The 285,784-nt window shown below is 46.2% G+C and overlaps 11 protein-coding genes and 9 pseudogenes across 14 annotated transcripts; 13 read left to right on the top strand and 7 right to left on the bottom strand.

Annotated features, from left to right (window-relative positions):
* Positions 1 to 7,416: 7,416 nt before the first annotated feature.
* Positions 7,417 to 9,435, top strand: LOC122706760 (mast cell protease 3-like). The gene is made up of 5 exons (XM_043922204.1): positions 7,417 to 7,476; positions 7,690 to 7,837; positions 8,311 to 8,446; positions 8,638 to 8,895; positions 9,228 to 9,435. Exons 1-5 carry the CDS (start codon positions 7,425 to 7,427, stop codon positions 9,381 to 9,383), a joined length of 750 nt encoding a protein of 249 aa, XP_043778139.1. The 5' UTR covers positions 7,417 to 7,424; the 3' UTR covers positions 9,384 to 9,435.
* Positions 9,436 to 13,544: 4,109 nt separating this feature from the next.
* On the top strand, positions 13,545 to 14,282 carry LOC122706414 (annotated as a pseudogene).
* Positions 14,283 to 26,938: 12,656 nt separating this feature from the next.
* LOC122706413 (mast cell protease 3-like) lies at positions 26,939 to 28,609 on the top strand (the record flags this gene model as incomplete). The annotated part of the gene is made up of 4 exons (XM_043921558.1): positions 26,939 to 26,985; positions 27,452 to 27,587; positions 27,769 to 28,026; positions 28,346 to 28,609. Coding segments are annotated over 4 exons (603 nt in total), but the record flags the coding sequence as incomplete, so codon positions are not given.
* A 2,225-nt stretch (positions 28,610 to 30,834) lies between these two features.
* On the top strand, positions 30,835 to 33,973 carry LOC122706758 (granzyme H-like). Of its 2 annotated transcripts, none has more exons than XM_043922202.1 (5): positions 30,835 to 31,024; positions 32,046 to 32,206; positions 32,735 to 32,870; positions 33,073 to 33,330; positions 33,713 to 33,973. In XM_043922202.1, exons 1-5 carry the CDS (start codon positions 30,971 to 30,973, stop codon positions 33,854 to 33,856), a joined length of 753 nt encoding a protein of 250 aa, XP_043778137.1. In that variant the 5' UTR covers positions 30,835 to 30,970; the 3' UTR covers positions 33,857 to 33,973. The 2 variants fall into 2 exon arrangements, with proteins under 2 accessions (XP_043778137.1, XP_043778138.1); XM_043922203.1 differs by having other exon boundaries at positions 30,837 to 31,024; positions 32,735 to 32,801.
* A 16,081-nt stretch (positions 33,974 to 50,054) lies between these two features.
* LOC122706757 (cathepsin G-like) lies at positions 50,055 to 52,703 on the top strand. The gene is made up of 5 exons (XM_043922201.1): positions 50,055 to 50,153; positions 50,872 to 51,019; positions 51,450 to 51,585; positions 51,743 to 51,997; positions 52,449 to 52,703. The coding sequence occupies exons 1-5, from the start codon at positions 50,099 to 50,101 to the stop codon at positions 52,608 to 52,610; spliced, it is 756 nt and encodes a 251-aa protein (XP_043778136.1). The 5' UTR covers positions 50,055 to 50,098; the 3' UTR covers positions 52,611 to 52,703.
* Positions 52,704 to 64,661: 11,958 nt separating this feature from the next.
* LOC122706412 (cathepsin G-like) lies at positions 64,662 to 172,522 on the bottom strand. The gene is made up of 5 exons (XM_043921557.1): positions 172,438 to 172,522; positions 66,321 to 66,468; positions 65,736 to 65,871; positions 65,256 to 65,510; positions 64,662 to 64,823 (listed from the first exon to the last, which is right to left on the bottom strand). Exons 1-5 carry the CDS (start codon positions 172,490 to 172,492, stop codon positions 64,662 to 64,664), a joined length of 756 nt encoding a protein of 251 aa, XP_043777492.1. The 5' UTR covers positions 172,493 to 172,522.
* LOC122706762 lies at positions 92,271 to 95,241 on the bottom strand (annotated as a pseudogene).
* LOC122706755 (mast cell protease 3-like) lies at positions 97,537 to 99,589 on the bottom strand. The gene is made up of 5 exons (XM_043922200.1): positions 99,516 to 99,589; positions 99,174 to 99,321; positions 98,548 to 98,680; positions 98,099 to 98,356; positions 97,537 to 97,782 (listed from the first exon to the last, which is right to left on the bottom strand). The coding sequence occupies exons 1-5, from the start codon at positions 99,568 to 99,570 to the stop codon at positions 97,621 to 97,623; spliced, it is 756 nt and encodes a 251-aa protein (XP_043778135.1). The 5' UTR covers positions 99,571 to 99,589; the 3' UTR covers positions 97,537 to 97,620.
* On the bottom strand, positions 109,584 to 110,639 carry LOC122706764 (mast cell protease 2-like). The gene is made up of 3 exons (XM_043922207.1): positions 110,628 to 110,639; positions 110,092 to 110,346; positions 109,584 to 109,712 (listed from the first exon to the last, which is right to left on the bottom strand). The coding sequence occupies exons 1-3, from the start codon at positions 110,637 to 110,639 to the stop codon at positions 109,584 to 109,586; spliced, it is 396 nt and encodes a 131-aa protein (XP_043778142.1).
* Positions 139,005 to 144,488, top strand: LOC122706766 (mast cell protease 2-like). Its single transcript, XM_043922209.1, has 4 exons — positions 139,005 to 139,033; positions 143,394 to 143,409; positions 143,690 to 143,944; positions 144,345 to 144,488. Exons 2-4 carry the CDS (start codon positions 143,398 to 143,400, stop codon positions 144,486 to 144,488), a joined length of 411 nt encoding a protein of 136 aa, XP_043778144.1. The 5' UTR covers positions 139,005 to 139,033; positions 143,394 to 143,397.
* Positions 153,347 to 155,408, top strand: LOC122706754 (mast cell protease 1A-like). Its single transcript, XM_043922199.1, has 5 exons — positions 153,347 to 153,419; positions 153,614 to 153,761; positions 154,222 to 154,357; positions 154,547 to 154,804; positions 155,138 to 155,408. Exons 1-5 carry the CDS (start codon positions 153,365 to 153,367, stop codon positions 155,297 to 155,299), a joined length of 759 nt encoding a protein of 252 aa, XP_043778134.1. The 5' UTR covers positions 153,347 to 153,364; the 3' UTR covers positions 155,300 to 155,408.
* LOC122706763 lies at positions 162,850 to 164,879 on the top strand (annotated as a pseudogene).
* Positions 172,523 to 188,284: 15,762 nt separating the features above from the next.
* On the bottom strand, positions 188,285 to 191,567 carry LOC122706411 (annotated as a pseudogene).
* Positions 191,568 to 193,528: 1,961 nt separating this feature from the next.
* On the bottom strand, positions 193,529 to 195,561 carry LOC122706756 (annotated as a pseudogene).
* Positions 195,562 to 231,172: 35,611 nt separating this feature from the next.
* On the top strand, positions 231,173 to 232,254 carry LOC122706765 (mast cell protease 2-like). Its single transcript, XM_043922208.1, has 3 exons — positions 231,173 to 231,199; positions 231,477 to 231,729; positions 232,109 to 232,254. The coding sequence occupies exons 1-3, from the start codon at positions 231,188 to 231,190 to the stop codon at positions 232,252 to 232,254; spliced, it is 411 nt and encodes a 136-aa protein (XP_043778143.1). The 5' UTR covers positions 231,173 to 231,187.
* A 9,249-nt stretch (positions 232,255 to 241,503) lies between these two features.
* LOC122706844 (duodenase-1-like) lies at positions 241,504 to 243,645 on the top strand. 3 transcript variants are annotated; one of them, XM_043922362.1, is made up of 6 exons: positions 241,567 to 241,636; positions 241,831 to 241,978; positions 242,468 to 242,603; positions 242,794 to 242,907; positions 243,010 to 243,051; positions 243,385 to 243,645. In XM_043922362.1, the coding sequence occupies exons 1-6, from the start codon at positions 241,582 to 241,584 to the stop codon at positions 243,544 to 243,546; spliced, it is 657 nt and encodes a 218-aa protein (XP_043778297.1). In that variant the 5' UTR covers positions 241,567 to 241,581; the 3' UTR covers positions 243,547 to 243,645. The 3 variants fall into 3 exon arrangements, with proteins under 3 accessions (XP_043778296.1, XP_043778297.1, XP_043778298.1); XM_043922361.1 differs by having other exon boundaries at positions 241,504 to 241,636; positions 242,794 to 243,051; positions 243,385 to 243,638; XM_043922363.1 differs by lacking the exon at positions 243,010 to 243,051 and having other exon boundaries at positions 243,385 to 243,644.
* A 2,268-nt stretch (positions 243,646 to 245,913) lies between these two features.
* LOC122706410 lies at positions 245,914 to 251,650 on the top strand (annotated as a pseudogene).
* Positions 251,651 to 255,483: 3,833 nt separating this feature from the next.
* LOC122706409 lies at positions 255,484 to 257,363 on the top strand (annotated as a pseudogene).
* Positions 257,364 to 267,168: 9,805 nt separating this feature from the next.
* LOC122706408 lies at positions 267,169 to 269,747 on the top strand (annotated as a pseudogene).
* An 8,717-nt stretch (positions 269,748 to 278,464) lies between these two features.
* On the bottom strand, positions 278,465 to 280,981 carry LOC122706406 (annotated as a pseudogene).
* Between the last annotated feature and the right edge of the window lie 4,803 nt (positions 280,982 to 285,784).

Genomic DNA, 285,784 nt, shown 5'->3' with positions numbered 1-285,784 from the left:
GGCAGGAGGAGAAGGGAACAGCAGAGGATGAGATGGCTGGATGGCATCACCGACTCGATGGACATGAGTTTGAGTAAACTCTGGGAGTTGGTGATGAACAGGGAGGCCTGGGGTGCTGTGATTCATGGGGTCGCAAAGGGTCGGACACGACTGAGCGACTGAACTGAACTGAACTGATTTCTGACAAGAAGCTTATGATTGTTGTTTCCTCTAAAGTATTTTCTTTTCTTCTCGGCCTATGTTCAACTTTTTCTCTTTCTCCTTGACTTTCATTAATTTGACCACTACATGCTTAGATGTGATTTTCTTTCCTACCTGAGTAACACAGGCTAACTGAGCCTCCTGACTGAAGAAGGAATGTAGTCTAGCAATATGCCTCTGGAAAAAAAGAAACAGTTGCTGAATTATTTTCATGGAGCAGGGTGTTTGTTGACCAAAAGCAGTGTTGGGTGGGATATGAAGATAGGAAATAGGAGATAGGAAATAAACCCTGATGTTCTGCAAGTCTAGACCTTCAGTGGTACCGGCAGCAGCAAGATCATGGGCTGGAAAGGCAGAGCCATCCCTGTTCCAGTGCACATTGCCAAAACAAATCAGCAAGGATTTGAATCCCTTTAGGCCCATCACCCCCATAGCTGACTGGTCAATTCCCTACCAGTATGCTGGTACCTGACTCTTCTTGCGATCTGGACAGAAGGAAAAGTGATGGGAAAGGCCTTAGTGAGTAGAGAAATTTCCTTAGTGGTATGTACAGAGACGTTTTACTGAATGTCATGTTTTATTTCTGTTACAGAGATATTTAGGCAAGGAAAGATTTGTTTCCTTAAAGGTGGGGGGTGAGGGATAATTCTATGGAGAAGATTTGAAGAAATCAGCATGTTTTAGGGGCTTACCCACCTCCATCTGACTGTGCCCGTGAGCAGACAGACCAGCTCCCCAGGAAGCTGTCTGAGTACTTGTCAGAGAGCGGCTTCCATGGGAGCCCAGGGACTCGCTGTGTGTGGAGGGAGGTATCTGAGCGGAGGCTCCTGTCTTGTCCCGGGATGGCAGGAAGTCATCAGTGGGCAGGGGGAGAAAACATGGAAGTCCTCCTGCTGGCCTGACTCTCAGGGGCCTGGCTGAGCCCCGGCTCTGTCCTCGCTCTGTGGGGCCTCCAGGCGCTCACTGTCCCCTGTGGGACTCTGTCCCCCTCATCTCTCGAAGGAGGACGAGAGTTTGCAACAAATGTTCTTAAACTTCTTCAACCAGAGAACCATTTCCTCAAAGTAAATGTGATACTGGAGCTGAATATGTATGTGGCTAGGCTCCTTTTTTAAACAGTATGTTTTCGTTTCTTGGTTTTCCTTTCCTGAAATGAAAACTGACCTTTTCCAGTCCCGTGGCCATTGCTGAGTTTTCCAAATTTGCTGGCATATTGAGTGCAGCACTTTCACAGCATCATCTTTTACGATTTGAAATAGCTCAACGGGAATTTCATCACCTCCACTAGCTTTGTTTGTAGTGATGCTTCCTAAGGCCCACTTGACTTCACACTCCAGAATATCTGGCTCTAGGTGATTGATCACACCATCATGGTTATCTGGGTCATGAAGATCTTTTTTGTATAGTTCTTCTGTGTATTCTTGCCACCTCTTCTTAATATTTTCTGCTTCTATACCATTTCTGGGCATACACACGGAGGAAACCAGATCTGAAAGAGACACGTGCACCCCAATGTTCATCGCAGCACTGCTTATAATAGCCAGGACATGGAAGCAACCTAGATGCCCATCAGCAGACGAATGGATAAGGAAGCTGTGGTACATACACACCATGGAATATTACTCAGCCATTTAAAAGAATTCATTTGAATCAGTTCTAATGAGATGGATGAAACTGGAGCCCATTATACAGAGTGAAGTAAGCCAGAAAGGTAAAGAACATTACAGCATACTAACACATATATATGGAATTTAGAAAGATGGTAACGATAACCCTATATGCAAAACAGAAAAAGAGACACAGATGTACAGAACAGACTTTTGGACTCTGTGGGTGAAGGCGAGGGTGGGGTGTTTCTAGAGAACAGCATCGAAACATGTATATTATCTATAGTGAAACAGATCACCAGCCCAGGTTGGATGCATGAGACAAGTGCTCGGGCCTGGTGCACTGGGAAGACCCAGAGGGACTGGGTAGAGAGGGAGGTGGGGGGGGGGGGGATCGGGATGGAGAACACATGTAAATCCATGGCTGATTCATGTATGTCAATGTATGACAAAACCCACTACAATATTGTAAAGTAATTAGCCTCCAACTAATAAAAATAAATGAAAAAAAAATTTTCTGCTTCTGTTAAGTTGATGCCATTTCTGTCCTTTATTGTGTTCATCTTTGCTTGAAATGTTCCCTTGGTATCTCTAATTTTCTTGAAAAGACCTCTAATCTTTCCCATTCTATTGTTTTCCTCTATTTCTTTGCATTGTGCACTTAGAAAGGCTTCTTTTTCTTCTCTCCTTGCTATTCTTTGGAACTCTGCATTCAGATGGGGATATCTTTCATTTTATCCTTGCCTTTTGCTTCTCTTGTTTTTATTATCAATTTTTTATATAATGATTATAATTTTAATTAATTATTAATCTAATTAAGTCACATTAATAGAAATCAAATAGTAATGCAATGTTCTTCAATCTCATCTTAGCAGTAGAGGCATTAAATTTTAGTAGATTAAATACTCCAAATGGCAGAGACTGTCAGTCTAGATCAAAAATGCAAGGTCCAATTTTGTGTGATGTACGGGAGAAACATCTTGAATATAAAGACATGGATGGAAGATAAACTTACGGGGCAACAACAAAGATGTATCCTGTAACCCCAATTTAAAAAAAAGCATTATCCATGGTATATGCTGTTTAACTGTAGAATTTTTGGCCATCTGTGAGATAACATAGAGTAGAATAATTATTTTCTTTATCCCTTATTTCTATTTAGCTTAGCAACAGTGAAGTTGAGACTCTTAATCAGTTTTTATATATGTTTTACTGTGAACTCTCAGATCTTTTGCCCATTCTATCAGGTGTTTGGTCTATTTTTCTGGATTACAGATCTCTGTACATTGTAATAGATAGATGAACTTAATTGTGACATATGTTGCAATAATTTTTCACAAGTTCGCTGCCTATAAATTGAATATGCTTGTACTCATTTTTTATATAGAAACATTAAAAGTTGTTTTTTCAAATCATAATTTATTTATCAGCCTTTCTTAGAATGTTTGTGGATTTCTAGTCATTACTAGAAAGGCTTTCCCCACTCTCAATCTATAAAGGAATTTCCTTGTGCTTATTTCCAGTGCATGTATAGTTTTATGCTGTATATTTGAATATACAAATATCTATTCAAACTTTATTCTGGTGGTTTCTATGAAGTGTTACTCTAAATTAATCTCTTAACCAATGACTTGTTCAAAAATCTTTGTTAAAAGTCCATTTCCCCCCCATGATTCAAAATGCTACCTTATTAGAAACTACATTTCCATATATACTTGTGAACGTTTCTGAGTTCTTCCATTCTGTTTCACTAGTCTCTCTGTCTGTTCATCATTCAGCTCCACACTGTCTTCCAGAAAGAACTTTAGTAGTTTTTAAACTCCAATAGGCTGTCTCCCATACTATTCCTTTTTCTTTGGGGCATAATTTCCCTAGTGATGCTCTCATACTGATTTTTCTCAGAAATTTCAGAGATTGTTTAGGACTCATATAACATCAAGAGAAAAATTGGATTGATTTTTAAAATCACATTATGTTATTTTATATCATACTTATGTATTATCTTTGGGAGAATCAGTACCTTTTTTGGTGTAGATCCATCCGATCCATGAACTAAGAACACCTTGATGTTTCTAAGTCTGTTTTTTTCAGAAGTACTTTAACATCTTGCACAAACATGTTTTTTACAATTCTGGTTAAATTTTTCCTAAGCATCATGACTTCCTCTGTTGCTACTGTACAGATTTTCTTTTCAATTATCTTCAAACTGGCTATTATTTGTTTAGGTGAAAGGCACACATTCCCAGTTTTCTTTATTTTTTAATTTTTGACTGTGATGGGTTCTGTTGCTGCGTATGGGCTTTCTACTTGCTGACAGCGGGCCTACTCTAGCTGTGGTGCATGGGCCTCTCACTGCAGTGGCTTCTCGTTGCAGAGTACACAGTGCACAGGTTTAGTTGCTCTGCAGCATGTGGGATCTTCCTGGACCAGGAAGATTGGCAGGTGGATTCTCATCCATTGGACCACTAGGGTAGTCTACAGATTGCAGTTCTCAACCAATCTCAAGCTTATAGATAAGCTACAATTGCGATACAAAAACTTTTGTTTTCCAGAACCATTTGCAAGTAAAGTTACCAACATGGTGGTTCATCGCTTTTCAAATACTTTACAGTGTAATTCCTAAAACAAGGATACTCTTACAGAACCACATTCAAACCATCAAACCCAGGAAATTAACATCGATGTCATCATCTAATCCTTAGACACAGAGAAATCTGGCTCATCACCTTTAATATATTGACTTATCTGATTAGTCTACAAAGAGATTCATATATAACATACCTCTCACCCCTCTTCCACAAGTGCAAGACCCTGCTGCCCCCACCTAGGCTCTAGTGATCCACACCAGCCAGCCCCTTGGTACCAACAGCCATTTCACCATATTTGTCCTGCTCTGACATCCTACCAGACTGCCCCCAAACCCACGAAGGCCTATAAATTCCCCTTGATCAGAAACCAACCTGTTGCCTGCCACTTGTGTGAACCCCCTCTTCACCCCACTGGGGCATCCACTCTGCACCACACACGTATTCTGGTTACCTGATCCTGGCTGCCCTCTAGAGTAGGGTGAGAAGTGTGTCCACTCAGGAGAGAGGCCTGGCACAAGCACATTCTCACCCCACACGGGCTTGGCGTGGACACCCCACCCCGGTTTGCTGTGGCTCTCCTGCCAGAATCCCTATGGACAGTGGGCTTTGTTTCTTTAACATGTTGTTGCTTTTGCAGGGGTGTGGGGTGGATCAAGATGTTTAGGACCTACAGTATTTTCAACTCCATGACTCTCTTTACCTTTTCCAGTTTGAGGACATGACCAGGATGATTTGGTTTGCAAATGGTATAGGGACATCAGAATGCCATTCTCTGGGTAGTGGTGGGGAATTCTGCTTTGGCTCCCTGGCATCCTTTCTCACTTTATGTGGGACTCCCTTCCCACAGGCTCTTCTTCCCTGACTGCAATACTCCTGATGGGGGTGAGGTCTAGGGCCCTTCTATTTTTTAGCTGGTAGGACTTCTTGATTGCCTCAAGGAGTGGAATATGGTTGATGCCTTATGCCTTATGCCTGATGCCTTATGACATCAAAGTCTAGGTAATGAAAAGAACCCAGCCTGTGCCTGGCTCATTTCTTAGCAGAACTTCAACTGGGGGCAAAGCAACAGCATGTTGTGAGGGAGACTAACAATCCCACAAACGAAGGCTACTTGAGAGACCTTCATGGCAAGAAGCCAACACGCCCAGTGAACAGCCAGCAGCATCCACTCAGCATAGGTGAGCGAGCCTTCAAGAGATTCAGCCTCCAGGCTTCAAGCCTCCCTGATGCCAAGGAAGCAGAGGGGTGCTATCCACACTGTACCCTGACCAAATGCAGGTTCATGGGTAAAAGTAATGTTGCTGTTCTTTTTTAAACTACTCAGTTCTTTAGTAATGAGAATAAGCCCTCTTCAGCACCACTCTCACACCATTCTGTCCATCCCACACCATGAATCTCACCATCCTTGTCTGATCATGATGGTTTTGTCTCGTCAACCAGAAGCAAGAAATCTTATTTCCAATGCTTCCCATAGTCTCACACACAAAGGGACCTCAATCTACAATGGCCCTGGTGTAAATTCTTTTGCACAATGAAAGAAACTACAAGCAAGACGAAAAGACAGCCTTCAGAATGGAAGAAAATAATAGCAAATGAAACAACTGACAGAGGATTAATCTCCAATATATACAAGTCGCTCATGCAGCTCAATATCAGAAAAATAAACAATCCAGTCGAAAAGAGGGTAGAAGAACTAAACAGACGTTTCCCCAAAGAAGACATACAGATGGCTATTAAACACATGAAAAGATGCTCAGCTTTGTTCATTATTAGAGAAATGCAAATCAAAACTACAATAAGGTATCATCTCATGCCAGTCAGAATGGTCATCATCAAAATGTCTACAAACAATAAATGCTGGAGAGGCTGTGGAGAAGTGAGAACCCTCTGGCACTGTGGGTAGGAATGCAAATTGATACAGTCGCTATGGAGAACAGTATGCAGACTCCTTAAAGAACTAGGAACAAAACTATCATATGATGCAGCACCTCAGAACTGGGCATATACCCTAAGGAAACCATAATTGAAAGAGGTGTATATACCCCAGTGTTCAGTGCAGCACTACTTGCAATTGATGGGACTTGGAAGCAACCTAGACGTCCATCAACAGATGAACGGATAAATTAATTGTGGTACATATACACAATGGAATGTTATGCAGATATAAAAAGGAATGCATTTGAATCCATTCAAATGAGGTGGATGAGCCTAGAACCTATTATACAGAGTGAAGTAAGTCAGAAAGAGAAAGACAAATATAGTATGTTAATGCATATGTGTGGACTCTTTCTATGTAATAGAAAGATGGTACTGATGATTCTGTTTGCAGGGCAGCAAATGAGATGCAGACATAAAGAGCAGACTTATGATCACACTGAGGGAGGGAGAAGGTGGGATGACTTGAGGGTGTAGTACTGAAACATACACATTACCTTATGTAAAATAGATAGCCACTGGGAATTTGCTGTATGGTGCAGGTAACCCAAAGCCAGTGCTCTATGACAACCTACGGGGGTGGGATGGAGAGGGAGGTGGGAAGGCGGTTTAAGGGGGAGGGGACATTTATCCCTATGGCTGATTCATTATGACGTATGGCAGAAACCATCCCAATATTGTAAAGTAATTTTCCTCCACTTAAAAATGAAATAAAATTGTTAAGTAAATAAATAATGACCCTGGTGATCTAAAGAGAACCACAGAAATGAAGACATTCTTGAATCTCTCATCATGGGACCCAGAATGCTGGGGCTCAAAGATCTGGTATTTGCCGATACAACCTCTCACTGCTCCTACTTGTAGCGATTTTCTTGTTTTCTGCTGAGTAATGGCACTAAGCCAAGAGCTTATGGGTGCCTCTGTGGTGACCACTAAGTACATATGCCACTCAGACCCCAAGATCTGATCAGACAGAGGTGTGAGGCTTTCAGAAAAGTCTCAAGTGATAAAAACCACACCAGAGCAGACACTTAGGGTTAAAAGACCAGACAGAAGCAGCAGCTGTTCAGATCTGATCAGCCTTCCTGGAGAGATGGTCCTGTTCCTGCTCCTGGCGGCCCTTCTGTTCCCCACTGGGGAGGCAGGTGAGTGACGGTCCCACCCTCAGAGGCCCAGACCCACTCCACATGAACAGACCTGCTCAGATGCTACACTCAGGCATGCCCTGGCCCTGGTCCATGAAAGAAAATTTCTGAATTCGGGTCAAATTCCCTCAAAGACCAACAAATCTGGGCCTATCTCCCCTCCCCACCCTTGGTTCCATGAGCATAGCGGGCAGGCTAGAATCTTTCTTTCAGGGAAAATCATTGAGGGCCAAGAGGCCAAGCCTCACTCCCGTCCCTACATGGCGTATCTTCAGTTCAAGACTTCAGGGGGACCTCACATATGTGGGGGTTTCCTCGTGCGTGAGGACTTCGTGCTGACAGCAGCTCACTGCCTGGGAAGGTGAGGAGCAGTGCCCGGGTCCCCATCCCTCTGTTGAGCCTCCAGGGAACCCTCTTCTCAGGGGCTGCAGACCTTGGCTACTAGTAACACAGGAAGTTCTTCGGAGGACAGGTGAGCCTTGGGGAGAGATGGACGGGTCAATGCCAATGATGCATGGAGAGAAGGGGCTGATCAAACCTGAGATGGAAGGAAGCCAAGGTTGTACCCTGGAGTCCAGAGTGCAAATGGGAGAGGTTCACGTTTTCCTTAGAGACAGTCAAGCCTGCGCAGGATTGAACACCCTCCATGGACTCCAAGAACTACCAGCCTTCCCAGGCTGCCAGAAGCAGGCAGCACAGAGGAGCCCAGACCCAGGGTCCATCGTCTAGAATTCTCTCCCCACCAGTCCTGCCCTGTTCCCAGCAGTGGTCTGTCCTTCAGGCTCCTGGTCTGTATCTCCTGTGACTCCCCCTCCCTCTCTGCTATGTGTGCAGATTAATTAAGGTCAAACTGGGGGCCCACGACATCAAGAAGAAGGAGAGGACCCAGCAGGTCATCTGGGTGAGAAGAGCCATCCCCCACCCAGGCTATAATAGTGAGACAGATGTCAACGACCTCATGTTACTGCAGGTGGGGCACGTGGCTGCGCTGACTCTGGGACACTTTCCTCCAGGGCTCTGCATCCCCCATGACCTCATTCCTGCCCTTCCTCCGGTACCACCCCTTCCGTGGTTCGAGCACTGAGAAGAAGTCAACCCCACGACTGTCCTGCAGTCTCTGTGGGCCATCAGTAGGTGAGAATGCCTTTCCTCTGCCTTCAGCTAGAGAGAAAGGCCAAAGTGACCACCAGTGTGAGCACCATCCGTCTGCCCAGCGGCTCAGACACGGTGAAACCAGGGATGCTGTGCAGTGTGGCCGGCTGGGGACTCCTCTCTGTGAATGGCCCCACTGCAAACAAACTGCAGGAGGTAGAGCTTGAAGTCCAAAGGGATGAGGAATGCAAAGCTCACTATAAACATTATAACACCGACACCCAGATATGTGTGGGGAACCCAAGGATGAGGAAGAATGCTATGGAAGTGAGTAACACACCTTTATCTATGCAAAGCCCTGGGCACAGCCAAGCTGTGAGGATGGGGGGCAGGGGGAATGAGCCCCATCCCTGTGTCCTCAGCCTGTCCTCCTACCTGGTCTCTGTCCCGTGTCCCTAGGGGGTGAACGCTGCCCCACAGTCACACATGGGCTGAGGCTTCCTGCGGGAGGAGGTGGATTATCAGGGCCAGATTGAAACCTCAGGACCAACAAGGCCCTGGTATCAGCCAGGGCCCCTATCAGAGACCACCCACCCCAGGGTGGCAGGGAGACCAGACCTGAAGAAGGTGAGCTCAGCCCTTGCTCTCTCTGCCCACAGGGTGACTCCGGGGGCCCGCTTGTGTGTAACGGTGTGGCCCAGGGCATTGTGTCCTATGGAGCAGATACACCTCCAGATATCTACACCAGAATCTCAAGGTTTCAACAATGGATCAAAGAAACAATGAAAATGTACAAACTTCAGGGACCAGACTGAGGTCCCCCAGGATTGTTCTTTCCATCTTCCCCGGGGTAGAGGTGTTGGGCAAAGTGGGTGGAGGAGGGCTGCCTGGAACTTTAAATAAAGTTTTATCTTTTGAGCAGAAATCACTGATTCCTCGTTTACTCACATACTCGTTAGGCACCTTCTCTGCCAGGAAACATCTCTTCACAGTTCTGATCTGTCACCAGCCTTCCCCCACCAGCACATACATCGCCCCTCTCACCCCCACCTTCCATCTCTGGAATAAAAACTCCTGCTGCACTGACAGCCAGCTCCCTCCAGTCACGTGTTCCCAGGGCCAGCTCCCCTTGCAGGCTGCCCTTGAGCTCCCTCAGAGAAGGGAGACCCCTCCTCAGGAACACATGACCCTCTTCTTGATGACCCTCATTTCTCATCTATATGCCCTCCTCCTCAACCACACCCACTCCCCTATCCCCCATCTCAGTGCCCAAGGGGCAACAGAAGAGAATCCAGATTTGGAAGGAGGGCCACGTGAGAAGCTCTGGGGCTGAGGGGGACACTTGTCCACCCTAACAGAAATGGGGGAGGTTTACCAAGGTGTGACTCACCCCATGAGTGTTCCCTCCCCGCGTCAGAGGAGACAGAGGTCAGAAGCCTGAGAAAGTTTCAGGAGGGCTTCAGTGTTCCCACGCTCAGCTCACGTGTCTGTCACAGCCCTGTCTTGGAGTCCCGGGCCCAGGGCTCTGTGTAGCCTCTGGTGTCCTGAGGGCACATCCTCCTTCAGCCCCAAATGACCTTGAGGGAGCTCTTCCACCTTGGGCTGAGATAGCTGCTCCCACCTCCATTGCTCACACGTGTGTGTGTGTAAATATATTTATCTCCAAAGGAAAGGCACTGTAAACCAATTATTGAATTTCAAGGTATCCTAAAGTTTCAAAGGTGTCTATAGCCATAGGTTATCGGGTACATTTTTTCTTCTATTTTTCATCCATCTTGAGGTTTTGATACAGGTGCATATTGAGAAAACCAACCTTATTTTTAAAACATGCACCTTAGAGAGCACTGAAGAGAAGTGGTTTGCTGAACGTTTGAATGAAGAGCGAGCTTCAACTATTGCAAAATGTGTTTGGGGTAGAAAGTAACACATATTCATCAAAACATATTCCTCATAAATGGAACATATTCATCACAGAAAGACAACTAAAACATATATATATATATAAGAAAATAAAAAATTACCAAGAATTTCACACTCTCAGATCATCATTAATGTTTAAGCATATTTCCTTCCACTTTTTTTCCATTTATTCATAAGATGCTCTTGCTTCAACTCACATGGGATTGGGTTGTTTAGAGCTCCTCATGCTATCCTTTCCATTCCTCTTTCTCCTGTCCTCATACTGATGAGAGTGTTTGGGTCATCTGCACATGTTTAGGATGGCCTGGCCCAGAGACATCAGATATATGGCTCTCTGGACTCTGGACAGAGAATAGTAGTGGGGAGTAAGTATTAGATGACCCCCATCTGTTTCCCTTTCACCACTCACCAGTCACCAGCATTTCTGGAGAGGAAGCCCCTCCTGACTCACAAACACCCTGATTCAGGTGGGACAGCCCCCATGTCAGCTTGAGGGGTGCTGGATACCTCAGCACAATCCAATCATGTCCCTCATTGCTGGAGGATCCAGTGAGGGTTTGTTCTGTTTCAATAAATATCAAGTCCAGGACTTTCACTCTAAACTGTAGGATGAGAAAAACTCCCTTTGTTGCAGAATAGTTACATTTAAAGAGGTAATTCTAAACTTTCCAAAAATGTGAGGTTGGATCCCTGGCAAGATAGGAAATGGGGTTGATGTTTTGGGCACTTGGATGAGTCCAGGTCTCTCTGCTCCTAAAGCAAGTCCAGTCTCTGCCTCACACTTGGCCCCAAGTAGAGCCCCACGCCACAGTCCTCACCCACGTGATCTCTACTCACAGATTCTAGGTCTCCTCCGTCCCCCTGAGCTTCTCAAGTACAGGAGCCATGTCTCTGTTATCCCTGCAGCTCACCTATTGGGTAATTCTTCATGCTTTCACCAGAATCAAAGAAGACCCAAGAGGGGAGAAATGAAGACACTCTTGCTTCAGTCACTGAGGGCCTCTGGGGACCCAGCTCCTCCCCCGGCTGCACCACAGCCTCCACTTTCTTGTTCTTCCTCTTGCTTTGTGACTCAGCAGTGGGAGTGCAAGTGTGGTGACCGTCGTTCTCACCTACCCCACAGCAGAGAACATGGGCACACGTGGCGTGCTCACACACGGCTCAGGGGGGAGCACAGCTCGGGGAGGTCTGTGGGGTCACTGAGCCTCCCCTCCTTCCTTCCTCTATGTTTTGTGTCTGGAAGGAAGAAACCCCAGCAGCTCTGAGCTGGGCAAACCTGGAAGATGCAGCCACTCCTGCTCCTGATGGCTTTTCTTCTCCCTCCCAGGCTGGGACGTATGAGTGACTGTCCACATTCCTGAGGGTGGAACTCATCTCACTAAACCTCCTGCAGTCCTGACCCTTCTGCTCAGCTCCAATTCCTGAACCAGCTCCCATCCCAACCAAGACTACAAGTCTGATGTCGCATAGACACTCAGCAAGGAGGGATGGCAGGCAGGCAGGCAGGCAGGCAGGCAGGCTTTCACGGATCTCAGTCTTTCTCACCACCAGGAAACTGAGTTGTGCATTTGTTGGAGGATGTGAAGCTACAAAACACAAGTAAGTAAAATCCCTCACTCCAGCCAGGAATGGACAACTCAGACAAACTATGCACAGTATGGAAGCTGTCAGTGGACCCAGCTTAAGAACCCATGAAATTTCTGTGTCTGCCACCCCTCACTCCCGCTCAGGAGAGGAGCCCAGGGTGTGATTGATCAGAAGTGGCTAGATGACAGCACCCAAAGCTCTCCAGGTGCCTTAATTCTGCCCCAGACCCCAAGCAGCCCATTTTTGGCTGAGTTGTTAGAGGTGAGAAAGTGTCCTCAGGCAAAAGGGCTTTGTTCTAACAGCTGCTCAGTTCAGATGAAGATGAGGATCAACAGCTAGCCCACCCCTCCTGAGGCTCCGGCATGGGCCCATTCTCTCCATAAGAGCTGATCCAAGGGGAGCTCCTCCTTCACCCCAGGATCCTGACAATTCAGGATCACAAGAGCTTATCAAACAAGCCATCTTAAATGGAGGACTAGGGTGTTGAAATGGGAAATAGATGGGGAAACAGTGGAAACAGTGGCTGACTTTGTTTTCTTAGGCTTCAAAATCACTGCAGATGGTGATTGCTGCCATGAAATGAAAAGACACTTACTCCTTGGAAGGAAAGTTATGACCAACATAGATAGCATATTAAAAAACAGAGACATTACTTTGCAAACAAAGGTCTGTCTAGTCAAGGCTATGGTTTTTCCAGTGGTCATGTATGGACGTGAGAGTTGGACTGTGAAGAAAGCTGAATGCTGAAGAATTGATGCTTTTGAACTGTGGTATTGGAGAAGACTCTTGAGAGTCCCTTGGACTGCAAGGAGATCCAACCAGTCCATCCTAAAGGAGATCAGTCCTGAATGTTCATTGGAAGGACTGATGCTGAAGCTGAAACTCCAATACTTTGGCCACCTCATGCAAAAAGTCCATTGGCTCATTGGAAAAGACCCTGATGCTGGGAGGGATTGGGGGCAGGAGGAGAAGGAGACGGCAGAGGATGAGATGGCTGGATGGCATCACCGACTCGATGGACATGGGTTTGAGTAAACTCTGGGAGTTGGTGATGAACAGGGAGGCCTGGCGAGCTGCGATTCATGGGGTTGCAAAGAGTTGGACATGACTGAGCGACTGAACTGAACTGAACTGAGGATGTGGAAAAGCTGAGAAACAGGACAGGTAAGTTTTGAGGTCAGTGCGTCGGAGGTGAGAACGAGACAGGGTTGAGAAGGGTTGACCCACAATGGCCAAATAAAGCATCAGAGGTTGAGAGCATGCAGTGAGAGCCAAAACCCAAACTGAGAGTCACTTCACAGTATTGCTGAGAAAGCTCCCAGGAGCCCTGCCCTCATGTCACCGAGAAGCACAGGGCCCAGAGTCACTCAGCCCCAGGACCGTCTGTTACCTCAACTCCCCCTCAGCTGCTGCCCTGCCCTGGTGTCAGCTGTCTGTCACAGCTCCTGGGCTGTATCTCCTGTGACCCCATGATTCCCACACCCCTGCAATGCCCTCAGTGCAGCTCCATGAATGTCACCCTGCGGGCCCACAACATCAAACAGCAGGAGAGGACCCAGCAGGTCATCCAGGTGAGAAGAGCCATCCGCCACCCAGACTATAATCCTAAGAACTTCTCCAATGACATCATGTTACTGCAGGCAAGGAAAACGCCCCACTAGCCCTGCCCTCCTGGGATCAGATCATTGCCTTCCCAGGATCTCCTGCCCTTTCCTCCCTACCATCCTGGCCACCTGACCAGTCCCTGTGGCTCAGGAGAGGGGAAACACATCAACGTCACTGCCCTGTCCAGGCTCAGGGACCACCGGCTGAGCCAGACTCTCGCCTCTTCCCATAGCTGGAGAGAAAGGCCAAGCAGACTTGCAGCCGTGAGGCAGCTCTGCCTGCCCAGGGCCATGGCCTGCATGAAGCCAGGATAGACATGCAGTGTGGCCCGCTGGGGGAGGGACTCTATGGGCGCCTACCCTAACTCAGTGCTGGAGGTAAAGCTGACCATGTGGGAGGATCAAAAGTGTGAGTCCCACTTACACTACTATTACACCAACGCCATCCAACTAGGTATGGCAGATCCAAAGACAAAGAAAGCTTCCTTTCAGGTGAGAATGACAGCCTACTTTGCTTGGATCTGGGGAGAAGTGTGTTTGCTGAAGATCTGGGACCTGGGGACTGCCTCACCCTCTAGACACCAAGACACAACCTGGGGCTAGAGTGTGAGTGTGCTAGTGTGTGAGATGAGTGCAACTGTGTGGTAGTTTCAACATTTTTTGGCATTGCCTTTCCTTGGGATTGCAATGAAAACTGATATTTTCCAGTCCTGTGGCCACTGGTGAGCTTTCCAAATTAGCTGACATATTGAGTGCAGCACTTTCACAGCATCATCTTTTAGGATTTGAAATAGCTCAACTGGAATTCCATCACCTCCACTAGCTTTGTTCATAGTGATGCTTCCCACTTAGGAATGGGAAAATCTTAGCAATGGAAACAGTGACAGACTTTCTTTTTGGGGGGTTCCAAAATCACTGCAGATGGTGACTGCAGCCATGAAATTAAAAGACGCTTGCTCCTTGGAAGAAAAGTTATGACCAACCTAGACAGCATATTAAAAAGCAGAGACGTTACTTTGCCAACAAAGGTCCATCTAGTCAAAGCTATGGTTTTTCCAGTAGTCATGTATGGATGTGAGAGTTGGACTATAAAGAAAGCTGAGTGCCGAAGAATTGATGCTTTTGAACTATGGTGTTGGAGGAGGCTCTTGAGAGTCCCTTGAACTGCAAGGAGATCCAACCAGGCCATCTGAAAGGAAATCAGTCCTGAATATTCATTGGAGGGACTGATGTTGAAGATGAAACTCCAATACTTAGCCACCTGATGCGAAGAATTGAATCATTGGAAAAGACCTTGATGCTCGAAAGATTGAAGGTGGAAGGAAAAGGGGTCAACAGAGGATGAGATGGTTGGATGGCATCACTGACTCAACAGCATAAGTTTGAGTAAATTCCAGGAGTTGGTGATGGCCTGGAAGGCCTGGCATGCTGTAGTCCATGGGGTCACAAAGAGTTGGACACGACTGAGCAACTGAACTGAATGCCCACTTGTCTTTGTACTCCAGGACGTCTGGCTCTAGGTGATTGATCACACCATCATGGTTATCTGGGTCATTAAGGTCTTTTTTTAACATTCTTCTGTGTATTCTTGCCACTTCTTCTTAATATCTTCTGCTTCTATTAGGCCGTTTCTGTACTTTATTGGGCTCATTTTTGCATGAAATGTTCCCTTGTTATCTCTAATGTTCTTAAAGAGATCTGTAGTCTTTCCATTCTATTGTTTTCCTCTATTTCTTTGCATTGATCTCTTTGGAAGGCTTTCTTATCTCTCCTTGCTATTCTTTGGAACTCTGCATTCAGATGGATGTATCTTTCCTTTTCTCCTTTGCCTTTTGCCTCTCTTCTTTCCTCAGCTATTTGTAAGGCCTCCTCAGACACCCATTTGCCTTTTTGCATTTCTTCTTCTTGGGGTTGGTTTTGATCACCACCTCCTGTACAATGTTATGAACCTCCATCCATAGTTCTTCAGGCATTCTATCTATCATATCTAATCTCTTGAATCTACTTGTCACTTCCAGTATAAAATCTTAAGAGATTTGATTTAGGTCATATGTGACTGACCTAGTGATTTTCCCTACTTTCTTCAGCTTGTCTGAATTTGGCAATAAGGAGTTCATGATCTGAGCCTAGTCAGCTCCTGGTCTTCTTTTAACTGACTGTATAGAGCTTCTCCATCTTTGGCTACAAAGAATATAATCAATCTGATTTCATTATTGACTCTGGTGATATCCATGTGTAGAGTCGTCTCTTATGTTGTTGGAAGAGGATGCTTGCTAGAACCACTGTGTTATCTTGACAAAATTCTGCTAGCCTTTGCCCTGCTTCATTTTGTAATCCAAGGTCAAACTTGCCTGTTACTCCAAGTATCTCTTGACTTCCTACTTTTGCATTCCTGTCCCCATGATAAAAAGAATATCTTTTTTTTTGGCGTTAGTTCTAGAAGATCTTGTAGGACTTCATAGAACCATTCAACTTCAGCTTCTTTGGCAGTAGTGGCTGGGGCATAGACTTAGATTTCTGTGATATTGAATGGTTTGCCTTGGAAACAAACAGAAATCATTCTGTCATTTTTGAGATTGGACTCTTCTGATGACTGCAGAGCTGAAGTACTGCATTTTGGACTCTTCTGATGACTATGAGGACTACTCCATTTCTTCTCAGGGATTCTTGCCCACAGGAGTAGATTTATTGGTCATTTGAACTAAATTTTCCCATTTGGTCCATTTTAGTTCACTGATTCCTAAAATGTTGATGTTCACTCTTGCCGTCTCCTGTTTGACCACTTCCAATTTACCTTGATTCATGGCCCTAACATTCCAGGTTCCTATGCAATATTCTTAACAGCATCAGACTTTACTTCCATCACAAGTCACATCCATACTGGGCATTGTTTTCACTTTGGCTCAACCTCTGCATCCTTTCTGGAGCTATTTCTCTACTCTTCTCCAGTAGCATATTGGGCACCAACCGATCTGGGGAGTTCACCTTTCAGTATCATATCTTTTTGCCTTTTCATACTGTTCATGGGGTTCTCACAGCAAGAATACTGAAGTGGTTTGCCATTCCCTTCTCCAGTGGACCATGTTTTGTCAGAACTCTCCACCATGACCCATCTGTCTTGGGTGGCCCTACATGGCATGGCTTGGTTTCATTGAGTTAAACAAGTCTGTGATCCAAGTGATCAGTTTGGTTAGTTTGAAAGAGTACCTTTCATCCTGTGCCTTTAGTCATAACTGGTCTCTGGGCCAAGATTCCCTGCTGGTCAACTGGGGCCTTTTGAGATAGAAAGAGCTCCTGTCCTTAGCAGGACTGAAAAGCACAATTTTCATTTATCAATACAAATGCTGGTGGATCACCTACTAAGTGCTGGGCATTGTGATTGTACAGTGGTACAGTTGGCACAATACGGTACTACTGTCTGAGCCCATTCAGAATAAAAATTCTCAACAAAGTTGGTATAGATGAAACATATCTCGGCAAAATACAGGCTGTTTATGACAGATACACACTGGGCTTCCCCTGTGGCTCAGACATTAAACATCTGCCTGCAGTGCAGGAGACCCAGGTTCAATCCCCGGGTCAGGAAGATCCTCTGGAGAAGGGAATGGCTACCACTCCAGTATTCTTGCCTGGAGAATTCGATGGACAAAGGAGCCCAATGGGCTACAGTTCAAAGGAACCCAGTGGGCTACAGTTCATGGGGTTCCAGAGTTGGAGATGACTGAATGACTAACACTGACTTTCCATGACAGACCCACCACTTACATCACATTCATCAGTGAAAAGCTGAAAGCTTTTCCCATAAGATTAGGAACAAAGCAGAAATGCCCCCACTCACCATTTCTATTAAACATAGTGTTGGAAGTCCTAGTCACAACAATCAGAGTAGAAAAAGAAATAAAAGGCATCCATTTGGAATGAAAGATAAAAAACAGTCACTATTTGCAGAAGACACAATATTATATGTAGAAAACTTGAATATCTCTACCAAAAAAAAAAATGATTAGAATAAATACAGTCAGTAGTTTCACGATACAAGGTTAATATATGGATATCTATTGTATTGTTTATATACTAGTAATGAACTCTCAGAAAAAGAAAAAAATACCACTTACAATCCAATCAGAATTTATAAAATAACTCTGAATAAATTTACCCACGAAGGTATTATACTCTAAAATCTGTAAAACACTGATTGAATGAATTTGAATACAATAAAAATAAATGGAAAGATATTGCACGTTCAGGGACTGAACAAACTATTATTACTAAAATGAGAGAACTACTAAAAGCAACCTACAGTTAAGGCAGTCTGTATAAAAACATCCATGACACTTTTCAGAACTAGAACAAACAGTCCCACAAATAGTTCATCTGGAACAACAAAAGATCCCATATAACCAAAGCAATGTTGAGGAAAAAGAACAAAGATGGGGATTATCATGCTTCCTGAGGTTTCCCTGGTGGCTCAAATGGTAAAGATCTGCCTACAATGCAAGAGTCAGGGGTTCTATCCTTGGGTCAAGAAGATCCCCTGGAGAATGGAATGGCTATCCCTCCAGTATTCTTGCCTGGAAAATTCCTGGCGGGTTACCATCCATGGGGTCACAAAGAGGCAGACACAACTGAGCACCTAGCACTTTCACTGCTTTTCATCATGCTCCCTCAATTCAGACTACACTATAAAGCTACTGTAATCAAAATGGTATGAAACTGGCACAAAAACAGACACACAGATCCATGGAACAGAACGGAGGGCTGAGAAATGAACCCACATATATAAGGTCAATTTATATCACAAAGGAGGCAAGATACATATAATAGAGTAAAGACAGTCTCTTTGATAAGTCATTTGGCAAAACAGGACACCTACACATAAAGGAATAAAATTAGAACATTTTCTCACACCATACACGAAGATAAACTCAAATTTATTAAAGACCAGAAACGATTAAATTCTTAGAAGAAAACACAAGCAGTACACTCTTTGGTCAGGACTTAGCAATAGCTTTTTGGCTATTTCTCCTGAGGCAAGGGAAACAAGCAAAAAGAAGCAAATGAGACCTAATCAAACTTAAAAGCTTTTGCACAGCAAAGGAAATCACTAACAAAACAAAAGAGAAACCTACTGAATAGGAGAAAGTATTTGCAAATGATATGTCTCGTAAGTGGCTAACATTTAAAATTTATAAAGAACTCATACAACTCAATATTAAAAAAGAAAATAACCCAACTGAAAAATAGTCAGAGCACAGGGAATTATATTCAGTACCCTGTGATAAACCATAATGGAAAAGTATATGAAAAAGGATATATATGAATAACTGAATCACTTTTCTATACGGCAGAAATTAACATAGCATGTAAATCACCTATATTTCAATAAAGGTAATTTTTTAAATGGGTAGAGCATCTGAATAGACATTCTTCCAAAGAAGACATGAAGATGGCCAACAGGTACATAAAAAGATGTTCAGTTCAGTTGCTCAGTCATGTCTGACTCTTTGCGACCTGATGAACCACAGCACGCCAGGTCTCCTTGTCCATCACCAACTCCCGGAGTCCACCCAAACCCATGTCCATGGAGTTGGAGATGCCATCCAACCATCTCATCCTCTGTCATCCCCTTCTCCTCCTGCCCTCAATCTTTCCAAGTATCAGGGTCTTTTCAAAAGAGTCAGTTCTTCTCATCAGGTGGCCAAAGTATTGGAGTTTCAGCTTCAGCATCAGTCCCTCTAACGAATACCTAGGACTGATCTCCTTTAGGATGGACTGGTTGGATCTCCTTGCAGTCCAAGGGAATCTCAAGAGTCTGCTCCAACACCACAGTTCAAAAGCATCAATTCTTTGGCGCTCAGCCTTCTTCATAGTCCAACTCTCACATTCATACATGACCACTGGAAAAACCATAGCCTTGACTAGACGGACCTTTGTTGGCAAAGTATTATCTCTGCTTTTTGATATGCTGTCTAGGTTGGTCATAACTTTCCTTCCAAGGAGCAAGCATCTTTTAATTTCATGGCTGCAGTCACCATCTGTAGTGATTTTGGAGCCCCCAAAAATAAAGTCAGCCACTGTTTCCACTGTTTCCCCATCTATTTACCATGAAGTGATGGGACCAGATGCCATGATCTTAGTTTTCTGAATGTTAAGCTTTAAGCCAACTTTTTCATTCTCCTCTTTCAGTTTCATCAAGAGGCTCTTTAGTTTCTCCTCACTTTCTGCCATAAGGGTGGTGTCATCTGCATATCTGAGGTTATTGATATTTCTCCCGGCAATCTTAATTCCAGCTTGTGCTTCTTCCAGCCCAGCATTTCTCATGATGTACTCTGCATATAAGTTAAATAAGCAGGGTGACAATATACAGCCTTAATGTACTCCTTTTCCTATTTGGAACCAGTCTGTTGTTCCCTGTCCAGTTCTAACTGTTGCTTCCTGACCTGCATGCAGGTTTCTCAAGAGGCAGTTCAGGTGGTCTGGTATTCCCACCTCTTTCAGAATTTTCCACAGTTTATTGTGATCCACACAGTCAAAGGCTTTGGCATAGTCAATAAAGCAGAAATAGATGTTTTTCTGGAACTCTCTTGCTTTTTTGATGATGCAATGGATGTTGGCAATTTGATCTCCGGTTCCTCTGCCTTTTCTAAAACCAGCCAGATCATCTGGAAGTTTACGGTTCACAATTGCTGAAGACTGGCTTGGAGAATTTTGAACAGTGCTTTACTAGTGTGTGAGATGAATGCAACTGTGCGGTAGTTTGAGCATTCTTTGGTATTGCCTTTCTTTGGGATTGGAATAAATACTGACCTTTTCAGTCTTGTGACCACTGCTGAGTTTTCAAATTTTGCTGGCATATTGAGTGCAGCACTTTCACAGCTTCATCTTTTAGAGATTGAAATAGCTCAGCTGGAATTCCATCACCTCCACTAGTTTCGTTTGTTGTGATGCTTCCTAAGGCCCACTTGACTTCACATTCCAGGATGTCTGGCTCTAGGTGAGTGACCACTCCATCATGATTATCTGGGTCGTGAAGATCTTTTTTGTACAGTTCTTCTGCATATTCTTGCCACCTCTTCTTAATATCTTCTGCTTCTGTTAGGTCCATACCATTTCTGTCCTTTATTGAGTCCATCTTTGCATGAAATGTTCCCTTGGTATCTCTAATTTTGATGAGATCTCTAGTGTTTCCCATTCTATTGTTTTCCTCTATTTCTTCACATTGATCCCTGAGGGAGGCTTTCTTTTCTCTCCTTGCTATTCTTTGGAAAGATTTTCAACATCACTAATTATGAGATATTAGGTGGGCGAAAAAATAATTGCAACTTCAAACTGAATTTTAAATCCTTATAACTAGGCTCAAACACTTTATTAATCAAAATAGGACCCTTTAGTATCAACACATTTTTGCCAACAATAAATAATTTTATTTATTTCTGTAAAGTAAAAATCCATGCTTCTGGATTTGACCAACTCTCAGAAAGTATTTGCTACCTCTTGCTGGTTGTGGAAGTGCTTTCCCTGCAAAAAGATGTCGAGATGCTTGAAGAAATGGTAGTCAGTTAGCAAGAGGTCAGGTGAAAATATTGGATGAGGCAACACTTTGTAGCCCTATTCATTCAACTTTTGAAGAGTTGGTTGTGCAATGTGTGATCAGGCATTGTCATGCAGAAGAACTGGGCACATTCTGTTGACCAGTGCTGGCTGTAGGCATCATAATTTTTGGTGCAGCTCATCCACTTGCTGAACATACTTCTCAGACATAATGGTTTCGATTGGATTCAGAAAGCTATAGTGGATCAGACGGGCAGCAGACTACCAAACAGTGAGCATGACCCCATTTTTGTCCAATTTTGAATTGGGAAGTGCTTTCGAGCTTCTTCTCAGTCCCACCACTGAGCTGGTGGTTGCCACTGTCATATAAAACCCACGTTTCGTCGCATGTCACAATCCTATGTAGAAATGGTTCATTGTTGTTGCATAGAGTAAGAGAAGATGACACTTCAAAATGATGATCTTTTTGATTTGAGATCAGCTCATGAGGCACCCATTCATTGAGCTTTTTCACCTTTCCACTTTGCTGCAAATGCCGAACAACCAAAGAATGGTTGACACTGAGTTCTTCAGTGACTTCTCGTGTCATTGTAAGAGGATCAGCATTGATGATGCTCTCACTTGGTATTTGTCAACTTCCAATGGCCATCCACTGCGCCCCTCATCTTTAAGGCTCTCGTCTCCTTTGCAAGGCTTCTTGAACCACTACTGCACTGTATGTTCATTGGCAGTCCTGGGCCAATTGCGTGGTTGATGTTGCAGGTTGTCTTTGCTGCTTAATGATCCGTTTTGAACTGGAATAAGAAAATTGATCAATGTGCTTTTTGTGTAACATCACTTTCCTAGTCTGAAATAAAAATAAACCAACAGCAAGTAACAAGTCATTAGCAAAAAAAACATAAAGCAAGAAATGTGCATTAAAATGACATATGACATAACCATATTAAAGAATGTATTCTAATATCAAACAGCAAAATGCAAAACCCGCAATTACTTTTGCACCAACCTAATAAATGCACATCAAAATCACAATATTACCTCACACATCTTAGAAGAACTGCTGTCAAAAAGATAACAAATGACAAGTGTTAACAGGATGCGTTGAAAAGAAAAAGCCAGTATACTGTTGTTAGGAATATAAATTAGTCCAGCCTCTAGAGAAAACAGTACCAAAGTTCCTCAAGTACTTAAAACTAGAATTACCATAAAGTAAAGTAAAGTCACTCAGTCATGTCCAACTCTTTGTGACCCAATGGACTGTAGCCTACCAGACTCCACTGTCCATGGGATTTTCCAGGCAAGATTACTGGAATGGGTTACCATTTCCTTCTCAAGGGGATCTTCCCAACCCAGGGATTGAACCCGGGTCTCCAGCATTGCAGACTGACACTTTACCATCTGAGCCAGAACTACCATAGGATTCAGCAATTCCACACCTGGGTATATATCCAAAGTAAACAAAAGCACTAATTCAATAAGTCATTAATATATGCACCCCAATGTTCAAAGAAGCATTATTTACAAAAGCCAAGCTATGGAATCAAGGTCAGCATCCATTAACAGATGAATGGATAGAGAAGGGGTGGCATATATATACACACAATAATATATACTCAGCCATAAGAAAATGAAATTTCTCCGTTTGCAATAACATGAATGGACCTGGAAAGTATTAAGTTTAGTGAAATCAGACAGAGAAGGCTAACTACTATACATTTTCACTTATATGTGGAATCTAAAATATAAAAGAGTTAAACAAATGTAACAAAATAGAAACAGACTCATAGATACAGAGAACAAATTACTGGTTACCAGAGGGGAGTGGGTGGTGACAGAGGCAAGACAGTCAAAGGGGATTAAGAGCTACAAACCAGTAGGTATAAAATAAATAAGATACATGGATTTAATGTACAGCACTGGGAATGTAGTCAATACTATATAATAACTTTGTATGGAGTATAAACTATAAAATTATGGACTATACTGTACACCAGAAACAAATACTGTGAGTTACTATACTTTAATTTTTTAAAAGTGACTAAATGGAAAAGAATTTATATCAATTTCTTACATCGATTATTGACTATTTAAGGCAAAATAGTATTTAAGGCATATAGTGGTGAAATGTATGACAAAGATAACTCAAAATGTGAGAAGGAAGACAAGTGAAAATACACCATTACGAGGTTCACATTTGAGTGAAAAAAAAAGTGGAAGTATTAGTTGCTCAGTCCTGTCTGATTCTTTGCAGCCCCATAGACTGTAGCTGCCAGGCTCCTCTGTCCATGGATTTCCCAGGCAAGAATACTGGAGTGGGTAGCCATTCCCTTCCCCAGGGGATCTTCCCAACCCAGGGGTCAAACCCAGGTCTCCAGCATTACAGGCCGATTCTTTACCATCTGAGCCACAGGGGAAGCTGAAGGCATATCTTTCAGTGTAACAACCAAAATAATATATAGATATATAACAGAAAGCCAATAAAGAAGCCAAAATGAGATATAACAAAATAGAGCAGAAAAGCAGGGCAGAAGAACAGAGAGTAAATCACACTGCATTCCAGAAAGAACGTTCATAGTTTTTAGCTCTGATAGGCTAACCTTCTCCCTTATTATACATTTTTCATTTGGACAAAATTTCCCTAGTGATTCTTTCATATTTATTTTCCATATAAATTTTAGATATTGTCTAGAACTTGTGGAACACTAGGAGAAAAAATTCAATAGGTTTCTTAAAAAATCACATTATATAAATTATTGTTTTTTTTCCTTTATTTTTATTAGTTGGAGGCTAATTGCTTTACAATATTGTAGTGGTTTTTGCCATACATTGACATGAATCAGCCATGAATTTACATATGTTCCCCATCCTGAACCCCCCTCCCACTTCCCTCCCCATCCCATCCTTCTGGATCATCCCAGTGCACCAGCCCTGAGCACCTATCTCATGCATCCAACCTGGACTAGCAAATGAAGTAACAGACAAAGGATTAATCTCAAAAATATACAAGCAACTACTGCAGCTCAATTCCAGAAAAATAAATGATATTATATATATTATTTTAATAATCATATTCATGTATTAACTTGGGAGAATCAGTACATTTTTGGTGTAGATCCATTGTATTCGAGAACTAAGAATATCTTGCTGCTTCTAAAGACTTTTCTCGTGTTTTTCAGAAGCAGTTTAACATTTTGCATGAATAGCTTTTTCACAATTCTGGTTAAGTTTTTCTTCAGCCTCATACCGATATTTGAGGTATGCCCACCTCACCTTATTTGTCCTGCTCTGCTAAATCCCACCCGATTGCCCAGACCCCCAAGAAGGCCCATACTGTAAGATTTTCTTTTCAATTATATCTTAAAACAGGTTATTATTATATATGTAAAAGGTACAGATTTCCTTTTAAATTGGAAACAATCTCAAGCTCATAGACAAGTTGCAGTCGCAATGCAAGAAGTTTTCCTCTCCAGAACCATTTGCTAGTATAAGTTACTGAAAAGGCACTCCATTGCTTCTCAAATACTATAGAATGTAATTCCTACAAACAAGGACATACGTAGCCACCATCCAACCTTCAGACCCAGGAAATTAACACTGATGCCACAATTATCATCTAATCCTCAGTGAAAAACCTAGCTCAGTAGCCTTAATAAGTTGACTTATCTGATTAGCATCCGCAGAGATGTATATAAAGCGATCTCTCACCCATCATCCCCAAGTGCATCCCCTGATCCCCACACCCCAGGATCTGGTGATGCACATTAGGTAGCCCCTTCCTATCAATGCCCACCTCACCCTATTTGTCCTGCTCTGATAAATCCCACCTGATTGCCCAGACCCCCGAGAAGGCCCACAAATCCCCCTTGATCAGAAACCACTCATCTCTTGTATGAACACCCTCCCTACCTCACGTGGACATTGAATCTCTGCCTCACATGTATTCTGTTACCTGATCCAGGATGTCCAACGCAGGGTGTAGGGTGAGACGTGTGTCCACACAGGAGAGAGGCCAGGTGTGGACACATTCTCACCCCACATAGGCTTGGCTTGGACACCGTGCCCTGGTTAACTGTGCTCCCCTGCCAGGATCCATATTAGCAGTGGGCTTTGTTTCTTAATCAAAGGTTTCATTGCTTTAGAAGAGACTTGAGATCAAGGTGTTTAGGCCCCATGATGTTTTCAATTATATGACTCTCTCCACCTTTTCCATTATTGGGACATGACCGGGATAGTTTGGTTGGCAAATTGTATGGGGACATCAGAAGGCCACTCTCTGGGTAGTGGTGGGGGAATTCTGCTTTGCCTCCCTGGCATCCATTCTCACTTCACGTGGAACTCCCATCCCACAGGCTCTTCTTCCTTGACTGCAAGACCCCTGCTGGGAGATGAAATCTAGGGCCCTTCCTTTTTAATCTGCTGGGAGCTCTTGATTGCCTCAAACAGAGGGATATGGTAGAATAGATGCCATGGGACATCAAAATTTAGGTAATTAAAAGAGCCCAGCTTGTGCCTGGCTTATTTCTAGGCAGATGCTTATTTGGGAGAAAGACAACAACATGTCGTGTGTGAGGGCGACTGACAATCCCAAAAACAGAGGTGACTTGAGGTGCCTCGTGGAGAGAAACCAACATGCCCAGTGAGCAGCCAGCACCATCCACTGGGCATGTGTGAGCGAGACATCAAGTAATTCAGCATCCAGGCTTCAAACCTCCCTGATACTAAGAGGAGCAGAGGAGTGCTATCCACACTGTATCCTGAGCAACATGCAGGTTCATGGGTGAAACAATGTTGCTGTTTGTTAAAAAAAAATACTCAGTCTTTAACAATTGGAATAATCTCTCTTCAGCATCACTTTCACACACCATCCTGTATAACCCACAGCTGGTTCTCACCATCCTTGTTTGACCCTGACGATTTTGTCTCCTCCACCAGAAGTGAGAGAGCTTATGTCCAAATTTCTCATACAAAGAGGCCTCAGTACACAATCATTCTGGTGATGAAAGAGAACCACAGAAATAAAGACATTCTATGTCACGAATCTCTCATCATGGGACCCAGAATGCTGGGGCGCAAAGATCTGATATTTGTTGATACAACGTCTCACTACTTCTACTTGTAGTGATTTTCTTGTTTCCTGCTGAGTGATGGCTCTAAGCCAAGAGCTGACGGGCGCTTCTGTAGTGACCACAGAGTACACACTCCACTCAGACCCCAGGACCTAAGCAGACAGAGGTGTGAGATTTCAGAGAAATCTCAAGTGAGAAAAGCCACAACATGGGGAGGAGACACTGGTTAAAAGACCAGAGGGAAGTAGCAGCCACTCAGATCTGGGCAGCTTTCCTGCAGAGATGGCCCTGCTCCTGCTCCTGGCGGCCCTTCTTCTGTCCCCCACTGGGGAGGCAGGTAAGTAATGGTCCCACCCTCAGAGGCCCAGTCCCTCCCCACATGGACAGACCTGCTCAGATGCTACACTCATGCCCACCCTCGTTCTGGCCCATCTTCAGGAACTTTTCTAACTCAGGTCAAAGACGAGCAAATATGGACCCATCTCCCCTCCCCAGCCTTGGCTCCATGAGCACAGTGGGTAGGCTGGTGTCTTTCTTTCAGGGAAAATCATCGGGGGCCATGAGGCCAAGCCTCACTCCCGTCCCTACATGGCGCATCTTCAAATACAGACTCCAGAGAACATTTTGATCTGTGGGGGTTTCCTTGTGCGTGAGGACTTCGTGTTGACAGCAGCTCACTGCCTGAGAAGGTGAAAAGCAGTGCCCGGGTCCCCATCCTTCTGTTGACCCCTCCCAGGGAACCCTCTTCTCAGGGGCTGCAGACCTAGGCCACCAGGCAAAGTAAGAAGCTCTTCAGAGGACAGGTGAGCTTTGGTAAGAGAGGGACAGGTCAATGCCACTGACGCGTGGAGAGAGGGTCTGATCCAACATAATATGGAAGGAAGCCAATGTTGCACCCTGGAGCCAGAGTGCACGTGTGAAAAATTCACGTTTTCCTAGACACAGACACACTTATGAGGACTGAACACCCTCCATGGACTCCAGGAACTACTACCCTGCCCAGGCTGAAGGAAGCAGACAGCACAGAGATGCTCAGCTCCAGGGCCCATCACCTAGAATTCTCCCCTCCCTAAGTCCCGCCCTGTCCCAAGCATTCCTTCAGGTTCCTGGCCTATGTCTCCTGTGACTCCCTTTCCCTCTCTGCTCTCTGTGCAGCTCAATCAACGTCACCCTGGGAGCACATAACATCAAGAAGCAGGAGAGGACCCAGCAGATCATCGCAGTGAGAAGAGCCATCCCACACCCACGCTATAATGACAAGACTTGGAGCAACGACATCATGTTACTGCAGGTGGGACACTGACCCCAGGACACTTCCTTCCTGGGTTCTGCATCCCCCATGACCTCATTCCAGACCCTCCTCCTGTTTGACCCCTTCTGTGGTTCCAGGGCTGTGAAGAAGGCAAGCCCACGACTATCCTGCAGTCTCTGCGGGCCATCGGTAGGTAAGAATGCCTTTCCTCTGCTTTCAGCTGACAAGGAAGGCGAAAGTGACCACCGCTGTGAGCCCCATCAGTCTGCCCAGGGACTGGGATACGGTGAATCCAGGGATGCTATGCAGTGTGGCTGGCTGGGGGCGTCTTGATGTGAATATGTCCCGCCCAAATAAACTACAGGAGGTACAGCTTGAAGTCCAAAGGGCCGAGAAATGCACATCTCGCTACAAATATTACAGAACCACCACCCAGATATGTGCAGGGGACCCAGGAAAGAGGAAGGGCTCCTTTCAGGTGAGATCCCCAGTACTATCCATGCAAAGCCTCGGTCTTTGGGTCCAGGGCCGTGGGAACGAGCTCTGTCCTCTGTCCCCAGCCTGTCCTCCTGTCCTGTCTCTGTCTGCTGTCCCTGGGGGATGGACATTGCCTCAAAGTCACACATGGACAGAGGCTTCCTGTGGGAGGAGGCGGATTGTCAGGTCCAGATTGAAACCTCAGGACCAACAAGAGCCTTATATCAGCCAGGGCCCCTAACAGAGACCACCCACCCCAGGGTGGCAGGGAGAACAGACCTGAAGAAGGTGAGCTCAGTCCTTGCCCTCTCTGCCCACAGGGTGACTCCGGGGGCCCGCTCGTGTGTAACGGTGTGGCCCAGGGCATTGTGTCCCATGGAAAAGAGGATGGGACACCTCCACAGGTCTTCACCAGAATCTCAAGCTTTCTGCCTTGGATCCAAAAAACAATGAAACAGTACGAACTTCAGGGACCAGACTGAGGTTTCTCCAAGGACTGATCTGTCCATTTTCCCTGGGATGGAGGCAGTGGAAAAAGTGGTTAGAAGTTAGGCTGCCTGAAACTTAATAAACTTCCATCTCTGGAGCAGAAATCATGGATTCCTCCTTTACTTACCTAAACACATTCATTCAGCACCTGCCGTGTCTGACCTGTTTATAGTTCTGATCTGTTACTGGCTTCCGCCTCCAAGACACCACCCTGTTCCAACTCTGGAATAAAAACTCCTGCTGCACTGACAGCCAGCTCCCTCCAGTCACATGTCCCTAGGGCCAGCTCCCCTCCAGGTTGCCTGTGAGCTCCATCAGAGAAGGAGACCCCTCTCAAGAACACACGACCCTCTTCTTGACAACCCTCGTGTCTCATCCATACACCTTCTTCCTCGTCCACACCTACTCCCCTCCCCCCTATCCCAGTGCCCTGGGGGAAATAAAGAGAATCCAGATTTGGAAGGAAGGCCACATGAGGTTGAGGGTTGAGGCAGGGGGGCACGTGTCCACCTTAACAGAAATGGGGGAGGTTTACAAAGGTGTAGCTCACCCCATGCAGTGTTCCCTCCCTGTGTCAGACAGGCAGAGCTCAAAAGCCTGAGAAAGTTTCAGGAGGCCTTCAGTATTCCTAGGCCCAGCTTGAGTGCCTGTCACAGCCCTGCCTTGGAGTCCTGGGCCCAGGGCTCTGGACAGCCTCTGCTGTCCTGAGCGCACATCCTCCTTCAGCCCCAAGTGATCTTTAGGGAGCTCTTCCACCTTGGACTGAGCCAGCGGCTCCCCATCTTCATCATTCCCACGTGTGTTTGTGTATAAATATATTTATCTCCAAAGGAAACTCACTATAAGGAAAAGCATTCGTTTGAAGGTATCCTAAAATTTCAGAGAGTATCTATAGCCCATAGTTATTGGGTATATTTCTTTCTGTCTTTTTTATCAAGTGCTGAAGTTTTGATAAAAGGTTCAGAAAATCAACCTTAGTTTTAAGACATGCAGCTTAGAGAGGGCTTAAGAGAAGTGGCTTGCTGAACATTTGAAAGGAGAGTGGGTTTCAACTATTGCACAATGGGTTCTGGGTAGAAAGTAACACATATTCATCAAAAGATATTCCTCATAAATGGAACATATTCAAAATGGTGCGTGCAAGTGTGCTAAGTTACTTCAGTCGCGTCCGACTCTTTGTGACCCTAAGGACTGTCGCCCTCCAGGCTCCTCTGCCCATTCATCACAGAAAGACAACTAAATACAGAACATATGGGTAAGAAAAGTAAACGAAGAGCAGTTCCACCACCCCCAGGTCATCATTAATGCTTAAGCATATTTCCTTCCACTGTTTTTCTATTTATTCATAAGATGCTCTTGCTTCAACTCACATGGGACTGGGTTGTTTAGAGCTCCTCATGCCATCCTTTCCATTCCTCTTTCTTCTGTCCTCATACTGGTGAGAGTGTTGGGGTCATCTGCATGCTTAGGATGGCCTGGCCCAGAGACATCTGAGACGTGCCTCTCTGGACTCTGGACAGGGAATACTTAGTGGGGAGTAAGTATTAGATGACTGGCATCTGTTTCCCCTTCACCACTCACCAGTCACCAGCATTTTTGGAGAGGAAGCCCCTCCTGACTCACAAACACCCTGATTCAGGTGGGACAGCCTCCATCTCACATTGAGGGGTGCTGGATACCTCAGCACAAGCCAATCATGTCCCTCATTGCCGAAGGACACAGTGAGGGTTTTTTTCTGGTTCAGTGAATATCAAGTTCAGGACTTTTGTTCAGAATTTTGGGATAAGAAAGGCTCTCTTTGTTACAGAATACTTATATTTAAACAGGAGATTCTAAATCCTCCAAAAAATGTGAGGCTAGAACCCTGGCAAAATAGGAAATGGGGTTGATGTTTGGGGCACTTGGATGAATCCAGGTCTCTGCTCCTAAAGCAAGTCCAGTCTCTGCCTCACACTTGGCCCCAAGTAGAGCCCCACACCACAGTCCTCACCCATATGTTCTCTACTCACAGATTCTAGGTCTCCTCCAGCCCCTGAGCTTCTCAAATACAGGAGCCATGTCTCTGTTACCCCTGCAGCTCACCTATTGGGTAATTCTGCATGCTTTCCCCAGAATCAAAGAAGACCCAAGAGGGGAGAAATGAAGACACTCTTGCTTCAGTCACTGAGGGCCTCTGGGGACCCAGCTCCTCCCCTGACTGCACCCCAGCCTCCACTTTCTTGTTGTTCCTCTTGCTTTGTGACTCAGCGGTGGGAGTGCAAGTGTGGTGACTGTCATTCTCACCTCTCCCACAGCAGAGAACATGGGCACACGTGGCGTGCTCACACCTGGCTGGGGTGATGCACAGCTCGGGGAGGTCTGTGGGGTCACTGAGCCTCCCCTCCTTCCTTCCTCTATGCTTTGTGTCTGGAAGGGAGAAACCCCAGCAGCTGTGATCTGGGCAGACCTTCTGGAAGATGCAGCCACTCCTGCTCCTGATGGCCTTTCTTCTGCCTCCTGGGCTGGGACAGGTGAGTGACCATCCCCATTCCTGACAGGCTAGCCCATCTCACTAAACCTCCCACAGTCCTGGCCCTTCTGCTTAGCTCCAATCTCTGAACCAGCTCCCATCCCAACCAAGACTACACGTTAGATGCTGCATAGACACTCAGCAAGGATGAATGGTAGGAAGCAAGCTTTCACTAAAAGCTTTGTAGCGCTCAGCCTCTCTCTCACCACCGGTAAAGTGGGTTGTGCATTTGGTGGAGGATGTGAAGCTACAAAACACAAGTAAGAAAATTCCTCACTCCAGCCAGGAAAGGACAACTCAGACTAACCATCCACAGTACGGGGTTGTCAGTGGACCCAGCTTAAGAACCAGAGAAACTTGTCCATTTCCCCCACCCTTCACTCCTGCCCAGGAGAGGAGCCCAGGGTGTGATTGGTCAGAAATGGCTAGATGACAGCACCCAAAGCTCTCTTGGTTTCGTTACTCTTTCCCAGGCCACAAGCAGTTCATTTTCTGCCCCACTGTCTTTGGCAGGGTCCTCCCCCATTCCTGTGCTCTTAAATCCCACCAGTATTATCCCCACCAAACCTCAGCCAAAAGCTAATTGGAGGCCATTCACGCATGCAGTCAACAGATGTTTAGTGTGATCCTGGGATGCATTATGCCCTAGGACATGAGGATTTTAGAAAACCCAACTCCATGAACCCATAGGTGGATTATTAGAAAATGGCACCAATCAGGATGTTAGCAGAGGCTCAGAGGGGTCCAGGAGACTCCATGAGAATGAGGGCTCATCAGGGGTCCCATCCATGATCTTCTGGGCTCCACCCTCTAGAAGGCAGTCTCAGGCCCCTCCATATGTTTGTGGGAATCAGGGCATGGAGAACAATACTGAGTTTTGGGGTTCAGAAAAGTTTTTCCCACTGCCATGAGACCCTGGGGGACTCTCCCCTAGTGTCTGTTGGGCACCGTGACCCACCTTGACTGCCACCTTCCCAAACCTCCCTTCTAACCATAGCGTCTCCCATCTCCCCATCTTTCAGCCTTTTCTTTCAGAGGAGATCATTGGGGGCCACGAGGCCAAGCCCCACTCCCGCCCCTACATGGCTTTCGTTCAGTTTCTGGGTGAGAAGAGTTTGAAGAGGTGTGGCGGTGTCCTCATACAAAAGGACTTTGTTCTGACGGCTGCTCACTGCAGAGGGAGGTGAGGGGCAGTAGCCAGCCTACCCTTCCTGATGCCTGGACAGGGACCCGTCCTCTCCCCAGGAGCTGAGCCCAGGGGTGCCCCTCCTCCGCCCCAGGATCCTGGAAATCAGGACCACAAGAGCTCATCAAACAAGCCATCTTATGAGCAGGACTAGGGTGATGAAAAGCCTAGAAACAGGACAGGTAAGTCTTGAGGTCAGTGGGTTGGAGGTGAGAACAAGAGACAGGGTTGAGAAAGGCTGACCCACAATGGCCAAATAAAGCTTCAGAGAAGGACGAGAGTGTGCATGAGAGCCAAACCCAAGCTCAGAGCCACTTCACAATATTGCTGAGGAAGCTCCCGGGAGCCCTGCCCTCATGTCACTGAGAAGCACAGGGCCCAGAGTCACTCAGCCCCAGGACCGCCTGTCACCTCAATTCCCCCTCAGCTGCTGCCCTGCCCTGGTGTCAGCTGCCTGTCACAGCTCCTGGGCTGTATCTCCGGTGACCCCATGATCCCCATACCCCTGCTCTGCCCTCCTTGCAGCTCCATGAACGTCACCCTGGGGGCCCACAACATCAAACAGCAGGAGAGGACCCAGCAGGTCATCCAGGTGAGAAGAGCCATCCGCCACCCAGACTATAATCCTAAGAACTTCTCCAACGACATCATGTTACTGCAGGCAAGGAAAACGCCCCACTGGCCCTGCCCTCCTGAGATCAGATCATTGCCCTCCCAGGAGCTCCTGCCCCTTTCCTCCTTCCCATCCTGGCTGCCTGACCAGTCTCAGGGGGAGAGGTGAGAGATGGGGTCCATGCAGCCTCATCATGGCATCCAGGCCAGAGGACCACCAGCTGAGCCAGAGTCTTGTCTCTTCCCACCAGCTGGAGAGAAAGGCCAAGCAGACGTCAGCTGTGAAGCCCCTTAGTCTGCCCAGGGCCAAGGCCCGGGTGAGGCCAGGACAGATGTGCAGTCTGGCCGGCTGGGGCCAGGTGGCCCTGGGCGCTCCAGCCACCTCCCTGCAGGAGGCAGAGCTGATGGTGCAAGAGGACCGGGTGTGCGAAACCCTCTACCCCAGCCACTACAGCCGGGCCAGCCAGATTTGTGTCGGGGACCCAAGGAAGGCGAAGACCGGCTTCAAGGTCAGTTTTCCCGCATCTAAGCACACAGACCCGGGAGGTATGCGTAGGGCAGAGGCCGTATCTTCATCCTCAGCTGAGAGCTTTGGCAGCCTGGTCCTTGAATCCAATGTTTTGCTTTTTTTCCCTTGAGTGGGTCAGGAAGCATCAGTCATCCCACAACTGTCTTATCACCAGAGTTTCCAGGAGAAAATTGACAGAAAGGTAGACTTGAGTCCAGCTACTAAGAACAGTCAGAGTCAGGCTGCAGCCCCAGGACCGGGAGGTGACCAGGCCCCCCTGGGCCTGGGTCTTCCCCACGGCCCCTGACTGAGACCACCCAGCCTGGGCGGCAGGGAAGACAGAACCCCAAGGAGGCCTGCTCAGCCCTTATCTCTGCCCACAGGGTGACTCCGGTGGACCCCTCGTGTGTAAAAAAGTGGTCTATGGTACTTTCTCCTATGGAAAGATGAATGGGATACCTCCAGGAGTCTTCACCCAGGTCTCACACTTCCTGCCCTGGATAAAGAGAACAATGAAGCACCTTTAACAGCAGCTTGAGACTGACCTTTGTCTGCACTGACGATTGTCCTGGGGAAGCAGCAAGAATCCCACATGGATTGGCAGTGGGATCACAGGGCCACAATAAATGGGATCTCTAAAGCGATGGTGACTGAATTCCTATTTATTCATGGAACCACCTCAGTACATAACCACGCTGCTCCAAGACACCCTCTGCTGTCAGTTCTGGGTTTTACTTCCTCCTTCCTCCCTAGCCCTCTGCTGCTATTAAGTCACTAAGTCGTGTCCCCCTCTTTGCGACCCCAAAACTGTGGCCTGTCAGGCTCCTCTGTCCATGGGATTTTCCAAGCACAAACACTGGAGTGGGTTGCCACTTCCCTCTCCAGGGGATATTCCTGACCCAGGGATCGAATCCGCATCTCTTGCATCTCCTGCGTGGCAGGCGAATTCTTTCCCACTAAGCCACCCTAGCCCTCGCGCCTCCTCACGTCCCACGCTGTCTGTATAGAATCTCATTGATTCCTCAACTATGTCTCTTTGGTGCTTAGCCTTCCGCAAGGATGAATCTAAAGGGCAATTCAAACTCTCCCCCAAAATGGTCCTCTCTGGGTGTTAGAAATTTCTTACCTTCTCTAAGCCAAACACTGTCACCAACCCCTCAACAATTTAGCAAAGCACAGGTCAGAGGAGGAGAATAACTCCAGGGACCCAGCAGGGCAAGGGCCATCCACGGGCACTCGGGTTCCTGTTTCCAGGGCGTCTCTCTCTCCTGTGAGGGCGGGCTGCTCCCACACCAGGACTGCCTAGAGCTCAGGAGGCTGAGATGTTCCCATGATGGCCCTCAGCCTCACCCAGGCCCCATCTCCACACCCTGCCCCAGGCCCAACACGAGACGCAGTCAACCTTGCTCCCTGCCTGCCATCCCACACCAGCTCCTGTTCTCTGCCCGAGTGCCCCAGCCACCGGCTCCTTTCCCTTCCAGCTCACCTGGCTTTGAGCCACCCTTCCTCTCATCTCCCTAACAGAATTCTCCTCCTCACGTGTCCCTGCCATCCCTAACCTCCCAACCAGTACCTTCTGCTTATCAGAGGAGCCAGACCCACCTCCCACCTGGGAAGGGCCACCTCAGGCCCTGGGTCCAGCCCAACATCCCCCAGGGGCCCAACCACCACCAAGGCCTGTTGAGGTACTGCGGCCTCAGCCCTCTCAGCCTGGCTGGCTTTGGGCCTCTGCCTCCCCCTGCTGGCAACCGGGTTATGGCAGCCTTGTGAGCCCCAGGGATCCAGGGCCACTGGGTGGGAAATACCATTGCCATCCACCAGTAGAGCAAATACTGATCTTCCTCTTGTGCCAGAACATAACAAGCTCTGCCTCTGCCATCAGGAAATGCTTAGTGGTGAGAAATTTCCTTGAAATTTCCGTGGTGCCTGTCCTTCCACGAGGAAGTTCAGTTTGGCAGAGATAGACCTGTATTTGGAATCTGGACAAAATCTTGTCTTGAAAATAATTACTTTCTCTGTATTTTAGATGGATTGTACATTGGAGTTTCACATGCATAATCTTGTTTGATTCCAGAAGGGCAATGTGAAATTGGAAGAGGCTTGGAGACCCACAGGTCCTGGGGTTTCCAGTCTGTGCTCCATGGAGTTATGTCTGGAGGGGAGGGAGGGAAGAAACCCCTGGAACTGCCTCTTTTGTTATCTCACATGTGGAAGCACGAGCCTCAGTTTGCAAATCTACGGGATGCCACATTTAAACGGGAAGACAGTTCATTGTGGCCCAGTTGTCTTGAATCCTTTAAACAGCACCACCAGTGATTTGAGGATGATAGAACACATCAAAGTCATGGTAACTGGGCAAACACTGAATTGAGTGAGATCAACATTGAGAAGAAAAGAAACTTCACAACAACAAAAAGAAACACAGCAAAGAGAAGGAACTTCACTCAAAATAACAAATCACATGAATATGAGAAGTAAAATCCAGCATATCGAAAACTAAGGTGAAAAAGAAATAAACACTTATTTTTCACACAAGACCATCCCTACATCCACCTGCCAAGTCTTCCCTGGAGCTCACAGTACCAGCAAGGGCACAGGTGAGCAAAGAGCTGAACGTATGCACACAGGTGAACCAGAAAAGGGTAAGGAGTGCATGAGCCAGGGGACAACTTCGGGGTCCCACAGTAAATGATGACACTCTTCGGAGATGTCTTCACACAAAAGGAATGTAGAGAGCCCAGAAAGCCAGTCATGAAGAGCTCCACAGAAGCCCAGAGAGTAAGGCAGAGTGGCCAGGGATATCCACCACCCCAGGCAAGGATATGTGCCCTCAAGAGGCATTGCCTGGTGAGTTAGTCTTCCCCCTTACACCTGATGGAATCATTTAACATAATATGAGATATATTAGGAAGAAAAATGATTACCTTTCAATGCTGTAGCGTCATGATCATGGGACTGCTTGAGGCTATATATTTCCTAAAAATGATTTCCAAATATTTTTACATTATTTCTTTCTTTGGTCTAGTGATTTTTATTTCTAGGACTTTAACCTACATAAGATCTAAAATGTGTGTGTGTGCGTATTTATAGAGGGGTTACTTACATAAATGTTCATCACACCATTATTTAATAATATACCTCAAATTAGAATCAGTATTAAAGTCCGCAAGAGGGAGATAGTAAGATACAGCATGCTTGCATTATATATTATGCAGTCGTTATTTTCTATATTATCCACTACTCTGGAAAACCAGGCTAAGAAAACAAAAGAACAAAAACTAGGCAGAGAAAACAAAAGAAAGTAAACTAGGCTGAGAATATTAATAGGGAAATCATTTAAATAACTGAATAAACATTTGGGGAAAAGTAAAAGTTCACTAATTAATTAATACAAATTTAAATATTAATAATCTTTACTTATATGATTGGAAAGGATTGACACAAATGATACAAGTGAGATTTAGAATAGACACTGAGAAAATGTAGTTTAATACCTTGTACACAAATATCCTTTAAAAAAGAAAAGAAGAATCTGATGTAGCCATCAACTGTACCAGGATAAGTGCAGAAGGTAATGCCCAAAAAAGTTACACAGGTCAAATCTTAAGAAATACTAATTAACCCAGAATTAAATGGGGATTTGCTTTTTAAAATTTTTCATCCCTTTGAACGCAGTGGAAATTTTAAAGTCATGATATAAAATTACAATTGACCACATGAAAGAATGGTCACTAGATTTAAGTCAAAAGCAGATTAAGAGCCGTACATACTACAGTCAATTTTTGCTTATACATACATTTTCCTTGTAGGCTTTTTTCCTTCCTACACAACCATTTATTTAATTTTTCTATAACATTTATGTATGATTTAGATAACTTAAGTGTCTTTTTAAAAATATGAATGAGATTCTAAAATGATCTTCACTAACAGTTTCTTTAATAAAATGAGGAAAATGTTTGTTGAATGAATTATAGGATTCAAAACTGAACGTATTATAACCACACCTATCAAAAATAAACATGTAAAAAACCTGGATGGTGGTTTCAGAATCTATAATTCTGAGGTGGGGCCCAGGAACCTGGATTTTGAAAAGCTCAGATGGTTTGGGGAGGCGTGGACTACAGGGCCTGCCCTGTCGCACCGGAGCCCTTCATTGCACTACAGAAACCTCTGGGCCACTCTTGCCCTGGCTGCTCTCAGCGGGATGGTCGGGGGGTGGGGGGTGGGGGGTCACCCGCAGGGGTTGATGACTTGGGAAGCAGCCCCGCACAGACGCAGGGACCACTCCTGCCTGGGCCCCAGGTTAATTACTCAAGCAAGATGATATGTCAAGTTATACAGAATATTTAATCGGTTACTATGATACCATAGAAATACCAAGAATCATAAAAGTAAAAAAAAAAAAAAGCTGCTAAGTCATAAAAAAAAAAAAAAAAAAAACCTGGATAAAAATAGATCTGCTAACAGTAGTCAGTTAAATGGTGCAATTAAGGCTGGCATTTTTCTTCTTTCTCCTTTTAATTTATTCACTAGTTTAAAATGTATCGTTCATAAAATAATTGTATTTTAAAAATTCCATGTTAGAAAAGGCAGGGTTAAGTAAGCTGGCAGATGTGTTAGTTAAGATAACTGAGCACTCTAACAGGTCACTTTTAGCACATCATGGCTGGCACAATAGAATTCTCTCTCTTGCTCAGTGACCATCCCAAGTGAATATTCCCGGTGAGCAGTGCCCAAGTTCACTCTCAAGTGTCCTGGTTTGGGCAATAAATTACATGGCAGCCCAAAGTTAAGGGATCCAGACTCGGTCCCCTAAAGATGCTTTCAAGCTCCCCATGTTCATCTGTGCCAAACCCTGGAAAAGGAAGAAACTAGATGGTCAAGCGTGGGAGTTGCTCCAGCTCTGGATGGGGCTCACGGCATTTCATTCACCCCTCGTTTGCTGTGACAGTGACCGAGGCACACCTGCACTCAAGGAGATGAACGGTACAGTTCACCTACGTCCCCAGAACACAGGGACACATGGGCTGGTTTTGCTAAACTGCCAGATCTTCTCTACCACAGCACTTACTACGGTATGCTGTTTAGAAGGATCATGGCCCTCCATTTTTTCTGCTTATTTTTATAGAAAAATCAGATTTAATTAGACAAATTTTCATTTATTTGTTTTTGCTTTTAGATTTTTATGTCTTTTTAATGAAGTGCCATTGATTTACATTATTTGTTGTAGGTGTATAGCATAATGATTCAGTATTTTGCAGATTATACTCCATGTAAAGTTATACAAGATAATGGCTATAACTTCCTGTACTGTACAATATATCCTTGTTGCATATCTATTTTGTATACAGTGGTTTGTGGCTCTTAGTCACATACCCCTACACACCTCTCCCCTTCCCTCTCTCCTTTGCTAACCACTAGGTTGATTTTCATATCTGTGAGTTTGTTTCAACTTTGCATATACATGTACTTGGAATATTTTTTAGATTCCTCATATAAGTGATATATAGAATTTTTCTTCTAAATTATTTCACTAATCTTCATATTCTCTAGATTCATTCACATTGCTACAAATGGTGGAATTTCATTCTTTTTATGGCCAAGTAATATTCCATTGTATAGGTATACCACATTTTCTTTATCCATTCATTTGTTAATCAGCACTTGGGTTTCTTCCAAATATTGGCTATTGTAAGTTGTGCAGGGGTACATGTCCCTTTTCGATTAGTGTTTTGTTTTTTCTGGATATATACCCAAGATTAGAATTGTTGGGTCATATGGAAGTTCTGTTTTTATCTTGGTGAGGAACTTTCATACTGCTTTCCATAGCGGCTGTACCAGCTTACATCCCCACTTACAGTGGAGGAGGGTTCGCTTCTCTCCATGTCCTCTCCAGCATTTGTTATTTGTGTACTTTTCTATGACAGCCATTTCTGCAGGTATGAGGTGACATGTTATTGCTGTTTTGATTTGCATTTCTGTCATAATTAGTGATGTTGAGTATCTTTTCATGTGACAATTATTCTTTTGTATGTCATCTTTGGGGAAAAAAATGTCTAGTCAGGTCTTCTGCCCATTTCTTGATTTGGTTAGTGGTTTTTTCGCTATGAGTTGTTTGTATATTTTGGATACTAATCCCATGTCAATTATATCACTGGCAAATATTTTCTTCTATTTCATAGGTTGCCTATTTCATAGGTTGCCTTTTCATAGGTTCTTTTCTTTGTTTAGTTTGTTTCGTTTGCTATGTAGAAGTTTTTATGTTTAATTAGGTCCCATTTGTTTATTTTTGCTTATATTTCTTTTGCTTTAGTAGATAAATCCAAAAAAGTATTGTTACAATAGGCAGTGTTCTCCCTCTATTCTCTTCTTAGAGCTTTATGGTTTCAGTTCTTCCATTTGGGTCTGTAAACCATTTTGAGTTTATTTCTGTATATGATATGAGGAAGTATCTCATCTTGCTTTTTTTTTTTACATGTAGCTGTCCAATTTTCCCAGCAACACTTGTTGAAAAGCTCGTCTTTCTCCATTGCAGAGTCTTGCCTCTCTTGTGGTAGATTAATGGACCATAGGTGCATGGGCTGTATGTCCTTCATTGATCTGTATGTCTGTTTTTATACCAGTAGCATGCTTCCCAGGTGGTGCAGTGGTAAAGAACCCACTTGCTAATTCAGGAGATGCGGGAGACTTGTGTTTGATCCCTGGGTCGGGAAGATTCCCTGGAGGAGGAAATGGCAACCCGCATCGTATTCTTGCCTGGGAGATCCCATGGACAGAGGAGCCTGGCAGCCTACCATCCATAGAGTCACAAAGAATCAGACATGGCTAAGTATGCAACACCATGCTATTTAGATTACTGTAGTTTTGTAGAGCAGTCTGAAGTCAGGGAGGATGGTAACTCCAAACTTTGCTATTTTTTCCTCAAGACTGACCTGGCAATTTGGAGTCTTTTGTGGTTCCATGTAAATTTTAAGGTTATTTTTTCTTGTTCTTTGGAAAATGTCATGGGTATTTTGAATAGGATTGCATTAAGTCTGTAGATTGCTTTGGGTAGTAAAGTAATTTTAACAATATTAATTCTTCTGCTCTAAGAGCACCAGGTATTTTTCCATTTCTTTTTATCATCTCCAATTTCCTTCATCAATGTTTTATAGTTTTCTTTACTTCCTTGGATAAGTTTATTCCTTAATTTTATTCTTTTTGATGCAATAGAATTGCATCTATTCTAAATAGATTAAGATTGCTTCCTATTTTAAATAGGATTGTTTTATTTTCTCTTTATGATAATCACTGGTGTGTATAAAAGCAACAGACTTCTGTGTATTAATCTTGTATCCTGGAACTATGCAAAATTCATTTATTATTTCTAATAGTTTGGGGATGGAGACTTTAGGGTTTCTATATAAAGTATCTTGTCATCTGCAGTTTTACTTCTTCACTTCCAATTTAGATGCTTTTTTTTTTCTTGTCTTATGCTGTGGTTGATACTTCCAATACTATGTTAAATAGAAATGGTCATTCTCAACTGAATTTGTCATAAATGACCTTTATTGTGTTGAAAGATGTTCCTTGTTTACCCACTTTGCTAAGAGTTTTTATCATCAGTGGGTGATGAATTTTGTCAAGTGATTCTTCTTCATCTATTGAGATGATCATGTGATTTTTCTGTACTTTTGATAACATGGTGTATCACATCCATTGGTTTGTGAATGATGAATTGTGTCCCTGGAATAAACCCGACTTGATCACATTATATGATCCTTCTTATATGTTGTTGGATATGGTTTGTTAATATTTTGTTAAGGATTTTCAAATCTATATTCATCAAAGCTACTGGTCTAAGATTTCTTTTCTTTTCTGTAGCACCTTTGTCTGGTTTTGGTAATAAGGTAATGGTGCTCTCAGGCTTCTCTGGTGGCTCAGACAGTGAAGAATCTGTCTGCAGTACAGCAGACCCAGGTTCAATCCCTGGGTCAGGGAGATCCTCTGGAAAAGGGAATGGCAACCCGCTCCAGTATTTTTGCCTGGAGAATTCCATGGACAAAGGAGGCTGGTGAGCTACAGTCCGTGGGGTCACAAAGAGTTGGACATGGCTGAGCAACTAACACTTTCACTTCACTTTCAGTGATGCCCTCATGCTATGAGTTTGGGAGTTTATCTTCCTCTTTAAACTTTTGGAATAGCTTGAGAAGGATAGGTATTAACTCTTAATTATATGTTTAGTATAATACTGTTGTTAAGTTGTCTGGTCCTGGACTTTTGATTGCTAGGAGTGCTTTTATTTAGAAATTTGATTTCACTACTAGTAATCAGTCTGTTCAAATTATCCATCTCTTCTTGCCTCAGTCTTGGCAAGTTGTATCTTTCTAGAAATTTGTTCATTTCTTCTAGGTTGACCAGTCTGTTGGCATATAGCTGTTTGTAGTGTTCTCTTATGATTCTTTTGTATCTCTGTGATGTCAGTTGTTATTTCTCCTCTTTCATTTCTTATTTTGTTTACTTGGGTCCTCTCCCTCTTCTTCTTGGTGAGTCTGGCTAAAAGTTTATTAATTTTGTTTGTCCGTTCAAAAAAATCAGCTGTTGGTTACATTGATTTTATTTCCATTATTTGTTTTCACTGCTTTATTTCCTCTCTGGCCTTTACTACTTCCTTCCTTCTCCTGACTTTGGACTTTGTTCTTCTTTTTCAAATGCCTTTTGATGATAGGTAGCTTTACTTATTTGAGATGTTTCTTATCTTTTGAGGAAAGCCTGTGTTGCACTAAAATTCCCTCTTAGAACTGCTTTTGCTGCATCTCATAGATTTTGGAGTGTTGTGTTTCCATTTCATTTGTCTTTCATTTCACCTGTGGTGGGAAGACAGTCATAGGGCAACACAAGCTGATCAGTAAAAGTATCCCCAAGGAGCTTCCAAAACATCTTTCTAAGTGATTTTAAGGCAGTCCTGAGGATTTCCAGAATGCTTCAGGAGTACATGGGTCTCCTACAAAGTCAAGACTAACTACGTTGGTTTCTGAACAAAGCAGCAGCAAAAAGAGGGAAGGGGAGGTGACCCAGCACCACCTGACAACTGCCTGCCCAGAAGACTTGAACTGTTGGTGGCGTTTGGAGCCAGGAAGGACATGGGAAACACCCGATCTAGTGTCCCAACATCCCAGAGAGGAAAAATACATTGTAACTGACGGAAATGTAATAAAACAGCCCAAAGTAGATGTAACTAGTTATGGATATTGTGAAACATATCACCATCCTATTTGTTAAAAAATAACTTTCAGTCCAGTTCAGTCACGTTTCATTAAAATACAAAATAAAAGTGTACCTCTCTCTACCATCATATATCCCCTCTCTACCCAAATGGTCTCTCTAATCCCTAAACTCTGGCTTTTGTTTCTCTCTACTTTCATCTCTACTTGGATGTCTAAGTCACCATTCCATTTATTAATGATTAATACTTCTGTATACAGCATTAAAAATATTTACCTATCATACAGTTTTTGTTACATTTTCAAATACACGTTTGGATCCATAATCCACATAAAACAGATTATTGGATATGGTGTGAAATAAGGGTCAAGTAGAAATATGTGTTCTTATAGGACATCATAGAGGCATTTACTGTCCTAGAACCACTTACTGAAGAGTAAAAAGAAAAAAAGTATTTTCCTCACTCTCTGACATAAATCCTCCATCATAAACCAAGCATTCAATATGTGTGTATCAGTGTCTAAATGTGTGTGGGGTCTCTATTTCTTGTCCATTAATCTATGTGTCTATGCCCCATCAGTACCACACTATCTTCATTACTGTGACTTCATTTGCTAGAATAAGACCTCCCATCTTATTCTCATTCTTCAAGATTGTCTTGGCTAATGTTGGCCATTGCTTTCTCCATATCGGTTTAGAATCAATTAAGTTCTATGAAATACCTCTCAGGTGCAATGAATCTATAGAACACTTTCTGGAGAATTGACTGTAAAAAAAATTTTCTCTTTCAAACATCACCATGGAATATCTCTATGTTTAGGTCCTATTAAGTGTCTCTTATAATTTTATACATATTTTCACCAAAGAGATCTTGCACATTTTTTGTTAGATTTATATCTAGTTGATAATTTTCATGATTTAAATGTTAACTTCCTCAACATTTCCAACAGTATTATAGTATATATCAAAATATAATTAATGTTTAAGTTGGTTTTATGGCCGAGCAAATTTGTCAAACTGCTTTATTAACCATAATAGTTGAGCTGCAAGTTCTTGGGCATTTTCTATATACACAATAGCATCTCAAATATTCAGTTTTATTCCTGCTTTTCATGACCTTATGCCTTTCATTTCTATATCCTGCTTACGTGCACTATGTAAAATCTCTACTATAATACTAAAGAGAAATGGTGATTATGGCTATCCACATGTCCTTATATTGTTTTCCTCTCAAGCAACAACACTGTGTGTTTTAACATTAGTATAATGATTGCTGGGGCTTTTTATGGAGACATTTTATCAGGTTAAAAACATAATTTTTTATTTATACTTTGCTAGAATTTTCATTAATGAACTTCACAAATGTTCATTTGTTTTATTTCAATTGAATAGTCATATGGCATTTCTCCCTTTTTCAATCAATCTGTTGTTTTACAGCAATTGGGTTTGAATAAAAAGTCACCCACTCCTCGGATAAACCCAAATTAGTCCTGATATATTACTTTTCCTTGTTGAATTATTCGACATACCTCAATATTCATGTGACTTAGCCTGTAATATTCCTTTCCCATATTGCCTTTATTGGGTTTGGCATTGAGGCTTTGCTATCTCATAAAGGAGATAGGTAGCACCTCCTCTCCAAAAAATATCATGTAGTGTTCTTTGAATATGTTGTTGAGATGTTCAGGGAAGCTTTATGAGCATGGGGCTGTCCTTGATAGAATGTTTTTGAAAACAGAATCAATTTATTTAATGTTTAAAGGAAAATTAAAACTTCTTGGGTATATTTCAATAAGTTATATTTTTTAGGGATTTGTCCATTTCATGTAGATTTTCACAATTATTGGCTTCCCAATGATGTGTAAGATAACATAGATATGACATACACACACACACACACACACACATCTCCCACACACAAACCCCTTCTCAGTTAATGCAAGTATCTTCTCCCACCCTGTGGCTTTACTTTTCACTGTCTTAATAATATTTTGGATAATCAGAATTTCACTTTTATTCATACTATGCTGTGCTTAGTCACTCAGGCATGCCCAACTCTTTGTGACCCCATAGACTGTAGCCCACCAGACTCTTCTGTCCACAGGGATTCTCCAGGCAAGAATACTGCAGTGGGTTGCCATGCCCTTCTCCAGGGGATCTTCCTAACCCAGGGATTGAACCGAGGTCTCCCACATTGTAGGTAGATTTTTACCATCTCAGCCACCAGGGAAGCCCAAGAAAACTGGAGTGGGTAGCCTATCCCTTCTCCAGGGGATCTTCCTGACTCAGGGATCAAACCGGGGTCTCCTGCATTGCGGGTAGGTTGTTTACCAGCTGAGCTATCAGGGGAGCCACACCTCTATTCATATATACCCAATAAATTTTTATGCAGATTAATTTATCCATTTTTACTTTGAAATTATTATTGGTTAGCACTTTCTATATCTTAAAAATTTTCCCTTTGTTAAGTTTATAAAGAAATTCTTATTTTAAAAGTGTTTTCCTTTATTTTAAATAATCAAGTTTTATCTTTACTCATACTCAATAAATTTTACTATAAATTATTTTTGCCATTATTAATCATTTTAAACTCATTTTTTGTCTCCATTCTTTTCAAATTTTGACTCTTTATTTAGAGCGGCTCATTGAACAGTGCAGGGGTTAAGGGCATTGACTCTTCACCCAGTGGAATATCCAAGTAAAACTTATAGTTGGCCCTCCCATTCTGTGGTTTCACATTCACTTACATAATCAACCATGGATAGTGTAGCATGGTAGAATTTACAACTGAAAAATAAAAACCTTGTATAGAATGAAAAACGAGATGGTGGAGTAGAAAGACTTGAGCATACCTCCTCTAATGAAAACACCAAAATCACAACTGCTGAACAACCATTTATGAAAAAGGATTTGACATACTAGAAAAGATATTCTACACACAAAGACAAAGAAGAAGCTACAATGAGATGTCAAGAGGGGCTCTTTCACAATAAAATCAAACCCCATACCACCAAGTGAGCAACCGACCACCCGGAAAATAATTATTTCTCAGAAATTCTCCCACAAGAGTGAGACTCCCTAGCCCCACATCAGGCTTCCCAGCCTGGAGATCTGGCACTGGGGCAAAGAGCCCCAAGAGCATTTCTTTTGAAGGCCAGCAGGACTTGAATGCAGGAGCTGTACAGGACTGGGGAAAATGGAGACTCCACTCTTGGGGTGCATATACAAGGCTTCATGTGCCCTGGGACCCAGAGCAAAGCAGTGACTCCATAAAGGCCTGGGCCAGACCTTCCTGGGGGGCCTGGAGGGTATACTAGGAAGGTGGGATATCCTATCCTAGGAAAGTGTGGCTCACTGTGAGGGCAAGGACACTGGTGGCAGACACCCCAGGGAATGTACATCAGTGTGAGGTCTCCTGGAGGTTGCCATTTGGGCACCAAGACCTGGCCTTACTCAACAGCCTGCAGGCTCCAGTGCTAGAATGCCTGTTTCACAATAAAATCAAATAACCCCATACCCACAAGGTGGGCTACAAACAAACTGGAAAACAATTGGAAAAAGTCCCACTCATCAGCAAACATGTTGCCTAAAGTCATCCTGAGCCAACAACTGCCTAGAAACACATGGCCCTGCCAACCAGCAGGACAAAACACAGCCCCACCCACCAGTAGCAAGTACTAGTCCTTCCCACCAGGAAGCCTGCACAAGCCCCTGAACCAACTTCATCCACCAGGGGACAGACACCAGAAACAAGAAAAATTACAGTTCTGCAACCTGAGAAACAGAGACCACAGACATAGCAAGTTAGAGAAAATGAGATGGCAGGAAAATATGTTCCAGATGAAGAACAAGATAAAACCCCAGAAGAACAATTAAGTGAAGTGAATATAGGCAATCAACCTTGAAAAGAATTCAAAACAACGATGGTAAAGATGATCCACAATCTCAGAAAATGAATGGAGGCACTGACTGAGAGGACACAGAAACGTTTAATAAAGATCTAGAAGATTTAAAGAACAGAGATGAACAATACAGTACAATATAATTATTGAACAACACAATACAGTGACTGAAACGAAACATACACTAGAAGAAATCAATAGAATAAATGAGGCAGGAGAATGAATACATGAACTGAAAGACAGATTGGTGGAAATCACTGTTGCAGAACAGAATCAAGAAAGAAGGATGAAAAGAAATGAGGACAGCCTGAGAGACCAAAATTCACATTATAAGGGGAAGAGAGAGAGAAAGGACCTAAGAAAATATTTGAAGAGGTAAGAGCTGAAAACTTCCATAACATGGGAAAGGAATCACTCACTCAACTACAGGAAGCACAGAGCGTCCCATACAGGATAAGCCCAATGAGGAACACAGAGACACATGTTCATCAAAGTGACAACAATGAAAGACAAAGAGAAAATATTCAAAGCAACAAGGGGGAAGCAACAAATAACACACAAAGGAACCCCATACCATTATCAGCTGATTTTTCAGTAGAAACTCTGCAGGCCAGAAGGGAGTGGCAGAGTATATTTAAAGTGATGAAAGGTGAAAATCTATAACCAAGAATACTCTACTCAGCAAGGCTCTCATTCAGATTTGATGGAGACTCTAAAGCTTTAAAGACATGGAAAAGCTGTGAGAATTCAATGCCACCAAACCATCTTTACAACAAATGCTAAAGGAATTTCTCTAGGTGGAATAAAAGGCCACAGCTAGAAACAAGAAAAGTACGAATGGGAAAGCTCATCAGTTAAGACAAACATTCAGCAAAGAAAGGAAATCATCCACACACAAATATGATATCCAAACCAGTAATAATGAAGAGAGGAGAGTACACAAATGCAGGATATTGGAAATGCATTTGAAATTAAGAGATCAGCAACTTAAAACAATATTGTATTTCAAAAGCTCATGGGAACCAAACCTACAGTAGACACACACACACACAAATCCAAACATGATACTAAACATAATCATCAAATCAAAAGAAGAGAGACCCAAAGAGGGAGGGAAGGAAAAAGATCTACCAGAACAAACCAAAACAATTAACAAGATGTCAATAACATATATATCAATAATTACCTTAACTCTAAAAGCATTAAATGCTCCAACAAAGACACAGACTTGCTGAATGGGTACAAAAATAAGGCCCACATATATACTGTCTACAGAGGACCCACATCAGATATAGGCACACATAGAGACTGAAAGTGAGGGGATAGAAAAAGGTGTTTCATGCAAATGGAGATCAGAAGAAAGCTGGAGTAGCAATACTCATATCCAACAAAATAAATTTAAAATAGAGACTGTTACAAGAGACAAAGAAGGACACTGCATAATGATCAAGAGACCAATCTAAGAAGAAAATATAACAATTGTAAATATATATCCACCCAACATAGGAGTACCTCAACATATGAGGGAAATGCTAATAGCTATAAAGGGAGACATCTATATTTTATTATACTGATAATATTATCTTAAAAACTAACGGGTTTTTTCCTCTTTTGCTATTTACTATTTCTTAGTCATGATGTCTCGTATTCTTATTGTTTGCTGAGCTGTTTATATTTAGCTATATGCTTGTCACTATACTTGAAAAATAATTTTTTAGGTGTAATTCGAATTTTGAAGATAAGTGAAATTTCTTTGCCATACATTCTGCCAGGTACATTGGAACACAATCCATGAGTACAATAATAGAAACTCAAGGCTTGAGAGCCCATTAAAAAATCCAGGTAATTGCAAACTTTCAAGAAATTATTTGCAATTACTAACTCAATACCTCTTTTTTGTTAATTTGAGGATGTAGACTTTTAAATTCACAGCTTATTGTGGGGAGGGTTTGACTAGACCTGTTTGTCTAGTCTAGACCTCATGATCTTTGATTTCTACACCATCATTTTAAGTGCTCTTCAAACAGAAGCTCCAATTCTGTGGATTTAGCAAATTCTCTCAGAGAAATAGCGTTACCTGTCTTGATTCCCATTATTCCTTCTGTTTTAACCTAATAATAACTCTTGCATTGGGAGTTCTTCAAGGCTTTCAAGGTTTCCATACATTTTAAACAAGTTTGTTTGGGGTTGGTTTTGGTGGGAAAATTGGCATGAAATCCTAGTCACTGTTAATGAAATCCTCTGAACATCTCTCCACCCAGATCATTAGGAGCATATTTTACTTCCCTTTTTGCACACGGACTCTCTGTTCTTCATACTTTCCCCATAGTTTAGATTAGAGTAACATTTTAAAGACAAAATAAACAGTTAGAAAGCTTACATAACGATAAATTAAAATTACGCAAAGACACTAAGTAAAGTAGTTATACTATTTTTGCTTGTTTTCCTGTTTTCTACCTATATCTTTTTGAGATGCATAAGGAAATTTCATGAGGTTGCAATCATTTACAATGTAATAGGGAAGGAATTAAGTTCTTTGCAGCTTTGAGAATAAGCGCCAAGCTGTGTATATTTGTATATGGGGAGAAGATCGTTAACTTTCATAAGATTTTTCAAGTGGGCTTATCACAATCCATAAAAGGTTGAGAACTGTATTGGTTTTCAATTCTGACATTTTTGCAAACATTTACTGTATTGTAGGGCTTTCTGTGCCAACACAGAACCTTCCAAGTATTTTACGTGTGTCTGCCAACCCCCTGTGTTACTCGACAGAACTCTCCCATCCTTTCCTCTCAATGGTGAGTGTCCCCTTCTTCATGTCTCACAGGGAGCACAGCAGTGAGGCACCTCCTTCTTAGGAGCTAGCTCCCGTGGAGCAGAGATGGGTTTAGGCTGACGGGTCTATCCTGGATGAATAGGATCTGAGATGCTTTTCCACAGGGTCTGAGGGCTGTCAACAAAATCAAGTCACGGGGCTTTCTCTGCAGGCAGGGAAGCTTCTGGGACACAAAAACATTCACCTCAGGAGGAGGCAGAAGAATAGAAGCCGTCCCCAGTGTCATGATTCACTGAGAGCTTGCTCGCGACTCAAGTGACCTGAGAGAGAAATGGTCAGTGGCAGAGCCTCACTCTTCCCTTTTCTTTCTCTGGCCGTGCCCTCCACCCACCAGGAGCAGAGCTCCTCAGGGCGCTTGAGAGCTTCTAGAAAGAAGTGGGAGCAGCAAGGGTCTGGGTGGGGCTCAGGACCAGGGGGTGAAGACACGCAGGTTCCATTCCCCGAGGGAGGAGGAGGAAGCAGACAGGTCCCAGCCTTGGTGCCTGTGAGGACATCATTGAATGTGGTGGGTTTGGGGATCTGGGGCACAGTGCCCAGCCCCGCCCCGGTGCCCTGGGCTCCCATCTCTGTGGCCGGCACTGACTCAGCAGCTGTGCGGGCTATTGCAGTGAAGGCTTCAGTTACTGCCTTCCCCCAGGTCCCTGGCAGTTGGTGGGCAAGCCTCTTGGGCAGCTCTGGGTGATGAAACTTATCCCAGCAGCAGGAGATGGGACTGTGAATTCTCGAGCCCCCACCCCCAACCCTCATCTTTCCTTCCTCTCCTGGGGGCTCAAAGTCGGGCAGGAGGAAGTAGGGGCAGCAACTGACTGGGCAGCCTCGCCGGGAAGATGCGGCCACTCCTGCTCCTGGTGGTCTTTCTCCTGTTCCCCAGGGCTCGGGCAGGTGAGTGACCATTCCCACCCTCAGGGGCCCAACTCTACCCCATAGACTGGAGTCAGACCACCCAGACACTTGCTAGCCCTGTATCACTGGGCAGCCTGCATGAGTCCACAGCTTCTCAGCTTCAGATTCTGAAGGCAGAAATTATATCAAGCCTACCTGGAGAGTCGATATGAGAGTTAAGAGACGGAGTGTACATAAAGCTCTCAGAACCACCCTGGTACATACTACCTGCTGTATAAATGTGCTCTCTGAACTGAGTTTGCAGCCCCTGTGTCAGAGCCTAGGGGATCAACATACAGCGATAGCGGGCCCATCAGCCCATCTCTAGATCCTTAAATTCATGAGCTGGACTCACAGGCATCTGGAAAGTTCCCTGAGGAAGAAAGTGCCACAGAACTTCAGGGACAGGCCCCTCCAGAGGGCTCTGGGTTTGCCATCCTCACAGCAGAGAAACCCTCCTGTGAGGGAGCCTGTAGCTGGCCCTTCCTTCCAGGCAGGTGGGAGGGCACCGAGGCTGGATGGAGAGCCAGCAGCACTTCCTGCAGGGTCCTGCAGCCTCCCCCAATTCTGCACCCTGCAGACCCCATTCTCACCAACCACCAGCTTACCCTGCCCCTGCATCATCTCTCCTGCTCCCCAACTTCCCGTCTTTCTGAAGCCACCAAGCTGATGTCCACACACCTGCCGGTGCAGAGATAATCCTAGTGCTTCCTTCCAGGGCAGATCATCGGAGGCCGAGAGGCCAGGCCCCATTCCCACCCCTACATGGCATATATTCAGACCCTGACACCAGCAGGTCTGACCATCTGTGGGGGGTTCCTGGTGCGTGAAGACTTTGTGATGACGGCAGCTCGTTGCTTGGGAAGGTGAGAAATTAAAGAGCTTCTAGGCACCTGCAAAGCAGGTCCAGAAGAGTTCATGAGAGGAGCCATTGAAGGCAGCTTTCTAGCAATGAACAGGTGAAAAAAGACCAGGAGAAGGCCTGTGTGAATGGATAGAAGGGAGGATCTGATCAGAAAGAATAAGAGGGGGAGATGGAAGGTACACCATGGGGCTCAAATTGTGAATTCAAGCTCTTTCTCAATTTCTTGTAGGGGAGGCAAAATTTAAGGTCACTGAATTTCCCACCACCCCCATCTCAAGTCTGGGGAGACTTAAGGCATGGAGTTCAGCCCCAGAGTCTGTTCTCCTGGTTCCCTTGGCTGAGGTCTCGCTACCCTGGGCAGTCACTTGACCTATATTGGGGACCGCGGTTCCTGCAGCTCAAATCAACTCTAGGCTCCCTTTCCTTTGCAGCCAAATAAATGTCATCTTGGGGATCCACAGTGTCACCGCTTCTGAATGGACGCAGCAGCGCATCCCTGTTCTCAGACCCATCCCCCACCCCAGATACAATCAGCGGAACAACCGGAATGACATCATGTTACTGCAGGTAAAGACCCCCTGGTTCTTCAGCTGGGTGACTTTCTCCCAGCTTGGGGGGCTTCATGTGTCCTGGGACCATGGAGGGGAATCAGGGCTGGCTCCCAGGGTGGTGGTGGGGATAAGGTGAGCATACAGTCCCTGAGTGCCTGCACACTTCCTGCCAGCTGGCGTACAGAGTCAGACAGAATGAAGCCGTGAAGCTGGTAGCTCTGCCTCAGACAGAGGAAATGCTGGACCCTGGGACCCAGTGCACTGTGGCCGGCTGGGGCCTCACCGGGCTGAACAGGAGAGCAGTCACACTCCAGGAGGTGCAGCTGACAATTCAGAGGGATGGAGAGTGTCACAGTCGCTTCGATTTCTACACTGGCCAAAAGCAGATCTGTGTGGGGGACCCAAGAGACGGGAAGTCCACCTTCCTGGTAAGACAATGTAGGGTCTGCTGACAGTGCCCGAGACAGGGGGCCCTGGGCAGAATGGGTAGGGTGTCAGGGTCCATCTCCGTGGCTGCATCCTGGGGTCCACACCAAAGTGACATGGGGCGGGGAGGTGGGCTTTTCCCCATCCATCCAGTCTCTGGGGGAATTGGAGAAGTACCAGACACACAGGAATGTTCATGTGCAGTGTTTTCCTTGGGCCAGTGAAGGTACCTTCACCTGGATTGGGCTGGGGAAGCAACCACAGTCAGGGCTGAAGCCCAGTGATGGGAAAATTCAGAAGCTTTTCTTCTGCACCCCACCACCCTCCCATCTCACACACAGCCAGCACTGGAAGGAGCTCTCCTCAACCCCCATCTTCTCTGAGGGTTGGGAGAGGGCAACAGGAGTGGGGAGTCCTGCAAAACAGAGTGTGCCTTCCCTCCTCTGCCTGTAGGGGGACTCCGGGGGCCCCCTCGTGTGTAACAATGTGGCCCAGGGCATTGTCTCCTATGGAGACAGGATGGGGACCCCTCCAGCAGTCTTCACCAGAATTTCCAGCTTCCTGCCCTGGATAAGGAGAACAATGAGACGCTTCAAAGAGTGGAGACCAGAGTGACATCCCACGAGACTGACTCTCCTTCTCTGGGGCAGAGCCCAGCTCCAGAGCAGATCCCAGAGCCTTAATAAACATCCTTGTCTAGAGTGGAAATAACTGATTTCTAATGTGTTCATTAAACATTTTTGTGCACAACAAAGTGTGCCTGGAATGAGGGCGAGCTTCATCAGGAAGATGGGGTCTCTTTCCCAGGACAAGTGAATCCCGATTCCTACTGTCCTGGGGTCAGCATGAGCTTCTTCTCTCCTCCCAGCCACCCATTCCTCTGTGTCCCCCCTACCCACAGCCTGAGGAGGGATGGAGGGACCTACCTCTCCCCAGAGTAAGGCTTTTTATTCTCTACCCACTAGAGTATTAAAGAGACTCCAAACTAGGTATTAAAGTGTACCCCCAAACCATGTACCATTGGTGTGAGAAGGATGAGTTGGACAGGCAAACCAAAGGGACAACTGAAATTCTAAACAAGGATTGGTGAACAGTTATCAAACCACTGGGAAACAATAAACTTTTAATCAGTGTCATTGAAACAAAACAGAATCACTGGGGAATAAGATACAGTTGGGTCCATACTTCTTATCATAATCCAAGATAACACTCAAATGGGATCAAAGCTCTAACTGTTAAAAATCAAGCCATGCAAGTACTAGAAGAAAGAAAAAAGAAGATTTACTCTCTTAAAAATATCTAGCAAACACCCATATCAAATTTGCACTTTTCACAATGGCCAAGAGATGGGAGCAACCCAAGTGTCTATGGACAGCCGGAGTCTTTCTCCAAAGTCCTTTCCCATACCATCCCTCACTGTGCTGTAGACCGTTGTTCTCGTTTTCACTGTGATGAGAATCTCCTTCTGGGTTTGTTACTCTAAAATTAAACAAAACTCCACACAATATGTTGACTAAAATAAAATGCCATTTACCCTTTTATGCATGACTAATGCATCAATATTATATTGAAATACAGGATTTCTGAAGTAACATAATTAAACCCAAGCTTTTAACATCTTAAGGTAACTTCAGAGAATCAGCTAGGATGCTAAACATCCATCAAAATGTTAACTACTCCTTGCAGTGTTACATTTCCCACCTGAATTCTTGCAGTTTCCATAATCTGACATGAAACGATCCATACACACGTATCAAATCCAACTGACTCTACACAGATATGCTTTGGCAAGTTTGTCTGTTATGTTTATGGGTACTTCTTGTCAAAAAGTCATTTGCCTAAAGTTCAGCGCACGTCATTTTCCACAAAATTTTAACAATACATCTTTGACAACATTCAGTCATTTCCTCTAAATTTGACACCACGTACCCATAGGAATTATCCCTTACTTATATGTTCTCAGGTATAACAGTCTCATTATTAAATGTCTGCATTGCCAGATGGAAAAAATACTTGATGGTGGGGGCAGGGGGAGAGGAGAGAGCAGTGGAAGAGTCCCCATGAAGCCCTTCCTCTGTGTGACATTTACTTTGAGCCCCAGAGCTGAAGCTCCAATACTTTGGCCATCTAATGCAAAAGTTGACTCATTGGAAAAGACCCTGATGCTGGGAAAGATTGAAGGCAGGAGGAGAAGGGAACACAAGAGGATGAGATGGTTGGATGGCATCACTGACTCAATGGACATGGGTTTGAGCAAGCTTCAGGAGGTGGTGAAGGACCGGGGAGCCTGGCACACTACCGTCCATGGGGTCGCAAAGAGTTGGACATGACTGAGCGACTAAAGAACAACCACCAGAGCACCGCCGAGGTCAGGAATGCCCAGGAAACTCCCAGGACAGACCCATCTCTCCTCCAAGCCTCTCCCTGCCAGTCAGCTCTCCAAGGCAGCTGTCTGCTGCCAGCCGCCCTGCTGGAAAGATTTCTACAGCCCTCACCATGTCCACATCCAGAGGACAATTCCCTTCATGACGATTTCAGAAGCCAGTTCCACCACTTCTCACAGCTCAGCACACTTCCTTAATAATAAACCTCAGCAGCAGAGCTTCGGCAAGAAAACATTTTGCACACCAAACACCAGTGCAAAAGAACACAGAAACTCTCGATCTCTTACTCTGCTTTCAACCTGTGTGCTTTGGAAGACCTCCTGACTTGTCTGGATAGTCACAAAACCATGACAAGTTCTAGGATGGAAACCCCACCAGGAACTTCAGTCCTGACCTGATCGCTCAGGCAGACTTCCAGTCCACAGGAACCTGGTGCCTGTGCCCCGGGGCAGAGCATCAGAGTCAGGAGGAGCTAGACACTGGTGATGCATCAGAACTAGCAGCATCACAGAAGTGAGGGCTGGTGACCTTGATCGTGGTTGTCTGAGTTTGTCTTGGAAGAGTGGGGACCCCAAGAGAAAGCCGCCTTTCTCCAGCTCATCCACCAACCTGAGTTGGAGACAAGAGGGCAGCCCAGGACCAATAGCTCAAAGAAAATGCCTTTCTTGCAGAAACATTAAAAAAGAAAAAAGAAAAACTCTCAGTATACAAAATCTGCCTAATACATCATGAGTCATTTCGAGATTTTAGGTGGCATGACCCCCAGAAAAACTACAAGCTCCACTAGACTGATACCCTATCAAGACTGCTTTATCACCAGCAACCCACTCCTGGGCACATATACAGACAAAACTCTATTCCAAAAAAATACATGCAACCTATGTTCATAGCAGCACTATTCACAGTAGCCAAGACATGGAAGCAACCTAAATGTCCATTAACAGATGAATGGATAGAGAAGATGTGGTACACATATACAGTGGAGTACCACTCAGCCATAAAAAACAATGAAAGAGCATCATTGCAACAACATAAATGCAACTGGAGATCATCATACTAACTGAAGTCAGAAAGGAAAAGACAAATACCATATGAAATCACTTATATGTGGAATCTAAAATACAGCACCAATGAACCTATATTCAAAATAGAAACAGACTCATGGACATAGAGAAGAGACAGATGGTTGCCCCTGGGGAGGGGGTTAGGGGAAGGTTGGAGTTCGCAGATGTAAGCTATTACATATAGAAGGGATAAACAATAAGGTCCTGCTGTGTAGTGCAGATATCTATATTCATAGTTAATCATAATGGAAAAGAATATTTTTAAAAAGGATTATATATGTATATGTGTCACCAAATCATTGTGCTGTATGAAAGAAACTAACACAACATTGTAAATCAGCTATACTTCAATTTTTTAAAAAGGTTGCTTTTTCAAATTTCCACTGAATTTTCAGAAGTATAATTTTCACAGGCTACATTATGATTCACTGTTATTGTTGTGCAAAAAATTACTAAACCGTTTTCACATCCAGAAATTTAACAGGCCTCTCTCCAAACACTTCCCCTCAGTATCCCACACTTGGTTTGCCCTGGCCCAAGACAATCAGATGGTTCAATTGATTAACATCCGCTCTGCATGCTCTGGGGCTTTCCTGAGTTATGAGCCTAGTTTGGTACTAGGGGTTCCCAGAAAGACAAGACTCTTTTGTGCTCCTTACCTTCTGTCCCAGCGAGCCACAGTTAACATGAAGTTGTCTCATGCCAGGAACCCCCAACATCTGCTCCAGCCTTGTTTGTTGTCATAAAAATCTACAGATACCATGTACAGTGGGGAGCGCCATCTGCCCTTTCTGCACCATTTGATCTGCCCTGAAAGAGAAAATTTCCCTGGAGTTCTGTCTTCATAGGAAACAGGACAGGAACTGCCAGGTGGCCTAAAACAATGGGATGTTCAGAGGATGATAGTCCTCAACGGTCTCTAGGGACCCAGCTCAATGAGTTGGGCGCCCCAGGCTCCCCTGGGCAGCACAGCAGGCTCACAATGTGACCTGTTTCCCTGGTTAGTTCTTATCTCCCCATAGAGAGGAGCGGCTCAGCCCTTGTTCTGGAGCACTTCAAATACATGTGAGGGGGTGGGGATCTGTCTTCGGGATAAACCACCTGGAAGCCACTCTCTTTGACCTACTCTGGCTCTTTCTTTGTCCCTGAGCTTCTCAGACCCCCTGTGTCTTGCTTACTTCCAGATGAGGCTGGTTTCAAAAACCCAAAAGTTTTGAGCCCGTGGAACCGAATACTCTGGCTTCTTTCTCCCCCATCATGAGCCAGGCGCCTAGTAAATGTCCGACAAATGCTGTTGGACATGTGAATGAACAGTCTCCAAAATTGCTTTGGGTCCTAATGTGGTCTGAATTTCAGCACAGATTTATCTTTTTAAGCAATTTAACTTTCAAGCCAAAGAGGACATGTGCAAGGATTAGAAACCAGAATGAGGCAGGGAAATGGGAGGAGGGGGCCTGGGTAGAAGCCAGCCCTCATGAGTGCCATTTGATTGGCAGTGAGGTGACACTGTGAGGCTCGCCTGGGTTCTAGATACCTGCCCGGGTGGAGCAGAGTAGCTCAGGAGAGTGGGGTCAATGAGAGGGTGACATCTAGGAAACTGTGAGATGGCTCTTTCATTCTTGTTCTAGACGATAGCTCCTGGGACAAAGCAACCCACCCTTAGCTTTGGAGAATGGGAAGTGACAACACTCATTCTCAGCTTTCCTTCCCCACCAGGATCCTGTGCCATCCTAATTATAAATAACTTTCCACGTGTCAGGGTGTGACCTAATGAAGGGAGAAGACCCACCAGATCTCCATGGGAGTAGTTTTCTGTAATCTGCACACTGTGTCCAGCGGCAGATCTGGAGTCTAGCAAATTTCTGGGAATGGACTAAGATGAGGAACACCATAGCGATAGTGTCTCAGGGGCACTGGGGAAGTGGTGCTGCTGGAATAAGCCAGGCCTCTGAGGACAGAGGGGCTTCCCTTGTGGCTCGGCTGCTAAAGAATCTGCCTGCAATGCAGGAGACCTGGGTTCATCCCTGGGTTGGGAAGATCCCCTTTTGTTGGTCCTTTAACGGACCGGAACCTGGTGGTCTGGAGAGTAAGAGAGAGAAAGAGGCTGATATCCCCTGGTTTACGCAGAAAGCCAATAGAGTCCTGTTCTCAGGGCTCGCGCTGCTGCACGCAGGCACCAGGCGCCCTCTCGAGTGGGTGAAGGCGCAGTGTGCCTTCTCGAGAGGGTCTTAGAAGCCCAGGCAAGAAAGTGAGCTCAGCGGGCCTCTGCGCTCCAAGGAATTAGCCAGAAATAGAGAGAGAGAGAGAGAAAAGAAAGAAAGAAAGAGAGAGAGAGAGAAAGACACAGGGATCCAAGCTCTGATGGAGCAAAGGTAATAATCAACATGGTGTGGGCATATATACTGTCTTACAAGGTAGTTATTCTCAGCAAAGATAAAGATTAAAATTCCAGACTTACAAAACATTAGATGATCCCTATCAAAGACAGAGATGCAAACAATCACCTTTTACCATTTGGCTCATAAAAAGGAAGAGGGTACTTATCACTGTAATGAGAAATGCCTGGATTCCTCAGCCCTGGGAAAGGCGTGCCTCTCCTCTTAATTCCTGAATGTTCAGGAATTAATAAGGGCCAGAGGGTTCCTGACAGATCCAAAACAGCACACAGGAAGCCTCTTGTTAAATGCTTCCTGACACCCTTTAGAAGGGAAAGGCTACCCACTCCAGTATTCTGGCCTGGAGAATTCCATGGACTGTATAGTCCATGGGGTTGCAACGAGTCGGACATGACTACACGACTTTCACTGAAGACAGGGACCGTCACTTACCTCCTTCAGCCCCAGGGGTTAGGAGATTGGCCAGTAAGAACAGGAGCAACAGTGTCTTCTCTGAAAAGCTGAGCAGGTCTGAAGCGGCGTGCGAGTTCTCCTTTCAGGTTTTTTCAATCCTGAGTTTAAAAGGGCAGGCTCGGGCACCACCAATTTGCTCCTGGTTCTATTGATTCTCAAGACATGAGCGTTCATCAGAAAAGTCTGTGTGGTGAGGGTGTTACAGGAGCTGCATTCTTAGGCCCTTGATAGCACGACCAAATTCATCTAGAGAAAGTCCTGGGTGGACTTTCTGAACAGAGAAAGGAGTTGGGGCAGGGGGTGCGGCTGGTGGCATTAATCAGAAATGGTGTCCCCTTCCTCTAATTTTGATCCTCCAAGACCATAAATCTGACCCCACCATGCCTTGAATTTGTCATTAGGTATCAAAAAGCATACAACTATCCAATTATATTCTGTAGAACTTCACTTTTTATGGATAGCTGAAGAGGTTTGTTGCTGTTATCTTTATAAATGCAAAATTACCAAGTAAAAGTCTTTCCTAGAACACGTTAGGCAAGAGCCTAGCCATCCATCAACTTCTTGGTAGTTTCAGGTAACTGCAAACTGTTGGGGATGGGGGTTAGGACCAGAGACTGTGGATGAAGTGGAGGTGGGGTGTCAGTGAGAGCACCTGGAAGATAAGGTAGTGACAGAATAGAAGAGTTTGAGAAGGTGGGTTTGACAGACAAATGCACCTGAATTTATCTTATGGTCCAGTCCCAGGTAGCCCTTATAAAGCCAGTATTGTTCTCAACTTGTTAATATTTCAAAACTTTAAAAGACCCCAATATTAAAGTAGTTGGGAAGTATGCAGGTAGTAACAGCAAGAGGATAAACAAAGCTTCGTCGTTCATTCTAAGTTTTCCGGGTCATTCCTGTCCCTCCTAGCCCAGGTAATGTGGGTTCCAGGAAAGACCATGACGTGGGCAAAGGTTCTGCCCACCAAGGCTCCTTGTTCCTGGTCAGGAACCAGGCATATTTGCTCATGCAGTTCTCTGCACATGGGTGTGTAAGCATTGTCAGCCTTAAGGGCAAGTTCCAAGCTATGATTCTACTTAGAATACATGCAATCAGACAAACAGCTTAAATTACTTTTATTTGTTCTTTTATAATTTAATATAGATATGAGAAGACTTCAGAATCTCATCTCAAACTGGACATAATGTTTAAGATACTTCGCATGTATTGGCTCCGGCCTTACCCGTAAGGAGGAACATGTATCTTCTCATTTCAACTCTCTGCCCCAGACATGACAGTTAAAGGGATACATGGCTTCTTACCTTTGATGGTTTACCTCTCTTCCCCACCACCAATTTGCAAACCTCAAGTATGCTCAGCAGTGTTGTAGTAGTTTATTAAACCACCGTGTTGACATACTGGGCTTTAGCGTACCTGGAAAATATTATTTACGATGTTTGGTGAAGTATAGAAAATCAAAGACGATAAGCTATGATTTTAGCCCAAAACAGGTGTTTATGATTTTAATGCATCTTGTCACACAGAACAGAGAGTTTTCACAATTTCTGTAGCTGGTTTCCTGTGCATTTGGCAGTGCTATCACATATTTCTGGCAGACAGCTTTCCCCTGAGCTATTTGGACTCCACCTTGGACTACACTTGCACCCCACACGTGGCTCAGGCCTGCCTTCTCCAGGGCTCCCCGTGGATCCACATAATGTTGATCAGCAATTTCTCTCTGTTCTCCTTCTCCCCGCCTCCTCCTGTCTCACCTGACTCACATCTAGCTCTGCTGCTTGGACCAAGGGCAGAAGGTACCTGTGTCTGAGCTTGGCTATGATTCCAGGAGAGTAGCTGGCTGCCCCTGTGAAGTCATCACTAACAAATCTGGAATTGCTTTAGGACTTTCCAGTGAAGAGAACAAAAAAAAGAATAAAAACGAATAGAGTATCAGATGTGTGGGACACTACATGCAACTTACAAGTCGGGAGTCCCAGAAGGAGAGGAGACAGAGCAAGGAACAGGAAAAGAAGTAAAGAGGGAGTCTGAGAGAGAAGGGATCTGTGTATAGGATGGCTGAGTCACTCTGTTGTGACTGAGAAATCACATCATTAATCGGCTTTCCTCCAACACAGGGCTTCCCTGGTGGCTCCGTGGTAAAGAAGCCTTGCCTGTCGATGAAGGAGATGCAGGTTTGATCTCTGGGTTAGGAAGATCCCCTGGAGGAGGAAATAGCAACCCATTCCAGTATTCTTGCCTTAAAAACTGGCAGAGGAGACTGGCAAGCTGGGTCCATGGGGTTGCAAAAGAGTCAGACACAACTAAGCATGCCCACACATGCATACTCCAATAGAAAATAAAAAGCTGAAAATTTTGAATAAATAATGGTTGAAAATTTCACAATATTGATGAAAAACTGAAGCGTTAACGTTCAAAACCAAGAAACTCAGTGAACTCCAAGTAGGATAGAGTTTCAATATCATAGAAGAACCGGTGCGATTTCCCCCACTCCTCCTTACTTTCTATCCTAGATCTCATCGTTTTATTTCCAGCCCAGGCCTCTCTTCAGATAGCACCTCTGGCTCATTCTCTCCTACAGCTTCTCCTTCTGTGTTATGTTCATGCATTAGAAATATTGGGGTGGAGCTACTTCTGGGGTCTATGACATCATTCAGACACGGGGCCTTTTCTCCTTGATCTAGAAACCAGAGTGCTCTTAAGGGAAAAGTAACTCCAACAATACTGTCTGTGTACAGAAGAGGTAGCTGCCCACTTTCTCCAAATAACGTCTTCTACTATTAGAACATTTTAAGAAGAGTTGCAAGAAATTCTTTCTTTAAATTATTTTTTAAATTATAGTAAAATATACATAATAGAAAACTTACCTATTAGCCAGTTTTAAGTGTGCAGTTCAGTGGCATTAAGTACATGAGCATCACTGTGCAACCGTCTTATTATCCATCTTAAAAAAAAGGTTCACCTTCCCAAATTGAAACTCTTAGCCTGTTAAGTAGTAATTCCCCATTACCCCTTCCCCCCAGCCCCTGGGAATCACCATTCTACTTTGTATCCCATGAATTTGCAAGAGATTCTTATATAAATAAATGCAAGAGCCTTGAGCATGATCACATTGTCAGTCTTGAACCTCATTTATCATTTACACCTTAATAGGTAGCAGGCAAAACCTGTGCAAACAGACTGTCAGAGAACAGGGATGGAGAGGGAGCTGCGGAGGCAACAAGCCATCACAAACCAGCCTGCCTGACTTCATCCTGCCTCCTACAACCAGGTTGAAGCCAAGGTTTCTCCTACCTTTTCCTGCATGTGTACAGGGAGGCTAGAGAGGCCTCGCTCTCCAAACTTTGGGCCATCTTGTAAGCTAAAGAAAGAGGTGAGAAGCAAATATCCTCGCTCATCTGGGACAACTGAAAGATATCCGAAGCCTGATGAGGGCATCTGTTCTTGTTTTCAAGCAAAGAATAGCCCCAGTTCAAAGTGACTGCCCCCACTTGGGCATTACTTCTCTAGCCTTTCTACAAACCACATGTATTGAGAAGAATAGGGGGCGCAGTGGAAATATTTGTGGAATTGCTTCCAGAAACCACAGCCTTAGTCCTGATCCTGAGGTTTGAGAAAACTCAATTTGTGGCTTGATCTGGGAGGTCCCAGTCTTTGACTTGGAGTAGAATTTCCACAAGAGAGGATCCTGGGAGGTGAATGGACTCCTGAATATCTTTGGGAGAATTGGTGAGGAGCTGGAGGTGTTATTTTTTTCAGAAGAAGAGAGTTACACTGACAGGACACTAGACATGATAGCTCTCCTAAGTTAAGGACTGTCAGACTGCCTGAGGTGAATTTCTTCCTGTGGCTCCAGAGCTGGGACAGAAGAAGTAAAAGAAAGAGAAGTGATGATTAATATTTATTGAAATATTTTTACACACCAGGTACTTTGGAAGGAATTTGTAATGTACTGTGTCATTTTATCCTCAGAAATCTTGGGGGATTCCTTAATCCAGAGATGAAAAAGGAACTCACAGAGTTTAAATAACTTGATAAGTCACCGTAACACAGAGATTCCAGAAGAAACTGAAGTTAGTAAAACACTATAATTCACTGAGGTGTATGGATGACTAGAAAGCCCCAGGAGACAGACTTTATTTCAGAGAAAAAGATGGGATAACCTAGACCAATACCTAGACCAAGCCACGGGATCCAGATAGATCTGAGAGCAGCAGGCTGAATGGCTCTGTGGCCAGTGGGATCAGGAGAAAATAGAAGAACAATACCTTCTGATTGAGAGAGGGCTGGCTAGTACTTGAGAGATCAGAATCCAGTGCCTGCGGAGAACACAACAAGAAATATTTTCCTCAAGTAAACTTCGGATCCCTACCAAACTTCTGCTGCTGAGATTTACTTAATAGGGGAGGGTGCTAAGCTGTGAGAGGTGGTGGACCTGACTTTTGTGATGATCAAGAAGAGAATTGTCCTCTGGAGGTGAGCCTGGTGAGGTCTGTAGGAACTTTTCCAGCAGGGCTGCTAAAGGCAGGCCTTGAAGGGGCTCAATAGCTGGAAGATCCTTAGGTGGGGAGACGGGTCTGCACTGGGAGTTTCCTGAGGACTGAGTCTTGACTTGGGTGGTGCTCTGGGGCTCAAAATAAACGTCACAGAGCTGAGGAGGGACTGTATGGGGCTCTTCCACTGCTCTCGCCTCCCCCTTCCACCGTCAAGTATTCTTTCCACCTGGCAATGCAAACATTTAATAATGAGATTGTTTTCCCCTAGAACATACAAGCAAGACATAATTCCTATGGGTGGGTGGTAACAAATAAAGGGAAAAAATGACTGATTACTTTCAAATATGTATCACTGATTAAAATTTTGTTGATAAATGACTCACACTGAATATTAGGCAAATGACCTTCTGGCAAGATATTCTATAAAAATATGATCAAATTTACCAAAGCATTTTTGTATACATCAGTCGGATTTGATATGTGTTCAGTGATTATTCAGGATTATGGAGATTGTGAAAATTCAGGTGGAAAATATCACATGGCAAGGAGTAATTAACATTTTTTAAAGATTTATTTGTTTATTTTTGGCTGCACTGGCTCTTTGTTGGCACGCGTGGGCTTTCTCTAGTTGCGGCGAGTGGGGGCTATTCTTTGTTGCAATGCACAGGCTTCTCACTGTGGTGGCCTCTCTTGTTGCAGAGCATGGATTTAAGTATGTGGGCTTCAGTAGCTGCGGTGCACAGACTTAGTTACTCTGTGCCATGTGGGATCTTCCCAGACCAGGGATCGAACCATTGTTCCCTGCATTGGCAGGCAGACTCAACCACGAGACCATCAGGGAAACCCAGTTAACATTTTGATGAATATAGAAGACCCTCCAGTTGATTCTTTATAGTTACTCTAAAGTGTTAAAGCGTGGTTTAAAACTATGTGACTTCAGAAATCTATTATTTGAATATAATATTGATGTATTAGTCACAGGCTAACCTTTACAGTGAAAGTCATGTTATTTTAGCCAACATATTATGTGGAGTTTTGTATAACTGTCGAGTAATAAACCCAGAAGGAGACCCTCATCACATGGAAATGAGAACATTGGTCTACAGCACAGAGGGTTGGTGTGGAAAACGGTTTTGGAGAAAGACTCTTTCCATAGACACTTGGGTTGCTCCCATCTCTTGGCCATTGTGAATAGCACAGCTTTGATATGGGTGTTTGTTAGATATTTTTAAGAAAGTAGACTTTTTTTCTTTCTTCTATTTCTCTATGGTTGATATTTTCATTTAGATCTTTGATCCCATTGAGTATTGTTTAGGTTTATGATGAGATGTGGACCCAATTTTATCTTTTTTCCCCAAATGACTATTTGTTTCATTGCAATCTATTAAAAATGCATTGTTTTCCAGTGATTCGCACTGCCACATTTATTCTTAAATTGAGCCTCATATGGAATTTCAATTGTTCCCTTTTTTTTATGTCCTACCCAGGCCAATGGCATGTGGTTCTCAGGTACCTAAGGGGGCGTCTCTGGTAGACTGGAGAGCAAGGAACCTTATTCTGGGAAGACATAGGTCCCTTCATCCATCCCCAGGCTGTGGGTAGAGGGGACACAGAGGAATGGATGGCTTGGAGGTGGGAAGACGCTCCTGCTGACCCCAGGACAGTAGGAATCGGGATTCACTTCTCCTGGGAAACAGACCCCATCTTCCTGATGAAGCTTACCCTCAGTCCTGGCACACTTTGTTGTACACGAATCATGTTTAATGAACACATTAGAAATCAGTCATTTCCACTCCAGACGAGGATGTTTATTGAGGCTCTGGGAACTGCCCTGGAGCTGGGCTCTGCCCCAGAGGACAGTCAGTCTCGTGGGATGTCACTCTGGTCTCCACTCTTTGAAGCGTCTCATTGTTCTCCTTATCCAGGGCAGGAAGCTGGAAATTCTGGTGAAGACTGCTGGAGGGGTCCCCATCCTGTCTCCATAGGAGACAATGCCCTGGGCCACATTGTTACACACGAGGGGGCCCCCGGAGTCCCCCTACAGGCAGAGGAGGGAAGGCACACTCCGTTTTGCAGGACTCCCCACTCCTGTTGCCCTCTCCCAACCCTCAGAGAAGATGGGGGTTGAGGAGAGCTCCTTCCAGTGCTGGCTGTGTGTGAGATGGGAGGGTGGTGGGGTGCAGAAGAAAAGCTTCTGAATTTTCCCATCACTGGGCTTCAGCCCTGACTGTGGTTGCTTCTCCAGCCCAACCCAGGTCAAGGCCCCTTCACCCGCCCAGGAAACACTGCACATGAACATCCTGTGTGTCTGGTACCTCTCCTATTCCCCCAGAGACCAGATGGATGGGGGAAAGCACCCCCCACAACCCCCTGATCTAGGCCCCAGACTGCAGCCATGGGAATGTGGTCTGTCCCACTGCCGGGTCTGCCCAGGGTCCCCTGTCAGTGTTGGCAGATGCCATGGTCTTACCAGAAAGGCAGACTTCCTCTGTCTCGGGTCCCCCACACAGATCTGTGTTCGGCCATTGTATGACGTGAAGCGTCTTCTGCACACCCTATCCCTCTGCACCCTCAGCTGCACATACTGGAGCGTGTCTGTTCTCGTGTTCGGACCAGTCAGGCCCCAGCCGGCCACGGTGCACCGGGTCCCAGGCCTGAGTCTGTTCTGAGTCTGAGGCAGAGGCACCGGCCTCACGAATCGATTACGCTGGACTCTGTTCGCCAGCTGACAAGAAGCGGGCAGGCACTGAGGGACTGTCTATTCTATGCTCATCCCGTGCCCTCCACCGCCCTGGGGGTCTGCCCGGCTTCCCCACTCCCTGATCCCAGGACACAGGAAGGCCCCCACCGCCCTGGGGGTCTGCCCGGCTCTGCCATCCCTGATCCCAGGACACTGGAAGCCCCCAGGCTGGGAACGAGCCCCCCAGCTGAAGAACCAGAGGGTCGGTACCTGCAGTAACATGATGTCATTGCTGTGGCTCTGCAGACTGTACCCGGGGTGGGGGATGGGTCTGAGCACAGGGACGCGCTGCTGCGTGCCTTCCAGTGTCCTGACGTTGTGGGCCCCCAGGATGACATTCATTTGGCTGCAAAGGAAAGAGAGCCTAGAGGTAGGGTCTGAACCACGGGAACTGTGGTCGGCAATACAAGTCAAGTGAATACTCAGGGTTGCCAGACCTCAGCCAAGGGAACAGAGACAGGAGGGCTCTGGGGCCGAACTTTGTGCCCTGGGTCTCCCCAGCCTTCAGCTGGAGGTGGTGGAGGACATAGTGATTTTTAATTTGGCTTCCCCAACAAGAGATTGCAAAAATACCTTGAAGTCATAATTTCAGCCCTAGTGCATAGGTTTCAACTCCCCCTCCTGTTCTTTTTGATCAGGTCCTCCCCCATTCACACTGGCCTGCTTCTTGTCCTCCAAGCTCTACAGGGTCTTTTTTTTTCACCCACTCATGGCTAGAACCCTGCTTTCAGTGACTCCTCTCATGAGCTCTTCTGATCTGCCTTGTTGGTGCCCAGAAGTCCCTTAAGTCCTCACCTTCCCAGGCAGTGAGCTGCTGTCATCACAAAGTCGTCACGCACCAGGAACCCCCCACAAACTTTCAGACCTCCTGGAGCTCGGATCAGAATAAATGCCATGTAGGGGCGGGAATGGGGCCTGGCCTCTCGGCCTCCGATGATCTGCCCTGGAAGGAAGCACTAGGATTATCTCTGCACTGGCAGGTGTGCGGACACCAGCTTGGTGACTCCAGAAAGACTGGAAGTTGGGGAGCAGGAGAGATGCTGCAGGGGCAGGGTGAGCTGGGGGTTGGTGAGAATGGGGTCTGCAGGTGCACTACTGGGGGCAGCTCCAGGACCCTGCAGGAAGTGCTGCTGGCTCTCCATCCAGCCTCGGTGCCCTCCCACCTGCCTGGAAGGAAGGGCCGGGTGCGGCCTCCCTCACAGGAGGGTTTCTCTGCTGTGGGGATGGCAAACCCAGAGCCCTCTGGAGGGGCCTGTCCCTGAAGTTCTGTGGCACTTTCTTCCTCAGGGAACTTTCCAGATGCCTGTGAGTCCAGCTCATGAATTTAAGGATCTAGAGATGAGCTGATGGGCCCTAAATCACTGTATCTTGATCCCCTAGACTCTGACACAGGGGCTGCAAACTCAGATCAGAGAGCACATTTATACAGCAGGTAGTATGTACCAGGGTGGTTCTGAGAGCTTTACGTACACTCCGTCACTTAACTCTCATATCGACTCTCCAGGTAGGCTTGATATAATTTCTGCCTTCAGAATCTGAAGCTGAGAAACTGTGGACTCATGCAGGCTGCCCAGTGATACAGGGCTAGCAAGTGTCTGGGTGGTCTGACTCCAGTCTATGGGGTGGAGTTGGGCCCCTGAGGGTGGGAATGGTCACTCACCTGCCTGAGCCCTGGGGAACAGGAGAAAGGCCACCAGGAGCAGGAGCGGCTGCATCTTCCCGGCGAGGCTGCCCAGTCAGTTGCTGCCCCTACTTCCTCCTGCCCGACTTTGAGCCCCCGGGAGAGGAAGGAAAGGTGAGGGTGGGGGGCGGGGGCTCGAGAATTCGCAGTCCCATCTCCTGCTGCTGGGATAAGTTTCATCACCCAGAGCTGCCCAAGAGGCTTGCCCACCAACTGCCAGGGACCTGGGGGAAGGCAGTAACTGAAGCCTTCAGTGCAATAGCCCGCACAGCTGCTGAGTCAGTGCCGGCCACAGAGATGGGAGCCCAGGGCACCGGGGCGGGGCTGGGCACTGTGCCCCAGATCCCCAAACCCACCACATTCAATGATGTCCTCACAGGCACCAAGGCTGGGACCTGTCTGCTTCCTCCTTCTCCCTCGGGGAATGGAACCTGCGTGTCTTCACCCCTGGTCCTGAGCCCCACCCAGGCCCTTGCTGCTCCCACTTCTTTCTAGAAGCTCTCAAGCGCCCTGAGGAGCTCTGCTCCTGGGTGGGTGGAGAGCACGGCCAGAGAAAGAAAAGGGAAGAGTGAGGCTCTGCCACTGACCATTTCTCTCTCAGGTCACTTGAGCCCCCAACAAGTTCTCAGTGAATCACGACACTGGGGACGGCTTCTATTCTTCTGCCTCCTCCTGAGGTGAATGTTTTTGTGTCCCAGAAGCTTCCCTGCCTGCCGAGAAAGCCCAGTGACTTGATTTTGTTGACAGCCCTCAGACCCTGTGGAAAAGCATCTCAGATCCTATTCATCCAGGATAGACCCGTCAGCCTAAACCCATCTCTGCTCCATGGGCGCTAGTTCCTAAGAAGGAGGCGCCTCACTGCTGTGCTCCCTGTGAGACATGAAGACGGGGACACTCATCATTGAGAGAAAAGGATGGGAGAGTTCTGTCGAGTAACACAGGGGGTTGGCAGACACACGTAAAATACTTGGAAGGTTCTGTGTTGGCACAGAAAGCACTACAGCATGGTTAAAGTTTTGCCATAATGTCAGAATTGAATTCTAATACAATTCTCAACGTTTTGTGGATTGTTTTAAGGCCACTTGAAAATCTTATGAAAGTTTAAGATCCTCTCTGCATATATAAATACCTGCAGGTTATCACTTATTCTCAGAGCTGCAAAGAACTTAACCTTTCTCTTATGCATGGTTTATGCTTACAACCTCATGAAACTTCTTTATGCATCTAAAAAGTAATATGCAGAAAACAGAAGGGAAAAAGTGAAAGATAGAATAACAGCTTTATTCTTACCTTAGCATTTGGGTAATTGAAAATCATTGTTACTTACATTTTTTCAGCACTTCATTTTATTTTAAAACCTTTAATGTAATTTTTTTAAAGGAAAGATAATGAGTAGCATGCAAAGAAATGGGAGTCAAATATATATAATCATCTGAATGAAGATGTGCATAGGGGATTTCATTCACAGTGACTAGCATTTTATGCCAATCTTTCCTCCCAAAACAACCAAAACAAACCTGTTTAAAATGTCTAAAAACCTGAAAAGCCTTGAAGAACTGCCAGTGCAGAAGTGACTCAGGCCACAACTGAAGGAATAACAAGCATCCAGTTAGATAATTATTATTGTTCTGTGCACATTTTCTGAACCCACAAAATTTGAACTTCTGTTTTTTTTTTATAGCTTCTGTATTAATGAGCATATAATGTGAAGGGTGTAGAAATTAAAGACCAAGACCCTCACAAGCAGGTCTAATCAGGCCCCCCACCATGATAAGCTGGGAATTAAAAGTCTACATACTCAAAGTAACAAAAAAGAGTTAATGGGCTATTCCTTGCATGTCATAGCATGAAAGATGGTATTATCTAGATTTTCACAGCTTCTCATACCTTGAACTCCCTTCCATTAATGTGGTTACAGACTGCTTCTCAAAGTACCTGGCAAAATCAGATACAAATGTAGAGGAAATTCACTTAAATTCAGCGTTTGAATTATACCTAAATATTGTTTTTCAAATGTAATATGTATATAGTTAAATATAGAAAGATGAACAAGCAAACAAATACAGGATACCATGACTAAGGAATAATAGATAATAAGAATAGAGAAATGTACTTTAATTATTGGGATATAATGTCATTAGTAAAATAAAATACAGATTGCAAAACAATTGGCTGAAATAAAAGCTAACTTTAAACACACTCCAGGGAACATTAACCTTACAAAATGACACAACATCTGAAAAAGAGCTAAATACAACTTCTAAAAGCAAAAAAAAAAAAAAAGAAAAAGAAAAAAACAAAACCAAAGTCACAGTGAATAAAGTTAATAACAGATTAGACAAAGATGGGAAGAGAATGACTAACCTGAAAGAGCTTAGAAAGAATTGTCCAGAATGGAGCACAGACAGGCATAAAGACAAAAATATAGAAAATAGTAGAATTAGAAGGTTGAACATATGTTGGATTAGAAGAAAATCAGGAAAGAAAAGGGAAAATAGTAATTTATAATGACATACTAAGTGAGATTATTTATTAAGCTGATGACAAAAATGCAGTTAGAGGTTAGAAAAAGATAAATAAATCTCAACCAGAATGGAAAAAAAGAAATTGACACTTAGGAATCAATATTATAAAGAAATGGCAGAAAATTTAAGGGCAAGTAGACCAAGATAAACAGGTTAAATACTTTCAGATGAGGGGGGTCAACGGCTGAATTTTCAACAGCAGCAGGGAGTGGATGCTCCCCAGGAGGAAATATCTTCATGTCATTTGGGAAGATTTTAAAACTTATCTTATACATTGATTAGTAATGATATAGATTAGTAATGGGTTTCCCTCGTGGTTCAGCTGGAAAAGATCTGCCTGCAATGGGGGAGAGCTGAGTTGGATCTCTGGGTTGGGATCCCCTTGAGAAGGGAAAGGCTATCCACTTCAGTATTCTGGCCTGGAGAAGTCCATGGACTGTATAGTCCACGGGGTCACAAAGAGTCTGACACGACTGAGCGACTTTCACTTTCATTTCACTTCAATGATATAGAAGTTATGAATAGCTAATGAAAAAATAAATACACAATGAACATCTTACCCAACAAAAGCAGATTACACACTTGACAAGCACATACAGATGTTGACCACAGATTAAGCCATAGGTTAGGTCTCAAAAGTGTTTAAAGGATTTAAATGATACATCATATTTAATATGCCACAATGAGTTTAAACTGAATTTTATAACAAGAATATGAGCAGGAAATCCTTATATCTTAAAAACTAAGGAAATAGACTGCTAAATGCAGTGGTTCTTTGAACAACAGTGGTTTGAACTGAACAGGTCTACTTATACACTGATTTTTTTTCAACAGTAAATACTAGACTACTGAGCTCTCCATGGTTGGTTGCAAAACCACAGAACATGAGGGCCAACTATGGGTTAGTTATACCTGGATTTTCCTCCAGGAGAGTCGGTGCCCCTTATCTCCTATGCTGTTCAAGGGTCAACTGGAAATCATGAGTAAAATCATAATGAAAACAAAAAAATACCAAAATGATTAATGATCAGATTAGCAATAATGATCAGATTAATTTATAGTAAAATTTGTTGGGTATATCAGAATAAAGATGAAACTTGACCATTTAACACTATGCCTCAAATTAATTAATTGAAAGGTAAAAAATTAAACCTTTGAATGGAGAATTTCTTTATACACTCATCATGGTAAAAACAGATTATATTGTATATGATACAGATATTGTATTAATATTAATATTGTATATTATACAGATATAAGAAGCACTAACCATCAATAATAATGGATGAGTTCATCTACACTAAAAATGTGTTGGGTGTATATGAATAAAGATAAAATTCTGATTACCAAAGACACTGTTGAGATAGAGAAAAGTCAACCTTATCGTGGGAGAACTAAGAAAGAGTTTTTATCTGGGAAATATATATGTATATATATAAATCATATCTATATTAACTTCTAGGTCACTGGGAAGCCAGTAATTTTGAAAATTAGCAGTAAAGAATCTGCCTTCTAATGCAGGAGACACAAGAGACATAGGTTCAAAAAAAAGAGAGAGAGACATGGGTTCAATCCCTGGGTAGAGAAGACTCCCTGGAGAAGGAAATGGCAAACCACTGCAGTATTCTTGTACGGAAAATTCTATAGACAGAGGGGCCTGGCTGGTGGCAGTCCACAGGACTACGAGTCAGACCCGGCTGAGCGACTGAACAGCAACACATGAAACTGACAAATCCTTAGAAAATGTAACCTAATGAAACATACTCAAGAAGTTTGAATTTTCCTATGAACGTCAAATAATTTGATTCAGTTTTCAAAAATAGTCCATCAAGGACAGCCCCAGGCTCACAGGGATTCACTGGAAATCTGAGAACAAAAGTTTCAAGAATGATATACAATTTCTGCTGGCAAGGAGATGCTAAACATCTCCTTTGTGAGACTAGCAAAACCTAGATGCCAAACCCAGTGATGACAATATAGGAGAGGAACATTATGGGCTAATGTTATTCCAGTGTTGATGTAAGTCAAATCGGTCAATAAGCAAAAACATTAGGTCATTTCTAATTTGGGTTTTTCTGAGGATGAGTTGCTTTTCATTCAACACACAATTACTGTATATATGTTTATCCCTTCCCACACCTATTGTGGTTTCCTGATTATCATTTTGGTGTGTGTCTGATTAACAAAGTTGTAGCTGAAGTCTTTAAAAACACACACACACAATTGCTATAACAACATGTTGATTGATGAAAGACAAAACACCATATGATAATTCACCTGAAGGGGGAAAAGGCATGTACTAAAATTCACCATTAATTATTTTAAAAAATTTTTAGTAAAATAGGAACAATAAAGAGGCTCTTTATTCTGATAAAAGGTCTCTGCAAAAATCCCATACCAATCATTATACTTAATGATGAAGTATTGACTGTTTTTCCATTTGAGAGCAAAACAAGACAAGGTCACACAGATAGCCATAATCATCATTTCTCTTTAACATTATATGAGAGATTTTAGCCAGTACAGTTAAGCAAGAAATAGAAGGAAAGCTTCTATTTATAGAAACAAGGACAGGAAAAGAGGAAATAAAACTGAGTATTTGAGATATAGTATACATATAGAATGCCCAAGAATTTCCAGATCAATTATTATGATTACTAAGAGAGTTTGACAAATTTCCTAGGCACAGAATAAATTTAAATATCAGTCATATTCCATATACATGGTTATACTGTCAGAAAATGAAATTTGAAAAAAATTAAAGCATGAAAATTGTCAGATAAGTAAATATAAACCTAAAGAAAAGATATGGTGAAAGTTATAAACATTTATTAAGAGACACTTAGAAGATTTAAACAGAAAAACATTCCATGTTCATGTTTGGAAGAGAAAATATTTTTAAAATGTCATTTCTCCAAAAAGTGATCTATAGATTCACTGCACCCAAGAGGTATTTCATAGAACTTACTTGGTTCTAGATAGACATGGAAAATAGATGTGGAAAAACCCATGACCAAAAACAGCCAAGCAGTCTTAAAGAATGAGAACAAGAAGGTAGGTCTTGCTTTAGCAAATGAAGTCATAGTAGTGAAGATGGTGTGGCATTGATGGAGCATAGGTATATAGACTAATGGACAAGAAAAAGAGACCCCACACATATTGGGACAATGATACACACATATCAAGGGATACCCAGGTGGCTCAACAGTAAAGAATCCACCAAATACTGCAGAAGACCCAGGTTCAATCCCTGGGTCATGAAGATCCCATGGTGAAGGAAATGGCAACCCACTCCAGTATTCTTGCCTGGGAAATCCCATGAAGAGAGGAGACTGGTGGGCTATAGCCCATGGGGTCCCAAAAGTCAGACATGACTTAGTGATTAAAGAATGACACATATATCAAACATGGTTTATGATAAAGGTTTTATGGCAGAGAATGAGGAAGACTATTTTTTCCCCTCTTCAATAATTGGTGCTAGGACAATAAATGACCTATGGTGTCTTATAAGGCGCGTCTTTCTACATGGAAAAAAAAGCACTTGACCCTGCGGCACCCTCTCCTGCTTCTTGACGCTGTGGGCCCCAGGGTGACGCTGACTGAGCTGCACAGAGAACATAGTAGAGGTATGAGGAGAGTGGATTCACAGGAGATGCGGCCCAGGAGCTGGGGCGGCCCAGGAGCTGGGACGGGCCAGCGACCTCAGGGCAGGGCTGCAGCTGAGGGGAAACTGAGGTGACAGACAGCCCTGGGGGCATGACACTGTGTCTCGTGCTTTTCAATGACATGAGTGCAGGGCTTCTGGGAGCTTTCCCAGGAATATTGTGAAATTAAGCCACTTGGGACGGACCGCGCAGAAGCGTGGCTGTGAGGAGCTACACTTCGCCCAAGGTTAGGGGTGGCGACCGACAGTGCCAGGCTGCGACAGGGCAGGAGCGGCGCAGAGGAGCTTCCCCACGTCCGAGGTCAGGGGCGGCGGCCGAGAGGGGCTACCCCACACCCGAGGTCAGGGGCAGCAGCCAAGAAGAGCTACCACACGCCCGAGGTCAGGGGCAGCGGCCAAGAAGAGCTACCACACGCCCGAGGTCAGGGGCAGCGGCCGAGAGGAGCTACCCCACCTCCAAGGAGCGGCTGCTGCGCGGGCTCAGGAGGGCCGGGAGGAGCTACTCCACGTTCAAGGTCAGGAGGGGCGGCGGTGAGAAGATACCCCTCTTCCAAGGTAAGGAGCAGCCGTGAAGAGATACTCCACGTCCAGGGTAAGAGAAACCCAAGTAAGACAGGAGGTGTTGTGAGAGGGCATCAGAGGGCAGAAACACTAAAACCATAATCACAGAAAACTAGCCAATCTGATCACAGGACCACAGCCTTGTCTAACTCAATGAAAGTAAGTCATGCCGTGTGGGGCCACCCAAGACGGTCAGGTCATGGTGGAGAGGTCTGACAGAATGTGGTCCACTGGAGAAGGGAATGGCAAACCACTTCAGAATTCTTGCCTTGAGAACCCCATGAACAGTAGGAAAAGGCAAATTGATAAGCTACTGAAAGAGGAACTCCTGAGGTCAGTTGGTGCCCAATATGCTACTGGAGATCAGTGGAGAAATAATTCCAGAAAGAATGAAGGGATGGAGCCAAAGCAAAAACAATACCCAGTTGTGGATGTGACTGGTGATAGAAGCAAGGTCCGATGCTGTAAAGAGCAGTATTGCATAGGAACCTGGAATGTTAGGTCCATGAATCAAGGCAAATTGGAAGTGGTCAAACAGGAGATGGCAAGACTGAATGTCGACATTCTAGGAATCAGCTAACTAAAATGGACTGGAATGGGTGAATTTAACTCAGATGACCATTATATCTACTACTGTGGGCAGGAATCCCTTAGAAGAAATGGAGTAGCCATCATGGTCAACAAAAGAGTCCAGAATGCAGTATTTGGATGCAATCTCAAAAATGACAGAATGATCTCTGTTCGTTTCCAAGGCAAACCATTCAATATCACGGTAATCCAAGCCTATGCCCCAACCAGTAACACTGAAGAAGCTGAAGTTGAACAGTTCTATGAAGACCTACAAGATCTTTTAGAACTAACACCCTAAAAAGATGTCCTTCTCATTATAGGAGACTGGAATGCGAAAGTAGGAAGTCAAGAAACACCTGGAGTAACAGGCAAATTTGGCCTTGGAGCATGGAATGAAGCAGGGCAAAGGCGAATAGAGTTTTGCCAAGAGAATGCACTGGTCATAGCAAACACCCTTTTCCAACAACACAAGAGAAGACTCTACACATGGACATCACCAGATGGTTGACACCGAAATCAGATTGATTATATTCTTTGCAGCCAAAGATGGAGAAGCTCTATACAGTCAGCAAAAACAAGACCAGGAGCTGACTGTGGCTCAGATCTTGAACTCCTTATTGCTAAATTCAGACTTAAACTGAAGAAAGTAGGGAAAACCACTAGACCATTCAGGTATGACCTAAATCAAATCCCTTATGACTATACAGTGGAAGTGAGAAATAGATTTAAGGGACTAGATCTGATAGACAGAGAGCCTGATGAACTATGGATGGAGGTTCGTGACATTGTACAGGAGACAGGGATCAAGGCCATCCCCATGGGAAAGAAATGCAAAAAGGCAAAATGGTTGTCTGAGAACACCTTACAAATAGCTGTGAAAAGAAGAGACGCAAAAAGCAAAGGAGAAAATGAAAGATATTCCCATTTGAATGCAGAGTTCCAAAGAATAGCCAGGAGAGATGAGAAAGCCTTCCTCAGTGATCAATGCAAAGAAATAGAGGAAAAAAACAGAATGGGAAAGACTAGAGATCTCTTCAACAGAGTTAGAGATACCAAGGGAACATTTCACACAATGAGTTTGATAAAGGACAGAAATGGTATGGACCTAACAGAAGCAGAAGATATTAAGAAGAGGTGGCAAGAATACACAGAAGAACTGTACAAAAAAGACCTTCATGACCCAGATGGTGTGATCACTCACCTAGAGCTAGACATCCTGGAATGTGAAGTCAGGTGGACCTTAGAAAGCATCACTACGAACAAAGCTAGTGGAGGTGATGGAATTCCAGTTGAGCTATTTCACATCCTGAAAGATGATGCTGTGAAAGTGCTGCACTCACTATGCCAGCAAATTTGGAAAACTCAGCAGTGGCCACAGGACTGGAAAAGATCAGTTTTCATTCCAATCCCTAAGGAAGGCAATTCCAAGGAATGCTCAAACTACCGCACAATTGCACTCATCTCACATGCTAATAAAGTAATGCTCAAAATTCTCTAAGCCAGGCTTCAGTAATACGTGAACCGTGAACTTCCAGATGTTCAGGCTGGTTTTAGAAAAGGCAGAGGAACCAGAGATCAAATTGCCAACATCCACTGGATCATTGAAAAAGCAAGAGAGTTCCAGAAAAACATCCATTTCTGCTTTATTGACTATGCTAAAGCCTTTGACTGTGTGGATCACAATAAACTGGAAAATTCTTCAAGAGATGGGAATACCAGACCACCTGACCTGCCTCTTGAGAAACCTGTATGCAGGTCAGAAAGCAACAGTTAGAACTGGACATGGAACAACAGACTGGTTCCAGATAGGAAAAGGAGTACGTCAAGGCTGTATATTGTCAACCTGCTTTTTTAACTTCTATGCAGAGTACATCATGAGAAACGCTGGGCTGGAAGAAGCACAAGATGGAATCAAGATTTCCAGGAGAAATATCAATAATCTCAGATATGCAGATGACACCACCCTTATGGCAGAAAGTGAAGATGAACTAAAAAGCCTCTTGATGAAAGTGAAAGAGGAGAGTGAAAAAGTTGGCTTAAAGCTCAACATTCAGAAAACTAAGATCATGGCATCTGGTCCCATCACTTCATGGGAAATAGATGGGGAAACAGTGGAAACAGTGTCAGATTTTATTTTTTGGGGCTCCAAAATCACTGCAGATGGTGAGTGCAGCCATGAAATTAAAAGACGCTTACTCCTTGGAAGGAAAGTTATGACCAACCTAGATAGCATATTAAAAAGCAGAGACATTACTTTGCCAACAAAGGTCCATCTGGTCAAGGTTATGGCTTTTTCAGTGGTCATGTATGGATGTGAGAGTTGGATTGTGAGGAAGGCCGAGCGCCGAAAAATTGATGCTTTTGGACTATGGTGTTCCAGAAGACTGTTGAGAGTCTTCTTGGACTGCAAGGAGATCCAACCAGCCCATCCTACAGGAAATCAGTCCTGAATATTCATTGGAAGTACTGATGCTAAAGCTCAAACTCCAATACTTCGACCATCTCATGCGAAGGGTTGACTCATTGGAAAAGACCCTGATGCTAGAAGGGATTGGGGGCAGGAGGAGAAGGGGACGACAGAAGATGAGATGGCTGGATGGCATCACCAACTCAATGGGCATGGGTTTGAGTGGACTCCAGGAGTTGGTGATGGACAGGGAGGCCTGGCGTCCTGCGATTCATGGGGTTGCAAAGAGTTGGACATGACTGAGTGACTGAACTGAACTGAACTGAATGTGAGTTTGCACTAGGAGCTTATAGAGGTAGATTTTGTAAAACCCTCATGTCCTCGAGCCTAATGCATCCCAGGATCTCAGTAAATGTTTTTATTTTTTATTTTTTTGGCTGCACGAGTAAATGGCTTCCTATTAGCTTTTGGCTGAGATTGGTCAGGATAGTACTGGTGGGATTCAAGACCACAGGGATGCGGGAGGGCACTGCTAAATCAGTTGGGCACCTGAGGGCCTGAGAGGCAAGGGGAGCTGGGGCAGAAAATGGGCTTCTTGGGGGCCTGGAGAAGAGTCAAGGCACCTAGAGAGCTCTGGGTGATGTCACCTAGCCACTTCTAATCAATCACCCTGGACTTCTCTCCTAGCAGGAGTGAAGGGTGAGGAGCACTGAGAAGTCTTCTCTGGTTCTTAAGCTGGGTCCACCAAACACTCCCGAACTGTGGATGGTTTGTCTGAGTTGTCCTTTCCTGGCTGGACTGAGGGATTTTACTTACTCGTGTTTTGTAGCTTCACATCCTCTGCCAATGCACAACCCACTTTCCTGGTGGTGAGAGAGAGTCTGAGACCCATGAAAGCTCTTAGTGAAAATCTTTCTTCCAGCCTGCCATCCCTCCTTGCTAAGTGTCTATGTGGCATTAAACTTGTAGTCTTGGTTGGGATGGGAGCTGGTTCAGAAATTGGAGCTGAGCAGAGGGTCAGGACTGCAGGAGGTTCAGTGAGATGGGTTCTGCCCTCAGGAATGGGGACAGTCACTCACCTGTCCCAGCCCAGGAGGCAGAAGAAAGGCCATCAGGAGCAGGAGTGGCTGCATCTTCCAGAAGTTCTGCCCAGGTCACAGCTGCTGGGGTTTCTTCCTTCCAGACACAAAGCATAGAGGAAGGAAGGAGGGGAGGCTCAGTGACCCCCAGACCTCCCAGAGCTGTGCACCCCCAGCCAGGTGTGAGCACGCCACATGTGCCCATGTTCTTTGCTATGGGATAGGTGAGAACGGCAGTCACCACACTTGCTCTCCCACTGCAGAGTCACAAAGCAAGAGGAAGAACACGAAAGCGGAGGCCGGGGTGCAGTCAGCGTTACCAAGTCCAGGCTCCCTGCTGTACAGAAGGTCAGTAAACAGAGAGATGAGTTGTTTGGGCGAGGAATAGTGACTCTACTTGGAAAGCCAGCAGACCAAGAAGATGGTGGACTTGTGTCCCAAGGAACCGTCTTGCCTGAGTTAGAATTCAGGCTTCTTTTACACTATGATAAGAGGAGGGAGTAGCACCAAACATTTCTTGGTTCCCGTCAGCCTCCAGAGAGGATGTGTCGGCTTCCTCTATCCTGCAGTCTTTCCTTGGGGGGCCTGACCAGGATGTGTCCTGTGTTGTAAAGAAAGGCATTTTAGCTCAATGCTCATTATTTGGGAGGCAGGATTCCAGAGATGGGCCATCATGTATAATTAAAACTTGTATCCAACACCCCATTAGTAACTAATCTAATAGACTGCAAAGATTCTTCCATAATAGAGCAGCAGAGGGGCTGGACTCCAGGAGTACCTCAGTGACTGAATCAAGGATGTCTCCATTTCCCCACTGTTGGTTCTTTTATGATTCTGAGGAGGTCATGAGTAATTACTCAATAGCAAGGCCCAGGGATATGAGAGACATAGTTCCTGCCCTTGAGAAGCTGACAGTAGGCAGAGGCAGATTTAGAACCTGTGGGTAGAGAGAAAGATGTGAGGACCAAGACAAGTGGGTCTGCTTGGCCCCATGTAGTGAGGCAGAGACTGGACTTGCCTTATGAGCAGGTACCCTAGACATACCAAGTGCCCCAAACAGCAATCCCGTTTCCTATCCTGTTACCATTCCAGCCTCACATTTTTGGAGTGTTTAGAATAGCCTGTTTAAATGTAAATATTTCACAACATAGGGAGCTTTTCTTATCCCACAGTTCTGAACAAAAGTTCTGGGCTTGATACTCACTGGACCAAAATAAACCATCCCTGGGACCTTTTAGCACTGAGCATCCCTCAAGCTGAGATGGAGGCGCTTCCACCCAAATCAGAGTTCTTGCGTGTGGGAAGGGGCTTCCTCTCCAAACATGCTGGTGACTGGTGAGCAGTGAAAGAGTTATGGATGCTGCTCATCCTATTAATTAGTCCCCACAAAGTATTCTCTGTCCAGTGTCCAGAGAACCATACCTCAGATAACCGTGGGCCAGGCCATCATAAACATGTGTAGATGACCCCAACACTCTCACCACTATGAGGACAGAAGAAAGAGGAATGGAAAGGACAGCATAAGGAGTGCTATACAACCCAATCCCAAGTGAACTGAAGGAACAACATCTTATGAACAAATAGAAAAAGAGCAAAAGGAAACATGTTTAAGCATTAAGGATGATCTGATGATGATGCAATTCTGCACTTCTTTTAACGTTCTTATTTATATGTTCTGTATTTAACTATGCTGTCTGTTGCTTTTCCATCCAAAATACATTTTGCCACAGTCAAAACTCACTCGCCATGCAAATGTTCAGCAAATCACTCCCCTTCAGCCTAGCCTTCCGTGAGCTGCATGTTTTAAAAATTAGTAACTTTCCCGAACACCTCTGTAGATAAAAAATTCAGAGATTATTGATAAATAGAAGGAAACATTGAGTCAATAACCTATCAGTTCAGTTCAGTTCAGTCGCTCAGTCGTGTCCTACACTTTGCGACCCATGAATCGCAGAACGCAAGGCCTCCCTGTGCATCACCAAGTCCCGGAGTTTACTCAAACTCACGTCCATCGAGTCGGTGATGCCATCCAGCCATCTCATCAGTGTCATCCCCTTCTCCTCCTGCCCCCAATCCCTCCCAGCATCAGGGTCTTTTCCAATGAGTCAACTCTTCTCATGAGGTGGCCTTCTCATGAGGTGGCCAAAGTATTAGAGCTTCAGCTTCAGCATCAGTCCTTCCAATGAACACCCAGGACTGGTCTCTTTTAGGATGGACTGGTTGGATCTCCTTGCAGTCCAAGGGACTCTCAAGAGCCTTTTCCAGCACTACAGTTCAAAAGCATCAAATTTTCTGTGCTCAGTTTCTTCACAGTCCAACTCTCACATCCATACATGACCACTGGAAAAACCATATCCTTGACTAGATGGACCTTTGTTGGCAAAGTAATGTCTCTGCTTTTTAATATGCTATCTAGGTTGGTCATAACTTTCCTTCCAAGGAGTAAGCGTCTTTTAATTTCATGGCTGCACTCACCATCTGCAGTGATTTTGGAGCCCAAAAAAATAAAGTCTAACACTGCTTCCACTGTTTCCCCATCTACTTGCCATGAGGTGATGGGACGGCATGCCATGATCTTAGTTTTCTGAATGTTGAGCTTTAGCCAACTTTTTCACTCTCCTCTTTCACTTTCATCAAGAGGCTTTTTAGTTCATCTTCACTTTCTGCCATAAGGGTGGTGTCATCTGCATATCTGAGGTTATTGATATTTCTCCAAGCAATCTTGATTCCAGCTTTTTCTTCTTCCAGCCCAGTGTTTCTCATGATATACTCTGCATAGAAGTTAAAAAAGCAGGGTGACAATATACAGCCTTGACATTCTCCTTTTCCTATTTGGAACCATTCTATTGTTCCATGTCCAGTTCTAACTGTTGCTTCCTGACCTATAGGTTATAAGAAACCTTTGAAACATTAGGATACCCCTGAATCTAAAAATTTTTATTACAGTGAGTTTCCTTTAGAGATAAATATATTTATATACATACCACATGGGAATAATGGAGGTGGGGAGAGGCTGGCTCAGCCCAAGATGGAAGAGCTCCCTCAAGGTCACTTGGGGCTGAAGGAGGATGTGCTGTCCAGACACCAGAGGCTGCATAGAGCCCTGGACCCAGGACCCCAAGACAGGGCTGTGACAGGCACTCGAGCTGGGCCTGGGAATACTGAAGCCCTCCTGAAACTTTCTCAGACTTCTCACCTCTGTCTGTTCTGATGCAGGGAGGGACTGCATTCAGTGAGCTTCACCTTTGTAAACCTCCCCCATTTCTGTTAGGATGGACAAGTGCCCCCCTCAGCCCCAGAGCTTCGCAGCTGACCCTCCTTCCAAATCTGGATTCTCTTCTGTTGCCCCCTGGGCACCAGGATTGGGGATAGGAGAGTAGGTGTGGATGAGAAGGAGGGCATACGGGTGAGACACAGGGTCGTTAACAAGAGGGTTGTGTGTTCCCAAGGAGGGGTCTCCCTTCCTGATGGAGCTCACAGGCAGCCTGCAGGGAGACTAACTCTGGGGACATGTGACTGGAGGGAGCTGGCTGTCACTACAGCAGGAGTTTTTATTTCAGAGTTGGAAGGTGGGGGTGGGGTGCGGTGTATATACTGGAGGAATAAGATCAGATATGAGTAGATGGTTGCCTGACAGAGTAGGTGCCTAACAAATGTGTTTAGGTAAATAAAAGAGGAATCAGTGATTTCTGCTCTAGAGATGAAAATTTATTAAATTCCAGGCAGCCCTCCTTCACCCACTTTCCCCAGTGCACCCATTCCAGGGAAGATGGAGGGTCCATCCCAGGGGCACCTCAGGCTGATCCCTGCCATTTGTACTGTCTCACTGTTGTTTGGATCCAGGACAGAAAGCTGGAGATTCTGGTGTAGACATTTGGAATCCTCCCATACCCTTCTCCACAGGACTCAATGCCCTAGGCAACACCATTACACACGAGTGGGCCCCCAGACTCACCCTGTGGGCAGAGAGAGCAAGGTCTGAGCCCACCTTCTTCAGTTTTTCTCCCCACTGATGCCCAGGCTGGTCTCTGTTAGGGGCCTGGGCTGACATCAGGGCCTTGCTGCTCCTGAGGTTTCATCAAGGCATTGACAATCTTGCTGCTCCTCCCGCGGGAAGCCCCTGCCCATATATGACTTTGGGGCAGTGTTCACCCCCCAGGGACACAGGACAGAGACCAGATAGGAGGACAGGCTGGGACACAAGGACAGGGTTCGTTCCCACTGCCCCTCATCCTCCCAGGTCACCTGACCCAAGGTTTCACATGGACAACACTGGGGATCTCACCAAGAAAGAATTCTTCCTCTTGTTTGGATCTGCAGCGTAGCAAGTGATACATTTCTCCTCCCTTTGGACTTTAAGACCTACCTCCTGTAGTTTGTCTGCACAGGGCTTATCTACCTTGAGTTGCCCCCAGCTGGCCACATTGCACGTTATACCCAGCTTCAGCTTCACCAGCTTCTGGGCAGATGATGGGGCTCACTGCATCTGTCAAGTCAGCGTCATCAGCTGAAGATGAGGAAAGGCATTCTCACCTACTGATGGCCACAAAGACTGCAGGACAGTTGTGGGGTTGCCTTCTTCTCAGTGCTCGCACCACGGAAGGGGTCACACAGGAGGAAGGGCAGGAATGAGGTCAGGGGGATGCAGAGCCCTGGGAGGAAAGTGTCCCAGAGCCAGTGCAGCCATGCGTCCCGCCTGCAGTAACATGATATCATTGGGCCAAGTCTTACCATTACAGTCTGGGTGGTGGATGGCTCCTGTCACAGGGATGACCTGCTGGATCCTCTCTGTTCCATGCTGTTGTGGGCCCCCAGGTGACATTGATTGAGCTGCACAGAGAGCAGAGAGGGAGTAGGTGTCACAGGAGATACAGGCCAGAGGCTGGGAGGAAAGATCACTGCTTGGGACAGGGTGGGACTGGAGGGGAGAGAATTCTAGGTGATGGGCCTGGAGCTGAGCATCTCTGAGCCGTGTGTTTCTAGCAGCCCAGGCAGGGAGGACCTCCTGGAGTCCACGAGGGTGTTCAGTCATGCAGAAACTTGACAGTCACAGAGGCAAATGTGAATTTCTCACACGTGTACTCTAGGGTCCAGGGCACAATCTTGGCTTCCTTCCATTCCAGGTCTGATCAGTTGCTTCTCTTCATGTGCCACTGGCATGCACTTGGCCCTCTCCCCTAAAGCTCACCTGGACTTTGAAGAGCTTCCTACGTCCCCTGCAAGGGGTCAACAGAAGGTGGGGCCCGGGCACTGCTCCTCACCTTCCCAAGCAGTGAGCTGCTGTCAGCACAAAGTCCTCATGCACGAGGAAACCCCCACAGCTGAAAATGTCCTCTGAAACCTGGTATTCAACAAATGCCATGTAGGGATGGGAGTGTGGCTTGGCCTCATGCCCCCCGAGATTTTCCCTGAAAGAAAGAAAGATAACAGACTGTCCGCTATGCTCATGGAGGCAAAGGCTGAAGAGGGGAGATAGGACCAAACTTGGTGTTCTTTGAAAAAATTCGACCTGAGTTCAGAAGTCTCCTTACATGGACCACAGACAGAGTGTGCATGAGTGTAGCATCTAAGCAGGTCTGTCCATGTGGGGTGGGTCTGGGCCTCTGAGGGTGGGACCATCACTCACCTGCCTCCCCAGTGGGGAACAGAAGAAGGGCCACCAGGAGCAAGAACAGGACCGTCTCTCCAGGAAGGCTGATCAGATTCTGAACAACTGCTGCTTCCTTCAGATCTTTTAACCCTGATATCTCCTCTGCTGTGGTGGCTGTTATCATAGGAGGCTTCTCAGAAAGTGTCACACCACTGTTTGATCAAGTCTTGGGGTCTCAGTGGAGTAAGAACTTAATGAAAGCCTCTGATAAGTTCTTATCTGTGGGGTGGTGTGGATACTGCATCAGCAGATCTCTGATCCCTGAGCCCCAGAAACCTGGGCCTCAGGATGATAGATCAAAGAATGTCTTCATTTCTGTGGTTCTCTTTAGATCATCACAGTGATTGTGTCTGGGGCCTCTTTGTGTGAAAGACTTTGTGAAACACTGAAGATAAGCTCTATTGCTTCCTGTGGAGGAGAGCTTGCCATCATGACCAGACAAGAACAGTGAGATTAAGGGTGTGGGATGGCCAGAATGGTGTGAAAGTGATGCTGAAGAGGGCTTATTCCAGTTACCAAAGGACTGAGTGGTTTAAAATAATACCAACATTGCTTAACCCATGAATCTGCAATTTGCTCATGGTACAATGTGGGCAGCACCCCTCTGCTCCCATTGGAGTCAGGGAAGCTTGAAGCCCAGAAGCTAAATCACTTGAAGGCTCCCTCACACTTGCCCAGTGGTTGCTGCTGGCTGTCCTTTAGGCCCATTGGTTTCTTACCACAAGGGCCCCTCATGTCATCTCACTTCATGGGATTCTTTGGCTCCATCCAAACACAGTGCCTGTTCCCCAGAGTGAGCATCTCCTAAAAAGTGAACCATCTAGAAGCTGTGTTCTTTTCAATACCTAGACTTTTATGTCGTATGACATCCATTCTACCATGTCTACTGCTTGGGGCAATCAAGAGCAAGAGCTTTCACCAGATTAAAAAGGAAGGTCCCTAGACCCCACCTCCCAGCAGGAGGTGAGATATTGCAGTCATGGAAGAAGAGCCTGTGGGATGGAGACGCACAATGGTGGTCATATCTCCACCATGCAAATGTGTGAAGGCATGGAATTGAAAAAATTGTTGTTTCTAAACATCTTGATCCCAAGACTGTTGAAAAGTAACAACACCTTAGTTAAACAAAGACCATGGTCAATAGTGATTCAGGCTGGAGAGTCACAGTGAGCCAAGGGGTCTCCTCACATGACATGTGCTCGAAACCATGCACTGTGTGGCCTGGATATGAGATTACATGTGATGTGAGGTGTGTTCAAGGATCCACTGTAAATCATAAGCAAAATCATAATGGAAATCAAAAGAAAAGAAATTCAAAGTGGTAAGTAATGATGAAAATATAGTAAAAATCTGTTGGCTATGTGTGAATAAAAATAAACTTGACCACTTAACACTGTTTCTCTAACTCATTGAAATTTGAAACATGAAAACTTTGAATATAGGAGAATTTCCTTAACATTTAACCTTATAAAAGCAAATTAATACAAGATATAAAAAGGACTATCGAAATGAAGGATAAGTTGATCTATATTAAAAATTTGTTGAGTATGTAAGAATCAAGATAATTCTGATTACTGGATCACTCACCTAGAGCCACACATCCTGGAATGTGAAGTCAAGTGGGCCTTAGAAAGCATCACTACGAACAAAGCTAGTGGAGGTGATGGAATTCCAGTTGAGCTATTTCACATCCTGAAAGATGATGCTGCAGTCAATATGCCAGCAAATTTGGAAAACTCAGCAGTGGCCTCAGGAATGGAAAAGGTCAGTTTTCATTCCAATCCCTAAGAAAGGCAATCACAAAGAATGCTCAAACTACCACACAATTGCACTCATCTCACACGCTAATAAAGTAATGCTCAAAATTCTCCAAGCCAGGCGTCAGCAATACGTGAACCGTGAACTTCCAGATGTTCAGATTGGTTTTAGAAAAGGCAGAGGAACCAGAGATCAAATTGCCAACATCCGATGGATCATCGAAAAAGCAAGAGAGTTCCAGAAAAAACATCATTTCTGCTTTATTGACTATGCTAAAGCCTTTGACTGTGTGGATCACAGTAAACTGTGGAAAATTCTTCAAGAGATGGGAATACCAGACCACCTGACCTGCCTCTTGGGAAACTTGTATACAGGTCAGAAAGCAACAGTTAGAACTGGACATGGAACAACAGACTGGTTCCAGATAGGAAAAGGAGTACGAAAAGGCTGTATATTGTCACCCTGCTTTTTTAACTTCTATGCAGAGTACATCATGAGAAGCTCTGGGCTGGAAGAAGCACAAGATGGAATCAAGATTTCCAGGAGAAATATCAATAATCTCAGATATGCAGATGACACCACTCTTATGGCAGAAAGTGAAGATGAACTAAAAAGCCTCTTGATGAAAGTGAAAGAGGAGGGTGAAAAAGTTGGCTTAAAGCTTAACATTCAGAAAACTAAGATCATGGCATCTGGTCCCATCACTTCATGGGAAATAGATGGGGAAACAATGGAAGCAGTGTCAGATTTTATTTTTTTGGGCTCCAAAATCACTGCAGATGGTGAGTGCAGCCATGAAATTAAAAGACACTTACTCCTTGGAAGGAAAGTTATGACCAACCTAGATAGCATATTAAAAAGCAGAGACATTACTTTGCCAACAAAGGTCCATCTAGTCAAAGTGATGGTTTTTCCAATAGTCATGTATGGATGTGAGAGTTGGACTGTGAAGAAAGCTGAGCGCTGAAGAATTGATGCTTTTGAACTGTGGTGTTGGAGAAGACTCTTGAGAGTCCCTTGGACTGCAAGGAGATCCAACCAGTCCATCCTAAAGGAGACCAGTCCTGGGTGTTCATTGGAAGGACTGATTCTGAGGCTGAAACTCCAATACTTTGGCCACCTCATGCGAAGAGCTGAGTCATTGGAAAAGACCCTGATGCTGGGAGGGATTGGGGGCAGGAAGAGAAGGGGACCACAGAGGATGAGATGGCTGGATGGCATCACCGACTCGATGCACATGAATTTGGGTGGCCTCCAGGAATTGGTGATGGACAGGGAGGCCTGGTGTGCTGTGATTCATGGGGTCGCAGAGTCTGACACGACTGAGCAACTGAAATGAACTGAACTGAACTGAAAGATACTATTGAGATAGTAAAATTTATAGCCACAGCATGGTTGAACTAAGGAAGAGGTTTAACTGGGAGATATATGTATGTATATATACATTCATAAATCTTATCTATGCTAACCTCTAGGTCACAGGGAAGTGAACAATTTTGAAAATCTACATGGAATTACAAATCCCTAGAAAATATAACTTAAAGAAACATACTCAGGAAGTTTGAATTTTCCTAAAATATTACATGAATTGATTCCGTTTTCAAAAGTAGTCCATCAAGGACAGCCACAAGCTCACAAGAACTCCCTGGAAATCTTTGAAAACAATTTAAAGAATGATATACAATTTCTGTTGGCAAGTAGATGCTACCCATATCCCTTATGAGACTAGCAAAATCTAGATGACAACCCCAGTGATGACAAAATGGGAGGAGAACTTTATGGGTTAATGTTATTCCGGTATAGATGCAATCCAATCAGTCCATAAGCAAAAGTATTAGATCATTTCTAATTTGGGTTTTTCTGAGGATGAGTGGCTTTCATTCAAAACACAACTGCTGTAACACAACACATTGACTGGTGAAAGAAGAAATACCATATGATAATTCAACTGAAGGGGGAAAAAGCATCTACTAAAACTCACTATCCTTCATTTAAAAAATTTTTTTACAAAATAGGAGACGAAATGAGGGTCTTCATTGTGATAAATGATCCCTGAAAAAATCCCACACCAATCAATATAATTAATGATCAAATTCTAGATGTTTTCATTCGAGAGACAAACAATACAAGGTCACAGAGATAGCCATAATCATCATTTCTCTTCAATAATATACTAGAGATTTTAGCCACTACAGTTAAGCAGGCAGTAGAAGTAAAATGTATAAGAGAGAGAAAGAGGAAATAAAACTGTGAATATTCAAGACATACTATACAACAAGAATAGCTGGGAACCTGCAGATCAATTATTAAAATTAGTAATTGTCAAATTTTCTGGGCACAAAATCAACTCAAACATTAATCATATCTCTATACAATAATAGGTTAGAAAATGAAATTTGAAAAAAACATTAAAATCATAGAAATGGTCAAATAACTAAGTATGAATCGTAAAGATATGGCACATTCATGTTTGGAAGAGACAATATTTTTAAGGTATTCATTCTCCAAAATGTGATCTACAGATTCATTGCACTCAGGAAGTATTTCACAGAACTTTATTGGTTCTAATTAGACGTGGAAAACCAGTAGCCAACATTGGAGAAGACAGGCTTAAATGTTGAGAACAAGATGGGAGCTCTTGCTTTAACAAATGTAGTCATAGTAGTGAAGATAGTGTGGTACTGATGGGGTCATAGAGACAGCGATGACAAGACAGAGACCCTGCACACATTGAGACATTCTACACAAATATAGAGCACTTGGTTTATGATGGTTTTATGGCAGAGTGGTGAGAGACTATTTTTTTCCACCTAAATAAGTGGTGCTTAGGAAAACAAATGTCTCTATGGTGTCTGTAAGGACACATCTTTCTCCGTGGAAAAAATCACTTGGCCCTGCGGCACCCTCTCCTGCTCCTTGACGCTGTGGCCCCAGGGTGCCGCTGACTGAGCTGCAGAGAGCAGAGCAGGGGTGTGAGGAGCCTGGAGTCACAGGAGATGCGGCCCAGGAGCCGGGACGGGCGGCGACATCAGGGCAGGGCTGCAGCTGAGGGGACACTGGGGTGACAGACAGCCCTGGGGGCGTGACACTGTGTCTTGTGCTTTTCAATGACATGAGTGCAGGGCTTCTGGGGGCTTTCTCAGGAATATTGTGAAATTAATGTGTGTTTGCACGAGGAACTTATAGAGGTGAGTTTTCTAAAATCCTCATGTCCTAGGGCATCACGCATGCAGGATCTCAGAAAGTGTTCTTTGGCTGCACAAGTAGCCTCCCGTTAGCTTTTGGCTGAGGTTGTTGGAGATAGTGCTGTTGGGATTTCAGGTCACGGGGTGGGTGGAGACAGTGGTGTAGCTAAGGGCCTGAGAGATGGGGGAGGTGGGGCAGAAAGTGAGCTGCTCGGGGCCTGGGAAAGAGCCAAGACACCTGGAGAGCTCTGGGTGCTGTCATCTAGCACCTTCGATCAGTCTCACACCTGCCTCCTATCCTGGACAGGAGTGAGGGGTGGAAGGCACTGGTGCATAAGCTGGGTCCACTGACAATTCCCGTATTGTGGTTGGTTTGTCTGAGTTGTCTTTTCCTGGATGGAGTGAGGAATTTTACTTACTTGTGTTTTGTAGCTTCACATCCTCTACCAAATGCACAACTCATTTTTTTGGTGGTGAGGGAGAGGCTGAGACCCATGAAAGATCTTAGTGACAGTCTTCCAGCTTGCCTGCCACCTCTGCTTGCTGAGCGTCTATGTGGCATCAAACTTGTGTTCTTCGTTGGGATGGGACCTGGTTCAGAAATTAGAGCTGCACAGAGGGGTCAGGACTCGGGATGTTTAGTGAAATGGGCTACACCCTGAGGAATGGGCGGTCACTCACTGGTCCCTGCCCAGGAGGCAGAAGAAAGGCCGTCATGAGCAGGAGTAGCTGCATCTTCCAGAAGATCTGTCCAAGTTACAGTTGCTGGGGTTTCTTCCTTCCAGACACAAAGCACAGGGGAAGGAAGGAGGGGAGGCTCAGTGTCTCCCAGACCTCCCAGAGGTGTGCTCCCCCCTGGCCAGGTGTCAGCATGCCACAGATGACCACCTTCTCTGCCCTGGATTAGGAGAGAATGACACCGTCACCCCACTCGCACACAAAGACTCACCTGAAGGAATAAGAAAGTGACGCCTGTGGTGTAGCCAGTGTTACCTAGTGCAAGCTTGTACTACTTCCCAAGCAACAGGCCAATAAATCATGAGATGAGTTGTTGAAAGAAGGAATAGCAACTTTATTCAGAAAGATATCAGACCAAGAAAATGGTGGACTCCTGTTTCAAAGAACCACCTAACCTGAGTTAGAATTCAGGCCACTTTTATACTAGAAGAGAACGGAGTAAACTCAAACATTTCCTGGTTCCCGTCAGCCTCAGGACGGTTGTGTTAATTTCTTCTGTCCTGCAGTCTTTCATCAGTGGGCTTGTTTCCTTTGAGCTAAACAAAGGTATTTTAGCTTAATGCTCATTACCTTGGAGCCAGTGTTCCCAGAGGTGTGCTATCAGGTATAATTAATGTTATAGGCAATATACCACTAGTGACTAATGAACAGAATACCAAAATTCTTCACTATCACACCAAGAGGCGCTGGATCCCCAGAGGCCCCTCAATAACTGAATCTCCATTTCTCCACTCTTGGTACTTTTATGATTCTGATAATATCATGAATAATTACTCAGTAAGGGAGGTCCGGGGATACGAGTGATTCAGCTCCTGCCCCTGTGAAGCTGACAGGAGGCAGAGGAAGGCCTAGAATAGGTGGCTAGAGGACAAGTGGTGAGGACTACGATGAGGGGTCTGCTTGTTGCCAAGGGTGAGGAAGTGGCTGAACTTGGTTTGGGAGCAGATAGACCTGAACTCACCAAAGTGAACCAAACAGCAACCCCATTTCCTATCTTGCCAGGGTTCCAGCCTCACATTTTTGTTGTGTTTACAATCAGCTCTTTAAATTTAAATATTTTGTGACAGAAATTTTCATATCCCACTATGTTGAACTAAAGTCTTGGACTTGATACTCATTGGACCAAAACCACCATCACCAGGTCCTTCAGCATTCAGTGACCTGACTGACTTGCCTGTACTGAGGTATCCAGCATCCCTTGAGCTGAGTTGGGGGCTGTGCCATCCAAATCAGGGTTCCTGTGAGGGGGAGGGCCTTCCTCTCAAAAAATGCTGGTTAGTGGTGTGCGGTGATGAGATAAGTGATGCTGATCACCCTAATAATTACTCCCCACTAATATTCTCTGTCCAGAGTAGAGAATCACATCTCTGACGTCTCTGGGCCAGGCCATCCTGAACATGTGCAGATGATTCCAGCACTGTTACCAGTATGAGAAAGAATAAAGAGGAATGGAAAGGATGGAATGAGGAGTTCTAAACAAGCCAAGCCCCAGTGAGTTCTGGCAAGTGCATCTTATGAATAAACAGAGCAGAAGGACACAGGCTTAACCATTGATGGTGATGATCTGCGGGTGGTGAAATTGTAGGCAATTTTAAATTTCTTACTTATATGTCCTGTATTTAGCTATCTTTATATGATTATATGCGTTGCTTTTACACGCAAAATACATTTTGCCATGGTCGAAGTTCACTCACCATGCAAACTTCCAGCAAACCACTTCTCTTTAGCCCAGTCATCTCTAAGCTGCATGTTTTAAAAATGAAATTACTTTCCTGAATCAATTCTTACAAGAAATTCAGATATTATTGAAAAATAGAAGAGAAAAATTATTCAATAAGCTATTAGGTAAGGGACATCTTTGAAATATTAGGGTACCTTGAATCAAAAAATTTTTTATCAATGACTTTCCTTTAGAAATAAATATACACACATGTAGGGATGATGGAGGTGGAAGAGGCTGGCTCAGCCCAATGTGGAAGAGCTCCCTCAAGGTTACTTGGGGCTGAAGGAGGATGTACCCTCAGGACACCAGAGGCTGCACAGGCCCTGGGCCCATGTTCCAAGACAGGGCTGTGACAGGCACTCAGCCTCCTAAGCTCTAGGCAGTCCCGATGTGGGAGCAGCCTGCCTCACAGGAGAGAGAGACGCCCTGGAAACAGGAAACCGAGTGCCCGTGGCATGGCCCCTGCCCTGCTGGGTCCCTGGAGTTATTCTCCTCCTCTGACCTGTGCTTTGCTAAATTGTTGAGGGGTTGGTGACAGTGTTTGGCTTAGAGAAGGTAAGAAATTCCTAACACCCAGAGAGGACCATTTTGGGGGAGAGTTTGTCCTTTTTAATGAATTGCCCTTTAGATTCATCCCTGGCAGAAGGTAAGCACCAAAGAGATTTTCTTGCTTTGGCTAAGCACCAAATCATTTTCTCAATGACTTCTCATTGAGGAAACAACAAGATTCTATACAGACAGCATGGGATTTAGGGAGGCGTGAGGGCTAGGGTGGCTTAGTGAGAAAGAATTCGTCTGCCAAACAGGAGACGCAAGAGACGCGGTTCGATCCCTGGGTAGGGAAGATGCCCTGGAGAGGGAAGTGGCAACCCAATCCAGTGTTTGTGCCTGGAAAATCCCATGGACAGAGGAGCCTGACAGGCCACAGTTTTGGGGTCGCAAAGAGTGGACATGACTTAGTGACTTAGCAGCAGAGGGCGAGGGAGGAAGGAGGAAGTAAAACCCAGAACTGACAGCAGAGGGTGTCTTGGAGCAGCGTGGTTATGTACTGAGGTGGTTCCATGAATAAATAGGAATTCAGTCCCCATCGCTTTAGAGATCCCATTTATTGTGGCCCTGTGATCCCACTGCCAATCCATGTGGGATTCTTGCTGCTTCCCCAGGACAATGGTCAGTGCAGACAAGGGTGAGTCTCAAGCTTCTGTTAGAGGCACTTCATTGCTCTCTTTATCCAGGGCAGGAAGTGTGAGACCTGGGTGAAGACTCCTGGAGGTATCCCATTCATCTTTGCATAGGAGAAAGTACCATGGACCACTATTTTTACACATGAGGGGTCCACCAGAGTCACCCTGTGGGCAGAGATAAGGGCTGAGCAGGCCTCCTTCGGGTTCTGTCTTCCCTGCCGCCCGGCTGGGTGGTCTCAGTCAGGGGCTGTGGGGAAGACCCAGGCCCAGGGAGGCCTGGTCACCTCCCGGTCCTGGGGCTGCAGCCTGACTCTGACTGTTCTTAGCAGCTGGACTCAAGTCTACCTTTCTGTCAATTTTCTCCTGGAAACTCTGGTGATAAGACAGCTGTGGGATGACTGATGCTTCCTGACCCACTCAAGGGAAAGAAAGCAAACCATTGGATTCAAGGACCAGGCTGCCAAAGCTCTCAGCTGAGGATGAAGATACGGCCTCTGCCCTACGCATACCTCCCGGGTCTGTGTGCTTAGATGCGGGAAAACTGACCTTGAAGCCGGTCTTCGCCTTCCTTGGGTCCCCGACACAAATCTGGCTGGCCCGGCTGCAGTGGCTGGGGCAGAGGGTTTCGCACACCCGGTCCTCCTGCACCGTCAGCTCTGCCTCCTGCAGGGAGGTGGCAGGAGCGCCCAGGGCCACCTGGCCCCAGCCGGCCAGACTGCATACTGTCCTGGCCTCACCCGGGCCTTGGCCCTGGGCAGACTAAGGGGCTTCACAGCTGACGTCTGCTTGGCCTTTCTCTCCAGCTGGTGGGAAGAGACAAGACTCTGGCTCAGCTGGTGGTCCTCTGGCCTGGATGCCATGATGAGGCTGCATGGACCCCATCTCTCACCTCTCCCCCTGAGACTGGTCAGGCGGCCAGGATGGGAAGGAGGAAAGGGGCAGGAGCTCCTGGGAGGGCAATGATCTGATCTCAGGAGGGCAGGGCCAGTGGGGCGTTTTCCTTGCCTGCAGTAACATGATGTCGTTGGAGAAGTTCTTAGGATTATAGTCTGGGTGGCGGATGGCTCTCCTCACCTGGATGACCTGCTGGGTCCTGTCCTCTCCTGCTGTTTAATGTTGTGGGCCCCCAGGGTGACGCTCATGGAGCTGCACGGAGGGCAGAGCAGGGGTGTGGGGATCATGGGGTCACCGGAGATACAGCCCAGGAGCTGTGACAGGCAGCTGACACCAGGGCAGGGCAGCAGCTGATGGGGAGTTGAGGTGACAGCCGGTCCTGGGGCTGAGTGACTCTGGGCCCTGTGCTTCTCGGTGACATGAGGGCAGGGCTCCCGGGAGCTTCCTCAGCAATATTGTGAAGTGGCTCTGAGCTTGGGTTTGGCTCTCATGCACACTCTCGTCCTTCTGTGATGCTTTATTTGGCCATTGTGGGTCAGCCCTTCTCAACCCTGTCTCTTGTTCTCACCTCCGACCCACAGACCTCAAAACTTACCTGTCCTGTTTCTAGGCTTTTCATCACCCTAGTCCTGCTCATAAGATGGCTTGTTTGATGAGCTCTTGTGGTCCTGATTTCCAGGATCCTTGGGTGAAGGAGGGGTACCCCTGGGCTCAGCTCCTGGGGAGAGGACGGGTCCCTGTCCAGGCATCAGGAAGGGTAGGCTGGCTACTGCCCCTCACCTCCCTCTGCAGTGAGCAGCCGTCAGAACAAAGTCCTTTTGTGTGAGGACACCGCCACACCTCTTCCAACTCTTCTCACCCAGAAACTGAACCAAAGCCATGTAGGGGCGGGAGTGGGGCTTGGCCTCGTGGCCCCCAATGATCTCCTCTGAAAGAAAAGGCTGAAAGACGGGGAGATGGGAGAGGCTATGGTTAGAAGGGAGGTTCGGGAAGGTGGCAGTCAAGGTGGGTGAACGGTGCCCAAGAGACACAAGGGGAGAGTCCCCCCAGGTTCTCACGGCAGTGGGAAAACTTTTCTGAACCCCAAAACTCAGTATTGTTCTCCATGCCCTGATTCCCACAAACATATGGAGGGGCCCAAGACTGCCTTCCAGAGGGTGGAGCCCAGAAGATCATGGATGGGACCCCTGATGAGCCCTCATTCTCATGGAGTCTCCTGGACCCCTCTGAGCCTCTGCTAACATCCTGATTGGTGCCATTTTCTAATAATCCACCTATGGGATTATGGAGTTGGGTTTTGTAAAATCCTCATGTCCTAGGGCATAATGCAGCCCAGGATCTCACTAAACATCTGTTGACTGCACACGTCAATGGCTTCCAATTAGCTTTTGGCTGAGGTATGGTGGGGATAGTACTGGTGGGATTTAAGACCACAGGGATGGGGGAGGACCCTGCCAAAGACAGTGGGGCAGAAAATGAACTGCTTGGGGCTCGGGGAAGAGTAACGACACCCAGAGAGCTTTGGGTGCTGTCATCTAGCCATTTCTGACCAATCACACCCTGGGCTCCTCTCCTGGGCAGGAGTGAAGGGTGGGGGAAATGGACAAGTTTCTCTGGTTCTTAAACTGGGCCCACTGACAACTCCTGTACTGTGGATGGTTGGCCTGAGTTGTCCTTTCCTGGCTGGAGTGAGGAATTTTCTTACTTGTGTTTTGTAGCTTCACATCCTCCACCAAAAGCACAACCCATTTTACCAGTGGTGAGAGACAGGCTGAGAGCTACAAAGCTTTTAGTGAAAGCTTGCTTCCTACCATCATCCTTGCTGAATGTCTATGCAGCATTGAACTTGTAGATTCAGTTGGGATGGGGGCTGGTTCAGCAATGAAGCTGAGCAGAAGGGCCAGGACTGCGGGAGGTTTAGTGAGATGGGCTAGCCTGTCAGGAATGGGGATGGTCACACACCTGTCCCAGCCCAGGAGGCAGAAGAAAGGCCATCAGGAGCAGGAGTGGCTGTATCTTTCAGAAGGTCTGCCCAGATCACAGCTGCTGGGGTTTCTTCCTTCCAGACACAAAGCATAGAGGAAGGAAGGAGGGGAGGCTCAGGGCCCCCACAGACCTCCCCGAGCTGTGCATCACCCCAGCTGAGTGTGAGCAGCCACATGTGCCCATGTTCTCTGCTGTGGGATAGGTGAGAACGACGGTCACCACACTTGCACTCCCACCGCTGAGTCACAAAGCAAGAGGAACAACAAGAACGTGGAGGCTGGGGTGCAGCCTGGGGAGGAGCTGGGTCCCCAGAGGCCCTCAGTGACTGAAGCAAGAGTGTCTTCATTTCTCCCCTCTTGGGTCTTCTTTGATTCTGGGGAAAGCATGAAGAATTACCCAGTAGGTGAGCTGCAGGGATAACAGAGACATGGCTCCTGTACTTGAGAAGCTCAGGGGGCCAGAGGAGACCTAGAATCTGTGAGTAGAGATCACGTGGGTGAGGACTGTGGCGTGGGGCTCTACTTGGGGCCAAGTGTGAGGCAGAGACTGGGTTTGCTTTAGGAGCAGAGAGACCTGGACTCATCCAAGTGCCCCAAACATCAACCCCTTTTCCTATTTTGCCAGGGTTCTAGCCTCACATTTTTGGAGGATTTAGAATCGCCTATTTAAATATAAGTATTCTGTAAAAAAGAGAGCCTTTCTTATCCCAAAATTCTGAACAAAAGTCCTGAACTTGATATTCACTGAACCAGAAAAAAACCGTCACTGGGTCCTTCGGCAATGAGGGACATGATTGGCTTGTGCTGAGGTATCCAGCACCCCTCAAGCTCACATGGGGGCTGTCCCACCTGAATCAGTGTATTTTTGAGTCAGGAGGGGCTTCCTCTCCAGAAATGCTGGTGACTGGTGAGTGGTGAAGGGGAAACAGATGCCAGTCATCTAATACTTACTCCCCACTAAGTATTCCCTGTCCAGAGTCCAGAGAGGCACGTCTCAGATGTCTCTGGGCCAGGCCATCCTAAGCATGCAGATGACCCCAACACTCTCACCAGTATGAGGAAAGAAGAAAGAAGAATGGAAAGGATGGCATGAGGAGCTCTAAACAACCCAATCCCAAGTGAGTTGAAGCAAGAGCATCTTATGAATAAATAGAAAAACAGCGGAAGGAAGTATGCTTAAGCCTTAATGATGACCTTAGTGAGGTGAAACTGCTTCATTTACTTTTCTTACCCATATGTTCTGTATTTAGTTGTCTTTCTGTGATGAACGGGCAGAGGAGCCTGGAGGGCAACAGTCCATAGGGTCACAAAGAATCGGACACAACTGAAGTAACTTAGCATACTTGCATGCACCATTTTGAATATGTTCCATTTATGAGGAATATCTTTTGATGAGTATGTGTTACTTTCTACCCAGAACCCATTGTGCAATTTGAAGCTTACTCTGCATTCAAATGTTCAGCAAACCACTTCTCTTAAACCCTCTCTAAGCTGCATGTCTTAAAACTGAGGTTGCTTTTCTGAACCTTGTATCAAAACTTCAGCAATTGATAAAAAAAAAAATACAGGAAGAAATGTACCCAATAACTATAGGTTATAGATACTCTTTGAAACTTTCGGGTATCTTGAAACCAATGATTTTCTTTATAGTGAGTTTCCTTTGGAGATAAATATATTTACACACAAACACAGGTGGGAATGATGAAGGTGGGGAGCCGCTGGCTCAGCCCAAGGTGGAAGAGCTCCCTGAAGGTCACCTGGGGCTGAAGGAGGATGTGCCCTCAGGACACCAGAGGCTGCACAGAGCCCCGGGCCCAGGACTCCAAGGCAGGGCTGTGAGAGGCACTCAAGCTGGGCCTAGGAATACTGAGGGAATCCTGAAACTTTCTCAGGCTTCTGAGCTCTGCCTCTCTGACACAGGGAGGGAACACTGCATGGGGTGAGCTACACCTTTGTAAATCCCCCATTTCTGTTAGGGGGGACAAGTGCCCCCCTGCCTCAACCCTCAACCTCATGTGGCCTCCTTCCAAATCTGGATCCTCTTGTTTTCCCCCAGGGCACTGGGATGGGGGGAGGGGAGTAGGTGTGGACGAGGAAGAAGGCATATGGATGAGACACAAGGGTTGTCAAGAACAGGGTTGTGTGTTCCTGAGAGGGGTCTCCTTCTCTGATGGAGCACATGGGCAGCTGAAGGGCAGCTGGCCCTGGGGACATGTGACTGGAGGGAGCTGGCTGTCAGTGCAGCAGGACTTTTTATTCCAGAGTTGGAACAGGGTGGTGTCTTGGAGGCAGAAGCCAGTAACAGATCAGAACTATAAACAGGTCAGACACGGCAGGTGCTGAATGAATGTGTTTAGGTAAGTAAAGGAAGAATCCATGATTTCTGCTCCAGAGATGGAAGTTTATTAAGTTTCAGGCAGCCTAGCTTCAAACCACTTTGTCCAGTGCCTCCATCCCAGGGAAGATGGACAGATCAGTCCTTGGAGAAACCTCAGTCTGGTCCCTGAAGTTCGTACTGTTTCATTGTTTTTTGGATCCAAGGCAGAAAGCTTGAGATTCTGGTGAAGACCCTTGGAGGTGTCCCATCCACTTTTCCATAGGACACAATGCCCTGGGCCACACCGTTACACACAAGCGGGCCCCCGGAGTCACCCTGTGGGCAGAGAGGGCAAGGACTGAGCTCACCTTCTTCAGGTCTGTTCTCCCTGCCACCCTGGGGTGGGTGGTCTCTGTTAGGGGCCCTGGCTGATATAAGGCTCTTGTTGGTCCTGAGGGTTCAGTCTGGCCCTGACAATCCGCCTCCTCCCACAGGAAGCCTCTGCCCATGTGTGACTTTGAGGCAATGTTCATCCCCCAGGGACAGCAGACAGAGACAGGACAGGAGGACAGGCTGGACAGAGGACAGAGCTCGTTCCCACGGCCCCGGACCCAAAGACCAAGGCTTTGCATGGATAGTACGGGGATCTCACCCTAAAGGAACTCTTCTTCTTTCTCGCGTCCCCTGCACATATCTGGGTGGTGGTTCTGTAATATTTGTAGCGAGAGGTGCATTTCTTGGCCCTTTGGACTTCAAGCTCTACCTCCTGTAGTTTATTTGGGTGGGACATATTCAAGCCAAGACGCCCCCAGCCAGCCACACTGCATAGCATCCCTGGATTCACCGTATCCCTGTCCCTGGGCAGACTGATGGGGCTCACAGCGGTGGTCACTTTCGCCTTCCTCGTCAGCTGAAAGCAGAAGAAAGGCATTCTTACCTACTGATGGCCCACAGAGACTGCAGGACGGTCGTGGGCTTGCCTTCTTCACAGCCCTGGGACCACAGAAGGGGTCATACAGGAGGAGGGTCTGGAATGAGGTCATGGGGGATGCAGAACCCAGGAAGGAAGTGTCCTGGGGTCAGTGCAGCCACATGTCCCACCTGCAGTAACATGATGTCGTTGATCCCAGTCATATTATAGCATGGGTGGGGGAAGGTTCTCCACACGGGGATGACCTGCTGGGTCCTCTCTTGCTCTCTGATGTTGTGGGCCCCCAGGGTGACATCAATTGAGCTGCAGAGAGAGTGGGGGGGGGGGGAGTGTGTCACAGGAGATATGGTCCAGGAGCCAGGGGGAAAGAGCTCAGCTTGGGACAGGGCAAAACTTGGGGCGGGGCAGGGGGAGGGTGTGGTGAAATTCTAGGTGATGGGCCCTGGGGCTGAGTGTCTCTGAACTGTCTGCTCCCTGGCAGCCTGGGCAGGGTGGCAGTTCCTGGAATCCACGGAGGGTGTTCAGTCCTGCACAAGCTTGACTGTCTCGAAGGAAAACAGGAATTTCTCACATTTGCACTGTGGGCTCCAGGCCACAACCTTGGTTTCCTTATGTTCCAGGTTTGATCAGTCCCTTCCCTCCATGCGCGACTGGCATTGACCTGTCCCTCTCTCCCCAGTGCTCACCTGTCCTCTGAATAGCTTCCTCTGTTACCTGGGTGCACGGGTCTGCAGCTCTAAGAAGGTTCCCTGGGAGGACTCAACAGAGGCATGGAGGCCCAGGCCCTGCTCCTCACCTTCCCAGGCAGTGAGCTGCTGTCAGCACGAAGTCCTCACGCACAAGGAAACCCCCACATATGTGAGGTTTCCCTGAAATCTTGAACCGAAGAAATGCCATGTAGGGACGGGAGTGTGGCTTGGCCTCATGGCCCCCGATGATCTTCCCTGAAAGAAAGATTCCAGCCTGCCCGCTGTGCCCATGGAGCCAAAGTTTGAAGAGGGGAGATGGGATCACGGTTTCCCTGAGTTCAGAAATTTTCTTAGATGGACCAGGCCCAGGCTGTGCATGAGTGTAGTGTCTGAGCAGGTCCATCCATGTGGGGTGGGACTGGGCCTCTGAGGGTGGGACCATCACTCACCTGCCTCCCCAGTAGGGGACAGAAGAAGGGCCACCAGGAATAAGAACAGGACCATCTCTCCAGGAAGACTGCCCAGCTCTGAGCAGCTGCTGCTTCCTTCTGGTCTTTTAACCCTGAGTTGTCCCCTCCCATACTCTGGCCTTATCATGTGAACCTTCTCTGAAAGCCTCAAACCACATTTTTGGAGTCAGAGTGGACTGTGAATTTGAATTTAATTAAAGCCTCTGCTGAGTTTTCATCCATTGGTTGGGGTGGGGGTGGGGGGGGGTGCAGTAGTTGCATCAGCCAGTCCTTAAGCCCTCAGGTGCCTGAGCCCCAGAAACCTGGGCCTCATGATGAGAGATCAAAGAAAGTCTTTGTGTGGTTCATTTGAGATCACCAGGGTGATTGTGTATTGAGATCTCTCCTTCAGCAAAAATGTGAGAAATATTGGAGATGAGATTCCTTGCTTCATGCAGAGGAGATAAACCATCATGATCAGACTATAAGGCAAGATCCACAGTGTGGAATAGACATAATGGTGTGAATGTGATGCCGAAGAGGGCTTATTCCACTTACTAAAGGACTCAGTGGTTTAAAATAACAGCAACATTGCTTTACCCATCTGCATTTTGGTCCGGGTACAGTGTGGATGGCATCCCTCTACTCACCTTGGCTTTAAGGCTGCTCAAAGCCTGGAGGCTAAATCACTTGCAGGATTGCTCACACAGGCCCAGTGGTTGGTGCTGGCTATGCACTCGGCACGTTGGTTTTTCTCCACAAGAGCCCCTCAAGTAGTCTCACCTCATGGGATTCTTTGTCTCCCTCATAACACAGCAGTCGGTTTCCTTAGAGTGAGCATCTCCTAAAAACTGAGCCATCTAGAAGCTGTGCTTTTTCATTACCTAGATTTTGATGTCATATGGCACCTATTCTACCATATCCCACTGCTTAAAGCAATCAAGAGCTCCCCTCACCCAGGTTAAAGAAGGAGGCCCTAGACCTCCTTTGTTGCAGTCATGTAAGAAGAGCCTGTGGGATGGAGACAGGCAAAGGCAGTCGTGTCCCCATCATGAAAATGGGGGAATTCATGGAATCAAAGAAATTGTTGTTTCTAAACATCTTGATCCCAAGCCTCTTAAAAAGCAATAACACCTTAGTTAAAGAAACAAAGCCCATGGTCAATAGTGATTCTTGCAAGAGAGTCACAGTGAACCAAGGGGTGTCCTCATCCCACATGGGCTCGGACACCCCGCACTGGACGACCTGGATGAGATATCAGAATACAAGTGAGGTGAGGAATGTTGCCTTCCATAGGGAATGCAGAAGGGCATGGCAGCCCACTCCAGTATTCCTGCCTGGAGAATCCCATGGACAGGGGAGCCTGGCGGGCTACAGTGCATGGGGTCACAGAGACTCAGACACAACTGAGCGACTGTTAGTACTACTACTACGTAGGGAGTGAACATCCAAGGGCTGTGAGGAGGGTGTTTACACAAGGGTTGACCAGTAGGCAGTAAAGGAGCCCAAGGAGGATTCAGGGACTCCAACAGAAAAGGGCATCTGGTGGGATGTGTCAGAGCAGGACAAATAGGGCGGGGTGGGCTTTGCTTTGAAGTGGCTGCCTGGCATGGATCCCCAGGGCCTGGGTGGGGAGAGCAGGGGATGCACTTGGAGAAGATGAGTAAGAGAAGTGTTTTATAAATCTCTGTGGGGACTAATCAAATAATTAAACATATTAAGGCAAGTGCCCCGATTTCCTACTGTCTGAAGATTAGATGGTATTGGTGGCATCAATGTTAATTTCCTGGCTTTGATGGTTGAATTGTGGTCGCATGAGCAGTCCCTTGTTTGTAGAAATTGCACTCTAAAGTTTTTGGAACTGATGGAACACCATGTCAGTAACTTTAATCTCAAATGTTTCAGGAAAATAAAAGTTTTTTGTATTATAATTGCTATTTTTCCGTAAGTCTGAGATGACTTCAAAAGTAAAAGGAAATCCATAGCCTTCACATATATGAACAACAACCAGTTTGAAGATACATTTGAAAAGATAATCTGTCACAGCAGCAACAAAGAACATAAAGAGCTTGGGAAAAACATAACCAGAATTGTGAAACACTATTTGAGCAAAATGTTAAAGGATTCATGAAAAATATAAAAACAGACTTTACAAATAGAAAGACAGTCTTAGTTCTATGATAGGGTAGAACCACACCAAAAAGGCACTGATTATCCCGATGTTAATATAATAATGTGATTCCAATTAAAAAAAATTTTTTTTTTCTCCTAGTGTTAGGAAGTTCTAGCTAATGTCTAAAATTTATTTGGAAAATAAAATGAAGGAATGACTAGTCAGATATTAAAAAACATCCCCTAAGATGTATTTTCTGAAAACAGTGTGTTGCCCATGCATGATCAGACAGACCAAAGAAAAAGAGTAGAAAATCCAGAAACATTCCCAAGCACATATGAAAATGTAGTTTACACTAAGGTGACACTAAAAAAAGTCACTGGGGAAAAGTAGTACTTTTTAATAAGTGATATTGGAGCAATAAGTTAGCCATACATCACATAAACCACTTGAGTAAGTGCAAAATATGAAACAAAATGTATGAAAAAAAACCATAGTAATAAATAAATGTGGCTAAATCCCTTCATAAAATTAGAGGTCTAACAATGACTCTAAATACAGAAACATTAAAAGAAGAGATTGATAAATAAATTGTGATATGTAAAATACAGTTTATTTTTTATTTTTTAAAATTTTTAAATTATTATTATTATTATTTATAAAATAAAGTTTATACCTCAAAAATCAAGCATAAGCAAAACCAAGATACAGACAATAACTTGGAAAAAAATTATTGCAACATATATCACAATCAAAAGAGTTGATCTATATAAAAACAAAGAGTTAGAAAATCTAATGAAGAACCAAGCAGAACCGAAGAATACAATAACTGAAATTTAAAATACACTAGAAGGAATCAATAGTAGATATACAATGGAGTGGATCAGCAAAATAGAAGAGAGAGCAGCAGAAATCACTCAACCTGAATAGAAAGAAAAGAGAGAGAGATAGAAAAAGAATATTTTTAATGAGGACAGTTAGGAGAACTTTGAGATAATATCAAGAATACTGATATTCACAGTATAGGAGTCCCAGAAGGAGAAGAGAGAAGAAAAGGGTTAGAGACCATATTTGAAGACATAATAGCTGAAAACTTCCCTAACACAGGAAAAGAAAGAAATATCCAGGTCCAGGAAACACAGAGAGTCCCAAACAGGATAAACACAAAGATGACCACACTGCTGCTGCTGCTAAGTCGCTTCAGTCATGTCTGACTCTGTGCGATCCCATAGACAGCAGCCCACCAGACTCCGCCGTCCCTGGGATTCTCCAGGCCAAGAACAATGGAGTGGGTTGCCATTTCCTTCTCCAATGCATGAAAGTGAAAAGTGAAAGTGAAGTCGCTCAGTTGTGTCCTCCTCTTAGAGACCCCACGGACTGCAGCCTACCAGGCTCCTCCATCCATGGGATTTTCCAGGCAAGAGTACTGGAGTGGGGTGCCATTGCCTTCTCTGACCACACTAAGACACTGTAATTGAAATGGCAAACATTAAATATTAATTTTACATTAATATGAACATTAAAATCAGTAAAAGAAAAGCAAAAATTTATGTTTAGGGGAACAAGCAGCTACCAGCAGACTTTTCAACAGAAAATTTGCAAGCCAGAAGGGAGTGGCATGATATATTTCTAGTCAGGAAAGGAAAAAAATATCTTATAACCAAGAGTACTCCACTGGGCAGGCTATATTTGAAGGAGAAAGCTAAAAGTTTTACAACAAGCAAAAAGTTAGGAGTTCAGCAACACAAAGACAGCCTTATAAGAAATGTTATATGGTCTTCCCTAAATGAAAAAGAAAAGACTACAACTAGAAGTATGAAAATTATCAAAGAAAAAGTCTCATTGGTAAGGAAAAATGAAGGTATATGTGTCTGGGAGAAAGTGATGGACAGGGAAGCCTGGCATGCTGCAGCCTGTGAGGTCACAGAGCTGGACGTGATGGAGCAACTGAACAACAACCTTCAGGGTAGCTGTCAACCATTTATAAAGCTAGTAGGAAAGTCAACGATGAAAGTAGTAAACTCATCTATATCCACAATAGGTAGTTAACGAATACTTGAAATAAAAAGCCATGAAATACAATGTCAAAAAAATGAACAATGAGAGGGATAAAAATGCAGAGTTGTAAGGATGTGTTAAACATAAGAGGTCAGCAATTGAAAATAATTACAGTTACAGAATACTGATGTATATATATTGATATATATATAAGCCTGAAGGTAATCACACACCAAGAATCTATACTAGATACACACACAGAAAAAAGAGAAAAGAATCCAAGGGTAACACTAAGGATAGTCATCAAATCACAAGGGAAGAGAGCAAAAGAAGAAACAAAAAAAGAAGCACGGAAACAACTGAAAAACAATGAACAAAATGGCAAAAGTACCTACCGATCAATAACTACTTTAAATATAAATAGATTAAATGAGCCAGTTAAAAGGCATGGAATACCTAAATAGATACAGAAACAAGATTCATACGTATGCTGCCTACAAGAGACTCACTTCAGATCTAAAGATACACACAGACTGAAAATAAGGGGATAGAAAAAGTATTCCAAGCAAATGGAGACAAAATGAAGGCCAGGCTGGCAATACTTGTATGAGACAAAACAGTTTTAAAACAAAGACTGTGACAGGAGACAAATAAGGACATTACATAATGATCAAGGGATCAATTCAAGTAGAAGATACATCAATTTTAGATATATACACAACCAACATAGGAGCACCTAAAAACATAAATATTAACAAGCATAAAGGGAGAAATTGATGGTAATACAGTAAAAACATTGGACTTTAACACCCCAATTACCTCAATGGACAGACCATTCAGATAAAAAATAAATAAGAAAACAAAGGCCTTAAATAACACATTAGACCAGATGGAGATATATATATATATATATATATATATATGTTATATATATGTATATATATATATATATATACATATACACATGCACACATATATCTCTTTCTCCAGAAATTTGAAAGGGTCCTTGACCAAGAAGACTGGGAGGTCATTACAAGAACAGGAATTTTATCATCTGAGAAGCATACTATTCTCAACTATCTCAGCAAGTGGGATTCTTTATGTGGTGTGGTAACTCAACACTTTACACTTAAAGGATCTTAGTGGTCTTATGTTTATTGGGCTAGTAGCCTTTCACTGACCATCACTAATAGGAACAGAAATACCAAGTTACCAAGATGTAACACAGGGAATCTCATCTTCCCTTGGCAATTAGGATCACCCACCTAACTTGCATAGTGAGTTTATCAGTCTGTCGATTGCTTTCCTACAAATTAAGGCCTCTAAAAATGAGAAGAATTCAAGGTCATAGAGACAGAAGTAAAACTTCTGCGACTGAGTAAATCGGTTTAATAGTAGGAATGAGAGTCACTCCCGTGGTCGCTTCTTTGTCTCTAAAACTATGTATTCTAGCTATGAGAAAACAACACCCTATACTCACTGCTGGCTTAAAGCATATACCACATCCTGAAAGACAGCATCCCAACCTTGAAGGGGGTTGTCTTTCCACTATCTACATTACTAAGTCTTACACAATGCTCAGGCCAGCTGTTTCTGAGTGATATGGGACGTGAACTCATGGCTTCAACGTTCTTTCACAGTAAAATGTTTGTTGGCCAAAAGTCGCGTTGTGTGGGATACAGAGACAGGAGATAAACCCTGCAAGACCACAGTGAGTGGTACCGACAGCAGCGTGGTCATGGGCAGGGAAGGCAGAGCCATTCCTGTTCCAAGCACACTCCCTAACAAACTAGCAGGGGCTTGACCTTTCAGGTCCATCATCCCCAGAGCTGGCCTGGCGGTTCTCTCCCCAGGAATATTGGGACCTGAATCTTCTTGTGGATCTGGAGGGAAAAAGTGGCGGGAGAGGCCTTGGTCAGTAGAGGCATTTCACTGGAGCTCATCACAGATATTTTTTAAACTGTATTCATTTATTTATTTATTTCTGCCTGTGCAGGGTCTTCATTGCTCCACATGGGCTCTCTCTAGTTGTGGCAAGCAGGGGCTATTCTCTGTTCAGGTGCAGGCTTCACATTGTGGTGGCTCTGCTTGCTGCAGGGCATTGGCTCTAGGCTCACAGGCTTCAGTAGTTACAGCACGCGGGCTCAGTAGTTGTCCTGCATAGGCTTTCTTGTTCTGAATCGTGTAGAATCTTCCCAGATCAAGAATCGAACTCAGGCCCCCTGCATTGGCAGGCAGATTCTTATCCACTGGGCCACCAAGGAAGTCCAGAGATATTTTATTTTATTTTGTTTCTTATTTTCATTGCAAAGATCTTTAGACAAGTTAAGGGATGGAGGACATTTCCACAGACCAGAAGATTTGAAGAAATCAGCATGTTTTAGGGGCTTACCCACCTCCATCTGACTGTGCCCATGAGCAGACAGACCAGCTCCCCAGGAAGCTGTCTGAGTACTTGTCAGAGAGTGGCTTCCATGGGAGCCCAGGGACTTGCTGTGTGTAGAGGGAGGTATCTGAGGGGAGGCTCCTGTCTTGTCCCGGGATGGCAGGGAGTCATCAGTGGGCAGGGGGAGAAAACATGGAAGCCCTCCTGCTGACCTGACTCTCAGGGGCCTGGCTGAACCCAGGCTCCGTCCTCGCTCTGTGGGGCCTCCAGGCGCTCACTGTCCCCTGTGGGACTCTGTCCCCCTCATCTCTCGAAAGATGACAAGAGTCTGCAACAAATGTTCTTAAACTTTTTCAAACCACAGAACCATTTCTTCAAGTAAATGTGATACTGGAGCTGAATATGTATGTGGTTGGGCACCTTTTTTAAACACTATGTTTTTGCTTCTTTGTTTTCCTTTTGTGTGATTTCCAATCAACGACCTGGGTCCTAGTACGTCTGGTGATTTTTTCAGCTCTAAATCAGAAGCTGTGTCATCGCTGCTCTTCCTTTGTAAACGTGCCCCAGGTCACTAGGAGGTTGTGTTGCTGCCTGTTTTGTGCACAACCCGAGGGGAAAGGGCCGGCCTTTAGGGTAACTGTATCCCAGAATAATGACACACGCCTCAGAGAGGCACAGTGCTGTGTGGTAGGGGTAGGGCGGCACCAGCCAAGACCTGGAACTCAGGTTCAGCTCCCAGGCAGCTCAGCACAGCCGTCAAGACCCTGGAGGGATGGCGGATGGAAGTGTCTGGCGAGGGGAGACCAGCACAGGGAGAGCCTTGCCCAGCAAAAATCACATATTCTCCAAACCAAGACCTTCCCAAGGATGGAAAGTCTAGGTCATCTTGGACCCTATGGAGCAGAAGTAATGTGACAGCCTAAGAGCAGAGGCATTTCTCCATTTGTCCAGACCATGTGGGTCTCGCTGACTGCAGTTTGGTTTTCACAGGCAGGAGCTTGAAGCCCTGACAGGGAGCCTGTTTCTGGTCCATCCCATGGATCAGTGTTTAGAATCAGATTCCAATTGCCTTTCAAATGGGTGTTCCTACCATTTGAGCATGTGCAATGACATTTCTACCTGCTATCTTAAGAGTAGGCTTCCCTGGTAGCTCAGCTGATAAGAATCCACCTGCAGTGTGGTGAGACTTGGGTTCAATCCCTGGGTTGTGAAGATCCCCTGGAGAAGGGAAACGGTACCCCCTCCAGTAAGCTGGCCTGGAGAATTCCATGGACAGAGGAGCCTGGCAGGCTACAGTTTATGGGTTTGCAAAGAGTCGGACATGAGTGACTGAGCGACTAAGCACAGCACAGCACATTCAGAGTAAAAAATAAGGCTGCCCTGTTCCTTCTCTTCCCTCCCTGCTGCCCCCTCCCCCGGGGGCGAGGATGCTCCAGTGAGCAGAGCACTATTTTCATGTGTAGAAACAAAATAACTGATGTTCTAGAGTTAATGTAATAACAATCCTCTCAATCTGGGTGAGAATGAGGGGCTTCTCAGGAGACAAGCCCTGCTCTGGGCCAGCTCCCCTGGATGTGGGGGTTACAGGTCAGCTCAGGTAGTCCCCCTCCCCAGTAGGCAGGCCTCTGTCCTGGAGTTGCAGCCCAGACTGTGCTCTTGGTGTCGGGGCCCCATGGTGTGACCCGCTCCTTCCTGCCATGTACCCAGAGCAAGGAGTAAGGAGTTCACCCTGAGCCCCAGGACCAGAGTGGTTCATGTTTTCCCCTGATGGTGCTCAGCTTCAGCCCTTGCAGGAGGGCCAGCCCTGGAAGACAGGTGTGGGTAAGCAGACCTGGGTGACAGCTTTGCATGGGGTTTAGGGGAAGAGATGGTGGGAGGGGGGAGAGGAGGAAGCAGAAAACAGCAGAATCCTGTCATTGCCTTTCTAAACACACAGTGAGTATTTGTGAATAGGAGTCAGTGAATAAATAAGCAACCAGCCCTTCGAGCCCCAGCTGAGAGACAGTTACTGAGCTGTTGGCACCCCTAACCCCACAGTGTGATTCTGGATCAGCCCCAGGGAAGATGGTCTGGTTCCCGCAGTCAGAGGCCTTTCATGGTTTTCTTTATCCAGGGCAGGAAACTTGAGACTGTGGTGCAGGACCCTGGAGGTGACACATAATTTTGTCCATAGGGGACAATGCCTGGGGGGCTACATTGTCACACCCCAGAGTCCCCCTGAGGACATGAAAGGGGAAGGACTGAGCCAGCTCTCCTCCTGGTCCTGCCCCCCCCATCTTAAGACCCTCTAGGCAATGCTGGCCTTACAGGGCCTCCATCAGAGCCCAGGGCAGGCCCCTGGGGGCTGCTCAGCTCTCAAGCCGAGAGCCTGGACATTGTCAGGAGCTCCATCTCCTCCCCCAGGGCCCTGATCTGTTCCACATGAAGACACTGCAGTGCTGTTGACTCCGGGCTGGTCTCCAAGGACACAGAAGCAGGGGTCAGGCTGACACTCAGCATAAAGGACTAGCCTATTACCCAATTCAGGTGTGCTCTCACGGCAGCAGGTAATTACACAGAACCCAGGGGGCAGCCTCCATCCTACACATCAAGGCTGTTCTACTCCTGGGCCGCGGAGATAGAGTTAGCGTCCCCCTGTCCTCACAGGGCTGACCCTCTCCCTCTGTGTTGCCCACAGTGCTGGACATGGTGGAGGTCACACAGGCTAGTGTCGTTGGGAGCAACCGTTTGTGGCTGTGGTTCGTGCAGGACTTGTGATGCTGTCCCTCCTCTTATCAGCTCCACTATTACCTTTGCAGAAGTCAGTGACACAAGATCTTCTCTGCATCTCACATCAAAGCTGGTAGATCTTCTCTTATCGAGGTGGAATGTGAGGAGGGCCCAGTGTGAACCAAATGCATCTAAACCTGAGGTTCTCAACTGAAGCTGATTCCTGCCCAGCTCCTTCACAATGTGTTGCCTACCGCCCCTCCCCCCCCATCCCAGCCAACATGACATCTCCCCCGGGGGACATTTAGCAAAGCCTTGAGACATGTTTGATTCAGAACTTGGAGGAGAGGGGGATGTTGATACTGGCACCTAATGGGGAGAGGACAGGGATGCTCTAAACACCCTCTGATTCAGCATGTTCCTAGTGATTCTAAAGAGCCCTAAAGATGACTCAGAGTTGATGATGAAGGCAGGGAAGGATCTGCTCTACTTTCTTCTTTGAGGTGGACATAGGGGTCCTGCCACTCCAGGGAACCCCTTTCTCTTCTTTCTCTCCCTACTATTCTTCACTGTATCCTCTCTACTTCTCGCACAGAACCACACACTCACCCCTTTCAAGGCTTCTGGAATGCCTGATGCCAGGAGAAGAGAGAGGAGACACATGCTCAGGTCTGGAAGCCAGGTGTTCACTGAGATTTATTGGTAATTCTGTGACCTAGAGGAGCCTTCCTGAGGATTAGGGACATGACGGGGCTTTAAGGGGAAAATCAGAGGCAGATCCAGGGTGAGTGGCACAGAGAAACTGCCAGAGTCCTGCCCCGGTTTCCCCTGAGGCTGGCCCAGGTTCCCAGTTAATTCTCTTTCAGGACCTCATCGATCCAGGGCCAGTAATGGGAGATCCGGGTGAACGGTGGGGCCTTGCATTGGACTGTCCATAGGAGACAATGCCCTGGGCCACCCCAGCACACAGAAGAGGGCCCCCTGAGTCTCCCTTGGGACAGAGAAGGAAATGGAGACAGAGAAGGTGAGCCAGGGAAACCACCCCGTCCTCCCTGATGTCGCAACTCTGAGTTGGTCGGACCTGCCATCAGGCTCAGGAACACTGGCTCTCATGAGGTGATATGTTTCTGACGCTGTTTCCTTTCCTTCCTGGCACCCCCTGACCCTGGACAGCACCCCCTGACCCTGAGCAGACCCTGGTCAGAGACCCCATGGGGCCGAGGGAGGAGGATCTGAAGAGGGACAGTCCCAGTCCTCAGACCTGAGGTCTCACACTTGGTCACTGGCTGACATTCCAAACTCCATCTCCTTCCAAAGGTGTCTGCACCCTGGACAGTGATTTGTGGGGAAGTATGTAGTCTGAGAATCACCTTAAATGCAGATTTTGTGCTCTGGGGATTGCCCACCCACAGCTGGAGATTGTCGTCAAAAGCAGGGAAGAGGCTGCAGACCTGGGGCTCCACAATTCTCAGCTCCACGTCTTGCAGAGTGCTGGAGGCTGGTTCCTTCACATCTGTTTCTCCCCAGCCAGCCACCCAGCACATTCTCCTGGGACGGATGAAGGTGAACTGGGGTGGGAGGGGCAGTGTCCCCACGGCCAGGGTCAGGCTGGCTTTTTCCTTCAGCTGTGAGGGAAATGGGGGCTGTCAGTGAGGGAAACGGGCTTGGGGCCGTGTGGGGGCAACCAGGGAGGGACAGGGCAGCTGCTCCACCTGAGAGCCACTTGCAGAGGCTGAGCTGAGGGCTGCTGGTGAGAGGCAGGTTGGGAAAGTGTGAGGGTAACGGGACCTGAAGGAGAAGTCCTGGAGAACAGGGAGAGGGAAGGAGGCCCTGGAGAACAGGGAGCAGGGAGCGGGGAAGGAAGCCCTGGAGAACAGGGCATGCGTAGGGGAAGAAGAATTTGCACCTTCAGTAACATGATGTAGTGGAGACCAATGGATGCTCATATTTTGGGGGAGGAAACTGTTATGACTTCAAGCCTCTGCCATGTGTCATCTTTCTGTTTTCTGTTATGGCTCCGAGGGTGACTGATATAGACCCATTTGAGGGAGAAGAAGGACAAGGTGAAACGCTGATGGTGGGGTGTCTCCTAAGATATGCCCACTCTGAGAAAAGGCCTGTAGTCTCTCCCAAGGTCAGCGATGTCTTCCCACCTCCCTTTTTTAGCTACTCGTGGTATGGGAGGGGCTCAGGCTTTGCTCAAGGAGGAGCTTTCCAGGGAACACAGGTAATTTCCAGGGCCCTCGGGATGTGCTGGGGAGTGAGCGGGCCGTGGAGGACCCAGGGGACAGGGCAGGTACTTCCTAATCAAGGTGCCCTAATGAGGGCCACCTCTCTGAGGTCAGAGTGTCCGAGGAAAGGGGGGAGTGATGGAGTCTCAGGTGGACCCTGTTCTCTGTCTCCGTGGAAAGGGTGGGTTCAGGTCCCTGAGAACTGGGCCAGTGTTCTTGAAAAGGGCATAGAGCAAGTGGTCCAAGAACTGGGTGTGACCCTGAAGAGTGAGTCCACATCTCTTGTGTTGGGGCTGGGGAGGGGGAGCTGCTTTTAGAAGAGGGGCACTGGGAGAAGGTCCCCTTTCCTCTGAGGGGAGCTGAGCTCACGGTGACTGAGGGTCAGGACAGCTGTTCCAGTCTGAGAACGGTTTCCTTAAGGCCAAGTATTGTCTCTCCCTAAAGAGACCCAGCCCTAGCAGCTCCCCCTCAGGCCCCCAGGGGCTGGCCCTGGTTGCTCCCCTGGCTGCTCACCTCCCATTTGGAGATAAACGGGACCCATTGTCTCAGCTCCCTGCACAGTGCGCAGCCGTCAGCACAAAGTCCCTTCTTATCAGGAAACCACCACAAGCCTCCTGCTTACCCTGCGAGGTGACAATTTCCAGGTAGGCCATGTAGGGGCGGGAGTGTGGCTTGCTCTCTGTGCCCCTGATGATCTCCCCTGGAACACAGAAGCCCAAGGCCTGAACACTGAGGGTGCACCAGCTGGCTTCCAGTTGGGACAGGCGTCTTTGCAATCTGCCCTCACCCCGTGTTCTGCCCTCTCCTCTCGGTGGCTCTGGTCTCTGCTGTCTTTGCTCCAGCCACAGAAGCCCAGGCGGCCTTGGACCCCTCACAGTCACGCTCACCTAAGGTTTCCCCCCACTCCCATTCTGCCCTCACTCAACCCTCCTCTGTCCCCGCGCGTGACCAGCTCTCCAGGTTCCTGTCTCCACCGTCTGCATATCCCATGTTGCTCAGAGATCAGCCAGGTTACAAGACCAGAAGGTGAAGGGAACACAGGCCTTTCAGCACAGTGTCACACATTCTGTACAGAGAAGACCACCCCCTGGGCCCCCTGCTCTGGGCTTCCCCCCAGTCAAGGTGGAGGAACCAGCCTCCAGCACCCTGCAAGCGGTGGAGCTGAGAATCGTGGAGCCCCGGGTCTGCAGCCTCTTCCCTGCTTTTGACCACAATCTCCAGCTGTGGGTGGGCCATCCCCAGAGCACAAAATCTGCATTTAAGTTGATTCTCAGACTACTATCTTCCCCACAAATCACTGTCCAGGGTGCAGACACCTTTGGAAGGAGATGGAGTTTGGAGTGTCAGCCAGTGATCAAGTGTGAGACCTCAGGTCTGAGGAGCTGGGACTGTCCCTCTTTAGATCCTCCTCCCTCGGCCCCATGGGGTCTCTTCTCAGAGACAGGGGTGCTGCCCAGGGTCAGGGGGTGTCAGGAAGGACAGGAAACAGCATCAGAGACATATCACCTTAGGAGGAGCCAGTGTTCCTGAGCCTGATGGCAGGTCTGACAAACTCAAGTGTTGGGACCACAGGGAGGACGGGGTGGTTCCCCTGGCTCACCTTCTCTCTCTCCCTTTCCTTCTCTGTCCCACAGGGAGACGTGGGGGTGCTCTTCTGTGTGCTGGGGTGGCCCAGGGCATTGTCTCCTATGGACAGTCCAGTCATTGAGGTCCTGAAAGTGAATTAACCGGGAACCTGGGCCAGCCTGAGGGGAAACCAGAGCAGGACTCCGGCAGGTCCTCTGTGTCACTCACCCTGGATCTGCCTCTGATTTTCCCCTTAAAGCCCCGTCATGTCCCTAATCCTCAGGAAGGCCCCTCCAGGTCACAGAATTACCAATAAATCTCAGTGAACACCTGGCTTCCAGACCTGAGCATGTGTCTCCTCTCTTTTCTCCCAGCATCAGGCAATCCAGAAGTCTTGAAAGGGTTAAGTGTGTGGTGTGTGTGTGTGAGAGACAGAGAGGATACAGTGAAGAACAATAGAGAGAGAAAGAAGAGAAAGGGGTTTCCTGGAGTGGAAGAACCCCTATATCCACCTTAAAGAAGAAAGTACAGCAGATCCTTCCCTGCCTTCATCATCAACTCTGAGTCATCTTTAGAGCTCTTCAGAATCACTACAAACATGCTGAATTGTAGGGTGTTTAGAGCATCCCTGGCCTCTCCACTATTAGGTGCCAGTATCAACATCCCCCTCTCCTCCAAGTTCTGAACCAAAGATGTCTCCAGGCTTTGCTAAATGTCCCCCAAGGGAGATGCCATGGTGGCAGCACCGGGGGTGGCTCGGTGGGGGTGCGGGGAGGGCAGATTGAGAAGGAGCTGGGAAGGAATCAGCTTCAGTTGAGAACCTCAGGTTTAGACGCATCTGATTTACACTGGGCCCTCCTCACATTCCACCTCGATAAGAGAAGATCTACCATCTGTGCAGCTTTGATGTGAGATGCAGAGAAGATCTTGTGTCACTGACTTCTGCGAATGGAATACATGGAGCTGGTAAGAGGAGGGACAGCATCACAAGTCCTGCATGAACCATAGCCACAAACGGCTGCTCCCAACCAGCAGGAAGTTGAAGGCCTAGAGCCTACTTGGCCTCCAATTCATGCCAGTTGAGGGACTGGCTGAAGAAGAGAAATGGGCAAGACAGGGACACACACCATGGAAGCCTGTGGCTGATACCACTCCCCGCTTCTGAGGGGATGCTGAATCCCTTCAATTAAGTGAACCCTTTGCAGAAAGTCATCTTTAATAAATCATCAGAGCTATACGCCAAAGTTTTTGCATAAAGATTTTTATCTCAGCATTTTCAATAGTAGAAAGCTGGCTTCCCAGCTATGAAACAAAGTTTATATAGTAAATTCATATGACTGAATATTTTGAATTTATTAAAAATTTATTTCAAAACATTGAATCATGTAGGAAAATGCAATGCAAGAATGCTTTTTAAAACAATATAAATATCTCTCTATAGTAGAATTTCAATTTTTGTAATTATGGTTAAGATTTGATGTATGCCTAGGAAGAAAACTGGAAATAATTAATATCAAATAATTATGGTAATAATATAATTTTAGAGGCTAGGATTAACAACTGTCTTTATTTCTTTTATAGGCTGGCTCTAAACCCAGGTATTCTAACTGTTGCTGACTCAATACCATATATGGACCTACCCATCCATAAGCACATACACCTGTTCATTCTCTCATTGGTCAAGGTTTTCTCTGTGGGAAATAAATACCCTTGCACTTCCAGATTGCATCCCTCAGCCCATTCAGGATGCTGCGAAACAATCTAAGCCTTCATGGGATCCCTTGGGCCAGTGCACAGATATGGTGGTCTCCTTGTCAATTAGTGCCTTGCAAAGACTTTTGTCTTTAGCAAAAGTAATGGTGGCCTGGGATTGATACCCATGGAATGGTGTGAGCTGGGAAGTATAACTGATTGAGCTGGTCAGAGGTAGTAGACAAATGGCCCTGACGAAGCCTTTCTTATGCCACCCGAATCCACTCTCACTTTCTTTTTGTGAATATTTATTTTGGCTGGTCTTAGTTTCATTTTCCTGAGAGTTCATTCAGTTCAGTTCTGTCGCTCAGTCGTGTCTGACTCTTTGCGACCCCATGATTGGCAGCACGCCAGGCCTCCCTGTCCATCACCAACTCCCGGAGTTTACTCAAACTCATGTCCATTGAGTCGGTGATGCCATCCACTACTAGTCTACAAACAAATTAAAACAATAGATTTCCATATATTAACCTTGTATCTTGAAACTACTGACTTTATTTATTCTAATCATTTTTTTTTGGTAGAGATATTCAAGTTTTCTATATATAATATTGTGTCATCTGCAAATAGTGACTGTTTTTTTTTCTTTCATTCCAAATGGATGCCTTTTATTTCTTTTTCATGTCTGATTGTTGAGACTAGGACTTCCAACACTGTGTTTAATAGAAATGGTGAGTGGGGGCATTTCTGTTTTGCTCCTAATCTTAGGGGAAAAACTTTCAGCTTTTCACTGATGAATGTGATGTAAGTGGTGGGTCTGTCATGGAAAGTGAAAGTGTTAGTCATTCAGTCATGTCCAACTCTTTGGAGCCCATGAACTGTAGCCCACTGTGTTCCGTTGTCCATGGAAATCTCCAGGCAAGAATACTGGAGTGGTAGCCATTCCCTTCTCCAGAGGATCTTCTTGACCCAGGGATTGAACCTGGGTCTCCTGCACTGCAGGCAGATGTTTAATGTCTCAGCCACAAGGGAAGCCCAGTGTGGATCTGTCATAAACAGCCTGTATTTTGCTGAGATATGTTTCCTCTATACCAACTTTGTTGAGTTTTTATCCTGAATGGGCTCAGACAGTAGAACCCATGTTGTGTCAACTGTACCACTGTACAATCACAATGCCCAGCACTTAGTAGGTGATTCACCAGCATTTGTATTGATAAATAAAAAATGTGCTTTTCAGTCCTACTAAGGACAGGAGCCCTTTCAAACTCAGAAGGCCCCAGTTGACCAGCAGGAAATCTTGGCCCAGAGACCAACTATGACTAAAGGGACAGGATGAAAGGTACCCTTTCAAACTATCCAAACTGATCACTTGGATCACAGACTTGTTTAACTCAATGAAACTATGAGCCGTGCCATGTAGGGCCACCCAAGATGTGCGGGTCATAGTGGAGAGTTCTGACAAAACATGATCCACTGGAGAAGGGAATGGCAAACCACTTCAGTATTCTTGCCATGAGAACCCCATGAACAGTATGAAAAGGCAAAAAGATATGATACTGAAAGATGAACTCCCCAGATCAGCTGGTGCCCAATATGCTACTGGAGAAGAGTAGAGAAACAGATCCAGAAAGGATGCAGAGGTTGAGCCAAAGTGAAAACAATGCCCAGTATGGCTGTGGCTTGTGATGGAAGTAAAGTCTGATGCTGTAAAGAATATTGCATAGGAACCTGGAATGTTAGGGCCATGAATCAAGGTAAATTGGAAGTGGTCAAACAGGAGACGGCAAGAGTGAATATCGACGTTTTAAGAATCAGTGAAGTAAAATGGACCAAATGAGCAAATTTAATTTAAATGACCAATAAATCTACTCCTGTGGGCAAGAATCCCTGAGAAGAAATAGAGTAGTCCTCATAGTCAACTAAAGAATCCAAAATGCAGTACTTCAGCTCAATCTCAAAAATGGCAGAATGATTTCTGTTTGTTTCCAAGGCAAACCATTCAATATCACAGAAATCCAAGTCTATGCCCCAGCTGCTACTACCAAAGAAGCTGAAGTTGAATGGTTCTATGAAGACCTACAAGACCTTCTAGAACTAACACCAAAAAAAAAAAAAGATATTCTTTTTATCATGGGGACTGGAATGCAAAGTAGGAAGTCAAGAGATACTTGGAGTAACAGGCAAGTTTGACCTTGCATTATAAAATGAAGCAGGGCAAAGGCTAACAGAATTTTGTCAAGAGAACACAGTGGTCCCAGCAAGTATCCTCTTCCAACAACATAAGAGATGGCTCTACACATGGATATCATCAGATGGTCAATAATGAAATCAGATTGATTATATTCTTTAGCTGAAGATGGAGAAGCTCTATACAGTCAGCAAAAACAAGACCAGGAATTGACTGTGGCTCAGATCATGAACTCCTCATTGCAAAATTCAGACTTAAGCTAAAGAAAGTAGGGAAAACCACTAGGTCAGTTACATATGACCTAAATCAAATCTCTTAAGATTTTATAGTGGAAGTGACAAGTAGATTGAAGGGATTGGATATGATAGACAGAATGCCTGAAGAACTATGGATGGAGATTCATAACATTGTACAGCAGGTGGTGATCAAAACCAACGCCAAGAAGAAGAAATGCAAAAATGCAAAATGGGTGTCTGAGGAGGCCTTACAAATAGCTGAGGAAAGAAGAGAAGCAAAAGGCAAAGGAGAAAAGGAAAGATACATCCATCTGAATGCAGAGTTCCAAAGAATAGCAAGGAGAGATAAGAAAGCCTTCTGAAGTGATCAATGCAATAGAGGAAAACAATAGAATGGGAAGACTAGAGATCTTTTCAAGAAAATTAGAGATTCCAAGGGAACATTTCATGCAAAGATGGGCCCAAAAAAAGACAGAAACGACCTAACAGAAGCAGAAGATATTAAGAAGAAGTGGCAAGAATACACAGAAGAACATTACAAAAAAGACCTTAATGACCCAGATAACCATGATGGTGTGATCAGTCACCTAGAGTCAGATGTCCTGGAGTACAAAGACAAGTGGGCCTTCAGTTCAATTCAGTTCAGTTGCTCAGTCATGTCCAACTTTTTGCGACCCCGTGGACTGCAGCATGTCAGGCCTTCCTGTCCTGGAGTTTACTCAAACTTATATCCATTGAGTCGGTGATGCCATCCAACCATCTCATCCTCTGTCATCCCCTTCTCCTCCTGCCTTCAATCTTTCCCAGCATCAAGGTCTTTTCCAATGAGACAGTTCTTCTCATCAGGTGGCCAAAGTAATTAAGAAATGCTAACACACTTTAACCAAGCGGAAACCAAGCTGTCAAACCCCAAACTGTCAACCAGTTATTTGATCTTTCTCACAAAACTGCCTCACAGCCCTTTAGTTATAGGGCAAAAATATTTGCAGCAGAAATGCTTTCGGCAAAGATTTCTGTGGCAAAGATGCTTACGGTGAAAACACTGGACACGTTCTTTTAATATGTTGTTGGACTGGGTTTGGACTTTAATCTGAGTATATTTTTACTAGGACTTTACATCTCTATGAGAGAGACTAGTGAATGACTCATTCATTCGTTGTGTTTTCCTTCGTGCCATTGGTCAGATTTTAGCGTTAGGGTTATTCCAGCTTTATAAAAAGAGCTGGGAAGTGTGTGAGTCAGGGTCCTGGCAAGAAACATTCTCCCCACCACCAAATGGTTCAAACAGACAGTCTTTATTTTTATTTTTTTACTTTTAAAATATTAATTTATTTGGCTGCCCCAGGTCTTAGTTGTGACACTCGGGATCTTCGACCCTCATTGCAGCATGCATTAGTTACAGCTTGTGAGATCTAGTTCCCCCAACCAGGGGTCAAACCTGGGCCCCCTGCATCGGGAATGCAGTCTGAGCTACTGGACTACCAGAGAAGTCCCTAAATAGCGAGACTTTAATGAAGGGAGTCCTTACAGAAGTGTGGATAAGGTGATGGGGACAAACGAGGGACAGTGAGGCACCCAGAGACTAGTACTGATGGGGAGACACCATCAGTCCCAGGGCTGCAGGGATGAGGGAGGTGCCTAGAGCTGACACCTGGGAGAATAGCATCAGGCAAGTGCTGAGGTTGGAGACACTGCTGCTGCCGGAGCGGTTTGTGGGGTCAGCCCCCTGGGGCTTGGGGCCAGACAGGCAAGGATGTGGTTTCTGCTGCAGTTTCTGTCTCGTGACCAGACTCTGACAGAGACTAACATAATCATATAACTGACAGGGTTTTAATATTTACTTCCACATCCATGCAACAACTTCCTCGTACTGATTTTCGTTGTTTACTATGATCTTGCTTATTTGGGTTCATCCCTGCCTGCTAAGACTGCATCCCTGAATATTTTCCCCCATGAAACCTTACACATGGCACATGTCCTAAGTTCTGGAGTACAGGAAAGTTTCTTTCTGTTGTCTTCATGCATGAGCTCACCTGGCAGATGGTGGGAATTTTAGGTCACAGCTGCAATCTCGAAAAATTCTGTAGAAGCCTTGTTTCCAAAGTGTGTTCCATAGAGCACGTGTCTTTCCATGCAGTCAGTGGAAAAGGGTTTCATTGCTAAATAAGCTTGGAAAACTGTGCTCGCTAATATTACTGATTTCACAAAATGCTTTCCAAGCCCCGAGAAAGCCTCGGTATAGGATCTTGCCGCACCTCATTCTGCGTCTCCCAGGCCGATTTTATGGCAGAAGCTTTTTTCTCCAGCATAACTGGGACACGGGGCCTCTGCGGCAGTGCTGCGGTGCTTGCATCTGACACCCCTCTCCTCAAGCGACACAATATGGAGACACTGTGGGACTAAAAATAACTGCATGCATATGCACTTGGGACAAATTCTGGACCAAAGATACAAAGAGACCAAAAACCCAACCGCCATTTTTGAAGAACCTGGAGCAAAAACTGTGTCAGAAGCAAAAATAGGGTACTGTGCATGCCCACTGCACTCAACATCACCAAAGGAGTGGGTAAAACACCTAAGCCACCCCTCTGGCCTGACCCCTGGACACACCCCTACCCTCATTCTGTATAAGGAACAAATTGGCACCCTGCTTTATGGAGCAAGCGAACAAGGGAAACTTGTTTGTTCTTCATCTCACTTGTTGCAGCAAGGGTCCCAATAAAGCTTTGTCTGGATTTCTTGTCTGGCTTCTGGTCAATTTCTGTTGATTGGGGAAGGCCAAGAACCCTGGTTGGTAACATAAGTACTTCTCAATATCCCATGGAATGGAATTTCTCTTCCAATTAAACATGTTTCCAGACTGTTATAGATGTTTCTCCCATTTCCCCCCTCTGTATGGGTGCTTATAAGATTACTCTGTTGTTGTTGTTCAGTTGCTAAGTTGTGTCCAACTCTGTGATCCCATGGACTGTAGTCCGCCAGGCTCCACCACATTCTCCAGGCAAGAATACTGGAGTTGGTTGCCATTTCCTTCCCTGGAGTATCTTCTTGACCCAGGGGTCAAATCTGTGTCGAACTGTGTTGCCTGCATTGACAGGCAGATTCTTTACTGCTGAGCGACCAGGGAAGCCCCATAGAGTTATTTCTTTACCCTTAAAATGGACAAAATGCTGCATAGTATTTCTATGTTTTTTTTTTTTAATTAATTAGACATAGAGATCAAAAGGAACCTTTTAAATGTTTAAGCGCAGGCTTCCCATCAGGAGTATCATCTCCTTTTTCGACTCTTGCTTTTGTTTCATTTGCTCAGTTTCTTCTTTGGGCCTCTACGTCTACTATGGTCTCCCTGTTTGCGTTTATTCCTTTGGGCTTTTCCTCAGCCTTCTCAGAGGACTTAGGTCTGTCTCTGCATTTACAGATTCAGTCTTCTGTAGTTTCGATTCTGTCCATTACCATCATAATGCAATGTTAAATCTACTGCTGCCTTTGTAGTTTCTTTACATCCTTTCTTTCTTTTCTTTCTGTCTCTCTCCTATATGGTTTGCCTGTGACTTCCACCTGCCTCTCGGCCAGCAGCCATCTCATTTCATTCTTCCCATTTGTATTTCAGCTGCCCTTTCTTAGAGTTTCTGTTTTGATTACATGAAGTGCATACAAAGCAGATGTGGTCTGAAAGTTATTTGTGTGTCTCAGATAAATCATCTTCAAAGGAATGGTTTTTCTCTGCCCTTTGAAGGACTTGTTCTTTCCCTTCATGATACAGAATCTTTCAAAGACTCCGTGTGTTTGCAAGCATTTGTGTGTGCCTGTGGGTGTGTGTTTGCTTTTACTCCTCCTTAAAAAATCAGTGTTTTGTTAAATCTTATTATTTTCCCCCAAACAAGAGGGGAAGAATTGGATTCTTTTTGCTCACCATTCACCTGGATATTTTTCCAGGTCCTGTCATCTTTTAGGTTGAAGGACTGGTTAATGCCAACTCATGTCACCAACTGGCTGTGAACACAAATTGTCTTTGTCATTATGTGCCCCCGCTCATCTCCAGAGTTGACTTGCAGGTCTCCCTGGCTGTAGGGCTTGTGTGTGTGTGTGTGTATCTGTGTGTTTGTCCTGTTCTTTCTCTACTCAAGTAGAGCCTTCCAAAGGCTATTACCCGCTCAGGGATCTAGTTAGGGGAACAGAGTGGGAATTGGCCGTGACCCAGTGGGGACTCTTCTGTCTGCACCAGGGGCCAGCGATACGCCAGGCTCCTCCACTAGGTAATTGATGCAGCCATGATAAGACTTGAGCTCACCCTGTCAAGGAAGAGGAAACGTGGTATCAGGGAGAAACCGATTCAGGGAGGAGCTCCCTCCCAGTTATACACGTGGCCTAGCAACCACAGGCACCCCAAAGCCTTCCAGTCAGCTCTTCCCAAATGCCATTGATCCACAGCCCCGAAAGGGCTTCTGAATGACATATTCTCTGCAAGCCCCACGTCCCACCACCTGCTTTCCAATTCAGGGGCAGTTGACAAACACTGCCAGGATCTCATCTACTTATTTCTCTTGAAGGAAGTTTACCTGTCTAAGAAACTGATGTTGTGAACAGCCCTTGGGGGGGCGGTCTCCGTTCAATCTGGACGGTGGGTGTTTTCCGCAGATTCCCAGCATTCCTGCCATGGAAATGTGCTTCCCCTGGCTTCCAGGCTGACTCAGGGCTTACCCTTATTTATTTATTTATTTTTAATAAAAAAAATTTAAGGGGACTTCCCTGGTGGTCTAGTGGTTAAGAATCTGCCTTCCAGAGGGTATGGAGATTCCTTTAAAACGAGGAATAAAACCACCATTTGATACAGCAATCCCACTCCTAGGCATATACCCTGAGGAAATAAAAATTGAAAAAAGACACATGTACCCCAGTGTTCATTGCGGCATTCTTTACTATAGCTAGAACATGGAAGCAACCTAGATGTCCATTGACAGATGCATGGATAAAGAAGTTGTGGTATATATACACAATGGAATACTACTCAGCCATAAAAAGGAACATGTTTGAATCAGTTCTAATGAGGTGGATGAAACTAGAGCCTATTATACAGAGTGAAGTTAAGTCAGAAAGAGAAAGATAAAAATTGTATATTAATGCATATATATGGAATCTAGAAAGCTGGTACTGAAGAATTTATTTTCAGGGAGAGAAACAGACATAGAGAATAGATGTATGGACATGGGGAGAGGGGAGGAGAGGGTGAGATGTGTGGAGAGACTAACACGGAAACTGGTATCACCACGTGTAAAATAGATGGCCAACAGGAATTTGCTGTGTGTCTCAGGGAACTCAGACAGGGGCTCTGGATCAACCTAGAGGGGTGGGATGGGGAGGAGATGGGAGGAGGTTCAGGAGGAAGGGGATATATGTGCACCTACAGCTGATTCAGGGCTTCCCTTGTCACTCAGCTGGTAAAGAGTCTGCCTGCAATGCAGGAGAACCAGGTTTGATCCCTGGGTCGGGAAGATCCCCTGGAGAAGGAAATGGCAACCCACTCCAGAATTCTTGCCTGGAGAATCCCATGGACAGAGGAGCCTGGCAGGCTGCAGCCCATGGGCTCACAAGAGTCAGACACAACTTAGCGACTAAACTGTCACCATAGCTAATTCATGTTGAGGTTTGACAGAAAACAATAACATTCTGTAAAGCAATTATCCTTCAATTAAAAAATGAATAAATTTTTAAAAACAGGCTGCCTTCCAGTGCAGGGGACACGGGTTCGATCCTTGCTAAGGGAACTGAAATCTCACACGCAGTGGGGCAGCTCAGCCCACGCACCACAAGTAGAGAGAGGCCCAGGCATTCAAGGAGGGATCCCCCAGGCCACAGCTGAGATCACACGCAACCAAAAATAAAAATAAATAAATACAATGTTAAAAAATTTTTAAATATGTTTACTTGTTGAGTTTTCCCTTCTATATCCTTTTGATCAGCTGGGCTCTGGGAGGAAGCAGAGCCCTGCGCCAGCATACCTGGGTGCTGTGTGGGACTTGTCCTATCCTGGATGCAGCTAAGACCTAAAACTGCATATGAAAGACACCAGGAACCCATGTGCCTACATTCACAGAGCCTCCAGTGAGGGCCAGGAGCTCACAGCATCTCCCCTCTGCAGGGCTTGCACAGGGGCTGGACTGGCTCTTCTCTCATCAGCACCACGGCTGCCCACAGTGACTGGGAGAGGAGCTGGCACGGGGGCGAGTCATTGGCCACGTGGGGAGCCCAGCGCAGGTGGCAGAGGGTCCACCGTTCCCTCTCATGGGGGAGATGGGGACGGGCGCTTTCCCTCCCCAGGGCCACAGGGGATCTCTTGTGAGGCGAGACCAGCATGTCGCCTCCCAGGTGGGTGTCCGCTTTGTCTGTGGGCTCTGTGATGAACCTCCCGGCCGCCTGAGGAGGGGAAGGGGAAATGAGAGGCAGATGGCGGGTGGGGAGAGAGCGCAGAGGGACGCAGGGGGGATCAGACTGAGTGCTGCTGCTGCTGCCTCGCCCCAGGGCCGCTCACAGGCTGCAAGGAATGCACAGGCCTTCCAGAGGGGCTCGGCTGTCTGCGAACAGAGGATGGGTCGAGTAGCCAGAAAGGCAGTGACGACCCAGCCAGGAGAGGACAGGCTTGTGAGACTTGCTTCCACAGCCGTCTCCTGGCCCCCCCGTCTCAGAGATCCCCGGAAGAGGGAGGAGGAGGATGGGTGTAGGGCCAGATTCCCCTTCACCCTGGGCCATGCAGCTGGGGTCTCCCCTCTGCTGGAGGAGGCGAAGAGGTCTGAGTGTTGACTGCGGAAACGAGACTGTTCCAACAGACGAACACGGCCGGGGAGCAGGGCGGTGCAGCCAAGATGCATTAAGAGCCCTGCCTCCCAGTGGACATGGGCTTTCGACAGGACACAGCTGGGTGGGGGGGTTGGTTGTTAGAAGACCATTTCATGTTTATACTCCAACAGATTGAGACTCTTCAATGAATGTGCTACACGTGAAAAACCCTTTCTTAAAAGCAAAAGCGGTGGGGGGCGTGGAACAGCTTTGGAACATTTTGGGAGTAGGGAATGTAGAAGTAGGGCATGGGAGCTTCTGTGAGTGCAGATGAAGAGGGAGGGCCACTAGCAGTGGCCCGAGGGCATCAAGGAGCAGGTCTTTGTCCTTTTGCTTTCAGGGGACAGAAGTCCAACTCATGCTCACTTCTGCAGAAGTGGGGTTTTATAGGGGGGATCCTGGAGCATCTCATGGAGTCCAATAGTTGAACTGGGGGAGGGGAGGTGACATAGGTGGGCATGAGTGATGGCAAAATCAGGCCCCTCCCAGTCCTCATGTTTTGCTTCCTGCTGCAGGTCAGCCCCAATCTTTCCTCTCACTGTACACAGGTTTGGTCCCAAAGACAGAAAATATGGCCACTCACAGCTTCCAAACATTATAACATGGAGATTCTGTCCTGAGAATTGACTCTCAGTGGCCCCAAGTCTAAAATCCCAGAGGATGACCTCACCAGCCAGGTCAGGACAGTGGACAGTCAGCCTGGCTGGGAGGGCAGCTCCACAGAGGAGCAGGGAAGGCCCCTCCCAGGGAAAGAGGATCGGGGCCGTCAGGCAGGCACAACTGGTGTTCCTGGTGGAAATCAGACTGACACCATGACCTCTGTAAGGAGGGGGTTCTGACGACCCCACCATCCCACCACTTGCCAGGGTGCCATGCAAGCTGCAGAGGTTCTGATGGTGCTGTGGCCTTCAGCTCTCATGAAACCCATGGCAAGGGAAGCAACCTCAGAAATCATAATAGCTGGCATTTATTGTCTACTTACTATGTGCCAGGCCCTGGGCTGTGCTCTGTATGGATTTTCATTGAATCCTCAGGGCAGCTGTATTATTTCCATCCATATCGAGGTCGAGGAGGCAGAGGTTATGTTGGAAAGATTAGGAACCCAAGGCCCTGTGGCTAGTGGAGGCCAGGCCTGGCTCTCCGCCCACATCTGTCTGGCTTCCACTTCCACGAGGTTTTAACATTCAGCTCTCCCGCCTCTGAGACTGAAGGTCTGGGACATGGCATTCCCAGGGGAAGTAGAAAAGTCTTCCAGGCCTGGGATATAGTTCTGTCGTGTAGACCTTCAGGCGTCACAACCAGAGCGTGAGAAGCTTCCTAGGGACTGGCTGTGTCCCCACGAGGTCTCCAGGAGTTCGTGATGAGCATCGGAAGAGGTGACAGCTGTGAGCAGCATCTGTGACAGATAGAGGGGCTACAGAGCTGGATCCTCCAGCCTGATGGTTTGGAGGACAGAACGGGTCCCGGCTCCCCTCCTCCCTTCTTATTTTGTCCCTCATCTCCTTTCTCTTCCCTTCCATTTTTCCCTGTTCCTACACTAGAGGGAGGGGAGTTTCCCCAGGCACCCAGGGCTTACTACTCAGGCTCTAGTCACTGACTCACTGGAAAAGACCCTCTTGCTGGCAAAGATCAAAGGCCGGAGGAGAAGGGGGTGACAGAGGATGAGATGGTTGGATGGCATCACCGACTCGATGGCATCACCTACTCGATGGACATGAATTTGAGTAAGCTCCCAGAATTGGTGATGGACAGGGAAGCCTGGCGTGCTGCAGTCCATGGGGTCGCAAAAAGTCGGAAATGACTGAGCGACTGACCTGAACTGAGGTAGACGTAGGCTGCAGGCATCGCTGATGTCAGCAGAGGGCGCCAAAGCCTCCTCCCACACCCAAGGCCCAGGCCTGGCCCAGGAGGGGAGAGCAGAGAGGCAGGTTGGCAGGGGGTGGTTATGGCATGCTCCCCGCCTGTTCCTCTTGCCTCAGTCAGCCTGTCCTCTGTATGCCTCTATGCAGAGCTGATGAATGTGCACACACCTTCCTCTGTGTGTGTGTGTGTGTGTGTGTGTGTGTGTGTGTGCACATCTGATCTCCCTGTGTCCAAGAGGAAGTCCAAGGTCACGGCATGGGACAGATACTCTGTCCATAGCAAGCCACTGATTTTACAGACTTCAGTAACATCATTTTCTGGGCAGTGATTGTAATTCCTGTTTCTGTCCTATCATGGGACAGGCCAAGAATGACTCATGCAGGGAGGGGAAAGAACAGTTATCCAGCTCTCTGTCTGTACCAGGTCTTGGTTAGAAGCTTTGCACCTATTATCCTGGTTGGCCAGTCCCAGCAGTCATGTAAGCCAGGCAATATTAGTCTCATGATACAGATGAGGATGTGGCGGCTTGGGGAGGTTAAGTAACTTGCCTGAGGTCACACAGCTAGAAAGTGGAGAAGGTAAGATTTGAACCCTTGTCTCTCTGATTCCAAAGTCCATGTCAGTTTCACACCTAAAGCTGCTCTCTCAGACTTGTGGTTTCCTTTCATGCAGACACCCCTCTGGCCTCCACATCCCCCCTACACCAGCAAAAATAATGCTCTTGAGAGCAGTCAGTGAAATTCCAGAGCAGCAGCCGGCTTGTGGCTGGAATGACTGAGAAATGAATGTTGATAGATAGAGTGGTGGCTTCTGGGATTCAAGGAATAATATTTAGCAATATTTAGCTGTTAGCTGTGGGCTAGTTAGCTGATGGGGAGTGAGGAACAAGATAGGCTTGGAGGAGAGAGAGAAAGAGAGAAAGAGAATGAATGGGAATGAGGTGCCCGCTGCCTGGCCTGGCTCCTCACCCTCAGAGTTGGGTCTCTCTGGCCAGCTTTGTATGGAACCATAGCGGGTTGGGGTCTCTTCATGAAGGGAAGTCCCAACTTTATCTGGGCTGGTGGGGCAGAGAACAGGGTTTGCCGAGGAGGATCTGCCAGGCCTTTCAGATTGTCTTCTCCAATGTGATATTGGTCCATGAGCCTTTCTGGCTAGGGGGTGTGGGGGTCCACAGACTAACATCGGCGCAGCTCAGCTCCAAAGCACTGCAACAACCCCCTGGATGGGCTGGGGTTCGGTCTGTCCCTTAGAGTCGTGTGACCTCAGGTGCCCCTCATGGGCCAGGACATCCCTCTCCTTTCTCACAAGGGGACATCAAGGCACTTGCTCTGGTGTGCCTTGGGTTTGGTTTCCCCAAACACTCTGCTTCCCAGAGGAACAGAGAGAGAAGTTCCTGCCTTCTCCTCACATGTCTGTGGTTCTGTCCCCCTCTGCCCTCCTCCTCAACCTGCTTTGTCCCCTCCTGGTGTAACCGATGGGGCTGGGCCCCACGCGTCTCCTCAAACCGCTCCGCCCCCGACTCCGCCCTCAGATTTCACTCAAAGAGCAAGGCCCAGTGTACTAACGATTTGAGTGGTAGACCTCGAAGAGGGTCTCATACCCCCACTTGAGATGCACTTCTTTCCACCCTTCTCCCCACTTAGGTCCCCGTTTGCCTACCCAGATCCTTCAAGGTGGGCAGCACAGAGGGCCACCAGGCACCGGGGCGCAGCTTCCGAGAAGGCCGTGCAGAGTTATAAATAACAATGACGCTGTTCTCTGTAGAAGTAGCACCAGGGCTGGGGAGGGGAAGGCGGGACAAATGGGGAAAGTAGGTTTGATGTAGATGCACGACCCCGTGTGAATCAGGGAGCAGGGGGAGCTGCTGAGCGCAGGAAGCCCGGCTCTGTGATGACCTGGGGCGGGGGGCGGGAGGGAGGCTTAAGAGGGAGAGGACGTGCATGTGCTCACAGCTGATTCCCAGGTGGCGCTAGAGGTAAGGAACTCACCTGCCAATGCAGGAGACGTAGGAGACGGGATTCGAACCCTGGGCAAGGAAGATCCCCTGGAGGAGGAAACAGCAACCCACTCCAGTATTCTTGCCTAGATAATCCCATGAACAGAGAAGCCTGGCAGGCTACGGTCCATAGGGTCACAGAGAGTTGGACACGACAGAAGCAACTTAGCACGCATGCCTGCATAGCTGACTCACGCTGTTGTAAAACTGAAACTATCACAACACTGTAAAGCAATTATACTCCAATAAAAAAAAAGAAGTAGGGTCACAAACCTTCTGGGACTCTGAGTCTGAGCAGCTGAACAAGAGAGGCCCCAAAGCCAGAGCGCAGGACAGCTGCCTGAGCCTGACCCCCACCCTGGCCACACTGCAGGTGACCCATGGCCAGTTACTTCCCTCGTGGGCCTGGATTCCCTTGCCTGAGTTCTCTTCCCTGCAGACCACGCTGTCTTGCGGAGAGGAGCACGGACCCCCAGGCCAGGCCCCAGCAAGTCCACACAGACCCCGTGCTGCCCGCTTGACCGCCCCCATGGATTCTTCTCTGAATTTCCCCTGGGGCGCTCACAGCCAGGACCTGGAGCACGTGCTATAAATCCAGTGAGTGCTCCGATTTCAGCTCACCTGGGAGCCGTAGTTTGCTGGGGGCAGAGCTGGTAAGTGAAGGCACTGGTGGCTTTCTGAGAAAGAAAAGCAGCTCTGGTCTGTAGCACTTGCCAACTTCCATGTAATAAATACTGCCCCCGCCCCCATGACCAATGTCAGGCTCCCAACATGAGGTGCAGAGTGCAGAATTGGAAAGAGATGTGGAAATATGCGTTTTCGAGCCAGCACCAGCCCATTTCCGTACTCCATCCGGCCAGGGGAAGGGCATAAATTCAGGAACCCTAACCTCAAGGATGTGCTGGCTTCCGCCAGGGAGGAACCAGCGAGCAGACCCCTAAATCATTGTGTTTCCCCCCACACACAGGTCGATTTAACAAGGAAGAATTAAAGCTCAAGAGTGCGTTTGAGAGTGAATCTCTTTCCAAAACAATCGGACCACTTAGCAATTTAATTGCCTAAATATTTTTTACCTAATTTAACAATTGCTCATCCTAGAAGTAATTGGATCACATGTTATTGAATTAGAGGGATTTAGTCCCTAAATTGGGGGCTTTCCTGGTGGCTCAGTGGTAATGAATCTGCCTGCAATGCAGGAGAACTGGGTTCCATCCCTGGGTCATGAAGATCCCCTGGAGAAGGGCACAGTAACCCACTCTAGTATTCTTGCCGAATTCTTGGACACGACTGAGTGAATGACTAAGCAGCAGCAGCAATGCCTGAACTGAAGAAGCAATGAAACATTTGCATCTTTGAATTGAGTCGCTGATTCACACTTGGCTGGGGTAGGGGCAGGGGACCTGGTTCTCTAGTGAGGTGCCCTTGCTCCCCTGGAGCCCAGTGCCTGGAGCAGGTTTCATGGTCAGCTAGGGCTGAGCCTGCGCCCTCCTGGGCCTGTGCTGCTGTCTGTGCTCATCACTCCCCAGTTTCCACCTCTGTCCCTAGATTCTCCCATTTCTGCACCTGACTTTCTCCATTCTGGGCTGTCTTCCTCTCATTTCTGCCTCTGTCTCCACTCACCTTACCCCTCTCTGTCTTCCTCACTTCTTTGTGCTTTTTGTCTGTCTGTGTTTGCTTTATACCTCAATATCTCTTCCCTTGTTGTCTCTGCTGTCTGTTTTCCTTGGCCTCTCTCTCTTACACACACACACACACACAGAAACACACACACACACACACCTGGCCCTGTCTTCGAGCCCCAGTTCCTCCTTGTTTTGGTTCTCCTGCTGCATGCTGGTCCTGTCCACATCCACCCTGGCACTCTGAGGCCTGATTGACCTCCCTCCTCCTGGCTGATCTGCCTGCCTCTTGAGGGAAGATCAGAGTCAGAACCTGTGCAACGAACCACTCCACACACTCAAGATTTCATTACACCTGGGAGCCACAGATGGTTGGGGTGAGGATGGGGCACATGCAGTGGAGGCTCTCTGAACCTCCTTGATGAAATCCTTGCTTGGTAGCATTTCTGATTTCCTTGGTGTAAATACTCTCATTGTGGCTGGTTCCAAGCTACCGACACAATGATGGTGTGTTGGGAAGAGATGCACACGTTGGTTCCTCTGAGCCAGTGTGAGCTGATTTCAGCATACCAGCAGGCGATGTTGTGGAAGGAGATTCGACAGGACCTGGCGGGGGTCTGCTCACAGGGCTGACCACAGAGCAGCCCCCCGCAGCCTTCCCAGGGTGAGGGCTCACGGGGCCTGACGGGCTCTGCTCTGGGCTGACAGCCGACTCCACCCAGGCCCCTGCTTCCTTGAAGCTGGCTTCACAGTCCGCTCACCTTAGGATGGGGCAGGGCGCCCGAGGACTGACCTTCACAGTCACCAAGGAAGGCTTCCAGATGAAACGCCTGCATTGAGCTTCAGGCAGAGGGCCAAGGGCGTACGGAAGGGCGTTACGGCCAGAGGGCGTGAGCCAGACTGTGTGTGTGTGTGTCTGTGTCTGTGTCTGTGTGTGTGTGTGTGTGTTTGTCTGTGTGTGTGTATGTGTGTGTCTCTGTGTGTGTGTATGTGTGTGTGTGTATGTGTGTGCCTGTCTGTGTGTGTGTCTGTGTGTGTCTGTGTATGTTTATGCGTGTGTGCATATGTGTGTGTGTCTGTCTCTGTGTATGCATGTGTGTGTGTGCATGTATGTGTGTGTGTCTGTGTGTGTGTCTCTGTGTGTGCGGGTGGGTGTATGTGTGTGTATGTTCTCTGTGTGTCTCTGTGTATGCGTGTGTGTGTCTGTCTCTGTGTGTGTGTGTGTGTCTGTGTGTGTGTCTCTGTGTGTGCGGGTGGGTGTATGTGTGTGTATGTTCTCTGTGTGTCTCTGTGTGTACGTGTGTGTGTGTCTGTGTGTGTTTGTCTCTGTGTGTGTGGGTGGGTGTATGTGTGTGTATGTTCTGTGTGTGTCTGTGTGTGCATGCATGTATGTGTGCATGTATGTGTGTGTGTCTCTGTGTGTGCGGGTGGGTGTATGTGTGTGTATGTTCTGTGTGTGTGTATGTGTGTGTCTGTGTCTGTGTGTGTCTCTGTGTGTGTGTCTGTCTGTGTGTGCGTGTGTGTGTGTGCATGTATGTGTGTGTCTGTGTGTGTGTCTCTGTGTGTGCGGGTGGGTGTATGTGTGTGTATGTTCTCTGTGTCTCTGTGTATGCGTGTGTGTGCGTGTCTGTGTGTGTGTCTCTGTGTGTGTCTCTGTGTGTGCGTGTGGGTGTATGTGTGTGTATGTTCTCTGTGTGTCTCTGTGTGTACGTGTGTGTGTGTCTGTGTGTGTATGTCTCTGTGCGTGCGGGTGGGTGTATGTGTGTGTATGTTCTGTGTGTGTATGTGTGTGTCTGTGTGTGTGCATGTATGTGTGTGTGTCTCTGTGTGTGTCTCTGTGTGTGCGGGTGGGTGTATGTGTGTGTATGTTCTGTGTGTGTATATGTGTGTGTCTGTGTCTGTGTGTGTCTGTGTGTGTGCGTGTGTGTGTGCATGTATGTGTGTGTGTCTCTGTGTGTGCGGGTGGGTGTATGTGTGTGTATGTTCTGTGTGTGTGTATGTGTGTGTCTGTGTCTGTGTGTTTCTGTGTGTGTGTGTCTGTGTGTGCACGTGTGTGTGTGCATGTATGTGTGTGTGTCTGTGTGTGTCTCTGTGTGTGCGGGTGGGTGTATGTGTGTGTCTGTGTGTGTGTTTCTGTGTGTGTTATGCGTGTGTATGTGTGTGTGTCTCTGTGTGTGCGGGTGGGTGTATGTGTGTGTATGTTCTGTGTGTGTGTGTCTGTGTGTGTGTCTGTGTGTGTGTCTCTGTGTGTGTCTGTGTGTGTGTGTCTGTGTGTGTATGTGTGTGTGTGTCTGTGTGTGTATGTGTGTGTGTGTATATATCTGTGTGTGTGTCTGTGTGTGTGTCTCTGTGTGTGTGTGTGTGTCTGTGTGTGTGTGTCTGTGTATGTGTGTGTATGTGTGTGTAGGGGGCAGGGACATGGCTGCTCTGGGTGGTATTGGTGATGACGAGCAGTTCAGTGTGACCAGAGCATGAAGTTTGAGGCTGCAGGGGAGAAGTGGTCCAGGAGGGGCAGACGTGGGTAAGGGTCCTGGAGGGCTCTGAAGACTGAGGGAAAGAACCCGGGCTTTCCCGGAAGGCAGTGAGGAGAGTCAGGTGATCTGTTGTCTTAGTTTGGTTTCCAGACCTTTACACAAGGATTTGGGTGAAGTCATTTGTTTTTCAGATGATTCCAGGAAGCAGGTGAGGGATGGGGAAATAGGATGGAGGTAAGTGGAAAAAGCGTGTATAATGAGCAGGCTACTGCTGTGAGCAATCGGGACCCCAGCCGAGTGGGGTCCCTGTGAACATGGCCCAGAATTGTCTAATGGAGCGTGAAAAGCAGGGGTATTAATCTGCTGTGACTAGTCCCTTGTTGGTGGAAGGTTTCTCTTGGGGTGTCAACAGCCCAGCCTTCCAGTCTGACCCACGTGGGGGTCGAGTTCAGCCCAGGGTCAGACAATGCCCTTATGAAGAGAGATAAGATGCTGTGGGTCTGGGTCCCAGGCCAGGAGCAGCAGAGAAGCCTGTTCTGGCCAGAGCCTTTGGACGGCTGCCTCTGCATTGGGCAGCACCGGGGTTGTTAGTGACTCTGGGGAGGGCATTTCAGAGGGATAAAGGGGCAGCAGCCAGAGAGGGCTGACATACGGGGAGAACGAGAGTTGGTACAGAGGACACAGACTACTCCGAAAAGCACAGATAATGGGGGAACTGTTCCAAGGCCTGTGGGGCTGGGGCAAAGGTGAGCTGCACGTGGACAGGGGAGCTGCTCAGAGCGCAGGGGGAGCAAGCAAGTGGCCTGGCCACTCTACCTGCTGCCAGACCTGGGCTGATGGAAGTCTGCATGGGGCCTCCACCGAGTCCTGCAGACTCAGATTGAGTCCTCCAGACTTGGCCCGGGCACTAAGTGGCACCTTTCACTTCCATATTTCTCTCTGGGTGTCACGGATTGGCTCAGCACGACCGGTTCTGCAAGCATTTATTGGATTGATGGGAAGCAGACAGGCCTGTCCTCTCCAGGGGGAGCAGACCCCACGTTGGGCATCAAGGGGGAGAGGAAAGGAGAAGGACCTTCCTGTCTGTTAGTCTGGGAAAGTTACACCTGTGCAATGACGGATACAGGCAGTGGACTGGGGCAGGTACCAACGGAGGTGTCAGGGAGCAAGTAAGTCGGAGAGGAGACGGCTGTTCTGCAGAGCTGGGGCAGCCAAGCCTTGAGTGATGAGGGATAATTAGAGGTAGAGAAAAGAGGGGTCAGGCATTCCTGGACCTCAAAGACTTCCTAGCCTGTTTACCCCTTCCTGGTAACTGAGTATCACATACCTTCAAGATTAGGGACCTGCTGCCTACAGAGGCCATCCTTTCATAGCCAGACCCCAGTGACCATCCTTGGATGGATCAGACTGCCTTTGCTGGGGATTGACACAGAGGATGTTGGAAGGAGTTGAGGCCTGCTGCACTGTGCCTCCAGCTTAAAGGAAGAGGCTGCTTTCTTAGGTTCGGTTTCCTGGTGTGTAGGCTGAATAGCGGCTCCCACCCGAAGATGTGTGTGCTGTGTGCTCACTCGCTTCAGTTATATCTGACCCTTTGCAACTGACTCTCCTGGTGGCTCAGATGGTAAAGCATCTGCCTACAATGCGGGAGACCCGGGTTCAATCCCTGGGTCAGGAAGATCTCTTGGAAAAGGAAATGGCAACCCCCTCCAGTAGTCTTGCCTGGAAAATCCCATGGACGGAGGAGCCTGGTAGGTTATAGTCAGTCCGTGGGGCCCCAAAGAGTCGGACACCTCTGAGCGAGCCCACCAGACTCCTCTGTTCATGAATTCTCCAGGCAAGAATACTGGAGTGGGTTGCCATGACTTCTCCAAGGGATCTTTCCGACCCAGGGATTGAACATGCATCTCCTGCATTGCAGGCAGATTCATTACCCTCTGAGCCACGTGGGAAGCCCCCGCCTAGAGATATCAACATCCCAATCCCCAGAACCTGGATGTTGCCTTACATGGCAAAAGGGACTTTGCAGATGTGATTAAATTAGGGTTCTTGAGATGGAGAGATTATGCTGGATTATCAAATGGACTCCAATTGTCATCCCAAGGGTCTTTATGAAAGGGAGGTAAGAAAGTCCAAGGAGGAAGTAGGAAGCAGAGATTGGAGTGATGTGAAAAAGGGGCCACCAGCCAAGGAGTTCAGGCGGCCTCCAGGAGCAAGAGAAGACAAGAACCAAACTCTCCCCTGGAGCCTCCAGGAGAGGCCAGCCTGCCTGCACCTTCACTGTAGCTCAGAGAGGCTGAATCTGGACTTCTGGCCTCCTGAGCTGTAAGAGAATAAATGGGTGTTTGAAGACAGTTTGTGCTGATCTGTTTCAGCAGCTAGAGGAAATGAATACGCCTGGGAGGCAGATTTGGCGATAAAGATTTGTATGTAGGGGTTTGAGTGAGGAGTGCCCCTCACCTGGAGGGTAAAGGAAGCAGAGATGGGCAGAGCAGGCTGCCGAAATGCTGTGGAGTCACAGACAGTCACTGGCTTCAGAGCGTCCTTAAAATTCTCCCACAGGTGGTCCTCCCAACACAGCCTGTGGACAACACTGAGGATGCCTACCTTCCCCATCTTCTTTACTGGGTATCCTGGTACTGTGTCCTGCGGTTCCTCTGCTCTATGGGGACTGTGCTGCGTATAAGAATAACAGGGATAAGATCACGTGCTGAGCATTTAAGCAGTTTCAGAAAGTACTTTGGTTTCTCTGCATTTTTCACTTTTTGGGTCAGTTGCAAAGCTATAGAAATCATTGTAAAGAGAACAGGTAAGTCTTTTGTTTAATTACAATTCTAACAATTATCTCCATTTCAGAAGAATTCTGTCTAGTTTCCTCCCCAAATGGATAGTACTCCACACTATTTGCAATCACAGTGAATGTTCATTTTTCAATATCCTGCTTTCTTCAAGTCACATTATATTGCGTTTTTGACTGGATTTGAAGTTAGGACTCTAAAGCTGTGAAGGAGAAGGAACAGGATTGTTGGCAGTCCCTCAGTGGCTGCGGAGGCGGAGAGTTCTTTCAGATGGGGAGCCAGGCAGGAAGGCCTGTCTTCCTCGTCTCCTATAAAGTCTGTTTGATGAACTGTGGCCCGCTGTTCACCTGTGGCACTTGCCAGGGTTCCTGGTCCTGGTTGCAGTGGTAGGCGGTGATGAGCATCAAGTATGTGGCAAAGAACTTCAACAAAAGCATTTGTTGGGAGGCCTGGCTTAATTTCAAAAATTCTGGCTAGCATTCTATAGAAACCTGGGGTCACTGATGTTAGTGAGGTTGGGTTTCAGGTGCACTCAGAGGTGGATCTAGGGCCAGGTTTGGCTGAGGCCCACGGGTGCCTTTCCTGGGCTGGAGAGGTCCTGCCCTATACTGGCCTCTCATTCAGGGCCTGAGACCTTTCATTTAGTGCGGATGACTTAATTAGACCTGAGACTCCAGAGAGCTGCAGGCTCATGAGGCTTCCCACCTTGTTCTAAGACCTTCGGCACAGGAGAGTTCAGTGATTTTTTTAGTCACACACATGATTTTGTTGTCGGTCAGAAGCTGGAAGGGACAGAGGCTGCCAGAAGCCATGGGACTGGAGAATCACCTTTAGGGACACCTCTGATGAACTGATACTGGTTTATCTGTGATATGGCCTCCTTTGGGTAGGTGTGGGAATGGTGGAAGGGGTGGAAAAAGAAGAAGGTGGATGAAAAGTTAGAATAGGAGGAGAAAAGGAGAGCGCACTCTCTGTCCCTCCTCTGTCCCCTGAATGACCAGCTCTCCAGGTGCCTGTTGTCTCCACCGTCTCCATATCCCATGTTGCTCAGAGATCAGCCAGGTTACAAGGCCAGAAGGTGATGGGAACACAGGCCTTTCAGCACAGTGTCACACATTCTGTACAGAGAAGACCACCCCCTGGGCCCCCTGCTCTGGGCTTCCCCCAGTCAAGGTGGGCTCCTAGATCCTGGGAGCGACCATGGGCTGCAGAGAGTGGGTGTGCATTGCCCAAGTGGAGACTTCACTCTGGGGTGTTGGGGAGAAATCCTGGGGTTCTGTTTCAGGGTTAGCAATCTTCCAAGTAAATCTTGTTTTAGAGGTTGATCCTGCACTTTCCAGAAGGAGTGGCCGGGGACTCACCAGCCTGGGCTCTGCATCAGAGGAGGAGGAGGAGCAGCGGGAGGGAGGATGGCGCATCTTCTCAGAGAGGCTGCCAAGGGCACGTGCTGCTTCTCTTTACAGTCTTGGGTTTTTAACTCCCAACAAGCGAGGGCAGGGCCAGGCTGGTCACCACAGGAACTGACTGGTCACCTTCTCTTCCCTTATACTGTGCCTGCCGTCTTTCTAATCAGAAGTTCCCCTCAAGATGGCCTCTGTTTTGTGTGAGGTGAAGCTGAGGTCTGAACTTCCAAGTCGGCCTCGGGGATGAGCTCTCCACTGTGGTTCCTCATTGGAGTGGAGGTGGAGGGCTCATGTGCTCCCAGGCAGGGCAGCTGGTTAAGGCCCATCAGAGACATGGGTGGGGTAGTCTTTACACTGAGATCTCAGAAGCATATGCACTTTGAAGGCCATGATGCACAGTAGGAATACATTTTGCAAAAAGCCCCTGTGCATGCACTACATGTATGTGAGTACTGAGCACAAACTTTTACCCATGCAGATGAATCAGAAGCTTCAGGAAATATGGTTTATCCTTACCATGTGCAATGCTCTCCATCAGTTTCTACTTCTTGTCATTCCCTTTTATTCCAATCTGCAGTGTAATGTAAGCGGCATGCCACTTAAAGATGATCATCTGAAACGTGAAAGACATGATATGGCTCTCTCTCTTCCTGCAAACCGATAGTTCACTGGCTTAGAAGAAGGATCCAGAAGATCAAGCTGGAGTCAGTGTCTGTCAGCCCCTTGGGGTCCAATTCACTGTGTGGGCTCTGCCCAGCTCCCCACAGTGTCCCCTGACCCGACCACTTCCTGAGGGCCAGGCTGGCAGGGTCGGCTGACCACTCTCCCCCCGTCTCCAGTGTCCAGCTCCTTGGAGAGCCGGTCTGCCCTGTGCATGTGTGATGTACTATCCTTGGGGTCTGGGGGTCAACAGTGGATGGGGCCTGAGCCACAACTCAGTCTCCCAAGCAAAACATCACACTTAGAACCTCTGCTCCTTGTATTTCATGTTTTAAAACTCTAATTACACAAATATAAAAGGAGAGTTAGAGCAAAAATCATAAAAATGGTTTATTATCCTTCCATATAACTTCTTTTATTTTTGAGAACCAGCCACATTTCTTCTTTTTAAAAAAAAAAATTGGAAAGTGCTTCTCTGGTGGCTCAGTGGTAAAGAATCCGCCTGCGGAAGACATGGGTTCCGTCTCCGATTGAAGAAGATCCCGCGTGCCGCAGAGCAACTGAACCCATGCGCCATAACTACTGAGCCAGCTCGCCAGCCCAGGAGCCTCGGCAACTGAGCCCACGTGCCCCAACTCCTGGAGCGCGCGCCCCTGGAGCCCGTGCTCTGCAAGGAGAGGAGCGTCACAATGAGCAGCCTGGGCATCGTGACGAGAGAGGGGGCCCCTCTTGTTGCAAATAGAGAAAACCCCTGCAGCCACAGAGACCCAGTACAGCAAAAACAAATGAATAGGTGGTGTGCATGTCTCTGCTCTTCATATAGAGTTAGTTTATAATCAGATATGTTCATCAGGACTGATCTTATGTCTACATAGATCAGTGGCAGAACTGGAAGCCCAGACTGAGGGCTGACAGGCAGTGGGGAAAATGAGGTCTCTCGGTCCCTGGTCTGGGGCAGCAGTAGCGGCTCTTTCTTGCGTGGGGCTGGGCCTGTCTTCTAGGCCTCTTAGGGAACGTGATGAAACCTGTATGAGGGCCCTTTAATGGCAGGCTCCTGAGACCTAGCTAGAGTTCACTTTCCATTTCCCTTGTTCAGAAGTGTATGGCTGTGAGTGCAGGCATCCAACTCAGATGCTGGTGGGTATGGGATTCAGACCACTGAGGGTCACTTGCAGGAGGAAGTTCTGGAGAACTTGACCTAACTCAGATTTCTCTTTTGGAAGACCTGGAGACACCGTGTCATTTCTGAAGGAAGATGACAATTGAATTGGGTGACTGATGTAGTTCAGGGGCCAGACTCACCCTGATATTCTAGGGGAACTTTCTTTTGGACTCGCATGGCCCTGCTTCATTATGACAGTTGTGGTTGACAAAGCCATCCTGAGGACTTCCAGGGCTCAGAGCTCCCTGGCATCCTGAGTTCTCCTACTTGGGAAATTTTCCTCCTTCTCTCTTGGCAGATACTTCTCTGGCCCCAGACCCATTATTGAGGGGGATGGTGAGGATGGGGCAGAAGTGGGTGTAAGCATGCAAGGTATCAACAGCCCAAGCCTGGGACCATCTCCAGAAAGAGTCATGGGGAGGTTGCTATGGTGCATCTATGCCCTGAATTGTAGTGGCTGAGGCACAAGGTTTCTGGGAAGTGGAGAAGTGAGAGGAGGAGGAGGGAGGAGCAGGAGGAGGAGGAAGAGGTAGGCTGAATAACGGCACCCAGAAATATCCAGGGCCTAGTCCTTTGAACCTATGAATGTTACCTTATATGGTAACAGGAACTTTGCAGATGTGGTTATGGTAAAAATCTTGAGATGGGAAGGTTACCCATGTTATCCAGGTGGGACCTAAATGTAATAATGTGCATCCTTACAAGACACAGGCAGAGGGAAATCCTACTATGAGAGAAGGCCATGTGACAACCTCAGCAGAGAGAGAGAGAAAGAGAGAGAAAGATGCAAAGTCACTCCTCTGTGGGATTTGAAGATAGAGGACAGGACCATGAGCCAAGGAATGGGAGCTATGCCACTGTAGAAGCTGGAATAGTTATCAGCCTCTGGAGGGAGTGCAGCCTTGCCAACACCTCGGTTTAGGGCTAGGGAAAGTGATTTCAGACTTCTGACCTCCAGAAATGTAAGAGAAAAAATGAGTACTGTTTTAACCCACTGTGCATGCGTGCTAAGTCACTTCAGTCGTGTTCAACTCTTTGCGACCCCAGAGGAGCGGCTCCTCTGTCCTTGGGATTCTCCAGGCAAGAATACTGGAGAGGGTTGCCATGCTCTCCTCCAGGAGATCTTTCTGACCCAGGGATTGAACCCACATCTCTTATGTCTCCTGCATCGGCAGGTGAGTTCTTTACCATTAGCGCCACCTAGGAAGCCTCTTTAACCCACTAAGTGGGTAGTATTTTGTTACAGTGACTATATTAAAATAATACAGTGATCAAAATACGTCATGGGTCTGACCTGACACAGTCTGAACAACACTATAAACATTTGGAACAAGTCAGTGCCATACTTGACACCCACCTATAACTGGTGGGAGCCATCACATCTTCCAGAAGCAGAGAGAATTCCTTTTTCCTTTATTTCAGAAGTGCAGCACTAATTTCCATTCTTAGAGGAATAAACCATAAGTTAAAAAAAATAAAAATAGAAACAGAAAAGGCAGAGAAGAGTTAGAGACAGGCTAGAAACAAAGAACAAGGGCAACAAATAGAAAATGGTAACAAGTATGGTAGACATAATACCAATACTCATTTTGAATACTACGGGTCTCAGTTCAGTTCAGTTCAGCTGCTCAGTCGTGTCCGACTCTTTGCGACCCCATGAACCACAGCACGCCAGGCCTTCCTGTCCATCGCCAACTCCCGGAGTCCACCCAAACCCATGTCCGTTGAATCGGTGATGCCATCCAACCATCTCATCCTCCGTCATCCCCTTCTCCTCCTGCCCTCAATCTTTCCCAGCATCAGGGTCTTTTCAAATGAGTCAGCTCTTTGCATCAGGTGGCCAAATTTTTGGAGTTTTAGCTTCAACATCACTCCTTCCAATGAGCGCCCAGGACTGATCTCCTTTAAGATGGACTGGTTGGATCTCCTTGCGGTCCAAGGGACTCTCAAGAGTCTTCTCCAACAGCACAGTTCAAACGAATCAATTCTTCAGCGCTCAGCTTTCTTTATAGTCCAACTCTCACATCCATACATGACCCCTGTTAAAACCATAGCCTTGACTAGATAAGACTTTTGTTGGCAAAGTAATGTCTCTGCTTTTTAACATACTGTCTAGGTTGGTCATAACTTTCCTTCCAAAGAGTAAGCGTCTTTTAATTTCATGCCTGCAATCACCATCCGCAGTGATTTTGGAACCCAGAAAATTAAGTCAGCCACTGTTTCCACTGTTTCCCCATCTATTTGCCATGAAGTGATGGAACCAGATGCCATGATCTTAGTTTTCTGAATGTTGAGCTTTAAGCCAAATTTTTCACTCTCCTCTTTCAGTTTCATTAAGAGGCTCTTTATTTCTTCTTCGCTTTCTGCCATAAGGGTGGTGTCATCTGCATATCTGAGGTTATTGATATTTCTCCTGGCAATCTTGCTTCCAGCTTCTGCTCCTCCAGCCCAGAGTTTCTCATGATGTACTCTGCATATAAGTTAAATAAGCAGGGTGACAATATACAGCCTTGACATACTCCTTTTCCTATTTGAAACCAGTGTTGGTCCATGTCCAGTTCTAACTGTTGCTTCCTGACCTGCATACAGGTTTCTCAAGAGGCAGGTCAGGTGGTCTTGTATTCCTATCTCTTTCAGAATTTTCCACAGTTTATTGTGATCCACACAGTCAAAGGCTTTGGCATAGTCAATAAAGCAGAAATAGATGTTTTTCTGGAACTCTCTTGCTTTTTCGATGATGCAGTGGATGTTGGCAATTTGATCTCTGGTTCCTCTGCCTTTTCTAAAACCAGCTTGAACATCTGGAAGTTCACGGTTCACGTATTGCTGAAGCCTGGCTTGGATAAGTTTAAGCATTGCTTTACTAGTGTGTGAGATGAGTGCAATTCTGTTGTAGTTTGAGCCTTTTTTGTTATTGCCTTTCTTTGGGATTGGAATGAAAACTGACCTTCTCCAGTCCTGTGGCCACTGCTGAGTTTTCCAAATTTGCTGGCATTTTGAGTGCATTATGCTCACAGCATCATCTTTTAGGATTTGAAATACTAGTCTAAATGCACCAATTAAAATGCAGAGGTGCACAAACTGCTGGGAGGGGTACTCAATCTTGGGGGCTAATGATGCTAATACAGTAATAAGTATCTGTAATACTTACTATAGCTGATGCCTTAACCCCTCATCTCTTATTTAATCCTCATCATTCTTATGCCCATTTTACAGATGAATAGGAAGGGGGAACCTAAGAAAGATGAAGAAATTTGCCCAAAATACAAAGCTGGTCAGGTATCCCACCAGGATTCCAATGCAGTCTGATTCCAAGATCTTAATGTAACCCATCTTGTTCCCAAATGCATGCTATAAATAAGGGTTCTGTAAGAAAAAGGTAATTCTTTGCCAAGCCTTGACAATGTGATTTTGCATTTAACTCTGATATACTTGTCTTGGGCTTTGCCGGTGGCTCAGATGGTAAAGAATCCACCTGCAATGCAGGAGACTTGGGTTCGATTGCTGGGTTGGGAAGATCCCCTGGAGGAGAGCATGCAACCCACTCTAGTATTCTTGCCTGGAGAATTGCATGGGCAGAGGAGCCTAGTGGGCTACAGTCCATGGGGTTGCAAAGAGTTGGACATGACTGAGTGACTAAGCACACATACTTGTCTTAGGAGATCCACTCCTCTCATCCTTTTATAACATTCTTATAAGCACTGAAAAAATCAACCCTTCCCAAGAGATCTTGGCACTTACACCCCTCCATCATGGCAGTATCAACAGACCAGCCAAACGTTCAAAATTACATCAGACATATATGGCATGTAGGGGAAAGAGAAGGTTCTCTCTGCTTGGCTGTGTTAAGAGATAAGGAAATGCAGGAATAAGGAGCAACTAGAGAGAAGAATCATTATTTGATAAAACATTGATTCACATCCTGGAGGGCTAAGGGAAGAGTCCTGAGTAGCATCCCCTCAATTAATTGAAGCAACACATTGGAGAGCGTAAAAGAAACCCTTGAAGTCAGGCCCTCAGACTCTAGCCATGCTGACTCAGAGCAACGTCCTGATTCCATTCTGGCAGCAACCGTTATCCAACAAGCTTCATGGGATCACGTGGGGGGCAGTGGGGAAACAGTTGATGACATGCAGCCTTCCTCCGACAGGTAAGAGAAGATCCCCATGGACAGATCTGATTCTAAGGTACACAGAACTCTTTTGTTGCCCTAGCTGATGCTGGTTGCTGATAGACTGACAGCATTGCAAGGATTACTAGAGAAGCACACCAGACTTAAAGGACTTTACCCAAACCCACAGGAAAGGGATGGTTTGAGACAGCTTCATGTGACTACTGGATAAACAGAGAGGCTGGTGAGAGGAGATGAGACAGGGCAGGGACTGACACCAAGCCAAGTGTTTCCAGGTGTGCAGGGAGCCTACAAGTGAAGTGAGACAGCGAAACAAGAAACTCTCTGCCATCTTTCACCCCAGAGGAAGTTCTCCCATGGAGACACTGGGTTCCACCTCCTCTCTACCTTTTGCTTTGCTAGTTACTTAGTTCACCCATGCCTTCAAGCACCAGCACAGTAACACATACATACATACATACATACATACATACATATATATATGTGTACATAACTACAGAAAGAAAGGTGAGAAAGAAAGAAAGCAAACATCCTTAGGCATAAGGGAGAGAGCCTAGGAGTCCTATAACTAAGGGCTATAATACAATGGGGCTTCCCAGCTGGCATTAGTGGAAAAGAACCTGCCTGCCAATGCAGGTTAGATGTAAGAGACGTGGGTTCAATCCCTGGGTCAGGAAGATCATGGCCACACACTGGAGGAGAGCATGGCAACCCACTCCAGTATTCTTGTCTGGAGAATCCCATGGACAGAGGATCCTGGCAAGCTGCAGCCCATAAAGTTGCAAAGAAAAGGTCACGACTGGAGTACTTAGCATGCATGCGTAACACAGTAAAGGTCAGAAGCAAAGGGAAACTTTCAAGTGAATTAAACATTAGAAAACCACAGATGGGTTCCAGCTAAAGTAAGGAAGGAACAAATAATCTATACCTCATTCTCTTCTCTCTCATTGGACATGAAACACGCATAGGTGTCTGGTATTCATCTAAGTGGCAAAATGAATTATATAGACAAAACCAGTGATTTCAGGAAATGGAATGTTCATTGCATCCTGTGACTGCTAAGAAAGATTTACCATCATGGAAAACTCCAACATGAATGGAACCTTCAAGATCAAGCCTCATTGACCTTCTCCATATTTCCATGCATTAGTCCCCACTGAAGAACCTGGAGTTCACTCAGACTCTTCTTAAACATGATCACTGTTGACTAATTTATTCTTCTCTCAAGCAACCTATCAACAACCTGCTGAGTAACTCCCTCAGGGAATCCATTACAGATCCTTCAGGCAAGAAAAGACTAACCTCTGAGACAGGAGGGGATGGACTGCTGTTACTGCAAAGGAGCATTGGGAGGATTTTCAAGTTCAAGATTCCAGCCTCATCAGATTCTGCCCAGATACACTCCTCTCCCAATTTTCAGAATCCCAAATATGCCTTACTTTACGTAAGAGACCTACCAGGCTGGGAATTCAAATGTATTGCAAGCCATCACAGGAGTAGACATAGGTTTGGTTTTTAGGACTCTGAAGTCTGGGGACCATAGCAAATGTGCTTGCAAAGTCAGTTACCATAGTTATGAGTTTTGTTATTTGAATCATGTTAATATGTTTGAGTCTACAATCTACATTAGTAAAGCAATGGTAATGGTAATTCCCAAGGTTGTGATGGTAAAACAGAGGCAAACCTCAGATCCTGACATCTGTGTATATTCTATTTCAATCAAACAAGCTTGATTCCTAACGTGAGATTAGAAACCCCAGCGCCCTTTGAACAAACCATTCTATATCTACAATCCCATTAGCAGGACTCGACTTCTCTGTTCATCATGTTACTGAAGGTGCAAATTCTTCTTCCCCTACGCATGCCCTGTTCTCCAGGGCTTCCTTCCCCTCTCCCTGCTCCCTGTTCTCCAGGCTTCCACCCCCGCTCCCTGTTCTCCAGGGCTTCCCCTCAGGTCCCGTTACCCTCACACTTTCCCCACCTGCCTCTCACCAGCAGCCCTCAGCTCAGCCTCTGCAAGTGGCTCTCAGGTGGAGCAGCTGCCCTGTCCCTCCCTGGTTGCCCCCACACGGCCCCAAGCCCGTTTCCCTCACTGACAGCCCCCATTTCCCTCACAGCTGAAGGAAAAAGCCAGCCTGACCCTGGCCGTGGGGACACTGCCCCTCCCACCCCAGTTCAGCTTCATCCGTCCCAGGAGAATGTGCTGGGTGGCTGGCTGGGGAAAAACAGATGTGAAGGAACCAGCCTCCAGCACTCTGCAAGACGTGGAGCTGAGAATCGTGGAGCCCCAGGCCTGCAGCCACTTCCCTGCTTTTGACGACAATCTCCAGCTGTGGGTGGGCCATCCCCAGAGCACAAAATCTGCATTTAAGGTGATTCTCAGACTACATACTTCCCCACAAATCACTGTCCAGGGTGCAGACACCTTTGGAAGGAAATGAGTTTGGAGCGTCAGCCAGTGACCAAGTGTGAGATCTCAGGTCTGAGGACTGGGACTGCCCCTCTTTAGATCCTCCTCCCTCGGCCCCATGGGGTCTCTGACCAGGGTCTGCTCAGGGTCAGGGGGTGCTGTCCAGGGTCAGGGGGTGCTGTCCAGGGTCAGGGGGTGCCAGTAAGGAAAGGAAACAGCATCATAGACATATCACCTCATGAGGAGCCAGTGCTCCTGAGCCTGATGGCAGGTCCGACCAACTCAGAGTTGGGACATCAGGGAGGACGGGGTGGTTTTCCTGGCTCAACTTCTCTCTCTCCCTTTCCTTCTTTGTCCCACAGGGAGACTCGGGGGGCCCTCTTCTGTGTGTTGGGGTGGCCCAGGGCATTGTCTCCTATCAACAGTCCAATGCAAAGCCCCCCACGGTCTTCACCCAGATCTCCCATTACCGGCCCTGGATCGATGAGGTCCTGAATGAGAATTAACCTGGAACCTGGGCCAGCCTCAGGGGAAACCAGAGCAGGACTCCAGCAGGTCTTCTGTGCCACTCACCCTGGATCTGCTTCTGGTTTTCCCCTTAAAGCCCCATCACGCCCCTAATCCTCAGGAAGGCCCCTCCAGGTCACAGAATTCCCAATAAGTATCAGTGAACACCTGGCTTCCAGACCTGAGCATGTGTCTCCTCTCTCTTCTCCCGGCATCAGGCATTCCAGCAGCCTTGAAAGGGGTTAGTGTGTGGTGTGTGTGTGAAAGAGACAGAGAGGATACAGTGAAGAACAACAGGGAGAGAAAGAAGAGAAAGGGGTTCCCTGGAGTGGCAGGACCCCTATGTCCACCTCAAAGAAGAAAGTAGAGCAGATCCTTCCGGGCCTTCATCATCAACTCTGAGTCATCTTTAGGGCTCTTCAGAATCACTAGGAACAAGCTGAATCGCAGGGTGTTTAGAGCATCCCTGTACTCTCCCCATTAGGTGCCAGTATCAACATCCCCCTCTCCTCTAAGTTCTGAACCAAAGGTGTCTCCAGGCTTTGCTAAATGTCCCCCAGGGGAGATGTCATGTTGGTGGTGATGTGGTGGGTGTGGGGGTGGTAGGCAGGGCATTGTAAAGGAGCTGGGCAGGAATCAGCTTCAGTTGAGAACCTCAGGTTTAGATGCATTTGGTTCACACTGGGCCCTCCTCACATTCCACCTCGATAAGAGAAGATCTACCATCTGTGCAGCTTTGATGTGAGATGCAGAGATCTTGTGTCACTCACTTCTGCAAAAGGAATACATGGAGCTGATAAGAGGAGGGACAGCATCACAAGTCCTGCACGAACCACAGCCACAAACGGTTGCTCCCAACCACACTAGCCTGTGTGACCTTCACCACGACCAGCACTGTGGGCAACACAGAGGGAGAGGGTCAGTCCTGTGAGGACAGGGGGACACTAACTCTGTCTCCTCGGCCCAGGAGTAGAACAGCCTTGATGTGTAGGATGGAGGCTGCCCCCTGGGTTCTGTGTAATTACCCACTGCCGTGAGAGCACACCTGAACTGGGAAATAGGGTCGTCCTTCACGCTGAGTGTCAGACCGACCCCTGCTTCTGTGTCCTTGGAGACCAGCCCGGAGTCAACAGTCCCCCAGTGTTTTCCTGTGGAGCAGATCAGGGACCTGGGGGAGGAGAAGGAGCTGCCTCCTGGGTGCAGTGAAGCTCTGACAATGTCCAGGCTCCCAGCTTGAGAGCTGAGCAGCCCCCAGGGGCCTGCCCTGGGCTCTGATGGAGGCCCTGTAAGGCCACCATCGCCTAGAGGGTCTTAAGATGGGGGGGCAGGACCAGGAGGAGAGCTGGCTCAGTCCTTCCCCTTTCGTGTCCTCAGGGGGACTCTGGGCTGTGACAATGTAGCCCCCGGGCATTGTCCCCTGTGGACAAAATAATGTGCCACCTCCAGGGTCCTGCACCACAGTCTCAAGTTTCCTGCCCTGGATAAAGAAAACCATGAAAGGCCTCTGACTGCGGGAACCAGATCACCTTCCCTGGGGCTGATCCAGAATCACACTGCAGGGTTGGGGGTGCCCACAGCTCAGTAACTGTCTCTCAGCTGGGGCTGGAAGGGCTGGTTGCTTATTTATTCACTGACTCCTATTCACAAATACTCATTGTTTGTTTAGAAAGGCAATGACAGGATTCTGCTGTTTTCTGCTTCCTCCTCTCCCCGCTCCCACCATCTCTTCCCCTAAACCCCATGCAAAGCTGTCACCCAGGTCTGCTTACCCACACCTGTCTTCCAGGGCCGGCCCTCCTGCAAGGGCTGAAGCTGAGCACCGTCAGGGGAAAACATGAACCTCTCTGGTCCTGGGGCTCAGGGTGAACTCCTTACTCTTTGCTCTGTGTACATGGCAGGAAGGAGCGGGTCACACCACGGGTCCCCGACTCCAAGAGCACAGCCTGGGCTGCAACTCCAGGACAGAGGCCTGCCTACTGGGGAGGGGGGCTACCTGTGCTGACCTGTAACCCCCACATCCAGGGGAGCTGGCCCAGAGCAGGGCTGGGCTTCCTGAGAAGCCCCTTGTTCTCATCCAGAGAAGAGTGTTATTACATGTAACTCTAGAACATCAGTCATTTTGTTTCTAGACATGAAGATAGTGCTCTGCTCACTGGAGCATCCTTGCCCCCGGGGGAGGGGGCAGCAGGGAGGGAAGAGAAGGAACAGGGCAGCCTTACTTTTTACTCTGAATGTGCTGTGCTGTGCTTAGTCGCTCAGTTGCTCAGTCATGTCCGACTCTTTGCAAACCCATAAACTGTAGCCTGCCAGGCTCCTCTGTCCATGGAATTCTCCAGGCCAGAATACTGGAGTGGGTACCCTTCCCCTTTTCCAGGGGATCTTCCCAACCCAGGGATCGAACTCAAGTCTCACCACATCACAGGTGGATTGTTTACCAGCTGAGCTAGCAGGGAAGCCCACTCTTAAGATAGCAGGTAGAAATGTCATTGCACATGCTCAAACGGTAGGAACACCCATTTGAAAGGCAATTAGAACCTGATTCTAAACACTCATCCATGGGATGGATCAGAAACAGGCTCCGTGTCATGGCTGCAAGCTCCTGCCTGTGGAAACCAAATTGCAGTCAGCGAGGCCCACGTGGTCTGGACAAACGGAGAAATGCTGTCCCATTACTTCTGCTCCATAGGGTCCAAGATGACCTAAACTTTCCATCCTTGGGAAGGTCTTGGTTTGGAGAGTATATGATTTTTGCTGGGCAAGGATCTCCCTGTGCTGGTCTCCCCTCACCAGACACTTCCATCCGCCATCCCTGCAGGGTCTTGATGGCTGTGCTGAGCTGCCTGGGAGCTGAACCTGAGTTCCAGGTCTTGGCTGGTGCCGCCCTACCCCTACCACACAGCACTGTGCCTCTCTGAGGCGTGTCGCATTATTCTGGGGTACAGTTACCCTAAAGGCCGGCCCTTTCCCAGTATTCCTGGGGAGAGAACCGCCAGCGCCAGGCCAGCTCTGGGGATGATGGACCTGAAAGGTCAAGCCCCTGCTAGTTTGTTAGGGAGTGTGCTTGGAACAGGAATGGCTCTGCCTTCCCTGCCCATGACCACGCTGCTGTCGGTACCACTCACTGTGGTCTGGCAGGGTTTATTTCCTGTCTCTGTATCCCACACAACGCGACTTTTGGCCAACAAACGTTTTACTGTGAAAGAACGTTGAAGCCATGAGTTCACATCCCATATCACTCAGAAACAGCTGGCCTGAGAATTGTGTAAGACTTAGTAATGTAGATAGTGGAAAGACAACCCCCTTCAAGGTTGGGATGCTGTCTTTCAGGATGTGGTGTATGCTTTAAGCCAGCAGTGAGTATAGCATGTTGTTTCTCTCATAGCTAGAATACATAGTTCTAGAGACAAAGACGCGACCATAGGAGTGGCTCTCATTCCTACTATTAAACCTATTAACTCAGTCTCAGGAATTTTACTTCTGTCTCTATGACCTTGGACGCTTCTGATTTTTAGAGGCCTTAATTTGTAGGAAAGCAATAGACAGACAGATAAACTTACTATGCAAGTTAGGTGGGTGATCCTAACTGCCAAGGGAAGATGAGACTCCCTGTGTTACATCTTGGTAACTTGGTATTTACATTCCTATTAGTGATGGTCAGTGAAAGGCTACTAGCCCAATAAACATAAGACCACTAAGATCCTTTAAGAGTAACGTGTTGAGTCACCACACCAGATAAAGAATCCCACTAGCTGAGATACTTGAGATAAGATTCCTCTGTATGCTTCTCAGATGATAAAATTCCTGTCCTTGTAATGACCTTCCAGTCTCCTTGGTCACGGACCCTTTCAAACTTCCTGGAGAAAGAGATATATGTGTGTCTGTACATATATATATCATATATATATATATGATAAGTATATATCCAGCTAGTCTAATATGTTATTTAAGGCCTTTGTTTTTTATTTTTTATCTGAATGATCTGTCCATTGAAGTAACTGGGGTGTTACTTCATATTTTTATTGCATATTTTTACTGCATGACCATCAATTTCTCCCTTTATGCTTGTTAATATTTATGTTTTTAGGTGCTCCTATGTTGGTTGTGTATATATCTAAAATTGATATATTTTCTACTTGAATTGATCCCTTGATCATTATGTAATGTCCTTATTTGTCTCTTGTCACAGTCTGTTTTAAAACTATTTTGTCAGATACAAGTATTGCCAGCCTGGCCTTCATTTTGTCTCCATTTGCTTGGAATACTTTTTCTATCCCCTTATTTTCAGTCTGTGTGTATCTTTAGATCTGAAGTGAGTCTCTTGTAGGCAGCTTATGTATGAATCTTGTTTCTGTATCCATTTAGGTATTCCATGTCTTTTAATTGGCTCATTTAGTCCATTTATATTTAAAGTAGTTATTGATCAGTAGGTAATTTTTGCCATTTTATTCATTGTTTTCTAGTTGTTTTCGTGCTTCTTTTTCTGTTTCTTCTCTTGCACTCTTCCCTTGTGATTTGATGACTATCCTTAGTGTTACATTTGGATCTTTTCTCTTTTTTCTGTGTGTGTATCTAGTATAGATTTTTGGTGTGTGATTACCATCAGGCTCATATATATATCAATATATATACATCAGTATTCTGTAACTGTAATTATTTTCAATTGCTGGCCTCTTAAGTTTAACACATCCTTACAACTCTGCATTTTTATCCCTCTCATTGTTCATTTTTTTGACATTGTATTTCATGGCTTTTTATTTCAAGTATTCATTAACTACCTATCGTGGATATAGATGAGTTTACTACTTTCATCTTTGACTTTCCTACTGGCTCTGTACGTGGTTGATAGCTACCCTGAAGGTTGCTCTTCAGTTGCTCCGTCATGTCCAGCTCTGTGACCTCATGGACTGCAGCATGCCAGGCTTCCCTGTCCTTCATTCTCTCCCAGACACATATACCTTCATTTTTCCTTACCAATGAGACTTTTTCTTTGATAATTTTCATACTTCTAGTTGTGGTCTTTTCTTTTTCATTTAGGGAAGACCATATAACATTTCTTACAAGGGTGTCTTTGTGTTGCTGAACTCCTAGCTTTTGCTTGTTGTAAAACTTTAGCTTTCTCCTTCAAATATAGCCTGCCCAGTGGAGTACTCTTGGTTATAAGATTTTTTTTCCTTTCCTGACTAGAAATATATCATGACACTCCCTTCTGGCTTGCAAATTTTCTGTTGAAAAGTCTGCTGGTATCTGGTCTTTCCCCTAAAAGTAACTTTTTTGCTTTTCCTTTACTGATTTTAATGTTCATATTAATATAAAATTAATATTTAATTTTTGCCATTTCAATTACAGTGTCTTACTGTGGTCATCTTTGTGTTTATCCTGTTTGGGACTGTCTGTGTTTCCTGGACCTGGACATTTCTTTCTTTTCCTGTGTTAGGGAAGTTTTCAGCTATTATGTCTTCAAATATGGTCTCTAACCCTTTTCTTCTCTCTTCTCCTTCTGGGACTCCTATACTGTGAGTATCAGTATCCTTGATATTATCTCAGAGTTCTCTTAAACTGTCCTCATTAGAAATATTCTCTCTCTCTCTCTTTTTTGTCTGTTCAGGTTGAGTGATTTCTGCTGCTCTCTCTTCTATTATGCTGATTCACCCCATTGTATCATCTAATCTACTATTGATTCCTTCTACTATTGCTGCTAAGTCACTTCAGTCATGTCCGACTCTGTGCAACCCCATAGACAGCAGCCCACCAGGCTCCCCCGTCCCTGGGATTCTCCAGCCAAGAATACTGGAATGGGTTGCCATTTCCTTCTCCAATGCATGAGAGTGAAAAATGAAAGTGATGTCGCTCAGTCGTGTCTGACTCTTAGTGACCCCCATGGACTGCAGCCTACCAGGCTCCTCCATCCATGGGATTTTCCAGGCAAGAGTACTGGAGTGGGATGCCATTGCCTTCTCCAATTGATTCCTTCTAGTGTATTTTAAATTTCAGTTATTGTATTCTTCAGTACTGCTTGGTTCTTCTTTAGATTTTCTAACTCTTTGTTTTTATATAGATCAACTCTTTGATTGTGATATATGTTCCAATAGTTTTTTTCCAAGTTATTGTCTGTATTTTGGTTTTGCTTATGCTTGATCTTTGAGATATAAACTTTATTTTATAAATAATAATAATAATAATTAAAAAATTTAAAAAATAAACTATTTTACATATCACAATTTATTTATCAATCTCTTCTTTTAATGTTTCTGTATTTAGAGTCATTGCTAGACCTCTAATTTTATGAAGGGTTTTATCCACATTTATTTATTACTATGGCTTTATTTCATACATTTGTCTCTCATATTTTGCACTTACTGAGGTGTTTTATGTGATGTATGACTAACTTATTGCTCCAGTATCATTTATTAAAAAGTACCACTTTTACCCAGTGATTTTTTTTTTTAAATGTCACCTTAGTGTAAACTACATTTTCATATGTGCTTGGGAATGTGTCTGAATTTTCTATTCTTTTTCTTTGGTCTGTCTGTCTGATCATGAGTGGGCAACATACTGTTTTCAGAAAATACATCTTATAGGATGTTTTTTGATATCTGACTAGCTTTCCTTCAAGCTATTTTCCAAATAAATTTTAGACATTAGCTAGAACGTCCTAACACTAGGAGAAAAAAATTTTTTTTTTAAATCGAAGTCACATTATTATATTAACTTCAGGAGAATCAGTGCTCTTTTGCTGTGGTTCTACCCTATCATAGAACTAAGACTGTCTTTCTATTTGTAAAGTCTGTTTATATATTTTTCAGGAATCCTTTAACATTTTGCTCAAATAGTGTTTCACAATTCTGGTTATGTTTTCCCCAAGCTCTTTTATGTTTTTTGTTGCTGCTGTGACAGATTATCTTTACAAATGTATCTTCAAACTGGTTGTTGTTCGTATATGTGAAGGCTATGGCTTTCCTTTTACTTTTGAAGTCATCTCAGGCTTACAGAAAAGTAGCAATTATGATACAAAAGCTTTTATTTTCCTGAACCATTTGAGAGTAAAGTTACTGACATGGTGTTCCATCAGTTCTCAAAAACTTTAGAGTGCAATTTCTACAAACAAGGGACTGCTTATGCGACCACAATTCAACCATCAAATCCAGGAAATTAACATTGATGCCACCAATACCATCTAATCCTCAGACAGTAGGAAATCGGGGCACTTGCCTTAATATGTTTAATTATTTGATTAGTCCCCACAGAGATTTATAAAACACTTCTCTTACTCATCTTCTCCAAGTGCATCCCCTGCTCTCCCCACCCAGGCCCTGGGGATCCACGTCAGGCAGCCACTTCACAGCAAAGCCCACCCCGCCCTATTTGTCCTGCTCTGACACATCCCACCAGATGCCCTTTTCTGTTGGAGTCCCTGAATCCTCCTTGGGCTCCTTTACCGCCTACTGGTCAACCCTTGTGTAAACACCCTCCTCACAGCCCTTGGATGTTCACTCCCTGCGTAGTAGTAGTACTAACAGTCGCTCAGTTGTGTCTGAGTCTCTGTGACCCCATGCACTGTAGCCCGCCAGGCTCCCCTGTCCATGGGATTCTCCAGGCAGGAATACTGGAGTGGGCTGCCATGCCCTTCTGCATTCCCTATGGAAGGCAACATTCCTCACCCCACTTGTATGCTGATATCTCTTCCAGGTCGTCTAGTGCGGGGTGTCCGAGCCCATGTGGGATGAGGACACCCCTTGGTTCACTGTGACTCTCTTGCCAGAATCACTATTGACCATGGGCTTTGTCTCTTTAACTAAGGTGTTGCTTTTTAAGAGGCTTGGGATCAAGATGTTTAGAAACAACAATTTCTTTGATTCCATGACTTCCCCCATTTTCATGATGGGGACACGACTGCCTTTGCCTGTCTCCATCCCACAGGCTCTTCTTACGCGACTGCAACAAAGGAGGTCTAGGCCCTCCTTTAACCTGCGTGAGGGGAGCTCTTGATTGCTTTAAGCAGTGGGATATGGTAGAATAGGTGCCACATGACATCCAAATCTAGGTAATGAAAAAGCACAGCTTCTAGATGACTCAGTTTTTAGGAGATGCTCACTTTAAGGAAACCAACTGCTGTGTTATGAGGGAGCCAAAGAATCCCATGAGGTGAGACTACTTGAGGGGCTCTTGTGGAGAAAAACCAACGTGCCGAGTGGATAGCCAGCACCAACCACTGGGCCTGTGTGAGCAATCCTGCAAGTGATATAGCCTCCAGGCTTCAAGCAACCCTGATGCCAAGGTGAGTAGAGGGATGCCATCCACACTGTACCTGGACCAAAATGCAGATGGGTAAAGCAATGTTGCTGTTATTTTCAACCACTGAGTCCTTTAGTAAGTGGAATAAGCCCTCTTCGGCATCACATTCACACCAATATGTCTATTCCACACCATGGATCTTGCCTTTATAGTTTGATCATAATGGTTTATCTCCTCTACATGAAGCACGGAATCTCATTTCCAATATTTCTCACATTCTTGCTGAAGAAGGGGTCTCAATGCACAATCACCCTGGTGATCTCAAATGAACCACATGAAGACATTCTTTGATCTCTCATCATGAGGCACAGGTTTCTGGGGCTCAGGCACCTGAGGGCTTAAGGACTGGCTGATGGAACCACCGCCCCCCCAACCCCGACCCCTGCCCCACCCAATGGATGAAAACTCAGCAGACGCTTTAATTAAATTCAAATTCACAGTCCACTCTGACTCCAAAAATGTGGTTTGAGGCTTTCAGAGAAGGCTCACATGATAAAGGCCAGAGTATGGGAGGGGACAACTCAGGGTTAAAAGACCAGAAGGAAGCAGCAGCTGCTCAGAGCTGAGCAGTCTTTCTGGAGAGATGGTCCTGTTCTTATTCCTGGTGGCCCTTCTTCTGTCCCCTACTGGGGAGGCAGGTGAGTGACGGTCCCACCCTCAGAGGCCCAGTCCCACCCCACATGGATGGACCTGCTCAGACAATACCCTCATGCACAGCCTGGGTCTGGTCCATCTAAGAAATTATCTGAACTCAGGAAAACCGTGATCCCATCTCCCCTCGTCAAACTTTGGCTCCCTGAGCACAGCGGGCAGGCTGGAATCTTTCTTTCAGGGAAGATCATCGGGGGCCATGAGGCCAAGCCACACTCCCGTCCCTACATGGCATTTCTTCGGTTCAAGATTTCAGGGAAACCTCACATATGTGGGGGTTTCCTTGTGCGTGAGGACTTCGTGCTGACAGCAGCTCACTGCCTGGGAAGGTGAGGAGCAGGGCCTGGGCCTCCATGCCTCTGTTGAGCCTCCCAGGGAACCCTCTTAGAGCTGCAGACCTGTGCACCCAGGTAACAGAGGAAGCTATTCAGAGGACAGGTGAGCACTGGGGAGAGAGGGACAGGTCAATGCCAGTTGCGCATGGAGGCACACCAAGGTTGTGGCCTGGAGCCCACAGTGCAAATGTGAGAAATTCCTGTTTTCCTTCGAGACAGTCAAGCTTGTGCAGGACTGAACACCCTCCGTGGACTCCAGGAACTGCCACCCTGCCCAGGCTGCCAGGGAGCAGACAGTTCAGAGACGCTCAGCCCCAGGGCCCATCACCTAGAATTTCACCACACCCTCCCCCTGCCCCGCCCCAAGTTTTGCCCTGTCCCAAGCTGAGCTCTTTCCCCCGGCTCCTGGGTCGTTTCTCCTGTGACACCCCCCCTCTCTCTGCTCTCTGTGCAGCTCAATTGATGTCACCCTGGGGGCCCACAGCATCATGGAACGAGAGCGGACCCAGCAGGTCATCCCCGTGAGGAGAGCCTTCCCGCACCCACATTATAATGATAAAACTTTTGTCAACGACATCATGTTACTGCAGGTGGGGCCCGTGGCTGCACTGACTCCGGGACCCTTCCATCCAGGGCCCTGCATCCCCCATGACCTCATTCCTGACCCTCCTCCTGTGCCACCCCTCCGTGGTCCCAGGGCTGTGAGGAGGCAACCCCATGACTGTCGTGCAGCCTCTGTGGGCCATCAGTAGGTGAGAATGCTTGTCCTCTACCTTCAGCTGGCTTGGAAGGCTGACATGACGGATGCAGTGAGCCCCATCAGTCTGCCCAGGAGCTTCGAGAAGCTGAAGCCAGGGATGATGTGCAGTGTGGCCGGCTGGGGGCGACTGGAGGTAAATATGCCCTCTGCAGACAAACTACAGGAGGTAGACCTTGAAGTCCAAAGTGAGGAGAGATGTATCGCTCGCTTCAGAAACTACATCCCCGTCACGCAGATATGTGCTGGAGATCCAAACAAGAGGAAGAATTCTTACTCGGTGAGATCCCCAGTGTTATCCCGTAAAACCCTGGGCCCAGCTGAGCTGTGAGGACGGGGGGCTGTGGGAACAAAGCCCGTCCCTGTGTCCGCAGCCTGTCCTCCTATCTGGTCTCTGTCCTGTGTCCCGGGGGGTGAGCACTGCTCCGCAGTCACAAATGGGTAGAGGCTTCCTGCAGGAGGAGCAGCAGGATTGTCAATGCTAGGATGAAACCTCGGGACCAACAGGACCCTGCTGTCAGCCAGGACCCCTAACAGAGACCACCCACCCCAGGGTGGGAGGGAGACTAGACCTGAAGAAGCTGAGCTCAGCCCTTGCTCTCTCTGCCCGCAGGGTGACTCCGGGGGCCCGCTCGTGTGTGATGGTGTGGCCCAGGGCATTGTGTCCTATGGAGACGTGTATGGTACGGCTCCAAATGTCTACACCAGAGTCTCCAGCTTTCTGACCTGGATCCAAAAAACAATGAGACAGTACAAAGAGCAGGGATCAGCCTGAGGTGCCCCCGTGATGGACCCTCCATCTTCCCTGGGAAAGGAGGCGTTGGTCAAAGTGTGTGGAAGAAGGCTGTCTGAAACTTAATAAACTTTCATCTCTTGAGCAGAAATCACTAATTCCTTCTTTATTCACATATTCGTTAGGTACCTACTATGTCAGGGAACCATCTCTTCCCATTTCTGATCTGTCACCAGCTGCCCCCCACCCCAGCCCATACACCGAGCCTCCCAGCCCCACCTTCCATCTCTGAAATAAAAACACCTGCTTTACTGACAGCCAGCTCCCTCAGTCACGTGTCCCCAGGGCCAGCTCCCCTCCCGGCTGCCCGTGAGCTCCAGCAGAGAAGGGAAACCCCTCTCACGAGTATAGGTCCCTCTTGATTCTGACCCTCGTGTCTCATCCATACGCCCTCCTCCTCATCCACACCGACTCCCCTCCCCCACATCCCAGTGCCCAGGGGGCAACAGAAGAGAATCCAGATTTGGAAAGGGGACCACCTGAGATACTCTGGGGTTGAGGGGGGCACTTGTCCACCCTAACAGAAGTGGGGGAGGTTTCCAAAGATGTGGCTCACCCCATGAGTGTTCCCTCCCTGCATCAGAGGAGACAGAGATCAGAAGCCTGAGAAAGTTTCAGGAGGGCTTCAGGATGCCGAGGGCCTGCTTCAGTGCCTGTCACAGCCCTGTCTTGGAGTCCTGGGCCCAGGGCTCTGTGCAGCCTCTGGTGTCCTGAGAGCACATCCTCCTTCAGCCCCAAATGACCTTGAGGGAGCTCTTCCACCTTGGGCTGAGCCAGCCTCTCCCACCTCCATCATACTTACATGTGTGTATATTTATCTCTAAAGGAAGGTCATTGTTAAATTTTTTTCGATTCAAGGTATCCTAATATTTCAAAGGTGCCCCATACCTAATAGCTTATTGAATAATTTTTTCTCTTCTATTTTTCAATAATCTCTGAATTTCATGTAAGAATCTATTCAGGAAAGTAATTTCATTTTTAAAACATGCAGCTTAGAGATGACTGGGCTAAAGAGAAGTGGTTTGCTGGAAGTTTGCATGGTGAGTGAACTTAGACCATGGCAAAATGTATTTTGCATGTAAAAGCAACACACATAATCATATGAAGATAGCTAAATACAGTACATCTAAGTAAGAAATTGAAAATTGCCTATAATTTCACCACCCGCAGATCATCATCATCAATGGTTAAGCCTGTGTCCTTCTGCTCTGTTTCCTTCTGCTCTGTTTATTCGTAAGATGCTCTTGCCAGAACTCACTGGGGACTGGCTTGTTTAGAACTCCTCATGTGATCTTTTCCATTCCTCTTTCTTCTTTCTCATACTGGTGACAGTGTTGGAATCATCTGCACATGTTCAGGATGGCCTGGCCCAGAGACATCAGAGATGTGATTCTCTGGACTCTGGACAGAGAATATTAGTAGGGATGAATTATAAGGGTGATCAGCATCACTTATCTCATCGCCACACACCACTAACCAGATTTTTGGAGAGGAAGGTCCTCCCACTCACAGGAACCCTGAGTTGGATGGGACAGCCCCCAACTCAGCTCAAGGGGTGCTGGATACCTCAGCACAGAAGTCAGTCAGGTCACTGAATGCTGAAGGACCTGGTGATGGTGGTTTTGGTCCAATGAGTATCAAGTCCAAGACTTTTGTTCAACGCTGTGGGATAAGAAAATTTCTGTCATAAATATTTACATTTGAAGAGCTGATTGTAAACACAGCAAAAATGTGAGGCTGGAACCCTGGCAAGATAGGAAATGGGGTTGCTGTTTGGTTCACTTTGGTGAGTCCAGGTCTATCTGCTCCCAAACCAAGTTCAGCCACTTCCTCACCCTTGGCAACAAGCAGACCCTTCATTATAGTCCTCACCACTTGTCCTCTAGCCACCTAGTCTAGGCCTTCCTCTGCCTCCTGTCGGCTTCACAGGGGCAGCAGCTGAATCTCCCATATCCCTGACCTCCCTTACTGAGTAATTATTCATGATATTATCAGAATCATAAAAGTACCAAGAGTGGAGAAATGGAGATTCAGTTATTGAGGGGCTCCTGGGGATCCAGTGCCTCTTGGTGTGATAGGGAAGAACTTTGGTATTCTGTTCGTTAGTCACTAGTGGTGTATTGCCTATAAAATTAATTATACACGATAGCATACCTTTGGGAACACTGGCTCCCAGGTAATGAACTTTAAGCTAAAATACCTTTGTTTAGCTCACAGGAAACAAGCCCACTGATGAAAGAAAGCAGGACAGAAGAAATTAACACAACCGTCCTGAGGCTGACTGGAATCAGGAAATGTTTAACTTTATTCCGCTCCCTTCTACTATAAAAGTAGCCTGAATTCCAACTCAGGCTAGGTGGTTCTTTGAAACATGAATCCACCATCTTCTTGGTCTGCTAGCTTTCTGAATAAAGTTGCTATTCCTTCTTTTAACAACTCATCTTGGGATTTATTGGCCTGTTGCTTAGCAAGTAGTACAAGCTGGGACTAGGTAACACTGGCTACACCACAGGCGTCACTTTCTTATTCCTTCTGGTGAGGCTTTGTGTGTGAGTGGGGTGACGGTGTTATTCTCTCCTAATCCAGGGCAGAGAAGGTGGATATCTGTAGCATGCTGACACCCGGCTGGGGGGAGCACACCTCTGGGAGGTCTGTGGGGGCCCTGAGCCTCCCCTCCTTCCTTCCCCTGTGCTTTTGTCTGGAAGGAAGAAACCCCAGCAGCTGTGAGCTAGAAAGACCTTTGGGAAGATGCAGCCCTTCCTGCTCCTGATGGCCTTTCTGCTTCCTGGGCAGGGACTCGTGAGTGACTGCCCATTCCTGATGGTGTAGCCCTTCTCACTAAGCCTCTCGCAGTCCTGACCCTTCTGCACCCCTCCAGTTTCTGAACCAGGTCCCATCCCAACGAAGAACACAAATTTGATGCCACATAGACGCTCAGCAAGGAGAGGTGGCAGGCAAGCTGGAAGACTGTCACTAAGATCTTTCATGGGTCTCAGCCTCTCTCACCACCAGAAAAATGGGTTGTGCATTTGCTAGAGGATGTGAAGCTACAAAACACACGTAAGTACAATTCCTCACACCAGCCAGGAAAACAACTCAGACAAACCAACCACAGTACGGGAGTTGTCAGTGGACCCAGCTTATGAACCAGTGCCTTCCACCCCTCCCTCCTGTCCAGGATAGGAGGCAGGTGTGCAATTGATCGAAGGTGATAGATGACAGCACCCAGAGCTCTCCAGGTGTCTTGGCTCTTTCCCAGGCCCCGAGCAGCTCACTTTCTGCCCCACCTCCCCCATCTCTCAGGCCCTTAGCTACACCACTGTCTCCACCCACCCCGTGACCTGAAATCCCAACAGTACTATCCCCAACAACCTCAGCCAAAAGCTAACAAAAGGCCACTAGCGCAGCCAAAGAACACTTTCTGAGATCCTGCATGCGTGATGCCCTAGGACATGAGGATTTTAGAAAACTCACCTCTATAAGTTCCTCGTGCAAATGCACATTAATTTCACAATATTCCTGAGAAAGCCCCCAGAAGCCCTGCACTCATGTCATTGAAAAGCACAAGACACAGTGTCACGCCCCCAGGGCTGTCTGTCACCCCAGTGTCCCCTCAGCCGCAGCCCTGCCCTGAGGTCACCGCCCATCCCGGCTCCTGGGCCGCATCTCCTGTGACTCCAGGCTCCTCACACCCCTGCTCTGCTCTCTGCAGCTCAGTCAGCGGCACCCTGGGGCCACGGCGTCAAGGAGCAGGAGAGGGTGCCGTAGGGCCAAGTGATTTTTTCCACGGAGAAATATGTGTCCTTAAAGACACCATAGAAACATTTGTTTTCCTAAGCACCACTTATTTAGGAGGAAAAAAATAGTTTCTCACCACTCTCTGCCATAAAACCATCATAAACCAAGTGCTCTATATTTGTGTAGAATGTCTCAATGTGTGCAGGGTCTCTATCTTGTCATCGCTGTCTCTATGGCCCCATCAGTACCACACTATCTTCATTATTATGACTTCATTTGCTAAAGCAAGAGCTCCCATCTTATTCTCATTCTTTAAGCCTGTCTTCTCCAATGTTGGCTACTGGTTTTCCACGTCTTTAGAACCAATAAAGTTCTGTGAAATACTTCCTGAGTGCAATGAATCTGAAGATCACTTTTTGGAGAATGAATACCTTAAAAATATTGTCTCTTCCAAACAGGAATGTGCAATATCTTTACGATTCATACTTAGTTATTTCACCATTTCCATGATTTTAATGTTTTTTTTAATTTCATTTTCTATTACCATGTAGATAGACAGATGATTCATGTTTCAGTCGATTTTGTGCCCAGAAAATTTGACAATTACTAATTGTAATAATTGATCTGCAGGTTCCTGGCTATTCTTTTTGTATATTATAACTTGAATATCCAGTTTTATTTCCTCTTTCCCTGTCTTATACCTTTTACTTCTACTGCTTGCTTAACTGTAGTGGCTAAAATCTCTAGTATATTATTGAAGAGAAATGATGATTATGGCTATCTCTGTGACCTTGTATTGTTTTGCTCTCGAATGAAAAACATCCAGCATTTCATCATTAAGTATATTGATTGGTGTGGGATTTTTGCGGGGATCATTTATCAGAATGAAGACCCTCATGTCTGCTCCTATTTTGTAAATATTTTTTTAAATGAAGGATAGTGAGTTTTAATAGATGCTTTTCCCCCTTCAGTTGAATTATCATATGGTGTTTCTTCTTTCATCAGTCAATGTGTTGTGTTATGGCAGTTGTGTTTTGAATGAAAGCCACTCATCCTCAGAGAAACCCAGATTAGAAATGATCGAATACTTTCACTTATGGACTGATGGGATTGCATCAATACAGGACTAACATTAACCTGTAAAGTTCTCCTCCCACATTGTCATCACTGGGTTTGTCATCTAGGTTTTGAAGTCTCATAAGGGAGATGAGTGGGATATAGTTGCCAGCAGAAATTGTATACCATTCTTTAAATTGTTTTCAAAGATTTCCAGAGAATTCTTGTGAGCCTGTGGCTGTCCTTGATGGACTATTTTTGAAAACAGAATCAATTCATGTAAAGTTTATAGGAAAATTCAAACTTCCTGATTATGTTCCTTAAGTTATATTTTCTAGGGATTTGTAATTCCATGTAGATTTTCAAAATTGTTCACTTCTCTGTGACCTAGAGGTTAGCATAGATAAGATTTATGAATGTATATATACATACATATATCTCTCAGATAAAACTCTTCCTTAGTTCACCCACCCTGTGGCTATAATTTTCACTATCTCAATAATGTCTTTAGGAATAGAATTATCTTGATTCTTACATACCCAACAAATTTTTAATGTGGATCAATTTGTCCATCATTATCGATAGTCCTTTTTATATCTTGTATTAATTTGTTTTTCCAAGGCTAAATGTATAAAGAAATTCTCCTATATTCAAAGTTTTCATGTTTTACCTTTCAATTAGTTAGAGAAATTAGAGAATTAGTTAAGTGGTCAAGTTTGTTTTTATTCACACATAGCCAACAGATTTTACTATATTTTCATCATTACTTACCATTTTGAATTCCTTTTCATTTGGTTTCCATTCTGATTTTGCTTATGATTTACAGTTGATCCTTGAACATTCCTCACAGCACATGTAATCTGATATCCAGGCCACCCAGTGCATGGTTCTGAGCACATGTGGTCTGAGGAGACCCCTTGGCTCACTGTGACTTTCCAGCCCGAATCATTATTGACCACCAGTTCAGTTCAGTTCAGTTCAGTTGCTCAGTCATGTCTGACTCTTTGCGACCCCATGAACCGCAGCATACCAGGTCACCCTGTCCATCAACAACGCCCAGAGTTCACCCAAACCCATGACCATTGAATCAGTGATGCCATCTAACCATCTCATCCTCCATCGTCCCCTTCTCCTCCTACCCTCAATCTTTCCCAGTATCAGGGCCTTTTCCAGTGAGTCAGCTCTTCGCATCAGGTGGCCAAAGTATTGGAGTTTCAGCTTCAATATCACTCCTTCCAATGAACACCAAGGACAGATCTCCTTTAGGATGGACTGGTGGAATCTCCTTGCAGTCCAAGGGACTCTCAAGAGTCTTCTCCAACACCACAGTTCAAAAACATCAATTCTTCTGTGCTCAGCTTTCTTTATAGTCCAACCGTCACATCCATACATGACCACTGGAGAAACCACAGCCTTGACTAGATGGGCCTTTGTTGGCATAGTAATGTCTCTGCTTTTTAATATGCTGTCTAGGTTGGTCATAACTTTCCTTCCAAGGAGTAAGGGTCTTTTAAATTCATGGCTGCACTCACCATCTGCAGTGATTTTGGAGCCCAGAAAAATAAAGTCAGCCACTGTTTCCACTGTTTCCCCATCTATTTGCCCATGAAGTGATGGCAAATATCTACTGACCATCAACTTTTTTTTAACTAAGATGTTGTTACTTTTCAAGAGGCTTGGGATCAAGATGTTTAGAAACAACAATTTTTTCAATTCCATGCCTTTCCATATCTGCATGGTGCAGATATGACCTCCACTGTGTTCTCCATCCCACAGGCTCTTCTTCCATGACTGCAATATTTCACCTCCTGCTGGGAGGTGGGGTCTAGGGACCTTCCTTTTTAATCTGGTGAAAGTTCTTGCTCTTAATTGCCCCAAGCAGTAGACATGGTAGAATGGGTGCTGTATGACATCAAAGTCTAGGTAATGAAAAGAACACAGCATCTAGATGGTTCACTTTTTAGGAGATGCTCACTCTGGGGGAGCCAGGCACTGTGTTTGGACGGGGCCAAAAAATCCCATGAAGTGAGATGACATGAGGGGCCCCCGTGGCAAGAAACCAATGTGCCCAAAGGACAGCGAGCAGCAACCACTGGACAAGTGTGAGGGAGCCTTCAAGTGATTTAGCTTCTGGGCTTCAAGCTTCCCTGACTCCAATGGGAGCAGAGGGGTACTGTCCACATTGTACCATGAGCAAATTGCAGATTCATGGGTCAAGCAATGGTGGTGTTATTTTAAACCACTAGTCATTTAGTAACTGGAATAAGCCCTCTTCAGCAGCACTTTCACACCATTCTGGCCATCCCACACCCTTAATCTCACTGTTCTTATCTGATCATGATGGCAAGCTCTCCTCCACCAGAAGCAATAGAGCTTATCTTCAGTGTTTCCCACAGTCTCTCACACAAAGAGGCCCAAGACACAATCACTGTGATGATCTAAGGAGAACCACAGAAATGAAGACATTCTTTGATCTATCATCATAAAGCCCAGGTTTCTGGGACTCAGGGACCGGAGATCTGCTGATGCAGTATGCCCACCACCCCACAGATAAGAACTTATCAGAGGCTTTCGTTAACTTCTTACTCCACTGGGACCCCAACACTTGATCAAACAGTGGAGGGACACTTTCTGAGAAGCCTCCTGTGATAACAGCCACCACAGCAGAGGAGACACTCAGGGTTAAAAGACCAGAAGGAAGCAGCAGCTGTTCAGATCTGATCAGCCTTCCTGGAGAGATGGTCCTATTCTTACTCCTGGCAGCCCTTCTTCTGTTCCCCACTGGGGAGGCAGGTGAGTGATGGTCCCACCCTCAGAGTCCCAGACCCACCCCACATGGACAGACCTGCTTAGATGCTACACTCATGCACATTCTGGCCCTGGTCCATCTAAGGAAATTTCTGAACTCAGGTTGAATTTTCTGAAAGACCAGCAACCTTGGTCTCATCTCCCCTCTTCAGCTTTTGCCTCCATGAGCACAGTGGGCAGCCTGGAATCTTTCTTTCAGGGAAAATCATCGGGGGCCATGAGGCCAAGCCACACTCCCATCCCTACATGGCATTTATTGAATACCAGGTTTCAGAATACATTTTCTTCTGTGGCGGTTTCCTCGTGTGTGAGGACTTTGTGCTGACAGCAGCTCACTGCTTGGGAAGGTGAGGAGCAGTGTGCAGGCCCCCACCTTCTGTTGACCCCTCGCAGGGAATGTAGGAAGCTTTTCAAAGGCCAGGTGAGCTTTGGGGGGGAGAAGGCCAAGTGCATGGCAGTGGCACATGAGGAGAAGCAACTGATCAGACCTGGAATGGAAGGAAGCTAAAGTTGTGCTTTGCAGCCCAGGGTGCACGTGTGAGAAATTCATGTTTCCCTAGAGACAGTCAAGCTTGTATAAGACTGAACATCCTCGTGGACTCCAGGAACTGCCATCCTGTTTCAGCTGCCAGCAAGCAGGCAGCTCAAAGATGCTCAGCCCCAGAGCCCATGGCCTAGAATTTTCTCCCCTCCAGTCCCGCCCTGTCTTAAGCTTTGCTCTTTCCTACCGGCCTCTAGACCATTTCTCCTGTGACATATGCTCCCTCTCTGCTCTCTGTGCAGCTCAATCAATGTTACCCTGGGGGCCCACAACATCAGGGAGCAAGAGAGACCCAGCAGGTCATCCCAGTGAGAAGAACCATGCTGCATCCATGGTATAATGATAAGACTCGGGCCAACGACATCATGTTACTGCAGGTGGGACCCGTGGCTGCACTGACTCCGGGACCCTTCCATCCAGGGCCCTGCATCCCCCATGACCTCATTCCTGACCCTCCTCCTGTGCCACCCCTCCGTGGTCCCAGGGCTGTGAGGAGGCAACCCCATGACTGTTGTGCAGCCTCTGTGGGCCATCAGTAGGTGAGAATGTTTGTCCTCTACCTTCAGCTGGCTAGGAAGGCTGACATGACGGATGCAGTGAGCCCCATCAATCTGCCCAGGCGCTGGCAGAAGGTGAATCCAGGGAAGATGTGCAGTGTGGCCGGCTGGGGGCGACTGGAGGTCTGCCATCCGCAGACAAACTACAGGAGGTAGATCTTGAAGTCCAAAGTGAGGAGAAATGTATCGCTCGCTTCAGAAACTACAACCCCATCACCCAGATATGTGCTGGAGATCCAAACAAGAGGAAGAATTCTTACTCGGTGAGATCCCCAGTGTTGTCCATGCAAAACCCTGGGTCCAGCTGAGCTGTGAGGATGGGGGGCTGTGGGAACAAAGCCCGTCCCTGTGTCCGCAGCCTGTCCTCCTATCTGGTCTCTGTCCTGTGTCCCTGGGGGGTGAACACAGCCCCACAGTCATATATGGGCAGTGACTTCCTGCAGAAAGCCCAGCGGGGTTGTCAAACCCAAGATGAAACCTCAGGAACAACAAGACCCTGATATCAGCCAGGACCCCTAACAAAGACCACCCACCCCAGGGTGGCAGGGAGACCAGACCTGAGGAAGGTGAGCTCAGCTCTTGCTCTCTCTGCCCACAGGGTGACTCCGGGGGCCCGCTCGTGTGTGATGGTGTGGCCCAGGGCATTGTGTCCTATGGAAGAGATGATGGGACAACTCCAGATGTCTACACCAGAATCTCCAGCTTTCTGTACTGGATCCAGACAACAATGAGACAGTACAAACGCCAGGGATCAGCCTGAGGTGCCCCCGATATTGACCCTCCATCTTCCCTGGGATTGGAAGCATTGGTCAAAATGTGTGGAGGAAGGTTGCCTGGAATTTAATAAACTTTCATCTCTTGAGCAGAGATCACTGATTCCTCCTTTATTCACATATTCGTTAGGCACCTTCTCTGTCAGGGAAACATCTGTTCACAGTTCTGATCTGTCAGTGGCTTCCCCCACCTCCCACCAGCACATACACTGCTCCTCCCACCCCCACCTTCCATCTCTGGAATAAAAACACCTGCTGTACCGACAGCCAGCTCCCTCCAGTCACATGTCCCTAGTGCCAACCCCCCTCAGGCTGCCTGTGAGCTCCATCAGAGAAGGGAGACCCCTCCTCAGGAACACTGGACTCCCTTGTCCACGACCCTTGTGTCTGATCCATATGCCCTCCTCCTCGTCCACACCTACTCCCCTATCCCCCATCCCAGTACCCAGGGGGCAACAGAAGAGAGTCCAGATTTGGAAAGGGGACCACCTGAGAAGCTCTGGGGTTGAGGGGGGCACTTGTCCACCCTAACAGAAATGGGGAGATTTACCAAGGTGTGGCTCACCCCATGAGTGTTCCCTCCCCGCGTCAGAGGAGACAGAGGTCAGAAGCCTAAGAAAGTTTCAGGAGGGCTTCAGTATTCGCAAGCTCAGCTCACGTGTCTGTCACAGCCCTGTCTTGGAGTCCCGGGCCCAGGGCTCTGTGCAGCCTCTGGTGTCCTGAGGGCTCACCCTCCTTCAGCCCCAAATGACCTTGAGGGAGCTCTTCCACCTTGGGCTGAGCCAGCCTCTCCCATTTCCATCATTCCCACCTGTATGCATGTTTTTATAAAGGAAAGTCATAGTAACAAAATTTTTTAGATTCAAGATATCCTAAAATTTCAAAGGTGGCCCATACCCAATAGCTTATTGAATAATTTTTTCTCTTCTATTTTTCAATAATCTTTCAATTTTCATGTAAGAATCTATTCAAGAAAGTAATCTCATTTTAAAAACATGAAGCTTAGAGAAGGCTGGGCTAAAGTGAAGTGATTTGCTGGACGTTTGCATGGTGAGTGAACTTCGACCATGGCAAAGTGTATTTTGCGTGTAAAAGCAACACATATAATCATATAGTAAGTAAGTGTTAGTTTGCTCAGTCATGCCCGACTCTTTGCGAGCCCATGGACTGCAGCCCACCAGGCTCCTCTGTCCATAAGATTTTCCAGGCAAGGATACTGGAATGGGTTGCCATTTCCTTCTCCAGGGTATCTTCCCAACCCAGGGATCGAACCCGGGTCTCCTGCACTGCAGGCAGATTCTTTACCAACTGAGCTACAAGGGAAAAGATAGCTAAATACAGAACATGTAAGTAAGAAATTTAAAATTGCCTACAATTTCACCACCCTCAGATCATCATCATCAATGGTTAAGCATGTTTCCTTCTGGTCTGTTTATTCATAAGATGCTCTTGCCACAACTCACTGGGACTTGGCTTGTTTAGAACTCCTCATTCCATCCTTTCCATTCCTCTTTCTTCTGTCTCATACTGGTGACAGTGCTGGAATCATCTGCACATGTTCAGCATGGCAAAGCCCAGAGACACCAGAGACGTGGTTCACTCGTCTCTGGACTGAGAAAATTAGCGGAGAATAATTATTAGGGTGATCACCATCACTTATCTCATCACCGCACACCAGTAACCAGCATTTCTGGACAGGAAGGCCCTTCCCCTCACAGGAACCCTGATTTGGATGGGAGAGCACCCAACTCAGCTCAAGGGATGCTGGATACCTCAGCACAAGCCAAGCCAGTCAGGTCACCGAATGCTGAAGGACCTGGTGATGGTGGTTTTGGTCCAACGAGTATCAAGTCCAAGACTTTAGTTCAGCATAGTGGAATAAAAAAATTTCTGTCACAGAATATTTACATTTGAAGAGCTGATTGTAAACACCACAAAAATGTGAGGCTGGAATCCTGGCAAGATAGGAAATGGGGTTGCTGTTTGGTTCACTTTGGTGAGTCCAGGTTTTTCTGCTCCCAAACCAAGTTCAGCCACTTCCTCACCCTTGGCAACAAGCAGACCCCTCATCATAGTCCTCACCACTTGTTCTCTAGCCACCTAGTCTAGGCCTTCCTCTGCCTCCTGTCGGCTTCACAGGGGCAGGAGCTGAATCACTCGTGTCCCCGGACCTCCCTTACTGAGTAATTATTCATGATATTATCAGAATCATAAAAGTACCAAGAGTGGAGAAATGGAGATTCAGTTATTGAGGGGCTCCTGGGGATCCAGCGCCTCTTGGTGTGATAGGGAAGAACTTTGGTATTCTGTTCATTAGTCGCTAATGGTATATTCCCTATAACATTAATTATACCTGATGGCACATCTCTGGGAACGCTGGCTCCCAGGTAATGAACGTTAAGCTAAAATACCTTTGTTTAGCTCACAGGAAACAAGCCCACTGATGAAAGACTGCAGGACAGAAGAAATTAACACAATCATCCTGAGGCTACTGGAACCAGGAAATGTTTGACTTTACTCGGTTCCCTTTTAGTATAAAAGTAGCCTGAATTCTAACTCAGGCTATGTGGTTCTTTGAAACATGAATCCACCATCTTCTTGGTCTGCTAGCTTTCTGAATAAAGTTGCTATTCCTTGTTTCAGCAACTCATCTTGGGATTTATTGGCCTGTTGCTTAGCAAAATAGTACAAGCTTGCACTAGGTAACACTAGCTACACCACAGGCGTCACTTTCTTATTCCTTCTGCTGAGTCTTTGTGTGTGAGTGGGGTGACAGTGTCATTCTCTCCTAATCCAGGGCAGAGAAGGTGGTCATCTGTGGCATGCTGACACGTGGCTAGGGGGAAGCACAGCTCTCAAGGTCTGTGGGGACACTGAGCCTCCCCTGCTTCCTTCTCCTGTGCTTTTGTCTAGAAGGAAGACACCCCAGCAGCTGTGACCTGGACAAACCTTTGGAAAGATGCAGCTACTCCTGCTCCTGATGGCCTTTTTCTGCCTCCTGGGCAGGGACCAGTGAGTGAATGCCCATTCCTGAGGTTGTAGCCCATCTCACTAAACATCCCGATTCCTGACCCCTCTGTGCAGCTCTAATTTCTGAACCAGGTCCCATTCCAACGAAGAACACAAATTTGATGCCACATAGACACTCAGCAAGGACAGGTGGCAGGCAAGCAGGAAGATTGTCACTAAGATCTTTCATGGGTCTCAGCCTCTCCCTCACCACCAGAAGAATGGGTTGTACATTTGGTAGAGGATGTGAAGCTACAAAACACACGTAAGTAAAATCCCTCACACCAGCCAGGAAGAGACAACTCAGACAAACCAACCACAGTACGGGAGTTGTCAGCGGACCCAGCTTATGCACCAGTGCCTTCCACCCCTCACTCCTGTCCAGGATAGGAGGCAGGTGTGCGATTGATCGAAGGTGATAGATGACAGCACCCAGAGCTCTCCAGGTGTCTTGGCTCTTTCCCAGGCCCCGAGCAGCTCACTTTTCTGCCCCACCTCCCCCACCTCTCAGGCCCTTAGCTACACCACTGTCTCCACCCACCCCGTGACCTGAAATCCCAACAGTACTATCCCCAGCAACCTCAGCCAAAAGCTAATGGGAGGCCACTTGTGCGGTCAAAGAACACTTTCTGAGATCCTGCATGCGTGATGCCCGAGGACATGAGGATTTTAGAAAACTCACCTCTATAAGTTCCTCGTGCAAACGCACGTTAATTTCACAATATTCCTGAGAAAGCCCCCAGAAGCCCTGCACTCATGTCATTGAAAAGCACAAGACACAGTGTCACGCCCCCAGGGCTGTCTGTCACCCCAGTGTCCCCTCAGCTGCAGCCCTGCCCTGATGTCACCGCCCGTCCCGGCTCCTGGGCCGCATCTCCTGTGACTCCAGGCTCCTCACACCCCTGCTCTGCTCTCTGCAGCTCAGTCAGCGGCACCCTGGGGCCACGGCGTCAAGGAGCAGGAGAGGGTGCCGCAGGGCCAAGTGATTTTTTCCATGGAGAAAGATGTGTCCTTACAGACACCATAGAGACATTTGTTTTCCTAAGCACCACTTATTTAGGAGGAAGAAAATAGTTTCTCACCACTCTGCCATAAAACCATCATAAACCAAGTGTTCTATATTTGTGTAGAATGTCTCAGTGTGTGCGGGGTCTCTATCTTGTGATCGCTGTTTATATGGCGCCATCAGTACCACACTATCTTCATTACTATGACTTCATTTGCTAAAGCAAGACCTCCCATCTTATTCTCATCCTTTCAGCCTGTCTTCTCCAATGCTGGCTACTGGTTTTCCACGTCTATTTAGAACCAATAAAGTTCTGTGAAATACTTCCTGAGTACAATGAATCTGTAGATCACTTTTGGGGAATGAATACCTTAAAAATATTGTCTCTTCCAAACATGAATGTGCAATATCTTCACGATTCATACTTAGTTATTTCACCATTTCCATGATTTTAATGTTTTATTCAAATTTCATTTTCTAACTGTTAGGTAGTTAGAATAGGGAAAAAGAGTCCAAAATGGCCGTGGCTAAAAGACCTGGAAGGGAAAGCCCGCGAAAATAGAACAAAGAATAGAACAAAGAAAGGTCCGAGGTGGAGTGAGAACCTCAGGTAAAATAAACAACGCTCCTGCCTAAGCCCAATTTACATAAGACAGGCCCAGGGACAGAGAAACATATAAAAAGAGGAGCCAAAGCCCTCTTCTCCCCTTTTTTTTTGCTCCCTCCCTCTCCCCCGCGTGATGGGGCGATCTTCTCTTCGCATCTTGCGTCTTTGGATCAACGTGCCCTCGCGCCTCAAAGATGGATTTTCCTGCTATTATCTACATAAATAGAGCTGTAACACTGAGCTGTAACACTGATTTATTTAAGAGCTGTAACATGGTCTGTTTGAGACCTGAGAGCTATAACACGGTCTGTCCTCCGAGAGCTGTGACCCGCCAGGGGGCTTTAATGTCCGTCACTCTAAATTTTTGTTGTGACGAGACAAAGAACCGAGGAGCATACACTCGCGTGACATAACTATTATCATACATAGAGATATATGATTAATGTTTGAGTTGATTTTGTGCCCAGAAAATTTGACAATTACTAATTGTAATAATTGACCTGCAGGTTCCTGGCTATTCTTGTTCTATATTAGGTCTTGAATATTCAGTTTTATTTCCTCCTTCCCTGTCTTATACCTTTTACTTCTAATGCCTGCTTAACTGTAGTGGCTAAAATCTCTAGTATATTATTGAAGAGAAATGATGATTATGGCTATCTGTGTGACCTAGTATTGTTTGGCTCTCGAATAAAAAACATTGAAAATTGTTACACACGAGGGGGCCCCCGGAGTCCCCCTACAGGCAGAGGAGGGAAGGGACACTCAGTTTTCCAGGACTCCCCACTCCTGTGGCCCTCTCCCAACCCTCAGAGAAGATGGGGGTTGAGGAGAGCTCCTTCCAGTGCTGGCTGTGTGTGAGGTGGGCGGGTGGTGGGGTGCAGAAGAAAAGCTTCTGAAGTTTCCCATCACTGGGCTTCAGCCCTGACTGTGGTTGCCCAACCCAGGTCAAGACCCCTTCACTGGCCCCAAGAAAACACTGCACATGAACATCCTGCGTGGCTGGTACCTCTCCAATTCCCCCAGAGACCAGATGGATGGGGAAAAGCCCCCCTCCCCACCCCATGTCACTTTGGTGTGGACCCCAGGCTGTAGCCATGGAGATGGAACCTGTCCCCCTGCCCATTCTGCCCAGGGCCCCCTGTCTCGGGCACTGTCAGCAGACCCTACGTTGTCTTACCAGGAAGGTGGACTTCCCCTCTCTTGGGCCCCCTACACAGATCTGCTTTTGGCCAGTGTAGAAATCGAAGCGACTGTGACACTCTCCATCCTTCTGAATTGTCAGCTGCACCTCCTGGAGTGTGACTGCTCTCCTGTTCAGCCCGCTGAGGCCCCAGCCGGCCACAGTGCACTGGGTCCCAGGGTCCAGCATTTCCTCTGTCTGAGGCAGAGCTACCAGCTTCACGGCTTCATTCTGTCTGACTCTGTACGCCAGCTGGCAGGAAGTGTGCAGGCACTCAGGGACTGTATGCTCACCCCATGCCCACCACCACCCTGGGAGTCAGCCCTGATTCCCCCTCCATGGTCCCAGGACACATGAAGGCCCCCAGGCTGGGAGAAAGTCACCCAGGTGAAGAACCAGAGGGTCTTTACCTTCAGTAACATGATGTCATTCCGGTTGTTCCGCTGATTGTATCTGGGGTGGGGGATGGGTCTGAGAACAGGGATGCGCTGCTGCGTCCATTCAGAAGCGGTGACACTGTGGATCCCCAAGATGACATTTATTTGGCTGCAAAGGAAAGGGAGCCTAGAGTTGATTTGAGCTGCAGGAACCGCGGTCCCCAGTACGGGTCAAGTGACTGCCCAGGGTAGCGAGACCTCAGCCAAGGGAACCAGGAGACAGGAGGGCTCTGGGGCTGAACTCCATGCCTTAGGTCTCCCCAGCCTTGAGATGGGGGTGGTGGGAAATTCAGTGACCTTAAATTTTGCCTCCCCTACAAGAAATTGAGAAAGAGCTTGAATTCACAATTTGAGCCCCATGGTGTACCTACCATCTCCCCCTCTTATTCTTTCTGATCAGATTCTCCTTTCTATCCATTCACACAGGCCTTCTCCTGGTCTTTTTTCACCTGTTCATTGCTAGAAACCTGCCTTCAATGGCTGCTCTCATGAATACTTCTGAACCTGCTTTGCAGGTGCCTAGAAGTTCTTTAATTTCTCACCTTCCAAGCAGCGAGCTGCCGTCATCACAAAGTCTTCACGCACCAGGAATCCCCCACAAATGGTCAGACTCACTGGTGTCAGGGTCTGAATAAATGTCATGTAGGGGTGGGAATGGGGCCTGGCCCCTCGGCCTCTGATGATCTGCCCTGGAAGGAAGCACTAGGATTATCTCTGCACCGGCAGGTGTGCGGACACCAGCTTGGTGGCTCCAGAAGAATTTGGGGAGCAGGAGAGATGCTGCAGGGGCAGGGTGAGCTGGAGGTTGGTGAGAAAGGGGTCTGCAGGGCACAGAACTTGATGAGGCTCCAGGACCCTGCAGGAAGTGCTGCTGGCTCTCCATCCAGCCTCAGCGCCCTCCCACCTGCACGGAAGGCAGGACCAGGTGCGGCCTCCCTCACAGGAGGGTTTCTCTGCTGTGGGGATGGCAAACCCAGAGCCCTCTGGAGGGGCCTGTCCCTGAAGTTCTGTGGCACTTTCTTCCTCAGGGAACTTTCCAGATGCCTGTGAGTCCAGCTCATGAATTTAAGGATCTAGAGATGGGCTGATGGGCCCGCTATCGCTGTATGTTGATCCCCTAGGCTCTGACACAGGGGCTGCAAACTCAGTTCAGAGAGCACATTTATATAGCAGGTAGTATGTACAAGGGTGGTTCTGAGAGCTTTATGTACACTCCATCACTTAACTCTCATAGCGACTCTCCAGGTAGGCTTGATATAATTTCTGCCTTCAGAATCTGAAGCTGAGAAACTGTGGACTCATGCAAGCTGCCCAGTGATACAGGGCTAGCAAGTGTCTGGGCGGTCTGACTTCAGAGTCTATGGGGTGGAGTTGGGCATATTTCCTGAGGGTGGGAATGGTCACTCACCTGCCCGAGCCCTGGGGAACAGGAGAAAGGCCACCAGGAGCAGGAGTGGCCGCATCTTCCCGGCGAGGCTGCCCAGTCAGTTGCTGCCCCTACTTCCTCCTGCCCGACTTTGAGCCCCCGGGAGAGGGAGGAAAGGTGAGGGTGGGGGGCGGGGGCTCGAGAATTCACAGTCCCATCTCCTGCTGCTGGGATAAGTTTCATCACCCAGAGCTGCCCAAGAGGCTTGCCCACCAACTGCCAGGGACCTGGCGGAAGGCAGTAACCGAAGCCTTCAGTGCACTAGCCCGCACAGCTGCTGAGTCAGTGCCGGCCACAGAGATGGGAGCCCAGGGCACTGGGGCAGGGCTGGGCACTGTGCCCCAGATCCCCAAACCCACCACATTCAATGCTGTCCTCACAGGCACCAAGGCTGGGACCTGTCTGCTTCCTCCTCCTCCCTCGGGGAATGGAACCTGCGTGTCTTCACCCCCTGGTCCTGAGCCCCACCCAGACCCTTGCTGCTCCCACTTCTTTCTAGAAGCTCTCAAGCGCCCTGAGGAGCTCTGCTCCTGGGTGGGTGGAGAGCACGGCCAGAGAAAGAAAAGGGAAGAGTGAGGCTCTGCCACTGACCATTTCTCTCTCAGGTCACTGGAGCCCCCAACAAGCTCTCAGTGAATCACGACACTGGGGACGGCTTCTATTCTTCTGCCTCCTCCTGAGGTGAATGTTTTTGTGTCCCAGAAGCTTCCCTGCCTGCCGAGAAAGCCCAGTGACTTGATTTTGTTCACAGCCCTCAGACCTTGTGGAAAAGCATCTCAGATCCTATCCATCCATGATAGACCCATCAACCTAAACCCATCTCTGCTCCACGGGCGCTAGCTCCTAAGAAGGAGGCGCCTCACTGCTGTGCTCCCTGTGAGACATGAAGAAGGGGACACTCACCATTGAGAGGAAAGGATGGGAGAGTTCTGCAGAGTAACACAGGGGGTTGGCAGACACACGTAAAATACTTGGAAGGTTCTGTGTTGGCACAGAAAGCCCTACAATACAGTAAATGTTTGCAAAAATGTCAGAATTGAAAACCAATACAGTTCTCAACCTTTTATGAATTGTGATTAGCCCGCTTAAAAAATCTTATGAAAGTTAAGGCTCCTCTCCCCATATACAAATATACACAGCTTGGCACTTTTTGTAAACCTGCAAGAACTTAATTCCTTTTCTATCCCACTGTAAATGATTGCAACCTCGTGAAATATCCTTATGCATCTCAAAAAGATATAGGCAGAAAACAGGAAAACAAGCAAAAATGGTATAACTATTTTACTTAGTGTCTTTGGGTAATTTTAATTTATTGTTATGTAAGCTTTCTAACTGTTTATTTTGTCTTTAAAATGCTACTCTAATCTAAACTAAGGGGAAAGTATGAAGAACAGAGTGTCCATGTGTGAAAAGGGAAGTAAAACATGCTCCTAATGATCTGGGTGGAGAGATGTTTAGAGGATTTCATTAACAGTGGCTAGGATTTCATGCCAATCTTCCCACCAAAACCAACCCCAAACAAACTTGTTTAAAATGTATGGAAACCTTAAAAGCCTTGAAGAATTCCCAATGCAAGAGTTATTATTAGGTTAAAACAGAAGGAATAATGGGAATCAAGACAGGTAACTCTATTTCTCTGAGAGAATTTGCTAAATCCACAGAATTGGAGCTTCTGTTTGAAGAGCACCTAAAATGATGGTGTAGAAATCAAAGATCATGAGGTCTAGACTAAACAGACAGGTCTAGTCAAACCCTCCCCACAATAAGCTGTGAACTTAAAAGTCTACATCCTCAAATTAACAAAAAAGAGGTATTGAGTTAGTAATTGCAAATAATTTCTTGAAAGTTTGCAATTACCTGGATTTTTTAATGGACTCTCAAGCCTTGAATTTCTGTTATTGTACTTACGGACTGTGTTTTCAAAGTACCTGGCAGAATCTATGGCAAATCTAGAAGTAATTCACTTATTCAAAATTCAAATTACACCTAAGAAGTTATTTTTCAAGTATAGTGACGAGCATATAGCCAAATACAAACAGCTCAGCAAACAATAAGAAAATGAGATATCATGACTAAGAAATAGTAAATAGCAAAAGAGGAAAAAACCCGTTAGTTTTTAAGATAATATTATCAGTATAATAAAATATAGATGTCTCCTTTTACAGCTATTAGCATTTCCCTCATATGTTGAGGTACTCCTATGTTGGGTGGATATATATTTACAATTGTTATATTTTCTTCTTAGATTGATCTCTTGATCATTATGCAATGTCCTTGTTTGTCTCTTGTAACAGTCTCTATTTTAAAGTTATTTTGTTGGATATGAGTATTGCTACTCCAGCTTTCTTCTGATCTCCATTTGCATGAAACACCTTTTTCCATCCCCTCACTTTCAGTCTTTATGTGTGCCTATATCTGACGTGGGTCTTCTGTAGACAGCATATACGTGGGCATTATTTTAATACCCATTCAGCAAGTCTGTTTCTTTGTTGGAGAATTTAATGCTTTTATAGTTAAGGTAATTATTGATATGTATGTTATTGCCATCTTGTTAATTGTTTTGGATTTCTTCTGGTAGATCTGTTTCCTTCCCTCCCTCTTTGGGTCTCTCTTCTTTTGATTTGATGATTATGTTTAGTATCATGTTTGGATTTGTGTGTGTGTGTGTCTACTGTAGGTTTGGTTCCCATGAGGTTTTGAAATACAATATTGTTTTAAGTTGCTGATCTCTTAATTTCAAATGCATTTCCAATATCCTGTATTTGTGTACTCTCCTCTCTTCATTATTACTGGTTTGGATATCATATTTGTGTGTGGATGATTTCCTTTCTTTGCTGAATGTTTGACTTAACTGGTGAGCTTTCCCATTCGTACTTTTCTTGTTTCTAGCTGTGGCCTTTTATTCCACCTAGAGAAATTCCTTTAGCATTTGTTGTAAAGATGGATTGGTGGCATTGAATTCTCACAGCTTTTCCTTGTCTTTAAAGCTTTTGATTTCTCCATCATATCTGAACAAGAACCTTGCTGAGTAGAGTATTCTTGGTTACAGATTTTCACCTTTCATCACTTTAAATATACTGTGCCACTCCCTTCTGGCCTGCAGAGTTTCTACTGAAAAATCAGCTGATAATGGTGCGGGGTTCCTTTGTGTGTTATTTGTTGCTTTTCCCTTGTTGCTTTGAATATTTTCTCTTTGTCTTTCATTGTTGTCACTTTGGTGAACATGTGTCTCTGTGTTCCTCCTTGGGCTTATCCTGTATGGGACGCTCTGTGCTTCCTGTAGTTGAATGAGTGTTTCCTTTCCCATGTTAGGGAAGTTTTCAGCTCTTACCTCTTCAAATATTTTCTTAGGTCCTTTCTCTCTCTCTTCCCCTTATAATGTGAATTTTGATCCCTCAGACTGTCCTCATTTCTTTACATCCTTCTTTCTTGATTCTGTTCTGCAACAGTGATTTCCACCAATCTGTCTTTCAGTTCATGTATTCATTCTCCTGCCTCATTTATGCTATTGATTCCTTCTAGTGTATGTTTCATTTCAGTTACTGTATTGTGTTGTTCAATAATTACATTGTACTGTATTGTTCATCTCTGTTCTTTAAATCTCCTAGATCTTTATTAAACGATCTTGTATCCTCTCAGTTGGTACCTCCATTCATTTTCTGAGATTGTGGATCATCTTTACCATCATTGCTTTGAATTCCTTTCAAGGTTGATTGCCTATATTCACTTCACTTAATTGTTCTTCTGGGGTTTTATCTTGTTCTTCATCTGGAACATATTTTCCTGCCATCTCATTTTCTCTAACTTGCTATGTCTGTGGTCTCTGTTTCTCAGGTTGCAGAACTGTAATTTTTCTTGTTTCTGGTGTCTGTCCCCTGGTGGGTGAAGTTGGTTCAGGGGCTTGTGCAGGCTTCCTGGTGGGAAGGACTAGTTCTCGCTCCTGGTGGGTGGGGCTGTGTTTTGTCCTGCTGGTTGGCAGGGCCATGTCAAGGGATGTGTTTCTAGGCGGTTGTTGGCTCAGGATGACTTTAGGCAACATGTTTGCTGATGAGTGGGACTTTTTCCAATTGTTTTCCAGTTTGTTTGTAGCCCACCTTGTGGGTATGGGGTTATTTGATTTTATTGTGAAACAGGCATTCGAACACTGGAGCCTGCAGGCTGTTGAGTAAGGCCAGGTCTTGGTGCCCAAATGGCAACCTCCAGGAGATCTCACACTGATGAACATTCCCTGCAGTGTCTGCCACCAGTGTCCTTGCCCTCACAGTGAGCCACACTTTCCTAGGATAGGATATCCCACCTTCCTAGTATACCCTCCAGGCCCCCCAGGTAGGTCTGGCCCAGGCCTTTATGGAGTCACTGCTTTGCTCTGGGTCCCAGGGCACATGAAGCCTTGTATATGTACCCCAAGAGTGGAGTCTCCATTTTCCCCAGTTCTGTAGAGCTCCTGCATTCAAGTCCTGCTGGCCTTCAAAAGAAATGCTCTTGGGGCTCTTTGCCCCAGTGCCAGATCTCCAGGCTGGGAAGCCTGATGTGGGGCTAGGGAGTCTCACTCTTGTGGGAGAATTTCTGAGAAATAATTATTTTCCAGGTTGTCAGTTGCTCACTTGGTGGTATGGGGTTTGATTTTATTGTGAAAGAGCCCCTCTTGACATCTCATTGTACCTTCTTCTTTGTCTTTGTGTGTAGAATATCTTTTCTAGTATGTCAAATCCTTTTTCATAAATGGTTGTTCAGCAGTTGTGATTTTGGTGTTTTCATTAGAGGAGGTATGCTCAAGTCCTTCTACTCCACCATCTCGTTTTTCATTCTATACAAGGTTTTTATTTTTCAGTTGTAAATTCTACCATGCTACACTATCCATGGTTGATTATGTAAGTGAATGTGAAACCACAGAATGGGAGGGCCAACCATAAATTATACTTGGATATTCCACTAGGTGGAGGGTCAATGCCCTTAACCCCTGCACTGTTCAATGAGCCGCTCTAAATAAAGAGTCAAAATTTGAAAAGAATGGAGACAAAAAATGAGTTTAAAATGATTAATAATGGCAAAAATAATTTACAGTAAAATTTATTATGAATAAAGATAAAACTTGATTATTTAAAATAAAGGAAAACACTTTTAAAATAAGAATTTCTTTATTAAACTTAACAGAGGGAAAATTTTTAAGACATAGAAAGTGCTAACCAATAATAATTACAAAGTAAAAATGGATAAATTAATCTGCATAAAAATGTATTGGGTATATATGAATAGAGGTGTGGCTCCCCTGATAGCTCAGCTGGCAAACAATCTATCTGCAATGCAGGAGACCCCGGTTTATTTCCTGAGTCAGGAAGATCCCCTGGAGAAGGGATAGGCTACCCACTCCAGTTTTCTTGGGCTTCCCTGGTGGCTGAGATGGTAAAGAATCCACCTACAATGTGGGAGACCTAGGTTTAGTCCCTGGGTTAGGAAGATCCCCTGGAGGAGGGCATGGCAGCCCACTCCAGTATTCTTGACTGGAGAATCCCTATGGACAGAGGAGTCTGGTGGGCTACAGTCTATGGGGTCACAAAGAGTTGGGCACGTCTGAGTGACTAAGCACAGCATAGGATGAATAAAAGTGAAATTCTGATTATCCAAAATATTATTAAGACAGTGAAAAGTAAAGCCACGGGGTGGGAGAAGATACTTGCATTAACTGAGAAGGGGTTTGTATGTGGGAGATGTGTGTGTGTATGTCATATCTATGTTATCTTATATGTCACTGGGAAGCCAATAATTTTGAAAATCTACACGAAATTGACAAATCCCTAAAAAATAGTGAAATATACCCAAGAAGTTTTCATTTTCCTTTAAATATTAAATTAATTGATTCTGTTTTCAAAAGCATTCTATCAAGGACAGCCCCATGCTCATAAAGCTTCACTGAACATCTCAACAAAATATTCAAGGAACACTACACGATATTTTCTGGAGAGGAGGTGCTACCATCTCCTTTATGAGACTAGCAAAGCCTCAATGCCAAACCCAATAAAGGCAATATGGGAAAGGAATATTATAGGCTAATATCACTTGAATATTGAGGTATGTCAAATAATTCAACAAGGAAAAGTAATATATCAGGACTAATTTGGGTTTATCCTAGGAGTGGGTGACTTTTTATTCAAATCCAGTTGCTATAAAACAACAGATTGATTGAAAAGGGGAGAAATGCCATATGATTATTCAATTGAATAAATAAGCATTTGCTGAAGTTCATTAATGAAAATTCTAGCAAAGTATAAACAAAAAATTATGTTTTTAACCTGATAAAATGTCTCCATAAAAACCCTCAGCAATCATTATACTAATGTTGAAACACACAGTGGTTTTGCTTGAGAGCAAAACAAAAAACGGCATGTGGATAGCCATAATCACCATTTCTCCTTAGTATTATACTAGAGATTTTACATAGTGCACATAAGCAGGAATAGAAGTGAAAGGCATAAGGTCATGAAAAGTGGGAATAAAACTGAATATTTGAGATGTTATTGTGTATGTAGAAAATGTCCAAGAACTTGCAGTTCAACTATTACAGTTAATAAGGCAGTTTGACAAATTTGCTGGGCCATAAAACCAACTTAAACATTAATTATATTTTGATAAATACTATAATACTGTTGGAAATGTTGAGGAAGTTAACATTTAAATCATGAAAATTATCAAATAACTAAATATAAATCTAAAAAAAGATATGCAACATCTCTTTGGTGAAAATATGTATAAAATTATAAGAAGAGACACTTAATAGGACCTAAACATAGAGATATTCCATGGTGGTGTTTGAAAGAGAAAATTTTTTTTAAAGTTAATTCTCCAGAAAGTGTTCGATAGACTCTATTGATTCTAAACAGATATGGAAAAACCAATGGCCAACATTAGTCAAGACAGTCTTGAAGAATGAGAATAAGATGAGAGGTTTTATTCTAGCAAATGAAGTCATAGTAATAAAGATAGTGTGGTACTGATAGGGACATAGACACATATATTAATGGACAAGAAATAGAGATCCCACACACATTTAGACACTGATACACATTGAACACGTGGTTTATGATGCAGGGTTTATGGCAGAGAGTGGGGAAAAGATTTTTTTCTTTTTACTCTTCAATAAGTGGTTCTAGGACAATAAATGCCTCTATGATGTCCTATAAGAATACATATTTCTACTTGACCCTTATTTCACACCATGTCCATAGTCTGTTTTATGTGGATTATGGATCCAAATGTGTATTTGAAAATGTAATAATAACTTTATGATAGGTAAATATTTTCAAGGCTGTATACAGAAGTATTAATAAATACAATCATGACTATTGTATTAATTGTATTAATAAATACACTGTGTATTAATAAATACAATGGTGACTTAGACATCCAAGTAGAGAGAAACAAAAGCCAGAGTTTAGGGATTAGAGAGACCATTTGGGTAGAGAGGGGATATATGATGGTAGAGAGAGGTACGTATGCTTTTATTTTGTATTTTAATGAAACGTGACTGAACTGGACTGAAAGTGATGTTTGAGTAAATAGGATGGTGATATGTTTCACAATATCCATAGCTGGTTACATCTACTTTGGGCTGTTTTATTACATTTCCGTCAGTTACAATGTATTTTTCTTCTCTGGGATGTTGGGACACTAGATCGGGTGTTTCCCATGTCCTTCCTGGCTCCAAACGCCACCAACAGTCCAAGTCTTCTGGGCAGGCAGTTGTCAGGTGGTGCTGGGTCACCTCTCCTTCCCTCTTTTTGCTGCAGCTTTGTTCAGAAACCAACGTAGTTAGTCTTGACTTTGTAGGAGACCCGTGTATTCCTGAAGCATTCTGGAAATCCTCAGGGCTGCCTTAAAATCACTTAGAAGGATGTTTTGGAAGCTCCTTGGGGATATTTTTATTGATCAGTTTGTGTTGCCCCATGACTGTCTTCCCACCACAGGTGAAATGAAAGACAAATGAAATGGAAATACAACACTCCAAAATCTATGAGATGCAGCAAAAGCAGTTCTAAGAGGGAATTTCAGTGCAACACAGGCTTTCCTCAAAAGATAAGAAACATCTATCATCAAAAGGCGTTTGAAAAAGAAGAACAAAGTCCAAAGTCAGGAGAAGGAAGGAAATAATAAAGACCAGAGAGGAAATAAAGCAGTGAAAACAAATAATGGAAATAAAATCAATGTAACCAACAGCTGATTTTTTGAATGGACAAACAAAATTAATAAACTTTTAGCCAGACTCACCAAGAAGAAAAGAGAGAGAGGACCCAAGTAAACAAAATAAGAAATGAAAGAGGAGAAATAACAACTGGCATCACAGAGATACAAAAAATCATAAGAGAATACCACAAACAGCTATATGCCAACAAACTGGTCAACCTAGAAGAAATGGACAAATTTCTAGAAAGATACAACTTGCCAAGGTTGAGTCAAGAAGACATGGATAATTTGAACAGACTGATTACTAGTAGTGAAATCAAATTTCTAAATAAAAGCACTCCTAGCAATCAAAAGTCCGGGACCAGACAACTTCACAAGAGTATTATAACAAACATATAATTAGGAGTTAATACCTATCCTTCTCAAGCTATTCCAAAAGTTTAAAGAGGAAGATAAACTCCCAAACTCATTGCATGAGGGCATCGCTGAAAGTGAAGTGAAAGTGTGAGTTGCTCAGCCGTGTCCAACTCTTTGTGACCCCACGGACAGTAGCTCACCAGGCTCCTTTGTCCATGGAATTCTCCAGGCAAAAATACTGGAGCGGGTTGCCATTCCCTTTTCCAGAGGATCTTCCTGACCCAGGGATTGAACCTGGGTCTGCTGCACTGCAGACAGAATCTTCACTGTCTGAGCCACCAGGGAAGCCTGAGAGCACCATCACCTTATTACCAAAACCGGACAAAGGAGCTACAGAAAAGAAAAGAAATCTTAGACCAGTAGCTTTGATGAATATAGATTTGAAAATCCTTAACAAAATATTAACAAACCGTATCCAACAACATATAAGAAGGATCATATAATGTGATCAAGTCGGGTTTATTTCAGGGACACAATTCATCATTCACAAACCAATGGATGTGATACACCATGTTATCAAAAGTACAGAAAAATCACATGATCATCTCAATAGATGAAGAAGAATCACTTGACAAAATTCATCACCCACTGATGATAAAAACTCTTAGCAAAGTGGGCATACAAGGAACGTATCTCAACACAATAAAGGTCATTTATGACAAACTCAGCTGAGAATGCCCATTACTATTTAACATAGTATTGGCAGTATCAACCACAGCATAAGACAAGGGGAAAAAAAGCTTCTAAATTGGAAGTAAAGAAGTAAAACTGCAGATGAGAAGATACTTTATATAGAAACCCTAAAGTCTCCATCCTCAAACTATTAGAATTAATAAATGAATTTGGCATAGTTCCAGGATACAAGATTAATACACAGAAATCTGTTGCTTTTCTACACACCAGTGATTAACTATCATGAAGAGAAAATAAAACCATCCTATTTAAAATAGGAAGCAATTTTAATCCATTTAGAATAGATGCAATTCCATAGCATCAAAAAGAATAAAATTAAGGAATAAACTTATACAAGGAAGTAAAGAAAACTATAAAACATTGATGAAGGAAATTGGAGATGATAAAAAAATGGAAAAATATCTGGTGCTCTTAGAGCAGAAGAATTAATATTGTTAAAATGACCTTACTACACAAAGGAATCTACAGACTTAATGCAATCCTTATCAAAATACCCATGACATTTTCCATAGAACCAGAAAAAGTAACCTTAAAATTTACATGGAACCACAAAAGACCCCAAATTGCCAAGGCAATCTTGAGGAAAGAATAGCAAAGTTGGGAGTTACCATCCTCTCTGACTTCAGACTGCTCTACAAAACTACAGCAATCCAAATAGCATGGTGTTTCGTGCTTAGTCAGTCGTGTCCGATTCTTTGTGACTCTATGGATGGTAGGCCGCCAGGCTCCTCTGTCCATGGGATTTCCCAGGCAAGAATACGATGCGGGTTGCCATTTCCTCCTCCAGGGAATCTTCCCGACCCAGGGATCAAACACAGGTCTCCTGCGTCTCCTGAATTGGCAAATGGGTTCTTTACCACTCTGCCAACTGGGAAGCATGCTACTGGTATAAAAACAGACATACAGATCAATGAAGGACATAGAGCCCATGCACCTATGGTCCATTAATCTACGACAAGAGAGGCAAGACTCTGCAATGGAGAAAGACAAGCTTTTCAACAAGTGTTGCTGGGAAAATTGGACAACTACGTGTAAAAGAAAAAGGCGAGATGAGATACTTCCTCATATCATACATAGAAATAAACTCAAAATGGTTTACAGACCCAAATGGAAGAACTGAAACCATAAAACTAGTAGAAGAGAACATAGGGAGAACACTGCCTATTGTAACAATATTTTTTTTGGATTTATCTTCTAAAGCAAAAGAAATATAAGCAAAAATAAACAAATGGGACATAATTAAACATAAAAACTTCTGCATAGGAAACAAAACAAACTAAACAAAAGAAAAGGCAACCTATGAAATGGGAAAAAATATTTGCCAATGGTAATTGACATGGGATTAGTATCCAAAATATACAAACAACTCATAGTGAAAAAACAACTACCGAAATCAAGAAATGGGCAGAAGACCCGAATAGACATTTTTTCCCCCAAAGAAGACATACAAATGAATAATTGTCACATGAAAAGATACTCAACATCACTAATTATGACAGAAATGCAAATCAAAACAGCAATAACATGTCACCTCATACCTGCAAAAATGGCTCTCATAGAAAAGTGCACAAATAAAAAATGCTGGAGAGGACATGGAGAGAAGCGAACCCTCCTCCACTGTAAGTGGGGATGTAAGCTGGTACAGCCACTATGGAAAGCAGTATGAAAGTTCCTCACCAAGATAAAAACAGAACTTCCATATGACCCAACAATTCTAATCTTGGGTATATATCCAGAAAAAACAAAACACTAATCGAAAAGGGACATGTACCCCTGCACAACTTACAATAGCCAATATTTGGAAGAAACCCAAGTGCTGATTAACAAATGAATGGATACAGAAAATGTGGTATACCTATACAATGGAATATTACTTGGCCATAAAAAGAATGAAATTCCACCATTTGCAGCAATGTGGATGAACCTAGAGAATATGAAGATTAGTGAAATAATTTAGAAGAAAAATTCTATATATCACTTATATGAGGAATCTAAAAAATACTCCAAGTACATGTATATGCAAAGTTGAAACAGACTCACAGATATGAAAATCAACCTAGTGGTTAGCAAAAGAGAGAGGGAAGGGGAGAGGCGGGTAGGGGTATGTGACTAAGAGCCACAAACCACTGTATACAAAATAGATATGCAACAAGGATATATTGTACAGCACAGGAAGTTACAGCCATTATCTTGTAATAAGTTTAAATGGAGTATAATCTGCAAAATACTGAATCATTATGCTATACAGCTACAACAAATAATGTAAATCAACAGCACTTCAATAAAAAGACATAAAAATCAAAAAGCAAAAACAAACAAATGAAAATTTATCTAATTAAATCTGATTTTTCTATAAAAATAAGCAGAAAAAAATAGAGGGCCAATATCCTTCTAAACAGCATACCGTAGTAAGTGCTGTGGTAGAGAAAATCTGGCAGTTTAGCAAAACCAGACCGTATGTCCCTGTGTTCTGGGGACGCAGGTGAACTGTACCGTTCATCTCCTTGAGTGCAGGTGTGCCTCGGTCACTGTCACAGCAAAGGAGGGGTGAATGAAATGCCGTGAGCCCCATGCAGAGCTGGAGCAACTCCCACGCTTGACCATCTAGTTTCTTCCCTTTCCAGGGTTTGGCACAGATGAATGTGGGGAGCTTGAAAGCGTCTTTAGGGGACCGAGTCTGGATCCCTTAACTTTGGGCTGACCATGTAATTTATTGCCCAAACCAGGACACTTGAGCATGAACGTGGGCACTGCTCACCAGGAATATTCACTTGGGATGGTCACTGAGCAAGACAGAGAATTCTATTGTGCCAGCCATGATGTGCTAAAAGTGACCTGTTAGAGTGCTCAGTTATCTTAACTAACACATCTGCCAGCTTACTTAACCCTGCCTTTTCTAACATGGAATTTTTAAAAATACAATTATTTTATGAATGATACATTTTAAACTAGTGAATAAATTAAGAGGAAAAATAAGAAAAATGTTAGCCTTAACTGCACCCTTTAACTGACTACTGTTAACAGATCTATTTCCATCCAGGTTTTTTACATGTTTATTTTTTATAGGTGTGGTTACAATATGTTCAGTTTTGAATCCTATAGTTCATTCAACAAACATTTTCCTCATTTGATTAAAGAAACTGTTAGTGAAGATCATTTTAGAATCTCATTCATATTTTTAAAAAGACACTTAAGTTATCTAAATCATACATATGTGTTGTAGAAAAATTAGATAAATGGTTGTGTAGGAAGGAAAACAGCCTAAAAGGAAAATGTATGTATAAGCAAAAATTGACTTTAGTATGTACAGCTCTTAATCTGCTTTTGACTTAAATCTAGTGACCATTCTTTCATGTGGCAATTGTAATTCTATATCATGACTTTAAAATTTCCACTGTGCTCAAAGTGATGAAAACTTTTAAAAAGCAAATCCCCATTTAATTCTGGGTTAATTAATATTTCTTAAGATTTGACCTGTGTAAATTTTGGGGGCATTACCTTCTACATTTTTTCCTGGTAGAGTTGATGGTGACATCAGATTCTTCTTCTTTTTTTTTTAAAGGATATTTGCCTACAAGGTGTTAAGCTACATTTTCTCAGTGTCTATTCTAAATCTCACTAGTATCATTTGTGTCAATCCTTTCCAATCATATAAGTAAAGATTATTAATATTTCAATTTGCATTAATTAATTAGCGAGCTTTCACTTTTCCCCAAATGTTTATTCAGTTATTTAAATGATTTTCCTATTAATATTCTTAGCCTAGTTTACTTTCTTTTGTTTTCTCTGCCTAGTTTTTGTTCTTGTGTTTTCTTAGCCTGGTTTTCCAGAGTAGTGGAAAATGTAGATAATGACGACTGCATTATAATGCAAGCATGCCATATTTTACCATGTAGCTATTTTGGACTTTAATACTGATTCTAATTTGAGGTCTATTATTAAATAATGGTAATGTGAACATTTATGTGAGTAACCCCTCTATAAATACGCACACACACACACACATTTTAGATCTTATGTAGGTTAAAGCCCTAGAAATAAAAATCACTAGATCAAAGAAAGAAATAATGTAAAAATATTTGGAAATCATTTTTAGGAAATATATAGCCTCAAGCAGTCCCATGATCATGACGTTACAGCATCATAAGGTAATCGTTTTTCTTCCTAATATATCTCATATTATGTTAAATGATTCCATCAGGTGTAAGGGGGAAGACTAACTCACCAGGCACTGCCTCTTGAGGGCATATATCCTTGCCTGGGGTGGTGGATATCCCTGGCCACTCTGCCTTACTCTCTGGGCTTCTGTGGTGCTCTTCATGACTGGCTTTCTGGGCTCTCTACATCCCTTTTGTGAAGACATCTCTGAAGAGTGTCATCATTTAATGCGGGGACCCAAAGTTGTCCCCTGGCTCATGCACACCTTACCATTTTCTTGTTTACCTTCATGCATATGTTCAGCTCTTTGCTCACCTGTGCCCTTGCTGATACTGTGAGCTCCAGGGAAGACTTGGCAGGTGGATGTCGTGATGGTCTTGTGTGAAAAATAAGTGTTTATTTGTTTTTCACCTTAGTTTTCGATATGCTGGATTTTACTTCTCATATTCATGTGATTTGTTATTTTTAGTGAAGTTCCTTCTCTTTGTTGTGTTTCTTTTTGTTGTTGTGAAGTTTCTTCTCTTCTCAATGTTGATCTCACTCAATTCAGTGTTTGCCCAGTTACTATGAATTTGATGTGTTCTATCATCCTCAATTCACTGGCGGTGCTATTTAAAGGATTCAAGACAACTGGGTCACAATGAACTGTCTTCCCGTTTAAATGTGGCATCTTGTAGATTTGCAAACTGAGGCTCATGCTTCCACATGTAAGATAACAAAAGAGGCTGTTTCAGGGGTTTCTTCCCTCCCTCCCCTCCAGACAAGGACTCCATGGAGCACAGACTGGAAACCCCAGGACCTGTGGGTCTCCAAGCCTCTTCCAACTTCACATTGCCTTTATGGAATCAAACAAGATTATGCATGTGAAACTCAGATGTACCATCCAGCTAAAATACAGAGCAAGTAATTATTTTCAAGACAAGATTTCTTCCAGATTCCAAATACAGGTCTATCTGTGCCAAACTGAACTTCCTTGTGGAAGGAGGGGCACCACGGAAAGTTAAAGGAAATTTCTCACCACTAAACGTTTCCTGATGGCAGAGGCAGAGCTTGTTATGTTCTGGCACAAGAGGAAGATCAATATTTGCTCTACTGATGGATGGCAATGGTATTTCCCGCCCAGTGGCCCTGGATCCCTGGGGCTCACAAGGCTGCCATAACCCGGTTGCCAGCAGGGGGAGGCAGAGGCCCAAAGCCAGCCAGGCTGAGAGGGCTGAGGCCGCAGTACCTCAACAGGCCTTGGTGGTGGCTGAGCCCCTGGGGGATGTTGGGCTGGACCCAGGGCCTGAGGTGGCCCTTCCCAGGTGGGAGGTGGGTCCTGGATCCTCTGATAAGCAGAAGGTACTGGTTGGGAGGTTAGGGATGGCAGGGACACGTGAGGAGGAGAATTCTGTTAGGGAGATGAGAGGAAGGGTGACTCAAAGCCAGGTGAGCTGGAAGGGAAAGGAGCCGGTGGCTGGGGCACTCGGGCAGAGAACAGGGGCTGGTGTGGGATGGCAGGCAGGGAGCAAGGTTGACTGCGTCTCGTGTTGGGCCTGGGGCAGGGTGTGGAGATGGGGCCTGGGTGAGGCTGAGGGCCGTCATGGGAACATCTCAGCCTCCTAAGCTGTAGGCAGTCCCGGTGTGGGAGCAGCCCGCCCTCACAGGAGAGAGAGACGCCCTGGAAACAGGACACCGAGTCCCCATGGCATGGCCCCCGACCTGCTGGGTCCCTGGAGTTATTCTCCTCCTCTGACCTGTGCTTTGCTAAACTGTTGAGGGGTTGGTGACAGTGTTTGGCTTAGAGGAGGTAAGAAATTTCTAACACCCAGAGAGGACCATTTTGGGGGAAAGTTTGAATTGCCCTTTAGATTCATCCTTGCGGAAGGCTAAGCACCAAAGAGACATAGTTGAGGAATCAATGATTTCTATACAGACAGCGTGGGACTTGAGGAGGCGCGAGGGCTAGGGTGGCTTAGTGGGAAAGAATTCGCCTGCCAAACAGGAGACGCAAGAGACGCAGATTCGATCCCTGGGTCGGGAAGATCCCCTGAAGACAGAAATGGCAACCCACTCCAGTGTTTGTGCCTGGAAAATTCTGTGGACAGAGGAGCCTGACAGGCGACAGTTTTGGGGTCACAAAGAGTGGACATGACTTAGTGACTTAACAGCAGAGGGCGAGGGAGGAAGGAGGAAGTAAAACCCAGAACTGACAGCAGAGGGTGTCTTGGAGCAGCGTGGTTATGTACTGAGGTGGTTCCATGAATAAATAGGAATTCAGTCCCCATCGCTTTAGATATCCCATTTATTGTGGCCCTGTGATCCCACTGCCAATCCATGTGGGATTCTTGCTGCTTCCCCAGGACAATGGTCAGTGCAGACAAAGGTCAGTCTCAAGCTGCTGTTAGAGGCACTTCATTGCTCTCTTTATCCAGGGCAGGAAGTGTGATACCTGGGTGAAGACTCCTGGAGGTATCCCATTTATCGTTCCATAGGAGAAAGTACCATGGACCACTTTTTTACACATGAGGGGTCCACCAGAGTCACCCTGTGGGCAGAGATAAGGGCTGAGCAGGCCTCCTTGGGGTTCTGTCTTCCCTGCCGCCCAGGCTGGGTGGTCTCAGTCAGAGACTGTGGGGAAGACCCAGGCCCAGGGAGGCCTGGTCACCTCCCGGTCCTGGGGCTGCAGCCTGACTCTGACTGTTCTTAGTAGCTGGACTCAAGTCTACCTTTCTGTCAATTTTCTCCTGGAAACTCTGGTGATAAGACAGCTGTGGGATGACTGATGCTTCCTGACCCACTCAAGGGAAAGAAAGCAAGCCATTGGGTTCAAGGACCAGGCTGCCAAAGCTCTCAGCTGAGGATGAAGATACGGCCTCTGCCCTACGCATACCTCCCGGGTCTGTGTGCTTAAAGACGGGAAAGCTGACCTTGAAGCCGGTCTTCGCCTTCCTTGGGTCCCCGACACAAATCTGGCTGGCCCGGCTGCAGTGGCTGGGGCAGAGGGTTTCGCACACCCGGTCCTCCTGCACCGTCAGCTCTGCCTCCTGCAGGGAGGTGGCAGGAGCGCCCAGGGCCACCTGGCCCCAGCCGGCCAGACTGTACACTGTCAGGGCCTCACCCGGGCCTTGGCCCTGGGCAGACTAAGGGGCTTCACAGCTGACGTCTGCTTGGCGTTTCTCTCCAGCTGGTGGGAAGAGACAAGACTCTGGCTCAGCCAGTGGTCCTCTGGCCTGGATGCCATGATGAGGCTGCATGGACCCCATCACTCACCTCTCCCCCTGAGACTGGTCAGGCGGCCAGGATGGGAAGGAAGAAAGGGGCAGGAGCTCCTGGGAGGGCAATGATCTGATCTCAGGAGGGCAGGACCAGTGGGGCATTTTCCTTGCCTGCAGTAACATGATGTCGTTGGAGAAGTTCTTAGGATTATAGTCTGGGTGGCGGATGGCTCTCCTCACCTGGATGACCTGCTGGGTCCTCTCCTGCTGTTTGATGTTGTGGGCCCCCAGGGTGACGCTCATGGAGCTGCACGGAGGGCAGAGCAGGGGTATGGGGATCATGGGGTCATAGGAGATACAGCCCAGGAGCTGTGACAGGCAGCTGACACCAGGGCAGGGCAGCAGCTGAGGGGGAGTTGAGGTGACAGATGGTCCTGGGGCTGAGTGACTCTGGGCCCTGTGCTTCTCGGTGACATGAGGGCAGGGCTCCCGGGAGCTTTCTCAGCAATATTGTGAAGTGGCTCTGAGCTTGGGTTTGGCTCTCATGCACACTCTCGTCCTTCTGTGATGCTTTATTTGGCCATTGTGGGTCAGCCCTTCTCAACCCTGTCTCTTGTTCTCACCTCCGACCCAGTGACCTCAAAACTTACCTGTCCTGTTTCTAGGCTTTTCATCACCCTAGTCCTGCTCATAAGATGGCTTGTTTGATGAGCTCTTGTGGTCCTGATTTCCAGGATCCTGGGGCGGAGGAGGGGTACCCCTGGGCTCAGCTCCTGGGGAGAGGACGGGTCCCTGTCCAGGTGTCAGGAAGGGTAGGCTGGCTACTGCCCCTCACCTCCCTCTGCAGTGAGCAGCCGTCAGAACAAAGTCCTTTTGTGTGAGGACACCGCCACACCTCTTCCAACTCTTCTCACCCAGAAACTGAACCAAAGCCATGTAGTGGCAGGAGTGGGGCTTGGCCTCGTGGCCCCCAGTGATCTCCTCTGAAAGAAAAGGCTGAAAGATGGGGAGATGGGAGAGGCTATGGTTAGAAGGGAGGTTCGGGAAGGTGGCAGTCAAGGTGGGTGAACGGTGCCCAACAGACACTAGGGGAGAGTCCCCCAGGGTCTCACTGCAGTGGGATAAGCTTTTCTGAACCCCAAACCTCAGTATTGTTCTCCATGCCCTGATTCACACATACATATGGAAAGGCCTAAGACTGCCTTCCAGAGGGTGGAGCCCAGAAGATCATGGATGGGACCCCCCATGAGCCCTCATTCTCATGGTGTCTCCTGGACCCTCTGAGCCTCTGCTAACATCCTGATTGGTGTCATTTTCCAATAATCCACCTATGAGATTATGGAGTTGGGTTTTCTAAAATCCTCATGTCCTAAGGCATAATGCATCCCAGGATCTCACTAAACATCTGTTGACTGCACACGTCAATGGCCTCCAATTAGCTTTTGGCTAAGGTTTGGTGGGGATAGTACTGGTGGGATTTAAGAGCACAGGAATGGGGGAGGACCCTGCCAAAGACACTGGTACAGAAAATAAAACTGCCTGGGGCCTTGGGAAGAGTAACGACACCCAGAGAGCTTTGGGTGCTGTCATCTAGCCATTTCTGACCAATCACACCCTGGGCTCCTCTCCTGGGCAGGAGTGAAGGGTGGGGGAAATGTACAAGTTTCTCTGGTTTTTAAGCTGGGTCCGCTGACAACTCCTGTACTGTGGATGGTTGGTCTGAGTTGTCCTTTCCTGGCTGGAGTGAGGAATTTTCTTACTTGTGTTCTGTAGCTTCACATCCTCCACCAAATGCACAACCCACTTTACCGGTGGTGAGAGAGAGGCTGAGCGCTACAAAGCTTTTAGTGAAAGCTTGCTTCCTACCATCCATCCTTGCTGAGTGTCTATGCAGCATCGAACGTGTAGTCTTGGTTGGGATGGGCGCTGGTTCAGACATTGGAGCTGAGCAGAAGGGCCAGGACTGAGGGAGGTTTAGTGAGATGGGCGACCCTGTCAGGAATGGGGATGGTCACTCAACTGTCCAGCCCAGGAGGCAGAAGAAAGGCCATCAGAAGCAGGAGTAGCTGCTTCTTCAAGAAGGTCTGCCCAGGTCACAGCTTCTGGGGTTTCTCCCTTCCAGACACAAAGCATAGAGGAAGGAAGGAGGGGAGGTTCAGTGACCCCCAGACCTCCCTGAGCTGTGCACCCCCAGCCAGGTGTGAGCACGCCACGTGTGCCCATGTTCTCTGCTGTGGGATAGGTGAGAACAGCAGTCACCACACTTGCTCTCCCACTGCAGAGTCACAAAGCAAGAGGAAGAACAGGAAAGTGGAGGCTGGGGTGCAGCCTGGGGAGGAGCTGGGTCCCCAGAGGCCCTCAGTGACTGAAGCAAGAGTGTCTTCATTTCTCCACTCTTGGGTCTTCTTTGATTCTAGGGAAAGCATGAAGAATTACCCAATAGGTGAGCTGCAGGGATAACAGAGACATGGCTCCTGTACTTGAGAAGCTCGGGGGCCGGAGGAGAGCTAGAATCTGTGAGTAGAGAGCACGTTGTTGAGGACTATGGTGTGGGGCTCTACTTGGGGCCAAGTGTGAGGCAGAGACTGGACTTGCTTTAGGAGCAGAGAGACCTGGACTCATCCAAGTGCCCCAAACATCAACCCCATTTCCTATTTTGTCAGGGTTCTAGCCTCACACTTTTGGAGGATTTAGAATCTCCTGTTTAAATATAAGTTTTCTATAAAAAAGAGAGCCTTTCTTATCCCAAAATTCTGAACGAAAGTCGTGAACTTGATATTCACTGAACCAGAAAAAAACCATCACTGTGTCCTTCGGCAATGAGGGACATGATTGGGTTGTGCTGAGGTACCCAGCACCCCTCAAGCACACTTGGCAGCTGTCCCACCCGAATCAGTGTGTTTTTGATTTTCAGGAGGGGCTTCCTCTCCAGAAATGCTGGTGACTGGTGAAGGGAAAACAAATGCCAGTCATCTAATACTTACTCCCCACTAAGTATTCCCTGTCCAGAGTCCAGAGAGGCACGTCTCAGATGTCTCTGGGCCAGGCCATCCTAAACAAGCAGATGACCCCAACAGTCTCACCAGTATGAGGACAGAAGAAAGAGGAATGGAAAGGATGGCATGAGGAGCTCTAAACAACCCAGTCCCATGTGAGTTGAAGCAAGAGCATCTTATGAATAAATAGAAAAACAGTGGAAGGAAACATGCTTAAGCATTAATGCTGATGACCTTAGGGTGGTGAAACTGTGCTTCGTTTACTTTTCCTACTCGTATGTTCTGTATTTAGTTGTCTTTCTGTGATGAATGGGCAGAGGAGCCTGGAGGGTGACAGTCCATAGGGTCACAAAGAATCGGACACACCTGAAGTAACTTAGCACACTTGCACATACCATGTTGAATATGTTCCATTTATGAGGAATATCTTTTGATGAATACGTGTTACTTTCTACCCAGAACCCATTGTGCAATAGTTGAAGCCCATTCTCCATTCAAATGTTCAGCAAACCACTTCTCTTAAGCCCTCTCTAAGCTGCATGTCTTAAAACTGAGGTTGCTTTTCTGAACCTTGTATCAAAACTTCAGAAACTGGTAAAAAAAAAAAAAATACAGGAAGAAATGTACCCAATAACTATAGGCTATAGATACTCTTTGAAACTTTCAGATATCTTGAAACCAATGATTTTCTTTATAGTGAGTTTCCTTTGGAGATAAATATATTTATTCACAAACACAGGTGGGAATGATGAAGGTGGGGAGCCGCTGGCTCAGCCCAAGGTGGAAGAGCTCCCTGAAGGTCACTTGGGGCTGAAGGAGGATGTGCCCTCAGGACACCAGAGGCTGCACAGAGCCCCGGTCCCAGGACTCCAAGGCAGGGCTGTGACAGGCACTCAAGCTGGGCCTAGGAATACTGAGGGCCTCCTGAAACCTTCTCAGGCTTCTGAGCTCTGCCTGTCTGACACAGGGAGGGAACACTGCATGGGGTGAGCTACACCTTTGTAAACTCCCCCATTTCTGTTAGGGTGGACAAGTGCCCCCCTGCCTCAACCCTCAACCTCATGTGGCCTCCTTCCAAATCTGGATCCTCTTGTTTTCCCCCAGGGCACTGGGATGGGGGGAGGGGAGTAGGTGTGGACGAGGAAGAAGGCATATGGATGAGACACAAGGGTTGTCAAGAAGAGGGTCGTGTATTCCTGACAGGGGTCTCCTTCTCTGATGGAGCACATGGGCAGCTGGAGGGCAGCTGGCCCTGGGGACATGTGACTGGAGGGAGCTGGCTGTCAGTGCAGCAGGAGTTTTAATTCCAGAGTTGGAACAGGGTGGTGTCTTGGAGGCAGAAGCCAGTAACAGATCAGAACTATAAACAGGTCAGACATGGCAGGTGCTGAATGAATGTGTTTAGGTAAGTAAAGGAGAAATCCATGATTTCTGCTCCAGAGATGGAAGTTTATTAAGTTTCAGGCAGCCTAGCTTCAAACCACTTTGCCCAGTGCCTCCATCCCAGGGAAGATGGACAGATCAGTCCTTGGAGAAACCTCAGTCTTGTCCCTGAAGTTCGTACTGTTTCATTGTTTTTTGGATCCAAGGCAGAGAGCTTGAGATTCTGGTGAAGACCTGTGGAGGTGACCCATCCTTTGTTCCATAGGACATAATGCCCTGGGCCACACCGTTACACACAAGCGGGCCCCCGGAGTCACCCTGTGGGCAGAGAGGGCAAGGACTGAGCTCACCTTCTTCAGGTCTGTTCTCCCTGCCACCCTGGGGTGGGTGGTCTCTGTTAGGGGCCCTGGCTGATATAAGGCTCTTGTTGGTCCTGAGGTTTCAGTCTGGCCCTGACAATCCGCCTCCTCCCACAGGAAGCCCCTGCCCATGTGGGACTTTGAGGCAATGTCCATCCCCCAGGGACAGCAGACAGAGACAGGACAGGAGGACAGGCTGGGGACAGAGGACAGAGCTCGTTCCCACGGCCCCGGACCCAAAGACCGAGGCTTTGCATGGATAGTACGGGGGATCTCACCTTAAAGGAACTCTTCCTCTTTCCTGGGTCCCCTGCACATATCTGGGTGTTGGTTCTGTAATATTTGTAGCGAGAGGTGCATTTCTTGGCCCTTTGGACTTCAAGCTGTACCTCCTGTAGTTTATTTGGGTGGGACATATCCACGTCAAGTCGCCCCCAGCCAGCCACACTGCATAGCATCCCTGGATTCACCGTATCCCAGTCCCTGGGCAGACTGATGGGGCTCACAGCAGTGGTCACTTTCGCCTTCCTTGTCAGCTGAAAGCAGAGGAAAGGCATTCTTACCTACTGATGGCCCATAGAGACTGCAGGACGGTCGTGGGCTTGCCTTCTTCACAGCCCTGGGACCACAGAAGGGGTCATACAGGAGGAGGATCTGGAATGAGGTCATGGGGGATGCAGAACCCAGGAAGGAAGTGTCCTGGGGTCAGTGTCCCACCTGCAGTAACATGATGTCGTTGGTCAAAGTCTTGTCATTATAGCGTGGGTGCGGGATGGCTCTTCTCACTGCGATGACCTGCTGGGTCCTCTCCTGCTTCTTGATGTTATGTGCCCCCAGGGTGACGTCGATTGAGCTGCACAGAGAGCAGAGAGGGAAAGGGAGTCACAGGAGACACAGGCCAGGAACCTGAAGGAATGCTTGGGACAGGGCGGGACTTAGGGAGGGGAGAATTCTAGGCGATGGGCCCTGGAACTGAGCATCTCTGTGCTGTCTGCTTCCTTCAGCCTGGGCAGGGTAGTAGTTCCTGGGTCCACGGAGGGTGTGCAGTCCTCACAAGTTTGTCTGTGTCTAGGAAAACGTGAATTTTTCACACGTGCACTCTGGGCTCCAGGGTGCAACTTTGGCTTTCTTCCATATTATGTTGGATCAGACCCTCTCTCCATGCGTCAGTGGCATTGACCTGTCCCTCTCTTACCAAAGCTCACCTGTCCTCCAAAGAGCTTCTTACCTTACCTGCTGGCCTAGGTCTGCAGCCCCTGAGAAGAGGGTTCCCTGGGAGGGCTCAACAGAGGGATGGGGACTCGGGCACTGCTCCTCACCTTCCCAGGCAGTGAGCTGCTGTCAACACGAAGTCCTCATGCACAAGGAAACCCCCACAGATCAAAATGTTCTCTGCAGTGTGTATTTGAAGATATGCCATGTGGGGACAGGAGTGAGGCTTGGCCTCATGGCCCCCAATGATTTTCCCTGAAAGAAAGACACCAGCCTACCCACTGCGCTCATGGAGCCAAGGCTGGGGAGGGGAGATGGGTCCATATTTGCTCGTCTTTGACCTGAGTTAGAAAAGTTGCTGAAGATGGGCCAGAACGAGGGTGTACATGAGTGTAGCATCTGAGCAGGTCTGTCCATGTAGGGAGGGACTGGGCCTCTGAGGGCGGGACCGTTACTTACCTGCCTCCCCAGTGGGGACAGAAGAAGGGCCGCCAGGAGCAGGAGCAGGACCATCTCTGCAGGAAAGCTGCCCAGATCTGAGTGGCTGCTACTTCCCTCTGGTCTTTTAACCAGTGTCTCCTCCCTGTGTTGTGGCTTTTCTCATTTGAGATTTCTCTGAAATCTCACACCTCTGTCTGATTAGGTCCTGGGGTCTGAGTGGAGTGTGTACTCTGTGGTCACTACAGAAGCGCCCGTCAGCTCTTGGCTTAGTTCCATCACTCAGCAGGAAACAAGAAAATCACTACAAGTAGAAGTAGTGAGACGTTGTATCAACAAATACCAGATCTTTGAGCCCCAGCATTCTGGGTCCCATGATGAGAGATTCATGACATAGAAGTCTTCATTTCTGTGGTTCACTTTCATTACCAGGGTGATTGTGTACTGAGGCCTCTTTGTATGAGAAATTTGGAGATAAGCTCTCTCACTTCTGGTGGAGGAGACGAAACCATCAGGGTCAAACAAGGATGGTGAGAACCATGGTGTGAAATATACAGGATGGTGTGTAAGAGTGATGCTGAAGAGTTATTAAGCAGTTATTAAAGATTGAGTTTTTTTTTTTTAAACAGCAACATTGTTTTCCCCATGAACCTGCATGTTGCTCAGGATACAGTGTGGATAGCACTCCTCTACTCCTCTTGGTATCAGGGAGGTTTGAAGCCTGGATGCTGAATTACTTGATGTCTCGCTCACACATGCCCAGTGGATGGTGCTGGCTGCTCACTGGGCGTGTTGGTTTCTCTCCACGAGGCACCTCAAGTCACCTCTGTTTCTGGGATTCTCATTCTCCCTCACACACGACATGTTGTTGGCTTTCTCCCAAATAAGCATCTGCCTAGAAATAAGCCAGGCACAAGTTGGGCTCTTTTAATTACCTAAATTTTGACATCCCATGGCATCTATTCTACCATATCCCTCTGTTTGAGGCAATCAAGAGCTCCCAGCAGATTAAAAAGGAAGGGCCCTAGATTTCATCTCCCAGCAGGGGTCTTGCAGTCAAGGAAGAAGAGCCTGTGGGATGGGAGTTCCACATGAAGTGAGAATGGATGCCAGGGAGGCAAAGCAGAATTCCCCCACCACTACCCAGAGAGTGGCCTTCTGATGTCCCCATACAATTTGCCAACCAAACTATCCCGGTCATGTCCCAATAATGGAAAAGGTGGAGAGAGTCATATAATTGAAAACATCATGGGGCCTAAACACCTTGATCTCAAGTCTCTTCTAAAGCAATGAAACCTTTGATTAAGAAACAAAGCCCACTGCTAATATGGATTCTGGCAAGGGAGCACAGTTAACCAGGGCATGGATGGTGTCCAAGCCAAGCCCACATGGGGTGAGAATGTGTCCACACCTGGCTTCTCTCCTGTGTGGACACATGTCTCACCCTACACCCTGCGTTGGACATCCTGGATCAGGTAACAGAATACATGTGAGGCAGAGATTCAATGTCCACGTGAGGTAGGGAGGGTGTTCACACAAGGGATGGGTAGTTTCTGATCAAGGGGGATTTATAGGCCTTCTCGGGGGTCTGGGCAATCAGGTGGGATTTATCAGAGCAGGACAAATAGGGTGAGGTGGGCATTGATAGGAAGGGGCTACCTAATGTGCGTCACCAGATCCTGGGGTGTGGGGATCAGGGGATGCACTTGGGGATGATGGGTGAGAGATCGCTTATATATATCTCTGCAAATGCTAATCAGATAAGTCAACTTATTAAGGCTACTGAGCTAGGTTTTTCACTGAGGATTAGATGATAATTGTGGCATCAGTGTTAATTTCCTGGGTCTGAAGGTTGGATGGTGGCTACGTATGTCCTTGTTTGTAGGAATTACATTCTATAGTATTTGAGAAGCAATGGAGTGCTGTTTCAGTAACTTATACTAGCAAACGGTTCTGGAGAAGAAAATTTTTGCATTGCAATTGCAACTTGTCTATGAGCTTGAGATTGTTTCCAATTTAAAAGGAAATCTGTACCTTTCATATATATTATAATGACCTGTTTTGAGATATAATTGAAAAGAAAATCTGTTACAGTATGGGCCTTCTTGGGGGTCTGGGCAATCAGGTGGGATTTATCAGAGCAGGACAAATAGGGTGAGGTGGGCATACCTCAAATATAGGTATGAGGCTGAGGAAAAACTTAAGCAGAATTGTGAAAAACCTATTCACGCAAAATGTTAAACTGCTTCTGAAAAGCACAAGAAGAGTCTTCAGAAGCAGCAAGATATTCTTAGTTCTCGAATACAATGGATCGACACCAAAAATGTACTGATTCTCCCAAGTTAATATATGAATATGATTATAAAAATAATATATAAATGTGATTTTTTTAAGAAACCTATTGAATTTTTTCTCTTAGTGTTCCACAAGTTCTAGACAATTTCTAAAATTTATGTGGAAAATAAACATGAAAGAATCACTAGGGAAATTTTGTCCAAATGAAAAATGTATAATAAGGGAGAAGGTTAGCCTATCAGAGCTAAAAACTATGAAGGTTCTTTCCGGAACACAGTGTGATTTACTCTCTGTTCTTCTGCCTTGCTTTTCTGCTCTATAGTGTTATATACCATTTTGGCTTCTTTATTGGCTTTCTGTTATATATCTATGATTATTTTAGCTGTTACACTGAAGCATATGCCTTCAGCTTCCCCTGTGGCTCAGATGGTAAAGAATCTGCCTGTAATGCTGGAGACCTGGGTTTGACCCCTGGGTTGGGAAGATCCCCTGGGGAAGGGAATGGCTACCCACTCCAGTATTCTTGCCTGGGAAATCCCATGGACAGAGGAGCCTGGCAGCTACAGTCTATGGGGCTGCAAAGAATCAGACAGGACTGAGCAACTAATACTTCCACTTTTTTTTTCACTCAAATGTGAACCTCGTAATGGTATATTTTCACTTGTCTTCCTTCTCACATTTTGAGTTATCTTTGTCATACATTTCACCACTATATGCCTTAAATACTATTTTGCCTTAAATAGTCAATAATCGATGTAAGAAATTGATATAAATTCTTTTCCATTTAGTCACTTTAAAAAAATTAAAGTATAGTAACTCACAGTATTTGTTTCTGGTGTACAGTATAGTATTCGATAATTTTATAGTTTATACTCCATACAAAGTTATTATATAGTATTGACTACATTCCCAGTGCTGTACATTGAATCCATGCATCTTATTTATTTTATACCTACTGGTTTGTAGCTCTTAATCCTCTTCGACTATCTTGCCTCTGTCACCACCCACTCCCCTCTGGTAACCACTAATCTGTTCTCTGTATCTATGAGTCTGTTTCTATTTTGTTACATTTGTTTAACTCTTTTATATTTTAGATTCCACATATAAGTGAAAATGTATAGCAGTTAGACTTCTCTGTCTGATTTCACTAAACTTAATACTTTCCAGGTCCATTCATGTTATTGCAAATGGAGAAATTTCATTTTCTTATGGCTGAGTATATATTATTGTGTGTATATATATGCCACCCCTTCTCTATCCATTCATCTGTTAATGGATGCTGACCTTGATTCCATAGCTTGGCTTTTGTAAATAATGCTTCTTTGAACATTGGGGTGCATATATTAATGACATTGAATTAGTGCTTTTGTTTACTTTGGATATATACCCAGGTGTGGAATTGTTGAATCCTATGGTAATTCTGACTCAGACGGTAAAGTGTCTGTCTGCAATGATGGAGACCCGGGTTTGATCCCTGGGTCGGGAAGATACACTGGAGAAGGAAATGGCAACCCACTCCAGTACTCTTGCCTGGAAAATCCCATGGACAGCGGAGCAGTCAGCTACAGTCCGTGGGGTCGCAAAGAGTTGGACATGACTGAGCGACTTTACTTTACTTTATGGTAATTCTATTTTTAAGTACTTGAGGAACTTTGGTACTGTTTTCTCTAGAGGCTGGACTAATTTATATTCCTAACAACAGTATACTGGCTTTTTCTTTTCAACGCATCCTGTTAACACTTGTCATTTGTTATCTTTTTGACAGTAGTTCTTCTAAGATGTGTGAGGTAATATTGTGATTTTGATGTGCATTTATTAGGTTGGTGCAAAAGTAATTGCGGTTTTTGCATTTTGCTGTTTGATATTGGAATGCATTCTTTAATATGGTTATGTCATACGTCATTTTAATGCACATTTCTTGCTTTATGTTTTTTTTGCTAATGACTTGTTACTTGCTGTTGGTTTATTTTTATTTGAGACTAGGAAAATGATGTTACACAAAAAGCACATTGATCGATTTTCTTATTCCAGTTCAAAATGGATTGTAAAGCAGCAAAGACAACCTGCAACATCAACCACACATTTGGCCCAAGACTGCCAATGAGCATACAGTGCAGTAGTGGTTCAAGAAGCCTTGCAAAGGAGATGAGAGCCTTGAAGATGAGGGGCGCAGTGGATGGCCATTGGAAGTTGACAAATACCAAGTGAGAGCATCATCAAAGGTGATCCTCTTACAACGACATGAGAAGTTGCTGTGAACTCAGCATCGACCATTCTATGGTCGTTTGGCCTTTGGAGCAAAGTGGAAAGGTGAAAAAGCTCGAGTGGGTGCCTCATGAGCTGATCTCAAATCAAAAAGATCATCATTTTGAAGTGTCATCTTCTCTTACTCTACGCAACAACAATGAACCATTTCTAGATAGGATTGTGACATGCGACGAAACGTGGGTTTTATATGACAGTGGCAACCACCAGCTCAGTGGTGGGACTGAGAAGAAGCTCAAAAGCACTTCCCAATTCAAAATTGGACCAAAAATGGGGTCATACTCACTGTTTGGTAGTCTGCCGCCTATCTGATCCACTATAGCTTTCTGAATCCAAGTGAAACCATTATGTCTGAGAAGTATGTTCAGCAAATAGATGAGCTGCACCAAAAACTGTGATGCCTGCAGCCAGCACTGGTCAACAGAATGTGCCCAGTTCTTCTGCATGACAATACCCGATCACACATCACACAACCACCTCTTCCAATGTTGAATGAATAGGGCTGCAAAGTGTTGCCTCATCCAATATTTTCACCTGACCTCTTGCTAACTGATTACCACTTCTTCAAGCATCTCGACAACTTTTTGCAGAGAAAGCACTTCCACAACCAGCAGGAGGTAGAAAATACTTTCTGAGAGTTGGTCAAATCTAGAACATGGATTTTTACTTTACAGAAATAAATAAACTTCTTTCTTGTTGGCAAAAATGTGTTGATAGTAATGGTTCCTATTTTGATTAGTAAAGAAGTGTTTGAGCCTAGTTATAATGATTTAAAATTCAGTTTGAAGTTGCAATTATTTTTTCACCAACCTAATACCTCATAATGGGTGATGTTGAACATCTTTGAGAAATAAGAAAGCCTTCCTCAGTGATCAATGCAAAGAAATAGAGGAAAACAATAGAATGGGAAAGACTAGAGATCTCGTCAAGAAAATTAGAGATACCAAGGGAACATTTCTTTTTTTTTTTTTTCCCTAGGACTGCCCCAGTTTATTTCTTTTTTTTTTTTTTTTTTTTTATTAGTTGGAGGCTAATTGCTTCACAACATTTCAGTGGGTTTTGTCATACATTGACATGAATCAGCCATGGAGTTACATGTATTCCCCATCCCGATCCCCCCTCACACCTCCCTCTCCACCCGATTCCTCTGGGTCTTCCCAGTGCACCAGGCCCGAGCACTTGTCTCATGCATCCCACCTGGGCTGGTGAACATTCCATGCAAAGATGGGCTCAATAAAGGACAGAATTGGTAGGGACCTAACAGATGCAGGAGATACTAAGAAGAGGTGGCAAGAATACATAGAAGAACTGTACAAAAAAGATTTTCATGACCCAGATAATCATGGTGGTATGATCACTCACCAGAGCCAGACATCCTGGAATGTGAAGTCAAGTGGGCCTTAGGAAGCATCACTACAAAGCTAGTGGAGGTGATGGAATTCAAGTTGAGCTATTTCAAATCCTGAAAGATGATGCTGTGAAAGTGCTGTACTCAATATGCCAACAAATTTGGAAAACTCAGCAGTGGCCACAGGACTAGAAAAGGTCAGTTTTCATTCCAATCCCAAAGAAGGGCAATGCCAAAGAAGGCTCAAACTACCACACAATTGCACTCATCTCACACACTAGTAAAGTGATGCTTAAACTTATCCAAGCCAGGCTTCAGCAATACGTGAACCGTGAACTTCCAGATGTACAAGCTGGTTTTAGAAAAGGCAGAGGAACCAGAGATCAAATTGCAACAATCACTGAATCATCAAAAAAGCAAGAGAGTTCCAGAAAAACATCTATTTCTGTTTTATTGACTATGCCAAAGCCTTTGACTGTGTGGATCACAGTAAACTGTGGAAAATTCTGAAAGAGATGGGAATACCAGGCCACCTGACCTGCCTCTTGAGAAGCCTGTATGCAGGTCAGGAAGCAACAGTTAGAACTGGACATGGAACAACAGACTGGTTCCAAATAGGACAAGGAGTACATCAAGGCTGTATATTGCCACCCTGCTTATTTAACTTCTATGCAGAGTACATCATGAGAAACGCTGGGCTGGAGGAAGCACAAGCTGGAATCAAGAATTCTGGGAGAAATATCAACAACCTCAGATATGCAGATGACATCACCCTTATGGCAGAAAGTGGGGAAGAACTAAAGAGCCTCTTGATAAAAGTAAAAGAGGAGAGTGAAAAAGTTGGCTTAAAGCTCAACATTCAGAAAACTAAGATCATGGCATCTGGTCCCATTACCTCATGGGAAATAGATGGGGAAACAATGGACATAGTGGCTGACTCTATTTTTCTGGGCTCCAAAATCACTGCAGATGGTGATTGCAGCCATGAAATTAAAAGACGCTTGCTCCTGGGGAGGAAAGTTATGACCAACCTAGACAGCATATTAAAAAGCAGAAACATTACTTTGCCAACAAATGTCCATCTAGTCAAGGTTATGGTTTTTCCAGTGGTCATGTATGGATGAAGGAGTTGGACTATAAAGAAAGCTGAGTGCCGATGAATTGATGCTTTTGACCTGTGGTGTTGGAGAAGACTCTTGAGAGTCCCTTGGAGTACAAGGAGATCCAACCAGTCCATCCTAAAGCAGACTGAGTCCTGGGTATTATTCGGAGTGACTGATGTTGAAGCTGAAACTCCAATACTTTGGCCACCTGATGAGAAGAGCTGACTCCTTGGAAAAGACCCTGATGCTGGGAAAGATTGAGGGCAGGAGGAGATGGGGACGACAGAGGATGAGATCGTTGGATGGCATCACCGACTCGATGGACATGGGTTTGGGTGGACTCTGGGAGTTGGTGATGGACAGGGAGGCCTGGCATGCTTCGGTTCATGGGGTCACAAAGACTCGGACACGACTTAGTGGCTGAACTGAACTGAACATGTTTTCATGTACCTGTTGGCCATCTTCATGTCTTCTTTGGGAGAATGTCTATTCAGATGCTCTACCCATTTAAAAAATTGCTTTTATTTAAATATAGGTGACTTACATGCTGCGTTAATTTCTGCTGTACAGAAAAGTGATTCAGTTATTCATATATATCCTTTTCCATTATGGTTTATCACAGGGTACTGAATATAATTCCCTGTGCTCTGACTATTTTTCAGTTGGGTTATTTTCTTTTTTTAATATTGAGTTGTATGAGTTCTTTATATATTTTAAATATTAGCCACTTATGAGACGTATCATTTGCAAACACTTTTACCTATTTAGCAATTTTCTCTTTTGTTTTGTTAATGATTTCATTGCTGTGCAAAAGCTTGGAAGTTTGATTAGGTCCCATTTGCTTCTTTTTGCTTGTTTCCCTTGCCTGAGGAGAAATAGCCAAAAAACTATTGCTAAGTCCTGACCAAAGAGTGTACTGCTTGTGTTTCCTTCTACGAATTTAATCATTTCTGGTTGTTTATAAATTTATCTTCGTGTATGGTGTGAGAAAATGTTCTAATTTTATTCCTTTATGTATAGCTGTCCTGTTTTGCCAAAATGACTTATCAAAGAGACTGGCTTTCCTCTATTGTATGTATCTTGCCTCCTTTGTGATATAAATTGACCTTATGTATGTGGGTTCATTTCTCGGCCCTCTGTCCTGTTCCATTGATCTATGTGTCTGTTTTTGTGCCAGTTTCATACCATTTTGATTACAGTAGCTTTATAGTGTAGTCTGAATTGAGGGAGCATGATGAAAAGAAGTGAAAGTGCTAGCTGGTCAGTTGTGTCTGCCTCTTTGCAACCCCATGGATGGTAGCCTGCCAGGCTTCTCTGTCCCTGTAGTTTTCCAGGCAAGAATACTGGAGGGATAGCCATTCCATTCTCCAGGGGAGCTTCTTGACCCAAGGATAGAACCCCTGACTCTTGCACTGTAGGCAGATCTTTACCATTTGAGCCACCAGGGAAGCCTCAGAAAGCATGATATCCCCATCTTTATTCTTCTTCCTCAACATTGCTTTGGCTATATGGGATCTTTTGTTGTTCCAGATGAATTATTTGTGGGACTTTTTGTTCTAGTTCTGAAAAATGTCATGGGTGTTTTTATACAGATTGCCTTAACTGTAGGTTGCTTTGAGTAGTTTGCTCATTTTAGTAATAATAGTTTTTTCAGTCCCTGAACATGCAATATCTTTCCATTTATTGGTATTGTCTTCAGATTCCTTCAATCAGTGTTTTACAGATTTTAGAGTATAATACCTTCATGGGTAAATTTATTCATAGTTATTCTATAAACTTTGATTGGATTGTAAGTGGTATTTTTTTCTTTTTCTGAGAGTTCACTACTAGTGTATATACAAATCAAAATAATAGATTTCCATATATTAACCTTGTATCTTGGAACTATTGACTTTATTTATTCTAATCATTTTTTTGGTAGAGATATTCAAGTTTTCTATATATAATATTGTGTCATCTGGAAATAGTGACTGTTTTTTTCTTTCATTCCAAATGGATGCCTTTTATTTCTTTTTCTTGTCTGATTGCTGTGACTAGGACTTCCAACACTATGTTTAATAGAAATGGTGAGTGGGGGCATTTCTACTTTGCTCCTAATCTTAGGGGAAAAGCTTTCAGCTTTTCACTGATGAATGTGATGTAAGTGGTGGGTCTGTCATGGAAAGTGAAAGTGTTAGTCATTCAGTCATGTCCAACTCTTTGGAGCCCATGAACTGTAGCCCACTGTGTTCCGTTGTCCATGGAAATCTCCAGGCAAGAATACTGGAGTGGTAACCATTCCCTTCTCCAGAGGATCTTCCTGACCCAAGGATTGAACCTGGGTCTCCTGCACTGCAGGCAGATGTTTAATGTCTCAGCCACAAGGGAAGCCCAGTGTGGATCTGTCATAAACAACCTGTATTTTGCTGAGATATGTTTCCTCTATACCAACTTTGTTGAGTTTTTATCCTGAATGGGCTCAGACAGTAGAACCCATGTTGTGTCAACTGTACCACTGTACAATCACAATGCCCAGCAGTTAGTAGGTGATCCACCGGCATTTGTATTGATAAATGAAAAATGTGCTTTTCAGTCCTACTAAGGACAGGAGCCCTTTCTAACTCAGAAGGCCCCAGTTGACCAGCAGGGAATCTTGGCCCAGAGACCAACTATGACTAAAGGGACAGGATGAAAGGTACCCTTTCAAACTATTCAAACTAATCACTTGGATCACAGACTTGTTTAACTCAATGAAACTATGAGCCATGCCATGTAGGGCCACCCAAGACAGGTGGGTCATGGTGGAGAGTTCTGACAAAACATGATCCACTGGAGAAGGGAATGGCAAACCATTTCAGTATTCTTGCCATGAGAACCCCATGAACAGTATGAAAAGGCAAAAAGATATGATACTGAAAGATGAACTCCCCAGATCACCTGGTGCCCAATATGTTACTGGAGAAGAGGAGACAAACAGATCCAGAAAGGATGCAGAGGTTGAGCCAAAGTGAAAACAATGCCCAGTATGGATGTGACTTGTGATGGAAGTAAAGTCTGATGCTGTAAAGAATATCGCATAGGAACCTGGAATGTTCGGCCCATGAATCAAGGTAAATTGGAAGTGGTCAAACAGGAGATGGCAAGAGTGAACATAGACATTTTAGGAATCAGTGAACTAATATGGACCAAATGGGCAAATTTAATTCAGATGACCATTAAATCTACTCCTGTGGGCAAGAATCCCTTAGAAGAAATGGAGTAGTCCTCATAGTCAACAAAAGAATCCAAAATGCAGTACTTCAGTTCAATCTCAAAAATAACAGAATTATGTCTGTTTGTTTCCAAAGCAAACCATTCAATATCACAGAAATCCAAGTCTATGCCCCAGCCACTAATGCCAAAGAAGCTGAAGTTGAATGGTTCTATGAAGACCTACAAGACCTTCTGGAACTAACACCAAAAAAAAAAAAAAAAAGATATTCTTTTTATCATGGGGACAGGAATGCAAAATAGAAAGTCAAGAGATACTTGGAGTAACAGGCAAGTTTGACCTTAGATTACAAAATGAAGCAGGGCAAAGGCTAACAGAATTTTGTCAAGAGAACACAGTGGTCCCAGCAAGTATCCTCTTCCAACAACATAAGAGATGGCTCTACACATGGATGTCACCAGATGGTCAATGATGAAATCAGACTGATTATATTCTTTGTAGCTGAAGATGACAAGCTCTATACAGTCAGCAAAAACAAGACCAGGAGCTGACTGTGGCTCAGATCATGAACTCCTTATTGCAAAATTCAGACTTAGTTGAAGGGAAAACCACTAGGTCATTCACGTATGATCTAAATCAAATCTGTTAAGATTTTACAGTGGAAGTGACAAGTAGATTCAAGGGATTAGATATGATAGATAGAATGCCTGAAGAACTATAGATGGAGGTTCATAACATTGTACAGGAGGTGGTGATCAAAACCAACCCCAAGAAGAAGAAATGCAAAAAGGCAAAATGGGTGTCTGAGGAGGCCTTACAAATAGCTGAGGAAAGAAGAGAAGCAAAAGGCAAAGGAGAAAAGGAAAGATACATCCATCTGAATGCAGAGTTCCAAAGAATAGCAAGGAGAGATAAGAAAGCCTTCCTCAGTGATCAATGCAAAGAAATAGAGGAAAACAATAGAATGGGAAGACTAGAGATCTCTTCAAGAAAATTAGAGATACCAAGGGAACATATCATGCAATGATGGGCCCACTAAAAGAGATAAATGGCCTAACAGAAGCAGAAGATATTAAGAAGAAGTGGCAAGAATACACAGAAGAACATTACAAAAAAGACCTTAATGACCCAGATAACCATGATGGTGTGATCAATCACCTAGAGCCAGACATCCTGGAGTACAAAGACAAGTGGGCCTTCAGTTCAATTCAGTTCAGTTGCTCAGTCACGTCCAACTCTTTGTAACCCCATGGACTGCAGCATGACAGGCCTTCCTGTCCATCTCCTGGAGTTTACTCAAACATATGTCCATTGAATCGGTGACGCCATCCAACCATCTCATCTTCTGTCGTCCCCTTCTCCTCCCCCCTTCAATCTTTCCCAGCATCAAGTTCTTTTCGAATGCGTCAATTCTTCGCATCAGGTGGCCACAGTAATTAAGTAATGCTAACACACTTCAACCAGCGGAAACCAAGCTGTCAAACCCCAAACTTTCAACCAGTTATTTGATCTTTCTCACAAAATTGCCTCACAGCCCTTTAGTTACAGGACAAAAATGTTTGCAGCAGAAAACGCTTCTGGCAAAGATTTCTGTGGCACAGATGCTTACAGTGAAAACACTGGACACGTTCTTTTAATATGTTGTTGGACTGGGTTTGGACTTTAATCTGATTAAATTTTTATTAGGACTTTACATCTATATGAAAGAGACTAGTACAGACAGACTTTAGACTCTGTGGGAGAAGGCGAGGGTGGGACGTTCTGAGAGAACATCATTTAAACAAGTATACTATCAAGGGTGAAGCAGATCACCAGCCCAGGTTGGATGCATGAGACAAGTGCTCAGGGCTGGTGCACTGGGAAGACCCAGAGGGATGGGATGGAGAGGGAGGCGAGAGGGGGGATCCGGATGGGGAACACATGTAAATCCATGGCTGATTCATGTCAGTGTATGGCAAAAACCACTACAATATTGTTAAGTAATTAATCTCCAACTAATAAAAATAAATGGAAAATAAAATAAAAAGCAGTAAAACTGAGTTAACATAAAAAACAAAAAGAGAGACCAGTGAATGACTCCTTTGTTCATTGTGTTTTTCCTTGTGCCATTGGTCAGATTTTAGTGTTTGGGTTATTCCAGCTTTCTAAAAAGAGTTGGGAAGTGTGTGAGTCAGGGTCCTGGCAAGAAACATTCTCCCCACTGACAAATGGTTTAAACAGAGAGTCCTTATTTTTATTTTTTATTTTTTTTACTTTTAAAATATTTATTTATTTAGCTACCCCAGGTCTTAGTTGTGACACTCGGGATCTTCGAGCCTCATTGCAGCATGCGTTAGTTGCAGCTTGTGCGATCTATTTCCCCTAACCAGGGGTCAAACCTGGGCCCCCTGCATAGGGAATGCAGCATCTGAGCTACTGGTCTACCAGAGAAGTCCCTAAATAGCGAGACTTTAATGAAGGGAGTCCCTACAGAAGTGTGGATAAGGTGCAGGGGACAAACGAGGGACAGTGAGGCACCCAGAGACTAGTACTGATGGGGAGACACCAGCAGTCCCAGGGCTGCAGGGACGAGGGAGGCGCCTAGAGCTGACCCCTGGGAGAACAGGTCCAGGTCCAGGTGCTTATAAGATTACTTTGTTGTTGCTGTTCAGTTGCTAAGTTGTGTCCAACAGGCTCCAAGACATTCTCCAGGCAAGAATACTGGAGTTGGTTGCCATTTCCTTCCCTGGGGAATCTTCTTGACCCAGGGATCGAATCTGTGTCCAACCGCATCGCCTGCATTGACAGGCAGATTCTTTACTGCTGAGCCACCAGGGAAGCCCCATAGAGTTATTCTTTTACCCTCAAAATGGACAAAATCCTGCATGGTATTTCTGTTTGATTGTTTGTTTTTAATTATTTGACTTAGACCAAAAGGAACCTTTTACGTGTTTAAGCTCAGGCTTCCCATCAGGAGTATCATCTCCTTTTTTGATTCTTGCTTTTGTTTCATTTGCTCAGTTTCTTCTTTGGGCCTCTATGTCTACTGTGGTCTCCCCGTTCGTGTTTATTCCCTTGGACTTTTCCTCAGCCTTCTCAGAGGGCTTAGGTCTGTCTCCGCATTTATAGATTCAGTCTTCTGTAGTTTCGATTCTGTCCATTACCATCATAATGCAATTTTAAACCTACTGCTGCCTTTGTAGTTTCTTTACATCCTTTTCTTTCTGTGTCTCTCCTATATGGTTTGCCTGTGACTTCCACCTTCCTCTCAGCCAGCAGCCATCTCATTTCATTCTTCCCATTTGTATTTCAGCTGCCCTTTCTTAGAGTTTGTGTTTTCAAAGTAGATCTGGTCTGAAAGTTATTTGTGTGTCTCAGATAAATCATCTTCAAAGGAATGGTTTTTCTCTGCCCTTTGAAAGACTTGTTCCTTCCCTTCATGATACAGAATCTTTCAAAGACTCCGTGTGTTTGAAGCATTTGAGTGTGCATGTGGGTGTGTGTTTGCTTTTACTCCTCCTTAAAAAATCAGTGTTTTGTTAAATCTTATTATTTTCCCCCAAACAAGAGGGGAAGAATTGGATTCTTTTTGCTCACCATTCACCTGGATATTTTTCCAGGTCCTGTCATCTTTTAGGTTGAAGGACTGGTTAATGCCAACTCATGTCACCAACTGGCTGTGAACACAAATTGTCTTTGTCATTATGTGCCCCCGCTCATCTCCAGAGTTGACTTGCAGGTCTCCCTGGCTGTAGGGCTTGTGTGTGTGTGTGTGTATCTGTGTGTTTGTCCTGTTCTTTCTCTACTCAAGTAGAGCCTTCCAAAGGCTATTACCCGCTCAGGGATCTAGTTAGGGGAACAGAGTGGGAATTGGCAGTGAGCCAGTGGGGACTCTTCTGTCTGCACCAGGGGCCAGCGATACGCCAGGCTCCTCCACTAGGTAATTGATGCAGCCATGATAAGACTTGAGCTCACCCTGTCAAGGAAGAGGAAACGTGGTATCAGGGAGAAACCGATTCAGGGAGGAGCTCCCTCCCAGTTATACACGTGGCCTAGCAACCACAGGCACCCCAAAGCCTTCCAGTCAGCTCTTCCCCAATGCCATTGATCCACAGCCCCGAAAGGGCTTCTGAATGACATATTCTCTGCAAGCCCCATGTCCCACCACCTGCTCTCGAATTCAGGGGCAGTTGACAAACATTGCCAGGATCTCATCTACTTATTTCTCTTGAAGGAAGTTTACCTGTCTAAGAAACTGGTGTTGTGAACAGCCCTTCGGGGGGGGGGGGGTCTCCGTTGAATCTGGATGATGGGTGTTTTCCACAGATCCCCAGCATTCCTGCCATGGAAATGTGCTTCCCCTGGCTTCCAGGTTGACTCAGGGCTTACCCTTATTTTATTATTTTTTAATAAAAAAAAAAATTTAAGGGGACTTCCCTGGTGGTCCAGTGGTTAAGAATCTGCCTTCCAGATGGTGTGGAGATTCCTTTAAAACGAGGAATAAAGCCACCATATGACCCAGCAATTTAACTCCTAGGTATACACCCTGAGGAAAACAAAATTGAAAAAGACACATACACCCCAATGTTCATTTCAGCACTCTTTACAGTAGTTAGAACATGGAAGCAACCTAGATGTCCATCGACAGATGAATAGATAAAGAAGTTGTGGTACATATATACAATGGAATACTACTCAGCCATAAAAAGGAATGCATTTGAGTCAGTTCTAATGAGGTGGATGAACCTAGGGTCTATTGTACAGAGTGAAGTAAGTCAGAAAGAGAAGGATAAAAATTGTATACTAACACATATATACGAAATCTAGAAGATGGTACTGAAGAATTTATTTGCAGGGCAGCAGTGGAGAAACAGACATAAAGAATAGACTTACGGACACAGGGAGAGGGGAGGAGAGGGTGAGATGTATGCAGAGACTAACACGGAAACTGGCATCACCACGTGTAAAATCGATGGCCGCCAGGAATTTGTTGTGTGTCTCAGGGAACTCAGACAGGGGCTCTGGATCAACCTAGAGGGGTGGGATGGGGAGGAGATGGGAGGAGGTTCAGGAGGAAGGGGATATATGTGCACCTACAGCTGATTCAGGGCTTCCCTTGTCGCTCAGCTGGTAAAGAGTCTGCCTGCAATGCAGGAGAACCAGGTTTGATCCCTGGGTCGGGAAGATCCTCTGGACAAGGAAATGGCAACCCACTCCAGTATTCTTGCCTGGAGAATCCCATGGACAGAGGAGCCTGGCAGGCTACAGTCCATGGGCTCACAAGAGTTGAACACAACTTAGCGACTAAACTGCCACCATAGCTGATCCATATGGAGGTTTGACAGAAAACAACAACATTCTGTAAAGCAATTATCCTTCCATTAAAAAAAAAAAAAAAGAAGAAGCTGCCTTCCAGTGCGGGGAACACAGGTTCGATCCTTGCTAAGGGAACTGAAATAGCACACGCAGTGGGGCAGCTCAGCCCACGCACCACAAATAGAGAGAGGCCCAGGCATTCAAGCAAGGATCCCCCAGGCCACAGCTAAGAGCCAACACAACCAAAAATAAAAGTAAATAAATACAATGCTAAAAAAATTTTTCATATGTTTACTTGTTGAGTTTTCCCTTCTATGTCCTTTTGATCAGCTGGGCTCTGGGAGGAAGCAGAGCCCTGCACCGGCATACCTGGGTGCTATATGGGATTCGTCCTGTCCTGGATGCAGCTGAGACCCAAAACTGCATATGAAAGACACCAGGAACCCATGTGCCTACATTCACAGAGCCTCCAGTGAGGGCCAGGAGCTCACAGCATCTCCCCTCTGCAGGGCTTGCACGGGGGCTGGACTGGCTCTTCTCTCATCAGCACCACGGCTGCCCACAGTGACTGGGAGAGGAGCTGGCACGGGGGCGAGTCATTGGCCACGTGGGGAGCCCAGCGCAGGTGGCAGAGGGTCCACCGTTCCCTCTCATGGGGGAGATGGGGACGGGCGCTTTCCCTCCCCAGGGCCACAGGGGATCTCTTGTGAGGCGAGACCAGCATGTCACCCCCCAGGTGGGTGTCCGCTTTGTCTGTGGGCTCTGTGATGAACCTCCGGGCCGCCTGAGGAGGGGAAGGGGAAATGGAGGCAGATGTCAGGTGGGGAGAGAGTGCAGAGGGAGGCAGGGGGGCTCAGACTGAGTGCTGATGCTGCTGCCTCGCCCCAGGGCCGCTCACAGGCTGCAAGGAATGCACAGGCCTTCCAGAGGGGCTCGGCTGTCTGCGAACAGAGGATGGGTCGAGTAGCCAGAAAGGTAGTGACGACCCAGCCAGGAGAGGACAGGCTTGTGAGACTTGCTTCCACAGCCCTCTCCTGGCCCCCCTGTCTCAGAGATCCCCGGAAGAGAGAGGAGGAGGATGGGCGTAGGGCCAGATTCCCCTTCACCCTGGGCCATGCAGCTGGGGTCTCCCCTCTGCTGGAGGAGGCGAAGAGGTCTGAGTGTTGACTGCAGAAACGAGACTGTTCCAACAGACGAACACGGCCGGGGAGCAGGGCGGTGCAGCCAAGATGCCATTCAGAGCCCTGCCACCCAGTGGACATGGGCTTTCAGCAGGACACAGCTGGGTGGGGGTAGGGTGGGGCGGGGTTGGTTGGTAGAAGACCATTTCATGTTTATACTCCAACAGATTGAGACTCTGCAATGAATGTGCTACACGTGAAAAACCCTTTCTTAAAAGCAAAAGGGGGATAAAACAGCTTTGGAACGTTTTGGGAGTAGGGAATGTAGAAGGGCATGGGAGCTTCTGTGAGTGCAGATGAAGAGGGAGGGCCATCAGCGGGGGACCGAGGGCGTCAAGGAGCAGGTCTTTGTCCTTTTGCTTTCAGGGGACAGAAGTCCAACTCATGCTCACTTCTGCAGAAGTGGGGTTTTATAGGGGGGATCCTGGAGCATCTCATGGAGTCCAATAGTTGAACTGGGGGAGGGGAGGTGACATAGGTGGGCATGAGTGATGGCAAAATCCTCCCCTCCCAGTCCTCATGTTTTGCTTCCTGCTGCAGGTCAGCCCCAATCTTTCCTCTCACTGTACACAGGTTTGGTCCAAAAGACAGAAAATATGGGCACTCACAGCTTCTAAACATTGTAACATGGAGATTCTATCCCGAGAATTGACTCTCAATGGCCCCAAGTCTAAAATCCAGAGGATGACCTCACCAGCCAGGTCAGGACAGTGGACAGTCAGCCTGGCCGGAACGCAGCTCCACAGAGGAGCAGGGAAGGCCCATCTTGGGAGAAAGAGGATCGGGGCCGTCAGGCAGGCACAACTGGTGTTCCTGGTGGAAAGCAGACTGACACCATGACCTCTGTAAGGAGGGGGTTCTGACGACCCCACCATCCCACCACCTGCCAGGGTGCCATGCAAGCTGCAGAGGTTCTGATGGTGCTATGGCCTTCAGCCCTCATGAAACCCATGGCAAGGGAAGCAACCTCAGAAATCATAATAGCTGGCATTTATGGCTTCCCTGGTGGCTCAGAGGTTAAAGCGTCTGCCTCCAAAGCGGGAAACTCGGGTTTGATCCCTGGGCCAGAAATATCCCCTGGAGAAGGAAATGGCAACCAACTCCAGTATTCTTGCCTAGAGAATCCTATGGACGGAGGAGCTTGGAAGGCTACAGTCCATGGGGTTGCAAAGAGTATAGGACACGACTGAGCGACTTCACTTCACTTACTATGTGCCAGGCCCTGGGCTGTGCTTTGTATGGATTTTCACTGAATCCTCAGGGCAGCTGTATTATTTCCATTCATATTGAGGTCAAGGAGGCAGAGGTTACGTTGGAAAGATTAGGAACCCAAGGCCCTGTGGCTAGTTCAGGCCAGGCCTGGCCCTCCGCCCAGGTCTGTCTGGCTTCCAAGTCCACAAGTTTTTACCATTCAGCTCTCCTGCCTCTGAGACAAAAGGTCTGGGATGTAGCATTTCCAGAGAAAGTAGAAAAGTCTTCCAGGCCTGGGATATAGTTCTGTCTGTAGACCTTCAGGCGTCACAACCAGAGTGTGAGAAGCTTCCTGGGGACTGGCTGTGTCCCCACCAGGTCTCCAGGAGGTCGTGATGAGCATCGGAAGAGGTGACGGCTGCGAGCAGCTGCTGTGACAGATGGAGGGGCTACAGAACCGGATCCTCCAGCCTGATGGTTTGGAGGACAGAACGGGTCCCGGCTCCCCTCTTCCCTTCTTATTTTGTCCCTCATCTCCTTTCTCTTCCATTCCATTTTTCCCTGTTCCTACTCTAGAGGGAGGGGAGTTTCCCCAGGCACCCAGGGCTTATTAGTCAGGCTCTAGTCACTGACTCACTGGAAAAGACCCTCTTGCTGGGAAAGATCAAAGGCCGGAGGAGAAGGGGGTGGCAGAGGATGAGATGGTTGGATGGCATCACCGACTCGATAGACATGAATTTGAGTAAGCTCCCGGAATTGGTGATGGACAGGGAAGCCTGGCGTGCTGCAGTCCATGGGGTCACAGAGTCCGAAATGACTGAGTGACTGACCTGAACTGAGGTAGACGTAGGCTGCAGGCATCGCTGATGTCAGCAGAGGGCGCCAAAACCTCTTCCCACACCCAAGGCCCATGCCTGGCCCAGGAGGGGAGAGCAGAGAGGCAGGTTGGCAGGGGGTGGTTATGGCATGCTCCCCGCCTGTTCCTCTTGCCTCAGTCAGCCTGTCCTCTGTATGCCTCCACGCAGAGCTGATGAATGTGCACACGCCTTCCTGTGCGTGTGTGTGTGTATGTGCGCGTGTGTGCACACCTGGTCTCCCTGTGTCCAAGAGGAAGTCCAAGATCAGGGCATAGGGACAGATACTCTGTCCATAGCAAGCCACTGATTTTACAGACTTCAGTAACATCATTTTCTGGGCAGTGATTGTAATTCCTGTTTCTGTCCTATCATGGGACAGGCCAAGAATGACTCATGCAGGGAGGGGAAAGAACAGTTATCCAGCTCTCCGTCTGTACCAGGTCTTGGTTAGAAGCTTTGCACCTATTATCCTGGTTGGCCAGTCCCAACAGTCATGTGAGCCAGGCGATATTAATCTCGTGGTACAGATGAGGATGAGCTGCTCAGGGAGGTTAAGTAACTTGCCTGAGGTCACACAGCTAGGAAGTGGAGAAGGTAAGATTTGAACCCTTGTCTCTCTGATTCCAAAGTCCATGTCAGTTTCACACCTAAAGCTGCTCTCTCAAACCTGTGGTTTCTTTACATGCAGACACCACCCTGACCTCCACATCCCCCCTACCCCAGCAAAAAAAAATGCTCTTGAGAACAGTCAGTGCAATTCCAGGAGCAGCAGCCGGCTTGCGGCTGGAATGACTGAGAAATAAATGTTGATAGATAGAGTGGTGGCTTCTGGGATTCAAGGAATAAGGGGCTATATTTAGCTGTTAACTGTGGGCTAGTTAGCTGATGGGGAGTTTGGAACAAGTCGACTTGGAGGAGAGAGAGAGAGAGAGAGAATGGATGGGAATGAGGTGCCAGCTGCCTGGCCTGGCTCCTCACCCTCAGAGTTGGGTCTCTGTGGCCAGCTTTGTATGGAACCATAGCTGGCTGGGGTCTCTTCATGAAGGGAAGTCCCAACTTTATCTGGGCTGGTGGGGCAGAGAACAGGGTTTGCCGAGGAGGATCTGCCAGGCCTTTCAGATTGTCTTCTCCACGTATGTGATATTGGTCCATGAGCCTTTCCAGCTAGGGGGTGTGGGGGTCCACAGACTAATATCGGCGCAGCTCAGCTCCAAAGCACTGCAACAACCCCCTGGATGGGCTGGGGTTCGGTCTGTCCCTTAGAGTTGTGTGACCTCAGGTGCCGCTCATGGGCCAGGACATCCCTCTCCTTTCTCACAAGGGGACATCAAGGCACTTACTCTGGTTTGCCTTGGGTTTGGTTTCCCCAAACATTCTGCTTCCCAGAGGAACAGAGAGAGAAGTTCCTGCCTTCTCCTCACATGTCTGTGGTTCTGTCCCCCTCTGCCCTCCTCCTCAACCCACTTTGTCCCCTCCTGGTGTAACCGATGGGGCTGGGCCCCACGCGTCTCCTCAAACCGCTCCGCCCCCGACTCCGCCCTCAGATTTCACTCAAAGAGCAAGGCCCAGTGTACTAACAATTTGAGTGGTAGACCTCGAAGAGGGTCTCATACCCGCACTTGAGATGCATTTCTTTCCATCCTTCTCCCCACTTAGGTCCCCGTTTGCCTACCCAGATCCTTCAAGGTGGGCAGCACAGAGGGCCACCAGGCACCGGGGCGCAGCTTCCGAGAAGGCCGTGCAGAGTTATAAATAACAATGACGCTGTTCTCTGTAGAAGTAGCACCAGGGCTGGGGAGGGGAAGGCGGGACAAATGGGGAAAGTAGGTTTGACATAGATGCATGACCCCCTGTGAATCAGGGAGCAGGGGGAGCTGCTGAGCGCAGGGAGCCCGGCTCTGTGATGACCTGGAGGGGTGGGGGTAGGGTTTGGCCGGGAGGGAGACTTAAGAGGGAGAGGACGTGCATGTGCTCACAGCTGATTCCCAGGTGGCGCTTGTGGTAAGGAACTCACCTGCCAATGCAGGAGACATAAGAGACGGGATTCAATCCCTGGGCCTGGAAGATCTCCTGGAGGAGGAAATGGCAACCCACTCCAGTATTCTTGCCTAGATAATCCCATGAACAGAGAAGCCTGGCGGGTTACAGTCCACAGGGTCACAGAGAGTTGGACATGACGGAAGCAACTTAGAACGCATGCCTGCATAGCTGACTCACGCTGTTGTAAAACTGAAACTATCACAACACTGTAAAGCAATTATACTCCAATAAAAAAAAATAAAAAGAAGTAGGGCCACAAACCTTCTGGGACTCCGAGTCTGAGCAGCTGAACAAGAGAGGCCCCAAAGCCAGAGCACAGGACAGCTGCCTGAGCCTGACCCCCACCCTGGCCACACTGCAGGTGACCCATGGCCAGTTACTTCCCTCGTGGGCCTGGATTCCCTTGCCTGAGTTCTCTTCCCTGCAGACCACGCTGCCTTGAGGAGAGGAGCACGGACCCCCGGGCCAGGCCCCAGCAAGTCCACACAGACCCCGTGCTGCCCGCTTGACCGCCCCCATGGATTCTACTCTGGGTTTCCCCTGGGGCGCTCACAGCCAGGACCTGGAGCACGTGCTATAAATCCAGCGAGTGCTCCGATTTCAGCTCAGCTGGGAGCCGTAGATTGCTGGGGGCAGAGCTGGTAAGTGAAGGTACTGGTGGCTTTCTGAGGAAGAAAAGAAGCTCTGGTCTGTAGCAGTTGTCAACCTCCATGTAATAAATACTGCCCCCACCCCCCATGACCAATGTCAGGCTCCCGACATGAAGTGCAGAGTGCAGAATTGGGAAGAGATGTGGAAACGTTTTTTTTCGAGCCAGCACCAGCCCATTTCCGTACTCCATCCGGTCAGCGGTAGAGCATGAATCCAGGGACCCTAACCTCAAGGATGTGCTGGCTTCCACCAGGGAGGAGCCAGCGAACAGACCCCTAAATCATTGAGTTCCCCCCCACAGGCGATTTAACAAGGGAGAATAAAAGCTCAAGAGTGCGTTTGAGAGTGAATCTCTTTCCAAAACAATCGGACCACTAGGCAATTTAATTGCCTAAATATTTTTTACCTAATTTAACAATTGCTCATCCTAGAAGTAACTGGACCACATGTTATTGAATTAGAGGGATTTAGTCCCTAAATTGGGGGCTTCCCTGGTGGCTCAGTGGTAATGAACCTGCCTGTAATGCAGGAGAACTGGGTTCCATCCCTGGGTCATGAAGATCCCCTGGAGAAGGGCACAGTAACCCACTCTAGTATTCTTGCCGAACTCAGACACGACTGAGTGAATGACTAAGCAGCAGCAGCAATGCCTAAACTGAAGAAGCAATGAAACGTTTGCATCTTTGAATTGAGTCGCTGATTCACACTTGGCTGGGGTAGGGGCAGGGGACCTGGTTCTCTAGCGAGCTGCCCTTGCTCCCCTGGAGCCCAATGCCTGGAGCAGGTTTCATGGTCAGCTAGGGCTGAGCCTGCGATTTCCGCGGCCCTCTGGTGCTGCTGTCTGTGCTCATCACTCCCCAGTTTCCACCTCTGTCCCTAGATTCTCCCATTTCTGCCCCTGACTTTCTCCATTCTGGGCTGTCCTCCCCTCATATCTGCCTCTGTCTCCACTCACCTTACCCCCCTCTGTCTTCCTCACTTCTTTTTGCTTTCTGTTTGTGTTTGCTTTATACATCAATGTCTCTTCCCTTCTGGTCTCTGCTGTCTGTTTTCCTTGGCCTCTCTCTCTTACACACACACACACGCATACACACACACACACACACACAGAAACACACACACACACACACCTGGCCCTGTCTTCTAGCCCCAGTTCCTCCTTGTTTTGGTTCTCCAGCTGCATGCTGGTCCTGTCCACATCCACCCTGGCACTCTGAGGCCTGATTGACCTCCCTCCTCCTGACTGATCTGCCTGCCTCCTGAGGGAAGATCAGAGCCAGAACCTGTGCTACAAACTCCTCCACACACTCAAGATTTCATTACACCTGGGAGCCGCAGATGGTTGGGGTGGGGATGGGGCACACGCAGTGGAGGCTCTCTGAAGAAGATGAAATCCTTGCTTGGTAGCATTTCCGATATCCTTGGTGTAAATACTCTCATCGTGGCTGGTTCCAAGCTACCGAGGCAATGATGATGTATTGGAAGAGATGCACACGTTGGTTCCTCTGAGCCAGTGTGAGCTGATTTCAGCATGCCAGCAGGCGATGGGGTGGAAGGAGATTCGACAGGACCTGGCGGGGGTCTGCTAACAGGGCTGACCGCAGAGCAGCCCCCCGCAGCCTTCCCAGGGCGAGGGCTCACGGTGCCTGACGGGCTCTGCTCTGGGCTGACAGCCGACTCCACCCAGGCCCCTGCTTCCTTGAAGCTGGCTTCACAGTCCGCTCACCTTCGGGTGGGGCAGGGCGCCCGAAGACTGACCTTCACAGCCACCAAGGAAGGCTTCCAGATGAAACGCCTGCACTGAGCTTCAGGCAGGGAGACAAGGGCGTACGGAAGGGCGTTATGGCCAGAGGGCGTGAGCCAGACTGTGTGTGTGTGTGTGTGTGTGTGTCTGTGTGTTTATGTGTGTGTGTCTGTGTGTGTGTCAGTGTGTGTCTGTGTGTGTGTGTGTGTCTGTGTATGTTTATGTGTGTGTGCGTATGTGTGTGTGTCTGTGTGTGTGTTTATGTGTGTGTGTGTAGGTGTGTGTGTGTCTGTGTGTATATGTTTATGTGTGTGTTTATGTGTGTGTGTGCGGGTGGGTGTATGTGTATGTGTGTATGTCTGTGTGTATGTGTGTGTGTTCTGTCTGTCTGTCTCTGTGCGTCTGTGTGTGTGTGTGTGTGTCTGTGTGTGTGTGTATGTTAGTGTATGTATGTGTTCTGTCTGTCTGTCTGTGTGTGTCTGTGTGTGTGTGTCTGTCTGTGTGTGTATGTTAGTGTATGTGTGTGTAGGGGGCAGGGACATGGCTGCTCTGGGTGGTATTGGTGATCACGAGCAGTTCAGTGTGACCAGAGCATGAAGTTTGAGGCTGGAGGGGAGAAGTGGTCCGGGAGGGGCAGACGTGGGTGAGGGTCCTGGAGGGCTCTGAAGACTGAGGGAAAGAACCCGGGCTTTCCCGGAAGGCAGTGAGGAGAGTCAGGTGATCTGTTGTCTTCGTTTGGTTTCCAGACCTTTACACAAGGATTTGGGTGAAGTCATTTGTTTTTCAGGTGATCCCAGGAAGCAGGTGAGGGGTAGGGAAGTAGACAGGATGGAGATAAGTGGAGAAAGCGTGTATAATGAGCAGGCTACTGCTGTGAGCAATCGGGACCCCAGCCGAGTGGGGTCCCTGTGAACATGGCCCAGAATTGTCTAATGGAGCGTGGAAAGCAGGGGTATTAATCTGCTGTGACTCGTCCCTTGTTGGTGGAAGGTTTCTCTTGGGGTGTCAACGCCCCAGCCTTCCAGTCTGACCCACGTGGGGGCCGAGTTCACCCCAGGGTCAGACAATGCCCTTATGAACAGAGACAAGATGCTGAGGGTCTGGGTCCCAGGCCAGGAGCAGCAGAGAAGCCTGTTCTGGCCAGAGCCTTTGGACGGCTGCCTCTGCGTCGGGAGGCAGCATGGTTGTTAATGACCCCGGGGAGGGCATTTCAGAGGGATAAAGGGGCAGCAGCCAGAGAGGGCTGACATACGGGGAGAATGAGAGTTGGTACAGAGGACACAGACTACTCCAAAAAGCACAGATAATGGGGAAACTGTTCCAAGGCCTGTGGGGCTGGGGCAAAGGTGAGCCGCATGTGGACAGGGGAGCTGCTCAGAGCGCGGGGGGAGCAAGCAAGTGGCCTGGCCACTCTACCTGCTGCCAGACCTGGGCTGATGGAAGTCTGCATGGGGCCTCCACCGAGTCCTGCAGACTCAGATTGAGTCCTCCAGACTTGGCCCGGGCACTAGCTGGCACCTTTCACTTCCATATTTCTCCCTGGGTGTCACAGATTGGCTCAGCATGACTGGTTCTGCGAGCATTTATTAGATTGATGGGGAGCAGACAGGCCTGTCCTCTCCAGGGGGAGCAGACCCCACGTTGGGCATCAAGGGGGAGAGGAAAGGAGAAGGACCTTCCTGTCTGCTAGTCTGGGAAAAGCACACCTGTGCAATGACAGATATAAGCAGTGGATTGGGGCAGGTACCAACGGAGGTGTCAGGGAGCGTGTAAGTCAGAGAGGAGACGGCTACTCTGCCTGGGCTGGGGCAGCCACGCCTTGAGTGATGAGGGATAATTAGAGGTAGAGAAAAGAGGGGTCAGGCATTCCTGGACCTCAAAGACTTCTAGCCTGTTTCCCCTTCCTGGTAACTGAGTATCACATACCTTCAATATTAGGGACCCACTGCCTACAGAGGCCATCCTTTCGTAGCCAGACCCCAGTCACCATCCTTGGATGGATCAGACTGCCTTTGCTGGGGATTGACACAGGATGTAGGGAGAAGTTAAAGCGTGTCTCACTGGGCCCCCAGCTTAAAGGAAGAGGCTGCTTTCTTAGGTTCAGTTTCCTGGTGTGTAGGCTGAATAGCAGCTCCCACCCGATGTGTGTGCTGTGTGCTCACTCGCTTCAGTTATATCCTACTCTTTGCAACTGACTTCCCTGGTGGCACAGATGGTAAAGCATCTGCCCACAATGCAGGAGACCCGGGTTCAATCTCTGGGTCGGGAAGATCTCTTGGAAAAGGAAATGGCAACCCCCTCCAGTAGTCTTGCCTGGAAAATCCCATGGACGGAGGAGCCTGATAGGCTATAGTCAGTCCGTGGGGTTGCAAAGAGTCAGACACGAGTGAGCGAGCCCACCAGACTCCTCTGTTTATGAATTCTCCCGGCAAGAATTATGTTGTGGGTTGCCATGCCTTCTCCAGGGGATCTTTCCGACCCAGGGATTGAACCTGCATCTCCTGCATTGCAGGCAGATTCATTACCCTCTGAGCCACTTGGGAAGCGCCCACCTAAAGATATCAACATCCCAATCCCCAGAACCTGGATGTTGCCTTACATGGCAAAAGGGACTTTGCAGATGTGATTAAATTAGGGTTCTTGAGAGGGAGAGATTATGCTGGATTATCAAATGGACTTCAATTGTCATCCCAAGGGTCTTTATGAAAGGGAGGTAAGAAAGTCCAAGGAGGAAGTAGGAAGCAGAGATTGGAGTGATGTGAAAAAGGGGCCACCAGCCAAGGAGTTCAGGTGGCCTCCAGGAGCAAGAGAAGACAAGAACCAAACTCTCCCCTGGAGCCTCCAGGAGAGACCAGCCTGCCTGCACCTTCACTGTAGCGCAGAGAGGCTGAATCTGGACTTCTGGCCTCCCGAGCTGTAAGAGAATAAATGGGTGTTTGAAGCCAGTTTGTGCTGATCTGTTTCAGCAGCTAGAGGAAATGAATACGCCTGGGAAGCAGGTGTGGCAATAAAGTTTTGCATGTAGGAGTTTGAGTGAGGAGTGCCCCTCACCTGGAGGGTAAAGGAAGCAGAGGTGGGCAGAGCAGGCTGCCGAAATGCTGTGGAGTCACAGACAGTCACTGGCTTCAGAGCGTCCTTAAAATTCTCCCACAGGTGGTCCTCCCAACACAGCCTGTGGACAACACTGAGGATGCCTATCCTCCCCATCTTCTTTACTGGGTATCCTGATACTGTGTCCTGCGGTTCCTCTGCTCTACGGGGACTGTGCTGCGCATAGGAATAACAGGGATAAGATCATATGCTGACCATTTAAGCAGTTTCAGAAAGTACTTTGGTTTCTCTGCATTTTTCACTTTTTGGGTCAGCTGCAAAGCTATAGAAATCATTGTAAAGAGAACAGGTAAGTCTTTTGTTTAATTACAATTCTAACAATTATCTCCATTTCAGAAGAATTCTGTCTAGTTTTCTCCCCAAATGTATAGTTCTCCACACTATTTGCAATCACAGTGTATGTTCATTTTTGAATATCCTGCTTTCTCCAAGTCACATTATATTGCATTTTTGACTGGATTTGAAGTTAGAACTCTGAAGCTCTGAAGCAGAAGGAGCAGGATTGTTGGCAGTCCCTCTGTGGCTGCGGAGGCAGGAGAGTTCCTTCAGCTGGGGAGCCAGGCAGGAAGGCCTGTCTTCCTCGTCTCCTATAAAGTCTGTTTGATGAACTGTGGCCCGCTGTTCACCTGTGGCACTTGCCAGCATTCCTGGTCCTGGTTGCAGTGGAAGGCGGTGATGAACATCAAGTATGTGGCGAAGAACTTCAACAAAAGCATTTGTTGGGAGGCCTGGCTTAATTTCAAAAATTCTGGCTAGCATTCTATAGAAACCTGGGGTCACTGATGTTAGTGAGGTTGGGTTTCAGGTGCACTCAGAAGTGGCTCTAGGGCCAGGTTTGGCTGAGGCCCACGGGTCCCTTTCCTGGGCTGGAGAGGCCCTGCCCTATACTGGCCTCTCATTCAGGGCCTGAGACCTTTCATTTAGTGCGGATGACTTAATTAGACCTGAGGCTCCAGAGAGCTGCAGGCTCATGAGGCTTCCCACTTTGTCGTAAGACATTGGGCACAGGAGACATCAGTGATTTTTTTAGTCACACACATGATTTTGTTGTCGGTCAGAAGCTGGAAGGGACAGAGGCTGCCAGAAGCCATGGGACTGGAGAATCACCTTTAGGGACACCTCTGATGAACTGATACTTGTTTATATGTGATATGGCCTCCTTTGAATAGGTGTGGGAATGGTGGAAGGGGTAGAAATAAAGAGGAAGGTGGATGAAAAGTTAGAATAGGAGGAGAAAAGGAGAGCGCACTCTCTGTCCCTCCTCTGTCCCCGTGCATGACCAGCTCTCCAGGTGCCTGTTTCTACCATCTCCACATCCCATGTTGCTCAGAGATCAGCCAGGTTACAAGGCCAGAAGGTGAAGGGAACACAGGCCTTTCAGCACAGTGTCACACATTCTGTAAAGAGAAGACCACCTCCTGGGCCCCCTGCTCTGGGCTTCCCCCAGTCAAGGTGGACTCCTTGTTCCTGGGAGCGACCATGGGCTGCAGAGAGTGGGTGTGCATTGCCCAAGTGGAGACTTCACTCTGGGGTGTTGGGGAGAAATCCTGGGGTTCTGTTTCAGGGTCAGCAATCTTCCAAGTAAATCTTGTTTTAGGGGTTGATCCTGCAGTTCACAGAAGGAGTGGCCGGGGACTCGCCAGCCTGGGCTCTGCACCAGAGGAGGAGGAGGGGCAGCGGGAGGGAGGACGGTGCATCTTCCCAGAGAGGCTGCCCAGGGCACGTGCTGCTTCTCTTTCCAGTCTTGGGTTTTTAGTTCCCAACAAGCGAGGGCAGGGCCAGGCTGGTCACCACAGGAACTGACTGGTCACCTTCTCTTCCCTTATACTGTGCCTGCTGTCTTTCTAATCAGAAGGTCCCCTAGAGATGCCCTCTGTTTTGTGTGAGGTGAAGCTGAGGCCTGAACTTCCAAGTCTTGGCCTCAGGGATGAGCTCTCCACTGTGGTTCCTCATTGGTGTGGAGGTGGAGGGCTCATGTCACAGGCAGGGCAGCTGGTTAAGGCCCATCAGAGACATGGGTTGGGGAGAGACTTTACACTGAGAATTCAGAAGCATATGCACTTTGAAGGCCATGATGCACAGTAGGAATACATTTTGCAAAAACCCCCTGTGCATTCACTGCATGTATGTGAGTACTGAGCACAAACTTTTACCCATGCAGATGAATCAGAAGTTTCAGGAAATATGGTTTATCCTTACCATGTGCAATGCTCTCCATCAGTTTCTACTTCTTGTCATTCCCTTTTATTCCAATCTGCAGTGTAATGTAAGCGGCATGCCACTTAAAGATGATTACCTGACACTTGAAAAACATGATATGGCTCTCTCTCTTCCTCGAATCCGATAGTTCACTGGCTTAGAAGAAGGATCCAGAAGATCAAGCTGGAGTCAGTGTCTGTCAGCCCCTTGGGGTCCGATTCACTCTGTGGGCTCTGCCCAGCTCCCCACAGTGTCCCCTGACCCCACCAATTCCTGAGGGCCAGGCTGGCAGGGCAGACTGACTGCTCTCCCCGTGTCTCCAGTGTCCAGATCCTTGCAAAGCCAGTCTGCCCTGTGCATGTGTGATGTACTATCCTTGGGGTCTGGGGGTCAACAGTGGATGGGGCCTGAGCTACAACTCAGTCTCCCAAGCAAAACATCACACACAGAGACTCTGCTCCTTGTATTTCATGTATTAAAACACTAATTATACAAATATAAAAGGAGAGTTAGAGCAAAAATCATAAAAATGGTTTATTATCCATATAACTTCTTTTGTTTTTGAGAACCAGCCACATTTCTTCTTTTTCTAAAGAAAAATTGGAAAGTGCTTCTCTGGTGGCTCAGTGGTAAAGAATCCGCCTGCGGAAGACATGGGTTCGATCCCCAATTGAAGAAGATCTCCTGCTGCAGAGCAACTGAACCCATGCGCCATAACTACTGAGCCAGTGCGCAGGCCCAGGAGCCTCGGCAACTGAGCCCACGTGCCCGAACTCCTGGAGCGCGCGCCCCTGGAGCCCGTGCTCTGCAAGGAGAGGAGCGTCACAATGAGCAGCCTGGGCATCGTGACGAGAGAGGGGGGCCCCTTTGTTGCACCTGGAGAAAACCCCTGCAGCCACAGAGACCCAGCATAGCAAAAACAAACGAGTAGGTGGTGTGCATGTCTCTGCTCTTCACATAGAGTTAGTTTATAATCAGATATGTTCATCAGGACTGATCTTATGTCTACATTGATCAGTGGCAGAACTGGAAGCCCAGACTGAGGGCTGACAGGCAGTGGGAAAATGAGGTCTCTCGGTCCCTGGTCTGGGGCAGCAGTAGCGGCTCTTTCTTGCGTGGGGCTGGGCCTGTCTTCTAGGCCTCTTAGGGAACGTGATGAAACCTGTATGAGGGCCCTTTAATGGCAGGCTCCTGAGACCTAGCTAGAGTTCACTTTCCATTTCCCTTGTTCAGAAGTGTATGGCTGTGAGTGCAGGCATCCAACTCAGATGCTGGTGGGTATGGGATTCAGACCACTGAGGGTCACTTGCAGGAGGAAATTCTGGAGAACTTGACCTAACTCAGATTTCTCTTTTGGAAGACCTGGAGACACCGTGTCATTTCTGAAGGAACGTGACAATTGAATTGGGTGACTGATGTAGTTCAGGGTCTAGACTCACCCTGACATTCTAGGGGAACTTTCTTTTGGACTCGCATGGCCCTGCTTCATTGTGACAGTTGTGGTTGACAAAGCCATCCTGAGGACTTCCAGGGCTCAGCCCTCCCCGGCATCCTGAGTTCTCCTACTTGGGAAATTTTCCTCCTTTTCTCTTGGCAGATACTTCTCTGGTCCCAGGCCCATTATTGAGGGGGATGGGGCAGAAGCGGGTGTAAGCATGCAAGGTATCAACAGCCCAAGCTTGGGACCATCTCTAAAAAGAGTCATGGGGAGGTTGCTATGGTGCATCTATGCCCTGAGTTGTAGTGGCTGAGGCACAAGGTTTCTGGGAAGTGGAGAGGTGAGAGGAGGAGGAGGGAGGAGAAGGAGAAGGAGGAAGAGGTAGGCTGAATAACGGCACCCAGAAATATCCAGGGCCTAGTCCTTTGAACCTATGAATGTTACCTTATATGGTAACAGGAACTTTGCAGATGTGGTTAAGGTAAAAACCTTAAGATGGGGAGATTACCCATGTTATTCAGGTGGGCCCTAAATGTAATTACATGCATCCTTACAAGACACAGGCAGAGGGAAATCCTACTATGAGAGAAGGCCATGTGACAACCTCAGCAGAGAGAGAGAAAGAGAGAGAAAGATGCAAAGTCACTCCTCTGTGGGCTTTGAAGATAGAGGACAGGACCATGAGCCAAGGAATGGGAGCTATGCCACTATAGAAGCTGGAATAGTTATCAGCCTCTGGAGGGAGTGCAGCCTTGCCAACACCTCGGTTTAGGGCTAGGGAAAGTGATTTCAGACTTCTGACCTCCAGAAATGTAAGAGAAAAAATGAGTACTGTTTTAACCCACTGTGCATGCGTGCTAAGTCGCTTCAGTCGTGTTCAACTCTTTGCGACCCCTGGAGCCTGGTAAGCCCTTCTGTCCTTGGGATTCTCCAGGCAAGAATACTGGAGAGGGTTGCCATTCCCTTCTCCAGGAGATCTTTCCAACCCAGGGATTGAACCCACATCTCTTATGTTTCCTGCATTGGCAGGTGAGTTCTTTACCATTAGTGCCACGTGGGAAGCCTCTTTAACCCACTGAGTTGGTAGTATTTTGATAAAATGACTATATTAAAATAATACAGTGATCAAAGGATTTCATGGGTCTGACATGACACAGTCTGAACAACACTATAAACATTTGGAACAAGTAGGTGCCATACTTGACACCCACCTATAACTGGTGGGAGCCATCACATCTTCCAGAAGCAGAGAGAATTCCTTTTTCCTTTATTTCAGAAATGCAGCACTAATTTCCATTCTTAGAGGAATAAACCATAAGTTAAAAAAAATAAAAATAGAAACAGAAAAGGCAGAGAAGAGTTAGAGACAGGCTAGAAACAAAGAACAAGGGCAACAAATAGAAAATGGTAACAAGTATGGTAGACATAATACCAATACTCATTTTGAATACTACGGGTCTCAGTTCAGTTCAGTTCAGCTGCTCAGTCCTGTCCAACTCTTTGCGACCCCATGAACCACAGCACACCAGGCCTTCCTGTCCATCACCAACTCCCGGAGTCCACCCAAACCCATGTCCATTGAATCGGTGATGCCATCTAACCATCTCATCCTCCGTCTTCCCCTTCTCCTCCTGCCCTCGATCTTTCCCAGCATCAGGGTCTTTTCAAATGAGTCAGCTCTTCACATCTTGTGGCCAAATTTTTGGAGTTTCAGCTTCAACATCAGTCCTTCCAATGAACACCCAGGACTGATCTCCTTTAGGATGGACTGGTTGAATCTCCTTGCAGTCCAAGGGACTCTTAAGAGTCTTCTCCAACAGCACAGTTCAAACGAATCAATTCTTCAGCACTCAGCTTTCTTTATAGTCCAACTCTCACATCCATACATGACCCCTGTTAAAACCATAGCCTTGACTAAATGGACTTTTGTTGGCAAAGTAATGTCTCTGCTTCTTAACATACTGTCTAGGTTGGTCATAACTTTCCTTCCAAAGAGTAAGCGTCTTTTAATTTCATGCCTGCAATCACCATCCGCAGTGATTTTGGAACCCAGAAAATTAAGTCAGCCACTGTTTCCACTGTTTCCCCATCTATTTGCCATGAAGTGATGGGACCAGATGCCATGATCTTAGTTTTCTGAATGCTGAGTTTTAAGCCAAATTTTTCACTCTCCTCTTTCAGTTTCATTAAGAGGCTCTTTATTTCTTCTTCGCTTTCTGCCATAAGGGTGGTGTCATCTGCATATCTGAGGTTATTGATATTTCTCCCGGCAATCTTGCTTCCAGCTTCTGCTTCTTCCAGCCCAGTGTTTCTCATGATGTACTCTGCATATGTTAAATAAGCAGGGTGACAATATACAGCCTTGACATACTCCTTTTCCTATTTGAAACCAGTGTTGTTCCATGTCCAGTTCTAACTGTTGCTTCCTGACCTGCATACAGGTTTCTCAAGAGGCAGGTCAGGTGGTCTTGTATTCCTATCTCTTTCAGAATTTTCCACAGTTTATTGTGATCCACACAGTCAAAGGCTTTGGCATAGTCAATAAAGCAGAAATAGATGTTTTTCTGGAACTCTCTTGCTTTTTCGATGATGCAGTGGATGTTGGCAATTTGATCTCTGGTTCCTCTGCCTTTTCTAAAACCAGCTTGAACATCTGGAAGTTCACAGTTCACTTATTGCTGAAGCCTGGCTTGGATAAGTTTAAGCATCACTTTACTAGTGTGTGAGATGAGTGCAATTCTGTTGTAGTTTGAGCCTTTTTTGTTATTGCCTTTCTTTGGGATTGGAATGAAAACTGACCTTCTCCAGTCCTGTGGCCACTGCTGAGTTTTCCAAATTTGCTGGCATTTTGAGTGCATTATGCTCACAGCATCATCTTTTAGGATTTGAAATACTAGTCTAAATGCACCAATTAAAATGCAGAGGTGCACAAACTGCTGGGTGGGGTTCTTAATCTTGGGGGCTAATGATGCTAATACAGTAATAAGTATCTGTAATACTATAGCTGATGCCTTAACCCCTCATCTCTTATTTAATCCTCATCATTCTTATGCCCATTTTACAGATGAATGGGAAGGGGGAGCCTAAGAAAGATGAAGAAATTTGCCCAAAATACAAAGCTGGTCAGGTATCCCACCAAGATTCCAATGCAGTCTGATTCCAAGATCTTAATGTAACCCATCTTGTTCCCAAATGCATGCTATAAATAAGGGTTCTGTAAGAAAAAGGTAATTCTTTGCCAAGCCTTGACAATGTGATTTTGCATTTAACTCTGATATACTTGTCTTGGGCTTTGCCGGTGGCTCAGATGGTAAAGAATCCACCTGCAATGCAAGAGACTTGGGTTCGATTGCTGGGTTGGGAAGATCCCCTGGAGGAGAGCATGCAACCCACTCTAGTATTCTTGCCTGGAGAATTGCATGGGCAGAGGAGCCTAGTGGGCTACAGTCCATGGGGTTGCAAAGAGTTGGACATGACTGAGTGACTAAGCACACATACTTGTCTTAGGAGATCCACTCTTCTCATCATGTTATAACATTCTTATAAGCACTGAAAAAATCAACCCTTCCCAAGAGATCTTGGCACTTACACCCCTCCATCATGGCAGTATCAACAGACCAGCCAAACGTTCAAAATTACATCAGACATATATGGCATGTAGGGGAAAGAGAAGGTTCTCTCTGCTTGGCTGTGTTAAGAGATAAGGAAATGCAGGAATAAGGAGCAACTAGAGAGAAGAATCATTATTTGATAGAACATTGATTCACATCCTGGAGGGCTAAGGGAAGAGTCCTGAGTAGCATCCCCTCAATTAATTGAAGCAACACATTGGAGAGCATAAAAGAAACCCTTGAAGTCAGGCCCTCAGACTCTAGCCATGCTGACTCAGAGCAACGTCCTGATTCCATTCTGGCAGCAACCGTTATCCAACAAGCTTCATGGGAGCATGTGGGGGACAGTGGGGAAACAGTTGATGCCATACAGCCTTCCTCTGACAGGTAAGAGAAGATCCCCATGGACAGATCTGATTCTAAGGTACACAGAACTCTTTTGTTGCCCTAGCTGATGCTGGTTGCTGATAGACTGACAGCATTGCAAGGATTACTAGAGAAGCACACCAGACTTAAAGGACTTTACCCAAACCCACAGGAAAGGGATGGTTTGAGACAGCTTCATGTGACTACTGGATAAACAGAGAGGCTGGTGAGAGGAGATGAGACAGGGCAGGGACTGACACCAAGCCAAGTGTTTCCAGGTGTGCAGGGAGCCTACAAGTGAAGTGAGACAGCGAAACAAGAAACTCTCTGCCATCTTTCACCCCAGAGGGAGTTCTCCCATGGAGACACTGGGTTCCACCTCCTCTCTACCTTTTGCTTTGCTAGTTACTTAGTTCACCCATGCCTTCAAGCACCAGCACAGTAACACATACATACATACATACATACATATATGTGTACATAACTACAGAAAGAAAGGTGAGAAAGAAAGAAAGCAAACATCCTTAGGCATAAGGGAGAGAGCCTAGAAGTCCTATAACTAAGGGCTATAACACAGTGGGGCTTCCCAGCTGGCACTAGTGGAAAAGAATCTGCCTGCCAATGCAGGTTGGATGTAAGAGACGTGGGTTCAATCCCTGGGTCGGGAAGATCATGGCCACACACTGGAGGAGAGCATGGCAACCCACTCCAGTATTCTTGCCTGGAGAATCCCACAGACAGAGGATCCTGGCAAGCTGCAGCCCATAAAGTTGCAAAGAAAAGGTCACGACTGGAGTACTTAGCATGCATGCGTAACACAGTAAAGGTCAGAAGCAAAGGGAAACTTTCAAGTGAATTAAACATTAGAAAACCACAGATGGGTTCCAGCTAAAGTACGGAAGGAACAAATAATCTATACCTCATTCTCTTCTCTCTCATTGGACATGAAACACGCATAGGTGTCTGGTATTCATCTAAGTCACAAAATGAATTATATAGGCAAGACCAGTGATTTCAGGAAATGGAATGTTCATTGCATCCTGTGACTGCTAAGAAAGGTTTACCATCATGGAAAACTCCAACATGCATGGAGCCTTCAAGATCAAGCCTCATTGACCTTCTCCATATTTCCATGCATTAGTCCCCACTGAAGAACCTGGAGTTCATTCAGACTCTTCTTAAACATGATCACTGTTGACTAATTTATTCTTCTCTCAAGCAACCTATCAACAACCTGCTGAGTAACTCCCTCAGGGAATCCATTACAGATCCTTCAGGCAAGAAAAGACTAACCTCTGAGACAGGAGGGGATGGACTGCTGTTACTGCAAAGGAGCATTGGGAGGATTTTCAAGTTCAAGATTCCTGACTCATCAGATTCTGCCCAGATACACTCCTCTCCCGATTTTCAGAATCCCAAATATGCCTTACTTTACGTAAGAGACCTACCAGGCTGGGAATTCAAATGTAATGCAAGCCATCACAGGAGTAGACATAGGTTTGGTTTTTAGAACTCTGAAGTCTGGGGACCATAGCAAATGTGCTTGCAAAGTCAGTTACCATAGTTATGAGTTTTGTTATTTGAATCATGTTAATATATTTGAGTCTACAATCTACATTAGTAAAGGAATGGTAATGGTAATTCCCAAGGTTGTGATGGTAAAACAGAGGCAAACCTCAGATCCTGACATCTGTGTATATTCTATTTGAATCAAACAAGCTTGATTCCTAACGTGAGATTAGAAACCCCAGCGCCCTTTGAACAAACCATTCTATATCTACAATCCCATTAGCAGGACTCGACTTCTCTGTTCATCATGTTACTGAAAGTGCAAATTCTTCTTCCCCTACGCATGCCCTGTTCTCTAGAGCTTCCTTCCCCCCTACCTGCTCCCTGTTCTCCAGGCTTCCACCCCCGCTCCCTGTTCTCCAGGACTTCTTCAGGTCCCGTTACCCTCACATCTTCCCAACCTGCCTCTCACCAGCAGCCCTCAGCTCAGCCTCTGCAAGTGGCTCTCAGGTGGAGCAGCTGCCCTGTCCCTCCCTGGTTGCCCCCACCCGGTCCCAAGCCCATTTCCTCACTGACAGCCCCCATTTCCTTCACAGCTGAAGCAGAAAGCCAGTCTGACCCTGGCCATGGGGACACTCTCCCTCCCACCCCAGTTCAGCTTCATCCGTCCCAGGAGAATGTGCTGGGTGGCTGGCTGGGGAAAAACAGATGTGAAGGAACCAGCCTCCAGCACTCTGCAAGCGGTGGAGCTGAGAATCGTGGAGCACCGGGCCTGGAGCCACTTCCCTGCTTTTGACCACAATCTCCAGCTGTGGGTGGGCCATCCCCAGAGCACAAAATCTGCATTTAACATGATTCTCAGACTACGGTCTTCCCCACAAATCACTGTCCAGGGTGCAGACACCTTTGGAAGGAAATGAGTTTGGAGCATCAGCCAGTGACCAAGTGTGAGACCTCAGGTCTGAGGACTGGGACTGCCCCTCTTTAGATCCTCCTCCCTCGGCCCCATGGGGTCTCTGACCAGGGTCTGCTCAGGGTCAGGGGGTGCTGTCCAGGGTCAGGGGGTGCCAGGAAGGAAAGGAAACAGCATCAGAGACATATCACCTCATGAGGAGCCAGTGTTCCTGAGCCTGATGGCAGGTCCGAGCAACTCAGAGTTGGGACCACCAGGAGGAAGGGGTGGTTTCCCAGCTCACACTATCTCTCTTCCTTTCCTTCTTTGTCCCACAGGGAGACTCGGGGGGCCCTCTTCTGTGTGCTGGGGTGGCCCAGGGCATTGTCTCCTATGGACAGTCCAATGCAAAGCCCCCCGCTGTCTTCACCCGGATCTCCCATTACCGGCCCTGGATTGATGAGGTCCTGAATGAGAATTAACCTGGAACCTGGGCCAGCCTCAGGGGAAACCAGAGCAGGACTCCGGCAGGTCTTCTGTGCCACTCACCCTGCATCTGCCTCTGGTTTTCCCCTTAAAGCCCATCATGCCCCTAATCCTCAGGAAGGCCCCTGCAGATCACAGAATTCCCAATAAGTCTCAGTGAACACCTGGCTTCGAGGCCTAGCGTGTGTCTCCTCTCTCTTCTCCCGGCATCAGGCATTCCAGCAGCCTTGAAAGGGGTGAGTGTGTGGTGTGTGTGTGAAAGAGACAGAGAGGATACAGTGAAGAACAACAGGGAGAGAAAGAAGAGAAAGGGGTTCCCTGGAGTGGCAGGACCCCTATGTCCACCTTAAAGAAGAAAGTAGAGCAGATCCTTCCGGGCCTTCATCATCAACTCTGAGTCATCTTTAGGGCTCTTCAGAATCACTAGGAACAAGCTGAATCGCAGGGTGTTTAGAGCATCCCTGTCCTCTCCCCATTAGGTGCCAGTATCAACATCCCCCTCTCCTCTAAGTTCTGAACCAAAGGTGTCTCCAGGCTTTCCTAAATGTGTGAGGCTGTCACGGCTAATGCCATGGCAGGCAGCCAAGATTAGGAGTAGGCCTGGTTTCCCGGGGTAACATAATTATCAGGCCTCCTGGAGCCAGCCAATCAACATATGCCTAGCCAGAAAAAAGGGAACCTATCAGGGGAAAGCTGAAAGTCCCACGATGGGCCAACAAAAATTACCTTGCAACTGTGTAACCAATCAGCTTGCGCCAACTACCCACTGTGTAACCAATCCAATTGCGCCAACTACCTGCTGCTTATTTTGACCTAATAAATCCCCGAGAGAACTGGGGCTTGGGGCCATTTGTACTCACACACTTGGTGAGCGTGGGAGGCCCTGGCTCGAGTCAGTAATAAATTCCCCTATTGCAAGTTGCATTGTTTCAAGGAGTCTTCTTCCCTACCGGGGACTCGGACTACGGGCAGAACAAATGTCCCCCAGGGGAGATGTCATGTTGGCGGGGATGTGGTGGGTGGGGGTGGTAGGCAGGGCATTGTAAAGGAGCTGGGCAGGAATCAGCTTCAGTTGAGAACCTCAGGTTTAGATGCATTTGGTTCACACTGGGCCCTTCTCACATTCCACCTCGATAAGAGAAGATCTACCATCTGTGCAGCTTTGATGTGAGATGCAGAGAAGATCTTGTGTCACTCACTTCTGCAAAAGGAATACATGGAGCTGATAAGAGGAGGGACAGCGTCACAAGTCCTGCACGAACCACAGCCACAAACGGTTGCTCCCAACCACACTAGCCTGTGTGACCTTCACCACGACCAGCACTGTGGGCAACACAGAGGGAGAGGGTCAGTCCTGTGAGGACAGGGGGACACTAACTCTGTCTCCTCAGCCCAGGAGTAGAACAGCCTTGATGTGTAGGATGGAGGCTGCCCCCTGGGTTCTGTGTAATTACCCGCTGCCGTGAGAGCACACCTGAATTGGGAAATAGGCTCGTCCTTCACACTGAATGTCAGCCTGACCCCTGCTTCTGTGTCCTTGGAGACCAGCCCAGAGTCAACAGTCCCCCAGTGTCTTCCTGTGGAGCAGATCAGGGACCTGGGGGAGGAGAAGGAGCTGCCTCCTGGGTGCAGTGAAGCTCTGACAATGTCCAGGCTCCCAGCTTGAGAGCTGAGCAGCCCCCAGGGGCCTGCCCTGGGCTCTGATGGAGGCCCTGTAAGGCCACCATCGCCTAGAGGGTCTTAATATGGGGGGGCAGGACCAGGAGGAGAGCTGGCTCAGTCCTTCCCCTTTCGTGTCCTCAGGGGGATTCTGGGGTGTGACAGTGTAGCCCCCGGGCATTGTCTCCTATGGACAAAATAATGTGCCACCTCCAGGGTCCTGCACCACAGTCTCAAGTTTCCTGCCCTGGATAAAGAAAACCATTAAAGGCCTCTGACTGCGGAAACCAGATCACCTTCCCTGGGGCTGATCCAGAATCACACTGCAGGGTTGGGGGTGCCCACAACTCAGTAACTGTCTCTCAGCTGGGGCTCGAAGGGCTGGTGGCTTATTTATTCACTGACTCCTATTCACACTCACTCTGTGTTTAGAAAGGCAATGACAGGATTCTGCTGTTTTCTGCTTCCTCCTCTCCCCGCTCCCACCATCTCTTCCCCTAAACCCCATGCAAAGCTGTCACCCAGGTCTGCTTACCCACACCTGTCTTCCAGGGCTGGCCCTCCTGCAAGGGCTGAAGCTGAGCACCATCAGGGGAAACCATGAACCTCTCTGGCCCTGGGGCTCAGGGTGAACTCCTTACTCTTTGCTCTGTGTACATGGCAGGAAGGAGCGGGTCACACCACGGGTCCCCGACACCAAGAGCACAGCCTGGGCTGCAACTCCAGGACAGAGGCCTGCCTACTGGGGAGGGGGGGGGCTACCTGAGCTGACCTGTAACCCCCACAGCCAGGGGAGCTGGCCCAGAGCAGGGCTGGGCTTCCTGAGAAGCCCCTTGTTCTCATCCAGAGAAGAGTGTTATTACATGTCACTCTAGAACATCAGTCATTTTGTTTCTAGACATGAAGATAGTGCTCTGCTCACTGGAGCATCCTCGCCCCCGGGGGAGGGGGCAGCAGGGAGGGAAGAGAAGGAACAGGGCAGCCTTACTTTTTACTCTGAATGTGCTGTGCTGTGCTTAGTCGCTCAGTCGCTCAGTCATGTCCGACTCTTTGCAAACCCATAAACTGTAGCCTGCCAGGCTCCTCTGTCCATGGAATTCTCCAGGCCAGAATACTGGAGTGGGTACCCTTCCCCTTTTCCAGGGGATCTTCCCAACCCAGGGATCGAACTCAAGTCTCACCACATGGCAGGTGGATTGTTTACCAGCTGAGCTAGCAGGGAAGCCCACTCTTAAGATAGCAGGTAGAAATGTCATTGCACATGCTCAAACGGTAGGAACACCCATTTGAAAGGCAATTAGAATCTGATTCTAAACACTCATCCATGGGATGGACCAGAAACAGGCTCCCTGTCATGGCTGCAAGCTCCTGCCTGTGGAAACCAAATTGCAGTCAGCGAGGCCCACGTGGTCTGGACAAACGGAGAAATGCTGTCCCATTACTTCTGCTCCATAGGGTCCAAGACGACCTAGACTTTCCATCCTTGGGAAGGTCTTGGTTTGGAGAGTATGTGATTTTTGCTGGGCAAGGCGCTCCCTGTGCTGGTCTCCCCTCACCAGACACTTTCATCCGCCATCCCTGCAGGGTCTTGACGGCTGTGCTGAGCTGCCTGGGAGCTGAACCTGAGTTCCAGGTCTTGGCTGGTGCCACCGTACCCCTAACTCACAGCACTGTGCCTTTCTGAGGCGTGTCTCATTATTCTGGGATACAGTTACCCTAATGGCCGGCCCTTTCCCAGTATTCCTGGGGAGAGAACCGCCAGCGCCAGGCCAGCTCTGGGGATGATGGACCTGAAAGGTCAAGCCCCTGCTAGTTTGTTAGGGAGTGTGCTTGGAGCAGGAATGGCTCTGCCTTCCCTGCCCATGACCACGGTGCTGTCGGTACCACTCACTGTGGTCTTGCAGGGTTTATTTCCTGTCTCTGTATCCCACACAACGCGACTTTTGACCAACAAACGTTTTACTGTGAAAGAACGTTGAAGCCATGAGTTCACATCCCATATCACTCAGAAACAGCTGGCCTGAGAATTGTGTAAGACTTAGTAATGTAGATAGTGGAAAGACAACCCCCTTCAAGGTTGGGATGCTGTCTTTCAGGGTGTGGTGTATGCTTTAAGCCAGCAGTGAGTATAGCATGTTGTTTCTCTCATAGCCAGAATACATGGTTCTAGAGACAAAGACGCGACCATAGGAGTGGCTCTCATTCCTACTATTAAACCTATTAACTCAGTCTCAGGAATTTTACTTCTGTCTCTATGACCTTGGACGCTTCTGATGTTTAGAGGTCTTAATTTGTAGGAAAGCAATAGACAGACAGATAAACTTACTATGCAAGTTAGGTGGGTGATCCTAACTGCCAAGGGAAGATGAGACTCCCTGTGTTACATCTTGGTAACTTGGTATTTCCATTCCTATTAGTGATGGTCAGTGAAAGGCTACTAGCCCAATAAACATAAGACCACTAAGATCCTTTAAGAGTAAAGTGTTGAGTCACCACACCAGATAAAAAATCCCACTAGCTGAGATACTTGAGATAAGATTCCTCTGTATGCTTCTCAGATGATAAAATTCCTGCCCTTGTAATGACCTTCCAGTCTCCTTGGTCACGGACCCTTTCAAACTTCCTGGAGAAAGAGATATATGTGTGTCTGTGTATATATATATCATATATATATATAGATATATAGATATATGATAAGTATATATCCAGCTAGTCTAATATGTTATTTAAGGCCTTTGTTTTTTATTTTTTATCTGAATGATCTGTCCATTGAAGTAACTGGGGTGTTACTTCATATTTTTACTGCATATTTTTACTGCATGACCATCAATTTCTCCCTTTATGCTTGTTAATATTTATGTTTTTAGGTGCTCCTATGTTGGTTGTGTATATATCTAAAATTGATATATTTTCTACTTGAATTGATCCCTTGATCATTATGTAATGTCCTTATTTGTCTCTTGTCACAGTCTGTTTTAAAACTATTTTGTCAGATACAAGTATTGCCAGCCTGGCCTTCATTTTGTCTCCATTTGCTTGGAATACTTTTTCTATCCCCTTAATTTCAGTCTGTGTGTATCTTTAGATCTGAAGTGAGTCTTTTGTAGGCAGCATATGTATGAATCTTGTTTCTGTATCCATTTAGATATTCCATGTCTTTTAATTGGCTCATTTAGTCCATTTATATTTAAAGTAGTTATTGATCGGTAGGTAATTTTTGCCATTTTATTCATTGTTTTCTAGTTGTTTCCGTGCTTCTTTTTTTGTTTCTTCTTTTGCTCTCTTCCCTTGTGATTTGATGACTATCCTTAGTGTTAGATTTGGATTCTTTTCTCTTTTCTCTGTGTGTGTATCTAGTATAGATTTTGTGATTACCATCAGGCTCATATATATATCAATATATATACATCAGTATTCTGTAACTGTAATTATTTTCAATTGCTGGCCTCTTAAGTTTAACACATCCTTACAACGCTGCATTTTTATCCCTCTCATTGTTCATTTTTTTGACATTGTATTTCATGGCTTTTTATTTCAAGTATTCATTAACTACCTATCGTGGATATAGATGAGTTTACTACTTTCATCTTTGACTTTCCTACTGGCTCTGTACGTGGTTGATAGCTACCCTGAAGGTTGTTCTTCAGTTGCTCCGTCATGTCCAGCTCTGTGACCTCATGGACTGCAGCATGCCAGGCTTCCCTGTCCTTCACTCTCTCCCAGACACATATATCTTCATTTTTCCTTACCAATGAGACTTTTTCTTTGATAATTTTCATACTTCTAGTTGTGGTCTTTTCTTTTTCATTTAGGGAAGACCATATAACATTTCTTACAAGGGTGTCTTTGTGTTGCTGAACTCCTAGCTTTTGCTTGTTGTAAAACTTTAGCTTTCTCCTTCAAATATACCCTGCCCAGTGGAGTACTCTTGGTTATAAGATTTTTTTTCCTTTCCTGACTAGAAATATATCATGCCACTCCCTTCTGGCTTGCAAATTTTCTGTTGAAAAGTCTGCTGGTATCTGGTCTTTCCCCTAAAAGTAACTTTTTTGCTTTTCCTTTACTGATTTTAATGTTCATATTAATATAAAATTAATATTTAATTTTTGCCATTTCAATTACAGTGTCTTACTGTGGTCATCTTTGTGTTTATCCTGTTTGGGACTGTCTGTGTTTCCTGGACCTGGACATTTCTTTCTTTTCCTGTGTTAGGGAAGTTTTCAGCTATTATGTCTTCAAATATGGTCTCTAACCCTTTTCTTCTCTCTTCTCCTTCTGGGACTCCTATACTGTGAGTATCAGTATCCTTGATATTATCTCAGAGTTCTCTTAAACTGTCCTCATTAGAAATATTCTCTCTCTCTCTCTTTTTTGTCTGTTCAGGTTGAGCGATTTCTGCTGCTCTCTCTTCTATTATGCTGATTCACCCCATTGTATCATCTAATCTACTATTGATTCCTTTTACTATTGCTGCTAAGTCACTTCAGTCATGTCCGACTCTGTGCAACCCCATAGACAGCAGCCCACCAGGCTCCCCCGTCCCTGGGATTCTCCAGCCAAGAATACTGGAATGGGTTGCCATTTCCTTCTCCAATGCATGAGAGTGAAAAATGAAAGTGATGTCGCTCAGTCGTGTCTGACTCTTAGTGACCCCCATGGACTGCAGCCTACCAGGCTCCTCCATCCATGGGATTTTCCAGGCAAGAGTACTGGAGTGGGATGCCATTGCCTTCTCCGATTGATTCCTTCTAGTGTATTTTAAATTTCAGTTATTGTATTCTTCAGTACTGCTTGGTTCTTCTTTAGATTTTCTAACTCTTTGTTTTTATATAGATCAACTCTTTGATTGTGATATATGTTCCAATAGTTTTTTTCCAAGTTATTGTCTGTATTTTGGTTTTGCTTATGCTTGATCTTTGAGATATAAACTTTATTTTATAAATAATAATAATAATTAAAAAATTAAAAAAAATAAACTATTTTACATATCACAATTTATTTATCAATCTCTTCTTTTAATGTTTCTGTATTTAGAGTCATTGCTAGACCTCTAATTTTATGAAGGGTTTTATCCACATTTATTTATTACTATGGCTTTATTTCATACATTTGTCTCTCATATTTTGCACTTACTGAGGTGTTTTATGTGATGTATGACTAACTTATTGCTCCAGTATCATTTATTAAAAAGTACCACTTTTACCCAGTGATTTTTTTTTTAAATGTCACCTTAGTGTAAACTACATTTTCATATGTGCTTGGGAATGTGTCTGAATTTTCTATTCTTTTTCTTTGGTCTGTCTGTCTGATCATGAGTGGGCAACACACTGTTTTCAGAAAATACATCTTATAGGATGTTTTTTGATATCTGACTAGTTATTCCTTCAAGCTATTTTCCAAATAAATTTTAGACATTAGCTAGAACGTCCTAACATTAGGAGAAAAAAAAAATTTTTTTAAAACCGAAATCACATTATTATATTAACTTCAGGAGAATCAGTGCTCTTTTGCTGTGGTTCTACCCTATCATAGAACTAAGACTGTCTTTCTATTTGTAAAGTCTGTTTATATATTTTTCAGGAATCCTTTAACATTTTGCTCAAATAGTGTTTCGCAATTCTGGTTATGTTTTCCCCAAGCTCTTTTATGTTTTTTGTTGCTGCTGTGACAGATTATCTTTACAAATGTATCTTCAAACTGGTTGTTGTTCATATATGTGAAGGCTATGGCTTTCCTTTTACTTTTGAAGTCATCTCAGGCTTACAGAAAAGTAGCAATTATGATACAAAAGCTTTTATTTTCCTGAACCATTTGAGAGTAAAGTTACTGACATGGTGTTCCATCAGTTCTCAAAAACTTTAGAGTGCAATTTCTACAAACAAGGGACTGCTTATGCGACCACAGTTGAACCATCAAAGCCAGGAAATTAACATTGATGCCACCAATACCATCTAATCTTCAGACAGTAGGAAATCGGGGCACTTGCCTTAATATGTTTAATTATTTGATTAGTCCCCACAGAGATTTATAAAACACTTCTCTTACTCATCTTCTCCAAGTGCATCCCCTGCTCTCCCCACCCAGGCCCTGGTGATCCATGTCAGGCAGCCACTTCAAAGCAAAGCCCACCTCGCCCTATTTGTCCTGCTCTGACACATCCCACCAGATGTCCTTTTCTGTTGGAGTCCCTGAATCCTCCTTGGGCTCCTTTACCGCCTACTGGTCAACCCTTGTGTAAACACCCTCCTCACAGCCCTTGGATGTTCACTCCCTACGTAGTAGTAGTACTAACAGTCGCTCAGTTGTGTCTGAGTCTCTGTGACCCCATGCACTGTAGCCCGCCAGGCTCCCCTGTCCATGGGATTCTCCAGGCAGGAATACTGGAGTGGGCTGCCATGCCCTTCTGCATTCCCTATGGAAGGCAACATTCCTCACCTCACTTGTATTCTGATATCTCTTCCAGGTCGTCCAGCGCGGGGTGTCCGAGCCCATGTGGGATGAGGACACCCCTTGGTTCACTGTGACTCTCTTGCCAGAATCACTATTGACCATGGGCTTTGTCTCTTTAACTAAGGTGTTGTTGCTTTTTAAGAGGCTTGGGATCAAGATGTTTAGAAAAAACAATTTTTTTGATTCCATGACTTCCCCCATTTTCATGATGGGGACACGACTGCCTTTGCCTGTCTCCATCCCACAGGCTCTTCTTACGTGACTGCAACAAAGGAGGTCTAGGGCCTCCTTCTTTAACCTGGGTGAGGGGAGCTCTTGATTGCTTTAAGCAGTGGGATATGGTAGAATAGGTGCCACATGACATCCAAGTCTAGGTAATGGAAAAGCACAGCTTCTAGTTGGCTCAGTTTTTAGGAGATGCTCACTCTGGGGAAACCAACCGCTGTGTTATGAGGGAGCCATAGAATCCCATGAAGTGAGACTACTTGAGGGGCTCTTGTGGAGAAAAACCAATGTGCCGAGTGGATAGCCAGCACCAACCATTGGGTATGCGTGAGCAATCCTGCAAGTGATTTAGCCTCCAGGCTTCAAGCAGCCCTGATGCCAAGGTGAGTAGAGGAATGCCATCCACACTGTACCCGGACCAAAATGCAGATGGGTAAAGCAATGTTGCTGTTATTTTCAACCACTGAGTCCTTTAGTAAGTGGAATAAGCCCTCTTCAGCATCACTTTCACACCATTATGTCTATTCCACACCATGGATCTTGTCTTTATAGTTTGATCCATGATGGTTTATCTCCTCTACATGAAGCAAGGAATCTCATTTCCAATATTTCTCACATTCTTGCTGAAGAAGGGGTCTCAATGCACAATCACCCTGGTGATCTCAAATGAACCACACGAAGACATTCTTTGATCTCTCATCATGAGGCCCAGGTTTCTGGGGCTCAGGCACCTGAGGGCTTAAGGACTGGCTGATGGGACCACCGCACCCCACCCGCCCCCCCGGCCCCTGCCCCACCCAATGGATGAAAACTCAGCAGACGCTTTAATTAAATTCAAATTCACAGTCCACTCTGACTCCAAAAAAGTGGTTTGAGGCTTTCAGAGAAGGCTCACATGATAAAGGCCAGAGTATGGGAGGGGACAACTCAGGGTTAAAAGACCAGAAGGAAGCAGCAGCTGCTCAGAGCTGGGCAGTCTTCCTGGAGAGATGGTCCTGTTCTTGCTCCTGGTGGCCCTTCTTCTGTCCCCTACTGGGGAGGCAGGTGAGTGATGGTCCCACCCTCAGAGGCCCAGTCCCACCCCACATGGATGGACCTGCTCAGACAATACCTTCATGCACAGCCTGGGTCTGGTCCATCTAAGAAATTATCTGAACTCAGGAAAACCGTGATCCCATCTCCCCTCGTCAAACTTTGGCTCCATGAGCACAGCGGGCAGGCTGGAATCTTTCTTTCAGGGAAGATCATCGGGGGCCATGAGGCCAAGCCACACTCCCATCCCTACATGGCGTTTCTTCGGTTCAAGATTTCAGGGGAACCTCACATATGTGGGGGTTTCCTTGTGCGTGAGGACTTCGTGCTGACAGCAGCTCACTGCCTGGGAAGGTGAGGAGCAGGGCCTGGGCCTCCATGCCGCTGTTGAGCCTCCCAGGGAACCCTCTTAGAGCTGTAGACGTGTGCACCCAGGTAACATAGGAAGCTATTCAGAGGACAGGTGAGCACTGGGGAGAGAGGGACAGGTCAATGCCAGTTGCGCATGGAGGGAAGGGACTGATCAAACCTGGAACATAAGGAAACCAAGGTTGTGGCCTGGAGCCCACAGTGCAAATGTGAGAAATTCCTGTTTTCCTTCGAGACAGTCAAGCTTGTGCAGGACTGAACACCCTCCGTGGATTCCAGGAACTGCCACCCTGCCCAGGCTGCCAGGGAGCAGACAGTTCAGAGACGCTCAGCCCCAGGGCCCATCACCTAGAATTTCACCACACCCTCCCCCTGCCCCACCCCAAGTTTTGCCCTGTCCCAAGCTGAGCTCTTTCCCCCGGCTCCTGGGTCGTTTCTCCTGTGACACCCCCCCTCTCTCTGCTCTCTGTGCAGCTCAATTGATGTCACCCTGGGGGCCCACAGCATCATGGAACGAGAGCGGACCCAGCAGGTCATCCCCGTGAGGAGAGCCTTCCCGCACCCACATTATAATGATAAAACTTTTGAAAACGACATCATGCTACTGCAGGTGGGACCCGTGGCTGCACTGACTCTGGGACCCTTCCATCCAGGGCCCTGCATCCCCCATGACCTCATTCCTGACCCTCCTCCTGTATGACCCCTTCTGTGGTCCCAGGGCTGTGAGGAGGCAACCCCATGACTGTCCTGCGGCCTCTGTGGGCCATCAGTAGGTGAGAATGCTTGTCCTCTACCTTCAGCTGGCTTGGAAGGCTGACATGACGGATGCAGTGAGCCCCATCAGTCTGCCCAGGAGCTTCGAGAAGGTGAATCCAGGGATGATGTGCAGTGTGGCCGGCTGGGGGCGACTGGAGGTAAATATGCCCTCTGTAGACAAACTACAGGAGGTGGACCTTGAAGTCCAAAGTGAGGAGAAATGTATCGCTCGCTTCAGAAACTACATCCCCGTCACGCAGATATGTGCTGGAGATCCAAACAAGAGGAAGAATTCTTACTCGGTGAGATCCCCAATGTTATCCCGTAAAACCCTGGGCCCAGCTGAGCTGTGAGGACGGGGGGCTGTGGGAACAAAGCCCGTCCCTGTGTCCGCAGCCTGTCCTCCTATCTGGTCTCTGTCCTGTGTCCCTGGGGGGTGAGCACTGCTCCACAGTCTCAAATGGGCAGGGGCTTCCTGCAGGTGGAGCAGCAGGATTGTCAATGCAAGGATGAAACCTCGGGACCAACAGGACCCTGAAGTCAGCCAGGAGCCCTAACAGAGACCACCCACCCCAGGGTGGCAGGGAGACTGGACCTGAAGAAGGTGAGTCAGCTCTTGCTCTCTCTGCCCGCAGGGTGACTCTGGGGGCCCGCTCGTGTGTGATGGTGTGGCCCAGGGCATTGTGTCCTATGGAAGAAAAGATGGGACAACTCCAGATGTCTACACCAGAATCTCCAGCTTTCTGTACTGGATCCAGACAACAATGAGACAGTACAAACGCCAGGGATCAGCCTGAGGTGCCCCCGATATTGACCCTCCATCTTCCCTGGGATTGGAAGCATTGGTCAAAATGTGTGGAGGGAGGTTGCCTGGAACTTATTAAACATTCATCTCTTGAGCAGAAATCACTGATTCCTCCTTTATTCACATATTCGTTAGGCACCTTCTCTGTCAGGGAAACATCTGTTCACAGTTCTGATCTGTCAGTGGCTTCCCCCACCCCCCACCAGCACGTACACTGCCTCTCCCACCCCCACCTTCCATCTCTGGAATAAAAACACCTGCTGTACCGACAGCCAGCTCCCTCCAGTCACATGTCCCCAGTGCCAACACCCCTCAGGCTGCCTGTGAGTTCCATCAGAGAAGGGAGACCCCTCCTCAGGAACACTGGCCCCCTTGTCCACGACCCTTGTGTCTGATCCATATGCCCTCCTCCTCGTCCACACCTACTCCCCTATCCCCCATCCCAGTACCCAGGGGGCAACAGAAGAGAGTCCAGATTTGGAAAGGGGACCACCTGAGAAGCTCTGGGGTTGAGGGGGGCACTTGTCCACCCTAACAGAAATGGGGAGATTTACCAAGGTGTGACTCACCCCATGAGTGTTCCCTCCCCGTGTCAGAGGAGACAGAGATCAGAAGCCTAAGAAAGTTTCAGGAGGGCTTCAGTATTCACAAGCTCAGCTCACGTGTCTGTCACAGCCCTGTCTTGGAGTCCCGCGCCCAGGGCTCTGTGCAGCCTCTGGTGTCCTGAGGGCACATCCTCCTTCAGCCCCAAATGACCTTGAGGGAGCTCTTCCACCTTGGGCTGAGCCAGCCTGTCCCATTTCCGTCATTCCCACATGTATGTATGTTTCTATAAAGGAAAGTCATAGTAACAAAATTTTTTAGATTCAAGGTATCCTAAAATTTCAAAGGTGGCCCATACCCAATAGCTTATTGAATAATTTTTTCTCTTTTATTTTTCAATAATCTTTCAATTTTCATGTAAGAATCTATTCAGGAAAGTAATCTCATTTTAAAAACATGAAGCTTAGAGAAGGCTGGGCTAAAGAGAAGTGATTTGCTGGACGTTTGCATGGTGAGTGAACTTCAACCATGGCAAAATGTATTTTGCGTGTAAAAGCAACACATATAATCATATAGTAAGTAAGTGTTAGTTGCTCGGTCATGCCCGACTCTTTGCGATCCCATGGACTGCAGCCCACCAGGCTCCTCTGTCCATGAGATTTTCCAGGCAAGGATACTAGAATGGGTTGCCATTTCCTTCTCCAGGGTATCTTCCCCACCCAGGGATCGAACCCGGGTCTCCTGCACTGCAGGCAGATTCTTTACCAACTGAGCTACAAGGGAAAAGATAGCTAAATACAGGACATATAAGTAAGAAATTTAAAATGGCCTACAATTTCACCACCCTCAGATCATCATCATCAATGGTTAAGCATGTTTCCTTCTGGTCTGTTTATTCATAAGATGCTCTTGCCACAGCTCACTGGGACTTGGCTTGTTTAGAACTCCTCATTCCATCCTTTCCATTCCTCTTTCTTCTGTCTCATACTGGTGACAGTGCTGGAATCATCTGCACATGTTCAGCATAGCAAAGCCCAGAGACACCAGAGACGTGGTTCACTCGTCTCTGGACTGAGAAAATTAGCGGAGAATAATTATTAGGGTGATCACCATCACTTATCTCATCACCGCACACCAGTAACCAGCATTTCTGGACAGGAAGGCCCTTCCCCTCACAGGAACCCTGATTTGGATGGGAGAGCACCCAACTCAGCTCAAGGGATGCTGGATACCTCAGCACAAGCCAAGCCAGTCAGGTCACCGAATGCTGAAGGACCCGGTGATGGTGGTTTTGGTCCAACGAGTATCAAGTCCAAGACTTTTGTTCAGCATAGTGGAATAAAAAAAATTTCTGTCACAGAATATTTACATTTGAAGAGCTGATTTTAAACACCACAAAAATGTGAGGCTGGAATCCTGGCAAGATAGGAAATGGGGTTGCTGTTTGGTTCCCTTTGGTGAGTTCAGGTCTATCTGCTCCCAAACCAAGTTCAGCCACTTCCTCACTCTTGGCAACAAGCAGATCCCTCATCATAGTCCTCACCACTTGTTCTCTAGCCACCTATTCTAGGGCTACCTCTCCCTCCTGTCAGCTTCACAGGGGCGGCAGCTGAATCTCCCAAATCCCTGAACCTCCCCTATTAGTAATTATGCATGATATTATCAGGATCATAAAAGTACCAAGAGTGGAGAAATGGAGATTCAATTACTGAGGGGCTCCTGGGGATCCAGCGCCTCTTGGTGTGATAGGGAAGAACTTTGGTATTCTGTTAGTTAGTCACTAGTGGTATATTGCCTATAACACTAATTATACATGATGGCACATCTCTGGGAACGCTGGCTCCCAGGTAATGAACGTTAAGCTAAAATACCTTTGTTTAGCTCACAGGAAACAAGCCCACTGATGAAAGAAAGCAGGACAGAAGAAATTAACACAACCGTCCTGAGGCTACTGGAACCAGGAAATGTTTGACTTTACTCGGTTCCCTTTTAGTATAAAAGTAGCCTGAATTCCAACTCAGGCTAGGTGGTTCTTTGAAACATGAGTCCACCATCTTCTTGGTCTGCTAGCTTTCTGAATAAAGTTGCTATTCCTTGTTTCAGCAACTCATCTTGGGATTTATTGGCCTGTTGCTTAGCAAGTAGTACAAGCTTGCACTAGGTAACACTAGTGCACTAGGTAACTCACACCACAGGCGTCACTTTCTTATTCCTTCTGCTGAGTCTTTGTGTGTGAGTGGGGTGACGGTGTCATTCTCTCCTAATCCAGGGCAGAGAAGGTGGTCATCTGTGGCATGCTGACACCTGGCTAGGGGGAAGCACAGCTCTCAAGGTCTGTGGGGGCACTGAGCCTCCCCTGCTTCCTTCTCCTGTGCTTTTGCCTAGAAGCAGAAACCCCAGCAGCTGTGACCTGGACAAACCTTTGGAAAGATGCAGCTACTCCTGCTCCTGATGGCTGTTTTTCTGCCTCCTGGGCAGGGACCAGTGAGTGAATGCCCATTCCTGAGGGTGTAGCCCATCTCACTAAACATCCCGATTCCTGACCCCTCTGTGCAGCTCTAATTTCTGAACCAGGTCCCATTCCAACGAAGAACACAAATTTGATGCCACATAGACGCTCAGCAAGGAGAGGTGGCAGGCAAGCAGGAAGATTGTCACTAAGATCTTTCATGGGTCTCAGCCTCTCCCTCACCACCAGAAGAATGGGTTGTGCATTTGGTAGAGGATGTGAAGCTACAAAACACACGTAAGTAAAATCCCTCACACCAGCCAGGAAGAGACAACTCAGACAAACCAACCACAGTACGGGAGTTGTCAGCGGACCCAGCTTATGCACCAGTGCCTTCCACCCCTCACTCCTGTCCAGGATAGGAGGCATGTGTGCGATTGATTGAAGGTGATAGATGAAAGCACCCAGAGCTCTCCAGGAGTCTTGGCTCTTTCCCAGGCCCCGAGCAGCTCACTTTCTGCCCCACCTCCCCCACCTCTCAGGCCCTTAGCTACACCACTGTCTCCACCCACCCCGTGACCTGAAATCCCAACAGTACTATCCCCAACAACCTCAGCCAAAAGCTAATGGGAGGCCACTTGTGCGGTCAAAGAACATTTTCTGAGATCCTGGGATTCGTTATACCCTAGGACATGAGGATTTTAGAAAACTCACCTCTATAAGTTCCTCATGCAAATGCACATTAATTTCACAATATTCCTGAGAAAGCTCCCAGAAGCCCTGCACTCATGTCATTGAAAAGCACAAGACACAGTGTCACGCCCCAGGGCTGTCTGTCACCCCAGTGTCCCCTCAGCTGCAGCCCTGCCCTGATGTCACCGCCCGTCCCGGCTCCTGGGCCGCATCTCCTGTGACTCCAGGCTCCTCACACCCCTGCTCTGCTCTCTGCAGCTCAGTCAGCGGCACCCTGGGGCCACAGCGTCAAGGAGCAGGAGAGGGTGCCGCAGGGCCAAGTGATTTTTTCCATGGAGAAAGATGTGTCCTTACAGACACCATAGAGACATTTGTTTTCCTAAGCACCACTTATTTAGGAGGAAAAAAAGAGTCTCTCACCACTCTGCCATAAAACCAACATAAACCAAGTTTCTATATTTGTGTAGAATGTCTCACATTGTCATTGTGTAGAACGTCACACAATGTGTGCGGGGTCTCTATCTTGTGATCGCTGTTTCTATGGCGCCATCAGTACCACACTATCTTCATTACTATGACTTCATTTGCTAAAGCAAGAGCTCCCATCTTATTCTCATTCTTTCAGCCTGTCTTCTCCAATGCTGGCTACTGGTTTTCCACGTCTATTTAGAACCAATAAAGTTCTGTGAAATACTTCCTGAGTGCAATGAATCTGTAGATCACTTTTGGGGAATGAATACCTTAAAAATATTGTCTCTTCCAAACATGAATGTGCAATATCTTCACGATTCATACTTAGTTATTTCACCATTTCCATGATTTTAATGTTTTATTCAAATTTCCTTTTCTAACTGTTAGGTAGTTAGAATAGGGAAAAAGAGTCCAAAATGGCCGTGGCTAAAAGACCTGGAAGGGAAAGCCCGCGAAAATAGAACAAAGAATAGAACAAAGAAAGGTCCGAGGTGGAGTGAGAACCTCAGGTAAAATAAACAAAGCTCCTGCCTAAGCCCAATTTACATAAGACAGGCCCAGGGACAGAGAAACATATAAAAAGAGGAGCCAAAGCCCTCTTCTCCCCTTTTTTTTTGCTCCCTCCCTCTCCCCCACACGATGGGGCGATCTTCTCTTCCCACCTTGCGTCTTTGGATCAACGTGCCCTCGCGCCTCAAAGATGGATTTTCCTGCTATTATCTAAATAAATAGAGCTGTAACACTGAGCTGTAACACTGATTTATTTAAGAGCTGTAACATGGTCTGTTTGAGACCTGAGAGCTATAACACGGTCTGTCCTCCGAGAGCTGTGACCCGCCAGGGGGCTTTAATGTCCGTCACTCCAAATTTTTGTTGTGACGACACAAAGAACCGAGGAGCATACACTCGCGTGACATAACTATTATCATATATAGAGAGATATGATTAATGTTTGAGTTGATTTTGTGCCCAGAAAATTTGACAATTACTAATTGTAATAATTGACCTGCAGGTTCCTGGCTATTCTTGTTCTATATTAGGTCTTGAATATTCAGTTTTATTTCCTCCTTCCCTGTCTTATACCTTTTACTTCTAATGCCTGCTTAACTGTAGCGGCTAAAATCTCTAGTATATTATTGAAGAGAAATGATGATTATGGCTATCTGTGTGACCTAGTATTGTTTGGCTCTCGAATAAAAATCATTGAAAATTTCATCATTAATTATATTGATTGGTGTGGGATTTTTGCAGGGATCATTTATCATTATCATTAAAACCCTCATTTCAGGAAAGAGGCCCGGCTTGGCTGCCGGGGAGGAGGTGCTGGCCCTGCAGGCCAAAGTCGCGCAAGGTGAGGAGGAGCTGAGTTCCCTGAAGCAGAGGCTGGCGGCAACCCTTTCGCGGGGCAGGAGTCAGCACGCTGGTTTCCGGTGTCGCCCCTGCCTCCCAGGGCCGCCCTGTCCGGAGAGGAGATCCAGCGCTACAGCCGGCAGCTCATGCTGCCAGAGCTCGGCATGCAGAGACAGCTGCGCCTGGCGGCCGCGGCCATACTCATCATGTGCTGCGTGGGGCTCGGCTGCCTGCTGGCGCCGTACCTGGCCGCGGCGGGCGTCGGCCGCCTGGGCCTCGTGGACTATGATGTGATCGAAGCGAGCAACCTGCTCCGCCAGCTGCTGCACGGGGAGGCCCTGGCCGGCCAGGCCAAGGTCTTTTCGGCGGCCGCCGCCCTGTGCCGCCTCAATTCGGCGGTGGAGTGCGTGCCCTACGCCCAGGCGCTGACGCCGGCCACGGCGCTGGACCTCGTCCGCCGTTAGGACGCGGTGGCCGACTGCTGCGAGAACGCGCCCACCTGCTACCTGGTGAGCGACGCCTGTGTGCTCGCCGGCCGGCCCCTCGTGTCCGCCAGCGCGCTGCGCTTCGAGGGCCAGCTCAGGGTCTACCACTACGGCGGGGGGCCTTGCTATCGTTGTGTGTTCCCCCGGCGGAGACGGTGACCAACTGCGCGGATCGCCGGGTGCTCGGCGCAGTGACCGGGGTCCTGGGCTGCCTGCAGGCGCTGAAGTGCCGAAGACCGCTGCGGGCCTGGGCCCCTCTTACAACGGCCGCCTGTTGCTCTTTGACGCTCTCCGAGGCGATTTCCGCTGTATCCGGCTGCGGAGGCTCAGGCCCGACTGTGCCGCCTGCGGGGCTTGTGACAGACCTGCAGGACTAGGAAAGCTTCTGGGGCTCCTCGGCCACGGATAAGGGCCGCTCCCTCCGGTTGCTGAGCCCGGAGGAGCGAATTTCCGTCATGGACTATAAGCGACTTCTGGATTCTGGGGCACCCCACCTGTTGCTGGACGTCAGGCCTCAAGTGGAGGTGGACATCTGTCGTCTGCCTCACGCCCTGCACATCCCTTTGAAACTTTTGGAACGGCGGGACGCGGAGAGCCTGAAAGTCTTGGGAGAAGCCATCCGGGAAGGGAAGCAGGGCGCACAGGAAAGGGCGTCTTTCCTCATTTATGTGATTTGCAAACTGGGCAACGACTCCCAGAAAGCCGTGAAGGTCTTGCAGTCCTGGACAGACTTAGACTCTTTAACAGTTAAGGACGTTGTAGGGGGGCTCATGGCCTGGGCCGCCAAAATCGATGGAACATTCCCGCAGTACTGAGGTGTCCGGTGGAGTCTGACCAGCGAAGGGTGTGGGTTGCCATGTTACCTGAAGGTTTTTGGCCTTTGTTTATTTGCATTTGTTTTTTCCAGTAATGTATGGAAGAGCCTGGGATTCTACAGTACCTGTGATTAGGTGGACTTCTTTTTATAAGGATCTCTTAAATTGTAATTTATCGAATGATGTCAATATTAAGGGGTGATACCATTGTTCCCGTGAACTGTCTTGTGTTTGCAGCACTTGCTGCAAGTGGTGTCTTGAACAGGTGAGATACAATGTAAGTGACAGGGCTTTGTGATTTGAACTCAGGTCATTTGCCTGTGCTGCCCCCTCCCTCCCCCCCGCCCCCCAATAAAAACCTTCTCAGGATGTGAGGGCGATCTGGTTGTAATACCTGTCGCCCCTTTGATCGCCAGGGTTGGTGCGACTGACCTGGCTAGCTAGGCGGGTGTCTCCTTTCTCCTTCATTGCTCCCATGAGCATTTCTCCCGAAGCTGTGCCCTGAGTGAAACCGGACCGCCATCCCTGGTGGAGTAGGACGGGTCTTCAGTATAGGGCCTGGGAGTAGCTGTGCCTCCCCGATAGAACCTCCCAGCAAGCTCCCAAGTTTATTTGCTCTTTAAATTGTACATTTTAATGCTTGGAAAGGTGTAGTAAACTTAATTGATTACAGATAAAATAGTTAAGCTCAGTTTATTGTTTACTAAGACATTTTTTGGATGTTATTTCTACTTCAGATGCTAAAACAAGTTCTAGAGCAGTGGTCCCCAACCATTTTGGCACCAGGGACTGCTTTCATGGAAGACATGTTTGGAGGAGGAGGGGCGGATAATTTGGTTTCCATCACCCACCTCTCTACTTTGCAGTCTGGTACCTAACAAGCCACCAACCAGGACTGGGGTTCTGGGACCCCTTTTATAGAGAAATCAATATTTAAAATGTAGATTATTTACACGTTAAAATGCAAATTACCTGGGACGTGGTCATTTTATTGTTTCAAATTAATAGCCAAGTAAGATACTTACAGTCTAGCAAGATAGAAACCATCTTTGTAGTTTGTCAGTTTCTTTAATAAATCACTGATTTTTTTTCTAGGCTTAGCTTCAGGTTCCACCTTCTGTTGTGCAAATAGAAATTTCTAAACTGTTTTGTGTGGCTTGCTTTGAAATCTTTGGGTCCAAGTCCCAACTTTCTGCCTTCCCCTGTCCATTTTTCAATGTTCAACCTGTTACTTTAATTTTTTGCTTTACTGTGTGGCCAGGATGCCATATACAATATTAAAGTGAAATAATAAACATTTCTTCTCTCCTTTGCAAAAAAATAAATAAAACCCTCATTTCTGTTCCTATTTTGTAAAGAAATTTTTTAAATGAAGGATAGTGAGTTTTAGTAAATACTTTTTCCCCCTTCAGTTGAATTATCATATGGTGTTTCTTCTTTCACCAGTCAATGTGTTGTGTTAGAGCAATTGTGTTTTGAATGAAAACCACTCATCCTCAGAAAAACCCAAATTAGAAATGATCTAATACTTTGGCTTATGGACTGATTGGATTACATCAATACCAGAATATTAACCCATAAAGTTTTCCTCCCATATTGTCATCACTGGGTTTGTCATGTAGGTTTTGCTAGTCTCTTAAGGAAAATGGGTAGCATCTACTTGCCAACAGAAATTGTATATCATTATTTAAGTTGTTTTCAAAGATTTCCAGGGAATTATTGTGAGCTTGCAGCTGTCCTTGATGGACAATTTTTGAAAATGGAATCAATTCATGTAATGTTTTTAGGAAAATACAAACTTCCTGAGTATGTTTCTTTAAGTTATATTTTCTAGGGATTTGTAATTCCATGTGAATTTTCATGTAGATTCCACGTAGATTCCATGTAGATTTTCAAAATTGTTCACTTCCCTGTAACCTAGAGGTTAGCATAGATAAGATTTATGTATATAAATATACATACATATATCTCCCAGTTAAAACTCTTTCTTAGTTCACCCACCCTGTGGCTATAATTTTCACTATCTCAATAGTGTCTTTCAGCTCAGTCCAGTTCAGTTCATTTGCTCAGTCGTGTCAGACTCTGTGACCCCATGAATCACAGCATGCCAGGCCATGTCATGTCCATCACCAACTCCTGGAGTTCACCCAAACTCATGTGCATTGAGTTGGTGATGCCATCCAGCCATCTCATCCTCTGTCCTCCCCTTCTCCTCCAGCTCCCAATCCCTCCCAGCATCAGGGTCTTTTCCAGTGAGTCAACTCTTCGTATGAGGTGGCCAAAGTATTGGAGTTTCAGCCTAAGCATCAGTTCTTCCAAAGAATACCCAGGACTTGTCTCCTTTAGGATGACTGGTTGGATCTCCTTGCAGTCCAAGAGTCTTGCTTTCAAGAGTCTTCTCCAGCACCACAGTTCAAAAGCATCAATTTTTCAGCACTCAGCTTTCTTCACAGTCCAACTCTCACATCCATACATGACCACTGGAAAAACCATAGCCTTGATTAGATGGACCTTTGTTGGCAAAGTAATGTCTCTGCTTTTTAATATACTGTCTAGGTTGGTCATAACTTTCCTTCCAAGGAACAAGCGTCTTTTCATTTCATGGCTGCAGTCACCATCTGCAGTGATTTTGGAGCCCAGAAAAATAAAGTCTGACACTGTGTCCACTGTTCGCCATCTATTTGCCATGAAGTGATGGGACCAGATGCCATGGTCTTAGTTTTCTGCATGTTGAGCTTTAAGCCAACATTTTCACTCTTCTCTTTCACTTTCATCAAGAGGCTTTTTAGTTCATCTTCACTTTCTGCCCTCAGGGTGGTGTCATCTGCATATCTGAGGTTATTGATATTTCTCCCAGCAATCTTGATTCCAGCTTGTGCTTCTTCCAGCCCAGTGTTTCTCATGATGTACTCTGCATAGAAGTTAAATAAGCAGGGTGACAATATACAGCCTTGACATACTCCTTTTCCTATTTGGAACCAGTTCCATGTCCAGTTCTAACTGTTGCTTCCTGACCTGCATACAGGTTTCTCAAGAGGCAGGTCAGGTGGTCTGGTATTCCCATCTCTTTCAGAATTTTCCACAGTTTATTGTGATCCACACAGGCAAAGGCTTTAGCATAGTCAATAAAGCAGAAATAGATGTTTTTTTGGAACTCTCTTGCTTTTTCGATAATCCAGTGGATGTTGGCAGTTTGATCTCTGGTTCCTCTGTCTTTCCTAAAGCCAGCCTGAACATCTGGAAGTTCACGCTTCACATATTACTGAAGCCTGGCTTGGAGAATTTTGAGCATTACTTTACTAGCGTGTGAGATGAGTCCTTTGTGCGGTAGTTTGAGCATTCTTTGGGATTGCCTTTCTTAGGAACTGGAATGAAAACTGACCTTTTCCAGTCCTGTGGCCACTGCTGAGTTTTCCAAATTTGCTGGCATAGTGAGTGCAGCACTTTCACAGCATCATCTTTCAGGATTTGAAATAGCTTAACTGGAATTCCATCACCTCCACTATCTTGGTTCGTAGTGATGCTTTCTAAGGCCCACTTGACTTCACATTCCAGGATATCTGTCTCAAGGTGAGTGATATAGTAATCAGAATTATCTTGATTCTTACATACCCAACAAATTTTTAATATAGATCAACTTATCCATCATTTCAATAATCCTTTTTACATCTTATATTAATTTGCTTTTTCAATGTTAAATGTATAAGGAAATTCTCCTACATTCAAAGTTTTCATGTTTTACCTTTCAATGAGTTAAGGAAACAGTGTTAAGTGGTCAAGTTTATGTTTATTCACACATAGCCAACAGATTTTACTATATTTTCATCATTACTTACCATTTTGAATTTCTTTTCTTTTGATTTCCATTATGATTTTGCTTATGATTTACAGTGGATCCTTGAACAGGCCTCACATCACATGTAATCTGATATCCAGGCCACGCAGTGCATGGATTCGAGCACATGTGGTGTGAGGAGACCCCTTGGCTCACTGTGACTCTCCAGCCCGAATCACTATTGACCATGGGCTTTGTTTGTTTAACTAAGATGTTACTTTTCAAGAGGCTTGGGATCAAGATGTTTAAAAACAATTTTTTTAATTCCATGCCTTTCCACATTTGCATGGTAGAGATATGACCTCCATTGTGTGTCTCCATCCCACAGGCGCTTCTTCCATGACTGTGATATTTCACCTCCTACTGGGAGGTGGGGTCTAGGGACCTTCCTTTTTAATCTAGTGAAAGCTCCTGCTCTTTATTGCCCCAAGCAGTAGACATGGTAGAATGGATGTTGTATGACATCAAAGTCTAGGTAATGAAAAGAACACAGCATCTAGATGGTTCACTTTTTAGGAGATGCTCACTCTGGGGGAGCCAGGCACTGTGTTTGGATGGAGCCAAAGAATCTCATGAAGTGAGACGACATGAGGGCCCTCGTGGTAAGAAACCAATGTGCCCAAAGGACAGCGAGCAGCAACCACTGGGCAAGTGTGAGGGAGCCTTCAAGTGATTTAGCTTCTGGGCTTCAAGCTTCCCTGACTCCAATGGGAGCAGAGGGGTGCTGTCCACATTGTGCCATGAGCAAATTGCAGATTCATGGGTCAAGCAATGGTGGTGTTACTTTAAACCACTAGTCATTTAGTAACTGGAATAAGCCCTCTTCAGCAGCACTTTCACACCATTCTGGCCATCCCACACCCTTAATCTCACTGCTCTTGTCTGCTTATGATGGTAAGCTCTCCTCCACCAGAAGCAATAGAGCTTATATAAGTGCTTCCCACAGTCTCTCACACAAAGAGGCCCAAGACACAATTACTGTGATGATCTAAAGAGAGCCACAGAAATGAAGACATTATTTGATCTATCATCATGAGGCCCAGGTTTCTGGGACTCAGGGACTGGAGATCTGCTGATGCAGTATCCCCACCACCCCACAGATAAGAACTTATCAGAAGGTTTTGTTAACTTCTTACTCCACTGAGACCCCAAGACTTGATCAAACAGTGGTGGGACACTTTCTGAGAAGCCTCTTGTGATAACGGCCACCACAGCAGAGGAGACACTCTGGGTTAAAAGATCAGAAGGAAGCAGCAGCTGTTCAGATCTGATCAGCCTTCCTGGAGAGATGGTCCTGTTCTTACTCCTGGCGGTCCTTCTGTTCCCCACTGGGGACAGGTGAGTGATGGTCCCATCCTCAGAGTCCCAGACCCACCATACGTGGACAGACCTGCTTAGATGCTACACTCATGCACACTCTGTCCGTGGTCCATCTAAGGAAATTTCTGAACTCAGGTTGAATTTTCTCAAAGACCAGCAACCTTGGTCCCATCTCCACTTTTCAGCCTTTGCCTCCATGAGCACAGCAGGCAGTCTGGAATCTTTCTTTCAGGGAAAATCATCGGGGGCCATGAGGCCAAGCCACACTCCCATCCCTACATGGCATTTGTTGAATATCAGGTTTCAGAGGACATTTTCAGCTGTGTGGGTTTCCTCGTGTGTGAGGCCTTTATGCTGACAGCAGCTCACTGCTTGGGAAGATGAGGAGCAGTGCCCGGCCCCCACCCTCTGTTGACCCCTTGCAGGGGACGTAGGAAGCTCTTCAAAGTCCAGGTGAGCGTTGGGGAGAGAGGGCCAAGTGCATGCCAGTGGCACATGAAGAGAAGCAACTGATCAGACCTGGAATGGAAGGAAGCCAAGATTGTGCCCTGGACCCTAGAGTACACGTGTGAGAAATTCACATTTGCCTCTGTGACTGTCAAGTTTCTGCATGACTGAACACCCTCGTGGACTCCAGGAGGTCCTCCCTGCCTGGGCTGCCAGAGACAGACAGCTCAGAGATGCTCAGCTCCAGGCCCATCACCTAGAATTCTCTCCTCTCCAGTCCCACCCTGTCCCAAGCAGTGATCTTTCCTCCCAGCCTCTTGCCTGTATCTCCTGTGACACCTGCTCCCTCTCTGCTCTCTGTGCAGCTCAATCAATGTCACCTGGGGGCCCACAACATCATGGAACAGAGAGGATCCAGTAGGTCATCCCTGTGACAGGAGCCATCCGCCACCCAGACTGTAACGGTAAGACTTGGCCCAATGATATCATGTTACTGCAGGCGGGACGCATGGCTGCACTGGCTCTGGGACACTTTCCTCCCAGGGCTCTGCATCCCCCTGACCTCATTCCTGCCCTTCCTCCTGTGCGACCCCTTCCGTGGTGCGAGCACTGAGAAGAAGGCAACCCCATGACTGTCCTGCAGTCTCTGTGGCCATCACTAGGTGAGAATGCCTTTCTCTTCTTCAGCTGATGACGCTGACTTGACAGATGCAGTGAGCCCCATCATCTGCCCAGAAGCTGGTGAAGGTGAAGCCAGGTATAATGTGCGGTGTGACCGGCTGGGGGCAACACGGGGTAGATATTCCCTGTGCAGACAAACTACAGGAGGTAGATCTTAAAGTCCAAAGGGAGGAGAAATGTATCACTTGCTATGCTGCAGATCCAAACAAGAGGAAGAATTCTTTCTTGGTGAGATCCCCAGTGTTGTCCATGCAAAACCTTGGGTCAGGTGAGCTGGGAGGATGAGGGGCAGTGGGAATGAACCCCATCCCTGAGTCCCCAAACTGTCCTCCTATCTGGTCTCTGTCCTGTGTCCCTGGGGGGTGAACACTGCCCCAAAGTCATATATGGGCAGGGGCTTTCCGCGGGAGGAGCAGCAAGATTGTCAATGCCTTGATGAAACCTCAGGAGCAGCAAGGCCCTGATGTCAGCCCAGGCCCCTAACAGAGACAAGCCTGGGCATCAGTGGGGAGAATAACTGAAGAAGGTGAGCTCAGCCCTTGCTCTCTCTGCCCACAGGGTGAGTCTGGGGGCCCACTCGTGTGTAATGGTGTTGCCTAGGGCATTGTGTCCTGTGGAGAAGGGTATGGGAGGATTCCAAATGTCTACACCAGAATCTCCAGCTTTCTGTCCTGGATCCAAACAACAGTGAGACAGTACAAATGGCAGGGATCAGCCTGAGGTGCCCCTGGGATGGACCCTCCATCTTCCCTGGAATGGGTGCACTGGGGAAAGTGGGTGAAGGAGGGCTGCCTGGAATTTAATAAACTTTCATCTCTAGAGCAGAAATCACTGATTCCTCTTTTATTTACCTAAACACATTTGTTAGGCACGTATTCTGTCAGGCAACCATCTAGTCACATCTGATCTTCCTCCTCCAGCACATACACCGCACCCCACCCCCACCTTCCAACTCTGAAATAAAAACTCCTGCTGTACCGACAGCCAGCTCCCTCCAGTCACGTGTCCCCAGAGCTAGTCCCCCTGCAGGCTGCCCGTGAGCTCCATCAGGAAGGGAGACCCCACCTCAGGAACACATGACCCTCTTGTTAACAATCCTCATGTCTCATCCATATGCCCTCCTCCTCATCCACACTTACTCTCCTATCCCCCATCCCAGTGCCCAGGGGGCAACAAGAGAACCCAGAATTGGAAGGAGGGCCACCTGAGGCTCTGGGGTTGAGGGGGGCACTTGTCCATCCTAACAGAAATGGGGAGGTTTACAAAGGTGAAGCTCACCAAATGCAGTCCCTCTCCGCATCAGAAGAGACAGAGGTGAGAAGTCTGAGAACGTTTCAGGAGGGCTTCAGTATTCCCAGACCCAGCTCGAGTGCCTGTCACAGCCCTGTCTTGGGGTCCTGGGTCCAGGGCTCTATACAGCCTCTGGTGTCTTGACAGCACATCCTCCTTCAGCCCCAAGTGACCTTGAGGGAGCTCTTCCATCTTGGGCTGAGGAGCTTCTCCCCACCTCCATTATTCCCATGTGGGTGTGTATATAAATGTATTTATCTCTAAAGGAAACTCATTGTAATAAAAAGTTTTGGATTCAGGGGTATCCTAATGTTTCAAAGGTTTCTTATAACCTATAGGATATTGACTCAATTTTTCCTTCTATTTATCAATAATCTCTGAATTTTTTATCTATGAATGTATTTGGGAAAGTTACTAATTTTTAAAACATGCAGCTCAGGGAAGACTAGGCTGAAGGGGAGTGGTTTGCTGAACATTTGCATGGTGAGTGAGTTTTGACTGTGGCAAAATGTATTTTGGATGGAAAAGCAACAGACATCATAGTTAAATACGGAATATATAAATAAGAAAGTTAAAAGAAGTGCAGAATTCCATCATCCTCAGATCATCCTTAATGCTTAAACATGTTTCCTTTTGCTCTTTTTCTATTTGTTCATAAGATGTTCTTCCTTCAATTCACTTGGGATTGGGTTGTATAGAACTCCTTATGCTGTCCTTTCCATTCCTCTTTCTTCTGTCCTCATATGGTTAATGTGGGGTCATCTGCACATGTTTAGCATGGCTTGGTCCAGGGTTATCTGAAGCATGGGGCTCTGGACACTGGACAGAATACTTTTTGGGGAGTAATTACTAGGATGAGCAGCATCTGTATCTCTTTCACTGCTCACCAGTCACCAGCATGTTTGGAGAGGAAGCCCCCTTCCCACTCACGAGCACTCTGATTTGGGTGGAAGAGCCCCCATCTCAGCTTGAGGGATGCTCAGTGCCAAAGGTCCCAGGGATGGTTTGTTTTGGTCCAGTGAGAATCAACTCCAGGACTTTTGTTCAGAACTGTGGGATAAGAAAAGCTCCCTATGTTGTGAAATATTTACATTTAAAGAGGTGATTCCTAACACTCCAAAAATGTGAGGCTAGAATGGTAACAGGATAGGAAATGGGATTGCTGTTTGGGGCAGTTGGGTGTGCCCAGGGTACCTGCTCATAAGGCAAGTCCAGTCTCTGCCTTCTCACGTGGCACCAAGCAGACCCGCTTGTCTTGGTCCTCACCATCTTTCTCTCTACCCGCAGATGCTAAGTCTACCTCTGCCTACTGTCAGCTTCTCAAGGGCAAAAACTGTGTCTCTCAGATCCCTGGGGCTTGCTATTGAGTAATTACTCATGACCTCCTCAGAATCATAAAAGAACCAACAGTGGGGAAATGAAGACATTCTTGATTCAGTCACTGAGGTGCTCCTGGAGTCCAGCCACTCTACTGCTCTATTATGGAAGAATCCTTGCAGTCTATTAGATTAGTTACTAATGGGTTGTTGGATACAAGTTTTAATTATACATGATGGCCCATCTCTGGAATCCCGCCGCCCAAGTAATGAGCATTAAGCTAAAATGCCTTTGTTTACAACACAGGACACATCCTGGTCAGGCCCCCCAAGGAAAGACTGCAGGATAGAAGAAGCCGACACATCCTCTCTGGAGGCTGATGGGAACCAAGAAATGTTTGGTGCTACTCCCTCCTCTTATCATAGTGTAAAAGAAGCCTGAATTCTAACTCAGGCAAGATGGTTCCTTGGGACACAAGTCCACCATCTTCTTGGTCTGCTGGCTTTCCAAGCAGAGTCACTATTCCTCGCCCAAACAACTCATCTCTCTGTTTACTGACCTTCTTCTTTACAGGAGGGAGCCTGGACTTGGTGACGCTGACTGCACCCCAGCCTCCGCTTTCGTGTTCTTCCTCTTGCTTTGTGACTCAGCAGTGGGAGAGCAAGGGTGGTGATTGCGGTTTTCACCTATCCCACAGCAGAGAACATGTGCACACGTGGCGTGCTCACACCTGGCTGGGGGTGCACAGCTCTGGGAGGTCTGGGGGTCACTGAGCCTCCCCTCCTTCCTTCCTCTATGCTTTGTGTCTGGAAGGAAGAAACCCCAGCAGCTGTGACCTGGGCAGAACTTCTTGAAGAAGCAGCTACTCCTGCTTCTGATGGCCTTTCTTCTGCCTCCTGGGCTGGACAGTTGAGTGACTGTCCCCATTCCTGAGGTCAGAACCCATCTCACTGAACCTCCTGCAGTCCTGACCCTCTGCTCAGCTCCAATTTCTGAACCAGCTCCCATCCCAAGACTACAAGTTTGATGCCACATAGACACTTAGCAAGGAGGGATGGCAGGCTGGAAGAAAGATTTTCACTAAGAGCTTTCATGGGTCTCAGACTCTCTCTCACCACCAGGAAAGTGGGTTGTGCATTTGCTGGAGGATGTGAAGCTGCAAAACACGAGTAAGTAAAATCCCTCAGTCCAGCCAGGAAAGGACAACTCAGACAAACCATCCACAGTTCGGGAGTGTTTGGTGGACCCAGCTTAAGAACCAGAGAAGACTTCTCAGTGCTCCTCACCCTTCACTCCTGCTAGGAGAGAAGTCCAGGGTGATTGATCAGAAGTGGCTAGGTGACATCACCCAGAGCTCTCTAGGTGCCTTGACTCTTCTCCAGGCCCCCAGATGTCCATTTTCTGCCCCAGCTCCCCTTGCCTCTCAGGCCCTCAGCTGCCCCGCTGTCTTTAGCAGTGCCCTCCTGCATCCCTGTGGTTTTGAATCCCACCAGTACTGTCCCTACCAATCTCAGCCAAAAGCTAATAGGAAGACATTCACTCGTGCAGCCAAAAAAAGCATTTACTGAGATGCTGGAATGCATTAGTTTCGAGGACATGAGGATTTTACAAAACCCACCTCTATAAGCCCCTAGTGCAAACTCACATTAATTTCACAATATTCCTGAGAAAGCCCCCAGAAGCCCTGCACTCATGTCATTGAAAAGCACAAGACACAGTGTCACGCCCCAGGGCTGTCTGTCACCCCAGTGTCCCCTCAGCTGCAGCCCTGCCCTGAGGTCGCCGCCCGTCCCGGCTCCTGGGCCGCATCTCCTGTGACTCCACACTCCTCACACCCCTGCTCTGCTCTCTGCAGCTCAGTCAGCGGCACCCTGGGGCCACAGCGTCAAGGAGCAGGAGAGGGTGCCGCAGGGCCAAGTGATTTTTTCCATGGAGAAAGATGTGTCCTTACAGACACCATAGTGCCATTTATTGTCCTAGCACCAATTATTGAGGAGGGGAAAAGATAGTCTTTTTCTCATTCTCTGCCATGAAACCTCCATCATAAACCATCACTAAGCCATATCTGATTTTTGTGACCCCATGGGCTGTAGCCCACCAGGCTCCTCTCTTCATGGGATTTCCCAGGCAAAAATATTGGAATGGGTTGCCATTTCCTTCTCCATGGGATCTTCCTGACCCAGGGATTGAACCTGGGTCTTCTGCAGTATTTGATGGATTCTTTACTGTTGAGCCATCTGGTAGCCCTTGATATGTGTGTATCATTGTCCCAATATGTGTAGAGTCTCTTTTTCTTGTCCATTAGTCTATATCTTTATGCTCCATCAATGCCACACCATCTTCATTACTACGACTTCATTTGCTAAAGCAAGACCTACCATCTTGTTCTCATTCCTTAAGACTACTTGGCTACTTTTTGTCATGGGTTTTTCCACATCTATTTTCCATGTCTATTTAGAACCAAGTAAGTTCTATGAAATACCTCTTGGGTGCAGTGAATCTATAGATCACTTTTTGGAGAAATGACATTTTAAAAATATTTTCTCTTCCAAACATGAACATGGAATATATTTCTGCTTAAATCTTCTAAGTGTCTCTTAATAAAGTTTTATAATTTTCACTGTATCTTTTCTTTAGGTTTATATTTACTTATCTGACAATTTTCATGCTTTAAAATTTTTTTCAAATTTCACTTTCTGGCAGTATTACCATGTATATAGAATATAACTAATATTTAAATGATTCTGTTCCTAGAAAATTTGTCAAACTCTCTTAGTAATCATAATAATGGATCTGGAAATTCTTGGGCTTTCTTGATGTATAGTGTATCTCATATACTCAGTTTTCTTTCCTCTTTTCCTGTCCTTATGTCTATAAATAGAAGCTTTCCTTCTATTTCCTGCTTAACTGTACTGGCTAAAATCTCTCATATAATGTTGAAGAGAAATGATGATTATGGCTCTCTGTGTGACCTTGTATTGTTTTGCTCTCAAATGGAAAAACATTCAATACTTCATCATTAAATATAATGCTTGGTATGGGATTTTTGCAGAGATCTTTTATCAAAATAAAGAGCCTCTTTATTGTTCCTATTTTACTAAGAATTTTGTAAAATAACTAATGGTGAATTTTAGTACATGCCTTTTCCCCCTCAGTAGAAATATCATATGGTGTTTCTTCTTTCATCAATCAACATGTTGTTATAGCAATTGTGTGTGTGTGTTTTTAAAGACTTCAGCTACAACTTTATTAATCAGATGCACACCAAAATGATAATCAGGAAACAGCAACAGGTGTGGGAAGGGAAGAAACAAATATACAATAAATGTGTGTTGAATGAAAAATCAACTCATCCTCAGAAAAAACCCAAATTAGAAATGATCTAATATTTTTGCTTATTGACCGATTTGACTTACATCAACACTGGAATAACATTAGCCCAGAATGTTCCTCTCCTATATTGTCATCACTGGGTTTGGCATCTAGGTTTTGCTAGTCTCACAAAGGAGATGTTTAGCATCTCCTTGCCAGCAGAAATTGTATATCATTCTTGGAACTTTTTTTTCACAGATTTCCAGTGAATCCCTGTGAGCCTGGGGCTGTCCTTGATGGACTATTTTTGAAAACTGAATCAAATTATTTAATGTTCATAGGAAAATTCAAACTTCTTGAGTATGTTTCATTAGGTTACATTTTCTAAGGATTTGTCAGTTTCATGTGTTGCTGTTCAGTCGCTCAGCCGGGTCTGACTCGTAGTCCTGTGGACTGCCACCAGCCAGGCCCCTCTGTCTATGGAATTTTCCATACAAGAATACTGCAGTGGTTTGCCATTTCCTTCTCCAGGGAGTCTTCTCTACCCAGGGTTTTGAACCCATGTCTCTCTCTCTTTATTTTTTTGAACCTATGTCTCTTGTGTCTCCTGCATTAGAAGGCAGATTCTTTACTGCTAATTTTCAAAATTACTGGCTTCCCAGTGACCTAGAAGTTAATATAGATATGATTTATATATTATATATCTCCCAGATAAAAACTCTTTCTTAGTTCTCCCACCATGCGGCTGACTTTTCACTATCTCAATAGTGTCTTTGGTAATCAGAATTTTATCTTTATTCATATACACCCAACACATTTTTAGTGTAGATGAACTCATCCATTATTATTGGTGGTTAATGCTTCTTATATCTGTATAATATACAATACTGATACAATATCTGTATAATATACAATATAATCTGTTTTTACAATGATGAGCGTATAAAGAAATTCTCCTATATTCAAAGGTTTAATTTTTTACCTTTCAATTAATTAATTTGAGGCATAGTGTTAAATGGTCAAGTTTCATCTTTATTCTGATATACCCAACAAATTTTACTATAAATTAATCTGATCATTATTGCTAATCTGATCATTAATCATTTTGATATTTTTTGTTTTCATTATGATTTTACTCATGATTTCCAGTTGACCCTTGAACAGCATAGGAGATAAGGGGCACCGACTCTTCTGGTGGAAAATCCAGGTATAACTAACCTATAGTTGGCCCTCATGTTCTGTGGTTTTGCAACCAACCATGGAGAGCTCAGTAGTCTAGTATGTACTATTAAAAAAAAAAACAGAGTATAAGTAGACCTGTTCAGTTCAAACCACTGTTGTTCAAGGAACCACTGTATTTAGCAGTCTATTTCCTTAGTTTTTAAGATATAAGGATTTCCTCCTCATATTCTTGTTATAAAATTCAGTTTAAACTCATTGTGGCATATTAAATATGATGTATCATTTAAATCCTTTAAACACTTTTGAGACCTAATCTATGGCTTAATCTGTGGTCAACATCTGTATGTGCTTGTCAAGTGTGTAATCTGCTTTTGTTGGGTAAGATGTTCATTATGTATTCATTTTTTCATTAGCTATTCATAACTTCTATATCATTGAAGTGAAATGAAAGTGAAAGTCGCTCAGTCGTGTCAGACTCTCTGTGACCCCATGGACTATACAGTCCATGGACTTCTCCAGGCCAGAATACTGAAGCGGTAGCCTTTCCCTTCTCAAGGGGATCCCAACCCAGAGATCCAACTCAGCTCTCCCCCATTGCAGGCAGATCTTTTCCAGCTGAACCACAGGGAAACCCATTACTAATCTATATCATTACTAATCAATGTATAAGATAAGTTTTAAAATCTTCCCAAATGACAGGAAGATATTTCCTCCTGGGGAGCATCCACTCCCTGCTGCTGTTGAAAATTCAGCCGTTGACCCCCCTCATCTGAAAGTATTTAACCTGTTTATCTTAGTCTACTTGCCCTTAAATTTTCTGCCATTTCTTTATAATATTGATTCCTAAGTGTCAATTTCTTTTTTTCCATTCTGGTTGAGATTTATTTATCTTTTTCTAACCTCTAACTGCATTTTTGTCATCAGCTTAATAAATAATCTCACCTAGTATGTCATTATATATTACTATTTTCCCTTTTCTTTCCTGATTTTCTTCTAATCCAACATATGTTCAACCTTCTAATTCTACTATTTTCTATATTTTTGTCTTTATGCCTGTCTGTGCTCCATTCTGGACAATTCTTTCTAAGCTCTTTCAGGTTAGTCATTCACTTCCCATCTTTGTCTAATCTGTTATTAACTTTATTCACTGTGACTTTGGTTTTGTTTTTTTCATTTTTTTTTTTTTTTTTTTGCTTTTAGAAGTTGTATTTATCTCTTTTTCAGATGTTGTGTCATTTTGTAAGGTTAATGTTCCCTGGAGTGTGTTTAAAGTTAGCTTTTATTTCAGCCAATTGTTTTGTAATCTGTATTTTATTTTACTAATGACATTATATCCCAATAATTAAAGTTTTTTTCTCTATTCTTATTATCTACTGTTTCTTAGTCATGGTATCCTGTATTTGTTTGCTTGTTCATCTTTTTATATTTAACTATATACATATTACATTTGAAAAACAATATTTAGGTATAATTCAAACGCTGAATTTAAGTGAATTTCCTCTACATTTGTATCTGATTTTGGCATATACTTTGAGAAACAGTCTGTAACCACATTAATAGAAGGAAGTTCAAGGTATGAGAAGCTGTGAAAATCTAGATAATACCATCTTTCATGCTATTACATGCAAGGAATAGCCCATTAACTCTTTTTTGTTACTTTGAGTATGTAGACTTTTAATTCCCAGCTTATCATGGTGGGGGGCCTGATTAGACCTGCTTGTGAGGGTCTTGGTCTTTAATTTCTACACCCCTCACATTATATACTCATTAATACAGAAGTTATAAAAACAAAAACAGAAGTTCAAATTTTGTGGGTTCAGAAAATGTGCACACAACAATAATAATTATCTAACTGGATGCTTGTTATTCCTTCAGTTGTGGCCTGAGTCACTTCTGCATTGGCAGTTCTTCAAGGCTTTTCAGGTTTTTAGACATTTTAAACAGGTTTGTTTTGGTTGTTTTTGGAGGAAAGATTGGCATAAAATGCTAGTCACTGTGAATGAAATCCCTTATGCACATCTTCATTCAGATGATTATATGTATTTGACTCCCATTTCTTTGCATGCTATTCGTTATCTTTCCTTTAAAAAAATTACATTAAAGTTTTTAAAATAAAATGAAGTGCTGAGAAAATGTAAGTAACAATGATTTTCATTTACCCAAATGCTAAGGCACTAATAAACCTGTTATTCTATTTTTTACTTTTTCCTTCCTGTTTTCTGCATATTACTTTTTAGATGCCTAAAGAAATTCACCAGGTTGTAAGCATAAACCATGCATTAGAGAAAGGTTAAGTTCTTTGCAGCTCTGAGAATAAGTGATAACCTGCAGGTATTTACATATGCAGAGAGGATCTTTACCTATCATAAGATTTTCAAGTGGCCTTAAAACAACTCACAAAAGGTTGAGAATTGTATTAGCATTCAATTCTACATTTTTGCAAAACTTTAACCTTGCTGTAGGGCTTTCTGAGGCTACACAGAACCCTCCAAGTATTTTACGTGTGTCTGCCAGCCCCTTGTGTTACTCTACAGAACTCTCCCATCCTTTCCTCTCAATGGTGAGTGTCCCCTTCTTCATGTCTCACAGGGAGCGCAGCAGTGAGGCGCCTCCTTCTTAGGAGCTAGCGCCCGTGGAGCAGAGATGGGTTTAGGTTTAAGGGTCTATCATGTATGCATAGGATCTGAGATGCTTTTCCACAGGGTCTGAGGGCTGTCAACAAAATCAAGTCACTGGGCTTTTTCTGCAGGCAGGGAAGCTTCTGGGACACAAAAACATTCACCTCAGGAGGAGGCAGAAGAATAGAAGCCGTCCCCAGTGTCGTGATTCACTGAGAGCTTGTTGGGGGCTCAAGTGACCTGAGAGAGAAATGGTCAGTGGCAGAGCCTCACTCTTCCCTTTTCTTTCTCTGGCCGTGCTCTCCACCCACCCAGGAGCAGAGCTCCTCATTGCACTTGAGAGCTTCTAGAAAGAAGTGGGAGCAGCAAGGGTCTGGGTGGGGCTCAGGACCAGGGGGTGAAGACACGCAGGTTCCATTCCCCGAGGGAGGAGGAGGAAGTAGACAGGTCCCACCTTGGTGCCTGTGAGGACATCATTGAATGTGGTGGGTTTGGGGATCTGGGGCACAGTGCCCAGCCCTGCCCCGGTGCCCTGGGCTCCCATCTCTGTGGCCGGCACTGACTCAGCAGCTGTGCGGGCTATTGCACTGAAGGCTTCAGTTACTGCCTTCCCCCAGGTCCCTGGCAGTTAGTGGGCAAGCCTCTTGGGCACTCTGGGTGATGAAACTTATCCCAGCAGCAGGAGATGGGACTGTGAATTCTCGAGCCCCCGCCCCCCACCCTCACCTTTCCTCCCTCTCCCCGGGGCTCAAAGTCTGGCAGGAGGAAGTAGGGGCAGCAACTGACTGGGCAGCCTCGTCAGGAAGATGCGGCCACTCCTGCTCCTGGTGGCCTTTCTCCTGTTCCCCAGGGCTCGGGCAGGTGAGTGACTGTTCCTACCCTCAGAAGCCCAACTCCACCCCATAGACTCTGAAGCCAGAACGCCCAGACACTTGCTAGCCCTGTATCACTGGGCAGCTTGCATGAGTCCACAGTTTCTCAGCTTCAGATTCTGACGGCAGAAATTATATCAAGCCTACCTGGAGAGTCGCTATGAGAGTTAAGTGATGGAGTGTACATAAAGCTCTCAGAACCACCCTTGTACATACTACATGCTATATAAATGTGCTCTCTGAACTGAGTTTGCAGCCCCTGTGTCAGAGCCTAGGGGATCAACATACAGCGATAGCGGGCCTATCAGCCCATCTCTAGATCCTTAAATTTATGAGCTGGACTCACAGGGATCTGGAAAGTTCCCTGAGGAAGAAAGTGCCACAGAACTTCAGGGACAGGCCCCTCCAGAGGACTCTGGGTTTGCCCTCTCCACAGCAGAGAAACCCTCCTGTGAGGGAGGCCGCACCTGGCCCTGCCTTCCGTGCAGGTGGGAGGGCGCTGAGGCTGGATGGAGAGCCAGCAGCACTTCCTGCAGGGTCCGGGAGCTGCCCCCAACTCTGCACCCTGCAGACCCCTTTCTCACCAACCCCCAGCTCACCCTGCCCCTGCAGCATCTCTCCTGCTCCCCAACTTCCAGTCTTTCTGGAGCCACCACGCTGATGCCCACACACCTGCCAGTGCAGAGATAATCCTAGTGCTTCCTCCCAGGGCAGATCATCGGAGGCCGAGAGGCCAGGCCCCATTCCCGCCCCTACATGGCATTTATTCTGATCCGAGCTCCAGGAGGTCTGAAAGCTTGTGGGGGGTTCCTGGTGCGTGATGACTTTGTGATGGCAGCAGCTCACTGCCTTGGAAGGTGAGGACTTAAGGGACTTCTGGGCACCAGCAAGGCAGATCAGAAGAGCTCATGAGAGGAGTCACTGAAAGCAGGGTTCTAGCCATGAGTGGGTGAAAAAAAAAGACCATGTAGAGCTTGGAGGACAAGAAGCAGGCCAGTGTGAATGGGGGAGGACCTGATCAAAAAGAACAGGAGGGGGAGTTGAAACCTATGCACTAGGGCTGAAATTATGACTTCAAGGTATTTTTGCAATCTCTTGTTGGGGAAGCCAAATTAAAAATCACCATGTCCTCCACCACCTCCAGCTGAAGGCTGGGGAGACCCAGGGCACAAAGTTTGGCCCCATAGCCCTCCTGTCTCTGTTCCCTCGGCTGAGGTCTGGCAACCCTGGGTATTCACTTGACTTGTATTGTGGACCACAGTTCCGTGGTTCAGACCCTACCTCTAGGTTCTCTTCCCTTTGCAGCCAAATGAATGTCATCCTGGGGGCCCACAATGTCAGGACATTGGAAGGCACGCAGCAGCGCGTCCCTGTGCTCAGACCCATCCCCCACCCCGGGTACAGTCCGCAGAGCCACAGCAATGACATCATGTTACTGCAGGTACCGACCCTCTGGTTCTTCAGCTGGGGGGCTCGTTCCCAGCCTGGGGGCTTCCAGTGTCCTGGGATCAGGGATGGCAGAGCCGGGCAGACCCCCAGGGCGGTGGGGGCCTTCCTGTGTCCTGGGATCAGGGAGTGGGGAAGCTGGGCAGACCCCCAGGGCGGTGGCAGGCACGGGATGAGCATAGAATAGACAGTCCCTCAGTGCCTGGGTGCTTCTTATCAGCTGGTGAACAGAGTCCAGCGTAATCAGTTCATGAGGCCGGTGCCTCTGCCTCAGACTCAGAACAGACTCAGGCCTGGGACCCGGTGCACCGTGGCCGGCTGGGGCCTGACTGGTCCGAACACGAGAACAGACACGCTCCACTGTGTGCAGCTGAGGGTGCAGAGGGATAGGGTGTGCAGAAGACGCTTCATGTCATACAACGGCCGAACACAGATCTGTGTGGGGGACCCGAGACAGAAGTCTGCTTTTGTGGTAAGACCACGGCATCTGCCAACACTGACAGGGGACCCTGGGCAGACCGGGCAGTGGGACAGACCATATTCCCATGGCTGCAGTCTGGGGCCTAGATCAGGGGGATGTGGGGGTGGCTTTCCCCCATCCATCCAGTCTCTGGGGTAATAGGAGAAGGACCAGACACACAGGATGTTCATGTGCATTGTTTTCCTGAGGCCGGTGAAGGGGCCTTGACCTGGGTAGGGCTAGAGAAACAACAACAGTCAGGGCTGAAGCCTGGTGATGGGAAAATTCAGAAGCTTTTCTTCTGCACCCCACCACCCTCCCATCTCACACACAGCCAGCACTGGAAGGAGCTCTCCTCAACCCCCGTCTTCTCTGAGGGTTGGGAGAGGGCAACAGGAGTGGGGAGCCCTGGAAAACGGAGTGTCCCTTACCTCCTCTGCCTTTAGGGGGACTCCGGGGGCCCCCTGTGTGTAACAATGTGGCCCAGGGCATTGTCTCCTATGGAGACAGGATGGGGACCCCTCCAGCAGTCTTCACCACAATTTCCAGCTTCCTGCCCTGGATAAGGAGAACAATGAGATGCTTCAAAGAGTGGAGACCAGAGTGACATCCCACGAGACTGACTCTCCTCTGGGGCAGAGCCCAGCTCCAGGGTAGTTCCGAGAGCCTGAATAAACGCCCTAGTCTGGAGTGGAAATGACTGATTTCTAATGTATTCATTAAACATGATTTGTGTATAACAAGTGTGCCAGGACTGAGGGTAAGCTTCATCAGGAAGATGGGGTCTCTTTCTCAGGACAAGTGAATCCTGATTCCTACCGTCCTGGGGTCAGCAGGAGCTTCTTCTCTCCTCCAAGCCATCCATTCCCCTGTGTTCCATTCCACCCACAGCCTGGGGATGGATGGAGGGACCTACGTCTTCCCAGAGTAAGGTTCCTTGCTCTCCAGTCTACCAGAGACGCCCCCTTAGGTACCTGAGAACCACATGCCATTGGCCTGGGTAGGACATAACAAACAAAGGAACGGTTGAAATTCCATATGAGGCTCAATTTAAGAATAAATGTGGCAGTGCAAATCACTGGAAAACAATGCATTTTTAATAGATTGCAATGAAACAAATAGTCATTTGGGGAAAAAAGATAAAATCGGGTCCACATCTCATCATAAACCTAAATAATACCCAAATAGGATCAAAGATCTAAATGAAAATATCAACCATAGGAGACATAGAAGAAAGAAAAAAAATCTACTTTCTTTAAAATATCTAACAAACACCCATATCAAAGCTGTGCTATTCACAATGGCCAAGAGATGGGAGCAACCCAAATGTCTGTGGACAGAGTCTCTAAACCCTTTTCCACAACAACCCACTGTGCTGTAGACCAATGTTCTCATTTCCATGTGATGAGGGTCTCCTTCTGGGTTTATTACTCGACAATTATACAAAACTCCACATAATATGTTGGCTAAAATAACATGACTTTTACTGTAAAGATGAGCCTGTGACTAATATACCAATATTATATTCAAATAATAGATTTCTGAAGTCACATAGTTTAAAACCACGCTTTAACACTTTAGGTAACTATAAAGAATCAACTGGAGGTTCTTCTATATTCATCAAAATGTTAACTGGGTTTCCCTGATGGTCTGGTGCCAGTACAGGGAACAATGGTTCAATCCCTGGTCTGGGAAGATCCCACATGGCCGGGAGTATCTAAGTCTGTGCACCTCAGCTACTGAAGCCCACATACTTAAATCCATGCTCTGCAACGAGAGGTCAACACAGTGAGAAGCCTGTGCATTGCAACAAAGAGTAGCCCCTACTCGCCGCAACTAGAGAAAGCCGCGCGTGACAACAAAGAGCCAGTGCAACCAAAAATAAACAAATAAATCTTTAAAAAATGTTAATTACTCCTTGCATGACATTTCCCACCTGAATTTTCGCAGTCTCCGTAATCCTGAGTAATCACTGAACACACATCAAATCCGACTGATGGATACAAAAATGCTTTGGTAAATGTGATCATATTTTTATAGATATATCTTGCCAGAAGGTCATTTGCCTAATATTCAGTGTGAGTCATTTACCAACAAAATTTTAATCAGTGATGCATCTTTGAAAGTAATCAGTCATTTTTTCCCTTTATTTGTTACCACCCACCCATAGGAATTATGTCTTGCTTGTATGTTCTAGGGGAAAATAATCTCATTATTATATGTTTCCATTGCCAGGTGGAAAGAATACTTGGCGGTGGAAGGGGTAGGAGAGAGCAGTGGAAGAGCCCCCATACAGTCCCTCCTCAGCTCTGTGACGTTTATTTTGAGCCCCAGAGCACCACCCAAGTCAAGACTCAGTCCTCAGAAACTCCCAGTGCAGACCTATCTCCCCACCTAAGGATCTTCCAGCTATTGAGCCCCTTCAAGGCAGCTGCCTGCCTTTAGCAGCCCTGCTGGAAAGGTTCCTACAGACTTCACCAGGCTCACCTTCAGAGGACAATTCTCTTCTTGGCCATCCCAAAAGTCAGGTCCACCACCTCTCACAGCTTAGAACCCTCCCCTATTAAGTAAATCTCAGCAGCAGAAGTTTGGCATGGGTCCGAAGCTTACCTAAGGAAAATATTCCTTGTTGTGTTCTCCACAGGCACTGGACTCTGATCTCTCAAGTACTAGCCAGCCCTCTCTCAATCAGAAGGTATTGTTCTTCTATTTTCTCCCGGTCCCACTGGCCACAGGACCATTCAGCCTGCTGCTCTCAGATCTATCTGGATCCCGTGGCTTGGTCTAGGCTATCCCATCTTTTTCTCTGAAATGAAGTCTGTCTCCCTGGGGCTTTCTAGTCATCCATACACCTCAGTGAATTATAGTGTTTGACTAACTTCAGTTTCTTCTGGAATCTCTGTGTTACTGTGACTTACCAAGTTATTTAAACTCTGTGAGTTCCTTTTTCATCCTTGGTATAAAGAATCCCCACAGAATTCTGAGTATAAAATGACACAGTACATTTAAAAATTTCTTCCAAAGTACCTGGTGTGTAAAAAGATTTCAATAAATATTAATCATCACTTCTCTTTCTTTTACTTCTGTCCCAGCTCTGGAACCACAGGAAGAAATTCACCTCAGGCAGTCTGACAGTCCTTAACTTGGGAGAGCTATCATGTCTAGTGTCCTGTCAGTGTAACTCTCTTCTTCTGAAAAAAATAACACCTCCAGCTCTTCACCTAGTCTCCTAAAGATATTCAGGAGTCCATTCACTCCCCAGGATCCTCTCTTGTGGAAATTCTACTCCAAGTCAAAGACTGGGACCTCCCAGACCAAGCCATAAATTGAGTTTTCTCAAACCTCAGGATCAGGATTAGGGCTGTGGTTTCTGGAAGTAATTCCACAAATATTTCCACTGCGTCCTCCATTCTTCTCAATACGTGAGGTTTGTAGAAAGGCTAGAGAAGGAATGCCCAAGTGGGGGCAGTCACTTTGAACTGGGGCTATTCTTTGCTTGAAAACAAGAACAGATGCCCTCATCAGGCTTCGGATATCTCTCAGTTGTCCCAGATGAGCGAGGATATTACTTCTCACCTCTTTCTCTAGCTCACAAGATGCCCAAAGTTTGGAGAGCAAGGCCTCTCTAGCCTACCTGTACACATGCAGGAGAAGGTAGGAGGAACCTTGGCTCCACCCGGTTGTCGGGGGCTGGATGAAGTCAGGCAGGCTGGTTTGTGATGACTTGTTCCCTCCGCAGCTCCCTCTCCATCCCTTTTCTCTGACAGTCTGTTTGCACAGGTTTTGCCTGCTACCTATTAAGGTGTAAGTGATAAATGAGGTTCAAGACTGACAATGTGATCATGCTCAAGGCTCTTGCATTTATTTATATAAGAATCTCTTGCAAATTCATGGGATACAAAGTAGAATGGTGATTCCCAGGGGCTGGGGGGAAGGGGTAATGGGGGATTACTACTTAACAGGTTAAGAGTTTCAATTTGGGAAGGGGAACCTTTTTTTTAAGATGGATAATAAGACGGTTGCACAGTGATGCTCATGTACTTAATGCCACTGAACTGCACACTTAAAACTGGTTAATAGGTAAATTTTCCATTATGTATATTTTACTACAATTTAAAAAGTAAGCACTGTTTATAATAGCCAGGACATGGAAGCAACCTAGATGCACATCAGCAGATGAGTGGATAAGGAAGCTGTGGTACATATACACCATGGAATATTACTCAGCCATTAAAAAGAATTCATTTGAACCAGTCCTAATGAGATGGATGAAACTGGAGCCCCTTATACAGAGTGAAGTAAGCCAGAAAGATAAAGAACATTACAGCATACTAACACATATATATGGAATTTAGAAAGATGGTAACAATAACCCTATATGCAAAACGGAAAAAGAGACACAGAAATACAGAACAGACTTTTGAACTCTGTGGGAGAATGTGAGGGTGGGATATTTCAAAAGAACAGCATGTATACTATCTATGGTGAAACAGACCACCAGCCCATGTGGGATGCATGAGACAAGTGCTCGGGCCTGGTGCACTGGGAAGACCCAGAGGAATCGGGTGGAGAGGGAGGTGGGAGGGGGGATCGGGATGGGGAATACGTGTAAATCTATGGCTGATTCATATCAATGTATGACAAAAAAAAATAAATAAATAAATAATAAATAAATAAATAAATAAATAAAATAAAAAAATAAAAAAATAAAAAGTAAGTTAAAGAAAGAATTTCTTGCAACTCTTCTTAAAAGGTTCTAATAATAGAAGACATTATTTGGAGAAAGTGGGCAGGTACCTCTTCTGCACACAGACAGCATTGTTGGAGTTACTTTCCCTTTAAGAGCACTCTGGTTTCTAGATCAAGGAGAAGAGGCCCCGTGTCTGAATGAAGTCATAGACCCCAGAAGTAGCTCCACCCCAGCATTTCTCATGTGTGAACATAACACAGAAGGAGAAGCTGTAGGAGAGAATGAGCCAGAGGTGCTGTCTGAAGAGAGGCCTGGGCTGGAAATAAAATGATGAGATCTAGGATAGAAAGTAAGGAGGAGTGGGGGAAATCATACCCATTCTTCTATGATATTGAGACTCTATCCTACTTCGAGTTCACTGAGTTTCTTGGTTTTGAACATTAATGCTTCACAGTTTCTCATCAATATTGTGAAATTTTCAACCATTATTTATTCAAAATTTTTAGCTTTTTATTTTCTAGTGGAGTATGCATGCATGGGCATGCTTAGTTGTGTCTGACTCTTTTGCGACCCCATGGACCCAGCTTGCCAGGCTCCTCTGCCAGATTTTAAGGCAAGAATACTGGAATGGGTTGCTATTTCCTCCTCCAGGGGATCTTCCTAACCCAGAGATCAAACCTGCATCTCCTTCATTGGCAGGCAAGGATTCTTTACCACGGAGCCATCAGGGAAGCCCTGTGTTGGAGGAAAGCCGATTAATAATGTGATTTTTTAGGTGCACAGCAGAGTGACTCAGCCATACCTATACACGGATCCCTTCTCTCTCAGACTCCCTCTTTACTTTTTTTTCCTGCTCCTTGCTCTGTCTCCTCTCCTTCTGGGACTCCCTACTTGTAAGTTGCATGTAGTTTCCCACACATCTGATACTCTGTTTTTATTCTTTTTTTGTTCAGTTCACTGGAAAGTCCTAAAGCAATTCCAGATCTGTTAGTGATGACTTCACAGGGGCAGTCAGCTATTCTCCTGGAACAATAGCCAAGCTCAGACACAAGTACCCTCTGCCCTTGGTCCAAGCAGCAGAGCTAGATGTGAGTCAGGTGAGACAGGGGAAGCCGGGGAGAAGGAAAACAGAGAGAAATTGCTGATCAACATTATGTGGATCCACGGGGAACCCTGGAGAAGGGAGGCCTGAGCCACGTGTGGGGTGCAAGTGTAGTCCAAGGTGGAGTCCAAATAGCTCAGAGGAAAGCTGTCTGTCAGAAAACTGTGATGGCACTGCCAAATGCACAGGAAACCAGCTACAGAAATTGTGAAAACTCTCATGGTTCCATGTGACAAGATGCATTAAAATGATAAACACCTGCTTTGGGCTAAAATTAGTTTATCCTCTTTGATTTTCTATACTTCCCCAAACATTGTAAATAATATTTTATAGGTACATTAAAGCCCAATGTGTCAACACACTGGTTTAATAGATTACTACAACACTGCTGAGCATACTTGAGGTTTGCAAATTGGTGGTGGGGAAGAGAGGTAAACCATCAAAGGTAAGAAGCCATGTATCCCCTTTAACTGTCATGTCTGGGGCAGAGAGTGAAAATGAGAAGATACATGTTCCTCCTTACGGGTAAGACGGAGCCAATACATGCGAAGTATCTTAAACATTATGTCCAGTTTGAGATGAGATTCTGAAGTCTTCTCATATCTATATTAAATTATAAAAGAACAAATAAAAGTAATTTAAGCTGTTTGTCTGATTGCATGTATTCTAAGTAGAATCATAGCTTGGAACTTGCCCTTAAGGCTGACAATGCTTACACACCCATGTGCAGAGAACTGCATGAGCAAATATGCCTGGTTCCTGACCAGGAACAAGGAGCCTTGGTGGGCAGAACCTTTGCCCATGTCATGGTCTTTCCTGGAACCCACATTACCTGGGCTAGGAGGGACAGGAATGACCCGGAAAACTTAGAATGAACGACGAAGTTTGTTTATCCTCTTGCTGTTACTACCTGCTTCCCAACTACTTTAATATTGGGGTCTTTTAAAGCTTTGAAATATCAACAAGTTGAGAACAATACTGGCTTTATAAGGGCTACCTGGGACTGGGCCATAAAATAAATTCAGGTGCATTTATCTGTCAAACCCATCTTCTCAAACTCTCTATTCTGTCACTACCTTATCTTCCAGGTGCTTTCACTGACACCCCACCTCCACTTCATCCACAGTCTCTGGTCCTCACCCCCATCCCCAACAGTTTGCAGTTACCTGAAACTACCAAGAAGCTAATGGATGGCTAGGCTCTTGCCTAATGTGTTCCAGGAAAGACTTTTGCTTGGTAATTTTGCCTTTATAAAGATAACAACAAACCTCTTCAGCTATCCCAAAAAAGTGAAGTTCGACAGAATATAATTGGATAGTTGTTTGCTTTTTGATACCTAATGACAAATTCAAGGCATGGTGGGGTCAGATTTATGGTCTTGGAGGATCAAAATTAGAGGAAGGGGACACCATTTCTGATTAATGCCACCAGCCGCACCCCCTGCCCCAACTCCTTTCTCTGTTCAGAAAGTCCATCCAGGACTTTCTCTAGATGAATTTGGTCCTGCTATCAAGGGCCTAAGAATGCAGCTCCTGTAACACCCTCACCACACAGACTTTTCTGATGAACGCTCATGTCTTGAGAATCAATAGAACCAGGAGCAAATTGGTGGTGCCCGAGCCTGCCCTTTTAAACTCAGGATTGAAAAAACCAGAAAGGAGAACTCGCACGCCGCTTCAGACCTGCTCAGCTTTTCAGAGAAGACACTGTTGCTCCTGTTCTTACTGGCCGATCTCCTAACCCCTGGGGCTGAAGGAGGTAAGTGACTGTCCCTGTCTTCAGTGAAAGTCGTGTAGTCATGTCTGACTCTTTGCAGCCCCATGAACTACAAAGTCCATGGAATTCTCCAGGCCAGAATACTGGAGTGGGTAGCCTTTCCCTTCTAAAGGGGATCTTCCCAACCCAGGGATGAACCCAGGTCTCCCGCACTGCAGGCAGATTCTTTACCAGCTGAGCCACAAGGGAAGCCCCTCTGTCCCCAGAGGCCTGGCTTATTCCAGCAGCACCACTTCCCCAGTGCCCCGAGACACTATCGCTATGATGTTTTGTGGGAAGTGACGTACACTGAAATTTAGGCAGATGACTTTTTGACAGGAACTACCCATAAACATAACGGACAAATTTACCAAAGCATATCTGTGTAGAGCCAGTTGGATTTGATACATGTGTATGGATCATTCCATTTCAGATTATGGAAACTGCAAGAATTCAGGTGGGAAATGAAACACTGCAAGGAGCAGTTAACATTTTGATAGATGTAGAACCTCCTAGCTGATTCTGTACAGTTACCTTAAGGTGTTAAAAGCTTGGGTTTAAATTATGTTACCTCAGAAATCCTTTATTTCAATATAATATTGATGCATTAGTCATGGGTTAATCTTCAGGGTAAAAGGCATTTTATTTTAGTCAACATATTGTGTGGAGGTTTGTTTAATTTTAGAGTAACAAACCCAAAAGGAGATTCTCATCACAATGAAAATGAGAACAACGGTCTACAGCACAGTGAGGATTTGTACGGGAAAGGATTTAGGAGTAATACTCTGGCTGTCCATAGACACTTGGGTTGCTCCCATCTCTTGGCCATTGTGAAAAGTGCAACTTTGATATGGGTGTTTGTTAGATATTTTTAAGAGAGTAAATCTTCTTTTTTCTTTCTCCTAGTACTTGCATGGTTGGATTTTTAACATTTAGATCTTTGATCCCATTTGAGTGTTATCTTGGATTATGGTAAGAAGTATGGACCCAACTGTATCTTTTATCCCCAGTGGTTCTGTTTTGTTTCAATGACACTTATTAAAAGTTTATTGTTTCCTAGTGGTTTAAGAATTATTCACCATATATTAAATTGGGCCTCACATAGAACTTTTGTTTATTGGTTTTCCAGTGTGTTCATTTTTTTTTTCCATTATTTTTATTAGTTGGAGGCTAATCGCTTTACAATATTGTAGTGGTTTTGTCCATACATTGGCATGTGTCAGCCATGGATTTACATGTGTTCCCCATCCCGATACCCCCTCTCACCTTCCTCCCCATCCGATCCCTCTGGGTAAAACTGGAGCTTGCTTAGAATTTCAGTTGTCCCTTTGGTTTGCCTGTCTGTCCGACTCATCCTTCTCACACCAATGGTATGTGGTTTGGGGGTACACTTTAATACCTAGTGTGCAGTCTCTTTAATACTCTAGTGGGTAGAGAATAAAAAGCCTTACTCTGGGGAGAGGTAGGTCCCTCCATTCCTCCCCAGGCTGTGGGTAGAAGGGACATGGAGGAATGGGTGGCTGGGAGCAGGGAAGAAGCTCATGCTGACCCCAGGACAGTAGGAATCGGGATTCACTTGTCCTGGGAAAGAGACCCATCTTCCTGATGAAGCTCACCCTCAGTTCTGGCACACTTTGTTGTGCACAAATAATGTTTAATGAACACATTAGAAATCAGTTATTTCCACTCCAGATGAGGACGTTTATTAAGGCTCTGGGATATGCTCTGGAGCTGGGTAGGCTCTGCCCCAGAGAAGGAGACTCAGTCTCGTGGGATGTCACTCTGGTCTCCACTCTTTGAAGCGTCTCATTGTTCTCCTTATCCAGGGCAGGAAGCTGGAAATTCTGGTGAAGACTGCTGGAGGGGTCCCCATCCTGTCTCCATAGGAGACAATGCCCTGGGCCACATTGTTACACATGAGGGGGCCCCCAGAGTCCCCCCACAGGCAGAGGAGGGAAGGGACACTCCGTTTTCCAGGACTCCCCACTCCTGTGGCCCTCTCCCAACCCTCAGAGAAGATGGGGGTTGAGGAGAGCTCCTTCCAGTGCTGGCTGTGTGTGAGATGGGAGGGTGGTGGGGTGCAGAAGAAAAGCTTCTGAATTTTCCCATCACTGGGCTTCAGCCCTGACTGTGGTTGCTTCCCCAGCCCAATCCAGGTGAAGGTACCTTCACTGGCCCCAGAAAAACACTGCACATGAACATCCTGTGTGTCTGGTCCTTCTCCTATTCCCCCAGAGACCAGATGGATGGGGAAAAGCCCCCCTCCCCACCCCATGTCACTTTGGTGTGGACCCCAGGCTGTAGCCATGGAGATGGAATCTGTCCCCCTGCCCATTCTGCCCAGGGCCCCCTGTCTCAGGCACTGTCAGCAGACCCTACATTGTCTTACCAGGAAGGTGGACTTCCCCTCTCTTGGGCCCCCCCCACAGATCTGCTTTTGGCCAGTGTAGAAATCGAAGCGACTGTGACACTCTCCATCCCTCTGAATTGTCAGCTGCACCTCCTGGAGTGTGACTGCTCTCCTGTTCAGTCCGCTGAGGCCCCAGCCACCACAGTGCACTGGGTCCAGGGTCCAGCATTTCCTCTGCCTGAGGCAGAGCTACCAGCTTCACGGCTTCATTCTGTCTGACTCTGTACACCAGCTGGCAGGAAGTGTGCAGGCACTCAGGGACTGTATGCTCACCCCATGCCCACCACCACCCTGGGAGTCAGCCCTGATTCCCCCTCCATGGTCCCAGGACACATGAAGGCCCCCAGGCTGGGAGAAAGTCACCAAGGTGAAGAACCAGAGGGTCGTTACCTGCAGTAACATGATGTCATTCCGGTTGTTCCGCTGATTGTATCTGGGGTGGGGGATGGGTCTGGGAACAGGGATGAGCAGCTGCGTCCATTCAGAAGCGGTGACACTGTGGAACCCCAAGATGACATTTATTTGGCTGCAAAGGAAAGGGAGCCTAGAGGTAGGTTTGAGCTGCAGGAACCATGGTCCCCAATATAGGTCAAGTGACTGCCCAGGGTAGCGAGACCTCAGCTAAGGGAACCAAGAGACAGGAGGGCTCTGGGGCTGAACTCCCTGCCTTAGGTCTCCCCAGCCTTGAGATGGGGGTGGTGGGAAATTCAGTGACCTTAAATTTTGCATCCCCTACAAGAAATTGAGAAAGAGCTTGAATTCACATTTTGAGCCCCATGGTGTACCTTCCATCTCCCCCTCTTATTCTTTCTGATCAGATCCTCCCTTCTCTCCATTCACACAGGCCTTCTCCTGGTCTTTTTTCATCCGTTCATTGCAAGAAAGCTGCCTTCAGTGGCTCCTCTCATGAACTCTTCTGGACCTGCTTTGCAGGTGCCTAGAAGCTCTTTAATGTCTCACCTTCCCAAGCAGCGAGCTGCCGTCATCACAGTCTTCTGGCACCAGGAACCCCCCACAAATGGTCAGACCCGCTGGTGTCAGGGTCTGAATATATGCCATGTAGGGGTGGGAATGGGGCCTGGTCTCTCGGCCTCCGATGATCTGCCCTGGAAGGAAGCACTAGGGTTATCTCTGCACTGGCAGGTGTGTGGACATCAGCTTGGTGGCTCCAGAAAGACTGGAATTTGGGGAGCAGGAGAGATGCTGCAGGGGCAGGGTGAGCTGGTGGTTGGTGAGAAAGGGGTCTGCAGGGTGCAGAATTGGGGGCGGCTCCAGGACCCTGCAGGAAGTGCTGCTGGCTCTCCATCCAGCCTCAGCGCCCTCCCACCTGCCTGGAAGGAAGGGCCAGCGGCAGGCTCCCTCACAGGAGGGTTTCTCTGCTGTGGGGATGGCAAACCCAGAGCTTTCTGGAGGGGCCCAAAACCTGAAGTTCTGTGGCACTTTCTTCCTCAGGGAACTTTCCAGATGCCTGTGTGTCCAGCTCATGAATTTAAGGATCTAGAGATGGGCTAATGGGCCCACTATCGTTGTATCTTGATCCGCTAGACTCTGACACAGGGGCTGCAACTCAGTTCAAAGAGCATGTTTATATAGCAGGTAGTATATACAAGGGTGGTTCTGAGAGCTATATGTACACTCTGTTACTTAACTCTCATATTGACTCTCCAGGTAGGCTTGATATAATTTCTGCCGTCAGAATCTGAAGCTGAGAAACTGTGGACTCATGCAAGCTGCCCAGTGATACAGGGCTAGCAAGTGCCTGGGGGTCTGACTTCAGAGTCTATGGGGTGGAGTTGGGCCTGTTCCCTGAGGGTGGGAATGGGCACTCACCTGCCTGAGCCCTGGGGAACAGGAGAAGGGCACCAGGAGCAGGAGTGGCTGCATCTTCCCGGCGAGGCTGCCCAGTCAGTTGCTGCCCCTACTTCCTCCTGCCCGACTTTGAGCCCCGGGGAGAGGGAGGAAAGGTGAGGGTGGGGGGTGGGGGCTCGAGAATTCACAGTCCCATCTCCTGCTGCTGGGATAAGTTTCATCACCCAGAGCTGCCCAAGAGGCTTGTCCACCAACTGCCAGGGACCTGGGGGAAGGCAGTAACCGAAGCCTTCAGTGCACTAACCCACACAGCTGCTGAGTCAGAGGCGGCCACAGAAATGGGAGCCCAGGGCACTGGAGCAGGGCTGGGCACTGTGCCCCAGAACCCCAAACCCACCACATTCAATGATGTCCTCACAGGCACCAAGGCTGGGACCTGTCTGCTTCCTCCTCCTCCCTCGGGGAATGGAACCTGCGTGTCTTCACCCCCTGGTCCTGAGCCCCACCCAGACCCTTGCTGCTCCCACTTCTTTCAAGAAGGTGTGAAACACATTGAATAACTCTGCTCTTGGGTGGGTGGAGGGCACTGCCAGAGAAAGAAAAGGGAAGAGTGAGGCTCTGCCACTGACCATTTCTCTCTCAGGTCACTTGAGCCCCCAACAAACTCTCAGTGCATCATGACACTGGGGATGACTTCTATTTTTCTGCCTCCTCCTGAGGTGAATGTTTTTGTGTCCCAGAAGTTTCCCTGCCTGCAGACAAAGCCCAGTGACTTGATTTTGTTGACAGCCCTCAGACCCTGTGGAAAAACATCTCAGGTCCTATTCATCCATGATAGACCTGTCAACCTAAACCCATCTCTGCTCCATGGGCGCTAGCTCCTAAGAAGGAGGCACCTCACTGCTGTGCTACCTGTGAGACATGAAGAAGGGGACACTCACCATTGAAAGGAAAGGATGGGAGAGTTCTGTAGAGTAACACAAGGGGTTGGAAGACACACGTAAAATACTTGGAAGACTCTGTGTTGGCTCAGAAAGCCCTACAATACAGTAAATGTTTGCAAAAATGTCAGAATTGAACACCAATACAGTTCTCAACCTTTTATGGATTGTGATAAGGCCACTTGAAAAATCACATGAAAGTTAAGGATCTTCTCCCCATATACAAATATACACAGCTTGACGCTTTTTCTAAAGCTGCCAAGAACTTAATTCCTTTTCTATCCCATTGTAAATGATTGCAACCTCATGAAACTTCCTTATGCATTTCAAAAAGATATAGGCAGAAAATAGGAAAACAAGCAAAAATGGTATAACTATTTTACTTAGTGCCTTTGGATAATTTTAATTTATTGTTATGTAAGTTTTGTTTTTTTTTTACTTTTTTTCCCATTTATTTTTATTAGTTGGAGGCTAATTACTTTACAATATTGTAGTGGTTTTTGCCATAAATTGACATGAATCAGCCATGGATTTACATGTATTCCCCATCCCAATCCCCCCTCCCACCTCCCTCTTCATCCCATCCCTCTGAGTCTTCCCAGTGCACCAGGCCCGAGCACTTGTCTCATGCATCCAACCTGGGCTGGTGATCTGTTTCACCATAGATAATATACATGTTTTGATTCTGTTCTCTTGAAACATCCCACCCTCGCCTTCTTCCACAGAGTCCAAAAGTCTGTTCTGTACATCTCTGTCTCTTTTTCTGCTTTGCATATAGGGTTATCGTTACCATCTTTCTAAATTCCATATATATGCATTAGTATACTGTATTGGTCTTTATCAAGCCTGGCTTACTTCACTCTGTATAATGGGGTCCAGTTTCATCCATCTCATTAGAACTGATTCAAATGAATTCCTTTTAATGGCTGAGTAATATTCCATAGTGTATATGTACCACAGCTTTCTTATCCATTCATCTGCTGATGGACATCTAGGTTGCTTCCATGTCCTGGCTATTATAAACAGTGCTGCAATGAACATTAGGGTGCATGTGTCTCTTTCAGATCTGGATTCCTCGGCATGTATGCCCAGGAGTGGGATCACTGGGTCATATGGCAGTTCTATTTCCAGTTTTTTAAGAAATCTCCACACTCTTCTCCATAGCGGCTGTACTAGTTTGTATTCTCACCAACGGTGTAAGAGGGTTCCCTTTTCTCCACACCCTCTCCAGCATTTATTGCTTGTAGACTTTTGGATAGCAGCCATTCTGACTGGCGTGAAATGGTACCTCATTGTGGTTTTGATTTGCATTTCTCTAATAATGAGTGATGTTGAGCATCTTTTCATGTGTTTGTTAGCCATCTGTATGTCTTCTTTGGAGAAATGTCTGTTTAGTTCTTTGGCCCATTTTTTGATTGGGTCGTTTATTTTTCTGGAATTGAGCTGCATGAGCTGCTTGTATATTTTTGAGATTAATCCTTTGTTGCTTCATTTGCTATTATTTTCTCCCAATCTGAGGGCTGTCTTTCCACCTTGCTAATAGTTTCCTTTGTTGTGCAAAAGCCTTTAAGATTACTTAGGCCCCATTTGTTTATTTTTGCTTTTGTTTCCAATATTCTGGGAGGTGGGTCATAGAGGATCCTGCTGTGGTTTATGTCGGAGAGTGTTTTGCCTATGTTCTCCTCTAGGAGTTTTATAGTTTCTGGTCTTACATTTAGATCTTTAATCCATTTTGAGTTAATTTTTGTGTATGGTATTAGAAAGTGTTCTAGTTTCATTCTTTTACAAGTGGTTGACCAGTTTTCCCAGCACCACTTGTTAAAGAGGTTGTCTTTTTTCCATTGTATATTCTTGCCTCCTTTGTGAGAGATAACGTGTCCATAGGTTTGTGGATTTATCTCTGGGCTTTCTATTCTGTTCCATTGATCTATATTTCTGTCTTTGTGCCAGTACCATACTGTCTTGATGACTGTGGCTTTGTAGTAGAGTCTGAAGTCAGGCAGGTTGATTCCTCCAGTTCCATTCTTCTTTCTCAAGATTACTTTGGCTATTCGAGGTTTTTTGTATTTCCATACAAATTGTGAAATTATTTGTTCTAGTTCTGTGAAAAATACCGTTGGTAGCTTGATAGGGATTGCATTGAATCTATAGATTGCTTTGGGTAGTATACTCATTTTGACAATATTGATTCTTCCAATCCATGAACACGGTATATTTCTCCATCTGTTTGTGTCCTCTTTGATTTCTTTCAATAGTGTTTTATAGTTTTCTATGTATAGGTCTTTTGTTTCTTTAGGTAGATATACTCCTAAGTATTCTATTCTTTTTGTTGCAATGGTGAATGGAATTGTTTCCTTAATTTCTCTTTCTGTTTTCTCATTGTTAGTGTATAGGAATGCAAGGGATTTCTGTGTGTTAATTTTATATCCTGCAACTTTACTATATTCATTGATTAGCTCTAGTAATTTTCTGGAAGAGTCTTTAGGGTTTTCTATGTAGAGGATCATGTCATCTGCAAAGAGAGAGAGTTTCACTTTTTCTTTTCCTATCTGGATTCCTTTTACTTCTTTTTCTGCTCTGATGGCTGTGGCCAAAACTTCCAAAACTATGTTGAATAGTAGTGGTGAGAGTGGGCACCCTTGTCTTGTTCCTGATTTCAGAGGAAATGCTTTCATTTTTTCACCATTGAGGGTGATGCTTGCTGTGGTTTTGTCATATATAGCTTCTATTATGTTGAGGTATGTTCCTTCTATTCCTTCTTTTTGGAGAGTTTTTATCACAAATGGACATTGAATTTTGTCAAAGGCTTTCTCTGCATTTATTGAGATAATCATATGGTTTTTATCTTTCATTTGTTAATGTGGTGTATTACATTGATTGATTTTGCAGATATTAAACAATCCTTGCATTCCTGGGATAAAGCCCACTTGGTCATGATGTATGATATTTTTTAATATGTTGTTGGATTCGGTTTGCTGGAGTTTTCTTAAGGATTTTTGCATCTGTGTTCAGCAGTGACATTGGCCTGTAGTTTTCTTTTATTGTGGCATCTTTGTCTGGTTTTGGAATTAGGGTGATGGTGGCCTCATAGAAAGAGTTTGGAAGTTTACCTTCTGCAATTTTCTGGAAGAGTTTGAGTAAGATGGGTGTTAGCTCTTCTCTAAATTTTTGGTAGAATTCAGCTGTGAAGCCATCTTGTCCTGGGCTTTTGTTTGCTGGAAGATTTCTGATTACAGTTTCGATTTCCTTGCTTGTGATGGGTCTGTTAAGATCTTCTATTTCTTTCTGGTTCCGTTTTGGCAAGTTATACTTTTCTAAGAGTTTCGCCATTTCTTCCAAGTTGTCCATTTTATTGGCATAGAGCTGCTGGTAGTAGTCTCTTATGATCCTTTGTATTTCAGTGTTGTCTGTTGTGATCTCTCCATTTTCATTTCTAATTTTGTTAACTTGGTTCTTCTCCCTTTGTTTCATAATGAGTCTTGCTAATTCTCAATTTTGTTTATTTTTTTAAAAAAACCAGCTTTTAGCTTTGTTGATTTTTGCTATGGTCTCTTTTGCATTTATTTTTGCCCTAATTTTTAAGATTTCTTTCCTTCTACTAACCCTGAGGTTCTTCATTTCTTTCTTCTCTAGTTGCTTTAGGTGTAGAGTTATGTTATTTATTTGACTTTTTTCTTGTTTCTTTAGGTAAGCCTGTAATGCTATGAACCTTCCCCTTAGCACTGCTTTTACAGTGTCCCATAGGTTTGGGGTTGTTTTGTTTTCGTTTTCATTCATTTCTATGCATATTTTGATTTCCTTTTTGATTTCTTCTATGATTTGTGAGTTATTCAGAAGTGTGTTGTTTAGCCTCCATATGTTTGAGTTTTTAATAATTTTTTTTTTCTGTAATTGAGATCTAATCTTACTGCACTGTGGTCAGAAAAGATGACTGGAA

The sequence above is a fragment of the Cervus elaphus genome, chromosome 13 (genome assembly GCF_910594005.1).
Source record: "Cervus elaphus chromosome 13, mCerEla1.1, whole genome shotgun sequence".
NCBI lineage: Eukaryota > Metazoa > Chordata > Mammalia > Artiodactyla > Cervidae > Cervus > Cervus elaphus.
Note: the sequence above shows the minus strand (reverse complement) of the source record. Positions and strands in the feature narration are given on the sequence as shown.

Coding starts and splice junctions, on each gene's coding strand:
- LOC122706760 (XM_043922204.1), top strand. CDS start 7,425: ATGGTCCTGTTCCTGCTCCTGGCGGCCCTTCTGTTCCCCACTGGGGAG. Junction 8,447..8,637: donor ACGACCTCATGTTACTGCAG/GTGGGGCACGTG, acceptor CTCTGCCTTCAG/CTAGAGAGAAAGGCCAAAGT. Junction 8,896..9,227: donor TGAGGAAGAATGCTATGGAA/GTGAGTAACACA, acceptor CTCTGCCCACAG/GGTGACTCCGGGGGCCCGCT.
- LOC122706758 (XM_043922202.1), top strand. CDS start 30,971: ATGCAGCCACTCCTGCTCCTGATGGCCTTTCTTCTGCCTCCTGGGCTG. Junction 32,207..32,734: donor GCTGCTCACTGCAGAGGGAG/GTGAGGGGCAGT, acceptor CCCTCCTTGCAG/CTCCATGAACGTCACCCTGG. Junction 33,331..33,712: donor AGGCGAAGACCGGCTTCAAG/GTCAGTTTTCCC, acceptor CTCTGCCCACAG/GGTGACTCCGGTGGACCCCT.
- LOC122706757 (XM_043922201.1), top strand. CDS start 50,099: ATGCGGCCACTCCTGCTCCTGGTGGTCTTTCTCCTGTTCCCCAGGGCT. Junction 50,154..50,871: donor GTTCCCCAGGGCTCGGGCAG/GTGAGTGACCAT, acceptor GCTTCCTTCCAG/GGCAGATCATCGGAGGCCGA. Junction 51,020..51,449: donor GCAGCTCGTTGCTTGGGAAG/GTGAGAAATTAA, acceptor TTTCCTTTGCAG/CCAAATAAATGTCATCTTGG.
- LOC122706755 (XM_043922200.1), bottom strand. CDS start 99,570: ATGGTCCTGTTCTTATTCCTGGTGGCCCTTCTTCTGTCCCCTACTGGG. Junction 98,681..99,173: donor GCAGCTCACTGCCTGGGAAG/GTGAGGAGCAGG, acceptor CTCTCTCTGCAG/CTCAATTGATGTCACCCTGG. Junction 97,783..98,098: donor AGAAGAAGAGTTCCTTTAGG/GTGAGATCCCCG, acceptor CTCTGCCCACAG/GGTGACTCCGGGGGCCCGCT.
- LOC122706764 (XM_043922207.1), bottom strand. Junction 109,713..110,091: donor GCACAAAATCTGCATTTAAG/GTGATTCTCAGA, acceptor CTCTGTCCCAAG/GGAGACTCAGGGGGCCCTCT.
- LOC122706766 (XM_043922209.1), top strand. Junction 143,945..144,344: donor GCACAAAATCTGCATTTAAG/GTGATTCTCAGA, acceptor TTTGTCCCACAG/GGAGACTCGGGGGGCCCTCT.
- LOC122706754 (XM_043922199.1), top strand. CDS start 153,365: ATGGTCCTGTTCTTATTCCTGGTGGCCCTTCTTCTGTCCCCTACTGGG. Junction 153,420..153,613: donor GTCCCCTACTGGGGAGGCAG/GTGAGTGACGGT, acceptor TCTTTCTTTCAG/GGAAGATCATCGGGGGCCAT. Junction 154,358..154,546: donor ACGACATCATGTTACTGCAG/GTGGGGCCCGTG, acceptor CTCTACCTTCAG/CTGGCTTGGAAGGCTGACAT.
- LOC122706412 (XM_043921557.1), bottom strand. CDS start 172,492: ATGCGGCCACTCCTGCTCCTGGTGGCCTTTCTCCTGTTCCCCAGGGCT. Junction 66,469..172,437: donor GTTCCCCAGGGCTCGGGCAG/GTGAGTGACCAT, acceptor GCTTCCTTCCAG/GGCAGATCATCGGAGGCCGA. Junction 64,824..65,255: donor AGAGGAAGTCTGCCTTTCTG/GTAAGACCATGG, acceptor CTCTGCCTGTAG/GGGGACTCCGGGGGCCCCCT.
- LOC122706765 (XM_043922208.1), top strand. Junction 231,730..232,108: donor GAGCACAAAATCTGCATTTA/ACATGATTCTCA, acceptor TCTTTGTCCCAC/AGGGAGACTCGGGGGGCCCT.
- LOC122706844 (XM_043922361.1), top strand. CDS start 241,582: ATGGTCCTGTTCTTGCTCCTGGTGGCCCTTCTTCTGTCCCCTACTGGG. Junction 241,637..241,830: donor GTCCCCTACTGGGGAGGCAG/GTGAGTGATGGT, acceptor TCTTTCTTTCAG/GGAAGATCATCGGGGGCCAT. Junction 241,979..242,467: donor GCAGCTCACTGCCTGGGAAG/GTGAGGAGCAGG, acceptor CTCTCTGTGCAG/CTCAATTGATGTCACCCTGG.